The following is a 288,358-nucleotide window of genomic DNA, read 5'->3' on the forward strand; positions in this document are numbered from 1 at the left end:
TTTGGTGGGCAGATAAGTAATCAGGCAGACGGCTGATCCACTGCCGCCTGCAACACCTTACGCCCCAGGGAAGCATTAGCCGATGCGAAAGTATGAACCCGATAAAACCTTGAGAATGTGTGCAAAGACGACCAGGTAGCCGCCTAGCAAATTTGCGAGGCCGAGGCTCTATTTTGGAGAGCCCAGGATGCCCCAACAGAACGAGTGGAATGAGCCACAACCCTGAAAGGAGGAATCTTCCCCTTACAGCGATAGGCTTCCGAAATGGCAGACCAAATCCACCTAGAAATGGTGGCCTTGGAAGCAGGTTGTCCCTTGCGACGACCTTCCGTCAGGACGAAAAAGGAATCACACTGACGAAAGGAAGAAGTGACGGAGAGATAAGACCGAACAGCCCGAACTACATCCAGCTTGTGCAGCAAGCGCTCCCTAGGATGAGAAGGAGTCTGGCAAAATGACGGGAGGCAATATCCTCATTGAAATGAAAGGCCAAGACCACCTTAGGTAAAAAGGAAGGGTCTGGCCGGAAAAAACCTTGTCCTGGTGAATCACCAGAAACGGAGAACGGCAGGAAAGGGCTGCCAATTCAGACACCCTCCGGATGGAGGTGATAGCCACCAGAAACGCCACTTTCCAAGAAAGGAGGCGGAGACACACTTCTCTAAGGGGCTCAAAGGGTGCACCCTGGAGGGCACTCAGGACCAAATTCAAGTCCCAAGGGGCAGAAGGTGACCGATAAGGAGGAACAGCGTGCGCCACTCATTGTAGGAAGGTCTGGACATGAGGATTAGAAGCCAGGGGCCGCTGGAAAAGAACAGTAAGGGCCGAAACCTGACCCTTAAGAGAACTGAGAGACAACCCCAGTTCCAACCCCGACTGCAAAAAGGAGAGAAGACGAGGGTCCGAGAAGGTCCAACGAAAATAAGACCGCCAAGTACGGTGGTAAATCCTTGCAGAGGAGGGCTTACGAGCCTTGAGCATGGTGCGAATGACATGGGAAGAGAACCCGCAGGCCCTCAAAACTGCGGTCTCAACCGCCACGCTGTCAAATGCAGCGACTGTAAATTGGGGTGGCAAAGGGGACCCTGGGAGAGCAGGTCCGGACGGAGCGGAAGGCGCAGTGGAGAGTCGTCCAGGAGCCTGACTACGTCGGCGTACCACGACCTTCGGGGCCAATCTGGAGCTACCAGAATGGCGGTGACGTCCTCTGCCTTGAGCTTCCTCAGCACCCTGGGAAGAAGTGGAAGAGGAAGGAACAGATAGGGTAGGGTAAACCCCGCCCAAGGAATCACTAGGGCGTCCACGGCCAGAGCCTGAGGGTCCCGGGACTGGGACACAACGGAAGGATCTTCCGATTGTGCCGGGACGCGAAGAGGTCCACGTCCGGAATGCCCCATAAGTGCGAGAAGAACTCTGGATGTAGAGACTACTCGCCGGGGTCGGGGGAGGACCGACTGAGGAAGTCCGCTTCCCAGTTGAGCACCCCCGGGATGTGAATCGCTGAGATGGCCGGAACCTTGCTCTCCGCCCAGGAAAGAATCTTGGTCACCTCGGCCATGGCTGCTGAGCGGCGAGTGCTGCCCTGACGATTTATGTACGCCACGGCCGTGGCACTGTCCGACTGAACGCGGACAGGAAGGAACTGAAGATGGGACTCCCAATGAAGAAGACAAAGAAGAATCGCCCGTAATTCCCATATGTTTATCGGAAGAAGGGTCTCCCTGGGAGACCAGAGTCCCTGAACCGTCCAATCCCTGAACATGCCGCCGCAGCCCGACAGGCTGGCATCCGTTGTAACAACCGTCCAGTGAAGGGGAAGAAACGACCGCCTTTGGAGAAGAAGGTGGGGAGCGGAGCCACCAGAGCAGAGACTGACGGACCCTGCAAGGGAGAACAATCTGACGATCGAGGGACAGAGGAGACCTGTTCCACCGAGAGAGAATCGCCCAGTTGGAGGGGACGGTAATGAAACTGGGCAAAAGGTACGGCCTCCATAGTTGCCACCATCCGACACAGGACTTCCATACAAGTGTGAATGGAGACTGATACCTGGGTCCGAAGGGAGTGGATCCCCGACCGGAGCGCCAGACATTAGTCCGGCGGAAGGCGAATTCGGGCAGAGGCCGTGTCAAAGAGAAGTCCCAGAAAGGTTAGAGACTGGGTAGGACGGAGGACTGACTTGTTGGTTGAGCATCCACCCGAAGCGAGCCAGAGTGTGGAGAGTGATGTCCAGATTCTCCAGAGTCTGGGCCCTGGTTGAAGCCTTGATGAGAAGGTCATCCAGGTAGGGTATCACCAAGATTCCCCTCAACCGTATCAGGCCCATCACCGACGCAAGGACCTTTGTAAAGACTCGAGGAGCCGTGGCTAGACAGAAGGGGAGAGCTACAAATTGAAAGTGCCCCTCCGGAACCGCAAAGCGGAGGTACCAATGATGGCCCGGAAATATTGGCACATGGAGGTAGGCATCCTTGATGTCCTCCGATGAGAGGAACTCCCCTTGTTCCAGGGACGCCACTACCGAATGGAGGGATTCCATTCGGAAGTGGCGGATGAGAAGATGAAGATTGAGATGCTTGAGGTCCAAAATTGGACGCACAGAACCGTCCTTCTTGGGGACCACAAAAAGATTTGAATAGAAACCCCCAAAACGAGACTGGAGAGCCGCTCGAAACTGCTTCGCCAGGAGGAGGAGACCGGGGGGCCCGGGATCGAAAAAAGCAATCCCTCGGAAGGGATGCAAATTCGATCCGGTAACCGTTGGACACCACGTCCCTGACCCAAAAGTCTGGAATGTAAGAGGTCCAAATGTCTCGAAAAAGTAAGAGACGACCTCCCACCCGGGAAGAAATCGCGGGTGGGGGCCTTACTTCATGCAGAAGTGGGCTTGCGGTTGCCTGATTTGGGCGCAAAACGGCTGGACCGGTTGGAGTCCGACTTCCAAGACGGGCTAGCCCAGAACGAGGGAGCCTTCTTCTGCCCGAATCCCTTGTTGGAGCTGGAGGTCCGAAAGGAAAAGGCCTTCCTTTGGGAAGTAGGGCGAGCCTTATTCTGAGGTAACAAGGAACTCTTACCTCCCGTTGCCTCGGAGATAATCTCATCAAGGCGTTTGCAAAAAATACAGCCACCCGTAAAGGGAAGCTCAGTGAGTGATCTTTTGGAAGCGGCATCCGCATTCCAAGCCTTAAGCCACATAGAGCGGCGGAGGGCCGCTAGATGACCCACAGCATAGGCAGAACAACAGGCTGCCTGCATGGAAGCTGCACACAGAAAATCCCCGGCTTTAGAGCATTGGAAAGCAAAGCAGATAGATCCTCCGGGGGGGGGGGGGGATCCCGCTAAGATATCATGACGGAGCTTTTGGCACCACTCCGACAGGCCCTTGGACACCCATGTGGAGGCGAAGATGGGAAGAAGAGAAGAGCCAGCAGCTTCCGTGGCAAATTTCGCTTAGGATTCCACTTTCTTGTCCGTGGGATCCTTGAAGGCAGCGGCATCTGCCAGAGGCAGTGCAGTCGCCTTATTGATCCGGGAAACTGGTGGATCCACTGAGGGAGGAGAAACCACCTTAGTGACAAAGACCTTGTCAAATGGATAACGATCTAGAATTGTCTTGATTCCCGGGAACCTCTTGTCTGGATGTTTCCATGCAGTCTCCAGAATGTCGTCAAAGTCAGTGTGAGAGCTGAACTTCTGAGGTGCTGGCTTAGCACGGTGAAAGGAAACTCCTGGATTGACATCCGAAGATCCTGGGTCCTCTAAGTGAAAGGGGTCTCTCAGGGTTGTAACCAAAGAGTTAACCGTTGCAGCTGAGTCCGGCTGGTCCTCAGAGTCAGATGCCAGCTCGGAAGCCTCATCCACCAATTCGCCAGGGGAATGAGAATGGGTAGGGGCAGTCCTGGAGGGGGGCAACTCTGACCGAGAATGCGGCTCTTGCGTGGCAGAGCGGCGACTCCGAGAACTTCCTCTGGAGGAGCGACGTTTGTGCTCGGATGACCGGGGGAACGCTCACGTCTACTTGAAGACTCATTGGAAGAGTCAGACAAGGCACCCCTAGGACGCTTGTGAGAGCGTGAGGAATGTGGAGACTAGGAGCGAGCCCTTGCAGAGGTCCTGCGCAGGGAAGACCCCTTCAAGGCGGACACCACTTCTTGGGAGGCCTCAGCCACCAAGCGGGAGACTTTGTTGAAGTCAGCCATATACTGGGTCAGGGAAGAAACCCAGGCTGGAGGAGCGGCTGGATCCACCGGGACCGAAGGGGCATCAGGGGGTACCAGGGGGTCTGGGGGAGCAGTGGAGCAGGCAGGGCAAGTGGGCTCGGCAGAGCCAGACATCTTGGTATTCCAGTGCTTACAGATATAGTAAGCCACTGAAGTTCCAGGTCTCTGTTTAGATGGAGGAACAGATCTGGGTACGGACATAATGAGGGAAAAGAATGGAGATAGGAACTTTCTCACCCTAGTCTGTGTCCCCTGTCAGCTGCAGTGAGGAGACTCGCTCTGTGCAGCTAGAGAGAGAGAGAAAAAGGCCAGCCAATAGGAAGAGAGGGGCGTGCCTGAAGCAAGGCACTAAGTAAATGCCCTTTTCCTACTGAAATTTGCGCCCACGGCGCTGATTGGAGGTAGCTTCGCGCCTCTGAGCTCTCCCAGCCCCGTGGGCGGAGCCACAGACCGGCCGGGAGAACTGTCATGGCGCCTGCTCCTTGCCCCGAGCACACCTGCCGCTCGTTTGTGCGCTCGGGGGAATAGAGCGGGCGACCAGCGCAGGCAGAGACTGCCGGTGAAAAGCAGTAAGCCGGCACAGAAGTGCCGGCTAATAGCAGTGCCACGGCAGTGAGCCGCTTATAAGGCAAAGTGAAACTAAGCCGGCACTGAAAAGCGCCCGGCACGGGACAGCGCCGTGGCTGACAGCAGCGATAAGGCGCTGTGAGACAAGGTTAACACGCACATGCACACAAGTTTAGCGCCGGAATAAGGCGCTATGGACGTGCACCCAAACACACACACACACAAGTGAAGTGCCCCCTATATGAAGCCCCTTCAGGTGCCACTGCTCCCCCAAAAATAAAGTGCAGCCTGTAATAAAGTGTAGCCCCTGTAAGTAAGCCCCCCCCCCCAAAAAAACTAAAGGGTGGGCCAAAACAGGGGGTCTCCAGCTGCTTTGAGTCCGTACCGGTGGAGAAAAAAGGGGAAGTACTTACCTCAGTCAGAAGAACTTACCTACTAGAGTCTCCAGTGAAGTCTTCAGTCTGCATTAGTTACCTGCATCACGCCTGGCTGCTATGCGCGAGCGAGGCGAGCAGAGAAATAGGGGGACCCGGACCCGTGAGGTACCAACCCAGGCGCTGACCGTTGGCGAGGGGGGGGGGGGGTTAACAGCGCATATACACAATGTCTGTGCCCCCTCACTCGCAATGGGGAAACGGGGAACCGGAGTCCCTGAGTCTCCACCTGAAAACAGAAAAGAGAAGGAATAAAAAACTAACACGTCCCTAACTAGGAAAACAAAAAAAATTGAAGACCTGGTCTGGAGCAAACCAGACCCGTCCACCTCCTTCAGATACTAAGCTTAAACTGACTACCTCAGAGCCTGAAGGCGGGTGTATCCCGCTGGGAGGAGCCAACTGTTTTCGTTGCCATAATGTCACCTCCTAGAGACAGCAAGATACACCCACGGTCTGTGTCCCCCAATGGAGCCGATAGAGAAACGTAGTTCCATTATCCTTTCCATTGTTTCATAGTAAATTTATTGTTCAGCGCCCTCTAGTGGTGGACAGGTAAATTTCTTTTTCGTACAATAAGGCTCCAGCAACTGTACAACCTCCTGATTAGTGTTGAGCAAGAATATTCATAACGCAAATTTTTATCACGAATATCGGCACTTCGCGAATATTTAGAATATAGTGCTATATATTCATAATGATGAATGTTTTTTTTCCCACATGCAAATTTTTATGCGAACGAACATAGCGAATATGCGAATTTCGCGAACATAGAACGAATAATCGTCAATATATTTGCACAATATCAATGGCCCCTGCCGCTCATCACTACTCTTGATTAGTGTTGAGCACGAATATTCGTAATGCTAATTTTTATCACGAATATCGCCACTTCGTGGTTTTGCGAATATTTAGAATATAGTGCTATATAGTCGTAATGACAAATATTCGTTTTTTTTTCCCACATGCAAATTTTATGCAAATTTCCCATGCAAATTTTCGTCATTTTTTGTTTTTGTTTTTTTTCACATGGAAAAAAAAGTGAATTTACATAGCAAATATCGCGAACACAAGACGAATAATCGTCAATATATGCACAAATTCGAATATGGCCCCTGCTGCTCATCACTACTCCTGATTAGTGTTTAGCACGAATATTCATAATGCAAATTTTTATCATGAATATCGGCACTTTGCAATTTTGCGAAAATTTTGAATATAGTGCTATATATTTGTAATGCAGAATATTTTTTTTCACATGCAAATTGTATGCAAATTTTTCATGCAAATTTTATGCACATGCAAATTTTTATGCACATTTTTCATGCGCATTTTCGCATGGGAAAAAGGTGAATTAACATAGCAAATATCGCGAACATGGGACGAATAATCGTCAATATATTTGCGAATTCGAATATGGCCCCTGCTGCCCATCACTACTTCTGATGTAGAAGAGAGAGAGGCATAGAATGTCCAGCAGTGTTCTCCAAACTGGGGACCCCCAGCTGTTGCAACACTACAACTTCCAGCACGCACAGACAGCCGAAGTCACTCTAGTCCAGCGGTCTCCAAACTGGGGTCCTCCAGCTGTTGCAACACTACAACTCCGAGGACGCAGAGACAGACGAAGTCACTCTAGTCCAATGGTCTCCAAACTGGGGGCCTCAAGCTGTTGTAACACTACAACTCCCAGCATGCCCGGACAGCCAACGGCTGTCCGGGCATGCTGGGAGTTGTAGTGTTGCAACATCAGATGTTCCTGCCAATGAGAATATTTGCCGACAGAGGCCCAGGGAAGTTATCTGCGCCTCATCTGTATCCAATTTATGTTTCTGTACGCGCCCAAGTCAGGAATTCATAGCCGGGGATTGTATATTCTACTCGATTCTCTTCTCTCCCTATGCTGGACAATGTCAGGCTGGGTTCACACCACGTTTTTGCCGTACTGTTTTCAATCAGTTTTTCTAAAGAAAACCGTATGGCAAAAAAAAACGGATGCGTTTTTAAACTGTATACGGTTTTTAAAAGTGCATACGGTTCCGTCAGTTTTTATAATTAAATAAAAAATCTAATATATATAGTTTTTGAAGATTTTGTCCATTTTTAATGGGAGGGGTGTTAGGTGGGGACTTTAGGATGCAAGTGCGCATGTGCAAAGTAAAAAACATACGGTTTCCCGTATGGAACCATATACATGTGCGTTTCCCATTCACGTCCATGTTAACAAAAAAAATAAAATAAAAAATGTATGCGGTTACAGTACGTTTTTTAAACCGGAGACAAAACATTGGTCAACCACTTTGCACATGCGCAATTTCCATCCTTAAGTCCCCACCCAACACCCCTCCCATTAAAAATGGACAAAATTTTCAAAAACGGAACCGTATGCACTGTTAAAAACAGTATACTGTTTAAAAACGCATACGGTTTACTTTTTCCCATACGGTTCCATCCGTTTTTTTTGGGAAAAACTGATTGAAAACCATATGGCAAAAACGTGATGTGAACCCAGCCTCAGTCTCTCTCTCTTTATTGCTCTCTGGTATCAACCATTTTTATTCTGTAGGTCCATGCGATTAAAATGATACCTTACTTATATAGGTTGGATTTTGTGGTACTTTTGGAAAAAAATCATAACTAATACATTTAAAATTGTCCTCTTTTTACCCCTATAACTTTTTTATTTTTCCGCGTACAGGGTGGTTTGAGAGCTAATTTTTTGCGCCGTGATATGTAGTTTTAAACTGTACCATTTTTGTTTTGATCTGACTTTTTGATCGCATTTTATTCCTTGTTTTAGGGTATGAAAAGTGACCAAAAATACGCTATTTTGGACTTTGGAATTTTTTCACACGTACGCCATTGACCATGCGGTTTAATTTACGATATATTTTTATAGTTCGGACATTTACGCACGCGGCGATACCACATATGTTTATTTTTATTATGTTAATATGGGGTTAATGTGTGTGTGTGTGTTAAACTTTTTTTTTTATTTATTTTTTTCCCACACTTTTAGTCCCCTTAGGGGACTTTTAGGAGGAATCATTAGATTCCTCATACAGATCACTATGGTTGTATAGAACCATAGTGATCAGTGTGCTCTGCGCTCGATTGATAAAGCCTGGCCCTGCCAGACTGTATCATTCAGAGAGCCAGAGACGCCGTGGAAGGAGAGGTAAGCCCTCCGGCTACCTCCACAGTGGATCACCCTCCCGCGATCACGCTGCGGGGGGGGGGGGGGGGGAGGGGCGATCCACCCCACTGGACCACCAGGGACTGAATACAGGCACCTTTAGACGCCGCTGTCAACTTTGACAACAGCGATCTAAAAAGGGTTAATAGCCGGCCGCGGCGATCGCCGCAGGTCGGTTATTAACGCCGGCCCCCAGCTGCAGGAATCAGCTGGGGGCCGGCCGATATGACGCGGGCTCGAGTCGGGAGCCCGCGTCATACCCGGTTAAGGGCCATTGGACGTGTATACACGTCCATGGTCCTTAAGAGGTTAAATCAACTGGTACAAGAAAGTTAAACATATTTGTAAGTTACTTCTAATAAAAAATCTTAATCCTTCCAGTACTTCTTAGCGGCTGTATACTACAGAGGAAATGCTTTTCCTTTTTGGATTTCTCTTCTGTCACGACCACAGTGCTCTCTGCTGTCCAGAGCAGCATATGTTTGCTATGGGGATTTTCTCCTGTTCTCTACAGTTCCTAAAATGGACAGCATAGGTCAGCAGAGAGCACTGTGGTCGTGACAGAAGATAAATCCAAAAAGAAAAGCATTTCCTCTGTAGTATACAGCTGCTAATAAATACTGGAAGGATTAAGATTTTTTTTAATAGAAGTAATTTACAAATCTGTTTAACTTTCTGGCACCAGTTGATTTAAGAAAAAAAAACAAAAAACAAAACCACAGCATTTTAAGGAGATCTGCAGCCTTAGACACTTATAAATTGTCTGATTGCGGGGGGGTGTCTAGCTCTGCCGCAGGTCTCCTTGTGCGGGAGGAGTGTCGGCGAAGATACAGCGTTCATGCATCCCAGCCTCTCCCACAAAGCTGTATGGAGGGGGCGTGTCGTCAACCTCAGTAAGCCCCGGCAATGGCGGGTCCCCATACGGGAGATCGCAGGGGGGGTCCCAGCGTTCAGATACTTACCACCTATCGTGCGGATAGGGGATAAATATCCGAGACTGCAGTACTCCTTTAAAGACATGCTTTACAACAAGCCCGGCAGCCTCATTGACAAGAATGGGAAAGGTTTCTGGGCATACTCTGTGACTAGGGCTGCAACTAATGATTATTTCTAAAAATGGATTAGTTAGCTGACGTTTGGTACGATCAATTTATTGGATAAAAACCCAAAACAAGGAAAGGGGATGCAGCCTTAGAGAAATCACAGCTCATCTCACACTGAACTGCTCTGGGCTGTGTGTAGCAGAGTGAGAGAGGAAGTTCTCCCCTGTATGGCTTCAGATGATGTCACGCCTGCTGGGGAACGCCCCTTTCCAGTCTGTGAATCTGAGCAGATAATACAGAATAACAAGGTAGAAAACTAACAAAAATATAAATAAAGGCCGGGGGAGGTTTATCATGATGGGGGCAGTGACCTGGGAGGATTATAACATTTAACAAGATCATGACAGGTTCACTTTAAATGATTAGAAAGCATGCAGCATCAGTAAAGCCGCACATACACTGAGCTGCTGTTAATCTCTACTAGAAGAATTTTTAATTTTTCCCAAAATGACACGAGATTTGGTCAATAGACTTGGATTAAAAATTTATTGTTTAAAATGTGTGCAAAATTTTTATCATTGGAACATGAAAAATCCACATTTTCACTTAGTGAAGAATACTGCGGAGGACTACAAGTGACAGCGCAGATACAGTCACATCAAGCACAACTGTCTAATCATACCCCCCCCAAATTTAAAGGGGGTGATAATGGAATTATCATCAAGGTCTACAACAGTGGTCACAAACTGTGGCCCTCCAGATGTTGCAAAACTACAACTCCCAGCATGCCCGGACAGCCGTTGGCTGTCCGGGCATGCTGGGAGTTGTAGTTTTGCAACATCTGGTGGTCACAGTTTGAGACCACTGGTCTACAACATCATACAATAGCTTTTCAATATAAAATAAAACATAGATTTGTGCATAAAACTGTAGAAACAACTCATCAGTGAGCGTACCGTCATTAAAGGGGTATTCCAGGAAAAAACTTATATCAACTGGCTGCGGAAAGTTAAACAGATTTGTAAATTACTTCTATTAAAAAAATCTTAATCCTTCCAGTACTTATATGCTGCTGAAGTGGAGTTGTTTTTTTTCTTTCTGTCTGGCATGTTTGCTCTCTGCTGACATCTCTGCTTGTCTTGGGAACTGCACAGAGTAGAAGAGGTTTGCTATGGGGATTTGCTTCTACTCTGGACAGTTCCCGAGACACGTGTCATCAGAGAGCACTTAGACAGAAAAGAACTCAACTTCAGAAGCTCATAAGTACTGAAAGGATTAAGATTTTTTTTATAGAAGTAATTTACAAATCTGTTTAACTTTCCAGAGCCAGTTGATATTTAAAACAAAGTTCCTGGATAACCCCTTTAAAAGGCTACAAATAAGGAAATTATATATATATTTCCCTATTTGTGTGTGTGTGTGTGTATATATATATATATATATATATATATATATATATATATATATCTATATCTCTATGGAAGTTTTTGCATATTATATATATATATATGCAAAAACTTCCAAACATCTGCAGCTGTGATTTATAAAACAGTCAAGGAGATCGCGCCCCATGGAGCCCATCATGGATACCTGGAGTGAAACGTGCAACGACCGCGGGACAATCCCGTACACTGTGCTGGTGCGGACTCTGCTGCCACCAGGAGGAAGACTTGTGATACTGCAAGCAAACTTTTTGGAGTGATTTCCCCGTTTTGCTGTGATAAATTTTTACCGATTACTTAAAAAGCAATAAGGCTTAAAAAAATATAAAGTTACCGAACATGGTGGAGCATGCTGCAGGCTGTAAACATTTTCCAAGGATAAAAGTCTCATAAGCAGCTAGGAGTGATCAGGGGCGTTTCATTGAGTGTTGAAATGTAAAAAATAAAAAAAAATAGTTTTTTTTTTTTTTTTTTTTAGGTGCATAAACGGCACTTTCGTTAAATCAGTCTCACATGTACCGTAGTAGCAGACCGTGACACCGGCGTATTCTGCTTTCCAGTCTCAGCTTTACGCCAATGTACAAGTCTTGTGTCCGTCTATATAAACGTGGAGTCCATGGCGCTGGTTTCCGGATTATTTCGAGCTCGCGCCTCAAACAGCTGCTTTATTAACGCCGACTTTTCCTGCTCCAGCTGAGTGATCCGGTCACTCTTGTCCGACACTTCCTGAACAACGACAAAAAGGAAATCGTGATGCAGGGTTTACAACTTTCATCTACACTCCTAATAATAATTGGAAATCCGGCATGTTTGTCACTGCGGTGTTAGATTTCGGCTATTCCGTATTATCAGTTATCTAAGCTCTTACTTACAAAATGTTTACACTGATCAGCCATAACATAAAAATCACACCCCGCACTACATCACTGCCCTGTCCACCCCCAAAAGGGTCTACAATGAGCACATATGCATTAGACCTGGAGCAATGGAGGAAGGTGCATGGTCTGGGGGATGACGCTCTCCATCATGTGAACGGTCGGGTGTATTTACATATCACTTACCTGGGGAAGAGATGGCACCAGGATCCATTATGGGAAGATGACAAGCAGGTAGGGGCAGTGTGATGGCATGTGTGCATCACTTACCTGGGGAAGAGGATTAATTCCCAAAAAAGGCTAAAACCACCAGTACTAGATAACACAGGACCCTGAGCCTCAGTCTCTGCCCCAGGGTCATTTCCTGACAATTTAGCAGCATTCACAATGTGCAGAATTTTAGGTACCTTCTATTATTGATCGGGACTTACAACCTATTGTAAAGCCGCCTGCTGCAGATATACACCCACCTTTGTGAGTAGACGGTTCTGTTCCTTCAGCATATTCACCGCTTGCTGCTGTCCAGGGACGTGAGGAGCTGCGGCTGCAGAGGATGATGAGGTGTGTACAGTCGCCTGGAGAGAACATAGAGCAATGTTACACAATGGCCACCAGAGGGCGACAGACCATCAGCCACTGACTGCAGAGGTCTACACCCGGCCACTGAGGCTTTGGCGACATTTTATTCAGCTTTTTTTGAAAAATAAAAATAAAACACTGACCAAAAAGACCAAGAGCTATTTGGTCAGTTTTATTTGGAAGCTCTTTGGGCCATAAACAGATGGTTTAAAAAAAGTACAAAATACTGTGTGTTCAGCTTTAAAACCAAGTCATACAAATTTCTCATGATATGGCACTGAACCGCAGGGAACGTTTGCAGCAATTTTTTATTTTCTATATTCTTTTTTAAAACCTAGAAAAACATAAAAAACACTGCCATTGGCTATGTTGTCCCTCTGCCAGTGTTCAGGATAGTGCAGGCAGTTCACCCGCTAAACACTGGACCTCTCTCCCAGGCGCTTCACCCAGTTCAGGTTGTAATTGAATAACTACGGTTTTATTAATAATCGTTACATCTTATTTATCCCTCACGGTGATCACTATGGAGGAGATTTATCAAAACCTGTCCAGAGGAAAAGTTGTCCAGTTGCCCATAGCAACCAATCAGCTTGCTTCTTTCATTTTGGAGAGGCCTTGTTAAAAATGAAAGAAGCGATCTGATTGGTTGCTATGGGCAACTGGGCAACTTTTCCTCTTCACAGGTTTTGATAAATCTCTCCCTATGAGGGATAAATAGTTATATTTTAATAGTTTGGTGAACATGATGATTATGGTTATTTTTATTTTAGACTTTTTTTTTGCGTACTTCGCCTTTTAGTCCCACTAGCGGGCGTGACCAAGAATACACAAGTCTCCAGTTGCCATCCTAAATGGGCACAGTAATTAAAGTTTTTATTTTTTTTTAGACATGTCAGAGACAAATCAGGCGGGCACGGTCTCTCCCGGCTCTGGACTCGTAACATAAGGTTATCGGAGCGTCCTGGTCACATCCGTGTACTTGTCTCCTGGCTCAGGTGGAGTCTGAACACAATAGGTAATAGCAGGGTTAGGCCAAACAGCTCTCCTGCTCCCCCTTTACCACGTGGCTCCCTTCCCCTGATAATCACCTAAAACACTTCCGAGGCGACTTCCACTTCACACACGAACCTCTATGTAAAACACGGCTGGTCACATCGCTGCGCACTGGGACTGGAACCGGGTAATTAACAGGGAACAGAGTCACATGGTAAGAGGGGAAGCAGGGTGCCCGTTTAGTCTCCCCCTGCTATTGCCCCTTATGAAATACATTTTAAGCTGGAGTGTCACAAGGGGGCTCATCAGGAATACAAAAGATGGCTACCACTGAGATGCTGCAGTCACTACTGAGCGCGGCATCCAGGGGGTTATACAGATTACATAGCAGGGATCCCGTCCGCTGACGGCAGGTGCCAAGTGTAATGAACCCCTGAGCCGCTCCATACATGTACATAAGATGTCAGGAAGGGGTTACAACTACTTACTCCATCTATAACACTTCTCTCCTTCCCCCTTGTGTTCTATGGTCTCACCTTGCAGGGAGTCATCAGCTCGCTCAGGCAGCGATTCACATCCTGTAGTTTGGGGAGTAGCTGGCTGGGGGGCATCTGCGGACCCTCACTGAAGGGATCCTGGAAGACAGAGAAGATTTATGAAGATATCCGGGGGCATCGTCCCTGCTCAGGGAGTTACGGCGGAACAATGTGAGTGTGTACTGGGGTCCCATGGGGTCAAGTTTGCTCTCCACTTATATGGGATGACATATCGTTCCTATCCTTCGCTGACATGCAAGCCCAATTTTTATGTTCCTCAGAGTGCCTTTTTTTAATGATTTTTTTTTTTAGGCATCTCCGGTTGAGACATGCGGTGGATATAACGCCAGCATCTTCTGAGGTGGCGTTGCGCTTGGGTACCACGGACCTTGTTAAAGGGGTATTCCGCTGCTCAGCGTTTGGAACAAACTGTTCCGAACGCTGGAGCCAGGAGCTTGTGATGTCATAGCCCCGCCCCCCCATGACATCACGCCCCCTCAATGCAAGTCTATGGGAGAGGGTGTGACAGCCGTCACACCCCCTCCCATGAACTTGCATTGAGGGAGTGGGGCGTGACATCATGAGGGGGCGGGGCTATGACGTCACGAGCTCCCGGCGCCGGTTCCAGCGTTCGGAACAGTTTGTTCCAAACGCTGAGCAGCGGAGTACCCCTTTAAGCCCCTCCCGCAGTCTTATACTCTCCTCCAATCTGCTGGGCCTAGCCCTTTCATAAGGCGGAGGGATGAGAGGTGGAGCAGACATAATATTCTACAGGGGTTATCGCTAGGGACCTGCTAATCCACTCACATGTCATCTTGCGTTTATATTACACCCCTGTAAAATTGAAACGGATCGGTGTCCCCCCTTCTGATCTTTGTTCTCGCTGTGCGGTAGAGGTAGGGACATTTTTTGCATGCCGTGTGGAATTTCCCCGTGTGGTGCCATTTTGGAGAGAAATGATGCACTTTTTATCAGGCCACTTAGAAATTCCCAAACCTTCTGACCCCTGAGTTGTGTCTACTGGGTCTCATCAATGAGGTAGAATCGGGTTCTTATAGACGTATTTTGATTCGTTTTCAGTTTTTTTTGTGCTCGTAAGACAGGGAATATGGCCTGGAAAGATTCCGCTTCTCCTCCCCTCTCCAGGTGGATCAGTATGATGAATAAATATATGTCCCATTATACCGAACCTTGTACCTTAGTAGGAAGTGTCCGCGTAAGTTTGATAAAGTTTGGAGCCTCGGATGACATTCCCGGCAGGTTGTCTCAGGACGTTTAGTGCTTACGGATTTCTCCTCTGTGGGGTGCGGTGCCTCCGGGATGCAAATGGTGTGTGAATGTCTGTGTCTGTCCTTTGTTTTGGGGCTAGTTAAAGGGTTACTCCGCTCCCCAGTATCCGGAACATTGAGTTCCTGAACGCTGTGTGCGGGCTTCTGTGTTTAAGCCTGCCCCCTCGTGATGTCATGTCCCACCCCCTCAATGCAAGTCTATGGGAAGGGGCGTAACATCACGAGGGGGCGGGCGTAAACACAGAAGCCTGCACACAGCGTTCAGGAACTCAATGTTCTGGACGCTGGGGAGCGGAGTAACCCTTTAAGCTCATTATCTCCGTGTATGCACACTTTGAGAATGCAGTCTATGCCAAATGTATCTTAAAGGGGTTCTCCACCATAAGGTGATTTTAGTACGTACCTGGCAGACAGTAATGGACATGCTTAGGAAGGATCTGCGCTTGTCTTAGGGCTAAATGGCTATGTTGTGAGATTACCATAACACTGTGACTAGCTGTCTGTGAACTTGTATTTCCTGTTTGACTTATGTTTTTTTTTTTTACTACAAATCCCACAATGCCATTTTCCTCCCTCCCACACATCAGCCACCCCACCCATTGAAACATAAATGAGCTGCATCCATTCAAAAGTCCTGTGGTTTTCAATCAGGGTGCCTCCAGCTGTTGCATTAGTTGCAGATTGATCTCTCTCCACCAAGCGATCCCTCCACCCATTGAAGCAGACAGGCTCCCTGTCATCAGATGACTAGTGAGTCAGGTCTTGGCCGCATTGCAACCTGGGAAAAATCTGAGACAAGTCATTTTGTATGATGGTAAAAATAAATATTGGGGTGAAAATCACAGAAGAATTGTGAGAAAACCGTCACACACAGGTACAGACACTATATTATGGACTACACTAACTTTACAACCCCTGTAGCATAGTCACATAAAAAAAAATCCTGGAATACCCCTTTAAGCGGATTGATCCTGTTTTTGTTAGCTGATTACTCTGTTTATCTCTCTCCATTACTCATTTATTCTTAGGGATTGGTGATGTGCTGACTGCCCAGAGTTGCGTTCTGTTGTGCATTTCTTATTGCAAAATTGGTTTAAATAAATAAGAAATGTGAGGGTGACCAGCAGTCAGACCAAGACTGGAAAGAAACAATGCATACAGCAAAGCATCATGGGTCAGAACCAGTAGACGGTCATAATAGATGCAGTTTGAGCAATATTTTCTGAGCTGACCGGATTCCTGTACCGGAGGCTCTAGTGATGCAGAATTAGAACTTTGTTGTATGAATGTAGGACAGCGCCACCTGTCTGGGATCTGGGGAACTGCAAGTAAATTCCCGCACCCTCCACCCTGTGGTTCTTACTGTTTTTCCCAGGTTCTTCTGCAGGTCCTGCACATTATGGATATGATGTAGGTACCAGTCCCGCGCCCGCTCCACCAGCTCCAGCCCCTGCAGCAGAAGATCCTTCTCATGTTCCATCTCCTTCATCCTTTTCAGCTATAGATAGAGACAAACCCATCAATATAAATAGATACATCACTGATTGTGCCCTGTGTGATACCCAAGTGTCCACTGGGGGCGTCTTACAGCCTAAGGTTCTGTTCACACCTGAATAGGTTGGCCATGTGCTGCACTATTCTCTCCATTAAAGGGGTACTCCGGTGGAAACTTTTTTTTTTTTTTTTTTTAAAGTAACTGAAAGTTAAACAGATTTGTAAATGACTTCTATTAAAAAATCTTTACCCATCCAGTACCTTTTAGCAGCTGTATGCTATAGCAGAAATTATTTTCTTTCTGAATTTCTTTTCTGTCTGACCACAGTGCTCTCTGCTGACACCTCTGTCCATGTCAGGAACTGTCCAGAGCAGTATAGGTTTGCTGTGGGGATTTTCTTCTGCTCTGGACAGTTCCTGATACGGGCATCAGGTGTCAGCAAAGAGCACTGTGGACAAGACAAAAAAAAGAAATAAAAAAAGAAAATAATTTCCTCTGTAGCATACAGCTGGTAATAAGTACTGGAAGGGTAAAGATTTTTTTTAATAGAAGTGATTTACAAATCTGTTTAACTTTCTGGCATCAGTTCATTTAAAAAAAAATAATAATACTGGATTACTACAATTTGGTTGTAATTTACGACTAATAGCTCATCAGGGAAAATTGTCTTTGAATGTGACTAAAGGGGAAGATTTCCTTGACCTTTGATGTCACTTTCCTTTGAAACTTTGTGGAGCAACCCCGTCCTCCATGACAGCTGCTGCATATGGTATCATTGTGGGAGCCTTTCTAGTCTGGTAGGAGGATGGATTTCACCTTAAAAGAGGTTCCCCATTTTCTGACACCCCGGCTGATAAATTAAGGGGTTCCCTGTGACCTCTTCACCCCCTACCAGGTACTTCCCTGTCAATAGAACAAGCTGCATTAGCAGGTATATCCAGCCACAGGGCCTGCACCAGGAACCCCCTTCATTCATCCGATCGGCTGGGTTGTCGGGAGTCGGACCTCCTACCGATTGGATATTGATGGCCTAATTCCAACCGGTGTGCCTCCAGCTATTGCAAAACTACAACTCTCAGCATGCCCGGACAGCCTTTGGCTGTCCGGGCATGCTGAGAGTTGTAGTTTTGCAATAGCTGGAGACACACTGTATGGGAAATACTGGACTTTACTATAAAATAAATCCTAAAGAACATCTGCAGCCTAAATACACTTATCCCCTGTCCACAGGATAGGGGCTAAGTGTTTGATCGCGGGGGTCCGACTGCTGGGGTCACCCGTGATCTCCCGAACTGGGCCGCAGCATTGCCGCGGCTAATGCACGTAGCGTTGACCTCACCGAGGTCGACTGTACGCCCCCCTCCACATACAGCTCTAGGAGAGAGGCATGAACGCCGCATCCCCGCTTCTCCCATAGAACTACAAGGATGAGGCGTATCGGCTGCGGCCCCGTTCAGGAACCCTGGGGCCCTTTACAATCAAACACTTATCCCCCTATCCTGTGGATGGTTGAGAAGTGTATTTAGGCTGCACATGTCCTTTAAGTTGGCCATACACACATTAGACAGCTGATGTTTTTCCAGCAGATTCTGCTGAATTTTTATTTTTTTTATTCTTACTTTTTTACAGCACGGAATGACTTGAGGGGCAGTCACACAACTTTTGCAGAGACTTGAATGGTAAATCTGACTTTTCTTAGAAATAAAGTAGTTGGTAAGTATTCCCTAACCTCCCATCCTACCCCCCCCCCCCAATGCATTATGCTGACTTCAGACTCAGTGGTCCATGTTTGCCTGTACCCCTCAAATCCAAGTGGAAGAGCAAGAGCCAGGAACTGGTAATGTGCACAAACTAGTTAGTTATTCACATGCAAAAAAAATTAAATAATAATAAAGCAGCCCCCATGGGGTCTCCTTGGCAGGATATTCTGCTGGAAGATGGCCAACTAGGCAGATTTAGAGGGAAGGCAATGATGCATCCCAAGCAGGATGTTTCCATCTGTTGCAAAACTACAACTCCCAGCATGCCCGGACAGCCAACGGCTGTCCGGGCATGCTGGGAGTTGTAGTTTTGCAACAGATGGAGACAACCTGCTTGGGATGCATCACAAGAATTGGGGTATAAAGTAGCAGAGACCGGCTCCCATGTAGCCCCCCGCTGGGATGCAGACCCTTACCATGGCATAATCCACTCCGTTAGTGATGGTATGTCGCCGGTGCTCGCCGCGGCTGCGCTGGTGCCGACACTGGTCCGCCATTCCCTGACCTGTCGATTCGCTGTGTGACCTGCACATGGGCTTCGCTTCTTCTCCTGCTGGGAACAAAAAAAGGAAGAGGTCAGCGACCTCAAGGAGCAGCGAACGCGTCACCCTGGGGGTCACCCTGACTAATATATATATATATATATATATATATATATATATATATATATATACATACATACACACACACACACACATACATATATATATATATACACACACACACACATATATACACACAGATCTACGACATATACAAAAGCTAATAGCATAGCTCCAATAGAAAGGGAGACAGAGAAAGCATGCAGGTCCGCAGCACATCGCGCCTCCGATCTCACCTGATCTGACATCTGCTTCTATTTAATATTTTATTACATAAGAGACGAAAAAAAAAGAAATTCCCCTGATATCGGAGCAGAAATGATAAGACAACACGCAGAACGGGCCCGAGGTCCTCGCAGGACACAGAGGGTTTATTTTTTCTCTGTACTTTTTATTCTGCCTTTTTTACGTTTCTGTCGCCATAGTCACATGACTGCTCCTTATTTGTTACGAGTGGTATTTTATTTTTTTCATGGAAACATTGTATCGAAAAACTGTGCAGTGCGATTACAGGGATACTAAAGTTATATAGTTACCGCTTTACTACTATTATACAATAAAAGCTTTTAGGACGCGGCGATACAGATACGGGACGTGTTGGGACAGGAGGGGTGCGGAGCGCTAAGGCGAGAATTACTTATTTTGACACATTCTGAAAAAATAATAAAATTGGCAATAAATCCAACCCCTTCAATCACTGTGTAAAGAAAAGTTCTGCAGCTTTCTACTACACTGCGTCAATTCCTCATTTTTCAAGGGTCTATTCGCATGTACAGTATCCTGTGTATATTTGATGCGCAGGATTTGAAGCTGCAGAGTTCAATGTAAATTACTGAACACAGCTTCAAATATGGCCAGGATACTGTATGTGTGAATACACCTTTACCTTTCTATTCACACATACAGTATATTGTGAATATTTGATGCGCAGGATTTGAAGCTGCAGATTTGATGCTGTGTTCTGTCATTAAGTTGAACTCTGCAGCTTGAAATCCTGTGCATCAATTATGGACAGGATACTGTACGTGTGAATACACCTTTAGGGTAAGGTCACGTATTTCACGCTGCGGATGCCCCGACGGTAATCACAAGAGCGAGCTCCCTGCTGCGGCCGGGTAGTTCTGCGGGTTTGCTCGTATCTAGCGGATACACAGAGCTACGCTGCAGATGCGCTTTGTGTGACCCTACAGTTAGGGTGTATTCTCACCCCTAAAAACGTATTCCTCATACACCGGTTATGGGATAAGTGTCTGACCCCAGAAGTCGGACCCCCAGCAACTTTAGAATGGGGCAGTGATTCTCCCCGCTGCATGGGGTGGTGGGTCAGCACTCTCTACAAGCGAACAGTAGAGATGAGCGAACTTACAGTAAATTCGATTCGTCACGAACTTCTCGGCTCGGCAGTTGATGACTTTTCCTGCATAAATTAGTTCAGTTTTTTCGGTGCTCCCGTGGGCTGAAAAAGGTGGATACAGTCCTAGGAAAGAGTCTCCTAGGACTGTATCCACCTTTTCCAGCCCACCGGAGCACCTGAAAGCTGAACTAATTTATGCAGGAAAAGTCATCAACTGCCGAGCCGAGAAGTTCGTGACAAATCGAATTTACTGTAGGTTCGCTCATCTCTAGCGTACAGCACTAAGGCATCTTTAATGCTCCCATAAACTGAATGAATGTAGCATGTGCTGACCCACCACTTAAAGGGGTACTCCGGTGGAATTTTTTTTTTTTTTATTTAAATCAACTGATGCCAAAAAGTTAAAACAGATTTGTAAATTACTTCTATAAAAAAAAAAATCTTACTCCTTCCAGTACTTATTAGCAGCTGTATACTACAGAAGAAGTTCTTTTCTTTTTGGATTTCTTTTCTGTCACAACCACAGTGCTCTCTGCTGACACCTCTGTCCGTGTCAGGAACTGTCCAGAGTAGGAGAAAATCCCCATAGCAAACATATGCTGCTCTGGACAATTCCTGACACGGACAGAGGTGTCAGCAGAGAGCACTGTGGTCAGACAGAAAATAAATCTATAAAGAAAAGAATTTCCTCTGTAGTATACAGCTTCTAATAAGTACTGGAAGGATTAAGAATTTGTAATAGAAGTAATTTACAAATCTGTTTCACTTTCTGCCACCAGTTGATAAAAAAAACAAAACAAGTTTTCCACCGGAGTACCCCTTTAATGCAGTGGGGAGATTATGTTTGGACTCCCACAATTAGACATTCTGCGGATAGGGGGATACGTTTTAAAAGGCTAGAATACCCCTTTAGGACCTCTGCTTGCTGTCAAGTGAAAGGACCACTCTTTTCACCAGAGTGCCTGCAGCTGTTACAAAACTACAACTCCCAGCCAAAGGCTGTCCGGGCATGCTGAGAGTTGTAGTTTTGCAAAAAAAAAAAAAACTCCAGGTCCTTTACAGGTGCAGGGCTCATGCTGGCTTCCACAGACCATACCCAGTCCTGGGGGTGATATTCACTGCAGGGAGTCATTCCAGGTCTATAAGGGAATATTGTGATGGCGGAGGGGGGGATGGGGGGCAGCGTTTCCCCCGTCACATGGAAGAGATTATATTTTCAGACTAATCTCACTTTCACATTCCCGGCTGGAAAAGCACCAAAAAGGTGGAGGCCACCCGTCCCCCCACATTCCTACAGCGCAGAGACGTCAGAGCCAAGAGGAATCGGGCCAGCTAAAACCTGAGACATTTTATTACTCCAGTCACCACCAAAGCTGCATTCACTGCTGTTAGAATGAGTCAGAGACAATTCCCAGAGGAAGATCAGTGTGGACAGCGCAGGAGGTCAGAACTAACATGCAGCCAAGCTAGTGCTGCGGACTATAAGTCCCAGAATGCAGACACCGCACCCGGACAGGAACAAGAAGGGGGGTGCTGAGGCAGGCTGGAACCCCCCCCTGTCCGTCACCCAGGGAGGGGGCAGGGTGGGACGGGTTCTCACCTGACCGACAATATTGACTTTACACCTAGTGCCTAATCCAATCCAAGGCCAAAAGGACAAGTAGTAGGGTGTGAGGACCCCCCCCCCTCCCCCCATGGTAAACACTGCAGCATAGACACCAGGTCCTCCTGTAGGAATGACACCCTGGGGTCAGGGACTCCCTAGGAAAGTAACAAGTGTCATATACATATATATCTCACCAAAACACATGGTTAGGTCCTACTCCAGCAGTCTCCAAACTGTAGACTTCCAGCTGTTGCCAAACTACAACTCCCAGCATGCCCGGACAGCCTAGACCAGTGATTTTCTCACTGTCGACCTCCCAGCTGTTGCAAAACTACAACTCCCGGCATGCTGTCTGTCCGGGCATGCTGGGAGTTGTAGTTTTGCAACAGCTGGAGGTCAGCAGTAGGGAGTCACACCTATATAATTGCACCCTAAGCTTCCTGATTCACAAACAGAATGTAAACGATACTGAAGACTGACACAGGCAAGAAGGATCAGAAAGGCAGAGTGACGTACAGGGTCTGTGGAAAGCTGGGCGACACCTGGTTCTGCTCCATTACTGGGTCACCAGGTATTAATGAGACCTGACAGACCCCCTCCCCATTGATTTTAATGGGATATAATATATAAGTAACTGTAAGTTCTGACCCATGGGAAATGAACCCACCTTAACTTAGGGGGCTGCCCCCATTAACACTGCCGCCCTAGGCACAGGCACAAAATGTCTAAAGAGCAAATACAGCCCAATCCATGGGGGGGTCTCCATCCATTTATCAGCATTTCCCAACCAGTGTGCCTCCAGCTGTTTGGGCATGCTGGGAGTTGTAGTTCTGCAACAGCTGGAGGCACATCGGTTGGGAAATGCTGTCCAGGTAAGCTGGGAGCAGTAATGTTGCAACAGCTGGAAGCACCCTGTGTAAAAAACACTACTATTTAGTGATACATTCAGTCCCTACTTCGGCTGTCTGGGTGTAGTAGTATTGCAACAGCTGGAGGCACCCTGGTTGGGAAATGCTGAATATATATATATATATATATATATATATATATATATATATATATAGTGCAGTCCTTGCCCCCAGCTACATTACAGGTGCCAGGATGAGGGGATTGCGTTAGATTGTTACAATGTTACTTTACTCTGGATACAAAGTATCAGATCTGAATGTAAACAAATGTTCTTATCCACTGACAGCAAGCAGAGATCCTGAGCACTGGTCATGTGATGTGCACCTGCCCACTCCCCCCCTGGTGTGGCCCCTGTATTACCCATCCGGGGTCTGTCCGCTCCTCTCCTGCAGGTGGCGCCTTCTCCTGTAGTCGGGTCGGTGCCATTGACGCCCCTCACCCCCAGAGGCTGCGGCTTGTAGAGGGGGAACCCCCCGGCTTTTCCAGGAACCTTTACCGGAGCTCTGGGCGCCCCCACCTGGTAGTTCTCCCGGTTGTGAGAGTTGAGCATTGAAGACCGGAGGCCCAGGACGAAGCGCTCGAAGGTGAGGTATCCGTCAGGGGGCGCCACCTTCCGCAGGCACAGCAGCACTCCGGGGGGCAGCTCCCGGGTGTCCGCCCCCCTCCAGCGGCTCTCGATCTCCTGGATGTGCACGTAGCCCCGGCGCTCGTCGTCCAGGATGTCGAACAAGGTGCGGAGGCTGTGGAGGAAGGCGCGGGGTAACCCCTGGGTGCTGCTGCCCGCCGGCGGCTCCATAACCCCGGGACACCCGCACACGGCGAGCGCAGAGTCAGGAGGAGAGCGTGACGTCACAATGTGCTCGCCGCTCATTGGCCGGAACACACCTCAGCTCGGCGCTGATTGGCCAGGACGCGGCAGACGTTCAGTTTGATTTTTAGAATGGAATCCTGAGAACACTGAGGCTCTATGGAAGGGTTTCCCAAAACAGGGGGCCTCCAGCTGTTGCCAAACTACAACTCCCAGCATGCCCGGACAGCCGAAGGCTGTCCGGGCATGCTGGGAGTTGTAGTTTGGCAACAGCTGGAGGCCCGCAGGTGGGACACCCTTCATAGGCCCCTTTAACACTACAGTTATTTTATTATATTTATTATTATTTTCTAATTAGAATTGTTGGTAATATTATATATAATAATATAATAATCATAATGATTTTATATATATATATATATATATATATATATATATATATATATATGTGTGTGTGTATATATTAATACTATTTATAATAATAATACAATTTTAAAAATTAATATCTATAATATTTATATGTTTTTTAACAGTATATAGAGATATGCAACTGAAACGCCGCAGATTGGACACCCTTGATATAGATTCTCAGTAGAGATGAGCGAACTTACAGTAAATTCGATTTGTCACGAACTTCTCGGCTCGGCAGTTGATGACTTATCCTGCATAAATTAGTTCAGCTTTCCGGTGCTCCGGTGGGCTGGAAAAGGTGGATACAGTCCAAGGAAAGAGTCTCCTAGGACTGTATCCACCTTTTCCAGCCCACCGGAGCACCTGAAAGCTGAACTAATTTATGCAGGAAAAGTCATCAACTGCCGAGCCGAGAAGTTTGTGACGAATCGAATTTACTGTAAGTTCGCTCATCTCTAATTCTCAGTATAGAGCTCACGTCTGTACGGCCATACTGGGAGTTTTGCAACAGCTGGAAACATTGAAATAGAGTCTCAGTACAGAGCTTACAGCTGTCTGGCCATGCTGGGAGTTGTAGTTTGGCAACAGCTGGAGGCCCGCAGGTGGGACACCCTTCATAGGCCATATCATAATAATATAATAATCATAATGATTATATATATATATATATATATATATATATATGTGTGTGTGTATATATATATTAATACTATTTATAATAATAATAATAAAATTAAAAAAAATTATATCTATAATATTTATTAGAGATGAGCAAACTTACAGTAAATTCGATTCGTCACGAACTTCTCGGCTCGGCAGTTGATGACTTTTCCTGCATAAATTGGTTCAGCTTTCCGGTGCTCCGGTGGGCAGGAAAAGGTGGATACAGTCCTAGGAGACTCTTTCCTAGGACTGTATCCACCTTTTCCAGCCCACCGGAGCACCTGAAAGCTGAACTAATTTACGCAGGAAAAGTCATCAACTGCCGAGCTGAGAAGTTCGTGACGAATCGAATTTACTGTAAGTTCGCTCATCTCTAGTATTTATATGTTTTTTAACAGTATATAGAGATATGCAGCTGAAAGGCCGCAGATTGGACACCCTTGATATAGAGTCTCAGTATAGAGCTCACGGCTGTACGGCCATACTGGGAGTTGGAGTTTTGCAACAGCTGGAAACATTGAAATAGAGTCTCAGTACAGAGCTTACGGCTGTCCCGGCATGCTGGGAGTTGTAGTTTTGCAACAGAAGGCTGCAGGTTGGGTAACCTTGATATAGAGTAGTGTTTCCCAACCATAGAGTCTCCAGCTGTTGCAAAACTACAACTCCCAGCATGCCCAGAGAGCCAAAGACTGTCTGGGCATGTTGGGAGTTGTAATTTTGCAAGAGCTGGAGGCAACCTGGTTGGGAAACATTGATGTAGAGTCTCAGTACAGAGCTCACGGCTTTTGGGGCATGTTGGGAGTTGTAGTTTTGCTGCAGCTTCGACACCCTTGATATTGAGTCTCTGTACAGAACTCACAGCTCACAGAGTTTTGCAACAGCTGGAAGGCCGCAGGTTGGACACCCTTGATATAAAGCAGTATTTACCAACAAGGGTGCCTCCAGCTGTGGCAAAACTACAACTCCCAGCATGCCCGGACAGCCAAAGGCTGTCCGGGCATGCTGGGAGTTGTAGTTTTGCCACAGCTGGAGGCCCGCAGGTGGGACACCCTTCATAGGCCCCTTTCACACTACAGTTATTTTATTTTGAAATAACTGGTAATAACGGATGATAACTGATGACCATCATCCGTTATTTTTAATGTTTCAAAACCTGATCTTATTCATCCGTTATCATCGATTATTATCAGTTACATCCGTTTTTTTTTAAATCAGGTTTTTAACCCTTTTTTTTTAAAGCTGTACTGAGCATGCTCAGTACAAAAAAAACGGATGTTAAAAAAACTGACAATAACTGATGAGAAGGCGGCATTCACACCACGTTTTTGCAATACAGTATCAGGTTTTTGATGAAAAACGGATTCCTCAAAACCGGACTAAACTGTATCAAAACGAGTGTACAAATTTTAACCCGTATACGGTTTGAAAAATGACGTCCGGTTGCATCCGTTTTTTAAGAAAAAAAAGTATAAGTTTTTAACTTTTCACTCCATTTTGAATAAAGTTTCATTTGTTTGATTGAAATTCCAAGAAAAAAACTGTGCAAAAAAGTAAAAAACCATATGGTGAAAACCGGATGGAACCGTACGCACATACAGGTAAAAAAAAAAAAACGTATACGGTTTTTCACCCGGACCAAAAAATGTGGTAGGCTACGGTTTTGGGTACGAGTAAAAAACTGACAAAACCGTATAGGATGCAAAATGGACTAAACCGGATGATGCGTTTGACATACAGTTTACAATGTTAAGTCAATGCATACGGTTTTCTATACGGTTCCGTGCGGTTTTTAACTTGAAATCGTATACGGGAACTGTATAGCAAAAACGTGGTGTGCGTGCAGCCAGATGTTTTTTTTTTTTTTGAACATCCGGTTCACATAGACTTCAATGTTAAATTTTAACGTCCGGTTTTTCGCCTTTTTTTTTTTTTTTGCTGGACCAAAAACGAGTGCATGCACCGTCTTTTGTGCCGCAAAAATAACGGACATTAGAAAAAACGGACAAACCTGATGCTAAAGGATGGTCAAAAAATCACATTGACATGAATGGGATTTTTTTACGGCCGTTTTCAGGACTTTTTGCCGGGAGTAATAACGGAGATTTTAATAGGATGAAACCTGTAGTGTGAAAGAGTCTAGAGTTATAGAGTCTCAGTACAGGGCTCATGGCTGTCCGGACATGCTGGGAGTTGTAGTTTGCCAACCCTTGGAAGCCCCCTGGTTGGGAGACACTGATATACAGTACAGAGCTCATAACCGTCCGGCCATGCTGGGAGTTGTGGTTCTCCAACAGCTGGAAGGCCGCAGGTGGGACACCCTTCATATAGATTCTCAGTACAGAGCTCACAGCTGTCCGGGCATGCTGGGAGTTGTAGTTTAGTAACAGCTGGAGGCGCCTGTCTGAAAAACACTGCTATAAGGTGATACATTCAGTCCCTACTTCGGCTGTCCGGGCATGCTGGGAGTTGTAGTTTTGCAATAGCTGGAGGTACCCGGTTAGGAAACACTGCTCTATGGACATGTAGAACCGCACCTCAACCGCTGCGTCTGAACAGCAACAGGCTATGCTCACATCAGTGTTGTTCAAATCCGCTATGAAATGTCCGTTATTGATACATATTTGCCAAAAATAACAAAAAAACTAAACTGAATGTATTTCTCCCCCACTCAGGGCACCAAAAACAGAGGCGCTTTCTTCTATAAACAGCGCCCCCCTTGAACTCAGGTTGTATCTGATATTACAACTAGATTCCACTCACTTTAATAGAGCTGAGGTGCAATACCACACACAACCTGTGGACAGCGGTGGAGCTGTTTCTGAAAGAGAGCTGCTGTGTTTTCAAATCCTGGATAACCTCTTCAATAAAGTTTCTGTTCGTTGCAGCGGTCTCCAAGCTGGAGACCTCCAGATGTTTCAGAACTACATACTCCCAGCATGCCCAAACAGCCATCATGCTGGGAGTTGTAGGTTTGCAACATCTGGGGGTCCACAGTTTGGAGACCACTGGTATAGGGGGCACTGGTTACTCCATAAATAATTCTGCTGATATTACTAGGGGGAGATTTGCTGCATATGTGATCTGTATACATCTGTATGCAATCAGCTCCCCCTAGTGGTTGTGCCAAGGGCCCCATGGAGCTCTACTGTAGGTATCCTACTGTATTTAAAGGGTCCTCAGAGTTGGGTCTAGGCTGCTGCAGGGGAAATGTGGCACTACATGGGCCTGAGAATAAGGGGGGATATGTCAGATGCCAGTCAGTCCAGGGTGCTCATCAGTGGGATCAGAGGGGTCTGATGAGAGCAAATGGCGACTGGAGGTCTCTTACCAGAATTTTCGGTCACTTCGTATGTCAGAAAAAGTGTTATAAAAAGTGACCCAGAGAATAAGAATCATGTAATTTTGACTGTAAAATGCACTGCATAAAACCGAAACCCCCCAAAAAGTCATAAAAAATGTTTTTCCTAATTTTTCCCACAAAAATATATTTTTTTATTCCGCATTTAATGGTAAAATGAAAGGCGTCATTACAAAGAACGACTGATGATGCAAAAAATAACAACAAGTCTCATATGGGTCTGGGAATAAAAATAAGAGTTATGGGGGAGATTCATCAAGACTTGTGCTGAGGAAAAGTTGGCAAGTGGCCCCTAGGAACCAATCAGATCGCTTCTTTCATTTCGTAGAGGCCTTTCTAGGGGCAACTGGTCGACGTTTCCTCTGCGCACGTTTTGCTGAATCTCCTCCTATGTCTCCTGGTGAGGAGGAAAAAACTACAATGCAAAAATAAAAATGGTCTGTGTCCTTAAAGGGGTACTCCGCCCCTAGACATCTTAAAGGGTTACTCCGCTACCCAGCATCCGGAACATTAAGTTCCGAACGCTGTGTGCGGGTTTCCGTGTTCACGCCCGCCCCTGCGATCTTGGCTGCGGCACCCCAGACATTCAATGCATGGAGCGAACTTTGCTCCGTGCCGGAAGAATGGTGATGCAATCGGAGGCTCGTGACGTCATGGCCATGCCCCCTCAATGCAAGTCTATGAGAGGGGGCGTGACAGCTGTCACGCCCCCTCCCATAGACTTGCATTGAGGGGGATGGCTGTGACACCACAAGCAGGGCGTGGCCGTGACATCACGAACCTCTGGCGCTGCACCCGACGGTCTAAATGAACGCCGGGTGCAGCAGGGAGATTGTGGGGGTTTCCAGGAGCGGGACCCCCACAATCAGACATCTTATCTCCTATCTTTTGGATAGGGCTTAAAGCGCAACTGTCATGAAATCTGGGTGCAATAACCTGCACACAGCCTTTGTACTGTGTGCAGGTGGTGGGTATAGCAATGTTTTTATCTAATATTTGGCGGCTTTCATGACCCCAAAAAATGCTTTTGATCAAAGCCACTGACGGTCGGATAGGCGTGGTGCGAGGTACGCGATGCCCTGCCGCCGCCACCCCCACCCCCTGTATGTCAGCACTGGGACCGCTGTGTGATTGACACACAGGTCCCATTGCATCTGTGCTATCGGCTAATCTAACGTGCGCGCCGCTGTTTGTCATCCAGCAAGCGCGTGCACCCCCAGTGCGCCTGCGCAGTGTGAGCTGGATGACACTTGCGCACGTTAGATTAGCTGAAGGGCACATGCGCTAGGACCTGTGTGTCAATCACACAGCGGTCTCAGCACTGACAAACGGGGTGGGGGTGGCGGCGGCAGGGCATCGCGTACCTCGCACCACGCCTATCCGTCCGTCAGTGGCTTTGATCAAAAATTTTTTTGGGGTCATGAAAGCCGCCAAATATTAGATAAAAACATTGCTATACCCACCCAGATTTCATGACAGTTGCGCTTTAAGATGTCTAGGAACGGAGTACCCCTTTAAGGGGTTAAAGAGATTATGTGGCGTCGCACTCCCCCGGTGCCTCCGGTATCTTGCTCCGTCCTCAGGTGCAGGCCTCTTCCTTGTTGCCGGGGGTCGAGGCATTAGACTAGTTGCCAGATGCAGCGATGTCCCATCTCGGCCAGTGATTGTCTGAGCCACAGTCTGATCCGTCCACCCCCAATGCCTCCATTCAGTGACAGCCATCAGTGTATTGTGGGATATTCAGGGTTCTCAGTCCTTATGGAAATGTTTCCCAACCAGGGTGCCTCCAGCTGTGGCAAAACTACAACTCCCAGCATGCCCGGACAGCCGAAGGCTGTCCAGGCATGCTCAGAGTTGTAGTTTTGCCACAGCTGGAGGCACCCTGGTTGGGAAACACTGATCTAGTCGCTGATAATATATATGTCTATTTCTATCATTATTACTGTTTTAATGTCTGTCACCTTCTGTGGAGTACAAGCGGTTGTTCTCTGTTAGCAGCCACTTGCTACGCCAGCCATAGATACAGTGAAGGAAAAAAGTATTTGACCCCCTGCTGATTCTGTACGTTTGCCCACTGACAAATAAATGAGCCGTCTATAACTTTAATGGCCGGTTTATGTGAACAGTGAGAGACGGAATAACAACAGAAATCCGGAAAAACGCATTTCACATAAGTTATGAATTGATTTGCATTTTGGTGAAATAAGTATTTGACCCCCCCCCCCCCCCCTTATCAATCAGCAAGGATTTCTGCCTCCCCGGTGTCTTTTATACAGGTAATGGGCTGAGATTAGGAGCACAGGCATGCTGGGGGTTGTAGTTTTGAAACAGCTAAAGGATCTCAGGCTGTCTGGGCATGCTGGGAGTTGTAGTTTTGCCACAGCTGGAGGCACCCTGGTTGGGAAACTCTGCCTTATGGGAACAGGAGCGACTGGTGTGATGGCACAAATCATCATCCTGGCATACGCCCAGCACGGAACCCCTGAACTCCATCGTATTGATCACCGGCTCTCCTGCTTCTATAAACTAGGTCAGGACGTGGCGAGGATTATCCTTATTTATTCATAGGACGCAGTTCATTAAAATCTACTTACAAAGTATCTTCTAATGAAGAGAAGAAGAAGGTGAAGGCAGCTCCAGCTGTAAGGGGCACCGCACGGTATATATATATATATATATATATATATATATATGGGGCCATCAGTATGGGGCTATTGGCAATACACAGGGTCTGTCTGTATATGAGAAAATCACCTAAATAGTAATACAGAAGTATAAACATAATTAGGGACATTTATCAATGTTCGCTTATGTATTTTTATTTTTTTTTATTTTTTCCTTACTTTTTTTTTGCTTATGTGCGACTTATTTATCATCTGGTTTCCGCCTGTTTATAATTTTCTTTCCCGTAAGCAATTTTTCCTTTTTTAATTTGGTTGTAGCTTTTTCTGCTCCATGTTTGAGCTGGAGTAAATTTAGTCAATTTTTAACCCTGTTGCGTCCATTTTAAAATGATTACTACGTAGTTAATTTTTGGAAAACTTGCTTTTCTCGCTTTCCAGTCAAAATGTCGCACGAAAAATCGCGTAGTCGCAGTTGCGACAATTATAGTAAAGAATACCTGACTAAACTCGTTGATAAATGTCCGTAATTGTTCTAATCCCTCAGCTACGAACCCGCTGATTGTGGAGCCGCAGATAAGGTCACCCCATGGGCACAAACCTCACCTGATTCTGTAGCTCCCATAGACCTGACAAAACTACAACTCCCATCATGCCCTAAGAGCCACAGATTGGGAAACAGTGTAATAGAGGGTGACCAGACATAAGTGACCCAACCTAGTTTCCAGGATCAGTAAGGCCACGTTCAGACAGAGGAATTTCCATTCCGCAAAGGTTGCTTAACGGAATTGTGGAATTCTGCGTTCTTAAAACACAAAATTCTGCTGAAATTCAAAGCCCCGTTGACGTTGAATTCCGCTGTGTGATTGGGACAACAGAATCCCATTAAGGGGTACTCCGGTGGAAAACTTTTTTATTTTATTTTTTTAAATGAACTGGTGCCAGAAAGTTAAACAGATTTGTAAATTACTTCTATTAAAAAATCTTAATCTTTCCAGTACTTTTTAGCAGCTGTATGCTACAGAGGAAATTCTTTTCTTTTAGAATTTCTTTTTTGTCTTGTCCACAGTGCTCTCTGCTGACACCTCTGTCCGTGTCAGGAACTGTCCAGAGCAGCAGAGGTTTGTAATGGGGATTTTCTCCTGTTCTGGACAGTTCCTGATACGGGCATCAGGTGTCAGCAGAGAGCACTGTGGACAAGAAAAAAAAGAAATTAAAAAAGAAAATAATTTCCTCTGTAGCATACAGCTGCTAAAAAGTACCGGAAGGGTTAAGATTTTTTTAATAGAAGTAATTTACAAATCTGTTTAACTTTCTGGCACCAGTTCATTTAAATGGGATTCCGCCATAAGAATTCCACTGTTTGATTGGGACAACAGAATCCCATTAAAAATTTGAGGGCAGTCATTTTTGGCATCATTTACGGCAGAATTCTTCCACGGAATTCCTTACAAAAATTCCATCGTCTGAATATGGCCTGAGGATCCCAGCAGTAGAACAACCCCCAATCGAGCTTTCAATGTGCTGTCAAAATTGGAAATGGCTATTTAGGGGCAACAGGACCAGCCTCAAAGAACTATGATTACTCTAAAACCAAGTGCCTGTAATTGTTGCAAAATAACAATTGCGTCCGGAGCTTCCGAGTGGCGCAATATTGGGGAAGGGATGGGATTTTATATTTCTTCATAAGCATTAATGTTATTTTGTTCCAGGAATGTATCTAATCCTGTTTTAAAGCTGTTAATTGTTCCTGCTGTGACCAGTTCCTGAGGTAGACTGTTCCATAAATTCACAGTTCTTATGGTAAAGAAGGCGTGTCGCCCCTTGAGACTAAACTTTTTCTTCTCCAGACGGAGGGAGTGCCCCCTCGTCCTTTGGGGGGGTTTAACCTGGAACAGTTTTTCTCCATATTTTTTGTATGGGCCATTTATATACTTATATACGTTTATGCAGCAGAATTGTAGTGTAAAACAACTAAAAACTGTTCTTTCCTTCTGAATGACATTGGTCCTCATTTACTTAGAAAATCGGGTTGTAAGTCTATGTTGCTTTTTCCCCCTGATATTTATTATTATGTCGCATCCTGTTTGTCGCACGTGGGTTTTATTGGTTTTGGTTTCCAACTCCTCTGAGTTGTCGGGAAAAAATCCACAACAATTCAACAAATTCGGGTTGGAAACCTTTATAAATACGCGGGAAAGTTCAGAAATGTCGGGTTACGCCCCTTTTTCGGGTTTGGGAGAATCCACATCGGGTCCGTAGGGAAAAAATGTCGCATCTTGTCGCAGACTGGCGCACCATGTCTGCGACATGGCGCAGACAAAGATGCGCCAAAAAAACCCGACAAAACAAGTCGGGTTTAGAATAGTAAATGAGGCCATTGTTGTGCTGGCAAAGATCGCGTGGATTTCTGTCAGCCCTATTTAAGTGCTTTTGACAGTCGCAGAAATGTGCGCACTAAATCTGCCGCGTGGGATCAAATGCTTATTTTACTCAGTAATATGTATATCAATGAATGCAGGGTGCCTCCAGATGTTGCAAAACTACACCTCCCAGTATGCCTGGACAGCCTTTGGGTCAGTTATCACAGTGTTTCCCGATCAGGGTGCCTTCAGCTGTTGCAAAACTACAACTCCCAGCATGCCTGTACAGCCTTTGGACCAGTTATCATGGTGTTTCCCAACCAAGGTGCCTCCAGCTGTTGCAAAAATACAACTCCCAGCATGCCTGGATAGCCTTTGGGTCAGTTATCACAGTGTTTCCCGATCAGGGTGCCTCCAGCTGTTGCAAAACTACAACTCCCAGCATGCCTGGATAGCCTTTGGACCAGTAATCATGGTGTTTCCCAACCAAGGTGCCTCCAGCTGTTACAAAACTACAACTCCCAGCATGCCCAGACAGCCTTTGGACCAGTTATCACGGTGTTTCCCAACCAAGGTGGCTTCAGCTGTTGCAAAACTACAACTCCCAGCATACCCGGACAGCCAACGGCTGTCCGGGCATGCTGGGAGTTGTAGTTTCGCAACAGCTGGAGGCACAGTTTGGAAAACACTGCTCTAATGCCTTCTATCCCCCCACATTATTGCACATCATTGATCAGTTCGGTTCGGTGGCGATCCCTCTAGTATCTGGCAGGCTTAGGTGATGGGCACAGCTATGGCGAGTGGGTATCAGATCAGTACAGTTCCCTATATCATCTCATACAGGTCTTATCATTTCCTGGTGTCTTCATGTAATTGGAGGCGTCCTGATCCCGTCTGTGACATGGATGTATAATGAGATCATTACTGGAGATGTCACTAAGGTAACAGGTCATTTCAGCAAAAAGACAAGATGGATTAGGAGCCCTTATACCTTGGGGCATTACAGCCCCCGGCCCTTTAAAGAGCCTCCGAGGCGGACCACATGAGGCAGAGCGGCGCCCGTCTACGGTGGAGAATGGGCTTCCCGGAGATGAAGGTCCTGGCTTCCTCCTCGTACGATGCCAAGACGTTAAAGAAGCTGGGCCAGACCACCCTGCAGCACACCTCGGCCCACGGGATCCCCAACATCTTCCGCTCTTGCCACTGGTTCCGCCGCCTGGTCTGGTTGTTCTTTGTGAGTTTCGCCCTGTGCTGCGCCCTCTGGCAGTGCACCGAGATGGTCATGACCTACTACACCTACCCGTCCCATGAGAAGATCATGCTCATCTCCAGTACCAAGCTCAAGTTCCCGGCCGTCACCATCTGCAACCTGAACAGCGTGCGGCTCTCGGCCATCAATCGCAGTTTCGCTATGGTGACGTCCCTGCAGGTGCGAATACGTGAGAGTATCTGTGTGTGAGAGAACAGGGTGAAGTCTGTAAATGGGGCTTCATATTACATTATACCCTCCCGTACAGAATGGGATTGTTTTTAGGGTCCCTATGTTGCACAATAATGGCGCCATGCAAATCTATGTAAGTTGCGCCACCATGACCCCCTTTAGAACAGGTTTCACGACTGTGTTCTTTAAGGTCAGAAATATTTTTGTATATGTATATATGTCTATTTGTATATAATCTAATCCAGTGTTTCCCAACCAGGGTGCCTCCAGCTGTGGCAAAACTACAGCTCCCAGCATGTCCGGACAGCCTTCGGCTGTCCGGACATCCTGGGAGTTGTAGTTTTGCCACAGCTGGAGGCAACCTGGTTGGGAATCACTGATCTAGTCGCTGATAATATATATGTCTATTTCATTATTACTGTTTTAATGTCTGTCACCTTCTGCGGAGTACAAGCGGTTGTTCTCTGTTAGCAGCCACTTGCTACGCCAGCCATATATACAGTGAAGGAAAAAAGTGTTTGACCCCCTGCTGATTCTGTACGTTTGCCCACTGACAAATAAATGAGCCGTCTATAATTTTAATGGCCGGTTTATTTAAACAGTGAGAGACGGAATAACAACAGAAATCCGGAAAAACACCTTTCACAAGTTATGAATTGATTTGTATTTTGGTGAAATAAGTATTTGACACCCCCCCCCCCCCCCCCCCCCCCTATCAATCAGCAAAGATTTCTGGCTCCCAGGTGTCTTTTATACAGGTAACGGGCTGAGATAAAGAGAACAGTGCTCCTAATCTCAGCTTGTTACCTGTATAATAGACACCTGTCCACAGAATCATCAATCAGATTCCAAACTCTCCATGGGCTACAAGACCAGAGAGCTGTCCAAGGATGTCAGGGACAAGATGGTAGACCTACACAAGACTGGAATGGGCTACAAGACCAAAGAGCTGTCCAAGGATGTCAGTTACAAGATGGTAGACCTACACAAGACTGGAATGGGCAACAAGACCAAAGAGCTGTCCAAGGATGTCAGCGACAAGATGGTAGACCTACACAAGACTGGAATGGGCTACAAGACCAAGGAGCTGTCCAAGGATGTCAGCGACAAGATGGTAGACCTACACAAGACTGGAATGGGCTACAAGACCAAAAAGCTGTCCGAGGATGTCAGCGACAAGATGGTAGACATACACAAGACTGGAATGGGCAACAAGACCAAAGAGCTGTCCAAGGATGTCAGTTACAAGATGGTAGACCTACACAAGACTGGAATGGGCAACAAGACCAAAGAGCTGTCCAAGGATGTCAGCGACAAGATGGTAGACCTACACAAGACTGGAATGGGCTACAAGACCAAGGAGCTTTCCAAGGATGTCAGGGACAAGATGGTAGATCTACACAAGACTGGAATGGGCTACAAGACCAAAAAGCTGTCCAAGGATGTCAGGGACAAGATGGTAGACCTACACAAGGCTGGAATGGGCTACAACACCAACGAGCTGTCCAAGGATGTCAGGGACAAGATGGTAGACCTACACAAGACTGGAATGGGCTACAACACTAAAGATCTGTCCAAGGATGTCAGGGACAAGATGATAGACCTACACAAAACTGGAATGGGCTACAAGACCAAAGAGCTGTCCAAGGATGTCAGTTACAAGATGGTAGACCTACACAAGACTGGAATGGGCAACAAGACCAAAGAGCTGTCCAAGGATGTCAGCGACAAGATGGTAGACCTACACAAGACTGGAATGGGCTACAAGACCAAGGAGCTTTCCAAGGATGTCAGGGACAAGATGGTAGATCTACACAAGACTGGAATGGGCTACAAGACCAAAAAGCTGTCCAAGGATGTCAGGGACAAGATGGTAGACCTACACAAGGCTGGAATGGGCTACAACACCAACGAGCTGTCCAAGGATGTCAGGGACAAGATGGTAGACCTACACAAGACTGGAATGGGCTACAACACTAAAGATCTGTCCAAGGATGTCAGGGACAAGATGATAGACCTACACAAAACTGGAATGGGCTACAAGACCAAAGAGCTGTCCAAGGATGTCAGGGACAAGATGGTAGACCTACACAAGACTGGAATGGGCTACAAGACCAAAAAGCTGTCCAAGGATGTCAGGGACAAGATGGTAGACCTACACAAGGCTGGAATGGGCTACAACACCAACGAGCTGTCCAAGGATGTCAGGGACAAGATGGTAGACCTACACAAGACTGGAATGGGCTACAACACTAAAGATCTGTCCAAGGATGTCAGGGACAAGATGATAGACCTACACAAAACTGGAATGGGCTACAAGACCAAAGAGCTGTCCAAGGATGTCAGTTACAAGATGGTAGACCTACACAAGACTGGAATGGGCAACAAGACCAAAGAGCTGTCCAAGGATGTCAGCGACAAGATGGTAGACCTACACAAGACTGGAATGGGCTACAAGACCAAGGAGCTTTCCAAGGATGTCAGGGACAAAATGGTAGATCTACACAAGACTGGAATGGGCTACAAGACCAAAAAGCTGTCCAAGGATGTCAGGGACAAGATGGTAGACCTACACAAGGCTGGAATGGGCTACAACACCAACGAGCTGTCCAAGGATGTCAGGGACAAGATGGTAGACCTACACAAGACTGGAATGGGCTACAAGACCAAAGAGCTGTCCAAGGATGTCAGGGACAAGATGGTAGACCTATACAAGAATGGAATGGGCTACAAGACCAAAGAGCTGTCCAAGGATGTCAGGGACAAGATGGTAAACCTACACAAGGATGGAATGGTCTACAAGACCAAAGAGCTGTCCAAGGATGTCAGGGACAAGATGGTACACCTACACAAGACTGGAATGGGCTACAAGACCAAAAAGCTGTCCCAGGATGTTAGGGACAAGATGGTACACCTACACAAGACTGGAATGGGCTACAAGACCAAAAAGCTGTCCCAGGATGTCAGGGACAAGATGGTAGACCTACACAAGGCTGAAATGGGCTACAAGACCAAAGAGCTGTCCAAGGATGTCAGGGACAAGATGGTAGACCTACACAAGACTGGAATGGGCTACAAGACCAAAAAGCTGTCCAAGGATGTGAGGGACAAGATGGGGACCTACACAAGACTGGAATGGGCTACAAGACCAAAGAGCTGTCTAAGGATGTCAGGGACAAGATGGTAGACCTATACAAGAATGGAATGGGCTACAAGACCAAAGAGCTGTCCAAGGATGTCAGGGACAAGATGCTAAACCTACACAAGGATGGAATGGTCTACAAGACCAAAGAGCTGTCCAAGGATGTCAGGGACAAGATGGTACACCTACACAAGACTGGAATGGGCTACAAGACCAAAAAGCTGTCCCAGGATGTTAGGGACAAGATGGTACACCTACACAAGACTGGAATGGGCTACAAGACCAAAAAGCTGTCCTAGGATGTCAGGGACAAGATGGTAGACCTACACAAGGCTGAAATGGGCTACAAGACCAAAGAGCTGTCCAAGGATGTCAGGGACAAGATGGTAGACCTATACAAGAATGGAATGGGCTACAAGACCAAAGAGCTATCCAAGGATGTCAGGGACAAGATGGTAAACCTACACAAGGATGGAATGGTCTACAAGACCAAAGAGCTGTCCAAGGATGTCAGGGACAAGATGGTACACCTACACAAGACTGGAATGGGCTACAAGACCAAAAAGCTGTCCCAGGATGTCAGGGACAAGATGGTACACCTACACAAGACTGGAATGGGCTACAAGACCAAAACGCTGTCCCAGGATGTCAGGGACAAGATGGTAGACCTACACAAGGCTGAAATGGGCTACAAGACCAAAGAGCTGTCCAAGGATGTCAGGGACAAGATGGTATAGCTATACAAGGCTGGGATTATTCATACATTCATTGGTAAACTTCAGAACTGCCTGCACATGAGCTTTCTTGAGCAGGGGGACCTTGCGGGCCCTCACGGCATAGTGTGTTACCAATAGTTTTCTTGGTAATTATGGTCCCAGCTGCCTTGAGATCATTGACAAGATCCTCCTGTGTAGTTCTGGGCCGATTCATCACCGTTCTTGTGATAATTGATCTTACACAGAGCCTCCGACCGAGGGAGATGGACAGGTATTTTGTGTTTCTTCCATTTATGAATAATTGCACAAACTGCTGTAAACTTCTCCTCAAGCTGCTTGGCGATAGTCTTGTAGTCCATTCCAGTCTTGAGTAGGTCTACCATCTTGTCCCTGACATCCTTTGACAGCTCTTTGGTCTTGTAGCCCATTCTAGACTTGTGTAGGTCCCCATCTTGTCCCGGACATCCTTGGACAGATCTTTGGTCTTGGTCATGGTGGAGAGTTTAGAATCTGATTGATACTTCTGTGGACAGGTGTCTATTATACAGGTAACAAGCTGAGATTTGGAGCACTGTTACCTTTAAGAGAGTGCTCCTAATCTCAACTTGTTACCTGTATAAAAGACACCTGGGAGCCAGAAATATTGATATAACTTATATAAAACGTGTTTTTATGTATTTTTTGTTGTTATTCCATCTATCACAGTTCAAATAAACCAACCATTAATATTATAGACTGATCGTTTCAATGCCAGTGCGCAAATGTATGAAATCAGCAGGGGGTCAAATACTTTTCCCACGTACAATGCCGACTGTCGTCCTCCTCGATGGTCGACCATATGTATGCCTATTACAGGCCTGCAAGGCTCCAGACTAGACTTCACAGACTATAAGACCATGTTCACATGACGAAATATTAGCGAAATGTCTGCACGGAAAACACGGGCGGACATTCCGGACTTTAAAAAAATTCTGGCGGGTGCTAGGGCCGCTCGGAAATGCGCCGTTTCATAGACATGTCTTCTTTTTGCGGACGCTGGAATCAGGATGATGTGTTTAGCCTCACAGAGGATTGTCGTGACTGGCTGTTACTGTGACAAATCCTCAGCTGTAAGAAGTAAATAGATCAGTGCAGCGTCCTCTTCCCATTCACTGACAGCAAGCAGTTATCATAAAGATCTTTTTTTGTTCTTCCCTAGGACTCTGGTCTAGAACAGACGCACAGGAGAAATCGCTCGCACGTCAACGCGTCGTCCGAATATCAAGACGAGAGCATCCAGTACGCCAGCGCCTTCAACAGGTTCGCCTCGGAATTTAACCAGTTATCGGACGAGCAGAAGGTGGAGATGGGGCACCAGCTGGACGACATGCTGATCTACTGCAACTTCCACGGTCAGGAATGCAACGCCAGGTATGGGGGGGATGGAGAGAGCGGCCATGATAGAGGGGGCACTGGGGACCCCATGGCTGGATGTTGATGTAATAGTAGGGAGGGGTGAATGCTTATGGAAGTGTTTCCCAAACAGCGTGCCTCCAGCTGTTGCAAAACTACAACTCCCAGCCTGCCCGGACAGCCTTTGGCTGTCCGGGCAAGCTGGGAGTTGTAGTTTTGCAACAGCTGGAAGACCGCAGGTGGGACACCCTTCATATAGAGTCTCAGTACAGAGCTCATGGCTGTCCAGACATGCTGGGAGTTGTAGTTTGCCAACTGATATAGAGACTCAATATGGAGCTCACGACTGTCCAGGCATGCTGGGAGTTGTAGTATTGCAACAGCTGGAGGCACCCTAGTTGGGAAACACTGATATAGAGTACAGAGCTCATAACCATCTGGCCATGCTGGGAGTTGTGGTTCTGCAACAGCTGGAGGGCCGCAGGTGGGACACCCTTCATATAGAGTCTCAGTACTGAGCTTACAGCTGTCCAGGCATGCTGGGAGTTGTAGTTTTGCAACAGCTGGAGGCGCCCTGTCTGAAAAACACTGCTATAAGGTGATACATTCAGTCCCTTCTCCTTTATTGCAGTATAACCGTTTACGGCGGCAGTAAAGCAATGTAGGAGCTGTGAGCAGCATGCACCGGGTAACTCTCTGTTATCAGCCACCCCCTCCTCACACTGACTCAGGCTATATAGAGGCGCTCCCTGCTCCACCTTGTATTCCTGCGGCGGTGACTCCCGTCCACTTCCCCACTGATCTTTTATTGTCCGTCTTTCATCATCAGTCATTGCCAGTTCCCAGAGTCCTGGAGGTGTTGGTGCGCGCCCCTTTAATAGCGCCATTATAGTAACGATGGGATTAAAGCGGCTTCTTGTACTGTCCGATACTGAGATATCATGTTCTTAAAAGCCCATTCTAAATGCTGGATTTTTTTTATACTGACACGTGTTCTTTTTTTCCTGTTTCTATCTAATTAGAATTTTTGGTAATATTATATATAATAATATAATAATAATAATGATTTTGTGTATATATATATATATATATATATATATATAAATCATAAAATGTTGCAGTATCTTGTAATACCTTTTAAATACATATATAGTAAATACTCAAATTTTACTATATATATATATATATATATATATATATATATATATATACACACATGTGTGTGTGTATATTAATACTATATATAATAATATTAATAATAATAATTAAAAAAATAATATATATATTTTTTAACAGTATATAGAGATATGCAGCTGAAACGCCGCAGATTGGACACCCTTGATATAGATTCTCAGTATAGAGCTCACGGCTGTACGGCCATACTGGGAGTTGTAGTTTTGCAACAGCTGGAAGGCTGCAGGTTGGACAGCATTGATATAGAGTAGTGTTTCCCAACCATAGTGCCTCCAGCTGTTGCAAAACTACAACTCCCAGCATGCCTGGAGAGCCAAAGACTGTCTGGACATGTTGGGAGTTGTAATTTTGAAAGAGCTGGAGGCACCCTGGTTGGGAAACATTGATGTAGAGTCTCAGTAGAGAGCTCACGGCTTTCGGGGCATGTTGGGAGTTGTAGTTTTGCTGCAGCTTCGACACCCTTGATATAGAGTCTCTGTACCGAGCTCACGGCTGTCCAGGCATGCTGAGAGTTGTAGTTTTGCAACAGCTGGAAGGTCGCAGGTTGAACACCCTTGATATAAAGCAGTATTTACCAACAAGGGTGCCTCCAGCTGTGGCAAAACTACAACTTCCAGCATGCCCGGACAGCCGAAGGCTGTCCGGGCATGCTGGGAGTTGTAGTTTTGCAAAAGCTAGAGGTTCCCTGGTTGGGAATTTCTGCTCTATTGCCTGGGAGTATGGAACAATGCAGCAGCACAAATCTCGTATAGTTTGTTACAATGTATCAGTGCAGGTAAATGTATCAGCTGTTTAACTCATGAGGATTGTCTGATCTGGAAACAATGTCATTAATATGTGTCTTTATAATCAGGGTGCCCAATTTTCACCCCTTTTTTGAATTTTCCCATTTTCTTTCAGTTACTTCTCCACTTTTATTAACTATAAGTTTGGAAACTGTTATACATTCAACTCCCAGAAGCCGACAGATTACCGGGGGAATCCATGGAGCACCCAGGCCCTCAATATCACCAAAGCAGGGTTCATGTATGGTAAGTGGTGGCTCAGGGGATCCCGCTGTTATTAAAAGGTATAATCCAGAATTGCAAAAAAATAGCTGCTTTCTCCCCATAACAGCACCACCCCTGTCCTCAGGTTGTGTGTGGTATTACAAGTCTGCTCCATTCACTTCAATGGAACGGAGTTGCAATACCTCATACAACCTAAGGACAAGAGTGGCGCTGTTTCTGGTAGAAAAAAAGCAATGTTTTTCTAATCCTTGATAACACATTTAGGCCAATGAAGAAATGTTCCAATGAAAACAGTCCGGTCCATAAAAAAAAATATATATTATTTATCTGTTTCTGGGAAAGCTAGGTTACTCTTTACTACAGTAAAGATTTTGGCAAATTTTAGGGACAACCTCAGTAGGTCAGACCTGTAAAGTGGCCTATATTATCTGCCACCTAGCTTTCCCCCCAAAAATAAGAAATTGTTGGGGAAAGTAGTTTAGGCTTGAAGCTCCGTGGCAGCCATATTGGTTGCCACCCAGCTCACCCAATAACTGATAAAGGTGGCAGATGACTGAAGCTAGGGTGGTTCACTGCCCCTGACTTTAGTAAAGCTGGGTGACTACTCCTACGGGAGCTGTTGTGGTGGCCATTTTTTATGTGATCCACCAGTCAGTATCCAGTGGTGTTTACGGTACCAGCATAGTGGCTGATAATATAAAGGGGGCTCTGTGGCTGATACTATAAAGGGGGCTCTGTGGATGGTACTGTTAGGAGGCTCTGTGGTTGGTACTGTTAGGAGGCTCTGTGGTTGGTACTGTTAGGGGGCTCTGTGGTTGGTACTGTTAGGGGGCTCTGTGGTTGGTACTGTTAGGAGGCTCTGTGGTTGGTACTGTTAGGGGGCTCTGTGGCTGGTACTGTTAGGGGGCTCTGTGGCTGGTACTGTTAGGAGGCTCTGTGGCTGGTATTGTTAGGGGGCTCTGTGGTTGGTACTGTTAGGGGGCTCTGTGGTCGGTACTGTTAGGAGGCTCTGTGGTTGGTACTGTTAGGGGCCTCTGTGGCTGGTACTGTTAGGGGGCTCTGTGGCTGGTACTGTTAGGAGGCTCTGTGGTTGGTACTGTTAGGGGCCTCTGTGGCTGGTACTGTTAGGGGGCTCTGTGGCTGGTACTGTTAGGAGGCTCTGTGGCTGGTACTGTTAGGAGGCTCTGTGGCTGGTACTGTTAGGAGGCTCTGTGGTCGGTACTGTTAGGGGCTCTGTGGTTGGTACTGTTAGGGGGCTCTGTGGTTGGTACTGTTAGGAGGCTCTGTGGCTGGTACTGTTAGGGGGCTCTGTGGCTGGTACTGTTAGGGGGCTCTGTGGTTGGTACTGTTAGGGGGCTCTGTGGTTGGTACTGTTAGGGGGCTCTGTGGCTGGTACTGTTAGGGGGCTCTGTGGTTGGTACTGTTAGGGGGCTCTGTGGTTGGTACTGTTAGGGGGCTCTGTGGCTGGTACTGTTAGGGGGCTCTGTGGTTGGTACTGTTAGGGGGCTCTGTGGCTGGTACTGTTAGGGGGCTCTGTGGCTGGTACTGTTAGGGGGCTCTGTGGTTGGTACTGTTAGGGGGCTCTGTGGCTGGTACTGTTAGGAGGCTCTGTGGCTGGTACTGTTAGGGGGCTCTGTGGTCGGTACTGTTAGGGGGCTCTGTGGTCGGTACTGTTAGGGGGCTCTGTGGCTGGTACTGTTAGGGGGCTCTGTGGCTGGTACTGTTAGGGGGCTCTGTGGCTGGTACTGTTAGGGGGCTCTGTGGTTGGTACTGTTAGGGGGCTCTGTGGCTGGTACTGTTAGGGGGCTCTGTGGTTGGTACTGTTAGGAGGCTCTGTGGCTGGTACTGTTAGGAGGCTCTGTGGCTGGTACTGTTAGGGGGCTCTGTGGTTGGTACTGTTAGGGGGCTCTGTGGCTGGTACTGTTAGGGGGCTCTGTGGCTGGTACTGTTAGGGGGCTCTGTGGCTGGTACTGTTAGGGGGCTCTGTGGCTGGTACTGTTAGGGGGCTCTGTGGCTGGTACTGTTAGGGGGCTCTGTGGCTGGTACTGTTAGGGGGCTCTGTGGTTGGTACTGTTAGGAGGCTCTGTGGCTGGTACTGTTAGGGGGCTCTGTGGCTGGTACTGTTAGGGGGCTCTGTGGTTGGTACTGTTAGGGGGCTCTGTGGCTGGTACTGTTAGGGGGCTCTGTGGTTGGTACTGTTAGGGGGCTCTGTGGCTGGTACTGTTAGGGGGCTCTGTGGCTGGTACTGTTAGGGGGCTCTGTGGTTGGTACTGTTAGGGGGCTCTGTGTCTGGTACTGTTAGGGGGCTCTGTGGCTGGTACTGTTAGGGGGCTCTGTGGTTGGTACTGTTAGGGGGCTCTGTGGCTGGTACTGTTAGGGGGCTCTGTGGTCGGTACTGTTAGGGGGCTCTGTGGCTGGTACTGTTAGGGGGCTCTGTGGTCGGTACTGTTAGGGGGCTCTGTGGTCGGTACTGTTAGGGGGCTCTGTGGCTGGTACTGTTAGCGGGCTCTGTGGTCGGTACTGTTAGGGGGCTCTGTGGCTGGTACTGTTAGGGGGCTCTGTGGTCGGTACTGTTAGGGGGCTCTGTGGTCGGTACTGTTAGGGGCTCTGTGGTCGGTACTGTTAGCGGGCTCTGTGGTCGGTACTGTTAGGGGGCTCTGTGGCTGGTACTGTTAGGGGGCTCTGTGGTCGGTACTGTTAGGGGGCTCTGTGGCTGGTACTGTTAGGGGGCTCTGTGGTTGGTACTGTTAGGGGGCTCTGTGGCTGGTACTGTTAGGGGGCTCTGTGGTCGGTACTGTTAGGGGGCTCTGTGGTCGGTACTGTTAGGGGCTCTGTGGTCGGTACTGTTAGCGGGCTCTGTGGTTGGTACTGTTGGGGGCTCTGTGGCTGTTACTGTTAGGGGGCTCTGTAGCTGGTACTGTTAGGGGGCTCTGTGGTCGGTACTGTTAGGGGCTCTTTGGTTGGTACTGTTAGGGGCTCTGAGGTTGGTACTGTTAGGGGGCTCTGTGGTCGGTACTGTTAGCGGGCTCTGTGGTTGGTACTGTTGGGGGCTCTGTGGCTGTTACTGTTAGGGGGCTCTGTAGCTGGTACTGTTAGGGGGCTCTGTGGTCGGTACTGTTAGGGGCTCTTTGGTTGGTACTGTTAGGGGCTCTGAGGTTGGTACTGTTAGGCGGTTCTGTGGTTGGTACTGTTGGGGTGACACTATGGCTGAAGCCTTCAGATATTATCACTGACCCGTCTGTGTGCCCGGCAGGTCTGCACCTGGAGCTGTTCATACAGCAGATAGAATATGTCAGGGACATGACGCACTCCGCCGGCATCCGCCTCCTCATTCACGATCAGGCCCAGATGCCGTTTCCCGAGGATGAAGGTGTCAATGTCCCACCCGGAGCTGAAACTGATATCGGCCTGATGAAGGTAACAGGATGCCCTGAAGGGCCACTGTCATTAAATAAATCTGCACATTGGATATATTTTATCCTGATAGAGCTACAACTCCCATCATGCCTTGACAAGCAAAAACACAACTACCATTAGCTGTCCGGGCATGATGGGGGTGGTGGATTTGCAACAGCTGAAGAGCAAAATGCTTTAGTATTTCCAGTCTTTCAAAATAATATGTGTTTCTCCCTACTGACCACTAGATGTCACTGTAACAATAAGTGAAATATTGTACAATATACTGTTCTGTATATCAATGTTCCCCAATTTGTGGCTCTCCAGCTGCTGCAAGATGACAACTCCCATCATGTTTCTTCTGTCTGGGCATAATGGGAATAGTCATTTCAGGTTGGGGAATGCTGCTGTATATAATTCTATATTATTATTAATAATACTAATGGATATATCTTTGCAGGTTCACATTGACCGGCTGAAATCACCATATATAAGCCAGTGCACCGAAGGGGAGGACATCAAGAACTTCTATAAGGACGTGTATGGAGCTGGGTACACACGAGAGGTCAGCTCAGCCTGTTACGCACAGAGACAAGTTTTTAGATGCAGCTTTTGAATCTAAAGCCAAAATGTGGTTTTAGGGGTATGTGGGGTATGAGCTCCGGCTGGCATAACAATGGAGAAGAAAATAAAAGTGATACTTACTCATCCCATTGACTTGAATGGAGTCTGTCGGGAATCTGGTTATTTACCGGAGAAAAAAAATAGTGCAAGTAAGTGAACAGCACCCATCAAAGAGCAGGAAAAATAATCATTTATACAGTGTTCTTCAAAATGCAGCACTCCAGCTGTCAGGAAACTACAACTTACAGCATTGCTGCGGCTGACAGGGCATGCTGGGAATTGTAGTTTCACAATATCTAAAGACCTATAGAAGACAAAAGATTGAAGACTAATGATATAGCTGCCACTACAGCTCCCTAAAGCAGGGTTTCCCAACCTGTGTGCCTCCAGCTGTTGCTAAATGACAACTCCCAGCATGCCTGCACAGCCGTTGGCATGCTGGGGAGTTGTTGTTTTGCAACAGCTGGAGGCACCCAGTTTGAAAAACATTTCCCTATGGGGTTATCAATCAGCTTTTCTAGAGCCCTCAATGGCAAGTCTGTCTAGATTAGCAATAAAAAGTGGGTTTTACCATTCAGGAATCTAAAAAAGCTTGGTGCATGCACTATTTTTTTCCCCGTTTAATTCCTGTCCTTTTAGCGTAATTATACGGCGTAATTGTCCTTATATTCAGGGTTTCCCAACCAGGGTGCCTCCAGCTGTTGCTAAATGACAACTCCCAGCATGCCTGCACAGCCATTGGCATGCTGGGGAGTTGTTGTTTTGCAACAGCTGGAGGCACCCAGTTTGGAAAACATTTCCCTATGGGGTTATCAATCAGCTTTTCTAGAGCCCTCAATGGCAAGTCTGTCTAGATTAGCAATAAAAAGTGGGTTTTACTATTCAGGAATCTAAAAAAGCTTGGTGCATGCACTATTTTTTTCTCCGATTAATTCCTGTCCTTTTAGCGTAATTATATGGCGTAATTGTCCTTATATTCAATGTTTCCCAACCAGGGTGCATCCAGCTGTTGCAAAACTACAAATTCCAGCATGCCTGGACAGCCTTTAGCTGTCCAGGCATGCTGGGATTTGTAGTTTTGCAACAGCTGGAGGCTCCCTGGTTGGGACACACTGATCTAGGTAATGTTTTTCTCCTGTCTTATACCAGGATCTTAGATGTCAGACAGGACAGCCCATTCCCTTCTATCTCAGCATACCCTAGAGGTGCCTCTATAAAAGACAATGTTGAGCTGTCAGCCCCCATATACCGGCCATCTTGGTCAGCCCCCATATACCGGCCATCTTGGTCAGCCCCCCTATACCGGCCATCTTGGTCAGCCCCCATATACCGGCCATCTTGGTCAGCCCCCATATACCGGCCATCTTGGTCAGCCCCCATATACCGGCCATCTTGGTCAGCCCCCATATACCGGCCATCTTGGTCAGCCCCCCTATACCGGCCATCTTGGTCAGCCCCCATATACCGGCCATCTTGGTCAGCCCCCATATACCGGCCATCTTGGTCAGCCCCCATATACCGGCCATCTTGGTCAGCCCCCATATACCGGCCATCTTGGTCAGCCCCCATATACCGGCCATCTTGGTCAGCCTCCATATACCGGCCATCTTGGTCAGCCCCCATATACCGGCCATCTTGGTCAGCCCCCATATACCGGCCATCTTGGTCAGCCCCCATATACCGGCCATCTTGGTCAGCCCCATATACCGGCCATCTTGGTCAGCCCCCATATACCGGCCATCTTGGTCAGCCCCCATATACCGGCCATCTTGGTCAGCCCCCATATACCGGCCATCTTGGTCAGCCTCCATATACCGGCCATCTTGGTCAGCCTCCATATACCGGCCATCTTGGTCAGCCCCATATACGTGTCATCTTGGTCAGCCCCCCTCGGTATGTGAGTGCACACTTGCTCTGTGAGTGCCCGCTTGCTCTGACCTTGCTGTGTTTTGCTGTTGCCCGCAGGCCTGTAAACGGACGTGTGCCCAGCAAAGCATCATCGACAACTGCGGTTGTTCCCACTGGGAGTTCGCTTATCCAAAAGAGCTGGGGAACCCCAAGTGTAATCTCAGCAACACCGCTGTCCGTAAGTCAGATCTACTCTTCATTACACTCTCTAATGCTCTCTCTTATCAGCCATTTTCAAGCTTGCACTAGGATGTCATAGTGTACTTTAATGGGACAAACAGCGCCACACCTCTTCTCAGGTTGTGGGTGTCATTACAGCTTGGCTCTATTCACGCCGATGGAACTGATCTGCAATTCCGCACACAACCTGAGGAGACGTGTGGCGCTGTTTTTGTTAAGACATCAACCCTGTGTTTTTTAACCCTGGATAACCCCTCTAAGCATTTTTTGTTAACGGCTTAACGCCTCCATTTTCTGCATCGTGACTGTGTTACGCTTTGACCATTGCATTTTATGCTTCCAGGTGACTGCGTGAAGCTTTACGAATTTAAATTTGCACATGATGAGTTAATCTGCCACTGCCCCCTACAGTGCAAGTAAGTGAACTGCACCCATCAAAGAGCAAGAAAAAAAAAATCATTGATACAGTGTTCTTCAAACTGCAGCACTCCAGCTGGCATGAAACTACAACCCACTGTGGCTGACAGGGCATGCTGGGAATTGTAGTTTCACAATATCTAAAGAACAAAAGCTGGAAGACTAATGATATAGCTGCCAATACGGCTCCCTAAAGCAGGGTTTCCCAACCAGTGTGCCTCTAGCAGTTGCAAAACGACACCTCCCAGCATGCCCGGACAGCCAACGGCTGTCCGGGCATACTGGGGGTTGTCGTTTTGCAACAGCTGGAGGCACCTAGAATGAGAAACATTTCCATATGGGGTTATCACTCAGCTTTTTTCTAGAGTCCTCAATGGCGAATCTGTGTAGATTAGCAATAAAAAGGTGGTTTTACCATTCAGGAATCTGAAAAAGCTTGGTGATAATTCCTGTAATGATAGAAATGCAGCTTTTCAGCTGTTTTCTAGTTATCTTGATGTTTATTTTCATCACCCAGCTTTCTGCAGATTCTGAATATCACAGCACTCTTCTTTCTGAATGTCTTTCTAGTATTCTATTAATTTAAAGGGGTATTCCAAGAAAAACTTTTATTTATATATCAACTGGCTCCAGAAAGTTAAACAGATTTGTAAATGACTTCTATTTAAAAATCTTAATCCTTCCAATAATTACCGGCTGCTGAAGTTGAGTTGTTCTTTTCTGTCTGACAACAGTGCTCTCTGCTGACATCTCAGCTTGTCTCGGGAACTGGAGAGAGTAGAAGAGGTTTGCTATGGGGATTTGCTTCTACCCTGGATAGTTCCTGAGACAGGTGTCATCAGATCACTTAGACAGAAATAACAACTCAACTTCATCAGCTCATAAGTACTGAAAGGATTAAGATTTTTTTTTATAGAAGTCATTTACAAATCTGTTTAACTTTCTGTACCCAGTTGATATATATATATATATATATCAAAAAGTATATTTCCTGGATAACCCCTTTAACAGGAGCGGCAGAGATATAGGGGATGGACTGAAATACCTCTTTAGTCATCGCTTGGTCGTCGGTCGTGTTGGTGCAACCACAGAGCACATGACACAGGTCTAGAATTTCCTGCCTGTTTCCAGCTGACTACAGCAAACATCACTATTATGCCAATTCTGCTTTTCTTAATCACATGATGGCCCGAGAGAGAAAGAGAGAAAGAGAGAGAGAGAGAGAGAGAGAGAGAGAGAGAGAGGCAGAGAGAGAGAGAGAGAGAGGCAGAGAGAGAGGCAGAGAGAGAGGCAGAGAGAGAGGCGGCTGCTCCTATAATTGTACCTGGAAAAGAGAAGAAGAAAAACTATTACTCTGAACACAGGACTTACAGTTAGATCTGGTTTTGGGAAAGTAGGGTGATAGTCAATATGGCCGCCATTACAGCGCCCTCTAAGCCGTTATGCAGACTTGACCAACACAGTGGTACTGGAGTGATGATGGAATAACCAGATCTGGTGCTGGTTAAAATCACCAGTGATAGCTGCAATGGAGACCATACATGCACCCAAAATCTTTAACCTGGCGGAGTGGTCCCTGAGGTGCCGGTTGATGCCACCCTCCTCCAATGTATGGTTCCAAGCCACTTATTGCCCAATGTGGTAGTAGGAGAAAAGGGAGAGGGTGCACCTCAAAATGTATTCAGACATTACTCTCAAATAATTTTAGACCCCAAATTCAGACCCCAAAATCAATTTAGACCCCTAAAATAATTCAGACTCCAGACCAGACAACCTTGATTTATTCAGATCACAGACCCAACCACCTAAATGTATCCAGACTCCAGTCCAAAACCCCAAATTTTCCTAAGATCCCAGAATGGACCCTCTAAATCAATTTGTACCCCAGATCAGACCCCCTGAATTTATTCAGACCATAGACAAGACATCTAAATGAATTCAGACCAATTATCTAAATCAATTTAGACCCCAAATCAAAACCCCCACATTTATTTAGACCCCCCCCCAAACCCTTTGAATTTATTCAGACCCAAGAGCAAAACCCCTAAATTTACTCAGATCCCAGACCGACCCCTAAATCAATTCAGACCTCAGAACAGACCCTCTAAATTGATTTAGATACCAGATTCCGCCCCAGACAAGACACTTAAATGAATTTAGACCAATTATCTAAATAAATTTGGACCACAGACCACACAACTAGATAAATTCACACCTCATGCCCCCATGTAAATTTAGACCTCAGACCAGATCCCTAAGTCAACTCAGACCCCAGAACAGACCCTCAAAATCAATTTATACCCCCAAATCAAATCAGACCAATTTAGATCTCCAAACCCCCTGTATTTTTTCGGACCCCAGACCGAAACCCCTGAATTTACTCAGATCCCAGACCGGACCCCTAAATTAATTTAGACCCCAGACCAATCCCTTAAGTGAACTCAGACTCAAATACAGACCCTCTAAATCAATTTAGACCTCAGCCCAGACCCCATAAATTTACTTAGATCCAAGACAAGACATCTAAATTCATTCAGACCAATCATCTTAATCAATCTAGACCCAAAATCAGATCCTCTCAATTTATTTAGACCCCAAACCCCCTTCATTTATTCAGACCCCAGACCAAAACCCCTGAATGTACTCAGATCCCAGACCAGACCCTTAAGTCAATTCAGACCCCAAAACAGACCTCCTAAATCAATTTATACCCCCAAATCAGACCCCTAAATTTATTTAGATCCCCAAACCACCACATTAAGTGAGGTGACACCTGTAGGGAGACAGGACTCCAGAGAGAGAAGCCTTAAAGGGGTTATCCAGGAATAATAAAAAAAAAAACTGAGATAATTTCTTCAAAGCAGCGCCACACCTGTCCTCAGGTTGTGTTTGGTAATACAACTTGGCTCTATTCAATGGAACTAAGCTGCAATACCCCTCACACAACCTGTGGACAGTTGTGGTGCTGTTTCAAAGAAATCAGCTCTATTTTTCTATGGATAACTCTTATAAACATTTCTACATTATCTATTGAATTTGATTTGCATGTCAAGGCCCGCCCCTGCGGTTCCAAGTGTCCACCTTTGCGTTACCAGAAGCAGAGAACACTAGATAAATGTTGTTCACCTTTATACTAATCTGTGTTTCCTTGTGACAGAGAAGACATTTATGAGCTGACCGTGTCGGGATCCCAGTGGCCGTCCAGCGCTTTTATCGTAAGTGTCACATATTCGATCTGGGTATGCGGGACGTGTAGTGCGACACCACATGTGAGATGATACGTTACACAATCTAACACAATTTGACCGAACTGCCCCAAAATATTATCCCAAAATGGCATAATAAATATGGCGCAACTCTCTACACGTGATAGACACATATCTCTTGCCTCCTTGTGACCGGAGTACTTTACATTAGATATGTATTTTAAAAAAATGGTACCTACCTTTTCTAAATTTGCCACACTTTGGAAAATTGTCGTAGGAGGCTTAAAAAGTGTCTAAAATCGATAACAAATTTGCAACATCCCACAATGAAAACAGGGGTACGCTAGTGGTTCTCAACCAGGGTGCCTTCAGCTGTTGCAAAACTACAACTCCCAACATGCCCGGACAGCCGTTGGCTGTCCGGGCATGCTGGGAGTTGTAGTTTTGTAACAGCTGGAGGCACCTTGGTTGGAAAACACTGCTGTATGCACATAGGATGTTGATCTTGGTAGGGGTTTCAGTGGTGGGACACCCACAAGACGTTCATGGGGCGCTGTATGTAGGGTCCTTACACTGTAGAGCTGCTTGTAACATGGAGGGAACTCTGCAAACAGCACCTCATATCTCAGCCTCCTAATATATATATATATATATATATATATATATATATATAATTATTTATACATATTTATGTAAATAAATATATATTTATTTATATATATTAATATATATACACATATTTATATAAATAAATACATAGATATATATTTATTTATATTTATTACTATATATATAATATTTATAAATCTATACACATATAAATACATAGATATATATTTATTTATATTTATTAATAAATATATATTTAATATATATAAATCTATACACATATTTATATAAATACATAGATATATTTATTTACGGTATATTTATTACTATATATATAATATTTATAAATCTATACACATATAAATAAATACATAGATATATATTTATTTATATTTATTAATATATATAATATGTATAAATCTATACACATATAAATACATAGATATATATTTATTAATAAATATATATTTAATATATATAAATCTATACACATTTATATAAATACATACATATATATATATTTATTACTATATATATATATATATATATATATATATATATATAATATTTATAAATCTATACACATATAAATAAATACATAAATATATATTTATTTATATTTATTAATATATATCTATATATATACATATATGTGCTTTACAACAGTATTTCTGTTTATAGGAAAATTTCTCCAAGGACCTTAAAGAGTGGGGAGGCCAAATGAAAGACGTAGCGGACAATCCATCACTTATCAGGTATCTGGCATACAGTCTATTGCTCCCTGTTATCAGCCACGTCAGGCTACAGGGAGGCTGAATGTAGTGTTTTTCAGTGGGGCGGGTGACCCTGACTCCCCCACACTGATCACTACTTTCTGTCGTTCTTCTTATAATGCTCTATGATAAGCTGCAGCCCTTTTAGGGTTATTGTCCCTTTATCTGTGTTTCCTGACTTCCCTTTTGTTTCTCTAGGGATAATTTTGTGAAGGTCGTGGTTTATTTCAAACAACTCAACTTTGAGCTGATAGAAGAGGAACCATCCATGACGGTGAGGACCAAGGTGAACATATGCACCATCCTGACATGGCTGCTGTGTCGAAGCAGTTCATTGTTGTAACTGGGTCATGTGATTACCAGTCTAACCCACAAAAAATAAATCTCAGTGTTTAATGTGTGAAAGGAAGTGGCCAGTCCTGAGTCAGCTGACTTCATGTGAACTACAGTATGACATCATCAGATCCCTTCTACAAGCTCCCAGACCCCACCCAGCTCTATCTGTATACTGCTGCTATGTCTATGGGATCAGTATATATAGTAGTTATACACCTCCCCTCCAGCTCTATCTGTATACTGCTACTATCTCTAAGGGATCAGAATATATAGTAGTTATACACCTCCCCTCAAGCTCTATCTGTATACTGCTGCTATCTCTATGAGATCAGGATATATAGTAGTTATACACCTCTCCTCCAGCTCTATCTGTATACTGCTGCTGTCTCTAGGGGATCATGATATATAGTAGTTATACACCTCTCCTCCAGCTCTATCTGTATACTGCTGCTATCTCTATGGGATCAGGATATATAGTAGTTATACACCTTCCCTCTAGCTCTATCTGTATACTGCTGCTACCTCCATGGGATCAGGATATATAGTAGTTATACACCTTCCCTCTAGCTCTATCTGTATACTGCTGCTATCATTATGAAATTAGAATATATAGTAGTTATATAACTCCCCTAAATCTATTCTCACACATCGTGTTTTTGCTCTTTTTTTGCGGTAATTTTACTAAAATAACAAATGCGCAGATTGCAGTAAAAACCATGCCATTTTTAAAAGTGCTTTTGGAATACCAAAGCAAAACACAGTTTCACAGGTTTCTGGTTGCTGGAGTCTAAGCGGGCGATTAGGTTGGTAAATTGCAGTGATGAGACTCCACTTCCTTTCTCTCTGCAAAATCAAGAGGATTCCTGGGAAATGTAGGAAGCATGAGAAGATTATTTCTGTTCTGAACTAGGAATTAGTATTGCTGTAACCCCATGCCTGCCACATCAGATAAAACGGGTAAGCACAAAGCATACACAAGAACCTCTATATTATACTGTAATAATAGCCTATGCTGCACTATAAAAGCAAATCAAGTAAATAAATCCCCGGAGTGCTTCTATAATGCAGCTCTGGATGGATGTGACTGGAATATCAGCAGCCCGACCTTTATTTAGGATTTTCTTTCTTTTTTGTTGCAGGAAATTAATCTCCTCTCTAACATGGGGGGCTTGGTCGGCCTGTGGGTGGGCTTCTCTGTCTGCACCCTGGCAGAGTTTTTTGAGTTGCTGTTGGACGTCATTCTGCTTTTTATTCGGAGGTGCATCGAGACAGTGAACAAGGAGGGATATTCCAATCCCTACATTCAGAAGCCGAGCTCCATCTACCTACAGAGGACCACCAAGCTGTGAACGGGGGCCGGCGGATAAAGGACCTTGGATATGGGCACTCAGTGGGTTTGCATTGATCTCCCCTGTGCCCGGGTGTACACATCTCACCTGCTGGCCTGTGCCATGTATGTAGTTAAAAGAGAAGGATCATGCCCGAAAACATACCCCCTGTCTGCAGTATATCTGCGGTTGGACCCCCCGCGATCTCCTGTACAGGGCTGCGGCTGTCCCCGAAACAGAGCGTCCCGAACCAACGCACGAAACGGCAGCCGACACGCCCCCTCCATATATCTCTATGGGAGAGCCTAACGGCTCTCCCATAGAGATATATGGAGGGGGCGTGTCTGCCGCCGCTTCGTGTGGGGGTGGGCACCTCCTGTTCCCTGGGAGAGCAGTGGTCACATGCAGGAGAACACAGGGGTCCCCAGTGGTTGGACCCCCGCAATCTAATACTTATCCCTTATACTGCAGATAGAGGATATGTTTTTGAGCATGATATATCTCCTTTAAAGGGGTTCTCCACCATAAGGTGATTTTAGTATGTACCTGGCAGACAGTAATGGACATGCTTAGGAAGGATCTGCGCTTGTCTTGGGGATAAATGGCTATGTTGTGAGATTACCATAACACTGTGGCTAGCTTTTTGTGAACTGGTATTTCCTGTTTGAGTTTTCTTTTTTGCCTACAAATCCCATAATTCCATCTTCCTCCCTCCCACACATCAGCCACCCCACCCATTGAAACATAAATGAGCTGCATCCATTCAAAAGACCCGTGGTTTTCAATCAGGGTGCCTCCAGCTGTTGCATTAGTTGCAGATTGATCCCTCCACCCATTGAAGCAGATAGGCTCCCTGTCATCAGCTGACTAGTGATGTCAGGTCTCGGCCGCATTGCAACCTGGGAAAAATCTGAGACAACAGTCATTTTGCTGGTAAAAATAAATATTGGAGGGAAAATCACAGAAGAATTGTGAGAAAAACGTCACACACAGGTACAGACACTATATTATGGACTACTCTAACTTTACAGCCCCTGTAGCATAGTCAAATAAAAAAAATTCTGGGAATACCCCTTTATTATAGTTAATGTATAGCTGAGAGACTATCCTAGAGAACCCAAAAATCCCCAGTACCAATGTGTCTCCTATCTGAGTCACCATATGTTGTGAAGTAAAAATGGATGCCTCGACAGACTAGCTACACTCTTCAGCCAATTCTTAGTTTCATCAGTTTCCGGAAAAGCTGGGTGACAACCTATATGGCTGCCATTATAGCTGCTATCAAACATATCCAGAGCCCTAAAAATACGACTATATTGTTATAAAGAAGGGGGCATGGAACCACGGGTCTAGGAAAGATGGCTGACGTAAATGAAGTAAATGTAACTGAGCAAACTCAAAACTACCTGGTGACCTGGGCCTGGCGTGTGTCGTGGTCAAAAATCGTAAAATAAAAGAAACAATCTGATTGGTTGCTACTGGCAACTGCACCACTCTTCCTCAATACAGGATTTGATAATTATCCCTTAAAGGGGTACTCCCTTAAAGGATAGGGGATAAGATGCCTGATCGTGGGAGTCCGGCTGCTGGGGACCCCTTGCGATCTCCACCGTGGCACCCCAGTCATCCGGTGCACGGAGCAAACTCCGCTCCGTGCCGGATTAATGGCGATCACAGCCGCCACGCCCCCTCCCATAGACAGAAATGGAGGGGGCGCGGCATGTCGTCACGATCACGGAAGCCCTAGGCTTCCATGACTGTAACACCTCAGTTCCGGCCCAGAATCAGACATGTTATACTCTATCCAAACATGTCTAGGGTCAGAGTACCCCTTTAAAGTCTTTGATAAGATTGCATTAAAGGGGTATTCCAGGAAAAAACTTTTTTTCTTTTTTTATATATCATCTAGCTCCATAATGTTAAACAGATTTGTAAATTACATCTATTAAAAAAAAAATCTTAATCCTTCCAATAATTATCAGCTGCTGAAGTTGAGTTGTTCTTTTCTGTATGGCAACAGTGCTCTCTGCTGACATCTCTGCTTGTCTCGGGAACTGCACAGAGTAGAAGAGGTTTGCTATTTAGATTTTCTTCTACTCTGGACAGTTCCCGAGACACGTGTCATCAGAGAGCACTTAGACAGAAAAGAACAACTCAACTTCAGCAGCTCATGAGTCCTGAAAGGATTAATATTTTTTTATAGAAGTAATTTACAAATCTGCTTGACTTTCTGGAGCCAGTTGAGATATATATATATATATATATATATATATATATATATAATATAAAGTTTTTCCTGGAAAACCCCTTTAAGGTACACGATTTCTGCAGTTTAATACATTCCAATGGGTGCTCTTCTAAAAATCAACGACCTCCCCCCCCCCCCCCCCTCAATCCCCATGTTTTTTTTTTGTTTGTTTTTTTTACTCGTATTGATGTACGTATTGTTTACAACCAAGTGCTCATGGTGATATAGTTATTTTAGATGACTTTGGAAATTAATACTTAGTTTTTGCTGTTTGTATTGTGAACTGAAATAAAGACATTTATATATATATATATATATATATGAGTGCAGAGTAATCTTGGGGTCCGTGGTTATATGTAAAATGTGGTCCCTACTATACTATGGCCACAATTAGAGCTTAGCCTAAGAAACTAAACACTTACCGTATGATAATTATAGTTTGTCCCCACCCCTCCCCCTACATCAGTATCAGTGGTGTCAAACCGTGGCCCTCCAGATGTTGCAAAACTTCAACTTCCAGCATGCCCAGACTGACCCCTATACACCTTAGTAAATTGTTTTCAGACTAGGGTGCCTCCAACTGTTGCAAAACTTCAACTCCCAGCATGCCCGGACAGCCGTTGGCTGTCCGGGCATGCTGGGAGTTGAAGTTTTGCAACATCTGGAGGGCCACAGTTTGAGATCACTGCCCTACATTATCTGGATTCCTTCAAGAAGCCCTTCAGATTCTGATTTATTTTTTTTCCCCATATCATGCACACTCACCATCACTAGTGCTACAGTGCCATCTGGCTGCATCCATGTGTTTTATTACTGTAACTGGGTCATGTGATCACCAGCCAGACATTTTTACCGCGATTTTTATTATTGCAGTAAAATAGCATCATTTTTGTTAGGGTTTTGGGAAAATCACAGCAAAAACAAAAAAAAATAATAAGAAGAAATAAATAAAAATAAATAGCAAAAAACACAATGGGGACATTCCTTGTGCAGAGGAAAAGTGGAGCCTTGAATAAGAAAATGCATCAAAACTGCACATAATGTGAACTGACCCAAACCCACAGATGACTGGTGACCTCCAGCACCAGCAATCGAATTAGATGACCAGGTGCAGTGATCAGATTCCACACTCTCTCTGCAAAGCCAAAGGATTCATGGGAAATGAAGGCAGCATTAGGAAATCATTTTAGTGATGGAATTGCATCAAAATGGCAAAAAAAAAAATCCCTGCCATATCCACTAAAACAGGTAAGCACAGGTATGCACAAGAACCGCTACATTATTCTCTAATAAATAAAACATAAAATAAAAAATCCCACAGTGTTTCTTTCACTTTTCCAGTGGCAGGTACACAGTGATCTGTAATATCACCAGTAGTGGTGCGCCCCCTAGCTGCGAGCCCTATTACGGTCCCTATACTTGTTAGGGTATGTGTACACGGCAGATTTTTTTGCAGAATGTCAGCCCAAAAAATTTCCGCCTGACATTCACCAGACTGAGCGCGCCAGCAGAACATGCCGGCACTAGGACCACACGGAAATACGCCGTCTCCATAGGTAATGCAGCGGATTCTGCAGAAATAATTGATATGTCCGGAATCGGAATTTCCGCAGCAGAAATGTGACCGTGTGCGCGGTGCAAGTAAAAAAGAAAAACCTTATTATCTTGACTCAATGTTTCCCAACCAGGGTGTCTCCAGCTGTTGCAAAACTACAACTCCCAGCATGCCCGGACAGCCGTTGGCTGTCCGAGCATGCTGGGTGTTGTAGTTTTGCAACAGCTGGAGGCACACTGGTTGGGAAACACTGGCCTATAGGGCAGTGTTTCTCAACCACAGTGATTTCATCGGTTACATGACTACAACTTCCAGCATGCCCGGACAGCCAACGGCTGTCCGGGCATGCTGGGAGTTGTAGTTTTGCAACAGCTGGAGACACCCTGGTTGGGAAACACTGGCCTATAGGGCAGTGTTTCTCAACCACAGTGATTTCATCGGTTGCATAACTACAACTTCCAGCATGCCCGGACAGACAAAGGCTCTCCAAGCAAGCTGGGTGTTGTAGTTTTGCAACAGCTGGAGACACACTGATTGGAAATCACTGCCTTAACCAATACTTTGCTTAACACTTTCCTTTCCTCAACTCACAGCCAGGTTACCCAGCATTTAAGCTCCGCCCTTTTGTCAAACATGTGACCTAACACAGTTCAGCTTATGACATGGCGGAGTATCCCTTTAAATCTCCATTGGACAAAACATCTCACCTGCAAAACATGTTTATGACAAGGCGCGTGCTGTCCTGGCGTCCTCTCTGGATGTTTGCACAGGGTGGATGCTGGCAGCGCCCCCGTCATCCTCACCGCACATGTTCTCCTTCAGGCCCAGACGCACAAAGACCCCTGTATAACCTACAAGCCAAGAAGAAAAACAGAGTCTCAGCAGCAGTGGGCGCAAGTAATTATATCCAGGACAAACAGCAAAATAAAACTTTATTTAAATAGATGCAATTTAGACTGTTATGGGGATGATGGGGGTGGTGGACTCTGTTATGGGGATGATGGGGGTGGTGGACTCTGTTATGGGGATGATGGGGGTGGTGGACTCTGTTATGGGGATGATGGGGGTGGTGGACTCTTATGGGGATGATGAGAGTGGTGGACTCTTATGGGGATGATGAGGGTGGTGGACTCTTATGGGGATGATGAGGGTGGTGGACACTATTATGGGGATGATGAGGGTGGTGGACACTATTATGGGGATGATGAGGGTGGTGGACTCTGTTATGGGGATGATGAGGGTGGTGGACTCTGTTATGGGGATGATGAGGGTGGTGGACTCTTATGGGGATGATGAGGGTGGTGGACTCTGTTATGGGGATGATGAGAGTGGTGTACTCTGTTATGGGGATGATGGGGGTGGTGGACTCTTATGGGGGATGATGAGGGTGGTGGACTCTGTTATGGGGATGATGAGGGTGGTGGACTCTTATGGGGGATGATGAGGGTGGTGGACTCTGTTATGGGGATGATGAGGGTGGTGGACTCTGTTATGGGGATGATGAGGGTGGTGGACTCTTATGGGGATGATGAGGGTGGTGGACTCTTATGGGGATGATGAGGGTGGTGGACTCTTATGGGGATGATGAGGGTGGTGGACACTATTATGGGGATGATGAGGGTGGTGGACTCTCTTATGGGGATGATGAGGGTGATGGACTCTTATGGGGATGATGAGGGTGGTGGACTCTGTTATGGGGATGATGAGGGTGGTGGACTCTGTTATGGGGATGATGAGGGTGGTGGACTCTGTTATGGGGATGATGAGGGTGGTGGACTCTGTTATGGGGATGATGAGGGTGATGGACTCTTATGGGGATGATGAGGGTGATGGACTCTGTTATGGGGATGATGAGGGTGGTGGACTCTGTTATGGGGATGATGAGGGTGATGGACTCTGTTATGGGGATGATGAGGGTGGTGGACACTATTATGGGGATGATGAGGGTGGTGGACTCTTATGGGGATGATGAGGGTGGTGGACTCTTATGGGGATGATGAGGGTGATGGACTCTGTTATGGGGATGATGAGGGTGGTGGACTCTGTTATGGGGATGATGAGGGTGATGGGCTCTGTTATGGGGATGATGAGGGTGATGGACTCTGTTATGGGGATGATGAGGGTGGTGGACACTATTATGGGGATGATGAGGGTGGTGGACTCTTATGGGGATGATGAGGGTGGTGGACTCTTATGGGGATGATGAGGGTGGTGGACTCTGTTATGGGGATGATGAGGGTGGTGGACACTATTATGGGGATGATGAGGGTGGTGGACTCTGTTATGGGGATGATGAGGGTGGTGGACTCTTATGGGGATGATGAGGGTGGTGGACTCTGTTATGGGGATGATGAGGGTGGTGGACTCTTATGGGGATGATGAGGGTGGTGGACTCTTATGGGGATGATGAGGGCAGTGGACTCTGTTATGGGGATGATGAGGGCAGTGGACTCTGTTATGGGGATGATGAGGGTGGTGGACTCTGTTATGGGGATGATGAGGGTGGTGGACACTATTATGGGGATGATGAGGGTGGTGGACACTATTATGGGGATGATGAGGGTGGTGGACTCTGTTATGGGGATGATGAGGGTGGTGGACTCTTATGGGGATGATGAGGGTGGTGGACTCTGTTATGGGGATGATGAGGGTGGTGGACACTATTATGGGGATGATGAGGGTGGTGGACTCTGTTATGGGGATGATGAGGGTGGTGGACTCTGTTATGGGGATGATGAGGGTGGTGGACTCTTATGGGGATGATGAGGGTGGTGGACTCTTATGGGGATGATGAGGGTGGTGGACTCTGTTATGGGGATGATGAGGGTGGTGGACTCTGTTATGGGGATGATGAGGGTGGTGGACTCTGTTATGGGGATGATGAGGGTGGTGGACTCTTATGGGGATGATGGGGGTGGTGGACTCTGTTATGGGGATGATGAGGGTGGTGGACTCTGTTATGGGGATGATGAGGGTGGTGGACTCTGTTATGGGGATGATGAGGGTGGTGGACTCTGTTATGGGGATGATGAGGGTGGTGGACTCTTATGGGGATGATGGGGGTGGTGGACTCTGTTATGGGGATGATGAGGGTGGTGGACTCTTATGGGGATGATGAGGGTGGTGGACTCTTATGGGGATGATGGGGGTGGTGGACTCTTATGGGGATGATGAGGGTGGTGGACTCTGTTATGGGGATGATGGACTCTGCTGTGGGGATGATGGGGGTGGTGGACTCTGTTATGGGGGCACTGTTATGGGGGTATAGTGGGGGCTGTGACTATTACATGGTATCAGGTCCACACACACCCCTCTCCACCAGACCCATCTACCTCACGAGACTCCCGCCCAGTGTATTTGTATAATGGTCGAACGTCACGTGACCTCCTCAGGCTCAGCCCCCCCCCCTGGTAGCTCCGCCTATCCCCGCCCCCTGCCGGTGCTCCTCAGGTGATGCCTGAACCTCTGGTCGCCATAGTTACCGGGCGCGGAGGGCTCCGCAGTGTCACCGCTGTCTCCCGGTTTCTATAGTAACGGGCCGGTGTCGGGTTCCGGTTCCTTCCATGGAGCGTGAGCTGGAGATCCGGCGGAGGCTGCGGGAGGCCGGGCAGGAGCAGCTGCTGCGGTTCTGGGATGAGCTGGGCTCCGGGGAGCGGGACTCTCTGCTGGGGGAGCTGGAGCTGCTGGACGCCCGGGAGCTCCGGGAACACTGCGGCCGGGCACAGGAAGCCTACGAGCGGGAGAGCGGCGCCCCCCAGCGGCTGGACCACAGGATGCGCCCCGTGCCCCCCGAGTTCCTGGGCAGCGTCCGGAGGAGCCGCCCGGAGGAGCTGAGAGCCTGGGAGGAGGAGGGTGAGTGACCCCGAGAGGGCAACCAGAACCGGGTCACAGTACAGGACACCGGAACCGGGTCACAGTACAGGGCACCGGAACCGGGTCACAGTACAGGAGAGGGCACCAGAACCGGGTCACAGTACAGGGCACCGGAACCGGGTCACAGTACAGGACACCAGAACCGGGTCACAGTACAGGAGAATAAACCCAGAACCGGGTCACAGTACAGGAGAGGGCACCAGAACCGGGTCACAGTACAGGACACCAGAACCAGGTCACAGTACAGGGCACCAGAACCGGGTCACAGTACAGGACACCAGAACCAGGTCACAGTACAGGACACCAGAACCGGGTCACAGTACAGGACACCAGAACCAGGTCACAGTACAGGGCACCAGAACCCGGTCACAGTACAGGACACCAGAACCCGGTCACAGTACAGGGCACCAGAACCCGGTCACAGTACAGGACACCAGAACCGGGTCACAGTACAGGACACCAGAACCGGGTCACAGTACAGGACACCAGAACCGGGTCACAGTACAGGACACCAGAACCCGGTCACAGTACAGGACACCAGAACCCGGTCACAGTACAGGACACCAGAACCCGGTCACAGTACAGGGCACCAGAACCCGGTCACAGTACAGGACACCAGAACCGGGTCACAGTACAGGACACCAGAACCGGGTCACAGTACAGGACACCAGAACCGGGTCACAGTACAGGACACCAGAACCCGGTCACAGTACAGGAGAATAAACCCAGAACCGGGTCACAGTACAGGACACCAGAACCCGGTCACAGTACAGGGCACCAGAACCGGGTCACAGTACAGGACACCAGAACCAGGTCACAGTACAGGGCACCAGAACCGGGTCACAGTACAGGACACCGGAACCGGGTCACGGTACAGGAGAATAAACCCAGAACCGGGTCACAGTACAGGACACCAGAACCGGGTCACAGTACAGGACACCGGAACCGGGTCACAGTACAGGAGAATAAACCCAGAACCGGGTCACATTACAGCAGAGGGCACCAGAACTGGGTCACAGTACAGGGCACCAGAACCGGGTCACAGTACAGGAGAATAAACCCAGAACCGGGTCACAGTACAGGACACCAGAACCGGGTCACAGTACAGGGCACCAGAACCGGGTCACAGTACAGGGCACCAGAACCGGGTCACAGTACAGGACACCAGAACCGGGTCACAGTACAGGACACCAGAACCGGGTCACAGTACAGGACACCAGAACCGGATCACAGTACAGGAGAGGGCACCAGAACCGGGTCATAGTACTGGATGGGCACCAGAACCAGGTCATAGTACAGGAGAGGGCACCAGAACCGGGTCACAGTACAGCAGAGGGCACCAGAACCAGGTCATAGTACAGGATGGGCACCAGAACCAGGTCATAGTACAGGATGGGCACCAGAACCGGGTCATAGTACTGGAGAGGGCACCAGAACTGGGTCATAGTACAGGAGAGGGCACCAGAACCGGGTCATAGTACTGGAGAGGGCACCAGAACCGGGTCATAGTACAGGAGAGGGCACCAGAACCGGGTCATAGTACAGGAGAGGACACCAGAACCGGGTCACAGTACAGGAGAGGGCACCAGAACCGGGTCACAGTACAGGAGAGGGCACCAGAACCGGGTCACAGTACAGGAGAGGGCACCAGAACCGGGTCATAGTACAGGACACCAGAACCAGGTCATAGTACAGGAGAGTTAATATATAGACGAGAAAAAACAACAGTGAGGACCGTTTATCATAAATGGAAGAGATGGGTTCTTACCCCCAAGGGTTACGCTCAGAGCACAACACCTACTGTAGCGTCCGGATGCAGAAAATCACATGGAGCCGCTGCCACGAGGAACTTCCCGGAGTGACGTCAGTCTGGTGGATTACAATGGGAAGAGATGTGTGAACAAGTTCCTCTAAAAGAAGGCGCTGGTACCTGAAGATGGAGGTATACTTCTTTATTAGCTACGCGTTTCGATCCCGAACTGGGATCTTCATCAGGCATGCCCGATGAAGATCCCGGTTCGGGATCGAAACGCGTAGCTAATAAAGAAGTATACCTCCATCTTCGGGTACCAGCGCCTTCTTTTAGAGGAACTTGTTCACACATCTCTTCCCATAGTACAGGAGAGGGCACCCCAAAACAACCCTCACCCCCACACTACAGGAGAGGGCACCCCAAAACAACCCTCACCCCCCACACTACAGGAGAGGGCACCCCAAAACAACCATCACCCCCACACTACAGGAGAGGGCACCCCAAAACAACATATACGCCCCCACACTACAGGAGAGGGCACCCCAAAACAACATATACCCCCCCCCCCACACTACAGGAGAGGGCACCCCAAAACAACATATACCCCCCCACTACAGGAGAGGGTACCCCAAAACAACCCTCACCCCCACACTACAGGAGAGGGCACCCCAAAACAACCCTCACCCCCCACACTACAGGAGAGGGCACCCCAAAACAACATATACCCCCCAACACTACAGGAGAGGGCACCCCAAAACAACCCTCACCCCCCACACTACAGGAGAGGGCACCCCAAAACAACATATACCCCCCCACACTACAGGAGAGGGCACCCCAAAACAACCCTCACCCCCCACACTACAGGAGAGGGCACCCCAAAACAACCCTCACCCCCCACACTACAGGAGAGGGCACCCCAAAACAACCCTCACCCCCACACTACAGGAGAGGGCACCCCAAAACAACCCTCACCCCCCACACTACAGGAGAGGGCACCCCAAAACAACATATACCCCCCACACTACAGGAGAGGGCACCCCAAAACAACCCTCACCCCCCCACACTACAGGAGAGGGCACCCCAAAACAACCCTCACCCCCCACACTACAGGAGAGGGCACCTCAAAACAACCCTCACCCCCACACTACAGGAGAGGGCACCCCAAAACAACCATCACCCCCACACTACAGGAGAGGGCACCCCAAAACAACATATACCCCCCCCCAACACTACAGGAGAGGGCACCCCAAAACAACCCTCACCCCCACACTACAGGAGAGGGCACCCCAAAACAACATATACCCCCCCCCACACTACAGGAGAGGGCACCCCAAAACAACCCTCACCCCCACACTACAGGAGAGGGCACCCCAAAACAACCCTCACCCCCCACACTACAGGAGAGGGCACCCCAAAACAACATATACCCCCCCACACTACAGGAGAGGGCACCCCAAAACAACCCTCACCCCCACACTACAGGAGAGGGCACCCCAAAACAACCCTCACCCCCCACACTACAGGAGAGGGCACCCCAAAACAACCCTCACCCCCACACTACAGGAGAGGGCACCCCAAAACAACAATCACCCCCACACTACAGGAGAGGGCACCCCAAAACAACCCTCACCCCCACACTACAGGAGAGGGCACCCCAAAACAACATATACCCCCCCCCACACTACAGGAGAGGGCACCCCAAAACAACATATACCCCCCCACACTACAGGAGAGGGCACCCCAAAACAACCCTCACCCCCACACTACAGGAGAGGGCACCCCAAAACAACCCTCACCCCCACACTACAGGAGAGGGCACCCCAAAACAACATATACCCCCCCACACTACAGGAGAGGGCACCCCAAAACAACCCTCACCCCCACACTACAGGAGAGGGCACCCCAAAACAACCCTCACCCCCACACTACAGGAGAGGGCACCCCAAAACAACATATACCCCCCCACACTACAGGAGAGGGCACCCCAAAACAACCCTCACCCCCACACTACAGGAGAGGGCACCCCAAAACAACCCTCACCCCCACACTACAGGAGAGGGCACCCCAAAACAACAATCACCCCCACACTACAGGAGAGGGCACCCCAAAACAACCCTCACCCCCACACTACAGGAGAGGGCACCCCAAAACAACATATACCCCCCCCCACACACTACAGGAGAGGGCACCCCGAAACAACCCTCACCCCCCACACTACAGGAGAGGGCACCCCAAAACAACCCTCACCCCCCACACTACAGGAGAGGGCACCCCAAAACAACCCTCACCCCCCACACTACAGGAGAGGGCACCCCAAAACAACCCTCACCCCCACACTACAGGAGAGGGCACCCCAAAACAACCCTCACCCCCCACACTACAGGAGAGGGCACCCCAAAACAACCCTCACCCCCACACTACAGGAGAGGGCACCCCAAAACAACCCTCACCCCCCACACTACAGGAGAGGGCACCCCAAAACAACCATCACCCCCACACTACAGGAGAGGGCACCCCAAAACAACATATACGCCCCCACACTACAGGAGAGGGCACCCCAAAACAACATATACCCCCCCCCCCCCACACTACAGGAGAGGGCACCCCAAAACAACATATACCCCCCCACTACAGGAGAGGGTACCCCAAAACAACCCTCACCCCCACACTACAGGAGAGGGCACCCCAAAACAACCCTCACCCCCCACACTACAGGAGAGGGCACCCCAAAACAACATATACCCCCCAACACTACAGGAGAGGGCACCCCAAAACAACCCTCACCCCCCACACTACAGGAGAGGGCACCCCAAAACAACATATACCCCCCCACACTACAGGAGAGGGCACCCCAAAACAACCCTCACCCCCCACACTACAGGAGAGGGCACCCCAAAACAACCCTCACCCCCCACACTACAGGAGAGGGCACCCCAAAACAACCCTCACCCCCACACTACAGGAGAGGGCACCCCAAAACAACCCTCACCCCCCACACTACAGGAGAGGGCACCCCAAAACAACATATACCCCCCACACTACAGGAGAGGGCACCCCAAAACAACCCTCACCCCCCCACACTACAGGAGAGGGCACCCCAAAACAACCCTCACCCCCCACACTACAGGAGAGGGCACCTCAAAACAACCCTCACCCCCACACTACAGGAGAGGGCACCCCAAAACAACCATCACCCCCACACTACAGGAGAGGGCACCCCAAAACAACATATACCCCCCCCCACACTACAGGAGAGGGCACCCCAAAACAACCCTCACCCCCACACTACAGGAGAGGGCACCCCAAAACAACATATACCCCCCCCCACACTACAGGAGAGGGCACCCCAAAACAACCCTCACCCCCACACTACAGGAGAGGGCACCCCAAAACAACCCTCACCCCCACACTACAGGAGAGGGCACCCCAAAACAACATATACCCCCCCACACTACAGGAGAGGGCACCCCAAAACAACCCTCACCCCCACACTACAGGAGAGGGCACCCCAAAACAACCCTCACCCCCACACTACAGGAGAGGGCACCCCAAAACAACCCTCACCCCCACACTACAGGAGAGGGCACCCCAAAACAACAATCACCCCCACACTACAGGAGAGGGCACCCCAAAACAACCCTCACCCCCACACTACAGGAGAGGGCACCCCAAAACAACATATACCCCCCCCCACACTACAGGAGAGGGCACCCCAAAACAACATATACCCCCCCACACTACAGGAGAGGGCACCCCAAAACAACCCTCACCCCCACACTACAGGAGAGGGCACCCCAAAACAACCCTCACCCCCACACTACAGGAGAGGGCACCCCAAAACAACATATACCCCCCCACACTACAGGAGAGGGCACCCCAAAACAACCCTCACCCCCACACTACAGGAGAGGGCACCCCAAAACAACCCTCACCCCCACACTACAGGAGAGGGCACCCCAAAACAACATATACCCCCCCACACTACAGGAGAGGGCACCCCAAAACAACCCTCACCCCCACACTACAGGAGAGGGCACCCCAAAACAACCCTCACCCCCACACTACAGGAGAGGGCACCCCAAAACAACAATCACCCCCACACTACAGGAGAGGGCACCCCAAAACAACCCTCACCCCCACACTACAGGAGAGGGCACCCCAAAACAACATATACCCCCCCCCACACACTACAGGAGAGGGCACCCCGAAACAACCCTCACCCCCCACACTACAGGAGAGGGCACCCCAAAACAACCCTCACCCCCCACACTACAGGAGAGGGCACCCCAAAACAACCCTCACCCCCCACACTACAGGAGAGGGCACCCCAAAACAACCCTCACCCCCACACTACAGGAGAGGGCACCCCAAAACAACCCTCACCCCCCACACTACAGGAGAGGGCACCCCAAAACAACCCTCACCCCCACACTACAGGAGAGGGCACCCCAAAACAACATATACCCACCCCCACACTACAGGAGAGGGCACCCCAAAACAACCCTCACCCCCACACTACAGGAGAGGACACCCCGAAACAACCATCACCCCCCACACTACAGGAGAGGACACCCCGAAACAACCATCACCCCCACACTACAGGAGAGGGCACCCCAAAACAACATATACCCCCCCCACACTACAGGAGAGGGCACCCCAAAACAACCCTCACCCCCACACTACAGGAGAGGGCACCCCAAAACAACCCTCACCCCCACACTACAGGAGAGGGCACCCCAAAACAACAATCACCCCCACACTACAGGAGAGGGCACCCCAAAACAACAATCACCCCCACACTACAGGAGAGGGCACCCCAAAACAACCCTCACCCCCACACTACAGGAGAGGGCACCCCAAAACAACATATACCCCCCCCCCCACACACTACAGGAGAGGGCACCCCAAAACAACATATACCCCCCCCCCACACTACAGGAGAGGGCACCCCAAAACAACCCTCACCCCCACACTACAGGAGAGGGCACCCCAAAACAACCCTCACCCCCACACTACAGGAGAGGGCACCCCAAAACAACATATACCCCCCACACTACAGGAGAGGGCACCCCAAAACAACCCTCACCCCCACACTACAGGAGAGGGCACCCCAAAACAACCCTCACCCCCACACTACAGGAGAGGGCACCCCAAAACAACCCTCACCCCCACACTACAGGAGAGGGCACCCCAAAACAACCCTCACCCCCACACTACAGGAGAGGGCACCCCAAAACAACATATACCCCCCCCCCACACTACAGGAGAGGGCACCCCGAAACAACCCTCACCCCCCACACTACAGGAGAGGGCACCCCAAAACAACCCTCACCCCCCACACTACAGGAGAGGGCACCCCAAAACAACATATACTCCCCCCCACACTACAGGAGAGGGCACCCCAAAACAACATATACCCCCCCACACTACAGGAGAGGGCACCCCAAAACAACCCTCACCCCCACACTACAGGAGAGGGCACCCCAAAACAACATATACCCCCCCCCCACACTACAGGAGAGGGCACCCCAAAACAACCCTCACCCCCACACTACAGGAGAGGGCACCTCAAAACAACCCTCACCCCCACACTACAGGAGAGGGCACCCCAAAACAACCCTCACCCCCACACTACAGGAGAGGGCACCCCAAAACAACCCTCACCCCCACACTACAGGAGAGGGCACCCCAAAACAACCCTCACCCCCACACTACAGGAGAGGGCACCCCGAAACAACCCTCACCCCCACACTACAGGAGAGGGCACCCCGAAACAACCCTCACCCCCACACTACAGGAGAGGACACCCCAAAACAACCCTCACCCCCACACTACAGTAGCGGCCCCTCAACCCTCCCCCTCCTGTGTCACATTATATCTCCTATTAGACCTTGCACCCGGATGTGCCGCCCTGCACCCGCTCTCTGGGCGCTGCCACCCATTATAATATCTCATAAATTAGAAAACGTTGTCCCCGGGGAAACACCTGCCGTGAGCCGCGCCGGCGCCATCACATGACCCTCACTGCCGTCACTTTAAGAACAATACGACAATTTATTTAATTTTTTTTACTGTCAATTTGTAAATCCAAAGTAGTCATGTGACAGCGAGTTACAGACACAGGGCACATTTTTTTGGGCTGCTCAACTTGTCTGAGACTTAAAGGGGCGCTCTTCTGCCGCCTTGTCGCTAGGGAACCTCTCCACTAATATATATATATATATATATGTGTGTGTGTGTGTCTATCTATCTATATATATATATACAGCGCCACCTGGTGTGACATTAGGGTACTGATCCTCTAGCCTCTGCCTGTCAGGGAATGATGGGATTTATGGTTCTGCAAAAGCTAGAAATCAATATTTCAGAGCAGTATTTCCCATACAGTGTGACTCCAGCTGTTGCAAAACTACAACTCCCAGCATGCCTGGACAGCCGTTGGCTGTCCGGGCATGCTGGGAGTTGTAGTTTTGCTTTAGAGCATTTTGCAGCTCTGGGGTAAGGAGGCCTGATAGCATCTGCTTCTTAATTCCAGGAGCAGCGCCACTCTTGTGTATGGGCTATGTCTGGTATTACATGTCACAACTGGGGGTGAAAGGTCACCAGGATTCTGCAGGATACAGAGCCGGTTCTCTTCCTTCCGGGTATTGTTCCTGCTCTGTACATAGAGGTCATAGGGCGACTGACTAACCCCTGAGTGCTGCAGTATGGCGGCATACAAGCTGACAGACTACAAGAAGATGGCGGAGGACGCGGCGCTGTGTTCCGTATTGATCACTATTGTGTCTTACAGGTTATCGCCAGATCTCACAGAACAAGGTGGCGGTGCTGCTTCTGGCCGGGGGTCAGGGCACCCGTCTGGGGGTGACATACCCCAAAGGGATGTACAGCGTGGGGCTGCCCAGCGGGAAGACACTGTACCAGATCCAGGCCGAGCGGATCCTGCGTTTGCAGCAGTTGGCTGGAGAGAAATACTCGACGCGGTGCACCGTGCCATGGTGAGGGGGGGGGGGGGGGGCTCCGGGTCTAGGGGGGGGGGGGCAGCGAATACCAGCGCTCCCACAATGCATTGCACTGCAGCTTATAGGCAAACACTCTTCATGGCTTAAAGCAGTGTTTCCCAAGCAAGGTGCCTCCAGCTTTTGCAAAACTACAACTCCCAACATGCCTGGACAGCCGACGGCTGTCCAGGCATGCTGGGAGTTGTAGTTTTGCAATAGCGGTTGGCACACAAGGGCTTTCCGAGCATGCTGGGGGTTGTAGTTTTGCAATAGCGGTTGGCACACAAGGGCTTTCCGAGCATGCTGGGGGTTGTAGTTTTGCAACATTTGGATGTAAATATGTATCCCCTAGACAGAGTATAAGTCAGTGATCTCCAAAATTTTTACCTCCAGATTTTGCCTAACTACAACTCCCAGCATGCCCGGAAAACAGCCATTGGCTGTCTGGACATGCTGGGAGTTGTAGTTTTGAAACATCTGGAGGGCCACAATTTGGAGACCACTGCCATATACTGTGGATAGGAAATACATTTTTACCTCCAGATGTTGCAAAACTACATCTCCCAGCATGCTCGGAAAGCCCTTGGGTGCCAACCGCTATTGCAAAACTACAACTCCCAACACGCCTGGACAGTGGCCTTCCAGATGGAGCAAAACTACAACTTTCAGCATGTCCAGCCGGCCACTGGCTGACCGGACATGCTGAGAGTTGTAGTTTTGCAACATCTGGAGGTACAAATGCATCTCCTATCCACAGTATATGGCAGTGGTCTCCAAACTGTGGCCTTCCAGATGTTGCAAAACTACATCTCCCAGCATGCCCGGATAGCTGTTGGCTGTCCGGGCATGCTGGGAGTTGTAGTTTTGCAACATCTGGAGGGCCACAGTTTGGACACCCCTGGTTTATGAGATTGCCTCAGTTGCACAGCTTCTCTCCTGGTTCGTTCAAGCGAACACTCCGATCCCGACCCATCTCTCTAAGACATGTAAAAAGGTTTTTAAAGTGACAGGTACACTTTAAGAAAGGGAGGGGGGAGGGGGTCATTAAAAATTACATTTACAAACAAAGGGGATAATGTCTTAGAAATCAGTCAATATGAACCCCATGACCTCTCACATGATGGATCCTTGTCCCCCTCCCCCCCCCAGGTACATCATGACCAGCGAGTTCACCCTGAGCCCCACACTGAAGTTTTTCGAGGATCATAACTTCTTCGGCATTGACCGGCCGGACGTCGTCCTGTTCGAGCAGAGGATGCTGCCTGCCGTTGGCTTCGATGGCCTCGCCATTTTGGAGAGGAAAGACAAGGTCGCTATGGCTCCAGGTAAGTCATGAGATTTGGGGTCCGTTCTGTGGTGTCTGTCTGGCCCCTCTTGGTAACAATGATCTCTTCCAACATATTAGGGTGGGTTCACACTACGTTTTTACAGTACGTGACCGGATCCGGTTGGGGGGGGGAGCGAAAACCGGATGCTCCCGTATCCCAGCCGGACCCGGCCCGTATCTAATTAGTATCTAATTCACCGTTTGACTCCGGTCGGCTCATTTTTGCCCTGTTTACAGTTTTCTGACCGAACCCAAAACCGTAGTTTGCCGCAGTTTTAGGTCCGGTCACCAAACTGGATATGGGGCAGAAATGAGCCGACCGGAGTCACCGTTTGAAATTAATACGGGCCGGGTCCGGCTGGGATACGGGAGCGCCCGTTTTTGCTCCACACACAACCCCCCCCAGCTGGATCTGGTTCCCGTACTGTAACATATCATGAGGTCTATTATACACGGCATTTGTGTCCTTTCAGACGGTAACGGGGGCCTGTACAGAGCCCTGGCTGACAACCATATATTGGAAGACATGGAGGCACGAGGCATCTCTTATATACACGTGTACTGTGTGGACAATATACTGGTGAAGATGGCCGATCCCGTGTTCGTGGGCTTCTGTGTTACCAAAGGAGCTGATTGCGGGGCCAAGGTTAGTCATCAGATTAAAGACTTATTCTTTAAGACAGTGTTTCCCAACCAGAGTGCCCCCAGCTGTTGCAGAACTACAACTCCCAGCATGCCCGGACAGCCAAAGGCTGTCCGGGCATGCTGGGAGGTGTAGTTTTGCAACAGCTGGAGGCACCCTGGTTGGGAAACACTGCTTTAAAAGGGTACTCTGGTGGGAAACAAATTATTTAAAATCAATTGGTGCCAAAATGTTATACAGATTGATAAATTACTTCTATATAGAAATCTTAATTCTTCCAGTACTTATCAGCTGCTGTATGCTCCACAGGAAGTTGTGCAGTACTTTTCAGTCTGACCACAGTCCTCTCTGCTGACACCTCTGTCCGTGTCAGGAACTGTCCAGAGCAGGAGAGGTTTGCTATGACAATTCCTGACATGGACAGAGGTGGCAGCTCTGTGGTCAGACTGGAAAGAACTACACAACTTCCTGTGGAGCATACAGCAGCTGATAAGTACTGGAAGAATTAAGATTTTTATATAGAAGTAATTTACAAATCTGTTAAACTTTTTGGCACCAGTTAATTTTACAACATTTTGTTTTCCACCAGAGTGCCCCTTTAAGAGTTTGTGGCAAGATTTACCCGTATTATTGGGGTACAGACCACTGACAAGAATGGGGGTCCTTGGTCCCTAAGTGAATGCTCGGCCACTGATCCGCTATTTATTCTCTATGGGACCTGCAAACAATTGCTGAACTCCTCCATCTTTGGGAGTCCCATGAAGTGTCACTAAATGGAACAAGGGACCCCTATTCTTGTGGTGGGGGGGGGGGGGAACCAGCAGTCAGACCTCCACCGATCTGATACTTGTCCCCGTCCCATGAATAGGTGATGAGTTTTAAGGGGTGATCAAAGATTAGAAAAACTGAGCTAATTTCTTCCAAAAACAGAACAACATCTGCACAGCTTAGTTCCATTGAAGTGGATGGAGACAAGTTGTAATACCAGACACAACCTGAGGACAGACGTGGTGCTGTTTTTTGTAAATTAGGTAAATCAGCCATATTGGAGCCCTAGTGAAGACTGGGAAAGCTGGATGACACGAATACTGCATGCCACAAAGCATTCCCAGTCTCCTGAAGCCCCAGCAGTAATAGGCTGCTCGTCCTCCCTGCACTCCTCATTTCAGCCGCACTGCTATGCCCTCTCACTGCCCCTGTGCTAATGTTTTCTCTCCCCTCCTCACTCTTCTCTTGGCTCGCAGTATATCTTCTCTCCCCCTCAGCCCTACCCCCACACTAACCATTCCCTGCCGGACAGTTAAATCATACTTTTCTATGACATTTGTCTGGCAGCAGAATGTTTGTTTAAAACTTCCGGACAATCTCCGCAGCCCAAGAGTAGCGCGATCAGGAGATGCATCTGAAGTCTCATGGACTTGCCTGGGGCTCTGCTGTTTTACTCTCGGGCTGCGGAGATTGTCGGTATCCGGACATCCTTAAACTCTACTATTTATAAGAAATGTCTACTAAGTTTTATGGAAATATTGTCAGCTGTTCAGAAGTTGCGCTGAAACATAAATATACACACACATACATTGAGTTTTATATATATACTAGCTATTGTTGAGTGGTCTTCCGGCCATATTGTAGCTCTTCAGGACACTGGGAAAGCTAGGTTGCACACAGTACACAATGCAGGACTCGGTCCTTCCCCAGATTTCCCATTCTCCCTAATAGATAAAACAGCCGTATTTGAGCTCTTTAGGAGTCTTGAAAAGCTGGGTGGCATGCATACTGCATAAGCTTGCAGCAGCACAGTGGTAGCATTGCAGCAGCACTGCCATGCCCTCTCCCTGTCCCTGTAGTAATGTCGAAATAAATCTTCTCTCATCCCAAACTACTCTGTGCACCTGCCTGCTGGACAGTTAAATCATACTTAACCATCACAAAACTTCTGGGCAATCTCTGCAGATCCTGCTGCCACAGCAACGTGATGGTAAAGTATGATTTAACTGTTCGAGTTCTGATGATTTACTCTCAGGCTGTGGAGATATCGCAACATTCCTAAACTGTAGTGCATGCAGTAGTCATTTTTCCACTTGGTTTTTACAGGTGGTGGAGAAGTCTTATCCATTGGAGCCAGTGGGGGTTGTTTGCCAGGTCGATGGCATTTACCAGGTTGTAGAGTACAGCGAGATCAGCCAAGACACCGCAGAGAAGCGCGACGCCGATGGCAGCTTGACCTACAACGCCGGCAACATCTGCAATCACTTCTTCACCCTGGACTTCCTGAAAAACGTGGCGGGGTCAGTGACGGGTGCACGATACATAGGGGAAGTCATGTGACCTCCAGTATATGGATGGGAGGAGAGCTGCTGATGGGATGTGACAGTGGAAACAGCTATAAAAGCCCATCCTAACCCCCAAAAGACACACTATATATAGCAGTGTTTTCCAACCAGGGTGCCTCCAGCTGTAGCAAAACTACAACTCACAGCATGCCCTGACACCTGGAGGCACACTGGTTGGGAAACACTGCTCTATACGGTTGTGAGACACTTGTCAGCAGCCATATATACATCCTGCATTAAGGACAGATGTTATAGTAGTGTTTTCCAACCACAGTGCCTGCAGCTGTTGCAAAACTACAAGCTAGTAGTTTAGTTGTAGTTTTGCAACAGCTGGAGGCACACTGGTTGGGAAACACCGCTCTATATGGTTGTAGGACAATGGTCAGCAGCCACATATACTTCCTGCATTAAAGGGATACTCTGCTGCACACATGGATATGGGGATAAGATGGTATATTGCGGGGGTTCTGCCGCTGGGGACCCCCGCGATCTCCAGGCCAGCAGCTGCGGAGTCCTGAACAGGGTAGCTTTAAGCTTCCGAGTTCGTGACGTCACGCTGTGCACCCTCCATTCATGTCTATGGGAGTACAAAGCCGTCACGTCTCCTCCCATACACTGGAATGGAGGGGGCGTGGCGGCTGTGATCCCCAGTCATCGGGCTCGGAGCGGCGTTCACTCCGTGCTCCGAATGACGGGTGCCGACCCAGAGATCGATCTTTTAGATAGGGGATAAGATGTGTGCAGCGGAGAACCCCTTTCAGGACAGTTCTTACAGCAGTGTTTCCCAACCGGTGCGCCTCCAGCTGTTGCAAAACTACAACTACCAGCATGCCCGGATCAGATTTGCGTGGCACCACTTATCTCTCTACTGCAAATGTATACAACAGGCATACTCAGCTATCAAGAGTTGTGTTTTGGAGTTGGGGGTGTTCTCAAATAGTCATTCGGGGGGCAATCAGTGACGTTTCATTTCCTATGAAGACCATGTGACATACAGTCATTATAGAGGCCATCTTGACCATTAGTTTGTACAATTCTTCCTTCACTGAACTCTTTGGTGTCTCTTCCTAAGGACTTCAGAGCAGCAGCTAGGGTACCACGTAGCCATCAAAAAAGTCCCATATGTGGATGAAGAGGGCAACCTGGCGAAGCCGGTGCGGGCGAACGGAATCAAGATGGAGAAGTTTGTGTTTGACGTCTTCCAGTTCGCCAAGTAAGTGTAAAGCGTTTACCCGTGGGCACCATCGTATACTGTATACAGGGAGGTGGGAGCCAGAATGGATGATCCCTATTTTCTCTTTGTTTGCAGGAATTTTGTGGCATTTGAAGTCGTGAGGGAAGAAGAATTCTCCCCATTAAAAAACGCAGATACGGCTGATAAGGACACCCCGACTACAGCCAGACGCGCCCTCCTGTGGCAGCACTACCGCTGGGCTCTGAAGGCCGGGGCTAAATTCACCAATGCCAGTGGACGGGCCATAGCTGAGAAGTCTGGGTAAGTACTCGCACCAGTGTAGCCGTATCTCTGCTTTTCACTGCAGCCCGTCTGCTTATTGTTTGTCCATGTCTCATTCTCTAGTGTTCCAGAAGCCGAGGACCCCTCTGCAGTCTGTGAGATTTCACCTTTAATCTCCTATTTTGGGGAGGTAAGTGATATAGACACAGAAATGTGTGTGTATGTGTGTGTGTATATATATATATATATATGTGTGTGTATATATAAAAAAATATATATATATATATATATATATATATATATATATATATATATATATATATATATATATATAATATAGAAATAAAGTCCGGCTCACCACCCTGTAGGATCTTTGAATTGAAGCAACTTCTGTGGTTTTTAGGAAGCACGGAACCAAAAGCCAAGCCGCATACTTGGTATGAACAGGTAGCAAAAAATGGTGTAGATTCCAGCTCCCGACATAATCGATAAAAGTCCAAAATGTATTTCACATAATTAAAAATGGTGAAAAAATGAAAACTAAAAAGGTGGGTTTAAAAGCATAGCAGAAACGCCAACGCGTTTCGAACCATCATGGTTCTTAGTCATGGCACCCCTCTGCAGTCTGTGAGATTTCCCCTTTAATCTCCTATTTTGGGGGGGTAAGTGATATAGACACAGGAGTTAGTGAAGCCAACCATACACTTATCCTGCGCTCCAACCAGACCAGGGTCCTAGTACTTTTTCCCACTCAGGATTCTGGTTGTTTAGGAAAGTTCACACTGCGTAATTCTGTGAACATTAGCATCAGTGTGAATGGGTCTTCGGCGAGACAGGTTCACACTGAGGAATTTCCGTCGCTGAAATTGTTCCGCGCAAAGAAGGAACATGTTCATTCTTTGCGTGGAAGTCCGTGAGCACTGCATAGCAGTCAATGGTGACGGCACAGTGCCTGCGGTCCGATCGCTGAAGTATTTTCGGCAGCGGCCGTCAGGTGGAACCTCCGCTTGTGGAATTCTGCTAGCGGAGATTCCGCAGTGTGAACATACCCTAAGGCGAGGTTCACACTGCGGAATCTCTCGGCAGAAAATTTCCGCATGGAGATTCCGAGTGCGGCTGAATCAGTCGGCGCTAGGACCGCACAGACACTGCAGTCTCCAATAGACTGCAATGTGTTCCGCAAGTATTTCCGCCTGAAGAATGAGCAACTCCATTCTTCAGTGTGAATTTGTGAACGGAAACCCATTCACTATACTATACATTTTAGTAAGCGGAATTTCTGCCTGCAATTTCAAAGCGGAATTGCAGGTGGAAATTCCGTAGTGTGAACCTTGCCTAAAGCACTGTTTTCCAACCAGGGTGCCTCCAGCTGTTGCAAAACTACAACTCCCAGCATGCCCGGACTACCTTCTCTGAACTCTCTCTAGAGTATCTATATCCTTCTGGAGATACGGCCTCCAGTACTGCCCATAATACTCCAAGTGAGGTCTCACCAGTGTTCTGTACAGTGGCATGAGCACTTCTCTCTCTACTGCTTATACCTCTCCCTATACACCCATGAGCACTTCTCTCTCTCTACTGCTTATACCTCTCCCTATAAATCCATGATCACTTCTCTCTACTGCTTATACCTCTCCTTATACACCCATGAACACTTCTCTCTTTCTACTGCTTATTCCTCTCCCTATAAATCCATGAGCACTTCTCTCTACTGCGTATACCTCTCCCTATACATCCATGAGCACTTCCCTCTTTCTACTGCTTATACCTCTCCATATACATCCAAGCATTCTGCTAGCATTTCCTGCTGCTTTATTACATTGTCTTCCTACCTTTTTAAGTCTTCTGAAATAATTCCTCTTAAATCCCTTTCCTCAGATACTGAGGTCAGGACTGTGTCATGGTTCTGCTTTCTAACTAGATGGAGCAGAGCGGTGACGTGTGACATGGCCGGGGGCTGTCACTCACACTAAGGGGTGATTACAGCTGGAGAAGATAGGACTAGGGAAGTATAGCTCCTTGCCCAGGGGACTACTACTTACTTACACTTTATAACTTCATATCCTCACCACTTCTGCCGGCAGGAACGTTCTCCTGGGGAAGGTGAGGATGAAGATTCTACCATATATAGAGCAGTGTCACACGTTATATATGGTAAAATCTAACTACAGGTTCCCTTTTACTTTTTATTATCATTTTCTTAGTCTTTATGGATTTTTCATATTGTTTAGACAGGTCGGATCCTCTCCTGACATATATTCTGTCTGTTCTTCTTGCAGGGATTAGATTTGCATCTGAATAACAAGGTCCTCTCCTCGCCCTTCATACTGGACGCTCAGAGGGTGTAGAAGGGAGCGACAGTCCGATCCTTGTATGGAGGAGCCGTGAATGACCTCTCCAGACCACAACGTGCCTTATAATCTGTCGCCACCGCGCGGCCCAGGAGGACTGGGAATCACTGCCTTGTGTATCAGCAATATTCTACGAAAGCTTAAACCAAACATGGAGGCTACATCCGTTCAGTACGGACATCAGCCGCATAAGTGCCAACACAATCAGTGGCTCATCTGAATACTGTAGCGTTGTATTGCTGTCACCCGGATATTAGTAAGAGGTAGCTTTGGTGTTTCAAAAAAACAACTTTTTACATATCCTGGAGACATGTCAAAAGTTTAGATCTGTCAGGGTCTGAGAGTTCAGACTCCGACCAATCACTAGAACAAGCCGGAAAAGAATTGTAGGGCTTAGCCTCTCCCTGCTCTCTGTGCAGCAGCTGAGACAATCCCATAGACTTATTGGAAGTTTGTCTTGGTCACATGGCTCAGAGCACGCGTTCAGGGCGCTCTTCTCCTGGATACTTCTAGTGATTGGGCGGGGTCTAAACATTCAGACCCCGACTGATCAAAACTTTTGACATATCTCTGCAACAGGTCAAAAGTTTTTTAAAGGGGTACTCCCCTGGGCCATTGTTTGAGACCACTGATACAGATGGAGGGGATAAACCCAGAGATGTCACTTAAATGGGCACTGAAATTTTAAAGGAGTACTCCCGTGGCAAACTTTTTTTTTTTTTTTTAAATCAACTGGTGCCAGAAAGTTAAACAGATTTGTAAATTACTTCTATTAAAAAATCTTAAACCTTCCAGTACTTTTTATGGGCTGTATACTACAGAGGAAATTCTTTTCTTTTTGGATTTCACTTCTGTCACAACCACGGTGTTCTCTGCTGACATCTGCTGTCCATTTTAGGAACTGTCCAGAGCAGGAGAAAATCCCCATAGCAAACATATGCTGCTCTGGACAGTTCCTAAAATGGACAGCAGAGGTCAGCGGAGAGCACTGTGGTTGTGAAAGAAGTGAAATCCAAAAAGAAAAGCATTTCCTCTGAAGTATATAGCCCCTAAAAAGTACTGGAAGGTTTAAGATTTTTGAATAGAAGTAATTTACAAATCTGTTTAACTTTCTGGCACCAGTTAAAAAAAAAAAAAAAAAAAAAAAAAGTTTTCCACGGGAGTACCCCTTTTTAAAGTTTCAGTGCCCATTTAAGTCACCTCTCTGGGCTTATCCCCTCCATCTGTATCAGTGGTCTCAAACGGTGGCCCTCCAGATGTTGCAAAACTTGGCTGTCCGGGCATGCTGGGGGTTGAAGTTTTGCAACATCTGGAGGGCCACAGTTTGAGACCACTGATCCATATGGAGCAGTTCCTTTGTAATCCTTATTATTGCTGGTTTAGTGTCCTTGATAGAGAACATCCCCTTATACAAACCTTCAGTTATTCTCAACAAGCAGAGCTGCAGTGTAAAGCATTTGGAGCACCAAACTAGATCAGCCTGATAGGGATATGGATAAAATGCTTTTTAAAGGGGTATTCCAGGAAAAAAAATTTTTTTTTAGAGCAGCTGGCTCCAGAAAGTTAAACAGATTTGTAAATTACTTCTATTAAAAAATCTTAATCCTTCCAATAATTATCAGCTGCTGAAGTTGAGTTGTTCTTTTCTGTCTGACAACAGTGCTCTCTGCTGACATCTCTGCTTGTCTCGGCAACTGCACAGAGTAGATTCTACTCTGGACAGTTCCTGAGACAGGTGTCATCAGAGAGCACTTAGACAGAAAAGAACAACTCAACTTCAGCAGCTAAAAAGTACTGAAAGGATTAAGATTTTTTTAATAGAAGTAATTTACAAATCTGTTTAACTTTCTGGAGCCAGTTGAGATATATATAAAAAGTTTTTCTTCCTGGATAACCCCTTTAAAGTGTCTTTTTTTTTCCTGAGGCCAGGGTTCTTTTAAATGATCCATTAATAAACGTGCAGCTATATAAACCGTACTGTGCTGTCAGCAGATCAGGGCAGACGCCGCAGGAGACTTTGACCCTTCATACACTCCGTGATACATGAACTAAGTTGGGTCATAGCAGAACTGCAGAATCTACTGGGTCTACCCCAATATCCGTAACCTGGGGGTACAGTGACCCAATGCAAATCCACCCGGGAGAGGTCACCTGATCAGCGCTGACCGGTCTGCCAGCAGAATGGGCACAAGATCAATGCGGCCAAAACCTTCCCTGTCCTGTCTATCTGGGGAGATCTGATTCTACAAGGTGCCAATAAACTCGCAGATTATTCTTCATATCCGGTTGTGTCCTCGTCTGAATCTGTGATGTGTGTGAATGACCCAAATGGGGATCTGCAGTCAGGGTTACCCTTTAAGTCTCTGTGCACCCTGTCGTATTGGGGTTTTTGGGTGTTTATTTCCCAAAAATACCCTGTCTGTATTTCTGCTTAAAAATATGGACAGAATTAAGCTGTGTGGGCATGTGGAAAGGTGTAGATCTGCAATAGCCAGGAGGTCCACTGATTGAAAAAAGGGGGGGGGGAGGAGGAGAGAGAGGGAGGGAGGAGAGAGAGGGGAGGAGGAGAGAGGGGAGGAAGGGGGGGGAGAGGAGAGAGAGGGGGGGGGGAGAGAGGGGAGGAAGGGGGGGGGGGAGAGAGGGGAGGAAAGAGCAGAGGGGGAAGAGAGGGGGGGGAGAGAGAGGGGAGGAAGGGGGGGAGAGAGAGGGGAGGAAGGGGGGGAGAGAGAGGGGAGGGAGGGGGGGGGTAGAGAGGGGAGGGAGGGGGGGGGGGAGAGAGGGGAGGAAGGGGGGGAGAGAGGGGAGGAAGGGGGGGGGGGAGAGGAGAGAGAGGGAGGGAGGAGAGAGGGGAGGAAAGAGCAGAGGGGGAGGAGAGGGGAGGGGGGGGAGAGAGAGGGGGGGGGGAGAGGAGGAGAGAGAGGGGAGGAAGGGGGGGGGAGAGGAGGAGAGAGGGGAGGAGGAGAGAGGGGGGGGAGGAAAGAGGGAGGGATAGTCAGGGGGTCCGTCTCAGCATTTGAGTCATGTGATCTCTGTCTTGGAAGGTGAGGGCTGTAGGAGGAGGGACAGCAGACGGAGATGCCAGAACAGGGAAGCAGAAAATGGTTTTGTTGACATTTCACCATAGGAATAGTGGTGGAGGAGAGTACATTTTTATTGGATGTTTATTGCAAAAATAAAAAACTATGAAGGAGGAAACTAATAATAGATAAAAATTATTAACTGAACTACCCCTTTAATCCTTCCAGGACTTATCAGCTGCTGTATGCTCCACAGGAAGTTGTGTAGTTCTTTCCAGTCTGACCACAGTGCTCTCTGCTGACACCTCTGTCCATGTCAGGAACTGTCCAGAGCAGGAACAAATCCCCATAGAAAACCTCTCCTGCTTCATACAGTTCCTGCCATGGACAGAGGTGTCAGCAGAGTGGTCAGACTGGAAAGAACTACACAACTTCCTGTGGAGCATACAGCAGCTGATAAGTCCTGGAAGGATTAAAGGGGTAGTTCAGTTAATAATTTTTATCTATTATTACAAATCTGTATAACTTTGGCAAAAGTTGATTTAAAAAAAATAGTTTTCCACTGGAAAAGGGGGTTTATTACCACACAAAATGACAGCGCAGTGTTAACCCTACTGACTGCGGGGGATGGTTACATTATCAGGGATTAGATAAACATGGCGACATTCATCCAGACACATCGCACTCCGGGTTGTGGCCGACTTTGTAGCTGAATTGATGTAGAGGTGGCTGAGCTGCAGGACTTTACACAACCTGGTGGACAGGGGTGGCGCTGTGTTTGGTAAAGAGCAGCCATGTTTTTCTAATACTGGACACAAATGTTTCTGTTTACATAAGACTTTAAAGGGTTACTCCGGCCCTAAGACATCTTATCCCCTATCCAAAGGATATGGGATAAGATGTCTGACCGTGGGGTCCCGCCGCTGGGGACCCCCACAATCTTGCATTCGGCACCCACCTCTTTGAGCTGCAGGCCGCGCTGCCGGCTCACAAACTGCCGGGTGCCGACCACGGGGCCGGAATATTGGGACGTCACGACTCCGCCCCCGTGTGATGTCACCCCCCCCCCCCGCTATGCAAGTCTATGGGCCGTCACGCCCCCTCCCATAGACTTGCATAGCAGGGGGTGACGTCACACGGGTGCGCGGCGTGCAGCTCAAAGAGGTGGGTGCCGAATGCAAGATTGCGGGGGTCCCCAGCGACGGGACCCCCACGGTCAGACATCTAATCCCCTATCCAAAGGATTAGATGTCTTAGGGCTGGAGTACCCCTTTAAAGCAGCGTTTGCCAACCTGTGCTCAACCAGCTGTTGCTAAACTACACCTCCCAGCATGCTCGCACAGCCTTATAGAGAGAGACTGCAGTCAGTAATCCCCCCCCATACATTATAATACAGAAGATGACCGCTCAGGTCCTTCGGGGGCCTCATTCATATTACAGTCACATGACCTGGACCCCCTAAAATACTGGTCTTCTAACAGTGGCCCTCCAGATGTTAAAAACTACAACTCCCGGGATGCTGAGAGTTGTAGTTTTGGAAGATCTGGCGGTCCACAGTTTGGGGACTATGTTCGAAATTACAGGGTCTGATATAAGAAACTGTCTCCTTTAACCCCTTAACTACCACGGACGTAAATGTACGTCCTGGGGCGGAGGTACTTCGCGCACCGGGATGTACATTTACATGACCGCGAGAATCGGAGCGGTGCTCGCGTCATGCACTGCAGGTCCCAACTGCTATCGGCAGCCGGGGACCTGCCGATAATTAACCCCTCAGATGCTGTGGTCAATACAGAACACGGCATCTGCAGCAATGCACACATTTGAATAGATGATCGGATCGCCCACGGCGCTGCCGCGGGGATCCGATCGTCTAAAATGGCGGCCGGAGGTCATTTACTCTACTCTGGTCTGAGATTGAGCAGACCAGAGCTGAAGATCGCCGATAACACTGATCAGTGCTATGTCCTATACATAGCACTGAACAGTATTAGCAATCAAATGATTGCTGTAAATAGTCCCCTATGGAGACATAAAAAGTGCAAAACAAAAGTTAAAAAATTTAAAAATAAAAAGTAAAAAAAATATTTGGTATCGCCGTGTGTGTAAATGTCCAAACTATCAAAATATAATGTTAATGATCCCGTAGGGTGAATGGCGTAAACGTAAAAAAAAATAAAAAGTCAAAAATTGCTAATTTTTTTTGTCAAATTAAAAAATAAATAAAGAAAAAGTGATTTTAAAGTTTAATATTCGCAAATGTGGAATCGATAAAAAGTACAGATCCCAGTGCAAAAAAATTAGCCCTCATACCGCCGCTTGTACGGAAAAATGAAAAAGTTATAAAGTTATTTTAAACATAATGATTTTGTACAAAAAGTGTGAGATTTTAAGTGGTACAATAATAAAGTGTGTAATGAAGGGTATAATTTAATCGTATAGACCCACAAAATAAAGAAAACATGTCATTGTTACCGTAAAGTGTACAGTATGAAAACGAAACCCTCCAAAATTTTCTAAATTGTGGTTTTCATTAAAATTTCCTCCGTAAAAAAAAAAAAATAGTGTTTTGGGTTCGCCGAACATTTTCTGGAAAAATGAGAAGTGTCAAAAATGGGCTTGGTCCTTAAGGGGTTAAAAAGATATTCATTGCTCATAGCAACCAATCAAAAACCGATAGCAGCCAAATATCAGCCCTTGGCAACCAATAATTAATGCATAAACCCATAGCAACCAATGATCGACTCATTAACCATTTAGATCGCAGCTTTTTCATATGGTGGTGACAGAAATGAAAGCTGAGTTCTGATTGGCTGATCTTGGAAACAGGCCGTTTTTCTCCCGTTTACTTTAATAAACCTGACGTCACTATAGCAACAATGGCCCGTCCCAGCATTCCTTTCTCTTGGGAAGTGAAAGCTGTGATCTGATGTGTTGCTATGGACGACGGAAGGTAAGGGAACGCGCCCTCATCCAATATGGCCGTCTGTAGCTTGACAGCTCTTCTCGCCGCTAGAGGCCGCTGTGTTGTGTCCGCGCAGGCGCAGTGAGCCCCGCATGGCACTGGTCGGCTTGTTTACATGGGGTTAGGCCGCAGCCTCGGGCTGTAGTTCCCCGCACCGCCCTACAGTGACTCGTTCTGCCCGGGGAGGCTTGGCATGGGGACGCGGTAAAGCTCGGTAGCCATGTACTCCCCACAGCGCCGGGATTTCATGTCCGTCACCCTCATCCAGCCTGAAGGCAGCGGCGGCTACAACAACGGCAAGAACCCGAGGAGGAGGTCGTGCTGGCGGGTGAGAGACCGGGCGGGCAGGGGTTAATGACCCCTGACCTCATTATTGGGGGGGATTCTAGTCTATAGGAATCATTGTCCCTCATACCGGAGCCTCAGGTGTCATTGTACCAGATCTACAGCTGTGATATGTCATTGTACCAGATCTGCAGCTGTGATGTCATTGTACCAGATCTACAGCTGTGATATGTCATTGTACCAGATCTACAGCTGTGATGTCATTGTACCAGCACTGCAGCTGTGATGTCATTGTACCAGATCTGCAGCTGTGATATGTCATTGTACCAGATCTGCAGCTGTGATAAGTCATTGTACCAGATCTACAGCTGTGATAAGTCATTGTACCAGATCTACAGCTGTGATATGTCATTGTACCAGATCTACAGCTGTGATATGTCATTGTACCAGATCTACAGCTGTGATATGTCATTGTACCAGATCTACAGCTGTGATATGTCATTGTACCAGATCTACAGCTGTGATATGTCATTGTACCAGATCTACAGCTGTGATATGTCATTGTACCAGATCTACAGCTGTGATATGTCATTGTACCAGATCTACAGCTGTGATGTCATTGTACCAGATCTACAGCTGTGATATGTCATTGTACCAGATCTACAGCTGTGATATGTCATTGTACCAGATCTACAGCTGTGATATGTCATTGTACCAGATCTACAGCTGTGATGTCATTGTACCAGATCTACAGCTGTGATGTCATTGTACCAGATCTACAGCTGTGATGTCATTGTACCAGATCTACAGCTGTGATGTCATTGTACCAGATCTACAGCTGTGATAAGTCATTGTACCAGATCTACAGCTGTGATGTCATTGTACCAGATCTACAGCTGTGATGTCATTATACCAGATCTACAGCTGTGATATGTCATTGTACCAGATCTACAGCTGTGATGTCATTGTACCAGATCTACAGCTGTGATATGTCATTGTACCAGATCTACAGCTGTGATGTCATTGTACCAGATCTACAGCTGTGATATGTCATTGTACCAGATCTACAGCTGTGATATGTCATTGTACCAGATCTACAGCTGTGATGTCATTGTACCAGATCTACAGCTGTGATGTCATTGTACCAGATCTGCAGCTGTGATATGTCATTGTACCAGATCTACAGCTGTGATGTCATTGTACCAGATCTACAGCTGTGATGTCATTGTACCAGATCTACAGCTGTGATGTCATTGTACCAGATCTGCAGCTGTGATAAGTCATTGTACCAGATCTGCAGCTGTGATAAGTCATTGTACCAGATCTACAGCTGTGATAAGTCATTGTACCAGATCTACAGCTGTGATAAGTCATTGTACCAGATCTACAGCTGTGATGTCATTGTACCAGATCTGCAGCTGTGATATGTCATTGTACCAGATCTACAGCTGTGATATGTCATTGTACCAGATCTGCAGCTGTGATGTCATTGTACCAGCACTGCAGCTGTGATGTCATTGTACCAGATCTGCAGCTGTGATAAGTCATTGTACCAGATCTGCAGCTGTGATAAGTCATTGTACCAGATCTACAGCTGTGATATGTCATTGTACCAGATCTACAGCTGTGATATGTCATTGTACCAGATCTACAGCTGTGATATGTCATTGTACCAGATCTACAGCTGTGATATGTCATTGTACCAGATCTACAGCTGTGATATGTCATTGTACCAGATCTACAGCTGTGATATGTCATTGTACCAGATCTACAGCTGTGATATGTCATTGTACCAGATCTACAGCTGTGATATGTCATTGTACCAGATCTACAGCTGTGATGTCATTGTACCAGATCTACAGCTGTGATATGTCATTGTACCAGATCTACAGCTGTGATATGTCATTGTACCAGATCTACAGCTGTGATATGTCATTGTACCAGATCTACAGCTGTGATGTCATTGTACCAGATCTACAGCTGTGATGTCATTGTACCAGATCTACAGCTGTGATGTCATTGTACCAGATCTACAGCTGTGATGTCATTGTACCAGATCTACAGCTGTGATAAGTCATTGTACCAGATCTACAGCTGTGATGTCATTGTACCAGATCTACAGCTGTGATATGTCATTGTACCAGATCTACAGCTGTGATATGTCATTGTACCAGATCTACAGCTGTGATATGTCATTGTACCAGATCTACAGCTGTGATATGTCATTGTACCAGATCTACAGCTGTGATATGTCATTGTACCAGATCTACAGCTGTGATATGTCATTGTACCAGATCTACAGCTGTGATATGTCATTGTACCAGATCTACAGCTGTGATGTCATTGTACCAGATCTACAGCTGTGATATGTCATTGTACCAGATCTACAGCTGTGATATGTCATTGTACCAGATCTACAGCTGTGATATGTCATTGTACCAGATCTACAGCTGTGATGTCATTGTACCAGATCTACAGCTGTGATGTCATTGTACCAGATCTACAGCTGTGATGTCATTGTACCAGATCTACAGCTGTGATGTCATTGTACCAGATCTACAGCTGTGATAAGTCATTGTACCAGATCTACAGCTGTGATGTCATTGTACCAGATCTACAGCTGTGATGTCATTGTACCAGATCTACAGCTGTGATATGTCATTGTACCAGATCTACAGCTGTGATGTCATTGTACCAGATCTACAGCTGTGATATGTCATTGTACCAGATCTACAGCTGTGATATGTCATTGTACCAGATCTACAGCTGTGATGTCATTGTACCAGATCTACAGCTGTGATATGTCATTGTACCAGATCTACAGCTGTGATATGTCATTGTACCAGATCTACAGCTGTGATGTCATTGTACCAGATCTACAGCTGTGATGTCATTGTACCAGATCTGCAGCTGTGATATGTCATTGTACCAGATCTACAGCTGTGATGTCATTGTACCAGATCTACAGCTGTGATGTCATTGTACCAGATCTACAGCTGTGATGTCATTGTACCAGATCTGCAGCTGTGATAAGTCATTGTACCAGATCTGCAGCTGTGATAAGTCATTGTACCAGATCTACAGCTGTGATAAGTCATTGTACCAGATCTACAGCTGTGATAAGTCATTGTACCAGATCTACAGCTGTGATGTCATTGTACCAGATCTGCAGCTGTGATATGTCATTGTACCAGATCTACAGCTGTGATATGTCATTGTACCAGATCTGCAGCTGTGATGTCATTGTACCAGCACTGCAGCTGTGATGTCATTGTACCAGATCTGCAGCTGTGATATGTCATTGTACCAGATCTGCAGCTGTGATATGTCATTGTACCAGATCTACAGCTGTGATATGTCATTGTACCAGATCTACAGCTGTGATATGTCATTGTACCAGATCTACAGCTGTGATATGTCATTGTACCAGCACTTCAGCTCTGTGATGACTCTGCTGTAGAGTTGGGGGGGGGGGGGGGCTCCGTGATTCCTCGTTGTTCCCTCTGCTTGCTGGTTGCAGTCTCCTGTGTGTCCCTGTATCCTGGGGGTTTCCTCCGCATATATATATATCTGTATATTCCTTCTATCCTGGGCTCCGGCTGCATAAGAGACGAGGAGCCTCCGCACTGATGGGGCCGCTGTCACACTGTACCACAACCTCAGCTGTGCCCTGATATCTTGTAGTGATTGTGCAGTCAGCAGCGATGGCCGCCGCTCCAGATCTCATGTTTCCTTCTTATCTTACAGAAGTGGAAGCAGCTGTCCAGGTTACAGCGCAGCCTCATCCTCTCCCTGTGCACCCTGCTGGCCGTGTGCGGACTGGTGTCCTTCTCCAACCTGAGCGAGCACTGGAGGAGTGAGTATACACGAACCACAGCAGAATAGTGAGCGCAGCCCCGGAGTATAATACAGGATATAACTCAGGATCAGTACAGGATCAGTAATGTAATGTATGTACACAGTGACCTCACCAGCAGAATAGTGAGTACAGCTCTGGAGTATAATACAGGATATAACTCAGGATCAGTACAGGATAAGTAATGTAATGTATGTACACAGTGACCTCACCAGCAGAATAGTGAGTGCAGCTCTGGAGTATAATACAGGATATATCTCAGGATCAGCGCAGGATAAGTAATGTAATGTATGTATACAGTGACCTCACCAGCAGAATAGTGAGTACAGCTCTGGGGTATAATACAGGATATAACTCAGGATCAGTACAGGATAAGTAATGTAATGTATACAGTGATCTCACCAGCAGAATAGTGAGTACAGCTCTGAAGTATAATACAGGATATAACTCAGGATCAGTACAGGATAAGTAATGTAATGTATGTACACAGTGACCTCACCAGCAGAATAGTGAGTACAGCTCTGGAGTATAATACAGGATATAACTCAGGATCAGTACAGGATAAGTAATGTAATGTATGTACACAGTGACCCCACCAGCAGAATAGTGAGTACAGCTCTGGAGTCTAATACAGGATATAACTCAGGATCAGTACAGGATAAGTAATGTAATGTATGTACACAGTGACCTCACCAGCAGAATAGTGAGTACAGCTCTGGAGTCTAATACAGGATATAACTCAGGATCAGTACAGGATAAGTAATGTAATGTATGTACACAGTGACCTCACCAGCAGAATAGTGAGTACAGCTCTGGAATATAATACAGGATATAACTCAGGATCAGTACAGGATAAGTAATGTAATGTATACAGTGATCTCACCAGCAGAATAGTGAGTACAGCTCTGGGGTATAATACAGGATATAACTCAGGATCAGTACAGGATAAGTAATGTAATGTATGTACACAGTGATCTCACCAGCAGAATAGTGAGTACAGCTCTGGGGTATAATACAGGATATAACTCAGGATCAGTACAGGATAAGTAATGTAATGTATGTACACAGTGATCTCACCAGCAGAATAGTGAGTACAGCTCTGGGGTATAATACAGGATATAACTCAGGATCAGTACAGGATAAGTAATGTAATGTATGTACACAGTGACCCCACAAGCAGAATAGTGAGTACAGCTCTGGAGTCTAATACAGGATATAACTCAGGATCAGTACAGGATAAGTAATGTAATGTATGTACACAGTGACCTCACCAGCAGAATAGTGAGTACAGCTCTGGAGTATAATACAGGATATAACTCAGGATCAGTACAGGATAAGTAATGTAATGTATGTACACAGTGATCTCACCAGCAGAATAGTGAGTACAGCTCTGGGGTATAATACAGGATATAACTCAGGATCAGTACAGGATAAGTAATGTAATGTATGTACACAGTGACCTCACCAGCAGAATAGTGAGTACAGCTCTGGAGTATAATACAGGATATAACTCAGGATCAGTACAGGATAAGTAATGTAATGTATGTACACAGTGACCTCACCAGCAGAATAGTGAGTACAGCTCTGGAGTATAATACAGGATAGAACTCAGGATCAGTAATGTAATGTATGAACAGTGACCCCACCAGCAGAATAGTGAGTGCAGCTCTGGAGTATAATACAGGATAGAACTCAGGATCAGTACAGGATAAGTAATGTAATGTATGTACACAGTGACCTCACCAGCAGAATAGTGAGTACAGCTCTGGAGTATAATACAGGATATAACTCAGGATCAGTACAGGATAAGTAATGTAATGTATGTACACAGTGATCTCACCAGCAGAATAGTGAGTACAGCTCTGGAATATAATACAGGATATAACTCAGGATCAGTACAGGATAAGTAATGTAATGTATGTACACAGTGACCTCACCAGCAGAATAGTGAGTACAGCTCTGGGGTATAATACTGGATATAACTCAGGATCAGTACAGGATCAGTAATGTAATGTATGTACACAGTGACCTCACCAGCAGAATAGTGAGTACAGCTCTGGAGTATAATACAGGATAGAACTCAGGATCAGTACAGGATAAGTAATGTAATGTATGTACACAGTGACCTCACCAGCAGAATAGTGAGTACAGCTCTGGGGTATAATACAGGATAGAACTAAGGATCAGTACAGGATAAGTAATGTAATGTATGTACACAGTGACCTCACCAGCAGAATAGTGAGTACAGCTCTGGAGTATAATACAGGATATAACTCAGGATCAGTACAGGATAAGTAATGTAATGTATGTACACAGTGACCTCACCAGCAGAATAGTGAGTACAGCTCTGGAGTATAATACAGGATAGAACTCAGGATCAGTAATGTAATGTATGAACAGTGACCCCACCAGCAGAATAGTGAGTGCAGCTCTGGAGTATAATACAGGATAGAACTCAGGATCAGTACAGGATAAGTAATGTAATGTATGTACACAGTGACCTCACCAGCAGAATAGTGAGTACAGCTCTGGGGTATAATACAGGATATAACTAAGGATCAGTACAGGATAAGTAATGTAATGTATGTACACAGTGACCTCACCAGCAGAATAGTGAGTGCAGCTCTGGAGTATAATACAGGATAGAACTCAGGATCAGTACAGGATAAGTAAAGTAATGTATGTACACAGTGACCTCACCAGCAGAATAGTGAGTACAGCTCTGGAGTATAATACAGGATATAACTCAGGATCAGTACAGGATAAGTAATGTAATGTATGTACACAGTGACCTCACCAGCAGAATAGTGAGTACAGCTCTGGAGTATAATACAGGATAGAACTCAGGATCAGTACAGGATAAGTAATGTAATGTATGTACACAGTGACCTCACCAGCAGAATAGTGAGTACAGCTCTGGAGTATAATACAGGATATAACTCAGGATCAGTACAGGATAAGTAATGTAATGTATGTACACAGTGATCTCACCAGCAGAATAGTGAGTGCAGCTCTGGAGTATAATACAGGATATAACTCAGGATCAGCGCAGGATAAGTAATGTAATGTATGTATACAGTGACCTCACCAGCAGAATAGTGAGTACAGCTCTGGGGTATAATACAGGATATAACTCAGGATCAGTACAGGATAAGTAATGTAATGTATGTACACAGTGACCTCACCAGCAGAATAGTGAGTACAGCTCTGGAGTATAATACAGGATATAACTCAGGATCAGTACAGGATAAGTAATGTAATGTATGTACAGTGACCCCACCAGCAGAATAGTGAGTACAGCTCTGGAGTATAATACAGGATAGAACTCAGGATCAGTACAGGATAAGTAATGTAATGTATGTACACAGTGACCTCACCAGCAGAATAGTGAGTACAGCTCTGGAGTCTAATACAGGATATAACTCAGGATCAGTACAGGATAAGTAATGTAATGTATGTACACAGTGATCTCACCAGCAGAATAGTGAGTACAGCTCTGGAGTATAATACAGGATAGAACTCAGGATCAGTACAGGATAAGTAATGTAATGTATGTACACAGTGATCTCACCAGCAGAATAGTGAGTACAGCTCTGGAGTATAATACAGGATATAACTCAGGATCAGTACAGGATAAGTAATGTAATGTATACAGTGATCTCACCAGCAGAATAGTGAGTACAGCTCTGAAGTATAATACAGAATATAACTCAGGATCAGTACAGGATAAGTAATGTAATGTATGTACACAGTGACCCCACCAGCAGAATAGTGAGTACAGCTCTGAAGTCTAATACAGGATATAACTCAGGATCAGTACAGGATAAGTAATGTAATGTATGTACACAGTGACCTCACCAGCAGAATAGTGAGTACAGCTCTGGAGTATAATACAGGATATAACTCAGGATCAGTACAGGATAAGTAATGTAATGTATGTACACAGTGATCTCACCAGCAGAATAGTGAGTACAGCTCTGGGGTATAATACAGGATATAACTCAGGATCAGTACAGGATAAGTAATGTAATGTATACAGTGATCTCACCAGCAGAATAGTGAGTACAGCTCTGAAGTATAATACAGAATATAACTCAGGATCAGTACAGGATAAGTAATGTAATGTATATACACAGTGACCTCACCAGCAGAATAGTGAGTACAGCTCTGGAGTATAATACAGGATATAACTCAGGATCAGTACAGGATAAGTAATGTAATGTATGTACACAGTGATCTCACCAGCAGAATAGTGAGTACAGCTCTGGGGTATAATACAGGATATAACTCAGGATCAGTACAGGATAAGTAATGTAATGTATGTACACAGTGACCCCACCAGCAGAATAGTGAGTACAGCTCTGGAGTCTAATACAGGATATAACTCAGGATCAGTACAGGATAAGTAATGTAATGTATGTACACAGTGATCTCACCAGCAGAATAGTGAGTACAGCTCTGGGGTAGAATACAGGATATAACTCAGGATCAGTACAGGATAAGTAATGTAATGTATACAGTGATCTCACCAGCAGAATAGTGAGTACAGCTCTGAAGTATAATACAGAATATAACTCAGGATCAGTACAGGATAAGTAATGTAATGTATGTACACAGTGACCTCACCAGCAGAATAGTGAGTACAGCTCTGGAGTATAATACAGGATATAACTCAGGATCAGTACAGGATAAGTAATGTAATGTATGTACACAGTGATCTCACCAGCAGAATAGTGAGTACAGCTCTGGGGTATAATACAGGATATAACTCAGGATCAGTACAGGATAAGTAATGTAATGTATGTACACAGTGACCCCACCAGCAGAATAGTGAGTACAGCTCTGGAGTCTAATACAGGATATAACTCAGGATCAGTACAGGATAAGTAATGTAATGTATGTACACAGTGACCTCACCAGCAGAATAGTGAGTACAGCTCTGGAGTATAATACAGGATATAACTCAGGATCAGTACAGGATAAGTAATGTAATGTATGTACACAGTGACCTCACCAGCAGAATAGTGAGTACAGCTCTGGGGTATAATACAGGATATAACTCAGGATCAGTACAGGATAAGTAATGTAATGTATGTACACAGTGACCCCACCAGCAGAATAGTGAGTACAGCTCTGAAGTCTAATACAGGATATAACTCAGGATCAGTACAGGATAAGTAATGTAATGTATGTACACAGTGACCTCACCAGCAGAATAGTGAGTACAGCTCTGGAGTATAATACAGGATATAACTCAGGATCAGTACAGGATAAGTAATGTAATGTATGTACACAGTGATCTCACCAGCAGAATAGTGAGTACAGCTCTGGGGTATAATACAGGATATAACTCAGGATCAGTACAGGATAAGTAATGTAATGTATGTACACAGTGACCTCACCAGCAGAATAGTGAGTACAGCTCTGGAGTATAATACAGGATATAACTCTGGATCAGTACAAGGGCAGTCATGTAGGCTCCATCTGTACAGAAGCTTCTGGTGGATTACAGCCGTGTAGTCTAATGCAGTTAGACCGGTTGCACAGTGCACGGAGCCGCGTACATCCTGTTACTTCTGGATTCCTTGTTTTCTAGCTCAGCCGGTTTTAAAGCCGGTTCAAAATAGTTTCAAAAACCGGCCTAAGGGGATTTTTGGTCGTTCAGCTATTTCTCTTGCTTTCGGTTGTAGGGAGTAGGACCAGAGCCGGGCTGTTTGCCAGTATAACACAGTTTCTTCCTTTCCCTTACTTCTCTGGCCAATCACATCACATCACATGCTCGTCTCTGCTATGACATAGTTCTGATGAAAGCGCTGCACTGATGAGGCTGCTCTGTGCTAGAGGATGATTTACACAGTACATTACTATAGACAGAATGTAGGGGGGGGGGGGGCTATTGATTTACTGTATGTGCAAGGTGCCGTGTGAGCAGAAAGGAAACAACACAGCAAGGAAGGGGTTACACTGAACTGCTGCTGTGCTGGTTATGATGACAACAAGGAGTAGAGAGTTGTTCTGTAATCGTTTGCTCCTGTCTGTTCTGTATTTAGGCCTGACCAGTCAGATAGAAGGCAATGATGAGGGCCAGGACATTCCAGGCTTCAATCCCGCGCACCCAGCGGGGCTACCGGCCCCCAAACAAGCAGAAGACCCAGACCTCAATTTACCAAAGCCGCCTCCACTGCCCCAGGTATGGCCAGGCCTGAAAGGGGGAGAGGTGTTATTGTTTATGGTTTCCATATCATATTTTATTTATTGATGTTTGTAGAAGCCTTGGAGACCAAATAAGCGCGGACCCCCGAACCTACAACCAAAGCCCAGCAAGAGCCAAACGCTGGAAGACAATGAGCAGCGTCCGGACGAGGCGGAAAACAACCAGCCGGTCATCAGGTAGGGACAGGCAGAGGCTGGAGGACAGGTTAAAGGGGTGCTCCGCCCCTAGACATCTTATCCCCTATCCACCAGTGGGACCCCGGCGATCTCCCTGCTGCACCCGGCGTTAGTTTAGAGCGTTGGGTGCAGCGCCGGAGGCTTGTGACGTCACGCCCCCTCCCATAGACTTGCATTGAGGGGGCGTGGCCGTGACATCATAACAGGGGTTCTTGCCAGGGGTTCCGCAGGCAAGATTGCAGCCATCTTTAAAGGGGTCCCAGTGGTGAGACTATCATTTGGATAGTGGATAAGATGTCTAGGGGCGGATTACCCCTTTAAAGATGGCTGATGCCCATGTTCACACATCTCAGGACCGTTGTGATGCCGTCTCACTTGTCTTTTCTGTGTTTTTTTTGCAGCTGGAGAGGAGCCATGATAGAACCCGTCCAGACATCGGCCCCTTCTCCAAATAAAGTCCCGGAGGCCACCAAGGCCCCTCCTAAGGACGCCCCCGAGCAGAAGGAACCAGGTAGGAAAGGCCGACTTGTGTAATCCGGGTTACGCTCCCTCAGACAGAAAGTTGTGTAGTCCTCTCATTGTCAATGTGGTGTTGTCTCCGTAGCTCCCCGGCTTCCCCTTCTCTCCTGACAGGAAATTGTGTAGTCCTCTCATTGTCAGTGCAGTGTTGTCTCAGCAGCTCTCCAGCCACGCCTCCTGAGACAACAGAGGATGACGTGCTGTCTCAAGACTGAGCTCTAGCCCCTCCCCTGAGTGATGTCATCACCTCTGACCAACCCCTCCATCATACATCACCATCTCTTTGTTATAGACACATATATCTTTATTGGGACAGAAGAACGAGGTGTGGTTACAACATGCTGCCTTGTGCTGTTCAATACCACAGGAAGAGGAGCAGACAGGGAATGCATACAGCAGGTGCTGCATCCTTACTGATTGTGCCATAGTCTGCAGTGAAATGAGATGTTCTGCAGCAGCTCTGATTGGGAAACAGGCATGCTGCAGGAGGGGAGTAGGCTGGGAGTACTATGATAAAGACCTGAGGGAAAGCAAAGCATTTTGGGAATTGTAGTACTAAGCTCAAACAGGAAGTACAGGACTAAGATACCCAAAACAATATTATTATTTTTTGTTTATTTAAAATTTTTTAAAACTCAAGTATAAGAAGGTTCATATTTAGTGCTGCAAAACTACAACTCCCAGCATGCCAAAGGCTGTCTGGGCATGCTGGGAGTTGTAGTTTTGACACAGCTTGGAGACCAATGTTCTAGATGCGGCTTAATCTTTTCCTCTCTCCTTTCCTAGTTCCCATCAGCGAGCGGCAGGAGACCGTCAGGGAGGCTTTCCGTCACGCGTGGAAGGGATACAAGGAGTTCGCCTGGGGTCACGACGAGCTGAAACCCATTTCCAAATCCTACAGCGAATGGTTCGGACTCGGTCTCACCCTCATAGACGCGCTGGACACCATGTGGATCCTGGGCCTCAAGGAAGGTGAGCGTGCCCGCTGAAATCTCACAGCTTAAAGGAGTTATCCAGGATTAGTAAAACAGCGCCACCCATGTGCTCAGGCTGTTTGTGGTATTGCAGCTCTGTTTAAAGGGGTACTCCGCCACTAGACATGTTATCTCCTATGTAAAGGATATGGAATAACATGTCTGATCGTGGGGGTCCGGCCACTGGAGACTCCCGCGAACTCCGCCGCGGCGCCCCAGTCATCCAGTGCATGGAGCGAACTTCACTCCGTGCCAGATTACTGGCGATCACAGTTAATAAAAGGTAATTTTAAATAAAGTTTAATAAAAGTGAGTTAACCCCTTCCTAATAAAAGTTTGCATCACCCCCCTTTTCCCATTTTTTAAAAATAAAATAATTATATAAAAAATAAACGTTTGGTACAGCCGCGTGCGTAAATGTCCGAACTATTAAAATATAAGGTTATCTAAACTGCACGGTCGATGGCGCACATGTAAAAAAAATAGCAAAGTCCAATATTGCTAATTTTTGGTCACTTCATCTACCATAAAAAGCGATCAAAAAGACTCATCAAAACAAATACAATAAAACTTACAGATCACGACGCAAAAAATGAGCCCTCATACCGCCCTGTATGCGGAAAAAAGTTATAGGGGTCAGAAGAGGACAATTGTAAACACTAATTTTGGTGCATGGAGTAATATTTTTTTTACATAGTAAAATAAAATAAAATCTATATACATTGGGTTTCCTTGTGACCATATGGTCTTACAGAAAAAAATAAGGGTAATTTTTACCGAAAAAATTCATTGTGTAGAAACAGAAGCCCCCAAATATGGCGTTTTTTGTTTTGTTTGTCTTTCAGTTTCACCCCACAAATGTTTTTTTTTTTTATATTTTTTTTTTTTTTACGTAGATTTTGTTAAATAGTTGATGTTGTTAGAGCTGGGCGGTATGACCAAATATGTGTATCACGGTATTTTTGTAACTTATGTAACGGTATTTCTTTCCCCCCCCCCCCCCCCCCCCCCTCAAATAAATCATGTGACCCGCCAGCGCTGTTCTGCTTCCCCCCCAATTAATTATCAGCCCAGCCAGTGCTGTACTACTCACATATGTCAAGCACTGCCCTCCTCCTCCTCCTCTTTGTTGGGGGCCGCTGGCGCTGGAACTCTATACTGTACGCCAGTGGTCTCCAACCTGCGGACCTCCAGATGTTGCAAAACTACAACTCCCAGCATGCCTGGACAGCCGACGGCTGTCCGGGCATGTTGGGAGTTGTAGTTTTTCAACAGCTGCAGGTTGGAGACCACTGCTGTACGCTGTATCCCTATGCCCGGGCTGCAAAAGATAAAGAAAATAAACTTTAACTTACCTACATCGGCCGCACGCTGGGGACTGGAACGTCAGACAGCCGTCAGCCTATCACCGGCCGGAGCGATGTCCCACCCCGGCCAGTGATAGGCTGAGCCCACCGTCATGTAAGGAGCTCTGGCCGGCTTCTTACATGACGGTGGGCTCAGCCTATCACTGGCAGGGACGGGACATCGCTCCGGCCGGTGATAGGCTGACGGCTGTCCGACGTTCCAGTCCCCAGCGTGTGGCCGATGTAGGTAAGTTAAAGTTTATTTTCTTTATCTTTTGCAGCCCGGGCATAGGGATACAGCGTACAGCAGTGGTCTCCAACCTGCAGACCTCCAGCTGTTGCAAAACTACAACTCCCAGCATGCCCGGACAGCCGTTGGCGACCACTGGCATACAGTGAGTTCCAGCGCCAGCAGCCCCCAACAAAGAGGAGGAGGAGGAGGGCAGTGCTTGACATATGTGAGTAGTACCCCACTGGGCTGATAATTAATTGGGGGGGAGCAGGACAGCGCTGGCGGGTAACATGATTTGGTGGGGGGGGGGGGGCAGAATAGCGCTTGCGAGTTGCATATGATTAGTTCCCACATCACTAATCATATGCGACTCGCAAGCGCTATTCTGCTCCCCCCCCCCCCCCCCCCCACCAGCGCAGCACTGGGCTGATTCATTCATTCCCGAGGGGGAGGGGCCCAACCGGTATTGCGGTATGGGAAAAATTCATATCGTGCAGCCCAAAAAATTCAGTATTCGGTATGCACCGGTATATACCGCCCAGCCTTATATGTTGTTACAATTTACAATTGGTGGCGCCAAAAACAAGCCCTTATATGGGTCTGTAGGTGCAAAATAGAAAGTGTTATGATTTTTAGAAGGGGAGGAGGAAAAAACAAAAGTGCAAAAATGAAAATTGACCTTAAAGGGGTTCTCCACCATAAGGTGATTTTAGTATGTACCTGGCAGACAGTAATGGACATGCTTAGGAAGGATCTGCGCTTGTCTTGGGGATAAATGGCTATGTTGTGAGATTACCATAACACTGTGGCTAGCTTTTTGTGAACTGGTATTTCCTGTTTGACTTTTCTTCTTTTGCCTACAAATCCCATAATTCCATTTTCCTCCCTCCCACACATCAGCCACCCCACCCATTGAAACGTAAATGAGCTGCATCCATTCAAAAGACCTGTGGTTTTCAATCAGGGTGCCTCCAGCTGTTGCATTAGTTGCAGATTGATCCCTCCACCCATTGAAGCAGACAGGCTCCCTGTCATCAGCTGACTAATGATGTCAGGTCTCGGCCGCATTGCAACCTGGGAAAAATCTGAGACAACAGTCATTTTGTATGCTGGTAAAAATAAATATTGGGGTAAAAATCACAGAAGAATTGTGAAAAAAACTTCACACACAGGTACAGACACTATATTATGGACTATACTAACTTTACAGCCCCTGTAGCATAGTCAAATAAAAAAAAATCCTGGAATACCCCTTTTAAGTCTGTGTCATCCATCTTTCTTCCTCTCCCATCTGTTTTATTGTAGAATTTCGGGAGGCCAGGGAATGGGTGGCCACCCAGCTGACATTCGATAAAAACGTGGACGTCAACCTGTTTGAGACCACCATCCGGATCCTGGGAGGACTGCTCAGCACCTACCACCTGACCCAGGACCCTTTGTTTCTGGAGAAGGCAGTACGTTCCGCTCCGTTACATACACGCTTGTGTTTTCTATGAGCTTCCTCCCTGCCGGTCAGTTGTATTGTTCATGACCATTGGAACGTAAGTTCGGTGCGGGCTGCCCTGAGATGGGGAGGAACCCAGAGATGATGGAGAACTTGTGACTCTTAGGGAGTGCTAGTTATGCAACAGCTCACGAGCCATCAGGCAGCCATTGCATGCTGGGAGTAGTAGTTATGCAACAGCTGGAGGAGTACAGGCAGGTCAGAGCATGCTGGGTGTTGTAGTTTTGCAGCAGCTGGAGGGGCACAGTTTGCAAAACTATAGTCTATAGCAGTGTATCCCAACCAGGGTGTCTCCAGCAGTTGCAAAACTACAACTCCCAGCATGCCTGGACAGCTTTTAGCTTAGGACAGTGTTTCCCAACCAGAGTGTTGCAAAACTACAACTCCTAGTGTTGTCAGCTCTAGAGTCGGGCAGTGGTAACATAGAGCTGCGTTTACTTAGGGCAAGGTTTCTCAATCAGGAAGCCTCCAGCTGTTGTAAAACTACAACTCCCAGCATGCCCGGACAGCCAAAGGCTTATACCAGTGTTGTCAGCTCCCTCTAGTGTCAGCCAGTGGTAACATCACCTAGAGCAGCATTTCTTACCAGGGTGCCTCCAGCTGTTGTAAAACTACAACTCCCAGCATGCCCGGACAGCCAAAGGCTTATACCAGTGTTGTCAGCTCCCTCTAGTGTCAGCCAGTGGTAACATCACCTAGAGCAGCATTTCTTACAAGGGTGCCTCCAGCTGTTGCAAAACTGCAACTCCCAGCATGCCCGGACAGCCGTTGGCTGTCCGGGCATGCTGGGAGTTGTAGTTTTTCACCAGCTGGAGGCACCCTGGATGGGAAACACTGGTTTGTAGTGTATAACCACCATTTACCTTGTATGCCCCATGTCCATAATGAATCCTCAATGTGCCATTTATCAATCTGTACCCCCTCCTCCTGTGTCCTCAGAAAGACATTGGCACCCGCCTGCTCCCCGCTTTTAACACCCCCTCCAAAGTGCCTTACTCTGACGTCAACATCGGGAAGGGCACCGCACACCCCCCGCGCTGGACGTCTGACAGCACAGTGGCCGAAGTGACCAGCGTCCAGCTAGAGTTCAGAGAGTTGTCTAGACTGACGGGAGATGAACAGTTTAAGGTACCTGAGGCTTCTCATTTGTTTTTTATTACTGTCCTAGTATATAAACATATTTTTTTATTTATATGTATGTGTGTGTGTGTATGTATGTGTGTGTGTATATATATATATATATATATATATATATATATATATATATATATATATATATATTTATAAAAATAAATATTTATTTTTATTTATTTTTCTATATAGATAGATATATATTACACATATATAGAAAAAAAATATTTTAAATAGAGATATATATATATATATATAGGAAAACACAGATAGAACAGCACTCAATGGAGTGTCGGTGGGTGCAAGCTGTAGTTAGACCCCAGTCATAGGTCCCTCAAGGATACAGCAAGTAGAAAATACAGCAGCACTTTGGGGATAATAAAGCCACCATCCACTTTACCTTTTGGAGTGCTGCTGTATTTTCTACTTGCTGTATCTATCTATATATATCTATATATATCTATCTATATATATATATATATATATATATATATTTTTTTTTTTTTTTTTATCAATTTTTTTTCTATATATGTGTAATATATATAATATATTTTCTATTTAAACATGTATATAACATATATAATATTTTTTTTATCTATTTATTAGATTTATTTATTTTTATTTATTTATTTTTTTTATAAATATTTTTTCTTTTCTTTCAGAAAGTGGTGGATCAGGTCACCCAACACGTCCACACCCTGCCCGGGAAGCGCGACGGCCTGGTGCCCATGTTCATTAATACAAACAGCGGACAGTTCAGCCATCTTGGCGTCTTCACCTTGGGTGCCAGAGCCGACAGCTACTATGAGTATCTGCTCAAGCAGTGGATTCAGAGCGGCAAAAAAGAGGCCACGTAAGTCCCGGCACAAAGGATGGAACGTCACGTTACCGGTCTACAGCGCCATACTTGTCCTCAGGTTGTTTGTGGTATTACAACACTGCTCCGTTCAATGGAATTAAAGGGGTACCCCACCCCTAGACATCTTATCCCCTATTGAAAGGATAGGGGATAAGATGTCAGATCGCGGGGGTCCCGCTGCTGGGGACCCCTGGGATCTCCGCTGCGGCACCCCGCTATCATTACTGCACAGAGCAAACTTGCCCTGTGTGTAATGACGGGTGATACAGAGGCGGAGCATTGTTACGTCACGGCTCCACCCCCTCATGGCGTCACAGCCTGCCCCCTCAATAGAGGTCTATGGGAGGGGGCGTGGCGGCCATCATGCCCCCTCTCATAGATTTGCATTGAGGGGGCGGGCCGTGATGTCACAAGGGGGCGGAGCCATGGCGTAACGATGCTCTGGCCCCTGTATCGCCCGTCATTACACACAGAGCAAGTTTGCTCTGTGCAGTAATGACAGCGGGGTGCCACAGCGGAGATCCCGGGGGTCCCCAGCAGCGGGACCCCCGCGATCTGACATCTTATCCCCTATCCTTTGAATAGGGGATAAGATATCTAGGGGCAGGGTACCCCTTTAAGTTGCAATACCACCCACAAAGAGAGTGCAAGAGAGGTGCTGTTTTTGGCAGAAAGCATCTGTTTTTTGTTTTATTGTTTTTCTAGCTATAGCATAACCCCGCCATGTCTCTTACCCACAGCTTCCTGGAAGATTACATGCAGGCCATTGAAGGCGTCAAGAAAAACCTGCTACGGAAATCTGAGCCAAACAAACTGGCCTTTGTTGGAGAACTTTCTCATGGTCACTTCAGCCCCAAAATGGTGAGGATTTAAAAAGAAAATAAATAAATGAATGAATGAAAATAAAATAAAACTTTAATCAGCTCTGAGTTGCAGTACTGCTAATCCGCCACACGGAGTGCTGCAGTACACACAGACGTTGGTCACAAAACCTCCCAACGTGAACGGCGTCTGTTGTTCTTACGTGTCAGCTTTTATTAGGGGCCATTATGGATGAACGCACGGTGACAATGGATCAGTCACATGACCTACATTGTTGCTGCGATGTGTTACTTCTAGTCCAGGAAACCTAATGTACAATGAGGTCGTCCTATATGGAGAGGGGGCTATAGAATGAATGACACAATGAGCCGTTGTCTCATCCTATACCAATGCTCACGTGCTGTAGCTATATGAGTGTTACCCAACCAGTGTGCCTCCAGCTGTTGCAAAACTACAACTCTCAGCATGCCCGGACAGCCAAAGGCTGTCCGGGCATGTTGAGAGTTGTAGTTTTGCAACAGCTGGAGGCATCCTGGTTGGGAAACACAGACCTGCTTAGTAACTGGGTGTCCTAGCAGAGACCTCCACAGTCACGTTTAACCCCTTACCACTCTGACAAAGTAGTATGGACCGGGCTCAGCTGCTGAGTCCATACTCTGGGATTGTAGTTTTGCAACATCTGGAGGGCCACAGTTTGTACCCCACTGTCTCAGACTATAGTCAATGGCACAGAAAGTGGCTAAACCCTGTCCAATCGCTACTAGGAACAGTTTACCATCATTGTGCTCTGTTTAACTCTATATGCAGTGAGCTCCCCCTAGTGGCAGCACAAGCACACACAGTAAACTGCCCTAGTGGCGATTGGACAGGGTTTCTGTGCCAATGACTATAGTCTGAGACAGTGGGGTACAAACTGTGGCCCTCCAGATGTTGCAAAACTACAAATCCCAGCATGCCCGGACAGCCAATGTGCTAAGTGTTGAATGAAAATGGGGCTCAAAGGTCAAAGATATTTGGTTTAAAATAATAATTAATATTTATTAATATAGAATAATTATGGATTAAATAGGGAATGTACAGGGCCCTTGTACTCCCCTAAATAATTTTGAATAATACAAAATATAAAATATAATAAAAAACAACAATAAATATAACAACTGTAAAAATATTCTGCGACTTGAGCCTGTAATATCAATTTAGCAGTCTAATAATCAATATAATTATGTTTGCCAACCAGGGTGCCTCCAGCTGTTGCAAAACTACAAATCCCAGCATGCCCGGATGTGCTAAATGGCAGGGAATAGAGCATTCTCCAATTCTAGCTGCTGATGGCGGGTGTCAGCTGTGTCACACTGTGTATGGACTCGGCACCTGAGCCCAGCCTGCATGCCTTAGTAGCAAAACCTGGGAAAATCTTTATTTTTTTTTTTTTTTTTTTTTTTTTTTTTACAGTATTAGAATAAAAATTAAATAGGCACTATCATTAAAAATAGAAAATATAAAATCTTTCTAACGTACTTTAAGAAAAGAAGTTTTCTATGTTTTGTGTTTAGAAAAGCTGCCACTAGGTGTCTCCCTACTTGTCCAGAGGACATTTCCCCCCATCTCTTGCACAGACTTTGGACTCCTGCAGTCTGGAGTGCTGAGGGGTGTGTGTGCAGCCTTAGCTAATCATAGCTCATCTCACACTGACCTGCTTTGGGCTGTGTGTAGCAGAGTGAGGGAGGAAGTTCTCCCCTGTATGGCTTCAGATGATGTCACGCCTGCTGGGGAACGCCCTGAGCAGAAAATACAGAGAAATATCAAGGTAGAAAACTAAAAAATAATAAAAATAAAGGCCGGGGGAGGTTTATCATGATGGGGGCAGTGACCTGGGAGGATTATAACATTTAACAAGACCATGACAGGTATTATTTAAATAAAATTGGTAATGCTGTAATCATACTGACCCGTAGAATAAAGTTCGCTTCTTCTGGTCAGTGGAGGTCTCGACACTAAGACCCCAACCGATCAAAACTGGTGTCATCTCTGTGTGACGTCCTGCAGACTGCAGCTGTGCCGCTCCTCGGTAGTTGCCGCCATCGATCTCTTACTCTCTCTGCTTTCAGGATCACCTGGTCTGCTTCCTGCCGGGGGTGCTGGCTCTAGGGGCCCATAACGGGATCACCGGGGATCACATGGAGATGGCTGCGGCCCTCATGGAGACTTGTTACCAGATGTACAAGCAGATGGAGACCGGTCTGAGCCCCGAGATCTCGCACTTCTTCCTGCACGCTGAGAAGGGGAGTAAGGACATTGACGTCAAGGTGAGTGTCTGTCCAGGTGAGGGGGTGTAGGTGACTCCCTCCTGATAGTGACCCCCCCAATGTCTTGTGTCCCTGCAGCCTGCGGACAGACACAACCTCCTGCGGCCGGAGACTGTGGAGAGTCTGTTCTATCTGTATCGCTTCACCGGAGACATCAAGTACCAGGACTGGGGCTGGGAGATTCTGCAGAACTTCAACAAGTACACCAGGGTACCATATCACACTAGATAATACTCCATATTATGGCCGATCATCTGATGACCTGAAGTTGGCATGCTGGGAGTTGTAGTTTTGCAACAGCTGTAGGGCCACAGTTTGCAGACCACTCCGCCGAGTGTACAGTATACCGCTTACTCTATAGAAGTTATCCCCAACCTGCGGTGCTCTAGATGTTGCAAAATGTCAATCCTGGGCATGCTGGGAGTTGTAGTGTTGCACCAGTTTGATGATCAATGCTCTTTAAACGGGTACTTTAAAGTACCCCTTTAAAAAAAAAATTTTAATTAACTGGTGCCAGAAAGTTAAACAGATTTGTAAGTTCCTTCTATTGAAAAATCTTTACCCTTCCGGTACTTTTTAGCAGCTGTATGCTACAGAAGAAATTATTTTCTTTTTTGAATTTCTTTTTTGTCTTGTCCACAGTGCTCTCTGCTGACACCTGATGCCCGTATCAGGAACTGTCCAGAGCAGGAGAAAAAACCCCATAGCAAACAGTTCCTGATACGGACAGAGGTGTCAGCAGAGAGCACTGTGGACAAGACAAAAAAAGAAATTCAAAAAGAAAATAATTTTCTCTGTAGCATACAGCTGCTAAAAAGTACTGGAAGGGTAAAGATTTCTTAATAGAAGTAATTTACAAATCTGTTTAACTTTCTGGCACCAGTTCATTTAAAAAAAAAAAAAAAAAAATGTTTTCCACCAGAGTACCCCTTTAAGGTTAATATCTCATTGGTTAGACCAGTGGTCTTCAAACTGTGGCCCTCCAGATGTTGCAAAACTACAACTTGCAGCATGCCTGAACAGCCGTTGGCTGTCCGGGCATGCTGCGAGTTGTAGTTTTGCAACATCTGGAGGGCCACAGTTTGGGAAAGACTGGGAAAGGAGCTCAGTCCTGTGCAATCGCCGTTAGTGAGAGTTTACGTTTATTCTGAGCTGTATAACGTAATTTGCTGTGAGCTCCCCCTAGTGGCGGCACAATATCACACTAGATAATACACCATTTCCGTGTCCATATTATGGCAGCAAGCCCGGTCCAATCAGGGGACCTGATGACCTGAAGTGTCAGCTGTTAGTTTGGGTCATCAAACCGATGTCAGGCCGGAAACTTAATCCATAAACCAAACCCTACGGGGGAGATTTATCCAAACCAGTGCAGAGGAAAAATTGCTGCAATCCGATTGCTGCTTTCATTTTTCGGAGGCCTTGTTAAAGGGGTACTCCAGTGGAAAACATTTTTTTTTTCTGGTGCCAGAAAGTTAAACAGATTTGTAAATTACTTCTATTAAAGAATCTTAATCCTTCCAGTACTTATCAGCTGCTGTTATGATCCACAGGAAGTTCTTTTCTTTTTGAATTTCCTTTCTGTCTGACCACAATGCTCTCTGCTGACACCTCTGTCCATTTTAGGAACTGTCCAGAGCAGGAGAGGTTTTCTATGGGGATTTGCTCCTACTCTGGACAGTTACTAAAATGGACAGAGGTGTCAGCAGAAAGGAAATTCAAAAAGAAAAGAACTTCCTGTGGATCATAACAGCAGCTGATAAGTACTGGAAGGATTAAGATTTTTTTTTAAATTAGCAATTTACAAATCTGGCACCAGTTGATTTAAAAAAAAAAAAAAATTCCAGTGGAGTACCCCTTTAACCCCTTAAGGACTCAGCCCATTTTGGCCTTAAGGACTCAGACAATTTAATTTTTACGTTTTCATTTTTTCCTCCTCGCCTTCTAAAAATCATAACTCTTTTATATTTTCATCCACAGACTAGTATGAGGGCTTGTTTTTTGCGCGACCAGTTGTCCTTTGTAATGACATCACTCATTATATCATAAAATGTATGGCGCAACCAAAAAACACTATTTTTGTGGGGAAATTAAAACGAAAAACGCAATTTTGCTAATTTTGGAAGGTTTCGTTTTCACGCCGTACAATTTATGGTAAAAATGACATGTGTTCTTTATTCTGAGGGTCAATACGATTAAAATGATACCCATTATTATATACTTTTATATTATTGTTGCGCTTAAAAAAAATCACAAACTTTTTAACCAAATTAGTAAGTTTATAATCCCTTTATTTTGATGACCTATAACTTTTTTATTTTTCCGTATAAGCGGCGGTATGGGGGCTCATTTTTTGCGCCATGATCTGTACTTTTTTTTGATACCACATTTGCATATAAAAAACTTTTAATACATTTTTTATAATTTTTTTTTTAATAAAATGTATTAAAAAAGTAGGAATTTTGGACTTTTAAAAATTTTTTTCGTTCACGCCGTTCACCGTACGGGATCATTAACATTTTATTTTAATAGTTCGGACATTTACGCACGCGGCGATACCAAATATGTCTATAAAAAATGTTTTTTACGCTTTTTGGGGGTAAAATAGGAAAAAACGGACGTTTTACTTTTTTATTGGGGGAGGGGATTTTTCACTTTTTTTTAACTTTTACTTTTACATTTTTTTACATTTTTTTTTACACTTGAATAGTCCCCATAGGGGACTATTCATAGCAATACCATGATTGCTAATACTGATCTGTTCTATGTATAGGACATAGAACAGATCAGTATTATCGGTCATCTCCTGCTCTGGTCTGCTCGATCACAGACCAGAGCAGGAGACGCCGGGAGCCGCACGGAGGAAGGTGAGGGGACCTCCGTGCGGCGTTATGAATGATCGGATCCCCGCAGCAGCGCTGCGGGCGATCCGATCGTTCATTTAAATCGCGAACTGCCGCAGATGCCGGGATCTGTATTGATCCCGGCACCTGAGGGGTTAATGGCGGACGCCCGCGAGATCGCGGGCGTCGGCCATTGCCGGCGGGTCCCTGGCTGCGATCAGCAGCCGGGATCAGCCACGCATGACACGGGCATCGCTTCGATGCCCGCGGTTATGCTTAGGACGTAAATGTACGTCCTGGTGCGTTAAGTACCACCTCACCAGGACGTACATTTACGTCCTGCGTCCTTAAGGGGTTAAGGGGTAATCTGGTGGTTAACTTTTTATTTTTATTTTTTTTAATCAACTGGTGCGAGATTTGTAAATTGCTTCTTATAAAAAAAATTAAAAAAAATCTTAATCCTTCCAGTACTTATAAGCTGCTGAATACTACAGAGGAAATTCTTTTCGGAACACAGAGCTCTCTGCTGACATCACGAGCACAGTGCTCTCTGCTGACATCACGACCACAGTGCTCTCTGCTGACATCTCTGTCCATTTTAAGAACTGTCCAGAGTAGGAGAAAATCCCCATAGAAAACATATGCTGCTCTGGACAGTTCCTAAAATGGACAGAGGTGTCAGCAGAGAGCACTGTGTTCCAAAAAGAAAAGCATTTCCTCTGTAGAATTCAGCAGGTAATAAGTACTGAAAGGATTAAGATTTTTTTAATAGAAGTAATTTACAAATCTGTTTAACTTTCTGGCACCAGTTGATTTAAAAAAAAAAAAAAAAAAAAAAGTTTTCCACGAGAGAAACCCTTTAAAAATGAAAGAAGCGATCGGATTGGTTGCTATGGGCAACTTTTCCTCTGCACAGGTTTTGATAAATCTCCCCCGTAGGGTTTGTATTATGGACAAAGGGTCCGGCCTGACATCGGTTTGATGACCCAAACTAACAGCTGACACTTCAGGTCGTCAGACCCCCTGATTGGACCGGGCTTGCTGCCATAATATGGCTTGTGTAGTATAGTAATATAATGGGCACGGCTTTTGGGGTTTTCACTGGACAGAAGATCGTAAGACACCAAATTAACCTCCGTTATGTCTCCTCAGGTCCCTTCTGGCGGCTACACATCCATCAACAACGTGCAAAGTGCCGCCAACCCCATGCCGCGAGATAAGATGGAGAGCTTCTTCCTGGGCGAGACCCTCAAATACTTATTTCTGCTTTTTTCGGATGACGTGGATCTGTTGAACCTGGACAAGTTTGTCTTTAACACGGAGGCGCACCCGCTCCCGGTCTGGACCTCCTAGCTGGTGATGGCGTGACCTCTCGGCTTGGTCGGTCGTCCTCCCTGGCGGCTGTGGAAGGCCATACGTCCACCATGCTGAATGGCACCAGAACTTCTCTACCAGAACCGAGCGCCCGCCTGTGACACTTTTCTCTGAGCGCCATTTTGTATTATAACTCGGGCCTCCTAGGTTCTTGTAGGGGCTCGGTATCTGCCGTCAGGGACAACCTAAAGGGTGAGGAGCAAAACTAGAAGCTGCCAAAACCCAACTCAGGACTTGGAAATGTGGACCTTCTGATAGTTGTCTCCGGGGCGGTGACCGCCAGGGGAGCAAACAGGTGACGAAGGCGACGTCTGGCGTCCAGTTGTTTTATTCGATCGATCATCGTTCTAAATAGGTCCAAAACTCATCCTAATCCTCCTCATACAGCCATAAGCGTTGTCAAAGATTAAAAAAAATATATGGCTGCCATCCAGAAACAGCGCCACACCTGTCCATGGTTGAGTCTGGTATTGCAACTCATCGAAACGAATGGGACTCGACTGCAATACAGCACAACTATTTTTGGAAAAAGGATCTGTTTTTTTAGTGATTTCTCCTTTTATAATAGACGGTGCCCTATTATAAAGTGGCGGCAGATATCCCAGGATTCACCATTGAGGATAGGTGATTGCACTGAGCATGCCCACTAAATTCTCCCATGAGCTCGGGCAAGATGGCTGCAGTCGGTAGTGACCACAGCATCTTGGTGGTTATATTTCAGGTGGCGCCCCCTACCCTGTCAAAGTGCTGCTCTCTGGTGGTGGTTACAGGTACTGCAGGCTGGAATTGCACTAAGTAAGTCGACTTCAAACTGTGGCCCTCCAGCTGTCGGCATGCTGGGAGTTGTAGTTTTGCAACAGCTGGAGGGCCAAGGCACTATGTATACAATATACCACTTACACTGTAAACCAGTGGTCTCCAACCTGCGGACCTTCAGATGTTGCAAAACTACAACTCCCAGCATGCCCGGACAGCCAACGGCTGTCCGGACATGCTGGGAGTTGTAGTTTTGCAACATCTGGAGGTCTGCAGGTTGAAGAACACTGCTGTAAACGTTATCCCTGCCGCATTCCAAATATTGCAAAAACCTAAAATAGTCTAAGCCAGTGGTCTCCGAACTGTGGCCCTCCAGATGTTGCAAAACTACAACTCCCAGCATGCCCGGACAGTCGTTGGCTGTCCGGGCATGCTGGGAGTTGTAGTTTTGCAACATCTGGAGGGCCACAGTTTGGAGACCACTGGCTGTCCGGGCATGCTGGGAGTTGTAGTTTTGCAACATCTGGAGATCTGCAGGTTGAAGACCACTGCTGTAGACTATCCCTGCCGCATTCCAAATATTGCAAAACCTCAACCCCGGACATGCTAGGAGTTGTAGTTTTGCACTTTTTTGAAGATCATTGCTCTGTAGGGTTAATATCATATTGGTTAAACCAGTGGTCTCCAAACTGTGGCCCTCCAGATGATGCAAAAAGGAGGCATGTCCAATAGGGGGACATGACTATTATTATTGTGCTGTATTATTCTATGCGGTGAGCTCCCCCTAGTGGCGGCACAAGCAGACAGAATTCCCACTATGGCTGTGTGGGGGGGAATGCGACGCTACGACCTATATTTTGATATAGTATCAGATTTTTTTAGCTCCGATTTTTGGACCAATTTAGAACACAATTCAATACGCAAAACTTTAAACGTTAATTTTTTTTTATTACTCAGGAATGATGACGTTTAAGCTGAAAAAAAAAAAAATAATTCTGAGAAATTACCAGGACTGGATTTTCGTCGGGCCAGGAAGCCGTCCCGCTTGTGTTTTTTATTTTAAACTGGGCAACACTGTGACTAGATCCCATGATCGCTGTGACCGATCCCGCTTCATGTGTAAATACTGAGGGCTTCACGTCATTCCTAGACATGGCGGCCGAAACGGGGGGGGGAGGAAAACTTACCCTCAAGCCTAAAGCTGGACATTTAAAGGGACAGTAGTCCTAAAATCTAATCTCAATGTGCAAATACGACTTCTTTCCATGTGTCCTTTTAGAAGGGGGTGCAATGATGCCCCCTCTATCTGCTTAGTGGGTTTATATATATATATATTTTTTTTTTGGTGGTGGTTGGTGGGAAGGGGTTAACAAATGAGGTTCTATATGATCGCCCCTGCAAGACGAGGGATATGCACTTAGCTGAACTGAACTTTAGCACCAGGGTGCCTCCCGCTGTTGCAAAACTACAACTCCCAGCATGCCCGGACAGCCGTCGGCTGTCCGGGCATGCTGGGAGTTGTAGTTTTGCAACAGCTGGAGGCACACCGGTTGTGAAACAGTGTTTTAACCCAACACTGCAGTTTTTCCCAGCATTCTGTAACTGATACATTGTAACGCAGCCAGGACGAAGCGCGGGCGGGGGGGTGGGGTGGGGTTTACTCGCTCCCTTATTGTCCTGGTTAACCAAAGTGGCCGTGTCCGGTAAAGTGCAATTCAGGATCTAAAGTGACCATGTGATCCACCAAGTATATGACGACATCTATAATGGGGGAGGGAAACGGAGGGTTTGTGTTATATATTCTACATGAAGGGTAATATATTCATCTTTATTTTATATATATATATATATAGAGAGAGAGTTTATGAGGGTGGTACCTATGGGCGATTTATTGTATATATGTGCATATGTATATATATATATATATATATTAAGCTCCACGTTTACAGGCATCTCGCTGCCTCTTAGGGCCAAAAAAAAAAAATCAAAAAACGAAACGGTTGCTGTATTTCCTGGAATCTGTATATAAAATACCGCCCCCTGCTGGTGGCAAATATGGAAGTGTCGCACTTGGATCCAGATCACCTTTAAAGGGGTTATCCAGGAAATTTTTTTTATATATATATATATATATATATATATATATATATATATATATATATATATATATCTCAACTGGCTCCAGAAAGTTAAACTTATTTGTAAATTACTTCTATTAAAAAAATCTTAATCCTTTCAGTACTTATGAGCTTCTGAAGTTAAGGTTGTTCTTTTCTGTCTAAGTGCTCTCTGATGACACGTGTCTCGGGAACCGCTCAGTTTAGAAGCAAATCCCCATAGCAAACCTCTTCTAAACTGGGCGGTTCCCAAGACACGTGTCATCAGAGAGCACTTAGACAGAAAAGAACAACCTTAACTTCAGAAGCTCATAAGTACTGAAAGGATTAAGATTTTTTTAATAGAAGTAATTTACAAATCTGTTTAACTTTCCGGAGCCAGTTGAGATAGATAGATATATATATATATAAGTATTTTCCTGGATAAGCCATGAATTCCTCTACATCCCCCTTAGACTGTAGCTTCACGTTGATCTCCATCAGTGTTTCCCAAGCAGGAAGCTTCCAGCTGTTGCAAAACTACAACTCCCAGCATGCCCGGACAGCCAAAGGCTGTCCGGGCATGCTGGGAGTTGTAGTTTTGCAACAGCTGGAGGCACACTGCCTGGGAAACACTGATCTACACAATGTATGTTTTACTTTACTGTCCTCTACTCTGCTCACATCCAAATCTGCGTTTATTGGTCTTCATTTACTATTGCATTTTTGCATAAATTGTGGTAATAAAAAATTATGGGGAAATGCATTTTACTTATTTATTGTTGTGCGCTAAACATGCACCAAAATTTAATTTTTTCAGTTTATTTTTTTTTTTTTTTTCAAAAGAAGTTGTCCTGTGCAAAAAATTAATTAATTTACCAATATAATGTTGTTAGCCATAGTGAACAGATCTTCCATATTAGCTGTGCTGCTTCCTTGTAAGCTGTGACGTCGCATCACAGGCTCTCTAAGCAGTCTTCTCTGTCCGTCCCCCCCACCCCCCCTTCTTCCTGGTAGAGCGGGAAGAGAACAGTGATGTAAAGAGGGGATCTGATATTACTGCTAATTAGATTCATGACTCATTAGGTAAGGCAGCAAGGAGCCCGTTCTGATTAAAACTACTGTGAATGGATCCAGATCTCTGTGGAGAAACATGTCGTGGTCAGATGGATCCAGATCTATATAGAGAAACATGTCCTGGTCAGATGGATCCAGATCTCTATAGAGAAACATGGCCTGGTCAGATGGATCCAGATCTATATAGAGAACATGGCCTGGTCAGATGGATCCAGATCTCTATAGAGAAACATGGCCTGGTCAGATGGATCCAGATCTCTGTAGAGAAACATGGCCTGGTCAGATAGATCCAGATCTATATAGAGAAACATGACCTGGTCAGATGGATCCAGATCTATATAGAGAAACATGTCCTGGTCAGATGGATCCAGATCTCTATGGAGAAACATGGCCTGGTCAGATGGATCCAGATCTATATAGAGAAACATGTCCTGGTCAGATGGATCCAGATCTCTATAGAGAAACATGGCCTGGTCAGATGGATCCAGATCTCTATAGAGAAACATGGCCTGGTCAGATGGATCCAGATCTCTATAGAGAAACATGTCCTTGTCAGATGGATCCAGATCTCTATAGAGAAACATGGCCTGGTCAGATGGATCCAGATCTCTATAGAGAAACATGTCCTGGTCAGATGGATCCTCATCTCTATAGAGAAACATGTCCTGGTCAGATGGATCCAGATCTCTATAGAGAAACATGGCCTGGTCAGATGGATCCAGATCTCTATAGAGAAACATGTCCTGGTCAGATGAATATTGATCTCTATAGAGAAACATGTCCTGGTCAGATTGGTCCAGATCTCTGTGGAGAAACATGTCCTGGTCAGATGGATCCAGATCTTTATAGAGAAACATGTCCTGGTCAGATGGATCCCGATCTCTGTGGAGAAACCTGTCCTGGTCAGATGGATCCAGATCTCTAGAGAAACATGTCCTGGTCAGATGGATCCAGATCTCTATAGAGAAACATGGCCTGGTCAGATGGATCCAGATCTTTATAGAGAAACATGTCCTGGTCAGATGGATCCCGATCTCTGTGGAGAAACCTGTCCTGGTCAGATGGATCCAGATCTCTAGAGAAACAGGACCTGGTCAGATGGATCCAGATTTCTATAAGCAGGTCCTGGTCAGATGGATCCAGATCTCTGTGGAGAAACATGACCTGGTCAGATGGATCCAGATCTCTATAGAGAAACATGACCTGGGCAGATGGATCCAGATCTCTATAGAGAAACATGTCCTGGTCAGATGGATCCAGATCTCTGTGGAGAAACATGTCCTGGTCAGATGGATCCAGATCTCTATAGAGAAACATGTCCTGGTCAGATGGATCCAGATCTCTGTGGAGAAACATGGCCTGGTCAGATGGATCCAGATTTCTATAAACAGGTCCTGGTCAGATGGATCTAGATCTCTATAGAGAAACATTGCCTGGTCAGATGGATCCAGATCTCTATAGAGAAACATGACCTGGTCAGATGGATCCAGATCTCTATAGAGAAACATGTCCTGGTCAGATGGATCCAGATCTCTATAGAGAAACATGTCCTGGTCAGATGGATCCAGATCTCTATAGAGAAACATGACCTGGTCAGATGGATCCAGATCTCTATAGAGAAACATGGCCTGGTCAGATGGATCCAGATCTCTATAGAGAAACATGGCCTGGTCAGATGGATCCAGATCTCTATAGAGAAACATGGCCTGGTCAGATGGATCCAGATCTCTATAGAGAAACATGGCCTGGTCAGATGGATCCAGATCTCTATAGAGAAACATGTCCTGGTCAGATGGATCCAGATCTCTATAGAGAAACATGTCCTGGTCAGATGGATCCAGATCTCTATAGAGAAACATGTCCCGGTCGGCTGTTACCTTCATGGCAGGAGACAGTCAGCAGGACAATGCATCATCCACAATGGTCGTATAGTCCTTGATCGGCTCCAGGAACCTGTCAGTGATTGGGATCATTCTGCAATGTTTGTCGCCTCCTAGAAAATCGTTCCATAAAAAGGCAGAGTGAGACGGAAGTAGATCAGCCATTACCTCCTCCTTAGATCCATTCCACCTGTATTGTTACTGTTGACCGTTTCAGGCCACGTTCTTCAGGTTTTTATCTGCAATTATCGGATATAAAACCAGGAAAAGATCATAAACAGAGGAGACGTATAAAGAAGAACTTCTCAATGCTAATCTGTTCCTGGCTTTGTCTCCAATTACTGCAATAAACCTGAAGATGTGAACGCGCACTTACATTCCGTTAGTCTTCCGTCTCTATGGTGCACAAGCCTGGACTTGCTCTAATTCCACCTGACCTGGCTCAGATAATCGGGCGTGAAGCAAGGAGCCCCAGGGGTCACTGGTGTTATTGATGTAAGGGACAGATAGGAGTGATTGCCAGGAGCGGTGGGGAGGGAGTGTCGCAGGTGACAACGCGGAGTACACAATGGGGAAATATTTCTGTGAAGGAACCTGGTGGAGTCAGCGTAACTGTAGACCTTCTCAGAGGACACGGCTATGTCTCTGACCCATAGACTTCATCCATAGGAATCGCTGCTCTCCGTAACCAAGATGCAGAACGGATCGGTCAGCAGCGCCTTCACGTCCGACCACTATCCCGAGAAACTGCTGCAGAGGATCCGCCAGTTCCGTTCCCAGCGGGACCTGTGTGACGTGACTCTGGAGGCCGATGGAGCGCGGTTCCCGGCCCACAAGCTGATATTGGCCGCGGCCAGTTCTTACTGCAAGCTGCTGTTTACGGATCCTAAAGTGGGCGACTCCATAAGGCTGAAGGACGTCAGCGCCAAAGGTCTTCGGAACCTCCTGGACTTCATCTACTCCAATGAACTTCACCTGTCTTGGGCCAACGTTGAAGACACCTTAAAGGCGGCCGAGGTCCTCCTTGTCCGGGAGGCGGTGAAGCTTTGCTACCAGTTTCTCGAGGCCGGGATGAACGAAGACTCTTGTTTGGACATCCTGAAGATCACCAAGAGTCACAGACCGGAGGGGCTTCTGGAGAAGGCCAGTGACTACGTTGACCACCATCAACACCTCCCTGGTCTTTCGGGAGACCTGACCTTAGTAGATAAACAGACGTTGTGCAACGTTCTGGACCGAGAAGACCTCCCCGGGTGCAGCGAGCTGGACCTGTTCCGGTTGGCGGTGTCTTGGTTGCAGCACAATAGCACCAGACTGAAGGAGGCGCCAGATGTCCTCAAGAGGATTCGCTTCCCGCTGATCTCTCTAGAAGACCTCCAGAGGTACGTGAAGGAGACGGCCATCATGAAGACTGACACCACCTGTTTCCGATACCTGCAGGAGGCGCTGAAGTATCACTCGCAGGTCTATGCTCAGCCCACGCTGCACTGCGACAGCGCAACAATAAGGTCCGGTTCTGACAAGCTCCTGGTCCTGGGCGGGAGGTCCAACGATAACCAGGTCCTGGGCAGTATCTGGGTGCAAAGCGATGATGGCGGCTCGTGGTCCGAGCTCACAGAGATGTGCTCCCCGGTCTACAATCACTGCGTGGCGGTCATCAACGACTTCCTGTACGTCATCGGGGGGCAAACCAGGTTCGACCCGTCGGGGAAATACCCGTCCAATGAGGTAATAATATTATTTTTATAAGGCTTTATGGAGGAATACTGGCATTGTGCATACTAGAATTGCCATTCATAAGGTTAAAGGGGTCCCCTAAATGCTATGGATAAAGGATAAGGCAGTGTTTCCTAACCAAGGTGCCTCCAGCTGTTGCAAAACTACAACTCCCAGCATGCCCGGACAGCCAACGGCTGTCCGGGCATACTGGGAGTTGTAGTTTTGCAACAGCTGCAGGCACCCTGGTTAAGAAACTCTGCCCTAAGTGAAAGTTGCTGTTACCACTGCCTGACACTAGAGGGAGCTGACGGGAGTTGTAGTTTTGCCTCTTTCTAACATATTGTTTCAGTTCCTCAAGATCTCTGCTTGCTGTCTGTGAATGTAAATACACTTGTACACATGCACTTCTCACCGATCAGGGTTTTGCTTCATTGGATACAATTGTAACAAATCCCTCAGCTGTGCTAAGTACCCCCCCCCCCCCCCCCCCCCCCACCTCCAAGCCTTAAAGGGGTACTCCAGGGAAGTTAAGAAAAATAAAAATGCCCCAAATCCACCACAATACCTGCTCTGTGTCCTCTGTAGTTATTCATGTGGTTTTTGCAGCTCATTTGGCCCCAGATGTCTCCTAAATACTTTTTCCTTTGCAGCGCAGACTACAACTTCCAGAAGTAAGTGCAGCTTCGTGTAATGGCTGCCAGCCAACTGCTTTCACTATCTGTGTACATGCTTACACTGCAGCACACACACACTGTACAGTTCTTTTCTTTCAGACTATCCTTCCTCCAGCAATAAATCATGCTGTGCTCTGAATATCAGAAGTCAGTGATTAGATATTGCTACATTGGATACAATTGTAACAAATCCCTCAGCTGCAAAAAGTTCCCCCCCCCCCACTCAAGCATTAATCATTGTGTTTCTAATTTCCTACTGATTTCAAGATCACTGCTTGCTTTGCCTGTTAACAGAAACTCATTTTTATATGCATATTTCTCACAGATGAGGGTTTTACTACATGGTCTAGACCGGAAAGAATTGTTACAAAATCCTCAGCTGTAAGAAGTCGTCCGTGTCCCCCACACCCCCCCCCCCCCCCTCCCCAAGATGATTTCAAGATCTCTGCCTGCTTGGTCTGTTAACTGAAACTCCTTTACATGAATACTTCTCAAAGGTGAGGGTTTTAGTTACATGTTCTAGACTGGAAAGAATTGTAACAAATCCTCAGCTGTTAGAAGTATCCGGCCTCGATAGAAAGAAAGAATAAAGATTATTAAATGAAAGCAAGCAGAGGTCTTGAAAATAATGAGAAACTGAAATACAAAGGAGGAAATTTATTGGTTGGTGCGCTGTATTTCTCACTTGCAAAAAAATAAATACATTTGCGCCAATTCTTGAAGAAATGTGACCAGATGGCATTTGAATGCATGTGAGCGTTTAACCCATTGTTGCACCTAGGGGCTTCCTGTCAATTGCGCAACATAAAATTAATTTGCGCTAATGATTAACCCAAAGGTAACAAGAAAAAGTCTCAGAATTACAACTCCTAATATTCCTTGACCTGTGGCCCTTCAGCTGTTGCAAAACTACAACTCCCAGCATGCCCGGACAGCTGCAGGCTGTCCGTGCATGCTGGGAGTCGTAGTTTTGCAATAGCTGGAGGCACACTACTTGAGAAACACTGTTTCAGAGGATTGCCTAGTCTGATACATTGTAGCAAACTGCCGCTGCACAAAGGTAAGACATGACTAGAATGAATTTTCAAGCCTTCGGATGTCTCCTTTCACTGACAGCAAGCAGAGATCTTTAAAATGGTAAATGCAATGTATACTAATGGTTAATTCTATGTTCTTTGTCGCCATCTTCAGGCGCTACTTGTCACTACAGTGTGAATTGCCTGTAACGTGGATCATTCTTTATACCAGGGGTTCTCAACCGGTGGTACGTGTATCCCTAGGGGTACGCCACTGGTTGTGCGGGTGTAAGCCGATGCGCTGACAAATACTGGCCATGCACTGGGGAAGACAGCACAGAGTGGGGAATGGCCGCGGCTCACCCATCAGTGCGGCCCGCCGAACGGGACTCTGGGAACGGGATGCGCCGTTTACCCCGAACAGGCCGGGTAATGTAAAAAAAACGCAAAGTAAGACCATCATCTGCGAGGAGTATGCATGTAAAAATGTGTTTCCGTTTACAAAGCAAGCAGAGATTTTAAAATCGGTAAGAAATTAAAAAACACAATGAGTAAGGCTTGAGGGGGGACATCTCACAGCTGAGGGATTTGTTACAATTGTATCCGATGTAGCGAAACAAGGGATGTCCCAATACCATTTTTTAAAGACCGATACTTGTTTTTTAAGTACTCGTCAATAACAATTACCGATACTTTTTTCAATATCATGTGACGTTTTATTTTTTATTTTTCGTTAATGTGGAAAAAAGGGGTGTTTTTTGTTTTTATAAGAAAAAGGGCTATATATATATATATATATATGTGTGTGTGTGTGTTTGTGTATATATACATTTTATTATTTTTTTATTTTTTTTACTTTTTGATTCAAATTTTTATTAGGGAAGGGGTTAATTCACATAATTCATATAATTATTATTTATTACTTATTTTCTTCACTATTTTTTTTTTTGTCCCCATAGGGGACTATTATTTGGAATCTGTAGATTGCATACACTGATCATTAATATACCATAGCACAGCATTGATCAGTGTTATCAGCGCTCCTTTGCTACTGCCTGTCATGGCTGGCTGCAGTAAAGGAGCGAAGATCGGACGGCACAGAGCACGGTAAGGGACCTCCGGCCGCCCTCTCAGCTGATGGGGACACCGCGATTTCACCGCGCTGATCCCGATCAGCATCCCTGAACTCACCGGCAGTTCATCTCAGGACTTTTAGATGGTGCAATCAACTTTGATCGCGGCTTCTAAAAAGGTTAATGCGAGTCCCGGCTATGATGCGCGCTCAGCTGCTGAGAGCGTGCTGCGTAGCTCTAGAGTGGGCACAGGGCGTAAATTTACGCCCTGTGTCCTCTAGGAGTTGATCCGTGCGGAGTGTGCAGGCGGCTTTTCGCACCACTGTGATACCTGCCGGCGGGAGTCAGGTATCGGATTAGGAATGGAGGGGACAAGTACTCGTGCAAATGTCCAGTATCGGGACAATCCTAAGCAAAACCCTGATCGGTGAGAATTGCATGTGTGCGACTGCCTATCCATTCACACACAGCAAGCAGAGATCTTGGGGAACCGAAACTTGGTAAGAAATTGGCAAAACTACAACTCACGGTGTTGTCAGCTCCCTCTAGTGTCAGGCAGTGGTAACATCAACGTTCATATAGGGCAGCATTTCTTAACCAGGGTGCCTCCAGCTGTTGCAAAACTACAACTCCCGGTGTTGCCAGCTCCCTCTAGTGTCAGGCAGTGGTAACATCAACGTTCCTATAGGGCAGCATTTCTTAACCAGGGTGCCTCCAGCTGTTGCAAAACTACAACTCCCGGTGTTGTCAGCTCCCTCTAGTGTCAGGCAGTGGTAACATCAACGTTCATATAGGGCAGCATTTCTTAACCAGGGTGCCTCCAGCTGTTGCAAAACTACAACTCCCGGTGTTGCCAGCTCCCTCTAGTGTCAGGCAGTGGTAACATCAACGTTCCTATAGGGCAGCATTTCTTAACCAGGGTGCCTCCAGCTGTTGCAAAACTACAACTCCCAGCATGCCCGGACAGCCGTTGGCTGTCCGGGCATGCTGGGAGTTGTAGTTTTGCAACAGCTGTAGGCACCCATTATTGGGAAACGCTGCTTTAAGACGCCTCATTAATCGTGTATTCTATTCCCCGCAGGTGTTCCGTTTCGACCCGCGCTCCGGCTCGTGGCTACAAGTCACCGGCATGCTGGAGAGGAGAACGCGTTTCCACACCGAAGTGATCGGCGAGCGCATAATTGCCGTCGGCGGAGGGTCCCTGTTGGGTCATATCACCCAGAGCGCTGAAGAATATCACCCCGCCGAAAACAAGTGGGAGTATACCGCCCCCTTCCCCGTCCCCGTGGCAGATCACGCCGGCACAACCCACAAAGGCATTGTGTACATTTCCGGTAAACGCGTTTCCTGAAATACTTTGTGCTGCTGGGAACGTTACCCTCTTTACTGTCAGTGTGGGATGTACCACATGATAACGCCGCCCCGGTCACTTATAGCTCGTGGGTTGGGTATAGCGCCCCCTATAAGATTACCTAACGCATTTCCTGAAATACTCTGCGCTGCGGGGGACCCTGCCACTTTCACTTTCTACTTGCCTCCATTCACCTCCTCTGCCCTCGCCACATCGTATTCTTGCCCTTAGTAAGCAGGTCAGTAACACCCCCGCTCAAATATTGGTATGGTCCTGAAATACTCTGTGCTGCACTAATCTCATGTATTTATTACCACCGGCAGGGGGATATTCCAATAATAAGACCCTGAATGAAGTGTACAGCTATTTGCCGAGACTGAAACGCTGGGTGGTAAACCGCGCCATGACGTTTGCCCGGTGCGATCACGGAATGGCCGCCGTCAGCGACAAAATCTTCTGCGTTGGCGGGCGCACGTTGAATGCGGTGAGTAGCGGGAACGTTCGAATTTTGTTTAAAGAAAAATAAATAAATAAATGAGTTACATTTGGGAAAAGAGAGAAAAGAGAGCAGAACCATCAGGATATTATGCGGGGGCCGTATTTGGCGCTTGGCACTTCTGGTCAAGTGTCTGGGGCGGCAGCTTGATGGGGGCGGCTCACAGTGAGAGAAAAATGTATACATTTATATATAGTCATATTTATTTACATTTTGTATAGAGAAAAAGAACATTTTTTTCTTCCCATTAGGGTTCCATGCAGGGCTGGATTGGCCACTGGGTACTTTTGGTCAAGTGCTAGGGCAGCACCTTGCTGGGGGCAGCTCATAGCGAGAGAAAAAATAAATATATAAATAAATTAAATTATAATATAACACACATATATATATATATATATATATATATATATATATATATATATATATATTTATTTATTACACACACACATATACATATATAAAAATTTTGGACAGAGAAAGGGAACAGTAATTTCCAATCAGGCCTCCTTTGCCACTAAGCACTTCTGGTCAAGTACCTAGGGTGGCGGCACCTTGCTGGCATCGGCTCCTAGGGACGAAATGAAAAAATAAATACATTTATGGATAGAAAAAAGGGAGCAGTTATTTACCCCTTGTATTTGCCACTGGGTCAGTGCCCAGGGCAGCATCTTGCTGGAGGGCAGCTCCTAGTAAGAGAATGAACAAAAAATTATTGTTATATATATATATATATATATATATATATATATATATATATATGTTAAAATTTTGGACGAAGAAAGGGAACAGTAATTTCCTATCAGGGCTCCTTGCGGGTCCTTATTTGGCACTAGGCACTTGTAGTCAAGTGACTAGGGTGGCACCTTACTGGGGCGGTTCCCAGTGAGAGAAATTAAAATAAATAAATAAAAATGTATATATATAATAGTGTGTGTGTGTGTGTGTGTATATATATATATATATATATATATATAATAGTGTGTGTGTGTGTGTATATATATATATATATATATATATATATATATATATATATATATAAAATTTTTTTATATATATTCATATTAAATTAATTATAAAAGTTACCATCAGGGTTGCAATTAGGTACTTCTGGTCAAGTGCCAGAGGCGGCACCTTGCTGACCGCGGCCCCCAAGAAGGAAATAAAAAATAAAAATAAATAATGGATAGAAAAAAGGGAGCAGTTATTTACCATCTGCAGGGCCTTATTTGATTCTAGGCACTTGTGGTCCGGTGCCTGGGGTGGTGGTACCTTGCTGGGGGCCGCTCTGAGCGAGAGAATAAATAATATATACAAATATTTCCATCAGGGTTCCACACAGAGCTGTACTTCTAGTCAGGCGCCTAGGGCGGCACCTTTCCGGGGGCGACTACTAGCAAGGGAATTGAAAACAAAAAAACTAAAACATTATATATTTTTTTTTGAGTAGATAAAGAGAACAGTAATTTTCCATCAGGGCTCCATGCCGAGATGTTTTTGCAACTAGTTACTCGAGATCAAGCGCCTATGGCGGCATTTTGCTGGGGGCGGTGCCTAGAGAGGAATAAAAAAATTTTTTTTTAATTAAATAAAAAAATTTGATATAGCGAAAATAAGCAGTTATTTTCCATCAGCGCTCCACATCGCCTCCTAGCTGCAATAAGTGTAACCACAACGGTCGCCCCTATATCTGTCTTTCTAGGCCAAGGAGTGGATCCACGTGAACGAGACGGAGTATTACTGCCCAGCCACTGACCACTGGAGCGCCCTGAAGCTTTCGCCCTTCGACTGCTGCCAGTTCAGCGTCACCACCCTCCGCTCCAAGCTCTTCGTCATCGGAGGCGGCTCCTTAAGACGCATGAATAAGGAAGATGGCGTCTTCATGTACGACCCCGACAACAAAGCCTGGAAGAAGACCGGATCCTTGCCGCGACCACTGGTGGACCACGCTTCGTGCGCCATTAGGTTACCTCACGGGACGATAGCCAAAGAGGAAAAAGAGGAGGAATCGACGACTGCGCCGAACATGAAGAAGTCGACGCTGAACCTGTTTATTAAGGGGAAACACGAAAGGGAATTGTAACAGAGTGCGTGACCTGACCAGAGCCGCCACATCTTGTAGGCTCCTTAAAGGGGTATCAACTGGGTCCAGAAAGTTAAACAGATTTGTAAATTACCTCTATTAAAAAATCTTAATCCTTTCAGTACTTATGAGCTGATGAAGTTGAGTTGTTCTTTTCTGTCTAAGTGCTCTCTGATGACACGTGTCTCGGGAACTGTCCAGAGTAGAAGCAAATCCCCATAGCAAACCTCTTCTACTCTGTGCAGTTCCCGAGACAGACAGAAAACAACAACTCAACTTTAGCAGCTGATAATTATTGAAAGGATTAAGATTTTTTAATAGAAGTAATTTACAAATCTGTTTAACTTTCTGGAGCCAGTTGATATAATACCCCTTTAATGTTCTAGAAGGGGTCCGTCATGTCCGTGAAAAGTTGGGATATGGCGCAAAAAGGTATTCTCATTGGTGGTCATTCTGGGTGGCGGTGTCCATGCTGTGGCTTCTTCAGGGGCCAGCTTCATCAGGGTACCTCTCTAAAATCTCAAAACGCATTTATTAGGGTAGTGTTTCCCAACCAGCATGCCCCCAGCTGCTGCAAAACTACAACTCCCAGCATGCCCGGACAGCCAAAGGCTGTCCGGGCATGCTGGGAGTTGTAGTTTTGCAACAGCTGGGGGCACCCTGGTTAGGAAACACTGTGCGTATAAAAAACTCCCATTGTAATTAGGATCAATTTGGGGGGAGAAGTTTTGTTGATTATGGTTTTCTGAATTGTCTGAATAAAGTTAAAAGGGGGTACTCCGGTGGAAAACTTTTTTATTTATTTATTTTAAATCAACTGGTGCCAGAAAGTTAACCAGATTTGTAAATTACTTCTATTAAAAAATCTTAATCCTTCCAGTACTTATTAGCTGCTGAATACTACAGAGGAAATTCTTTTCTTTTTGGAACACAGAGCTCTCTGCTGACATCATGACCACAGTGCTCTCTGCTGACCTCTCTGTCCATTTTAGGAACTGTCCAGAGCAGCATATGTTTTCTATGGGGATTTTCTCCTACTCTGGACAGTTCCTAAAATGGACAGAGATGTCAGCAGAGAGCACTGTGCTCGTGATGTCAGCAGAGAGCTCTGTGCTCCAAAAAAGAAAATAATTTCCTCTGTAGTATTCAGCAGCTAATAAGTACTGGAAGGATTAAGATTTTGTAATAGAAGTAATTTACAAATCTGTTTAACCTTCTGGCATCAGTTGATTTAAAAAAATTAAAAAAAAGTTTTCCACCGGAATACCCCTTTAATCATTGACGCGTCCCTTTTAATACAAAGTTGTCAGAGGGCGCAGAATTATTATTTTTTTTTTATATTATTTCTGTATAATAAACTTCAGTTATTACCTCTCAGCTTCTTGTATCGTGAAAAAGATCTTGTTCACACTGCGGGAATTCTGCGCGCTGAGTGCAGCAGGTGCCGCCGCAATTATCGGTGGTAGGACCGCGGGGATGTGTGACAGTTCGTAAATTCCCAAATTCCACTGTGTGAATGGGTCCTTAGACTTTGTTCACACAGCTAAAAAAGGCTTTAAAAAAAAAATCACCTGTAAAATAGGCCTGAAAATTTTCAGTGCTTTTTGAAGCGTTTTTATGCATATTTTTATTGTGTCACCGAGCTTTTTCCCAAGTTAACATAGAAAAAAACATCAAAAATCTAAATTTTCTGTCATAAAATGCGAGTTTTGCAGGATCTTTGTCAAATTTGTCTCCGGCTCAGGCTGTTTGTTAAATTTGGAACATCTTTAGACACTAAGGCTGCGTTCACACAGCCGTCTAGATAACGGAGCTTATCCGTTTGCATCCGTTTGTATCCGTTATTGTTCAGTTAATAAAAAAATTAAAAACATTTTTTTTTTGTTCTGAGCATGCTCAGAAGTAAAAGAACGCATTGAAAAAACGGATGCTAACAGATGACATTAAAGGCTCATCCGTTTTCCATAGACTTAAATGTAAAATTTACTGTATCAGTTTTTTCTGATGGAAGAAAAAATACTGCATGTGCCGTTTTTTCTGCCGTCAAAAAAAACGGAAATGAGCGCAGACGGGTACAAACGGTTGTAAACGGATTGTAAAAAAATCCCATTGACATGAATGGGATGTTTTTAAAACAGTTTTTAATCCGTTTACAGAACCAAAACGGGGACAGACGACCGTGTGAATGCATCCTAACCAATCATTTTTACTTGTTTAATGCCAGTTTTTTGCAGACCACGCCCCCTCTCTCTCATTTGTCATTTGAAAGGCAAAAACGCAGATAGTAGGTAGACGGGGACAATGCAGGCACAAAAAATTTTGTTTGGATTTTTTTTTTCACCTATATAAGCCAATAGGGGGCAGTATAAGCTCTGTCACTGATGTACACAGACCCTGCTGGATATCATTTAGGCTACGAACAGAGACAACTTTTTGTTAAACAAAAAAAAAAAAAAATTCTCCATGATTCAGTTTTTCATTACATTTTTTTCTCTACAGTCATGTGATGCAAAGATTTCTTTTTAAGAATTTGGGGGAAAGAAACGACATAAAAAATAAAGCTAATATGCGTACAAACACGTTGTTATCTTCTGCCATATTTTTCCACCAATAGAAGTCTATGGAACGGATAACTTATACCCACATGTAGTTTTTTTTTAGGCAACAAAAAAAATCGTAGTGACCAGATGGGGATGAATAAGGAAATATAAAACGCCAAACCCACTTTGCGTTTTTTCCTTTTGGTGTTTTTTCTCTCTTCATTGAGTGTTTTTTTTTTTTTTTTGTTTTTTGGGCTCAGTGACTATGGCGTTTTTTGGTTTTTTTTTCTCCTATAACGCAATGCTGATTTAACGTTGCCCTGGTGTTTATTTTCCGCCTAATTTTTCAATAGAAATCCTTCCGACACAGGATAAAAGGATCACATGACTAAACCCATTATTTTTCTGAAATAAATGCCACAAAAATTGCATCTTGGGAGTCCAAAATGAAAGTAGTATTTTTGTATTTCACCTGAAAAACACAGGTTGTGTGGAAATAATCCTAAAAGGTGAAAAAATGCAACCCGTTCCCCTGCAACCCATTTCGCCCTAAAAAAAAAAGTGTTTCATATTTCCCCATTTACACCCCCCCCCCCCCTTCACATCTGGTCACAGTGTTTTGTGCCCCCCCAAAAAAGCCGTTCCCCAACCTGTGGCTCTCCAGCTGTTGCAAAACTCCCATCATTCTCTGGTATGAGAAGACTATTATGGCATGATGGGAGTTGTAGTGTGCAACAACTGGAAAGTCACAAGTCGGGTATGATGACTGCAATAGGGGGGTGCATTGGGTCCTAAGGTTCCGTTCCTTAACCGCACCCAGAACATGGGGGACCCTAATTGACAACGGGGCCCATGGCAACCAATCAGAGCTCAGCTTCCATCTCCTACAGCGCTGTGTGCTGTAAATAATTGGTTGCTATGGGCAACAAGTCAGCCCCATGTAGGAATATTGAGATTACTCTAGCACAGGCTTCAGGCCTAGTGGATGAGTTCGCCCATAGCAACTGTTCACATTGGGAAAATGAAAGCTGGGATCTGATTGGTTGCTAAGGGCACTATAATGGGGGTTCTGAGCTGAGCCAACCCTCGACTTAATCGAAAGGGTACTGGCCGCCATACTGGTATATTCACCCAGCTTTCCGGTCTGGAGACAGTGTTTTCGAACCAGGGTTCCTCCAGCTAATGCAAAACTACAACACCTAGCATGCCCGGACAGCCGTTGGCTGTCCGGGCATGCTGGGGGTTGTAGTTTTGCAACAGCTGGAGGAACCCTGGTTGGAAAACACTGAGCACTATGTTTCCTAGTTACATAGGACTTTAGGAAAGTTGGGTGACAGCCAATATGGCTGCCATTTCCACTTCTCTAGCATTATTACCCAGCTTTTCTGGCCTCCTGTAAGGCATATACTCTTAGTATGGCTATCCCTGTATGGTATCCCTGAGTGACAACCAACATGGCTGCCCAACCATCGCCCCACACCGAACGACACATCTGTCCAGTTATGTAGTGACATTCCCGCCCGGTATACGATATGTCTGGGAGCGGTAAGTTACGCACAGTATTCGCCGTGTTTCTGAGAATCGCCGCACGTCATGTCTGAGTCGCCTCCTGTCAGGTTGGTGTCACTTTAACACGTATATACTGAGCGAAGCGGCAGCATGTGGTGAGTAATGGACAGGACGGCCGCCATACTACAACGCAACAACAACATAGCCTTCAGCTGCTGTATCTAAGTCTGTCATGTGAGATACTGTCTGCTGAGCTGCTGTATCTAAGTCTGTCATGTGTGATACTGTCTACTGAGCTGTTGTATCTAAGCCTATCATGTGTGATACTGTCTACTGAGCTGCTGTATCTAAGCCTATCATGTGTGATACTGTCTACTGAGCTGCTGTATCTAAGCCTATCATGTGTGATACTGTCTACGGAACTGCTGTATCTAAGCCTATCATGTGTGATACTGTCTACTGAGCTGCTGTATCTAAGCCTATCGTGTGATACTGTCTACTGAGCTGCTGTATCTAAGCCTATCATGTGTGATACTGTCTACTGAACTACTGTATCTAAGCCTATCATGTCTGATAGCTGCTATATCTAAGTCTGTCATGTGAGATACTGTCTGCTGAGCTGCTGTATCTAAGCCTATCATGTGTGATACTGTCTACCGAGGTGCTGTATCTAAGCCTATCATGTGTTATACTGTCTACTGAGCTGCTGTATCTAAGCCTATCATGTGTGATACTGTCTACGGAACTGCTGTATCTAAGCCTATCATGTGTGATACTGTCTACTGAACTGCTGTATCTAAGCCTATCATGTGTGATACTGTCTGCTCAGCTGCTGTATCTAAGCCTATCAAGTGTGATACTGTCTGCTGAACTGCTGTATCTAAGCCTATCATGTTTGATACTGTCTACTGAACTGCTGTATCTAAGCCTATCATGTGTGATCCTGTATACTGAACTGCTGTATCTAAGCCTATCATGTGTGATCCTGTCTACTCAACTGCTGTATCTAAGCCTATCATGTGTGATACTGTCTACTGAACTGCTGTATCTAAGCCTATCATGTGTGATGCTGTCTACTGAACTGCTGTATCTAAACCTATCATGTGATACTGTCTACTGAACCGCTGTATCTAAGCCTATCATGTGTGATGCTGTCTACTGAACTGCTGTATCTAAGCCTATCATGTGTGATACTGTCTACTGAACTGCTGCATCTAAGCCTATGATCCTATTATGTGTGATACGGCCCACTTAGCCACTATATCTAAGCCTATCACCTATAATGATGCCTTGAGCTGGTGTATCTAAGCTTTACATGCGGGATGCCGCACTACTTTGCGTGATATTGTCTAATGAGCTGCTAAATCCGAGCCTATCATATGTGATACTGTCTGCTGAGCTTCTGTATCTAAGCCTCTGATGCGTGACATCACCACCACAAGTGGGAGCAGAGGAGAAAACTGTGGACCTCCCAGATGTTGCAAAACTACAACTCCCAGCATGCCCGGACAGCCAACGGCTGTGTGGGCATGCTGGGATTTGTAATTTTGCAGCCACTTGTTTATAACAGCTCCCCCTAGTGGTGGCTGTGTGTAACCGCAACTGCATCATGTATCTCAATGCACGGGATTTAGAGCGCTGCAGTACGGAATAAATGAGCACAAAGTGACCTATAAACCCCCTAATTTATGATCCGATCAATAGGATATTGCGCTATTCCCCTTCCGCCATTCATCCCTGTAATAACCTCCACGACTGTCCCGCATCCTCTTTTCCATAAACAACTTCTAATGTGTTTTTGCTGCCATTTGCACATTGAGCGGTAAACACAACAGGCGACGCGGAGGAAGATTATTGATTTATACATTGTCCCCCGCATTGGGGCGAAGAGCCGAAGACAGGGCTGGTTTACTTACACTATATCTCTGGCAGCATTATAGTAGTTATATTCTTGTATATAGGAGCAGTATTATAGTAGTTATATTCTTGTATATAGGAGCAGTATTATAGTAGTTATATTCATGTATATAGGAGAAGTATTATAGTAGTTATATTCTTGTATATAGGAGGCAGTATTATAGTAGTTATGTTCTTGTATATAGGAGCAGTATTATAGTAGTTATATTCTTGTATATAGGAGCAGTATTATAGTAGTTATATTCTTGTATATAGGAGCAGTATTATAGTAGTTATATTCTTGTATATAGGAGCAGTATTATAGTAGTTATATTCTTGTATATAGGAGCAGTATTATAGTAGTTATGTTCTTGTATATAGGAGCCATATTATAGTAGTTATATTCTTGTATATAGGAGGCAGTATTATAGTAGTTATATTCTTGTATATAGGAGACAGTATTATAGTAGTTATATTCTTGTATATAGGAGGCAGTATTATAGTAGGTATATTCTTGTATATAGGAGCAGTATTATAGTAGTTATATTCTTGTATATAGGAGCAGTATTATAGTAGTTATATTCTTGTATATAGGAGACAGTATTATAGTAGTTACATTCTTGTATATAGGAGCAGTATTATAGTAGTTATATTCTTGTATATAGGAGCAGTATAATAGTAGTTATATTCTAGTATATAGGAACAGTATTATAGTAGTTATATTCTTTTATATAGGAGCAGTATTATAGTAGTTATATTCTTGTATATAGGAGCAGTATTATAGTAGTTATATTCTTGTATATAGGAGCAGTATTATAGTAGTTATATTCTTGTATATAGGAGCAGTATTATAGTAGTTATATTCTTGTATATAGGAGGAGTATTATAGTAGTTATATTCTTGTATATAGGAGCAGTACTATAGTAGTTATATTCTTGTATATAGGAGCAGTACTATAGTAGTTATATTCTTGTATATAGGAGCAGTATTATAGTAGTTATATTCTTGTATATAGGAGCAGTATTATAGTAGTTATATTCTTGTATATAGGAGCAGTATTATAGTAGTTATATTCCTGTATATAGGAGCAGTATTATAGTAGTTATATTCTTGTATATAGGGAGCAGTATTATAGTAGTTATACTCTTGTATATAGGAGCAGTATTATAGTAGTTATATTCCTGTAAATAGGGGGCAGTATTATAGTAGTATATACAAGTATTATACATGTATTTGTTGTTGTATGAATTGTTCTTACTCCTTTATGCTGAGATATTAGTTCTTTTACATTGTTGTTCTTCCTGTTTTTCCTTCCCCTCCATCTCATTGTATATTGATGAGACGCCTTGTTGTGTTGAAGCTCAGTTTACTGCAAATCCAATAAACATGGAGGACTGAGGACATACATTACGCCGGGCCATCAATTACTTGTTATTTTGGCGCTGGGTCCGGTGCTCCCCGTACAGTACATCATGTTAATAGCTGGAGCTCATCCATAAAGACAATTTACTGCAACCTTTTCAAGGAGACGACAAAATATCAACCGGCTACAGGCGATAAACCAGCCATGGGGGGGGTAAACATAGCGCACATTACCACATTACGTACGGTCGGCGCTGCTTACATTATTCCAATGGAGTCATTTTAAAGCAGTGGTCTCAAAATGTGGACAAGCACAGACATTTTGAAGGGCAGGGGCTCATATCAGCTGTATGGGACCACTCCAGCACCCCATGGAGGTCCCAATCAGCACCACAGAACAGAACCCATCGGCACCAGTATTTTGCCCATTAAGGTGCCAGGACTTGGCCAGTGCTGTAGATTTGCAAAAAAAATAAAAATCATTAAAGGGGCAGGTGCAGAAAAGGGCAGCCCCACATAGGGTGTGCACGTCCCTGCCTCTAAACATTGCAAAACTTTAACTCCCAGCATGTATATATAAATGTATGTATTTACACCTTTTAAAGGGGTACTCCAGTGGAAACTGTTTATTTATTTATTTATTTTTTAATCAACCGGTGCCAGAAAGTTAAACAGATTTGTAAATTACTTTTTTTTTTTTTAAATCTTAATCCTTCCAGTACTTATTAGCTGCTGAATACAACAGAGAAAATTATTTTCTTTTTGGAACACAGAGCTCTCTGCTGACATCACGAGCACAGTGCTCTCTGCTGACATCTCTGTCCATTTTAGGAACTGTGCAGAGCAGCATATGTTTGCTATGGGGATTGTCTCCTACTCTGGACAGTTCTTAAAATGGACAGAGGTGTCAGCAGAGAGCACTGTGCTCGTGATGTCAGCAGAGAACTCTGTGTTCCAAAAAGAAAAGAATTTCCTCTGTAGTATTCAGCAGCTTATAAGTACTGGAAGGATTAAGATTTTTTTATAGAAGTAATTTACAAATCTGTTTAACTTTCTGGCACCAGTTGATTTAAAAATAAAAAAAAGTTTTCCACCGGGGTACCCCTTTAATCCCCCAGTGGGACTTTAAAGGGGTTATCCAGGAAAAAACTTATATATATATATATCAACTGGCTCCAGAAAGTTAAACAGATGTGTAAACTACTTCTAGTAAAAAATCTTAATCATTTCAGTACTTATGAGCTGCTGAAGTTGAGTTGTTCTTTTCTGTCTAAGTGCTCTCTGATGACACGTGTTTCGGGAACAGCCCAGTTTAGAAGCAAATCCCCATAGCAAACCTCTTCTAAACTGGGCAGTTCCCGAGACAAGCTGAGATGTCAGCAGAGAGCACTGTTGCCAGACAGAAATGAACCTAACTTCAGCAGCTGATAATTATTGAAAGGATTAAGATTTTTTTTATAGAAGTAATTTACAAATCTGTTTAATTTTCTGGCTCCAGTTGATTTGAAAAAAAATAATAATAATAATAATAATAATAAAATAAAAAAAGTTTTCCACCGGAGTACCCCTTTAATCCCCCAGTGGGACTTTAATAAGCAATCATTGGATTGCTTTTACAGTTCAGTGCTATATTACTATATGGTTATTGGACCCTACAGGTGGTACCTAGGTTCGTTCTACTTTCCTAACATATACGTTTCTTTTATGCGGTCTATACGCCGCTTTATCCTCATGTACAGGAGCAGAAAAGAGCAGGGGCTTGAGCCCCCTTTGAAGCGTATGTGTGCACGTCCCGGCCTCCAGCTGTTGCAAAACTTCAACTCCCAGCATGCCCGGACAGCCAAGCATGCTGGGAGTTGAAGTTTTGCAACAGCTGGAGAGCTACAGTTCGAGACCACTGCCTTAAAGGGAAACTGCAGTCACTCCTGATATGGCGATCCACGTTGCGGTCATCAATCCATGCTTCGATTTTATAGTGCATTAACATTTGTGACCAGCAGGGGACGTGATGACATCATCTTCATAATGTTTTTTTTTTTATTATGGATGAGTCATGTGACTATACGGTCTTATATGTTATGCCGCGCACTCTTCTGCAACTTTTGCGCAGTACAGCGCTATGGTCACAGTACACATGCAGGCAGTATATGACGGTCACATGATTACCGTCACCACCAATCACATATCTGACGACGAGCCGATGACATCACCATCTTTATCACATGCAGTACATAGAATCCCTATGACGGTAACATAAGCTGCGGCGTCTGGTTTCCGGATTATTATTATTTTTTCCCTTGGGGAATCTCAGCCGGTAACTTCTATGTCAGCAGATTGTGTAACGCCAGATGCCGTCTCGGGCCTGTACCGTCTGCACTCAGCTACAACCGCACAGCAGAGTCACACAGGCAACGCAACCAGAAAATCAGGTCCAGAAACAAGACATGGAAGCCAAACGTGAACAATTACAGGACGGGACCGCGGCGGAATGAATGAAACCATTATAGGGGGCGAAAAGATTATACCATAAGATTAAACCATTATAGGGGGAGCAAAGATTATACCATAAGATTAAACCATTATAGGGGGAGCAAAGATTATACCATAAGATTAAACCATTATAGGGGGCACAAAGATTAACCATAAGATTAAACCATTATAGGGGGAGCAAAGATTATACCATAAGATTAAACCATTATAGGGGGAGCAAAGATTATACCATAAGATTAAACCATTATAGGGGGAGCAAAGATTATACCATAAGAATAAACCATTATAGGGGGGGCAAAGATTATACCATAAGATTAAACCATTATAGGGGGGCAAAGATTATACCATAAAATTAAACCATTATAGGGGGAGCAAAGATTATACCATAAGAATAAACCATTGTAGGGGGAGCAAAGATTATACCATAAGATTAAACCATTGTAGGGGGAGCAAAGATTATACCATAAGATTAAACCATTATAGGGGGGGCAAAGATTATACCATAAGATTAAACCATTATAGGGGGAGCAAAGATTATACCATAAGAATAAACCATTATAGGGGGAGCAAAGATTATACCATAAGATTAAACCATTATAGGGGGAGCAAAGATTATACCATAAGATTAAACCATTATAGGGGGAGCAAAGATTATACCATAAGATTAAACCATTGTAGGGGGAGCAAAGATTATACCATAAAATGAAACCATTATAGGGGGCGCAAAGATTATACCTTAAGAATAAACCATTATAGGGGGAGCAAAGATTATACCATAAGATTAAACCATTATAGGGGGAGCAAAGATTATACCATAAGATTAAACCATTATAGGGGGAGCAAAGATTATACCATAAGATTAAACCATTGTAGGGGGAGCAAAGATTATACCATAAGATTAAACCATTATAGGGGGGGCAAAGATTATACCATAAGATTAAACCATTATAGGGGGAGCAAAGATTATACCATAAGATTAAACCATTGTAGGGGGAGCAAAGATTATACCATAAGATTAAACCATTATAGGGGGGGCAAAGATTATACCATAAGATTAAACCATTATAGGGGGAGCAAAGATTATACCATAAGAATAAACCATTATAGGGGGAGCAAAGATTATACCATAAGATTAAACCATTATAGGGGGAGCAAAGATTATACCATAAGATTAAACCATTATAGGGGGAGCAAAGATTATACCATAAGATTAAACCATTGTAGGGGGAGCAAAGATTATACCATAAAATGAAACCATTATAGGGGGAGCAAAGATTATACCATAAGATTAAACCATTATAGGGGGAGCAAAGATTATACCATAAGATTAAACCATTGTAGGGGGAGCAAAGATTATACCATAAGATGAAACCATTATAGGGGGCGCAAAGATTATACCTTAAGAATAAACCATTATAGGGGGAGCAAAGATTATACCATAAGATTAAACCATTATAGGGGGAGCAAAGATTATACCATAAGATTAAACCATTATAGGGGGAGCAAAGATTATACCATAAGAATAAACCATTATAGGGGGGGCAAAGATTATACCATAAGATTAAACCATTATAGGGGGGCAAAGATTATACCATAAAATTAAACCATTATAGGGGGAGCAAAGATTATACCATAAGAATAAACCATTGTAGGGGGAGCAAAGATTATACCATAAGATTAAACCATTGTAGGGGGAGCAAAGATTATACCATAAGATTAAACCATTATAGGGGGAGCAAAGATTATACCATAAGATTAAACCATTATAGGGGGAGCAAAGATTATACCATAAGATTAAACCATTATAGGGGGCGCAAAGATTATACCATAAGATTAAACCATTATAGGGGGCGCAAAGATTATACCATAAGATTAAACCATTATAGGGGGAGCAAAGATTATACCATAAGATTAAACCATTATAGGGGGAGCAAAGATTATACCATAAGATTAAACCATTGTAGGGGGAGCAAAGATTATACCATAAGATTAAACCATTATAGGGGGGGCAAAGATTATACCATAAGATTAAACCATTATAGGGGGAGCAAAGATTATACCATAAGAATAAACCATTATAGGGGGAGCAAAGATTATACCATAAGATTAAACCATTATAGGGGGAGCAAAGATTATACCATAAGATTAAACCATTATAGGGGGAGCAAAGATTATACCATAAGATTAAACCATTGTAGGGGGAGCAAAGATTATACCATAAAATGAAACCATTATAGGGGGCGCAAAGATTATACCTTAAGAATAAACCATTATAGGGGGAGCAAAGATTATACCATAAGATTAAACCATTATAGGGGGAGCAAAGATTATACCATAAGATTAAACCATTATAGGGGGAGCAAAGATTATACCATAAGATTAAACCATTGTAGGGGGAGCAAAGATTATACCATAAGATTAAACCATTATAGGGGGGGCAAAGATTATACCATAAGATTAAACCATTATAGGGGGAGCAAAGATTATACCATAAGATTAAACCATTGTAGGGGGAGCAAAGATTATACCATAAGATTAAACCATTATAGGGGGGGCAAAGATTATACCATAAGATTAAACCATTATAGGGGGAGCAAAGATTATACCATAAGAATAAACCATTATAGGGGGAGCAAAGATTATACCATAAGATTAAACCATTATAGGGGGAGCAAAGATTATACCATAAGATTAAACCATTGTAGGGAGAGCAAAGATTATACCATAAGATGAAACCATTATAGGGGGAGCAAAGATTATACCATAAGATTAAACCATTATAGGGGGAGCAAAGATTATACCATAAGATTAAACCATTGTAGGGGGAGCAAAGATTATACCATAAGATGAAACCATTATAGGGGGCGCAAAGATTATACCTTAAGAATAAACCATTATAGGGGGAGCAAAGATTATACCATAAGATTAAACCATTATAGGGGGTGCAGAAATTATACCATAAGATTAAACCATTATAGGGGGGCAAAGATTATACCATAAGAATAAACCATTGCAGGGGGAAGAAAGATTATACCATAAGAATAAACCATTACAGGACGGGACTGCGGCGGAATGAACCAAACCATTATAGGGGGCACAGAAATTATACCATAAGATTAAACCATTATTGGGGGAGCAAAGATTATACTATAAGATTAAACCATTATAGGGGGAGCAAAGATTATACCATAAGATTAAACCATTATAGGGGGAGCAAAGATTATACCATAAGATTAAACCATTATAGGGGGCGCAAAGATTATACCATAAGAATAAACCATTATAGGGGGAGCAAAGATTATACCATAAGATTAAACCATTATAGGGGGCGCAAAGATTATACCATAAGATTAAACCATTATAGGGGGAGCAAAGATTATACCATAAGAATAAACCATTATAGGGGGGGCAAAGATTATACCATAAGATTAAACCATTATAGGGGGAGCAAAGATTATACCATAAGATTAAACCATTATAGGGGGAGCAAAGATTATACCATAAGATTAAACCATTATAGGGGGAGCAAAGATTATACCATAAGATTAAACCATTATAGGGGGAGCAAAGATTATACCATAAGATTAAACCATTATAGGGGGAGCAAAGATTATACCATAAGAATAAACCATTACAGGACGGGACTGCGGCGGAATGAACCAAACCATTATAGGGGGCGCAGAAATTATACCATAAGATTAAACCATTATTGGGGGGGGGGGGAGCAAAGATTATACTATAAGATTAAACCATTATAGGGAGAGCAAAGATTATACCATAAGATTAAACCATTATAGGGGGTGCAGAAATTATACCATAAGATTAAACCATTATTGGGGGAGCAAAGATTATACTATAAGATTAAACAATTATAGTGGGGCGCAGAAATTATACCATAAAATTAAACCATTACAGGACGGACTGCGGCGGAATGAACTAAACCATTATAGGGGAAGCAAAGATTATACCATAAGATTAAACCATTATAGGGGGCGCAGAAATTATACCATAAGATTAAACCACTATAGGGGGAGCCAAGATTATACCATAAGATTAAACCATTATAGGGGGAGCAAAGATTATACCATAAGATTAAACCATTATAGGGGGAGCAGAAATTATACCATAAAATTAAACCATTATAGGGGGAGCAAAGATTACACCATATACCATAAAATGAAACCGTAATGGGGGGGGGGGGGGGGGGCGCAAAGATTATACCATATACCATACCAGATTAAACCATTACAAGACGGGACTGCAGTGAAATAAACTAAACGATTATAGGAGACGCGAAGATTATAAAATGTACCATAAGATCAAACCATTATAGGGAGGGGGGAGGTGCAAAGATTATACCATAAGATTAAACCGTTATGGGGGCGCAAAGATTATACCATAAGATTAAACCATTATGGGGGGGGGGGGTGCAAAGATTATACCATATACCATAAGATTAAACCATTATATGGGGGGGGGTGCAAAGATTATACCATATAGCATAAGATTAAACCATTACAGATAATTAACTAATGTAATTAGCCTCACAGCCCTTGACAAAGCTGATTCGCTCAGTGAAACGTCGGGGAGGCTATCCATATGTTTTAATACAGCGGACAGGGAAAATAACATTGCAGAAAGTGAACGCCGTCACATAAGTGCGCAGAATTTGGTGCACAACACAAATGCAAATACAAGGGACAGAATCACTCTACTAATCAGGATAGGCTAGCCTCTCTTTTCAGGACCCACTAAATTACCGCTGCCAATTTTAATGTTGTGTTTGTAAGGTATATTTTACAATGTATAATTAATAAAGATAGTGATTTTACGGGGGGTTTCTAGTAAGGGTTTTCCCCACAAGGGGGTCTCCCCTTAAAGGTTGCTTATGATTTAATGCCCTGGAACCTTCAGGGATCGTTTTCTTGTTTAACTAGTCCTATTAAAAGCAACAAGATAAAAAGTGCTCTGTGTGAACGTGGCCTAAGGCGTAATGCAGCCAGGACAGAACTGCTGTAGAAATGTTCCATAGTTATGGATCCAAAATCTGCAGGGAAATCTGAATTACAGATCCACAGAAAACTATTCATTATTTTACCTATTGATTTAAAACTCAATAAACCCATAATAAACCTGCAAATAATCCGCAACGTAAATGGACTGACTGCTAAATCCTGATGGGGCCTACAATGGGTTAAATCATGGACGCCTACAGCATGAGAAATCATAGATGAGGACAGAGGAATGATCCACTGTTACCTAATACGGCGGTACAGACCGTTCTGCTGTATACTTGGCGCAATCAGTATGTGCGGATTATATAAGTATTATTTCTATATATCAGTATGTGTGGATTATATAAGTATTATTTATATATCAGTATGTGTGGATTATATAAGTATTATTTATATATCAGTATGTGCGAATTATATTAGTATTATTTCTATATATCAGTATGTGTGGATTATATAAGTATTATTTATATATCAGTATGTGCGGATTATATTAGTATTATTTCTATATCAGTATGTGCGGATTATATAAGTATTATTTATATATCAGTATGTGCGGATTATATTAGTATTATTTCTATATATCAGTATGTGCGGATTATATTAGTATTATTTATATATCAGTATGTGCGGATTATATTAGTATTATTTATATATATCAGTATGTGCAGATTATATAAGGATTATTAATATATCAGTATGTGCGGATTATATTAGTATTATTTATATATCAGAATGTGCGGATTATATAAGTATGTGCGGATTATATTAGTATTATTTATATATATCAGTATGTGCGGATTATATTAGGATTATTTATATATCAGTATGTGCGGATTATATTAGTATTATTTCTATATATCAGTATGTGTGGATTATATAAGTATTATTTATATATCAGTATGTGCGGATTATATTAGTATTATTTATATATCAGTATGTGCAGATTATATTAGTATTATTTCTATATCAGTATGTGCGGATTATATTAGTATTATTTCTATATATCAGTATGTGCGGATTATATTAGTATTATTTATATATCAGTATGTGCGGATTATATTAGTATTATTTATATATCAGTATGTGCGGATTATATTAGTATTATTTCTATATATCAGTATGTGCGGATTATATTAGTATTATTTATATATCAGTATGTGCAGATTATATTAGTATTATTTCTATATATCAGTATGTGCGGATTATATTAGTATTATTTATATATCAGTATGTGCGGATTATATTAGTATTATTTATATATCAGTATGTGCGGATTATATTAGTATTATTTCTATATATCAGCATGTGCGGATTATATTAGTATTATTTATATATCAGTATGTGCGGATTATATTAGTATTATTTATATATCAGTATGTGCGGATTATATTAGTATTATTTATATATCAGTATGTGCGGATTATATTAGGATTATTAATATATCAGTATGTGCGGATTATATTAGTATTATTTATATATCAGTATGTGCGGATTATATATATAAGTATGTGCGGATTATATTAGTATTATTTATATATATCAGTATGTGCAGATATTAGTATTATTTATATATATCAGTATGTGCAGATTATATTAGGATTATTTATATATCAGTATGTGTGGATTATATTAGGATTATTAATATATCAGTATGTGCGGATTATATTAGTATTATTTATATATATCAGTGTGTGCAGATTATATTAGTATTTCTATATATCAGTATGTGCGGATTATATTAGTATTATTTATATATCAGTATGTGCGGATTATATTAGGATTATTTATATATCAGTATGTGCGGATTATATTAGTATTATTTATATATATCAGTATGTGCAGATTATATTAGGATTATTTATATATCAGTATGTGCAGATTATATAAGTATTATTTATATATCAGTATGTGTGGATTATATTCTTTGTATATACAACTCTATGGAATCTTTCCTCTGACATGTAATAGGAAGGATAATATTTATGTTTTATCACAGCTCCATTGTATGTCTGGTGTATACAGTGATTTATACATTGCTATTTAATTTTATAACCAGGCACAGGTTCACCAGCTTGTGAGGGCACGTCCGATACGCTGATGTCATATCCATTGTTCCCACATCAATACTAGTTGTAGACTTCTTCTCCCTGTGCACAATTAAAGGGGTTTATCCAGGAATAGAAAAAAAAGAGCTAGAAAAAAAAGAGCTATTTTATCTCAATAACAGCACCACCCCTGTTCTCAGGTTGTGTGTGGTATTGCAGCTCAGTTATATTAAAGTGAACGGAGCCAAGTTGTAATACTACACATGACCTGAGGACAGGGGTGGCGCTGTTTTTGGAAGAAATTAGCTCGGTTTTCCTATTTCTAGATCACCCCTTTAAAGGGGTACTCCGCTCCTAGAAATCTCATCCCCTATCCAAAGAATAGGGGATAAAATGTCTGATCACGGGGGTCCTGCCGCTGGGAACCCCCACGATCTCGGCTGAGACACCCCAGACATCCAGTGCACAGAGCGAACTTTGCTCTATGCCGAATGACTGGTGATGCCGGGTGAAGGCTTGTGGCGTCACTGTCATGCCCCACTCGTGACGTCACGGCCATGCCCCCTCAATGCAAGTCTATGGGAGGGGGCGTGATGGCCGTCACACCCCTCCCATAGACTTGCATTGACGGGGCCATGGCCATGACATCACGAGCGGGGGGAGCGGCCATGACGTCACGAGCCTCCGGAGCTGCACCTGACACTCTAAACGAATGCCGGGTGCAGCAGGGAGATCACGGGGGTCCTCAGCAGCGGGACCCCCTGCGATCAGACATCTTATCCTCTATCCTTTGGAGAGGGGATAAGATGTCTAGGGGCGGAGTACCCCTTTAAGAGTCTTTAATGTGTTAGCGAGACTCTTACCTGAGGTTTAGCTCATTTTGAAAATTAGAATTTTTATCTTTTAGGTCTCAAGTGGTGGCGCTCTTCTATTAGTGTCTACGGAAAATCATGCTGGCCAATGATGGTACTGCAAGTAAAAAAACTAAAAATTCCTCTATAGGAATCCCTACATTTATATGAATTCCTTTATTTATATATGGACAACATATTCAGCAGCACTGTACAGAGATTGTCATAACTGGTCTCTGGGGGGGGGGGGGGGGGTGATGGGGAGAGGACATTCTTCATTCTATGTCTGGTGTATACAGTGATTTATACATTGCTATATATTTTTCAAAGCCAGGTACGGGTTCACCAGCTTGTAAAAAGGAACGTCCGATGAACCGATGCCAAATCCATTGTTCACAAATCAATACAAGTTGTAGCGTATTTCTCTCCATAACACAATGCATCTTTATTGTTTTCGTCAGATCCCATTCTGAGGTTTATCTCATTTTGAAAATTAGAATTTTTCGCTTTATTAGTTCTCGACTGGTGGCGCTGTTGCATTAGTGTCTATGGAAAATAAAAATATGGAATTGAGTATTTAATGTATCAGTCAGACCCCATTCTGAGGGCTATCTCGTTTCACAAATTAGACTTTTCTTTTTCTCTTTATTAGATTTCACATGGTGGCACTGTTGCATTAGTGTCTATGGAAAGTCATGCTGGCCAATGATGGTACTGCAAGTAAAAAAATTTTATTGACTTTTGCCTTTATAAGAATCCCTTCATTATATGTATATGTATATGTATGTAGTGATTTATACATTGCTAAATATATTTATCGCCGGACGCAGGTTTACCTGCTTGTTAGGGCATGTCCGATACACCAAATCCATTATTCCAAAATCAATACAAGTTATAGAATATTTCTTCAAGTTCACAATAAAGAGTCTTTAAAGGGGTATTCCAGGCCCAAACTTTTTTTTATATATCAACTGGCTCCAGAAAGTTAAACAGATTTGTAAATTACTTCTATTAAAAAATCTTAATCCTTCCAATAGTTGTTAGCTTCTGAAGTTGAGTTGTTGTTTTCTGTCTAACTGCTCTCTGATGACTCACGTCCCGGGAGCTGTGCAGTTCCTATGGGGATATTCTCCCATCATGCAGAGCTCCTGGGACGTGACATCATCATTGAGCAGTTAGACAGAAAACTTCAGAAGCTAATAACTATTGGAAGGATTAAGATTTTTTAATAGAAGTAATTTACAAATCTGTTTAACTTTCCGGAGCCAGTTGATATATATATATATATAAAAAAAAGGTTTTGCCTGGAATACCCCTTTAATATGTTAGTCAGACCCCATTTCAAAAATTTCAATTTTTCCTCTTTATTAGATTTCACGTGGTGGCGCTGTTGCATTGGTGTCTATGGAAAGTCATGCTGGCCAATGATGGTACTGCAAGCAAAAAGAAAATTTAATTTTTCGGTCTTAGGTCTTCGGTCTTAGGAGTGCCACAAGTTGGGGAGCACTTAAAAACGGGGTAACACTCTCTCTCTTTAATCTTTGCTTTCTTTGGCCTAAGGTGGCTTTAGAGGTTGTTATAAATCATAAGAAGGCTTTAGGTGGAAAGGGAGAGTAGTAGTTAGAGGATGTCCGAGTCGGCTCTGCGACATTACTGTGTCAGGTGTCATCGTGGAGACGTACGTCTTGTCAGGTGCACCACTCGTCTTCTGCTGGGGGATAAAGAGATTGTTAGTCCCGATGCTGAAAGGCAGTGGTCTTCAAACTGTGGCCCTCCAGATGTTGCAAAACTACAATTCCCAGAATGCCCAGACAGCCAAAGTTACTCTAGTCAAGTGGTCTCTAAACTGGTGCCCTCTAGCTGTTGCAAAACTACAACTCCCAGCATGCCCGGACAGCCGTTGGCTGTCCGGGCATGCTGGGAGTTGTAGTTTTGCAACAGCTGGAGGGCCACAGTTTGAAGACCGCTGTTGTAAGGACTACATGTCCCAGCATGTCTTGCAATCAACGTCTGGTAGTGCATGATGGGAGTCGCATACATCGTCTGGTTTGGGATATCGTCATTAGTAACGAGCGGCATTGGCCATATTCAAATCCAATTTGCGATAAAAATTTGAAATGCGAATATTCGCGCCCAACACTAATCGCCATCAGCAGGTAGGGATCTCAGGTTTCTGGATTACTCAGCTTTCCCAGAAACAGACCGAACCGAGGACCCTCTGGAGATGTGATTTACAGGTGGGATAAGTATGCGGGTGGGTTATTGCTCTCTGGTGTCAGTTTGGGGGCCGTGCGCTGGGCCTGAGGGTCTCTACATTGTAATTAGGAGAAGATTGGAGAGATTTGTCTTTGTAATGGGTTAAGTGACATGTGACGTGACGTCCTCCATCCATCAATGTTACTACCATAGAGACCAGGAGGAGGAGCGGCCATGATTGATGCCACTAACTGATGGCGAAGAACAATTAAAGAGGGCGGCTTCGTATACAACATAATAGCGGACAATCCATACTGTCATAGAGACCCCCTCCTATATATATATCTATCTATCTCTCTCTATATATATGTATATATGTGTCCTATAGGAACACACGGTCCATTAATCTAGGCTCTAAAGACGATGAAACCCATGAAAATAGGTAATGGGGTACAGGAGGATGACACTCGGGGTACAGGAGGATGACACTCGGGGTACAGGAGGATGACACTCGGGGTACAGGAGGATGACACTCGGGGTACAGGAGGATGACACTCGGGGTACAGGAGGATGACACTCGGGGTACAGGAGGATGACACTCGGGGTACAGGAGGATGACACTCGGGGTACAGGAGGATGACACTCGGGGTACAGGATGATGACACTCGGGGTACAGGATGATGACCCTTGGGGTACAGGATAGTTACTCGGGGTACAGGATGATAACACTCGGGGTACAGGATGGTGACACTCGGGGTACAGGATAGTGACACTCGGGGTACAGGATAGTGACACTCGGGGTAGAGGATGATAACACTCGGGGTAGAGGATGATAACACTCGGGGTACTGGATAGTTACTCGGGGTACAGGATAGTGACACTCGGGGTACAGGATAGTGACACTCGGGGTAGATAGTGACACTCGGGGTACAGGATGATAACACTCGGGGTACAGGATGATAACACTCGGGGTACAGGATGATAACACTCGGGGTACAGGATGATAACACTCGGGGAAAAGGATGATAACACTCGGGGAGCAGGACAGTGACACTCGGGGTGCAGGACAGTGACACTCGGGGTGCAGGACAGTGACACTCGGGGTGCAGGACAGTGACACTCGGGGTGCAGGACAGTGACACTCGGGGTGCAGGACAGTGACACTCGGGGTGCAGGACAGTGACACTCGGGGTACAGGATGATAACACTCGGGGTACAGGATGATAACACTCGGGGAACAGGATGATAACACTCGGGGTGCAGGACAGTGACACTCGGGGAGCAGGACAGTGACACTCGGGGTGCAGGACAGTGACACTCGGGGTGCAGGACAGTGACACTCGGGGTGCAGGACAGTGACACTCGGGGTGCAGGACAGTGACACTCGGGGTGCAGGACAGTGACACTCGGGGTGCAGGACAGTGACACTTGGGGTGCAGGACAGTGACACTTGGGGTGGCAGTATGTTAAGAAGGTAAACAATGAGAGTAAGTATTCGTGGCCCCTGCTCCTGTCTGGTGGGGCCCCCAGTACTGTATACATGGTGCCCAGTTGGCCCTATGGCACGTGTTCCTCCACATATACACATGGTGCCAGGAGTGCTCACGTGCTCAGCTATGCCAGGAATGTGGCTGTGGTGCAGGAACATCCATAGAGTAACAACAACAACACAACCTCAGTCATCTGTATCTATAGGACACAACGTCACCGCACATTCCATAGGCTGAGACATTGCACAACACTAACTGCGCTTACATGAGAGGGGGCGCTGGAGGGCACAACACTGACTGCGCTGTACATGAGAGGGGGCGCTGGAGGGCACAACACTGACTGCGCTGTACATGAGAGGGGGCGCTGGAGGGCACAACACTGACTGCGCTTACATGAGAGGGGGCGCTGGAGGGCACAACACTGACTGCGCTTACATGAGAGGGGGCGCTGGAGGGCACAACACTGACTGCGCTGTACATGAGAGGGGGCGCTGGAGGGCACAACACTGACTGCGCTGTACATGAGGGGGCGCTGAAGGGCACAACACTGACTGCACTGTACATGAGGGGGCGCTGGAGGGCACAACACTGACTGCACTGTACATGAGAGGGGGCGCTGGAGGGCACAACACTGACTGCGCTGTACATGAGGGGGCGCTGGAGGGCACAACACTGACTGCACTGTACATGAGAGGGGGCGCTGGAGGGCACAACACTGACTGCGCTGTACATGAGGGGGCGCTGGAGGGCACAACACTGACTGCGCTGTACATGAGAGGGGGCGCTGGAGGGCACAACACTGACTGCGCTGTACATGAGAGGGGGCGCTGGAGGGCACAACACTGACTGCGCTGTACATGAGGGGGCGCTGGAGGGCACAACACTGACTGCACTGTACATGAGGGGTGCTGGAGGGCACAACACTGACTGCACTGTACATGAGGGGGCGCTGGAGGGCACAACACTGACTGCACTGTACATGAGAGGGGGCGCTGGAGGGCACAACACTGACTGCGCTGTACATGAGGGGGCACTGGAGGGCACAACACTGACTGCACTGTACATGAGGGGGCGCTGGAGGGCACAACACTGACTGCACTGTACATGAGGGGGCGCTGGAGGGCACAACACTGACTGCGCTGTACATGAGGGGGCGCTGGAGGGCACAACACTGACTGCACTGTACATGAGGGGGCGCTGGAGGGCACAACACTGACTGCACTGTACATGAGGGGTGCTGGAGGGCACAACACTGACTGCACTGTACATGAGGGGTGCTGGAGGGCACAACACTGACTGCGCTGTACATGAGAGGGGGCGCTGGAGGGCACAACACTGACTGTGCTGTACATGAGAGGGGGCGCTGGAGGGCACAACACTGACTGCGCTGTACATGAGAGGGGGCGCTGGAGGGCACAACACTGACTGCGCTGTACATGAGAGGGGGCGCTGGAGGGCACTACACTGACTGCGCTGTACATGAGGGGGCGCTGGAGGGCACAACACTGACTGCACTGTACATGAGGGGGCGCTGGAGGGCACAACACTGACTGCACTGTACATGAGGGGGCGCTGGAGGGCACAACACTGACTGCACTGTACATGAGAGGGGGCGCTGGAGGGCACAACACTGACTGCGCTGTACATGAGAGGGGGCGCTGGAGGGCACTACACTGACTGCGCTGTACATGAGAGGGGGCGCTGGAGGGCACAACACTGACTGCGCTGTACATGAGGGGGCGCTGGAGGGCACAACACTGACTGCGCTGTACATGAGAGGGGGCGCTGGAGGGCACAACACTGACTGCACTGTACATGAGAGGGGGCGCTGGAGGGCACAACACTGACTGCGCTGTACATGAGAGGGGGCGCTGGAGGGCACAACACTGACTGCGCTGTACATGAGGGGGCGCTGGAGGGCACAACACTGACTGCACTGTACATGAGAGGGGGCGCTGGAGGGCACAACACTGACTGCGCTGTACATGAGAGGGGGCGCTGGAGGGCACAACACTGACTGCGCTGTACATGAGAGGGGGCGCTGGAGGGCACTACCAAGGAAATATGGGGAAACTGTGTAATAGGGAGAGAGACTGGGTATAAGGGGATGGGGGTCCTGCTTTGTCTGTCTATCTCATATCTATCTATCTCATATCTATCCATCTCATATCTATCTCTCTATCTATCCATCTCATATCTATCTCTCTATCCATCTCATATCTATCCATCTCATATCTATCCATCCATCCATCTTCTCAGGATTATATAATGTGCCCCCGTCTCCTCTCCGCACCATATTCTGCTTTTATTCTCCCACTCATCTCGCCGCCTCTTAGTCATTTGTGGAATAAATAATTTTTCTTCAGAGAAACATCGACCATAGAGGATTGAGAGGCGGCATCCGGCGCTGCTAATCCCCGGGAGATGGGATTATTTTCCCTTTAATCTGTGACGTACGGGAGCGGATAGAGGTTTCCCTTCTCAGAATGAGTAAATCTGTGGGGGAGCACTACAACCCCCATCCTGGCCCATAGCACTACAACCCCCATCCTGGCCCATAGCACTACAACCCCCATCCTGGCCCATAGCACTACAACCCCCATCCTGGCCCATAGCACTACAACCCCCATCCTGGCCCATAGCACTACAACCCCCATCCTGGCCCATAGCACTACAACCCCCATACTCCTGCAGTCCAAGAGCACTACAACCCCCATCCTCCTGCAGGCCAGGAGCACTACAACCCCCATCCTCCTGCAGGCCAAGAGCACTACAACCCCCATCCTCCTGCAGTCCAAGAGCACTACAACACCCATCCTCCTGCAGTCCAAGAGCACTACAACCCCCATCCTCCTGCAGGCCAGGAGCACTACAACCCCATCCTCCTGCAGGTCAGGAGCACTACAACCCCCATCCTCCTGCAGTCCAAGAGCACTACAACCCCCATCATCCTGCAGGCCAGGAGCACTACAACCCACATCCTCCTGCAGGCCAGGAGCACTACAACCCCCATCCTCCTGCAGGCCAGGAGCACTACAACCCCCAGCCTCCTGCAGTCCAAGAGCACTATAACCCCCATCCTCCTGCAGGCCAGGAGCACTACAACCCCCAGCCTCCTGCAGTCCAAGAGCACTATAACCCCCAGCCTCCTGCAGGCCAGGAGCACTACAACCCCCATCCTCCTGCAGGCCAGGAGCACTACAACCCCCATCCTCCTGCAGGCCAGGAGCACTACAACCCCCATCCTCCTGCAGGCCAGGATCACTACAACCCCCATCCTGGCCCAGAGAACTACAACCCCCATCCTCCTGCAGGCCAAGAGCACTACAACCCCCATCCTCCTGCAGGCCAAGAGCACTACAACCCCCAAACTGGCCCAGAGCACTACAACCCCCATCCTTGCCCAGAGCACTACAACCCTCATCCTCCTGCAGGCCAGGAGCACTACAACCCCCATCCTGGCCCAGAGCACTACAACCCCATCCTCCTGCAGGCCAGGAGCACTACAACCCCCATCCTCCGGCTGGCCAGGAGCACTACAACCCCATCCTCCTGCAGGCCAGGAGCACTACAACCCCCACCCTCCTGAAGGCCCAGAGAACTACAACCTCCATTCTCGTGCAGGTCTCGAGAACTACAACCCCCATCCTCCTGCAGGTCTGGAGAACTACAACCCCTATCAATCGCAGGACGCAACTGCTGTAGAGCGTGGGAAAGACAGATACAGCAACTCCGTAGACCAGTGTTTCCCAACCAAGGTGCCTCCAGCTGTTGGAAAACTACAACTCCCAGCATGCCTGGCAGTCCAGATCATAGTACACATAATAGGACTGGATACACCAGCTCAGCAGTTTCTCACAGATATGATTAGATACACCAGCTCAGTAGACAGTATCCCAAAAGGGTAGGATTAGATACACCAGCCCAACAGATCGCATCACACAAGATCGGATTGGATACACCAGTTTATAGGACAGTATCACAAAGGGTAGGATTAGAAACACCAGCCCAACAGATTGTATCAAAGAAGATCGGATTGGATACACCAGCTCAGCAGACAGTATTACACAGGATAAAATTAGCTACACTAGTTCAGCAGATAGGATTAGATACACCAGCAGCTCACTGGACAGTATCACTCTGAATAGCATTGGATACACCAACTCAGCAGACAGTATCACACTGGATAGGATTGGATACACCAGCTCAGCAGACAGTATCACACTGGATAGGATTGGATACACCAGCTCAGCAGACAGTATCACACTGCATAGGATTAGATACACCAACTCAGCAGACAGTATCACACTGGATAGGATTGGATACACCAGCTCAGCAGACAGTATCACACTGGATAGGATTGGATACACCAGCTCAGCAGACAGTATCACACTGCATAGGATTAGATACACCAGCTCAGCAGACAGTAACACACTGTACAGGATTAGATACACCAGCTCAGCAGAGAGTATCACACTGTATAGGATTAGATACACCAGCTCAGCAGAGAGTATCACACTGTATATGATTAGATACACCTGCTCAACAGAGTATCACACTCGATAGGATTAGATACACCAGCTCAGCAGACAGTATCACACTGTACAGGATTAGATACACCAGCTCAGCAGAGAGTATCACACTGTATAGGATTAGATACACCTGCTCAACAGAGTATCACACTCGATAGGATTAGATACACCAGCTCAGCAGACAGTACCACACTGGATAGGATTAGATACACCTGCTCAGCAGACGGTACCACACTGGATAGGATTAGATACAACAGCTCAGCAGACGGTACCACACTGGATAGGATTAGATACACCTGCTCAGCAGACGGTACCACACTGGATAGGATTGGATACACCTGCTCAGCAGACGGTACCACACTGGATAGGATTGGATACACCAGCTCAGCAGACGGTATCACACTGGATAGGATTAGATACACCAGCTCAGAAGACGGTATCACACTGGATAGGATTAGATACACCAGCTCAGCAGACGGTACCACACTGGATAGGATTAGATACAACAGCTCAGCAGACGGTACCACACTGGATAGGATTAGATACAACAGCTCAGCAGACGGTACCACACTGGATAGGATTAGATACAACAGCTCAGCAGACGGTACCACACTGGATAGGATTAGATACAACAGCTCAGCAGACGGTACCACACTGGATAGGATTAGATACAACAGCTCAGCAGACGGTACCACACTGGATAGGATTAGATACAACAGCTCAGCAGACGGTACCACACTGGATAGGATTAGATACAACAGCTCAGCAGACGGTACCACACTGGATAGGATTAGATACAACAGCTCAGCAGACGGTACCACACTGGATAGGATTAGATACAACAGCTCAGCAGACGGTACCACACTGGATAGGATTAGATACAACAGCTCAGCAGACGGTACCACTCTGGAAAGGATTAGATACAACAGCTCAGCAGACGGTACCACACTGGATAGGATTAGATACAACAGCTCAGCAGACGGTACCACACTGGATAGGATTAGATACAACAGCTCAGCAGACGGTACCACACTGGATAGGATTAGATACAACAGCTCAGCAGACGGTACCACACTGGATAGGATTAGATACAACAGCTCAGCAGACGGTACCACACTGGATAGGATTAGATACAACAGCTCAGCAGACGGTACCACACTGGATAGGATTAGATACAACAGCTCAGCAGACGGTACCACACTGGATAGGATTAGATACAACAGCTCAGCAGACGGTACCACACTGGATAGGATTAGATACAACAGCTCAGCAGACGGTACCACACTGGATAGGATTAGATACAACAGCTCAGCAGACGGTACCACACTGGATAGGATTAGATACAACAGCTCAGCAGACGGTACCACACTGGATAGGATTAGATACAACAGCTCAGCAGACGGTACCACACTGGATAGGATTAGATACAACAGCTCAGCAGACGGTACCACACTGGATAGGATTAGATACAACAGCTCAGCAGACGGTACCACTCTGGAAAGGATTAGATACAACAGCTCAGCAGACGGTACCACACTGGATAGGATTAGATACAACAGCTCAGCAGACGGTACCACACTGGATAGGATTAGATACAACAGCTCAGCAGACGGTACCACACTGGATAGGATTAGATACAACAGCTCAGCAGACGGTACCACACTGGATAGGATTAGATACAACAGCTCAGCAGACGGTACCACACTGGATAGGATTAGATACAACAGCTCAGCAGACGGTACCACACTGGATAGGATTAGATACAACAGCTCAGCAGACGGTACCACACTGGATAGGATTAGATACAACAGCTCAGGATCACACAAAAGGGGGTTGATGAGATTTCACACACCTGTAACTGGACTCTCTTGTGGTTGTATCTGTACAGTTTGGCCGGCAGGGGCGCTAGTGTAGGGTGAGGGTGCAGCTCCGCAGTGTGCCGGCAGGGGCGCTAGGCTCGCATCATATGTACTGCAGTGAGGGTGCAGCACCGCTATGTGCCGGCAGGGGCGCTAGGCTCGCGTCCTATGTAGTGTAGTGTAGTGAGGGTGTAGCTCCTCTGTGTGCCGGCAGGGGCGCTGGATGAGTCCTCAGCTGACAGTGGAGCAGCGATGTGCGGGCAGTGTGTTCCCGGCTCCGATCCTCCGGCCCCCGCAGCTGCAGAGCTCTGATCCCGGGCTCCAGTGAGTACACTCTGCCCTCTCTGTGGATGGGGGGTCGGTGCACTTTGGGGGTGGGGTTCCCCTTTGCGGCATGTTGTTTGCTCTGATGTTATGTTCCCCTTTAGGCAGATGGGTATGTATCTATACTATATACCTATCTGTACTTTACTATATATGTATTCTGTATCTATACTATATACCTATCTGTACTTTACTATACTGTATATGTGTTCTGTATTTATACTATACGTCACTATATTATACGTGTATCTATTATATACTTTACTATATATGTATTCTGTATCTATACTATATACCTATCTGTACTTTACTATATATGTATTCTGTATCTATACTATATACCTATCTGTACTTTACTATACTGTATATGTGTTCTGTATCTATACTATACGTCACTATATTATACGTGTATCTATTATATATATTAATATACTTTACTGTATATGTATTCTGTATCTATACTATACGTCACTATATTATACGTGTATCTATTATATATATTAATATACTTTACTGTATATGTATTCTGTATCTATACTATACGTCACTATATTATACGTGTATCTATTATATATATTAATATACTTTACTGTATATGTGTTCTGTATCTATACTATACTTCACTATATTATACGTGTATCTATTATATATATATATATATATATATATATATATATATATATACACTTTACTATATATGTATTCTGTATCTATACTATATACCTATCTGTACTTTACTATATATGTATTCTGTATCTATACTATATACCTATCTGTACTTTACTATACTGTATATGTGTTCTGTATCTATACTCTACTTCACTATATTCGTGTATCTATTATATATATCCTTTACTATATATGTATTCTGTATCTATACTATACTTCACTGTTATACATGTATTATATATATATATACTTTACTGTATATGTATTCTGTATCTATACTATACTTCACTATTATACGTGTATCATTCATATATATATATATATATATATATATATATATATATATATATATCCTTTACTATATATGTATTCTGTATCTATACTATACTTCACTATATTATACGTGTATCTATTATATATATATATATATATATATACTTTACTGTATATGTATTCTGTATACTATACCTCACTATATATTATACGTGTATCTATACTGTGCTATACTATATATATTGTATATATGTATATATATATTGTACTATGCTATATATCTGTACTTTACTATACTATATATATCTATACTATACTTCACTATACGTGTATCTGTACTGTGCTATACTATATTACAGTGTGTCTCCAGCTGTTGCAAAACTACAACTCCCAGCATGCCTGGACAGCCTTTGGCTGTCTGGGCATGCTGGGAGTTGTAGTCTTGCATCAGCTGGAGACACACAGTGTGGAAAACACTGCTATACTATACATGTATCTATCTATCTATCTATCTATCTATCTATCTATATATATATATATATATATATATATATATAATATTCATGTATCTATACTATACTTGTTACTTTACTATACATTTATCTACTATTCTATGTATCTATACTATACCATATATGCATATATACAAAATATGTTACTATACATATATCATCATGTTTCTATACTACATATGCCTCTCAGTTATTAGTCTATGATTTGCTCCTATGCACCTACCATGGCCAGAGCATGCTGGGAGTTGTAGTTCTTTTAGTTGGAGTCCACTGATGAAGATAAGTAATCCATCTCACAGGCCACACATCAGATCTTGTATCTTTATACGATATATTGATTTACTGATCCGCGAATCTCACCGTCCGATCAGATCTCGGTTTCATGATAACATAAAAAAATGGTTGCGGATTATACCAAATTAAGTCAACTGGGTCACACATTCTATTGACATCTCTGTAACATCAGGGTTTCGGAGGGCGTTCGGGCGTCACTACAGTTCTATGAAAACGCAGCCTAGTGAAAAAGTCTGCAACGTTCTAATAGAGTTTGTGTTTCGGTCCTGAACCTTTCTCCAGATCTCTGCTTCTTGTCAGTGAATTGGAACATTCTTGTTTTATATCTGGAGCAGTGTTTCACAACCAGTGTGCCTCCAGCTGTTGCAAAACTACAAGCCCCCAGCATGCCTGGACCGCCTTTGGCGGTCCGGGCATGCTGGGAGTTGTAGTTTTGCAACTGCTCACAGCGGCAGGATTGTAGCATTTGTATCCACTGTTTTATATAAACAGTCTTGACTCCAGACTAGAGATGAGCGAACTTACAGTAAATTTGATTAGTCACAAACTTCTCGGCTCGGCAGTTGATGACTTATCCTGCATAAATGAGTTCAGCTTTCCGGTGCTCCGGTGGGCTGGAAAAGGTGGATACAGTCCTAGGAGACTCTTTCCTAGGACTGTATCCACCTTTTCCAGCCCACCGGAGCATCGGAAAGCTGAACTAATTTACGCAGGAAAAGTCATCAACTGCCGAGCCGAGAAGTTCGTGACGAATCGAATTTACTGTAAGTTCGCTCATCTCTACTCCAGACCAATATAGTCTACATCAACTGATACATTTCAACAATGTTTCGGGGCAGGAGAGAGCTGCGCCCTGGAGATGTGTCTAGACTTGATGCAATTGTAACAAACCCAGCGCTGTGTGAAGTATGAGGTTTGCAATAGTCTTAGCCTCAGGATATAAAAATGAATAAATTATTAAAGATTTTAATCCTATTCACTGACAGCAAGCATAGATCTTGAAATTGACATGGAGTTGAAACACAATTGGGGAGAATAATCATCTGCGGTGCTTTGGTGCGAATTGGCACACCTATTCCGCGCAATTTTAATTGTCTATCAACTTGACAGAATTTACTATGAGTCATATGCCAACGGCTGTTCGGGCATGCTTGGAGTTGTAGTTTAACAACAGCTGGAGGCACCCTGGTTGGGAAACTCTGATCTATATACAGCCATGGCCGTAAATGTTGGCACCCCTGAAATGTTTCTACAAAATGAAGTATTTCTCACAGGAAAGGATTGCAGTAACACAGGTTTTTCTATACACATGTTTATTCCCTTTGTGTGTATATATATATATATATATAGATCTCCTCTCCTCTGTATATATATATATATTGCAGTAACACAGGTTTTTCTATACACATGTTTATTCCCTTTGTGTGTATTGGGACTAAACCAAAAAAAGGAGGAAAAAAAGCAAATTGGACATAATGTCACCAAACTCCAAAAATGGGCTGGACAAAATTATTGGCACTTTTTCTAAATTGTGGAAAAATAAGATTGTTTCAAGCATGTGATGTTCCTTTAAACTCACCTGGGGCAAGTAACAGGTGTGAGCAATATAAAAATCACACCTGAAAGCAGATAAAAAGGAGAGAAGTTCACTTAGCCTTCGCATTGTGTGTCTGTGTGTGCCACACTAAGCATGGACAACAGAAAGAGGAGAAGAGAACTGTCTGAGGACTTGAGAACCAAAATTGTGGAAAAATATCAACAATCTCCAGGTTACAAGTCCATCTCCAGAGATCTAGATTTGCCTTAGTCCACAGTGCGCAACATTATCAAGAAGTTTACAACCCATGGCACTGTAGCTAATCTCCCTGGGTGTGGACGGAAGAGAAAAATTGGTGAAAGGTGTCAACACAGGATAGTCCGGATGGTGGATAAGCAGCCCCAAACAAGTTCCAAAGATATTCAGGCCGTCCTGCAGGCTCAGGGAGCATCAGTGTCAGCGCGAACTAACCCTCAACATTTAAATGAAATGAAACGCTATGGAGGAGACCCAGGAGGACCCGACTATGGAGGAGACCCAGGAGGACCCCAGTATGGAGGAGACCCAGGAGGACCCGACTATGGAGGAGACCCAGGAGGACCCGACTATGGAGGAGACCCAGGAGGACCCCAGTATGGAGGAGACCCAGGAGGACCCCAGTATGGAGGAGACCCAGGAGGACCCCAGTATGGAGGAGACCCAGGAGGACCCCAGTATGGAGGAGACCCAGGAGGACCCCAGTATGGAGGAGACCCAGGAGGACCCCAGTATGGAGGAGACCCAGGAGGACCCCAGTATGGAGGAGACCCAGGAGGACCCCAGTATGGAGGAGACCCAGGAGGACCCCAGTATGGAGGAGACCCAGGAGGACCCCAGTATGGAGGAGACCCAGGAGGACCCCAGTATGGAGGAGACCCAGGAGGACCCCAGTATGGAGGAGACCCAGGAGGACCCCAGTATGGAGGAGACCCAGGAGGACCCCAGTATGGAGGAGACCCAGGAGGACCCCAGTATGGAGGAGACCCAGGAGGACCCCAGTATGGAGGAGACCCAGGAGGACCCCAGTATGGAGGAGACCCAGGAGGACCCCAGTATGGAGGAGACCCAGGAGGACCCCAGTATGGAGGAGACCCAGGAGGACCCCAGTATGGAGGAGACCCAGGAGGACCCCAGTATGGAGGAGACCCAGGAGGACCCCAGTATGGAGGAGACCCAGGAGGACCCGACTATGGAGGAGACCCAGGAGGACCCGACTATGGAGGAGACCCAGGAGGACCCGACTATGGAGGAGACCCAGGAGGACCCGACTATGGAGGAGACCCAGGAGGACCCCACTATGGAGGAGACCCAGGAGGACCCCACTGCTGACACACAGACATAAAAAAGCAAGACTACATTTTACCAAAATGAACTTGAGTAACCAAAATCCTTCTGGGAAACGTCTTGTGGACAGATGAGACCAAGATAGAGCTTTTTGGTAAAGAACATGATTCTACTGTTTACCGAAGATGGAATGAGGCCTACAAAGGAAAGAACACAGTACCTACAGTGACATATGGGGGAGGTCAGTGATGTTTTGGGTTGTTTTGCTGCCTCTGGCACTGGGGGCCTTGAATGTGTACAAGACATCATGAAATCTGAGGATTACCAATGGATTTTGGGTCGCACTGTACAGCCCAGTGTCAGAAAGCTGGGTTTGCGTCCGAGATCTTGGGTCTTCCAGCAGGACAATGACCACAAACATACGTCAAAAAGCCCCAGAAATGGATGACAACAAAGCGCTGGAGAGTTCTGACGTGTCAGCAATGAGTCCAGATCTAAATCCCATTGATCACCTGTGGAGAGATCTTATAGTTACTGTTGGGAAAAGGCGCCGTCCAATAAGAGACCGGGAGCAGTTTGTAAAGGAAGAGTGGTCCAACATTCCGGCTGAGAGGTGTAAGAAGCTTATTGATGCTTATAGGAAGCGGCTGATTTCACTTATTTTTTTTCCCCAAAGGTTGTGCAACCAAATATTAAGTTAAGGGTAATTTTCCACTTTTTTTTTTACGGCAGTTTTTGGATATCTGCCACTGCAGTTTTTGAGCCAAAGTCAGAAGATCCATAATGGAGGAGAAATGTAAGTCCTTGCTTTATGTGTCCCATTCCTTTTGAATACGCTTCTGGCTTTGGCTCAAAAACTGCCAGAAAAAAACCAAAGTGGAAACCAATAATTTTGTCCAGGCCATTTTTGGAGTTTGGTGACATTATGTCCAATTTGCTTTTTTTGGTTTATTTCCAATACACACAAAGGGAATAAACATGTGTGTAGCAAAACCTGTGTTACTGCAATCCTTTCCTGTGAGAAATACTTCATTGTCTAGAAACATTTCAGGGGGGCCAACATTTACGGCCATGACTGTAGATATCGTATGTTTACCATCGTAGTCTTCTGCTCCAGTCACATCCGATCCTGCATCTTGTAGCTGCTTGGAATCTGACACAGGCTTAGGGCATGCTGGGGGTTGTAGTTTAGCAACAGCTGTAGGCACCCTGGTTGGTAAACACTGGGAGCAACACGTTTCCTAGTTACACATACTCCTCCTGCATCATTAAATACCTGGACAGATTTTTGTCAGGACTCTAGAAAAGCTGGGTGACAGCCAATATGGCTGCCGTTACCGCTCCTCCAGCATTATCACCCAACTTTCTGAAGCTGCCCAACCATCACCGACACTGGACGACACATCTGTCTAGTTACGTAGTGATATCTCCTCCAGGTATATACGCTGTGTCTAGAAAAGACAAGGCTGTCTGGGCATGCTGGGAGTTGTAGTTCTGCAACAGCTGGAGACACACTGGGAAACACCAGGCTATTAAAGTATGGTAGATTTTGCGCCACTGTTTGCCTTTGCCTGTATTGCCGGGTGGCATAGACGGGTGGCAGACATTGTAGTAATCCAAAAACCACGGCAACTGTGACTCGCCCTGAAAAGCGTAAGAATTCATTGTAGGCGCAACCGCGCAACACTGACTGCACATAGTTGTAGGCGTTTATGGATTTCAAAGGTCAGAGTTCACTAACCTAGTATCATCTGTGCTGTGGAAAGTTTTAGCATTTTTTTTTTTTTTTTTTATCGTATTTCCCGTGGTGTTTGCGTCTATCGGAGTTTCCCGGGCCGTCCTGAGCTGTGTGTGGTCTGAGAAGCTTACTCGGCAATTGCAGGGTATTGTTTGGGGCTTAGATACCAGGACGTATCATTAGGGCTTGGGTCACACCGCTGGGGCCTCGCCCTGGACATCAGAACTAAAATTAGGGCTAAATATACATTGTGATAATGAAGTGCGTGAAGTACACGGGCAATGCCGCTCTTCGGCTGTGCGGGCATGCTGGGAGTTGTAGTTTTGCAACAGCTGGAGGCACCCTAGTTGGGAAACACTGATATAGACGGTGGTTTCTAGGATCCCATATCAGCGGTGTATCACAGTTCAGCAGACAGAATCACACATGGTCAGCTTAGATACACTGGCTTAGCAGACAGTATCCAACATGATAGATGTAGACACACCAACAAACCAGCCCAAGATAGACTTCAGTACAGAAGCTTAGTAAACAGTATCACATGGCTTAGATACAGCAACACAGTAGACCAGTGTTTCCCAATCAGGGTGCCTCCAGTGATTGCAAAACTACAACTCTCAGCATGATGATAGTTGTAGTTTTGCAACAGCTGGAGGCACCCTGGTTGGGAAACACTGCCTCCAGACCGAAAAGCTGGGTGAATATACCAGTATGGCGGCCAGTACCCTTTCGATTAAGTCGAGGATTCGCTCAGCTCAGAACCCCCATTATAGTGCCCTTAGCAACCAGTCAGATCCCAGCTTTCATTTTCCCAATGTGATCGGTTGCTATGGTCGAACTCATCCACTAGGCCCGAAGCCTGTGCTAGAGTAATCTGAATATTCATACATGGGGCTCATTTGTTGCAACCAATTATTTACAGCACAGATCGCTGTAGGAGATGGAGGCTGAGCTCTGATTGGTCGCTATGGGCCCCGTAGTCCATTAGGGTCCCCCATGTTCTGGGTGCGGTTAAGAAACAGGACCATAGGACCCAATGTGATTTATGGGGGTGATTTATGGTCCTATATTTAATCCTCCTTTATCAGACAGGGAAGGGTACTAGTAAATATGGATCCAGTGCCGGCACTTCGGACGGTTTCACGCGAGCATATTACATGCGCCATTTTTGAGTTGGTATTAAAGACTCATATCCGTATATGTAATATGATCGCATCTGTAATACGAACTCAAAAATGTGCATGGAATACGCTTGTGGTCGGGAGTAGTCTTTTTACCTTGAATAATATTCTTTTTTTTTTATACAACTTTTTTTTTTTTTTATTAAAGAATTTTTCTTTAAAACAGATATTTGAGAATAAGAAAATAAAAGTACATAGAATAATAAACAAAGTCATTACATATTAAAAAGACCAGGTTGCCTTGTTGCCCCTAGCAACCAGTCCAGTTTCACCATCTGTTTCTTAAGACTAGGTTCACACTGCGTTCTCCAAGAACGGGATGCCGACATATACTGTGGCGTAGAGCAGCGGGCACCATTCATTCCAATGGCGAGAATGGGGGTCACCCTAGTGAATCTGTTCGGGCCGTATACACTAATTTAACAGGACTCGGTAACACTGTAGATGGGGTGGGTGACTCTCATCAGAATCAATGGCGTCCGCTGCTCTCCGCCACAGTATATGTCGGCATCCGATTGTCAACGGATACCTGTGACGGAAAGTAAGAATACAGTATGAACCTAGCTGAAGCCGCGCTATGGTTGCTAGGCCGGATTTGAACACAGGCCTCAGGTGGGTGACAACCAATATGCCCTCTGTTTAAGCTGCTGACGGGTTGTCACCCAGCTTTCTCTGGTACCCAGCTGTGCACTGATTTTATTGGTTCGGGGACCCCCATCATTGCAGTATAGGGGACACCAAGGGGTCTTCATTTACCAAGTAAAACTACCAATAGCAACCAATCTAATCTTAGGTTTTGCTTTCTAAGCTGTAGTGTAGTTACCATTGGCAACAAGGCTTGGTTTGAACACAGGCCTCAGCTGGGTGACAACCAAAATGGCCTCTGTATAGCTGCTCCAGGGGTTGTCGCCAGTCTATCAACGCCCCCAAAAATCTCCCAATGTGGCGGTAATATTATGGCTGCTGCCATGGCACTCGCACAGCTGGTCAGACTCCTGAGGCGCGATCTGATGCAGTGTTTCCCAACCAGGGTGCCTCCAGCTGTTGCAAAACTACAACTCTCAGCATGCCCGGACAGCCTTTGGCTGTCCGGGCATGCTGAGAGTTGCAGTTTTGCAACAGCTGGAGGCACCCGGGTTGGGAAACACTAGTCTATTTTGCCTTTGCCCGCACTGTCAGGTGGCACCGATGTTGCGGACATTGTAGTGTGACTTGCCCCGAAATGTGGCCTCTGCACAGCTGCCCCAGGGATTGTCGCCCATCTATCAACGCCCTGAAAATCTCCCAATGTGACGGTGATATTACAGCTGCCACCATGGTGCTCACACAGCTGATCAGACTCCTGAATGGCGGCTATGCCTAGCTGTACACGATGTGGCGCAATCATCTTAGTATCCGAGCGGTCATCGTAGATCATGTTGTTGCCTGTTATATATGTCTATAGGGGGTGCTTGTTCTTAGTGTTTTATTATGTCTAGGCATGTTTGCCTTTCTGGGGTCTTGCTGTCGTTGTGGTGACTATAGTGGGCGCCTTAGGTGCGTTCATACTGCGGGTTTGTTTATATTTAACGTAAACGGATGCCAAAACTCGATGATTCATATTCCCATTGACTTTAATTTTATATATAGTTTTTTTTTTAAAATAAATATAATTTTTTTGCATACACAATAGCGTAAGTCAGCAACGTTTTTGCACGCAGCAAAATTAAATGGTCTGTAATGGCGACAAAAAAAAGCGGATTATTTATCCAGCTTTCCCAGAAACCGAGAAAAAGTAAGAGTTTTGGTCTCCGCGTCCTATCGGCTTCCAATCTCCTCCCCTGATTCATTATGGTGACACGCCGTAATTTACGAGCGGTGAGGAATGTGGCGGTTACACGGGAGGAGATGGCAGTGAGCCCGGGCACAGGAGGCGACAGGTTCCTGCAGGGAGGGCGCCGTAGGATGTACTGGTGTTTGCTGGTTTCCTGCACAGGGCTGGAGACCACTCTGGTGACATCACCAACATGACCCCCAATGAGGTCAGCGCTGCACAGTATAACTACCATGTACTTGTGAAGAGTCCCTGTAACCGGTAATGACGCCATCTACCTGGGAGATACGTGACCTTTAGGTTCAACCATGGTTTTTATTTTTTTTTTATTTTTTTTTTGCTGGTTACGTCTGTTCTGGAAAAGTTGAGTGGCAACCAGTCTGGCCGCCGTCAGCAATAAAAGATGAATAGCTGTACTGTAGTATAAAGTGTGTGGATCTAATGTCGGATCACATGTCCTTATAACAGTGATGTCATACAGGGGGCCTGGTCATTATATTACTATTATATCAGTGATGTCATACAGGGGGCCGGGTCATTATATTACTATAATATCAGTGATGTCATACAGGGGGCCGGGTCATTATATTACTATTATATCAGTGATGTCATACAGGAGTCCAGCTCATTATGTTACTATTATATCAGTGATGTCATACAGGGGGCCGGGTCATTATATTACTATTATATCAGTGATGTCATACAGGGGGCCGGGTCATTATGTTACTATATCAGTGATGTCATACAGGGGGCGGGGTCAATATATTACTGTTATATCAGTGATGTCATATAGGGGGCCGGGTCATTATATTACTGTTATATCAGTGATGTCATACAGGGGGACGGGTCATTATATTACTGTTATATCAGTGATGTCATACATGGGATGGGTCATTATATTACTGTTATATCAGTGATGTCATACAGGGGGCGGGGGAGTAATCAGAGTCATATTACTATTCTATATCAGTGATGTCATACACAGACTGATCAGTGTCATTGTATTACTATTATATATCAGTGATATCTCACAGGGGACGGAACTGTGATCAGTGTCTTTATAATACCATATCAGTGATGTCATTTAGCGGGCGGGGTCATCATATAACTATTATATCAGTGATGTCTTACAGGGGCGAGACTATGATCACTGTCATTATAATACTATATCAGTGATGTCATATACAGGGGGCGGGGCTGTGCTCATAGTGTCATTATATTACTGGTATAAATCAGTGATGTCATACAGAGGCTGTGGTAAGTGTCTTATTACTATTATATCAATGATGTCATACAGGAGGCGGGGCTGTGATCATAGTGTTGTTATATTACTACTGTATTATGTTTTATCAGTCATATCATACAGGGGCGAGACTATGATCGCTGTTATTATAATACTATATCAGTGATGTCATACAGGAGGGGGCAGGGCTCTGTTCAGTGATATAATATACAGGGGGCGGGGCTGTGCTCATAGTGTCATTATATTACTGGTATATATCAGTGATGTCATACAGAGGCTGTGGTCAGTGTCATATTACCATTATATCAATGATGTCATACAGGAGGTGGGGCTGTGATCATAGTGTTATTAAATTACTACTGCATTATGTTTTATCTGTCATATTGTACAGGGGCGAGACTATGAGCGCTGTTATTATAATACTATATCAGTGATGTCATACAGGGGGCAGGGCTGTTTTCAGTGATGTCATACAGGGGGCGGGGCTCTGACTACCTCTCAGACAAGATATAGGGGCTGGTTTTCAGCAGTATTAATAACTGTTCCTGTAGTATACAGTGTGTGGATTTCTTGTCTGATCACAATATAAAGTGACCAAGTAATGGCGGGTTTATCCGCTGTGGGCGGGGCTGAGTGATGTCAGATACCTTTCCTCGTTCTGGGGACGGTGTGTTTTCGCAGAGGGCCCTCGTGTCTGATGCTGCACACTGCAGGAGAGGTGGGCGTGCGGGCTGATCACTGCGAGTCTCTGCGTCGGCTGCAGATGATGATTCATTTATTTAGTGGAAATTTATTTATTTTTTTTATCTGTGAGAATTTTAACCTTTTCTTCTCTGGAGTCTAATACATTCCTTAAAGGGAGAGCAGGAAAAAAAAATCTACGTTTTTTTTTTGGCGCAATCCGTATGAAGTACTCCCTTATAATACTACTCTATGAGAAGCTCTGCTGTGTGTTTTTTTTTTTTTTTTTTCCCCAGACACGTTCACACATTCCTTAAAGGGGAACTCCAGCTGTTGCAAAACTACAACTCCCAGCATGCCGTTGGCTGTCCGGGCATGCTGGGAGTTGTAGTTTTGCGACAGCTGGAGGCAGCGCTGATGTTAGTGAAGTACAATATAACCCAAATGTTTTCTTCCTAGGTAATCCCGCCAATTACGCCACTTTTCTGTTGTCTAGGTGTGTCTGTTCTGCACCTCCAACACTTAAAGGACATGAATCACACTGAACCCCCAAGGGCAGAGTGTAGGCAGGACGAGCCAAATGAAATGAAAATCATTAATGGCAACGCGGGAATCCTGCCCAAAACATCCTGCCGATAACTCACGTGTTCCTGGGAATGCTGGTTGACAACCAGTAAAGATGTGCTATATTCTTGTATATAAGAGCAGTATTATAGTAGTTATATTCTTGTATATAAGAGCAGTATTATAGTAGTTATATTCTTGTATATAGGAGCAGTATTATAGTAGTTATATTCTTGTATATAGGAGGCAGTATTATAGTAGTTATATTCCTGTATATAGGAGCAGTATTATAGTAGTCATATTCTTGTATATAGGAGCAGTATTATAGTAGTTATATTCTTGTATATAGGAGGCAGTATTATAGTAGTTATATTCTTGTATATAGGAGCAGTATTATAGTAGTTATATTCTTGTATATAGGAGCAGTATTATAGTAGTTATATTCTTGTATATAGGAGGCAGTATTATAGTAGTTATATTCTTGTATATAGAAGCAGTATTATAGTAGTTATATTCTTGTATATAGGAGGCAGTATTATAGTAGTTATATTCTTGTATATAAGAGCAGTATTATAGTAGTTATATTCTTGTATATAGGAGCAGTATTATAGTAGTTATATTCTTGTATATAGGAGCAGTATTATAGTAGTTATATTCTTGTATATAGGAGCAGTATTATAGTAGTTATATTCTTGTATATAGGAGCAGTATTATAGTAGCTATATTCTTGTATATAGGAGCAGTATTATAGTAGCTATATTCTTGTATATAAGAGCAGTATTATAGTAGTTATATTCTTGTATATAGGAGCAGTATTATAGTAGCTATATTCTTGTATATTGGAGCAGTATTATAGTAGCTATATTCTTGTATATAAGAGCAGTATTATAGTAGTTATATTCTTGTATATAGGAGCAGTATTATAGTAGTTATATTCTTGTATATAGGAGCAGTATTATAGTAGTTATATTCTTGTATATAGGAGCAGTATTATAGTAGTTATATTCTTGTATATAGGGGGCAGTATTATAGTAGTTATATTCTTGTATATAGGAGCAGTATTATAGTAGTTATAATCTTGTATATAGGAGGCAGTATTATAGTAGTTATATTCTTGTATATAGGAGCAGTATTATAGTAGTTATAATCTTGTATATAGGAGGCAGTATTATAGTAGTTATATTCTTGTATATAGGAGCAGTATTATAGTAGTTATATTCTTGTATATAGGGGCAGTATTATAGTAGTTATAATCTTGTATATAGGAGGCAGTATTATAGTAGTTATATTCTTGTATATAGGAGGCAGTATTATAGTAGTTATATTCTTGTATATAGGAGCAGTATTATAGTAGTTATATTCTTGTATATAGGAGGCAGTATTATAGTAGTTATATTCTTGTATATAGGAGGCAGTATTATAGTAGTTATATTCTTGTATATAGGAGCAGTATTATAGTAGTTATATCTTTCTTTGTGCCCTTGGTGGCTCCTTAGTCATCGTACACGCAGCCTTTGCTTGCTTTTGTTATCAGATTCTTATCTCTGGTCCGTGCTTCGTCTGATGACACAAGGTGAATGACGGGAGCAGCGCACAGTCAGCTCAGCATTAACAAGTAGTCATATGTTTTATATCACTAAAGAAAACACACTGGGGATGTGCAGAGATTTCCGTATTTTTTTTTCTGATTTTCTAATAGAGAACTCTCCAGATGACGCTGTATTACACATTTTTACAATAATTTGTACGGACATTCCGCTCAGATTCCACCATGTGAACATACCCTTAGGCACCCTTAGTTAGGGTCGGGTTAGGTTTACGCTGTCTTGGCATAAAAGAGCTTGGATACAGTATAAACTCCAAATCTAATTCACCTATTCACATGAATCGCACTGTTAGTGGGGCATATTGGGTCTTAAAAAATAGCTGAAATTTAGATCTCGAGGTGCTGACAAAATTAAGGAATTAAAACTATAACAGAATAGGATGTAGCTGGTTTCTCTATAATCACATGTTTTTTTTTATTAATGATAAAAATCATATCAAAAGCTGGTATCCGAGCAAGGCCCTTGCTACAGGTTCAAATGAGATATATATATATATATATATATATATATATATATATATATATATATATATATATGCAATAGAACGATAAAATTGGTCACAACATATAAGGTAATAGAAATTATTGAACAGTGGGAAATGCCACCTTGCTGGAATAAGAGTAAATTAGTCTCAATTAAAATTGCATAATAATTAATGCAGGCAGTGTGACTAATAAGGTTGCATAATGAATGTCTCAATAGTAACAGTCTTGGATTGTATTTATGTCCTAGATCCAAAGAATAAGGCTTAGTAACAGAAATACCGCTGAGATATAAAACTATAAAACTGGTGTCTGTGCTGAGGTTGGTGCGGGGAGCCCCCGGCCTAAGGAATGTAATACCTGTGGTTCCAGAAGGTCAGTGGGGTCCGTTGGTGAGAATCAGTGATATTGGGGATCGTTGGTGTATAATACTGCCCCCTATATACAAGAATATAACTACTATAATACTGCCTCCTATATACAAGAATATAACTACTATAATACTGCCCCCTATATACAAGAATATAACTACTATAATACTGCCCCCTATATACAAGAATATAACTACTATAATACTGGCTCCTATATACAAGAATATAACTACTATAATACTGCTCCTATATACAAGAATATAACTACTATAATACTGTCCCCTATATACAAGAATATAACTACTATAATACTGTCCCCTATATACAAGAATATAACTACTATAATACTGCTCCTATATACAAGAATATAACTACTATAATACTGACTCCTATATACAAGAATATAACTACTTTAATACTGCCCCCTATATACAAGAATATAACTACTATAATACTGCCCCATATATACAAGAATATAACTACTATAATACTGCCTCCTATATACAAGAATATAACTACTATAATACTGCTCCTATATACAAGAATATAACTACTATAATACTGCCTCCTATATACAAGAATATAACTACTATAATACTGCTCCTATATACAAGAATATAACTACTATAATACTGCCCCCTATATACAAGAATATAACTACTATAATACTGCCTCCTATATACAAGAATATAACTACTATAATACTGCTCCTATATACAAGAATATAACTACTATAACACTGCCTCCTATATACAAGAATATAACTACTATAACACTGCCTCCTATATACAAGAATATAACTACTATAACACTGCTCCTATATACAAGAATATAACTACTGTAATACTGCCTCCTATATACAAGAATATAACTACTATAATACTGCCCCCTATATATAAGAATATAACTGCTATAATACTGCTTCTATATACAAGAATATAACTACTGTAATACTGCCTCCTATATACAAGAATATAACTACTATAATACTGCTCCTATATACAAGAATATAACTACTATAATACTCCGCCTATATACAAGAATATAACTACTATAATACTACGCCTATATATAAGAATATAACTACTATAATACTGCCTCCTATATACAAGAATATAACTACTATAATACTGCCTCTATATACAAGAATATAACTACTATAATACTGCCCCTATATACAAGAATATAACTACTATAATACTGCCCCTATATACAAGAATATATCTACTATAATACTGCTCCTATGTACAATAATATAACTACTATAATACTGCTCCTATGTACAAGAATATATCTACTATAATACTGCTCCTATATACAAGAATATATCTACTATAATACTGCTCCTATATACAAGAATATAACTACTATAATACTGCTCCTATATACAAGAATATAACTACTATAATACTGCTCCTATATACAAGAATATAACTACTATAATACTGCTCCTATCTACAAGAATATAACTACTATAATACTGCTCCTATATACAAGAATATAACTACTATAATACTGCCTCCTATATACAAGAATATATCTACTATAATACTGCTCCTATGTAGAATAATATAACTACTATAATACTGCTCCTATATACAAGAATATATCTACTATAATACTGCTCCTATATACAAGAATATATCTACTATAATACTGCTCCTATATACAAGAATATAACTACTATAATACTGCTCCTATATACAAGAATATAACTACTATAATACTGCTCCTATATACAAGAATATAACTACTATAATACTGCCCCCTATATACAAGAATATAACTACTATAATACTGCTCCTATATACAAGAATATAACTACTATATGGTTTCCGCTTCCTCTGATGGCTCTCTTCCTCCATGTTGGTTTGATGATGCCCTGGATAGGAATGTTGTGGCGCCTCCATGTGTTGTGACCGCTATTTATCTATCACGTCTTGTATTGCAGGTGACGATCACTTTCTTCACGTGCCGCCATCATCCCGTGTTTTATATCACACAGGGGAAGGGTTGTGGTTTGGATACAGAGCGGCACAATACCGCCATCCGGTTCCCAGAAGACACATTAATCCCCTTTCTTCAAAGGGTGTTTTAATGGGTGGTCTTGTCTGACAAGATAAAGAAGGAGACTGATATGGGGAGGGGGTACCATTATGTAGGGGGGGGGGGGCATTATGTAGCAGTCTCTGGAATTCTGCGCTATACAAATGGAAGATTCTGTATTATGCCCTGGACAACACCACATATAAAACTTCTCTCTCCTCCACGATGCCCTTTATTTTGCCTTTTTTACCCCCCAAAAAATATTGGTTTTAGTATAATCAGTTTTTACAAGTCATGTGATTATATATATATATATATATATATATATATATATATATATATATATATGATTTTTTTTTTAAATCATGTGACTTGCAGTTTTGTTTTTCTACAAATGAAATCTTTAACATGCATGCACACAATTTTTATGGCCTTTATCCCCAACTATAGAAGTCGATTGGAGCCACAATTTATTGAAAATAAGAGTAAGCATGCTGCCATTTTGAAAAACTGTCTCTGAGCTTAAAAGCACACCTTTGACTGTCTGGGCATGCTGGGAGTTGTAGTTTTGCAACTGCCTGTGGCACCCAAGTTTGGAAAGACTGCTCTGTGGTCTCCTCCTTCATTGCTCATATGAAACCCAACATCGAATTACATAGTGTAGCGCAGTGTTTTCCAACCAGGGTGCCTTCAGCTGTTGCAAAACTAAAACTCCCAGCATGCCTGAACAATCAAAAACAGACAAATCACAGTTTACAACCTGCTGCAAGAGCTTTTTTGTTGAAAAACTACACCTACCAGCATACACTGACAGACAACGGCTGTCCGGGCATGCTGGGAGTTGTAGTTTTGCAACAGCTAGAGGAACACTGGTTTGGAAACACTGATGAAATGCAATACATTGGCTCATTAAAGGGGTACTCCGGTGAAAAACAATATTTTAAAATCAACTGGTTCCAGAACGTTAAACAGATTTGTAAATTACTTCTATATAAAAATCTTAATCCTTCCAGTACTTATCAGCGGCTGTATAATACAGAGGAAGTTCTTTTCGTTTTACATTTCTTTTCTGTCTGACCACAGTGCTCTCTGCTGACACCTCTGGCACCGACACAGAGGCACCCGTCATGGCCACCATCTTTACAACCCTACAGAGGTGACATCTCTGTCCATTTTAGGAACTGTCCAGAGCAGCATTTGTTTGTTATGGGGATTTTCTCCTACTCTGGACAGTTCTTAAAATGGACAGAGATGTCAGCAGAGAGCACTGTGCTCGTGATGTCAGCAGAGAGCTCTGTGTTCCAAAAAGAAAAGAATTTCCTCTGTAGTATTTAGTAGTTAATAAGTACTGGAAGGATTAAGATTTTTTAATAGAAGTAATTTACAAATCTGTTTAAGTTTCTGGCACCATTTGATTAAAAAAAAAAAATAAAAAAAAATAAAGCTTTACACCGGAGTACCCCTTTAAATGAACTGGTGCCAGAAAGTTAAACAGATTTGTAAATTACTTCTATTAAAAAATCTTAACCCTTCCTGTACTTATCAGCTGCTGTATGTTCCACAGGAAGTTCTTTTCTTTTTAAATGTATTTTCTGTCTGACCCCAGTGCTCTCTGCTGACACCTCTGTCCATTTTAAGAACTGTCCAGAGTAGGAGAAAATCCCCATAACAAACATATGATGCTCTGGACAGTTCCTAAAATGGACAGAGATGTCACCTCTGTAGGGTCACGAAGATGGTGGCAATGACGGGTGCCTCTGTGTCGTGCCAGTTCTGGTCTTTTATACTTACTTGTGTGTAAAAATAAATTAATAAAAATATATACATAAATAAAAAAATAATAATAATCAAATAAATAAATAAAATAAATAAAAGAATAAATAAATAAATGAAATAAATAAAATAATGAAATAAATATTTAAATTAAATACAAATTAATTTAACAATAAATAAAATAAAATAAGAATACATAAATATAATAATAAAATAGATAAATAAAAAAGACAACATTTTAAAATAATGAATAAATAATTAAATAAAATAAGAAGAAATAAAATAAGGGTAGATAAAAAGATTAAATATTAATATTAATTGAGTAAAAACAAACACTGCCCCGGGATACATTTGTATACATAAAGTTACAAGTGTTCAGCCGTCCTACTGACTTTGAGGTGTTAAAATTGGTTTCCTGTATTGATATCATTGGACGCTGTTTAATGTCTTATTATTAAGCAAAATAAAACAAATTGCGCAGTTTTCTGTCTTCCTGGTAACCACGAGGCTCCAGTAACGCAATCTGCATCACGATGGGACTATTTACACACAACATGTTTGTTCGCAGTGACTATGGAATCCACCTCTCCCAAACTATTGTGCTTTTTGCTGGCATGGCTTCCTGGCCTCGCCGGGGCCCCTGAACTATCTGTGCCAGGAACCGCGGCTGCCAACATGATAAAGTAATTACGCAGCGCCCAATTGTGTGTGGGGATCAGTGACGCTTTGCAGATGTCGCTAAACTTTTGTGAGAGTCTTGTTTTCTGGCTCGGGGGGTGGGGGGTGGTCGCGGGCCGTGAAATCCTCTGTACAATGACATTGTGACCCAACCGCCCTGGTAACAAGACGACCAGAGGAGGGGGCAAATGCCAGCACACTGCCCGCTTCATAGTAACAAGGGGCTTATTCATGTGTCTGGAGCAAAGAGATACAGTATTCACATACTGCAAACAGTATGGCTGCAAGTGCCGCTCCCATTTGGGGGTTGTGGGGGTGGTTACCCAGCTTTCCTAGCATCCTAACTGGCAGCAGTAGTAGTAGTAGGCTGGAGAATAGTTGTTTTTAATGTGCAAGAGAAATGCTCTTTTTGTGACCTTGTGCTGTTGTGATCGGTTACATTACTGCGAATATTTCTGAAATCATTTGCATTAATATCATTTCCTTCTATCATAGATCCTAATCTTTATATTACACAAACCTCCTTATTACAGTCACCAGAGGATTAACCGTATACAGTATATCCAAGATGCTGCTACTGAATCTCTCTGAATAGAACTACTATAATACTGCTCCTATATACAATATAACTACTATAATACTGCTCCTATATACAAGAATATATCTACTATAATACTGCCTCCTATATACAAGAATATATCTACTATAATACTGCTCCTATATACAAGAATATAACTATTATAATACTGCCTCCTATATACAAGAATATAACTACTATAATACTGCCTCCTATATACAAGAATATAACTACTATAATACTGCCTCCTATATACAAGAATATAACTACTATAATACTGCCCCCTATATACAAGAATATAACTACTATAATACTGCTCCTATATACAAGGATATAACTACTATATTACTGCTCCTATATACATGAATATAACTACTATAATACTGCTCCTATATACAAGAATATAACCTACTATAATACTGCCCCTATATACAAGAATATAACTACTATAATACTGCTCCTATATACAAGAATATAACTACTATAATACTGCCTCCTATATACAAGAATATAACTACTATAATACTTCCCCTATATACAAGAATATAACTACTATAATACTTCCCCTATATACAAGAATATATCTACTATAATACTGCTCCTATATACAAGAATATATCTACTATAATACTGCTCGTATATACAAGAATATAACTACTATAATACCGCTCCTATATACAAGAATATAACTACTATAATACTGCTCCTATATACAAGAATATAACTACTATAATACTGCTCCTATATACAAGAATATAACTACTATAATACGGTCTATATACAAGAATATAACTACTATAATACTGCCCCTATATACAAGAATATAACTACTATAATACTGTCTCCTATATACAAGAATATAACTACTATAATACTGCCTCCTATATACAAGAATATAACTACTATAATACTGCTCCTATATACAAGAATATAACTACTATAATACTGCTCCTATATACAAGAATATAACTACTATAATACTGCCCCCCTATATACAAGAATTTAACTACTATAATACTGCATCTATATACAAGAATATAACTACTATAATACTGTCTCCTATATACAAGAATATAACTACTATAATACTGCTCCTATATACAAGAATATATCTACTATAATACTGCATCTATATACAAGAATATAACTACTATAATACTGTCTCCTATATACAAGAATATAACTACTATAATACTGCTCCTATATACAAGAATATAAGTACTATAATACTGCCTCCTATATACAAGAATATAACTACTATAATACTGCCTCCTATATACAAGAATATAACTACTATAATACTGCCCCTATATACAAGAATATAACTACTATAATACTGCTCCTATATACAAGAATATAACTACTATAATACTGCTCTTATATACAAGAATACAACTACTATAATACTGCCCCCCTATATACAAGAATATAACTACTATAATACTGCTTCTGTGTCTAATTCTCACCGTTCCCTTTTAGTGGCCGCCCCCACGATGTGTGATTTGGGGCTTTTCACTCCTGAGCCTGCGAGCCCCGGCCCATATTATGGCGAGTGTTCGGACACCTACTACCAAGAGGATCGGTGGCAGAAGTTGCGCACGACAGTCAGGAAACTGGAATTCTGGGAGAGTTTCACCGCGGAGCCGATAGGAAGTGGATTCTTCTCTAAAGTTTATAAAGTAAGTGTCTCCTTGTTTATTATGGTGTTTGTATCTGTGCAGTTTTTTATTTTAAACTAAAGATGATTTAGTTATAGCTCCGCCCCCGAGGAGCATAGTGTGTGATTAAAAGAGGACTTATCCCCTTTGTTTTGATTAATATTGTTATCAAGGAAAAAAAGTTTGAGGTTAAGATCCAAAAGGTATTTCATAGAGATGCCTTTTAAATCTAAAGATGTGCTCGGTGCGTCACCCATCTTTCCCAGGAACAGACTGGACAATTATTATTATTATTATTTTTTTTTTTTAAACAAATGAAGGTGAATTCTCATCACAGATTGTGGATAGGGAGTTCCTCTGTTTATCTTGGCAGTGGTGGCCTTTAATAATTAATCTGTGCCCACGGCCGTGTGGGTGACGCCGGGCAGCATGCTGGGACTGCGTGTCATGAGATGTGATAACAGGAAGGTGATGCTGCGGGGGACACAAGGGCTAGGTAAGACGAGATCTGGTGCTACTTAAATATTAATCGTTCCCCTTTCAGCCCGCAGCATCGTGTTCTCTGTCCGAGGTGAAAGGGGCCGAAATACTAGTCGGGCATGGCAGTCCTGGTTGAATAATGGGTGGCAGTGGAGGGGGTGGCGGTGTGTGTACTGGGAGTTAGTGACACCTGTTGGATGTATAGGGTACAACACCTGTTATATCTGCTTCTGGGAAAGCTGTGTGACCAGCACAATGGTCGTTAGTAATATTGCCTGCTGAGCTTTGTTTCTAAGCTGATCATTTTTAATACTGGATTCTGAGCTGTGTACCTAAGCCTGACGTGTGAAATTATGTGCTGAGCCATGTATCTAAGCCTGACATGCATAAAGTTGTGTGCTGAGGTGCTGTGTCTAAGCTGAGATTATGTATATGAGCTGTGTATCTAAGCCTGATGTGTGCTGAGCTTCTGTATCTAATTCTTTAGTGTGATACTCTTTGCGTAGCCAGTGTATCTTAACCTTTCCTGTATTGTAATGACTCGGTGAGATAATGTATCTAAGCCTATCATGTGCGGTACTGTCTGTTGAGCTGCTGTAGCTTTCGGCTGTCAGGGCATGCTGGGAGTTGTAGTTTTGTCACAGGTTGGAGGACATTGCCGTAAAGTCCCCTGCAGCTGCTCAGGAGTCTGGGACAGCTGGGTGATGGCCTCTGCGCTGTCTTTGTATCCTCTGAGCATCCAGTAAATGATTGATAGAAATGGAGGATGGTTGCGCCGCCTGCGTCTCGTGTATCGTCGCCATCGCCGTGTTTATTGCTGCTCTGGCGTCTCCGGGTGACGCGGACGGATTATTACCAGAGGCGCAGATATGTGCAGATCTCCATCCCTACACCACCGGCTTAGATACTCAGCAGGCAGGATTACACAGGATAGATAGATTTGGCTCTACAGGTAGGATCACACCTGTTAGGCTTAGATACATATCTCAGTAGTCGGTATCACACATGATGAGCTTAGATACAAAGCTTAACCACCAGACAGACACACAATTGGATTAAATACACTGGCTCAGTTGGCAGTATCACAGTATAGGCTTAGATACAGCAGCTCTGCTCACTGTTTCATGCCTGCCAGGCTGAAATATACAGCTCAGCAGCCAGTATCACAAATGATTGGCTTAGATACAAAGCTCAGCAGGCAATATCACACATGATAGGCTTAAATACAGCAGATAAGCAAACTGTACCACACATGCAAGGCTTAGATACATAATCTCTGCAAACAGTACAACACAGGATAGGTTTAGATCAGTGTTTTACCAACCAGTGTACCGTTGGCTGTCCGGGCATGCTGGGAGTTGTAGTTTTGCAACAGCTGGAGACGCACTGGTTGGGGAAACATTGGTTTAGATACACTGACAGTATCACACAATGGCCTTGGTTACAGCATCTCAGCACTCCATTTCATGCATGTCCGATTTAGATACACAGCTCAGCAGCCAGTATCTCTAATGATCAACTTAGATACAGCAGGTAAGCAAACAGTAACACACAGGCAAGGCTTATTCGCTGCAGCCTTAGATACGCTGACTGTATCACACATTGTTTAGATACAAAGCAAGACTATATCACTTATGGCTTAGATACACCATTTAAGTACCCATGCCTAAGTTCAGTGCAGGGCAATGAGCTCTATGGACCCCTGTAATGTGAAGCATAGGGGATTGTTATCTTTTCAGGAGCCTGGGAAAGCTGGGTGACACTCAATGGTGGCCATATTTGTCTTGTTTCCAAACATATGTAGCTCAGGGGGAAGTAAGTAGCTCAGGGGGAAGTACAGGTGGCCATATTGTTTGTACTCAGCTTTCCCAGGAGCTGATAGGACCATGTGATGCCTTACTAGAACTTGTTCTGTAGGATTAGTCATGACCCCGCTCCTCTATAAATGACATTCATGTGGACGGGTGACATTGTGTCCTCTCAGGCAGGAAAAGCGCTGCTCTTTTAGATGTCCTCTAATGACAGGTACGACGTGTTCTTCCTTCCCCGGCCGCGTCCTCCGCCACATCCTGCGCCAGTCACCGGGAAACACATTGTGCCAGAACCGCTCCTCACATCTCACATCGGGAACACTCAAGATATTTTAGGATGTTTTATCTACCTGACAGACTCAGCTCTACTAAAGTCAATGGAGTCAAGTTGTAATACCGCACACAACCTGAGGACAGGGGTGGCGCTGTTTCTGCAAGAACTCTATGTTTTTCTAATCCAGCATCTCCATTCAATAGCAGTTTTTCCCAATCAGGGTGCCTCAAGCTGTTGCAAAACTACAACTCCCAGCATGCCCGGACAGCCGAAGGCTGTCCGGGCATGCTGGGAGTTGTAGTTTTGCAACAAACCGAAGCACACTGCTTAAAGGGGTACTCCGGTGGAAAACATTTATAAGTCAACTGGTGCCAGAAAGTTAAACAGATTTGTAAATGACTTCTATATAAAAAAAAAAAAAATCTTTACCCTTCCAGTACTTATTAGCAGCTGTATGCTTCAGAGGAAATTATTTTCTCTTTGAATTTCTTTTTTGTCTTGTCCACAGTGCTCTCTGCTGACACCTCTGTCTGTTTTAGGAACTGTCCAGAGCAGCATAGGTTTGCTATGGGGATTTTCTCCTGCTCTGGACAGTTCCTGATACGGACAGAGGTGTCAGCAGAGAGCACTGTGGACAAGATAGAAAATAAATTCAAAAAGAAAAGAATTTCCTCTGTAGCATACAGCTGCTAATGAGTACTGGAAGGATTAAGATTTTTTAATAGAAGTCATTTACAAATCTGTTTAACTTTCTGGCACCAGTTGATTAAAAAAAATAAATACAAATATAAAAAGTTTCCCTCCGGAGTACCCCTTTAAGAAAAACGCTGCCATAGCTACATTTCTGGTCTTGGTGACCCCTAAGGTCCATGTAATGGGACCCAAAAAACGAATCCCGCCCCCCGGACTACAACCTATATGAAGCGAAGCTGCAGTGTAAAGCATTGGGGCCGCTGCTTGTGCTGAGGGTGGACGGAGACGTTACACTCGGCCCCATTGTTATACAGCTCGGTTACGTCACCGCATTGCGGGGGGAGGATATTTTGGTTGCGCACTTTCCGTTCCTGTTTGTTTGAATGAAGAAGAGTCTGTGTTGTTAGGGAGCGTGCACAATGCACAGTGCCTGGAGGGGCTGTCATCTCCCATCATGCTCCGCTCCCTTAGATCTGTTCCTGGGAAAGCAGCATGGCTGTCATCAAGCTTTCCCTGGATCCTGATGAGCAAACCTGCCTAATGCAGTGGTTTATAACCGGGGGGCAGCTGTATGACTGGGGCCTTAGTGGATGATGGGTGTTGTGGTGAATGGGGGAAGCTCCCCACCCCCCTCTGTAGGTACGACCCCTGCAGGTAATTTGCTTCCTGTAGGTAGTCCCCCCCCCCCTTTAGGTAGGACCCCCTGTAGGTAGTTTTCACCTCCCTCTGTAGGTAGTCCCCCCCCCCCCCCCCCCTGTAGGTAGTTTTCACCTCCCTCTGTAGGTAGGACACCCCGTGTGGGTAGTTTTTTTTTACCCCTTAGGTAGGACCCTCTGCAGGGGGGGGGGGGGGGGGGGGGTCCTACCTAAGGGGGGGGGGGGGGGAAACTATTGACTGGGGGTCCTATCTAAAGGGGTGGGGGGCACAAGGGTTGGGGGTTTCTATTTCCAGGGGGGCAAATTACCTCCAGCAGATCCTACAGGGGGTGAGGGATTTGGGCAAACCAGTTTCAGGGATCCTTATTATAAGGTAAAGAGGGGGGGGGGGGAGACTACCTACAGGGAGCAAATTGCCTGCAGGGGGTCGTACCTACGGGGGGGGGGGGGGGACGACACAGGATGGACCCTACATACAAGGATTCTACCCACGGGGAGTTGAGGGAAACTACATACAGGGGCAAATTACCTCCATTGGTTCCTACCTATAGGGGGATTCTACTTACAGGGGGCAAATTACCTACAGGTGGCAAACTGCTTGCAGAGAGGTTCTACCTACATTGGGGAGCAAAATACCTAAAGGTAGGTCCTACAAGGGGCAAAAAGCAAAGGGAGGGATTTGGGGTGTAGTTGTGCCCCATAGTAATAACTTCCCGTGTTCTGCCCCGAGCTATAAAAGATTGGGAAGCCCTGACCTAAACTAACCAGCTGTATGACTAGGACATTAGTGGATGATGGGTGTCTTCTTAAAGGGACTGTAGGGAATGATGGGTGTCTCCTTAAAGGGACTCTGGGGAATGATGGGTGTCTTCTTAAAGGGACGGTGGTGAATGATGGGTGTCTTCTTAAAGGGACTGTGGGGAATGATGGGTGTCTCCTTAAAGGGACGGTGGTGAATGATGGGTGTCTTCTTAAAGGGACTGTGGGGAATGATGGGTGTCTTCTTAAAGGGACTGTGGGGAATGATGGGTGTCTTCTTAAAGGGACGGTGGTGAATGATGGGTGTCTTCTTAAAGGGACGGTGGTGAATGATGGGTGTCTTCTTAAAGGGACTGTGGGGAATGATGGGTGTCTTCTTAAAGGGACTGTGGGGAATGATGGGTGTCTTCTTAAAGGGACGGTGGTGAATGATGGGTGTCTTCTTAAAGGGACGGTGGTGAATGATGGGTGTCTCCTTAAAGGGACTCTGGGGAATGATGGGTGTCTTCTTAAAGGGACGGTGGTGAATGATGGGTGTCTTCTTAAAGGGACTGTGGGGAATGATGGGTGTCTTCTTAAAGGGACTGTGGGGAATGATGGGTGTCTTCTTAAAGGGACGGTGGTGAATGATGGGTGTCTTCTTAAAGGGACTGTGGGGAATGATGGGTGTCTTCTTAAAGGGACTGTGGGGAATGATGGGTGTCTTCTTAAAGGGACGGTGGTGAATGATGGGTGTCTTCTTAAAGGGACTGTGGGGAATGATGGGTGTCTCCTTAAAGGGACTCTGGGGAATGATGGGTGTCTTCTTAAAGGGACGGTGGGGAATGATGGGTGTCTTCTTAAAGGGACGGTGGTGAATGATGGGTGTCTTCTTAAAGGGATGGTGGTGAATGATTGGCATCTTCTTAAAGGGACGGTGGTGAATGATGGGTGTCTTCTTAAAGGGACGGTGGTGAATGATTGGCATCTTCTTAAAGGGACGGTGGTGAATGATGGGTGTCTTCTTAAAGGGACGGTGGTAAATGATGGGTGTCTTCTTAAAGGGATGGTGGTGAATGATTGGCATCTTCTTAAAGGGACGGTGGTGAATAATGAGTGTCTTCTTAAAGGGACGGTGGTGAATGATGGGTGTCTTCTTAAAGGGACGGTGGTGAATGATGGGTGTCTTCTTAAAGGGATGGTGGTGAATGATTGCCATCTTCTTAAAGGGACGGTGGTGAATGATGGGTGTCTTCTTAAAGGGACGGTGGTGAATTATGGGTGTCTTCTTAAAGGGATGGTGGTGAATGATGGGTGTCGTCTTAAAGGGACGGTGGTGAATGATGGGTGTCGTCTTAAAGGGACGGTGGTGAATGATGGGTGTCGTCTTAAAGGGACGGTGGTGAATGATGGGTGTCGTCTTAAAGGGACGGTGGTGAATGATGGGTGTCTTCTTAAAGGCACAGTACATGTTGTCATATACTATAGTGTTTGCTGCATAGTGACGTCTTATTCCTGCCGCAGGTTTCTCATGGCGCCGGCTCCAAGAACATGGTGGTGAAGATCTATAAGAACGAGGTGGACGAGGAGGGGATTGTGCGGGAGATCTCCCTCCTGCAGAAACTGTCTCACCCCAACATAGTGAGGTGAGCGCGAGGTCGGGGGTCCGCTCTTCTTACATCCTGATCCATCGTAGAATGTAGAGTTCTGCAGATTTCTAATACACTTTGTGCTCTGGTTCCTCACCGTTACCTGCTTGCAGTCAATGAATGGGAACAATTCTGTACACTGAAAACCCAGAGAGACCTGTTATGTCTCACAGCAGAGGCTTTGCTGCTATTACATTCAGTCTAGTATAACCCTAGCAGACCAGAGGCTGAGTATCTAATACAGTGTTTCCAAAACAAGGTGCCTACAGCTGTTGCAAAACTCTGGTAGTCTGGGCATGCTGGGAGTTGTAGTTTTGCAACAGCTGAAAGCGCCGTAGTTGGGAAACACTGATCTAATAAGACAGATCATGTGTTTTCAGCTCCCTCTAGTGGCAGGCAGTGGGAACCTCACGCTGCGTTCACTTAGGGAAATGTTTTCCAAAAGATTTGGGTACTAACTTTTTGTCATTGTTCTTTTTGTTATTTATTTATTTGTTTGTTTAATTTTATTTAAATTTTTGTTTAATTTTATTTATGTATGTATTCTATTTTATTTTGTTTATTTATATTATCTTATTTTTTATTTTATTTGTTTACTTCTTTTTAGGTATCTTGGGATCTGTGTGAAAGACGAGAAGCTGTATCCGATTCTGGAGGTAAATTTTACAGTGCGTCATAAACACTCACTGGCCACTTTATTAGGTACACTTTGTTAACACACATAGCTAATCAGCCAATCACACGGCAGAAACTTAACGCATTAATTTATGTGGATGTGGCCAAGACAACTTGCTGAACGTGACAAGGTTGTTGGTGCCAGACGGACAACCATCTCTGGGGTTTACACTGTAAGAAATGACAGAGGCAACAGGAACTCAAATAACTACTGGTTACAACCAAGGTCTGCAGAACACCATCTCTGACCGCACGAAACATCCAACCTTGGAACAGATGGGCTACAGCAGCAGAAGACCAGGGCCACTCCTGAGGCTACAATTCACACAGGTCACCAGAACAGGACTACAGAACCTGGGGGAGGAAAAAAATAAAAATAAAATAAAAATAAAAAAAAGCGCAACAACAATCTAATAAGTTACACAGCGTTTCAAGCCAGACAAAACACTCAAGACACACCCAAAAAATTGCACAAAAGCAATGTTTAAGGATAGCCCCACTGTTACTGTACTGATCTGCAGGGAAATCCTGTATTATAGTCTATAGTTACATCCAGAGCTGCACTCGTAATTCTGCATGTTTTTGCAATATCTACAGCAGTGTTTTTCCCAACCAGGGCGCCTCTACCTGTTTCAAAACTACAACTCCCAGCATGCCCGGACAGCCGTTGGCTGTTTGGTAGTTTTGCAGTGGCTGATCTACAGTGATGCATTATGGGACTGCACAGTATCCTGACATAAGAACAGGCAGTATCTCCATAATACATGCGGCTCTGGCTGTGACTGATCCGGCCATTCACAGCCGATGTTCAATGATTTGGTCATGTGATTAGCTGCAATCTGATTGGTGGCTGGAGGCAACCAATATACATGTAATATAAGATATCGGTTTCCCCCGTTCTCCCCAGTACGTGAATGGAGGCTGCCTGGAGGAGCTATTGGCTTGTAAAGAAGTCTGTCTGAATTGGAAAGAGAAGGTTGACCTGTCATGTGACATCAGTCGGGGAATGGTTTATCTACACTCCAAAAATATCTATCACCGTGACCTGAACTCCAAGGTAACGTGACTCCTGACATTGTGTGCACAGAACCGCCTTTACTTACGGGTCCTCCTCATAGCACTTTATGTATTCTTACAGAACTGTCTTATAAGAGTCACCCCGCGGGGCCGAGAAGCGTTGGTAACAGATTTCGGTCTGGCCAGGGAGGTGGTGGAAGTACCGGTGAAGAACGGAGAAAGGAAACTGTCACTTGTGGGATCGGCCTTCTGGATGGCGCCTGAGATGTTACGTGGGGAACCGTACGACCGCAAGGTGTGTTATCAAACATAAAGAATATACCTACTATAATACTGCTCCTATATACAAGAATATAACTACTATAATACTGCTCCTATATACAAGAATATAACTACTATAATACTGCCTCCTATATACAAGAATATAACTACTATAATACTGCCCCTATATACAAGAATATAACTACTATAATACTGCTCCTATATACAAGAATATAACTACTATAATACTGCTCCTATATACAAGAATATAACTACTGTAATACTGCCCCTATATACAAGAATATAACTACTATAATACTGCTCCTATATACAAGAATATAACTACTATAATACTGCTCCTATATACAAGAATATAACTACTGTAATACTGCTCCTATATACAAGAATATAACTACTATAATACTGGTCCTATATACAAGAATATAACTACTATAATACTGCTCCTATATACAAGAATATAACTACTATAATACTGCTCCTATATACAAGAATATATCTACTATAATACTGCTCCTATATACAAGAATATAACTACTATAATACTGCTCCTATATACAAGAATATAACTACTATAATACTGCTTCTATATACAAGAATATAACTACTATAATACTGCCTCCTATATACAAGAATATAACTACTATAATACTGCTCATATATACAAGAATATATCTACTATAATACTGCTCCTATATACAATAATATAACTACTATAATACTGCTCCTATATACAAGAATATAACTACTATAATACTGCTCCTATATACAAGAATATAACTACTATAATACTGCTCCTATATACAAGAATATAACTACTATAATACTGCTCCTATATACAAGAATATAACTACTATAATACTGCCTCCTATATATAAGAATATAACTACTATAATACTGTCTCCTATATATAAGAATATAACTACTATAATATTCATCAAAGAGAAAAAGAATAGACGGACGACTCACCCAGGTGCAGTAAAAAATTCTTCTTTATTTTCATGAAGTTTTCGTATATCCACGGCAGAGCAGTACAGGGGGGTTATCGGGGGGATGCAGGGTGCGGGTGTGCAACAATTGTATCGCTCGTTCACTGAGCTTCTTCTGGCTTCCCACATGTGTGTACTGACCTGCCGTGATTTAAAACCAGGTACGTGAAGGGAAGGGGAGGGGGGAGGGGAGGATCCTTCACCCTGGGGTCAAATCACCTTCAAGTGCTTAAAACCAATAGAATATCATAGGAATGGTCCGAATTCAGCTCGGTCGTTTAACCCTGCCGGTCCCAGTGCTCCTGTTCTTAGGATCCAGCGGGTCTCCAACTGTATTAACAGATTTTCTCTATCCCCTCCGTCTTGTAGAAGGGGGACCCGCTGGATCCCGAAGAATTTCAGAGCCTTGGGATCATTGTGATGTTCCTCTCTCATATGTTTTATGAGTCTGGGAACACCTTTTCCAGTTTTTAGAGAATACAAATGTTCCCTGAATCTAGTACATAGCTGTCTTTTGGTTTTTCCGATATAAAATCGGCCGCACTGGCAGGTTATGCCATATACCACATGCGTACTTTTACATGTGATGACTTCCTTTACCATCACTTCTCTCCCTCCCAGGTTAATAAAACTAACTTTCAAATTTTGAGGGCAGTATGAACACTGCCCACAGGTGTAGTTACCTGGGGGGAGGGAAGTGGTGAGCCAGTTAGTGTGTTTAACGTTTTTGGTGCGTTTTTTAAACCTCTTTATATTGTCGCCTATTGTAGTGTTTTTTCTAAATGTGATCAGTGGTCTATTTTTGATCACTTCTCTGAGGTCTTCGTCTTGTTCTAAAATCTTCCAGTTTTTATTTATTGCTCTTTTTATTACTTCGTTTAGTGGGGTATTGTTGAAAGTAAAATTAAACCTTTTATTATTTACTGCAGATTGATTGGATTTAATCTTTTCCTTTAACAAATCTTCCCTTTTTTTAGAAGCTGCTCTTTCATAGGCTTCATTAATAATTTCTTCCGGGTACCCCCTTTTTTTTAGTCTTATTTTTAACTCCTCAGCTTGTTTTTGATAATTTTGCTCCTGGGTGTTAATGCGCTTTAGCCTAATAAATTGACTGTATGGCAGTCCTCGCTTGGTGTGATGTGGATGGGAGCTGTGAAAGTGTAATAATGTATTTTTTGCTACTGACTTTCGATAACCTGTGATGTTGATTTTATCTTCTTCTACAGTTAACAATGTATCTAGGAATTCCAGTTTGTTGTTTCCAAATGCTGCTGTAAATGACATATTGCATGTATTGTTACTGTTCAAAAAAGCTACAAATTCGTGGAATTTATGTTCTGAGCTATTCCAAACTATGATAATATCGTCCACATATCGTTTGTAAAAACGGATATGTGGAAGATAGGGGTTATCATTAGTAAAGATATATTTATCTTCAAAAGCCGCCAAAAATAGAACTGCAAATGTGCATGACACAGGAGTCCCCATAGCGGTACCGTTCTTTTGCCGGTACCACTGGGATTCAAATTTGAAGGTATTGTTAGATAATACCAATTTTAAAGCCTCACTTACAAAATCTATGTATGGTTTGGATTTACCTGCTTTTTGTAAGAAGTATTGCACTGCCTGTACACCCGAATCCAAAGGGATTCGAGTGTATAGGCTCTCGACATCAATACTAGTCAAACTGTCATTTGGCTCTATAGGAAAATCTTGGATCGCTGTTATTAAATTAGTGGTATCTTTTAAATAAGACCTGGTGTTTTGAAGTAAAGGACGAAGCAACCAGTCTAGGTATTGGGATAGGTATTCTGTAATAGAGCCTATCCCTGCAACTATGGGGCGTCCTGGAGGGTTCTCTAGCGTTTTATGAACTTTTGGTATTATGTACCATTTTGCAGGTTTGGGGTGGGTTGGCAATAATTTCTCAGCTGTTTTTTTACTAAGTGTGCCCTTTTCAATATGCGTTTTAAGGAAGGTTTTCAACGTGTTATTGATTTTATTAGTTGGGTCCCCCCTCAGTTTTTCATAGGTAATCTCATTACTCAACTGTTTCATGGCCTCTTTTTTATAATCGTCTGTATACATCACCACTACTGAGCCGCCTTTATCGGCTCGAGTAATGGTGATATCAGATCTAGCCGATATTTTTTTAAGGGCTTCACATTCTTCCTTAGGCAAATTGCGAATAGCTTGGGGATAAATTAGACTTTTCACATCTTGTACAATTGCTTTCCTGAACAACTCCAGGGGGCTCCCTGGACTTATTGGAGGAGAGAATGTAGATGGGTTACCTCCTGTAAATTGAGGGACACACATGGTTGGATCAGATGTATAATCTGTAGTTAGACTAGCTAGTACTTGGATATTAGATATATCCTGCGTAGTAAATTGAGGGTTGGGAATAAATCCCAAAGGGCCAATGTAACTTTGAATTTCACCCTCTAGTTTTTCTACTGCGTTTTTATTTACTCTATTGTTATAATATTTATGCAAGTTCATTTTTCTTATTCCTTTTTGCATATCAATCTCGAAATCTTCTTCCACGAATTTGTAGCTTTTTTGAACAGTAACAATACATGCAATATGTCATTTACAGCAGCATTTGGAAACAACAAACTGGAATTCCTAGATACATTGTTAACTGTAGAAGAAGATAAAATCAACATCACAGGTTATCGAAAGTCAGTAGCAAAAAATACATTATTACACTTTCACAGCTCCCATCCACATCACACCAAGCGAGGACTGCCATACAGTCAATTTATTAGGCTAAAGCGCATTAACACCCAGGAGCAAAATTATCAAAAACAAGCTGAGGAGTTAAAAATAAGACTAAAAAAAAGGGGGTACCCGGAAGAAATTATTAATGAAGCCTATGAAAGAGCAGCTTCTAAAAAAAGGGAAGATTTGTTAAAGGAAAAGATTAAATCCAATCAATCTGCAGTAAATAATAAAAGGTTTAATTTTACTTTCAACAATACCCCACTAAACGAAGTAATAAAAAGAGCAATAAATAAAAACTGGAAGATTTTAGAACAAGACGAAGACCTCAGAGAAGTGATCAAAAATAGACCACTGATCACATTTAGAAAAAACACTACAATAGGCGACAATATAAAGAGGTTTAAAAAACGCACCAAAAACGTTAAACACACTAACTGGCTCACCACTTCCCTCCCCCCAGGTAACTACACCTGTGGGCAGTGTTCATACTGCCCTCAAAATTTGAAAGTTAGTTTTATTAACCTGGGAGGGAGAGAAGTGATGGTAAAGGAAGTCATCACATGTAAAAGTATGCATGTGGTATATGGCATAACCTGCCAGTGCGGCCGATTTTATATCGGAAAAACCAAAAGACAGCTATGTACTAGATTCAGGGAACATTTGTATTCTCTAAAAACTGGAAAAGGTGTTCCCAGACTCATAAAACATATGAGAGAGGAACATCACAATGATCCCAAGGCTCTGAAATTCTTCGGGATCCAGCGGGTCCCCCTTCTACAAGACGGAGGGGATAGAGAAAATCTGTTAATACAGTTGGAGACCCGCTGGATCCTAAGAACAGGAGCACTGGGACCGGCAGGGTTAAACGACCGAGCTGAATTCGGACCATTCCTATGATATTCTATTGGTTTTAAGCACTTGAAGGTGATTTGACCCCAGGGTGAAGGATCCTCCCCTCCCCCCTCCCCTTCCCTTCACGTACCTGGTTTTAAATCACGGCAGGTCAGTACACACATGTGGGAAGCCAGAAGAAGCTCAGTGAACGAGCGATACAATTGTTGCACACCCGCACCCTGCATCCCCCCGATAACCCCCCTGTACTGCTCTGCCGTGGATATACGAAAACTTCATGAAAATAAAGAAGAATTTTTTACTGCACCTGGGTGAGTCGTCCGTCTATTCTTTTTCTCTTTGATGAATATCATATGGAACTGTTTGCCTGTCAGACGTAGACGCTCCCCGCGAGGTGTACACACTAGAGCAGTTCATCATTCCGACAGTCCGGAGCAGCAAGAATTAGCGAGTAGGCAGTGCCTGGTGTAAATCTCCTTGTATGCCATAACTACTATAATACTGCTCCTATATACAAGAATATAACTACTATAATACTGCTCTTATATACAAGAATATAACTGCTATAATACTGCTCCTATATAGAAGAATATAACTACTATAATACTGCTCTTATATACAAGAATATAACTACTATAATACTGCTCATATATACAAGAATATATCTACTATAATACTGCTCCTATATACAATAATATAACTACTATAATACTGCTCCTATATACAAGAATATAACTACTATAATACTGCTCCTATATGCAAGAATATAACTACTATAATACTGCTCCTATATACAAGAATATAACTACTATAATACTGCCTCCTATATACAAGAATATAACTACTATAATACTGTCTCCTATATACAAGAATATAACTACTATAATACTGCTCCTATATACAAGAATATAACTACTATAATAATATCTCCTATATACAAGAATATAACTACTATAATACTGCTCCTATATACAAGAATATAACTACTATAATACTGCTCCTATATACAAGAATATAACTACTATAATACTGCCCCTATATACAAGAATATAACTACTATAATACTGCCTCCTATATACAAGAATATAACTACTATAATACTGCCCCTATATACAAGAATATAACTACTATAGTACTGCCTCCTATATACAAGAATATAACTACTATAATACTGCTCCTATATACAAGAATATAACTACTATAATACTGCCTCCAATATACAAGAATATAACTACTATAATACTGCCTCCTATATACAAGAATATAACTACTATAATACTGCCTCCTATATACAAGAATATAACTACTATAATACTGCTCCTATATACAAGAATATAACTACTATAATACTTCCTCCTATATACAAGAATATAACTACTATAATACTGCTCCTATATACAAGAATATAACTACTATAATACTGCTCCTATATACAAGAATATAACTACTATAATACTGCTTCCTATATACAAGAATATAACTACTATAATACTGCCTCCTATATACAGGAATATAACTACTATAATACTGCTCCTATATACAGGAATATAACTACTATAATACTGCCTCCTATATACAAGAATATAACTACTATAATACTGCCCCCTATATACAAGAATATAACTACTATAATACTGCTCCTATGTACAAGAATATAACTAGTATAATACTGCTCCTATATACAAGAATATAACTACTATAATACTGCTCCTATATACAAGAATATAACTACTATAATACTGCTCTTCCTTCCTCTTTTTCAGGTTGACGTCTTTTCTTTCGGGATTGTCCTCTGTGAGATCCTCGGTCGTATTCCGGCCGACCCTGAAATTTTACCTAGGACTCGGGTAATGTTTTTATTTTTTGTTTTTTAGTACGAGATGATGTTGATGATTGATGATAATAGTAGTCGTGTGATGACGTCGTGTGATGACGTCGTGTGATGCTCTACTTTATACCTCTTACCGTTCCTTCTTCCTTAGGACTATGGTTTGGACGTCGTTGCGTTTCAGGCCTTGGTGAGGGACTGCCCCCCGCAGGTGCTGGATGTTGCTGCGAGCTGCTGTCGGGTAGGTGCGGGGACCATAGAGGAAACCCCATAAAGTAGTGCTCTACATTCTTTGGCCCTCCGGCTATTGCAAGACTACAATTCCCATCATCCCGTCATGTTAGGAGTTGGGTATATTCGGAACTTTTATATGTTCTGTATCCCCGCCATAATGGAACTGACCTCCAGATACTGATAGAATGTATTTTATAAAATTAGAAACAAACGTAGCTGCTCTCTTCCAGAAACAGCGCCACAGTTGTCCTCAGGATGTTTGTGGTATTGCAGCCCCGTTCCATTAATAGTGCTTTTTTGATGTGATTTGACTGCAACGTGTGAACTCGTGCACATGCAGCATGTTCATTGATTTGAAGCCCTCTGCTTCCTGTCAGTGAATGGGAACATCCGCAGGTGCAGGGTTTCCACAACCAGGGTGCCTCCAGCTGTTGCAAAACTACAACTCCCAGCATTCCCCGACAGGCAAAGACAGAAAAATCACAGTTAAAGGGGTTATCCAGGGGGAATTTTTTTTAATTTATATATCAACTGGCTCCAGAAAGTTAAACAGATTTGTAAATTACTTCTATTAAAAAATCTTAATCCTTTCAGTACTTATGAGCTGCTCAAGTTGAGTTGTTCTTTTCTGTCTAAGTGCTCTCTGATGACACCTGTCTCAGGAACTGTCCAGAGTAGAAGCAAATCCCCATAGCAAACCTCTTCTACCCTGTGCAGTTCCCGAGACAAGCAGAGGTGTCAGCAGAGAGCACTGTTGCCAGACAGTAAAGAACAACTCAACTTCAGCAGCTGATAATTATTGGAAGGGTTAAGATTTTTTAATAGAAGTAATTTACAAATTCGGAATACCCCTTTAAAACTACAACCCCAGCATACCGGGCAGCCAAAGACAGACAGTTTACAACCTGCTGCAAGTGAAAGAGCTTATTTGTTGCAAAACTAGTTCCCAGGCTGTCCGGTTATGCTGGGAGTTGTAGTTTTGCAACAGCTGGAGGCACCATGGTTGGAAAGCACTGCTGTATGGTGACAGCACCCTGCATGCTGGGAGTTGTAGTTTTGCAGCAAATAAGCTCTTTCCTCTTGCAGCAGGTTGTAAACTGTCTGCCTTTGGCTGCCCGGTATGCTGGGAGTTGTAGTTTTGCAACAGCTGGAGGCGCCCTGGTTGGGAAACACTGGCATAGACAAGTTGGTTACACTGTGACGAACTCTTCTGCTGTTCCAGTATTATGTGGCGTTAACCCCTTTGTTTTTTACCCGTCTTCTATACCAGCTGGAAGCCTTTAAGCGGCCGTCATTCTGCGAGGTCCTGGATGAACTGGAGGACGCGGCGGAGACCCTGGAATCCCTGACAGAGCTGCAGGACGCCACCTGAGGACCGCGCGCCGGCGCTGTAAATAGTTGTACAGTCGGACTTCCCGTCACTATACAGGATGATGCGGATACTGGTCTATTTATTAAACTGTTTTGTACGTTGGGGGAAAAAAACAAAACAAGATAAAGAAAATACAAAAACGTACCGGGACGTGTGGTCATGTGACCCGACCATAGCGTTCTTCAGGCTCCTCCTTGGAATGTTTGATTCATCACCAGGACCAGGGGGGGGGGGGGGGGGGGGGGGCAGAGTCTCTTTAAAGAATAATTAATAAATATTTTTCTTGTTCTATTAATTAGCATGAATGTGACATTTTGGAGGGGGAGGGGTTCTACTTAATATCTCGGATGGCGGTTTCTAATATTTGCCCGCCTCCTGCTGGATTATGTCATCCGTATCCCAATTTGTGTCTAGGATAGCGTTTTCCAACCAGGGTGCCTCCAGCTGTTGCAAAACTTTAACTTCTAGCATGCTGTTTCTCTTGCAGCAGGTTGTAAACTGTTGTTTGTCTTTGGCTGTCCGGGCATGCTGGGAGTTGAAGTTTTGTAACAGCTGGAGGCACACTGGTTGGGAAAAACTGGACTAGGCCCAAGGTGTCCAACCTGCGGCTCTCCAGCTGTTGCAAAACTACAACTCCCAGCATGCCCGGAAGTTGTAGTTTTGCAACAGCTGGAGGCACCCTGGTCGGGAAAAACTGGACTAGGGCCAAGGTGTCCAACCTGAGGCTCTCCAGCTGTTGGAAAACTACAACTCCCAGCATGCCCGGAAGTTGTAGTTTTGCAACAGCTGGAGGCACCCTGGTCGGGAAAAACTGGACTAGGGCCAAGGTGTCCAACCTGCGGCTCTCCAGCTGTTGCAAAACTACAACTCCCAGATGGAGTTGTAGTTTTGCTGGGAGTTGTAGTTTTGCAACAGCTGGAGGCACCCTGGTTGGGAAACACTGTTGTAGGGGATGGGGGGGGGGGGGGGGACCTTCTTGGTGCTGTACGTTCCCACCCCCTGTAGGAAAGGAAGGCCCTTTAGGCTCAGTTCACATGTAGCAGATTTACAGCAGAAATTGCATTTTTTTTTTATATTGACTTTAATGGCGGAATCGAAATCTGCATCACATTTTTTCCGAACAACCCAAAATGCTGCGGTTTTCTCCTCGGATCCAGATCACGATGGTCAGTTGCGGATTTCGACTTCATTATATAAGAGTGGGGAAAATCAGCAACAAATCTGTGACCGTTCCACAGCATAAAGTGACGTCTTGTTTTCTCTCCAGGGGTTAGAGCTCCCTCTAGTGATCTTGGTAAAAAAAAAATTATAATTAACCAAGTAAGGAAATAAATAAATTAATTAAAAAAGAAAAAAGTTAATAACATTTTACGTAATTACGTATGTGACACCTTTCCTTTACAAATTTGCACTATGGATCAATTTCTACACAAAATATAATTATTAATAATAATAATAATAATAATAAATAATAATATATATATATATATATATAGTATTATTATTGCTATCATTATTATTATTAAAACATGGTTTCATTCACTTCAATAGAAAGGAATTGCAATACCACACACAACCTGAGGTCAAGAGTGGCGCTGTTATTTTAGGTTTTCTATTCTTTGATAGCTTCTAGCTTCTTTAATAAAAAATATAATAATAAAAAATAAATAAATATATATATATATATATATATATACACACCTATTATTACAATTATTGTCATTATTATTAATAATAATAATAATAATAATAATGACAATAATTGTAAGAAGTGTGTGTGCATATATATATATATATATATATATATATAATTTTTTTTAAATTATATATTCTTATTAATATATAAAAAAAATATTTTTTTAAATAAAGCTATCAAAGAATAGAAAACTTAGCCGATTTCTTAAAATAACAGCGCCACTCTTGACCTCAGGTTGTTTATGGTATTGCAACTCCTTTCTATTGAAGTGAATGAAACTATGTTGTAATACCACATACAACCTGTGTTGGACAGGGTGGCGCTGTTTTTCAAATGTTAACTCTTTTTGAAATCCTGTCCCATTTACTGCTATTATATTCTACAACTACGGACAATAAATCTGCTACATGTGAACTACTTCGTCTCTCTTCTATCAGTGCCTTAATCCCATCTTGTCATTTCCATAAGGAGAACATACCTCGTACTTCTAGTGCAGTGTTACCCAACAAGGTTCCCTCCAGCTGTTGCAAAACTACAACTCCCAGCATGCCCGGACAGCCTTCGGCTGTCCGGGCATGCTGGGAGTTGTAGTTTTGCAACAGCTGGGGGCACCCTGGTTGGGGACCACTGTTCTAGTGCGATAGATTTTATAACTGTGCCACGTACTTTACTGCCCCCCTGTGGGCATCTTTAAAAATTGCAGCAAAAAAATAAAAATAAAGTTCTTGTTTAACCTGTTTTTGTAATATTTTTGGTTTTCTGGTTTGATCTTCATCCTCTTCTATGTAAAACTTGATGATATATTTTATGTCTTTTCTGGCATCGGAGCCACAATCTATTAAAAGCAGGATCCGGAGATCAGTGTGACCTGTTCTTATTGCAGCCGGCGCCCTGAGATGTAATACCTATATCTACCCACAAGGTGGCACCAGAGCTCCAGGATAGAACTCCCCGGAGCCGAGAGCAGTGTGGTCTCCAACTTGTGCCTCTCTACAGCCTATGCCGATCTACAATGGCCATCCGGGCATGCTGGGAGTTGTAGTTTCCTAACAGCTGGAGACTCTCCCCTCCCTGCTGCCTAATTAGAATTTATAGAGGATTTGAAAAATTATAGTTTTTTTTTGTATATGTATAGGGATTTGTTTGTTTATTTTAACTAAGATCAGGATTTTTTTTTTTTCAAATTATTATTAATTTTTTTTTGTCACTAAAGGGAGCTCCACTTATTTACCTGTTTTTAGTTTTTTCCTATTTTAGCCACTAGAGGGAGCTCTACCTGTTAAAGGCACTAGAGGGAGCTCCACTAATTTACCTGTTTTTAGTCTTTTTACGTTTTTTTGGCCACTAGAGGGCGCTACTACTGTTTATCATATTTAGTCGTTTACCTGTTTTAGTCTTTCACAATTTTAGCCACAAGAGCGAGCTCCACCTGTTTTGGTCTTTCCGTTTTAGCCACTAGAGGGAGCTCCACCTGTTTACCTGTTTTAGCCACTAGAAGGGCGCTCAACTTGTTTGCCTGTTTTAGCCACTAGAGGTTGCTCCACCTGTTTTAGCCACTAGAGGGAGCTCCACCTGTTTACCTGTTTTAGCTACTAGAGGTTGCTCCACCTGTTTTAGCCACTAGAGGGAGCTCCACCTGTTTACCTGTTTTAGCTACTAGAGGTTGCTCCACCTGTTTTAGCCACTAGAGGGCACTCCACCTGTTTACCTGTTTTAGGGTACGTTCACACGAGCTGATTTTATTTGCGGATTTTCCGCTGTCCGCAGCAGATTTTCTGCAGTGGAATTTACGCTGCGGAAAATCCGCCGCAGTCTCTACTGACTTCAATGGGGTTTGCGGCGGATTTTCCGCAGCGTAAATTCCGCTGCGGAAAATCTGCTGCGGACAGCCGAGAAGAGCCCGCCCCCTTTTAAATACGCAGCGGAAAACCCGCAAAAAAATCCGCCCGTGTGAATGTACCCTTAGTCTTTCACAATTTTAGCCACTAGAGGGAGCTCCACTTGTTTACCTGTTTTAGATACTAGAGGGTGCTCCATCTGTTTACCTCTTTTAGTATTTTACCTGTTTTAGGCACTAGAGGCAGCTCCACCTGTTTACCTCTTTTAGTATTTTACCTGTTTTAGGCACTAGAGGCCGCTCCATCTGTTTACCTCTTTTAGTATTTTACCTGTTTTAGGCACTAGAGGCCGCTCCATCTGTTTACCTCTTTTAGTATTTTACCTGTTTTAGGCACTAGAGGCCGCTCCATCTGTTTACCTCTTTTAGTATTTTACCTGTTTTAGGCACTAGAGGCCGCTCCATCTGTTTACCTCTTTTAGTATTTTACCTGTTTTAGGCACTAGAGGCCGCTCCATCTGTTTTTGTAACAATTCAAAATCCAATCCTGTTTTTGTAACTTTCTAACTGTTTCTGAACCAGAAAATGAAAGCCGGCATCTGATTGGTTGTTATAGAGAACATGGCCGCCTACCATCTCAGAGCTGAGGTCGGAATTTTATTTCGGACACTTGGTACGAGTAATGGTACCCGCGCCCTTTCAGCCAGTTCACCCCGTTGGCGTAGCTGCTGTGGTTCCCCTTTAGGTACAGTCCGTTGAGGTTGGAGTCGTGACAGGCGCCGTACCACCAGCCTCCGCGGTAGGACGCGGCGCAGTTATGGCCGGCTATGTCGTTGTCGCGATCTTTTGTTGAAAAATTGTTGTTTTTGTGGTAGGTGAGGGAGTCCCCTGAAAGAGATGAGAAAGGGGGCGATGAATACCGTGGAACTACAACTCCCAGTATGAAATTTGGGTGACATCCTCTGTTAGACTGGTCATCCTGGGAGTTGTAGTGTCACAGGGGATGCAGCACTATCCTCTAGGGCTGTGGTTCCCAACCAGTGTTCCCCCAGCTGTTGCAAAACTACAACTCCCAGCATGCCCGGACAGCCAAAGGCTGTCTGGGCATGCTGGGAGTTGTAGTTTTGCAACAGCTGGAGGCACCTTCATTGGAAAAAACTGCTCTAGGGCAGTGGTCTGCAGCTTGTGGTCCCCCAGATGTTACAAGATTGTCAGGGCATGCTGGGAGTTGTAGTTTTGCAGCAGCTGGAGGTCCACAGTTTGGAGACCATTGCTCTGGAGTAAACATCCAGCGGGTGTCACAGTGACATTAATATGGCCACAGGGAATGTGTCGGCAGGTGGGCCATTCAGGACTCTGGAAAAGCTGGATTTCATTAGCTATTATACCCCCTTATGGGGATACCGGCTTATACTGACCTGCAGATCCCCCCACAAACTGGATGGGACCGAGGGTGTAGTTGTGCGCCTCATCGGATACGGTGAAATCACTGAACGCGGCGTAGGTGCGAGTGTTCGAAAAATCTGTCAAGTCAACCCGGAGCTGAAACTTTCCTAAAAACACAGGAGGGGGAGACGGATGAGGAGGAATAAAGGGGGACCCAGAGGATCAGCATAGTACAGGGGTCTGCAAACTGTGGAACTACAACTCCCTGCTATGGGATCAGGATATATAGTAGTTATACATCTCCCCTCCAGCTCTATCTGTATACTGCTGCTATCTCTATGGGATCAGGATATATAGTAGTTATACACCTCTTCTCCAGCTCTATCTATATACTGCTGCTATCTCTATGGGATCAGAATATATAGTAGTTATACACCTCTCCTCCAACTCTATCTGTATACTGCTGCTATCTCTATGGGATCAGTATATATAGTAGTTATACAACTCCCCTCCAGCTCTATCTGTATACTGCTGCTATCTCTATGGGATCAGAATATATAGTAGTTCCACACCTCTCCTCCAACTCTATCTGTATACTGCTGCTATCTCTATGGGATCAGGATATATAGTAGTTATACACCTCCCCTCCAGCTCTATCTGTATACTGCTGCTATCTCTATGGGATCAGGATATATAGTAGTTATACATCTTCCCTCCAGCTCTATCTGTATACTGCTGCTATCTCTATGGGATCAGGATATATAGTAGTTATACACTCCCCTCCAGCTCTATCTGTATACTGCTGCTATCTCTATGGGATCAGGATATATAGTAGTTATATACCTCCCCTCCAGCTCTATCTGTATACTGCTGCTATCTCTATGGGATCAGGATATATAGTAGTTATACACCTCCCCTCCAGCTCTATCTGTATACTGCTGCTATCTCTATGGGATCAGGATATATAGTAGTTATACATCTTCCCTCCAGCTCTATCTGTATACTGCTGCTATCTCTATGGGATCAGAATATATAGTAGTTCCACACCTCTCCTCCAACTCTATCTGTATACTGCTGCTATCTCTATGGGATCAGGATATATAGTAGTTATACACCTCCCCTCCAGCTCTATCTGTATACTGCTGCTATCTCTATGGGATCAGGATATATAGTAGTTATACATCTTCCCTCCAGCTCTATCTGTATACTGCTGCTATCTCTATGGGATCAGGATATATAGTAGTTATACACTCCCCTCCAGCTCTATCTGTATACTGCTGCTATCTCTATGGGATCAGGATATATAGTAGTTATATACCTCCCCTCCAGCTCTATCTGTATACTGCTGCTATCTCTATGGGATCAGGATATATAGTAGTTATATACCTCCCCTCCAGCTCTATCTGTATACTGCTGCTATCTCTATCGGATCAGGATATATAGTAGTTATACACTCCCCTCCAGCTCTATCTATATACTGCTGCTATCTCTATGGGATCAGGATATATAGTAGTTATACACCTCTCCTCCAGCTCTATCTGTATACTGCTGCTATCTCTATGGGATCAGGATATATAGTAGTTATACACCTCTCCTCCAGCTCTATCTGTATACTGCTGCTATCTCTATGGGATCAGGATATATAGTAGTTATACACCTCTCCTCCAGCTCTATCTGTATACTGCTGCTATCTCTATGGGATCAGGATATATAGTAGTTATACACCTCCCCTCCAGCTCTATCTGTATACTGCTGCTATCTCTATGGGATCAGGATATATAGTACACTGAGGCAGTATTCACATGTTGTATTTTTGCTGCATCTTTTTTTAGTATTTTGCTTTGGCATCCTGGGTGGGATACACGGCCGTACTCTCTCTTAGAATGGGAGGGTGTTTAGGAATGAAAGTGATAAGCGGCGCCCCTCACAGCATTTTAACACAAGCCTCTCCCCTCCCCTAACCCAATGTGTTTTCATTCCAAGTAGTGAAGATGGGCGCCGCTTCTCATTCTGGAGCAACATCCGGAGGGTTTGAAGAAGCACAGAGATAAGCGGCGCCCATTTGTACCTTCACTTACACCATCTGTAATTCACGTGCGTTAGGTTGGAGGCCAAAATCACATATGGGGGGAGATTTATCAAAACCTGTGCAGAGGAAGAGTGGTGCAGTTGCCCATAGCAACCAATCAGATCGCTTCTTTCATTTTCCACAGGCCTCTTTAGAGGCCTGTGGAAAATGAAAGAAGCGATCTGATTGGTTGCTATGGGCAACTGCACCACTCTTCCTCTGCACAGGTTTTGATAAATCTCCCCCCCATAGTAGTGAACAATGCTGTAATGGGGTAACACACTGTAACAACACTTCAGCCACAACAGACGGTCAGCTCCACGTTACCTGCTTTAGTCAGGCAATGAATGTTGTCGTTCCCCAACCAGAATTCACTGCTCTGACGTCCGAATCCTTTCTTATAATCCTTCCAGTCTCTAAAGAAATCCACAGAACCATCCATGCGCCTCTGAAACACCTGCCAGGAGAAAGGCCTCAGTCTAGAAGTGTCACCCAGCTTTCCCAGGTACAGATAAACCATGGTGCTGCCAATGTAACCCCCGCAGGAATCCTCACCCAGCCCTAACTGTTAAATCAGCCTTGTTATGTAGTGATATCTCCCCCAGAGCGCTGCGTTACTAGTGTGAACAACCATTCAGGACACCGGAAAAGCTGAGTGACACCCCAGATGTAACTGTCAGCAGGAGCAGACTTACTATCCAGCCACCTCCATCGCTTTCCATGTCACACAGCACGGTGAGAGGAGCGCACCCTGGAGGATAGATCGTGTACCACCCGGTAAGAACCAGACCCCCGTCCAGCAGATCCGCACAGCTCTGAGCGGCTGAAGAGAAATCATCAGGGAATTATAGGAAACATCCCGGAAAATTATATAAATATATATTTATTTACATGAAATGAAATGAAGATAAATAGAAAATCCATCACAAAAAAAAGTATATAAATCTGATAACTTACTGTTCTGTGCGCAAACTCCTGGATCCCCTAAAGAAAGCAGAGTGAGAGTTACTATAGGTATATACACTAGATGATACATATATATCTATATACAGAGGATATATAACGTATACCAGCATGGTCCATATCACTATATACAGAGGATATATAACGTATACCAGCTGTACATATATATTATATACAGTATATACCCAGGTTATACCAGCATGGTCCATATCACTATATACAGAGGATATATAACTTATACCAGCTGTACATATATAATTATATACAGTATATACCCAGGTTATACCAGCATGGTCCATATCACTATATACAGGAGATATATAACTTATACCAGCTGTGCAAATACATTATATACAGTATATACCCAGGTTATACCAGCATGGTCCATATCACTTTATACAAGAGATATATAACTTATACCAGCTGTGCAAATACATTATATACAGTATATACCCAGGTTATACCAGCATGGTCCATATCACTATATACAGGGGATATATAACTTATACCAGCTGTACATATATAATTATATACAGTATATACCAGGTTATACCAGCATGGTCCATATCACTATATACAGGGGATATATAACTTATACCAGCTGTACATATATAATTATATACAGTATATACCAGGTTATACCAGCATGGTCCATATCACTATATACAGGGGATATATAACTTATACCAGCTGTGCATATATATTATATACAGTATATACCCAGGTTATACCAGCATGGTCCATATCACTATATACAGGAGATATATAACTTATACCAGCTGTACATATATATTATATACAGTATCTACCCAGGTTATACCAGTATGGTCCATATCACTATATACAGGAGATATATAACTTATACCAGCTGTACATATATATTATACACAGTATATACCCAGGTTATACCAGTATGGTCCATATCACTATATACAGGAGATATATAACTTATACCAGCTGTACATATATATTATACACAGTATATACCCAGGTTATACCAGCATGGTCCATATCACTATATACAGGAGATATATAACTTATACCAGCTGTACATATCTATTATATACAGTATATACCAGGTTATACCAGCATGGTCCATATCACTATATACAGGAGATATATAACTTATACCAGCTGTACATAAATATTATATACAGTATATACCAGGTTATACCAGCATGGTCCATATCACTATATACAGGGGATATATAACTTATACCAGCTGTACATATATATTATATACAGTATATACCCAGGTTATACCAGTATGGTCCATATCACTATATACAGGAGATATATAACTTATACCAGCTGTACATATATATTATATACAGTATATACCAGGTTATACCAGCATGGTCCATATCACTATATACAGGAGATATATAACTTATACCAGCTGTACATATATATTATATACAATATATACCCAGGTTATACCAGTATGGTCCATATCACTATATACAGGAGATATATAACTTATACCAGCTGTACATATATAATTATATACAGTATATACCCAGGTTATACCAGCATGGTCCATATCACTATATACAGGAGATATATATAACTTATACCAGCTGTACATAAATAATTATATTCAGTATATACCCAGGTTATACCAGCATGGTCCATATCACTATATACAGGAGATATATAACTTATACCAGCTGTACATATATAATTATATACAGTATATACCAGGTTATATCAGCATGATCCATATCACTATATACAGGAGATATATAACTTATACCAGCTGTACATATATATTATATACAGTATATACCAGGTTATATCAGCATGGTCCATATCACTATATACAGGAGATATATAACTTATACCAGCTGTATATATATATTATATACAGTATATACCAGGTTATACCAGCATGGTCCATATCACTATATACAGGGGATATATAACTTATACCAGCTGTACATATATATTATATACAGTATATACCCAGGTTATACCAGTATGGTCCATATCACTATATACAGGAGATATATAACTTATACCAGCTGTACATATATATTATATACAGTATATACCAGGTTATACCAGCATGGTCCATATCACTATATACAGGAGATATATAACTTATACCAGCTGTGCATATATATTATATACAGTATATACCCAGGTTATACCAGTATGGTCCATATCACTATATACAGGAGATATATAACTTATACCAGCTGTACATATATATTATATACAGTATATACCCAGGTTATACCAGTATGGTCCATATCACTATATACAGGAGATATATAACTTATACCAGCTGTACATATATATTATATACAGTATATACCAGGTTATATCAGCATGGTCCATATCACTATATACAGGAGATATATATAACTTATACCAGCTGTACATAAATAATTATATTCAGTATATACCCAGGTTATACCAGCATGGTCCATATCACTATATACAGGAGATATATAACTTATACCAGCTGTACATATATAATTATATACAGTATATACCAGGTTATACCAGCATGATCCATATCACTATATACAGGAGATATATAACTTATACCAGCTGTACATATATATTATATACAGTATATACCAGGTTATATCAGCATGGTCCATATCACTATATACAGGAGATATATAACTTATACCAGCTGTATATATATATTATATACAGTATATACCAGGTTATACCAGCATGGTCCATATCACTATATACAGGAGATATATAACTTCTACCAGCTGTATATATATATTATATACAGTATATACCAGGTTATACCAGCATGGTCCATATCACTATATACAGGGGATATATAACTTATACCAGCTGTACATATATATTATATACAGTATATACCAGGTTATACCAGCATGGTCCATATCACTATATACAGGAGATATATAACTTATACCAGCTGTACATATATATTATATACAGTATATACCAGGTTATACCAGCATGGTCCATATCACTTTATACAGGGGATATATAACTTATACCAGCTGTACATATATATTATATACAGTATATACCCAGGTTATACCAGTATGGTCCATATCACTATATACAGGAGATATATAACTTATACCAGCTGTACATATATATTATATACAGTATATACCAGGTTATACCAGCATGGTCCATATCACTATATACAGGAGATATATAACTTATACCAGCTGTGCATATATATTATATACAGTATATACCCAGGTTATACCAGTATGGTCCATATCACTATATACAGGAGATATATAACTTATACCAGCTGTACATATATATTATATACAGTATATACCCAGGTTATACCAGTATGGTCCATATCACTATATACAGGAGATATATAACTTATACCAGCTGTACATATATATATTATATACAGTATATACCAGGTTATACCAGCATGGTCCATATCACTATATACAGGAGATATATAACTTATACCAGCTGTACATAAATATTATATACAGTATATACCAGGTTATACCAGCATGGTCCATATCACTATATACAGGAGATATATATAACTTATACCAGCTGTACATAAATATTATATACAGTATATACCCAGGTTATACCAGCATGGTCCATATCACTATATACAGGAGATATATAACTTATACCAGTTGTACATATATATTATATACAGTATATACCCAGGTTATATCAGCATGGTCCATATCACTATATACAGGAGATATATAACTTATACCAGCTGTACATATATATTATATACAGTATATACCCAGGTTATACCAGCATGGTCCATATTACTATATACAGGAGATATATAACTTATACCAGCTGTACATATATATTATATACAGTATATACCAGGTTATATCAGCATGGTCCATATCACTATATACAGGAGATATATAACTTATACCAGCTGTACATATATAATTATATACAGTATATACCAGGTTATACCAGCATGGTCCATACCACTATATACAGGAGATATATAACTTATACCAGCTGTACATATATATTATATACAGTATATACCCAGGTTATACCAGCATGGTCCATATTACTATATACAGGAGATATATAACTTATACCAGCTGTACATATATAATTATATACAGTATATACCAGATTATACCAGCATGGTCCATATCACTATATACAGGAGATATATAACTTATACCAGCTGTGCATATATAATTATATACAGTATATACCAGGTTATACCAGCATGGGCCATATCACTATATACAGGAGATATATAACTTATACCAGCTGTACATATATATTATATACAGTATATACCAGGTTATACCAGCATGCTCCATATCACTATATACAGGAGATATATAACTTATACCAGCTGTACATATATAATTATATACAGTATATACCAGGTTATACCAGCATGGTCCATATCACTATATACAGGAGATATATAACTTATACCAGCTGTACATATATAATTATATACAGTATATACCAGGTTATACCAGTATGGTCCATATCACTATATACAGGAGATATATAACTTATACCAGCTGTACATATATAATTATATACAGTATATACCAGGTTATACCAGCATGGTCCATATCACTATATACAGGAGATATATAACTTATACCAGCTGTACATATATATTATATACAGTATATACCACGTTATACCAGCATGGTCCATATCACTATATACAGGAGATATATAACTTATACCAGCTGTACATATATATTATATACAGTATATACCCAGGTTATACCAGCATGGTCCATATCACTATATACAGGAGATATATAACTTATACCAGCTGTACATATATATTATATACAGTATATACCAGGTTATACCAGCATGGTCCATATCACTATATACAGGAGATATATAACTTATACCAGCTGTACATATATATTATATACAGTATATACCCAGGTTATACCAGCATGGTCCATATCACTATATACAGGGGATATATAACTTATACCAGCTGCACATATATAATTATATACAGTATATACCAGGTTATACCAGTATGGTCCATATCACTATATACAGGAGATATATAACTTATACCAGCTGTACATATATATTATATACAGTATATACCCAGGTTATACCAGCATGGTCCATATCACTATATACAGGAGATATATAACTTATACCAGCTGTACATATATATTATATACAGTATATACCAGGTTATACCAGCATGGTCCATATCACTATATACAGGAGATATATAACTTATACCAGCTGTACATATATATTATATACAGTATATACCAGGTTATACCAGCATGGTCCATATCACTATATATATCTAAGATGCTGTCTGTCTCCAGCCCCGGATATTGTATATTTATACCTCTGACTCCTTGTGGCCCCATCTTTCCAGGGATTCCTGGGGGTCCGCTGTCACCTATAATAAATGGAAAATAATAATGTTTGTCACAATATAATTCTTCCTTTTGGCGTTTAGAACTGGGCGTTACCATTCCTATTGTCAAAGGGGTGTGTCCCTGCAGTCTTTTACTGTACCGTCAGTGCTGTATAGGGACACACCCCTTTGACAATAGGAATGGTAATGCCCAGTTGACAAGTTATTCATAAACTCCCAGGAGGAATAACAGAGACGCTGCGGAGCTATGAGAACGTGTTTACAAAATTATTATCTTATGGTAAATACAAATATTTAGTAAAACAGACGTCTGAAGCGGAAGGTGAAATGATGACGAGCTATGACATGATACCTTTTGGTCCAGCTGGTCCGGGGGGACCGGGGGCACCGGGGGTTCCCGGGCATCCTCTTAAAATGGTCAACTTTTCTGATCCTCCCACTCCGATGACCTTCACGTCTGGGATGGAAAGAGGAGAAAATAAAACTATTCACTTAAAATCGAAGAAGAGCAGAATTATCTACATGCGGTACAGCGTATCTAAGCCTATCTTGTGGGATACTGTGTACTGAGGGGTATCTAATCCCATCATGCTTGAAAATGTCTTAGAGAACCGTATACACCAGTGATCTTCAACCTGCGGACCTCCAGATGTTGCAAAACTACAACTCCCAGGAATGCTGGGAGTTGTAGTTTTGCAACATCTGGAGGTCCGCAGGTTGAAGACCACTGCTATACACAATGTACATATCCTGGCTGGTCTTTCTGAGTGAACCACGATATACCACATCTGATCACCAGGTGGCACCCTTTATATGAATTCATACAACAGTTGTCTCCAAACCATGGACCTGGTTGCAAAACTACAACTCCCAGCATGCCCGGACAGCCGTTGGTTTTGCAACAAATAAGCTCTTCCACTTGAGGCAGATTGAAAACCGAGATTTGTTTGCAGATAAGCTCCTCCCCTTGCAGCAGGTTGTAAACTGTGATTTGTCTGCAGATAAGCTCCTCCTCTTGCAGCAGGTTGTAAACTTAGATTTGTCTGCAGATAAGCTCCTCCCCTTGCAGCAGGTTGTAAACTGAGATTTGTCTGCAGATAAGCTCCTCCCCTTGCAGCAGGTTGTAAACTGAGATTTGTCTGCAGATAAGCTCCTCCCCTTGCAGCAGGTTGTAAATTGAGATTTGTCTGCAGATAAGCTCCTCCCCTTGCAGCAGGTTGTAAACTATTTTGTTTTAGAATTTTCAGCAGCATTTTTTTTATTTTTGCTTATCTGGCATGCTGGGAGTTGTAGTTTTGCAACATCTGGAGGTCCACAGTTTGGAGACCACTGACATACAGCATACAGTCTCTTTGCCCCCATATTATTTTCATGGGATATGACATGAAGCAGCAGCGCTGGGCTTATGATATATGATTGTACAGTACCTGGACAGGCGTCTTCAGCGCAGATAACGACAGTCACCCAGATGAGGAGACACGCGGCGCTCGGCACACACCCTTTCATTGCTGCTTCCTTCCACTAGTGATCTCTCTGAATGCTCTTATATATGAGCTGCTAAACAATTTTCACAATTTCCAGCATTTTGCAATTTCTACATCAGCGAATCTGAACCTTCCGCTATTTCTCAATCGTCTTCGCTTTCTCATACCTGGGAGGTGTCGCTGTTGCCAAACTAGGCAAAAAAATAAAAAAATCTAATTTTTTGTGCGCTCTGAAGATAAGTTTATGATAGAACGCTGAGCTGTCATTAATGATGTCATACACCACAAATAACAATGCCTGGCTATGGGGTCCGGGCCTCAGGGGTCACATTACAAGCCTATAGGGGTGGGGAATTGTGGGGTCATATCACAGGGCTATGGGGTCCGGGCCTCAGGGGTCACATTACAAGCCTATAGGGGTGGGGAATTGTGGGGTCATATCACAGGGCTATGGGGTCCGGGCCTCAGGGGTCATATCACAAGTCTATAGGGGTGGGGTCTTGTGGGGTCATATCACAGGGCTATGGGGTCCGGGCCTCAGGGGGTCACATCACAGGTCTATAGGGGTGGGGTCTTGTGGGGTCATATCACAGGGCTATGGGGTCCGGGCCTCAGGGGTCACATTACAAGCCTATAGGGGTGGGGTCTTGTGGGTTCATATCACAGGACTATGGGGTCCAGGCCTCAGGGGTCATATCACAGGGCTATGGGGTCCGGGCCTCAGGGGTCATATCACAAGTCTATAGGGGTGGGGTCTTGTGGGGTCATATCACAGGGCTATGGGGTCCGGGCCTCAGGGGGTCACATCACAGGTCTATAGGGGTGGGGTCTTGTGGGGTCATATCACAGGGCTATGGGGTCCGGGCCTCAGGGGTGGGGTCTTGTGGGGTCATATCACAGGGCTATGGAGTCCGGTCCTTGGGAATAAAATCACAAGGCTTTGAGGTCCGGGCCTCGGGGGACAAAGCACAGGGCTATGGGGTCCGGGCATCAGGGGTCACATTACAAGCCTATAAAGCAGTGGTCTTCAACCCGTGAACCTACAGATGTTGCAAAACTACAACACCCAACATGCCCGGACAGCCAACGGCTGTCCGGGCATGCTGGGAGTTGTCGTTTTGCAACATCTGGAGGTCCGCAGGTTGAAGACCACTGCTATAAAGGGTGGGGTCTTGGGGATCACAGGGCTATGGGGTTCAGGTGAGAACATTGCGGCCACACAGAGCCCGGACCCCCCAACCCATCCAACACCTCGGGGATGAACTAGAATGGAGACAGTGATCCGGGTCCTCTCCTCCTGACCCCACACATGGTCTTCTGAATGAAGGGGCAAAAATTCCCACATGCCCCTCCGAAATCTTATAGAAAGTCTTCCCAGAAGAGCGGAGACTGTTCTACCTGCAAAGTGGGAACGACTCTGTATTAATGCCGATGGATATAGAAGGGAACGACCTAAAACCTCCAGGAGGTGGAAGGTGGAGGGGTAAGTACTTTTCTCCATATGGTATATGTGTCCAGTAAATATCTACAGATATATAACATTCCGGCTGACTTTGGCTGTCCGAGCATGCTGGGAGTTGTAGTTTCACAACAGCTGGAGGGTGACAGATTGGAGACCACTGATCTCTACAATTTGTACTAACATAAACACCAGTGTGAACTGTCACCACCCGGATATGTCACCATTAGTTCCTCTCCCATTTCTCCATACTTCAAATTGCCCAATCTGCTTATTCCTCTTTCTTTGTCCATTTTACTCCCAGTTCTGCCCTTTTAGTGACATTTACTGATCAGTCATGATGTGACCCCCCCCCAAACCTAATATAGCGCAGGTCCCGTTATGCGTGTCCTATAAGTGCCTGAATCCTATATCCCTGTGATGTGACCCCCAAGACCTGGACCCCATATCCCTGTGATGTGACCCCTAAGACCTGGACCCCATATCCCTGTGATGTGACCCCTAAGACATGTATCCCATAGCCCTGTGATGTGACCCCTAAGACATGTATCCCATAGCCCTGTGATGTGACCCCTAAGGCCTGAATCCCATATCCCTGTGATGTGACCCCTAAGACCTGGACCCCATATCCCTGTGATGTGACCCCCAAGACCTGGACCCCATAGCCCTGTGATGTGACCCCCTAAGACCTGGACCCCATAGATCTGTGATGTGACCCCCTAAGACCTGGACCCCATAGATCTGTGATGTGACCCCCTAAGACCTGGACCCCATAGATCTGTGATGTGACCCCCATAGCCCTGTGGGTCCAAGTTACCACCTTGATCTTTGTCATGTTCGTCATTCATGAACAATGTCTGCAGTGTGTCCCGGGGGGCCTAGGGACCGCCAGCTTTTCCAGGCAGGGACTGAATCGGGGACCTGGCTGGATCCTTTATGCCCAATTGCACTGAATGTCATTTTCTGCACCTCTTGTATGACGCCACCCGCTGGCCACCAGTCATCTACTGCACTCACTGTGTATCAGGGTGAGGGAAGTCAGTTTGGGAGTGGGACCCAGTTCCAGTGGATCGAGAGCAGTGCTGAATTATCTTTGGCGCTCCACGCTCCGCTCCTCTCCCTATCCTCCCGTCCTTCCCTTACGGGCCCTAGCAGTCCTTTCTTTAATTCCCTACATCAACAGCCGCCATATCTGCAGGCAGAGGCACACTGGGGTGGGTGGTCTGAGTGGGTGGGCCTCCTCCATCCAGCTGACACCATCTGACGTTTTGCTCACCACGTGGAAAGTAGTGGGGGAGCAAGTGGGGGGGAAATGGCGGGGGTGGCAAGGAGCTGGTCTTACCGCAGTGGCGTTGCTATGGGAGGGCGGACTGCACCGGGTGACACCCTCGTGTGGGGTGACATCCTGACTAATGTGCGTCCATCCCACACACTGTGCAACTGCAGTCGGGGGCCCCATAGTTGCACAGTGAGTGACACTAGACAAGTATGGACTGAAGGTGCACAGTACTTACATGTACTTCTGTCCTGTGCACCTACAGGCTTCTTCATAATTCAATTGGTGCCAGAAAGTTAAACAGATTTGTAAATTACTTCTATTTAAAAATCTTAATCTTTCCAGTACTTATCAGCTGCTGTATGCTCCACAGGAAGTTCTTTTCTTTTTGAATTTCCTTTCTGTCTGACCACAGTGCTCTCTGCTGACACCTCTGTCCGTGTCAGGAACTGTCCAGAGTAGGAGCAAATCCCCCATGGCAAACCTATCCTGCTCTGGACAGTTCCTGACATGGACAGAGGTGTCAGCAGAGAGCACTGTGGTCAGACAGAAAGGAAATTCAAGAAGAAAAGAACTTCCTTTGGAGCATACAGCAGCTGATAAGTACTGGAAGGGTTAACATTTTTTAATAGAAGTAATTTACAAATCTGTTTAACTTTCTAGCACCAGTTGATAAAAAAAAAAAAAAAGTGTTTTCCAGGGGAGTACCCCTTTAACAGGTTAAAACATATTGTTAATTATCCTGTATGGTGAACGGTGTAAACATAAAAAAAAAAAGAAAAGTCTGAAATTGCTGCTTTTTTGTCACGTCACATCCCAGGAAAATTAAAAAATAAGCAAAAGTGGAACCAAAAAAAATCTACAGATCACGGCGCAAAAAATGACCCTCATACATCCCTGTACACGGAAAAATGAGAGAGTTAGAGGGGTCAGAATAGAGTGATCTAAAATATGCTTAAAAACACCTGTCTCGGGAACCGCCCAGTTTAGAAGCAAATCCCCATAGCAAACCTCTTCTAAACTGGGCGGTTCCCGAGACAGGTGTCATCAGAGAGCACTTAGACAGAAAAGAACAACCTAAACTTCAGAAGCTCATAAGTACTGAAAGGATTAAGATTTTTTAATAGAAGTAATTTACAAATCTGTTTAACTTTCTGGAGCCAGTTGATATATTAAAAAAAGTTTTTCCCTGGAATACCCCTTCAAGAACACAGACAATTAAATTTTTGCTTTTTCACTTGTTTTTTTGCGCGACCAATTGTTCTTTGTAATAAAATTTTTCACACAATTTTCTACCACACCGGATGACACTGACCCTAGCAACAAATCACCAACTCCTGGGCCGAAGCCCGGAGAAACTCACACCCCTATATATTGTGCCCCCCTATAGGGGGGCACAATATATAGGGGTGTGAGTTTCTCCGGGCTTTGGCCCAGGAGTTGTTGATTTTCTGCATTAAAGGGTACCTCTCATCAAAAAAACTTTTGATATATTATAGATTAATGTATGCAGAATAACTTTACAATAGCATGTTATAAAAAAAATATGCTTCTTTCTATTTAATTTTCCACTTTGAAAAAATGACCACTAGGGGTCTCCCTACCAGTCCTTTTCTATAGATTTCAGACTCATGCTGGAGTCCTAAATCTCAGACTGCAGCTGGGACACAGACAAACTGTGTGAGCTTGTCTGTGTCCCAGCTGCAGTCTGAGATTTAGGACTCCAGCATGAGTCTGAAATCTATAGAAAAGGACTGGTAGGGAGACCCCTAGTGGTCATTTTTTCAAAGTGGAAAATTAAATAGAAAGAAGCATATTTTTTTATAACATGCAATTGTAAAGTTATTCTGCATACATTAATCTATAATATATCAAAAGGTTTTTTGATGAGAGGTGTCCTTTAATGACCCCTTACCCTCCTTTGGGTTCATTTGTTTTTTTCAACCCTAGCAACGCCACTGCTTACTTAGGGCACAAAGGGGTCTAGCACCAGCCCTGCTCTTTAGTACCACATATTTGTCACCCGTCCACCTCCACCTAACAAGCTGTTATCAGGACTAGTTCATGGCCACAGAAGCCAATGCAGACGCCTGACTATTGTATTCAAAATGGCAACTACCCTATGGGGAATATATTAATCAGTAAGTTATGACCCCTGAGACATTAGCGGGCGGCAGATGATGGGGGTTCTCGTGATCTCTCCTCAACAACATCAGGTTCACATTATAAACAAGTCATTAAACAATCTGGATGTAAACACAGCTGATACATTTGTTTTCTTGAGAATTACGGTTGGGATTTGCTCCCTCGGCATCTTATTCCGTGTCTGCTCCTACAATTCTTTCTGCAATTAACTTCGGTAATTGTCCTTATAAACCTTTATAATACCGGTTGATATTAGGGGGCATGCACTCACAGGGTACCATGGCTAAAGTCAGAAAGACTTTCTCCCTCCTCCCCAGAGCTCGTATGGTTAAATGTTGAGATCCTTGCTGCCTACGGCCACCACTAGGGGGAGCTCACTGCATATGGATTTATAAAATGTTTCATTTTAAATAGGAGCTGTGGAATGATGGCTGCAGAGAGATATTTTACTAAGGTAGGGGGAGTAGTTCAGTGCCGGTCCCCACTCAGCAGTAGCATGGTAGGTACACTGACGATTGATCCCACTGTACTGTTAGTAGTCTGAACAATTAGGAAGGCCACATATGGGGTTTTAAGACACCATTCATGAGGATTCCCACCTAGAGTCTGGAGGGATTTTCCAGGCTGTGGATTTTTTGTCTCTCTTTTGGGTAGTTATTGTTCGATTCCCTGCTTACATAGTTAGTATGGTTTAATAAAGACAGACGTCCATCAAGTCCAACCAAGGAATTGAAGGGAAGGGGTATGGTGGGATGAGGGGGAGGGGATTTTATATTTCTGCATAAGCATTAATGTTATTTTGTTCCAGGAATGTATCCAACCCTGTTTTAAAGCTTTCAACTGTTCCTGCTGTGACCAGTTCCTGAGGTAGACTGTTCCATAAGTTCACAGTTCTTATGGTAAAGAAGGCGTGTCACCCCTTGAGACCAAACCTTTTCTTCTCCAGACGAAGTGAGTGCCCCCTTGTCCTTTGAGGGGGTTTAACCTGGAACAGTTGATCATATCCCTCCCTTAAACGTCTCTTCTCAAGACTAAGTAAATGTAATTCTTTTAACCTTTCCTCATAGCTGAGATGTTCCATGCCCCATATTAGTTTAGTCGCGCGTCTCTGCACCCTTTCCGGCTCCACAATGTCCCTTTTATGGAATGGCGACCAAAACTGAACAGCATATTCCAGGTGAGGCCGTACCAATGCTTTATAAAGGGGGAGTATTATGTCCCTGTCCCTCGAGTCCAGGCCTCTTCTGATACATGACAATATCCTGCCGGCTTTGGAAGCAGCAGCCTGACATTGTGCTATTCTGTAGTCTGTGATCTACAAGTCACCCAGATCCTTCTCCACCATTGACTCTCCCAGTTTAATCCCCTCCCCCCCTAAGACATAGGATGCATGCAGGTTTTTTAGTACCCAGATGCATAACTTTACAGTTATCCACATTGAACCTCATTTGCCCAGACACTTAGTCTATCCAAGTCATCTTGTAACCTATACACCTCCTCTATAGACTGTACCATGTTACAAAGCTTGGTGTCATCTGCAAAGATAGAAACAGAGCTGTTAATACCATCCTCTATATCATTGATAAATAAATTATACAACAGCGGGCCCAGTACAGAACCTTGGGGTACACCACTAATAACCGGGGACCAATCAGAGTACGAATCATTGACCACCACTCTCTGGGTACGATCCATGAGCCAGTGTTCAATCCAGTTGCAAACAAAATTTTCCAAACTCAAAGACCTTAACTTACCTGTCAGACGTCTATGAGGGACAGTATCAAATGCTTTTGAAAAACCCAAAAATACTATATCCACAGCCATTCCTCTATATACAGAGCCCCCCCTCTATATACACATCCCCCCTCTATATACACAGCCCCCCTCTATATACACAGCCCCCCTCTATATACACAGCCATTCCTCTGTCAAAGCTTCTACTCACCTCTTCATAAAAGCAAATTAGATTGGTTTGACAACTTCTATCCTTAGTAAACCCATGCTGGCTATCACTTATAGTTCTATTATCCCCTATGTATTCCTGTATCTAGTCCCTTATAAGTCCTGCAAACTATTTTCCCACAATGCACGTTAAACTTACCGGTCTATAATTTTACTTTTTGAAGACCTAGAGCCCTTTTTGAAGATTGGTACCACATTCGCCTTGCGCCAGTCCCTTGACACAATACCAGACACCAGATAATCTCTAAATATCATGAACAGGGGTACAGAAAAGACTGAACTTAGTTCTCTAAGAACTCTTGGGGGTCCTGGAGATTTGCTTACATTTACTTTACTTAATTTACCTTGTACCATCTCTACATTAAGCCAATTCAGAACATTACATGATGTGTTACCAGCACTGGCCCGGCCTGCGTCAGCTCCTCCCTCTTCCCTCATATATACAGAACTAAAGAACCTATTCAGTAGCTCCACCTTCTCTTGTTAGCCAGTGACCACCTCCCCATTATCATTATTAAGGGGTCCCACATGCTCCATCATTGTTTTTTTTGCATTTATATATCTAAAAAAATGTGGTAGGCCACGGGTTGGGGTAGTGTAGTCCGGGTGTTGTTTCAGTATATCAAGGGTTAAGGTTAACCCTGTTGTTCGTGACGCCAGGCTGAGGGCTAGTATGCTGAGGTAATTCTCTGGCCTATCGCCGCCCTTCCCAGTAATGACAGGTGCATGCATAAAATGACTGAAGGTCCACAAGGTAGTGGAACTTGAACTTGGATAAACTTTACTTAAAGTCTTGCGGTACATCCAATGGACAGTAACAGTCTCATTAATACAGTCTCTGGACAAGGAAAAAGTAAAAAAAAGGGCTCCAGTTGCGCAATAAGTCCCCTTAAGTGCTATGAATGCACTAGTCAGTCATGTAGAGTAAAAAAGCTACATTTATTAGTCCATAACAAGCGCTTTTGGAGTCTGAACAACTCCTTCTTCAGGTTCAAAGACTATGATACATGAGGCGTATCATAGTCTTTGAACCTGAAAAAGGAGTTGTTCAGACTCCGAAAGCGCTTGTTATGGACTAATAAATGTAGCTTTTTTACTCTACATGACTGACTAGTGCATTCATAGCACTTAAGGGGACTTATTGCGCAACTGGAGCCCTTTTTTTAAACTTTTTCCTTGTCTACATACCACGGGTGGGCATATGTCTAGTCCAACCCGGTCTTAGTCTCCGTGCTGCATGTTCCTGGCTTTCTCCCCGGAGAGGGATTGATTAACGTATAATAGTGTTGTGGCTAACCCACAACCTATACAGGTGAGCACCCTGTTTATATACATCATATAGCTGTTTTTTAACGAAGGATAATATTCTATGAGGCGCTCCGTGTTCTCTTTTTTGTCTTCCTTATATATTAATACAGTCTCCATACACTTCAGTGACTGACAGTTGTTGCGGACCTTGACTTTTGATATAAGTTTTAGAATTTAGGGTAATTTGCAAAGATCCGTCTGGATTTAGGGGTTAGATATGGTCCGGTGATCTTGCAGAGTGCTTAGGGATTGATTGCACTCACAGTTTTGTAAAGATCAGCCGTCGCCGCAAGGCTCGGGCCTAACTCACTGATGACAGCAGCGCAGATCTTTCCCTGTCAACAGCCCACGAAGAAAAAGAAAGAATAATGGCCGCCGCTCCCATATATGAGCAAGGGCAGGGCTGTTTTGGATTGGTCCAAGTCAGCTGTCACTCACCGTTACATAGCCTGATGGGTAAACACCTGACTTCCTCCAAAGGTCCTTGAACTACAAACCATAGAGTCTTTGGAACGCATCACGAGACCCTTTTTTTATTAAATTTTTACAGATTTTATTAAGCTTCTTTGTACTGTTCAAATGCTATAGCTGACCTCAGATTAGTATTTTTTGTTGTTCATTGTTCTTTTAACATCATTTGTCAGCCATGTAGGATTTAGTTTTAAAAGTTCATACTTGTTCCCCTTAGGAATAAATTTAGCTGTATAGTTATTCAGTGTTGATTTAAAAATTTCCCATTTATCGTCTATATCAGTATTTGAGAACACCTCCTCCCAGTCTATGTCCTGAAGTGCAACTCTCAGCCCAGGTAAATTTGCCTTTTTAAAATTATATGTTTTTGCCCTCCCAACCGGTCTTTGTTTTGTACACTTTAAGTCAAAAGTAACTATATTGTGGTCGCTATTACCAAGGTTTTCACGCACATTTACATTCCCAACCAGCTCTGCATTGTTGGAAATGACCAGATCCAACAGAGCATCACTTCTTGTTGGTTCCTCCACAAACTGGCCCATCAAATTATCCTGCAATAAATGTAGGAATTGTCTCCCCTTTGTAGTTTTAGTCAACCCCGGACCCCAATCTATTTGTGGATAGTTAAAATCTCCCATTATTACCACTGTACCTGCCCAGGCAGCCCTCTCTATTTGTTTATGCAGCTGACCTTCTGTCTCCTCAGTGGTGTTGGGGGTCTATAGATTACACCAAAAATGATCTTTTCAGTGTTTTCCTCCTTTTGTAATTCTACCCACAGTGATTCCACATTCTTAGAATCATAACACGCTATGGCATTGTCACACTGATTTTCTAACTTACAGACATACTCCACCACCTTTCCTGTTTACCACCACCTGCTGTTGATGTAGAAAAAATGGTGTTATCCTAATTACAGGTGGATCATTGAATATGTTCTTCCTATGATCCTCCTGGTTTGGGGTATGTATTGAGACTTAGGCCTGTATTTGTCTTTATTGATCTGGTGAATTTTCTATTAGCCGAATTTACACACCTCACATCATTACCTGTTCCAGTTGTGTTTTGCTGTTACCTGGAATGGATGAGTTAGTAGTGGAGCTGCAGAATTGTGCTGTTGTTGGAGTCATGTCTAAGTGGATAGAAAATTGTCTGTGGGACTTCGGTGTGTCGACCTCAGTGTAACTTGGTGTTTCTTCCTTCTTGTTTGGCTAAAGTGTTGGTCCTGAAGTCCCTGTGGAGGCCTGTTTTCCTGGGATTCCAGAGCAGCATTCATCTCAGTGGAGTTGTCAGTGGAGGCAATGGTTCTCACTTCTCCAGAGTGTGTTAGTATTCAGCATACAGCAGGAGGTGGCTGACTAATAGTATAAAGCGTAAAGCAGGAGGTGGCTGACTTTGTTGTATACAGCATACAGCAGGAGGAGATAGACTGGTAAGAGTGTAGAAGCCAGTGTACAACAGGAGGTTTAAAAATTTAGTTTTTTTTTACTGTTTTAAAAAAAGAGGTTTTTCAAATTCTTCCATGCCCAGGCTTATCTGGAAGTAGCATCAGCAAGGGTGATGGTGGACTAGTGGGGCTTATAGTGGCCAGCATAAAGTAGGAAGAAGCAGACTGGCAAGAGTTGTAGTAGGCAGGAGGTTTAAAATTTTAGGTTTTTCAAATTTTCCCAGGCTTTGATGGAAGTAGCAGCAAGGGTGTGGCCAAACTAGAGGAACTTTTAGTACCCATCAGACAGTAGGAGGCTTAAAAATTAAGGTTTTTCAAATTTTGCACTGCATGCACTGAGCTACAAACACCGACAACTGCATGGAGTGGCCAACCCTCTGCGCCACATGATTGTATACAGTGTGGACAATTGGTAACTATAGCCAATGGACAGCAGGCGGTGGTGAGGAATCTAAATGTACAGCTGTAGCTTTAGAAGCCACCAGACAGCAGGCATTGGTAGACTATGAATACTTGTAGCCAGGCTTTGTGATGCCCCTTTATGTGCTGACATAAAGGCTTAATTCCTAAAGCTAGACCCTGGCTGTACCTTACTTTTTCTCTGCAGATGCGTCACTGTGTCAGGTTTCCTGTAACTGATAATATAGTAAAGAATTTCCACATGGTAGGATACCATAAAGAGCTAGGTACACCACCACCCAACTGTGCCCCCATTCTAGGTTATTTTCTCAAACCTGCAGTTCCAGTATTAGCACCGCAGTCATCTGCTCCTCCTGAGCTGCTCAGACCAACAGGCCTGCTGACATTCTCATCCTTAAACTTCTCTTCATCATCTCCACCCCTCCTCTCAGTAAACAATTCTGATGTGTGATTGTGGACTCTTTGTTCCCCCTCAGCACATCCACCATGATCCACCTTATCTCCACTCTGTCAACCACCACCAGTCCCACTAGTGCTATCCTCGGCCACTGCATGCGCCTACACCACCTCAGCAACACCCTCCAAAGCGTTACTGTAAAACAACTCCTCCTCATGGGTAGTGCTGTCCTTCTGCGTAGTAGTAGGGGGGAGCAAAGACAGAGAAGGGTAAACAGAGCATCTAGGAGGATCATTTTCACTGCACCATGTGACTGTAGATGAGGAGGAATCCACTGACAGATGGCTCACCGTCATCTTGTCAGAGTCCTCTGTCTCAGAAGATCTATTACTCACCCAGTCCAGAAAAGCCATATTATCCTGTGAAACCACAAAATCTGGGTCATTAAATGAGAATATGTCAGCCTGGGTTCATAGTCTTCTACAACCCTTCATACCATGTATTCCGGGCTTTTTACAAGACACCAAACATCTGTTGCATGTCATTGAATCTATGTATTGGAGTAACACAATGAGTTGGGTAACCGCAGATGTCACATCGTTGTATTATTCCACACGATAATGCACGTACAGCCCTCAAATGGTTTCTCACAACGTATTCTTCCTATTCTGGTGATCTGCAAGAATACGTTCTTATGGTGACTGATTATTTCCTCACTCATAATTTCTTTATTTTTGATTGAACATATTACCTGCAGATCACCGGGGCCACCATGGGGGTGAAATTCCTGCCCTCTTTAGCAAATATATACATGGCATGGTGGGATATTCATTATTTTTAATTAATTTCTGATTTACACAACACATTTTACATTAGGTCGATATATTGGTGACTTGATATTCGTATGTGATTTTGGTTGTAATCCTGTTGATTCTTTTACTTCTTTCTTAAATTCTAATCTGGATAATTTATCCTTTTACTGTAACTTTTCATGGCTATCAAGTTTCTTTTTTAGATTTAAACCTATGCAGTAACATTTCTAATTGCCAGATTCAATCCACAACTTTCAGAAAGGAAACTTCAGTCAATGCCATCCTCCATGGGGACATTTTCAAACATGAAATGGACGATTTTGCTACTCGCCTTCGACACAGAGGCTATCCGGATTGGACTAGAGGGCACATACTATAGTAAATCATAAGAACCTATGGGATTTAATTACACCATGACAAAAGTCACCTAAATCTACCACTAGGCCTGTTATTTTTTCTACCCAATATAGAACACACTATAATGACATCTGTAAAATTCTTCACAAATTTATGCCTTTGATCACTTCTGATCCAAAATTGAGCCCTAGAATACAGGTACAAATGTGTTGCTAAACAAGCTCCCATGCTTGGACAATTACTGTTCCCTAACCTGTTCTCCAGTCACTCCTATTTATCAATAGAACACAACTATTTGTAACAACTATGTTCAGAGCATGCATTGTCCTTCTCTGTGTGCTAATGAAGTTAAACCACCTGCATTATATATGTTCTCTGCCGGTCCATGCAACATCATTTATTTTGTACTTTTGTAACCGTTTATAACTAAACCATATTGTATTTTTCATGTAATAATATAAATTTTGTTTATGTTTATTCATTACAATTTGTCATATTGTTCCACCTGATCCAATCTGTTTTCTCTATTTAAACTTGAGTAACCCATTTTATACTTAGCATAACTAAGGGTGGTAACACCTGAAACGCGTAACTACGATAAAATCTATCTGTCTTTGACTTTTATGCTCAATAAATAAGATTTATTTTTATCTTCCATGCTGGCTACCTCTCGTTTTTAATTGCCCTGCTCTGTCACAACCAGGTAGATATAATGCTTGTTTGATAAAATCAAGAACAAACGTATACAGTGGCTTTACAAGGCAAATGAGTGTTAAAAGCACACGCTTTTTAGTACGCTGCTATGTCACAACCAGGTAGATAGAATGCATGTTTGGTTAAACCAAGAATATTCACTTACAGTGGCTTTACATGGCTAACACATGTTGACAATGTTTTTAATTGTGCTGCTTTGTCACAACCAGGTAGATTTAATGCAGGTTTGAAAAAACTAAGAATATACATGTACAGTGGCTTTACAAAGCTAATACATGTTGAATGCACATGTTTTAATTGCACTGCTATGTCACAACCAGGCTAATATAATACATGTTTGATAATACCAAGAATATGCATGTACAGTGGCTTTACAAGGCTGATACGTGTTGAATGCACACATTTTTTTTATTGCACTGCTATATCACAACCAGGTAGATAGAATGCATGTTTGATTAAACCAAGAATATTCACTTACTGTGGCTTTACAAGGCTAATACTTGTTGACAATGTTTTTCAATTGTGCTGCTTTGTCACAACCAGGTAGATTTAATGCAGGGTTTGAAAAAACTAAGACTATACACATACAGGGGCTTTACAAAGCTAATATCTGTTGAATGCACATGTTTTAATTGCACTGCTATGTCGCAACCAAGCTGGTATAATGCATGTTTGATAATAACAGGAATAAACATTTACAGTGGCATTACAAGGCAAACATGTGTTGATTGCTCACATTTTTAATTTCAATGCTTTGTCACAACCAGATAGATATACTTTATGTTTGATAAAACAAAGAATACACACAAGTGGCTATATAAGGCTAATACATATTGAATGCACAATTTTTTTTGTGCTGCTATGTCACAACCAGGCTGATATAATACATGTTTGATGAAACCAAGAATATACATGTACAGTGGCTCTACAAGGCTAATACAAATTGAATGCACACTTTTTTTTTTATTGTGCTGCTATGTCAGGTTTATATATTGGAATAGTACAGGGTTATATATAGGAATAGTGCAGGGTTATATATTGGAATAGTGGAGGGTTATATATAGGAATAGTGCAGGGTTATATATTGGAATAGTGCAGGGTTATATATGGGAATAGTGCAGGGTTATATATAGGAATAGTGCAGGGTTATATATTGGAATAGTGCAGGGTTATATATTGGGATAGTGCAGGGTTATATATTGGAATAGTGCAGGGTTATATATTGGAATAGTGCAGGGTTATATATTGGAATAGTGCAGGGTTATATATAGGAATAGTACAGGGTTATATATTGGAATAGTGCAGGGTTATATATTGGAATAGTGCAGGGTTATATATAGGAATAGTGCATGGTTATATATTGGAATAGTGCAGGGTTATATATAGGAATAGTGCAGGGTTATATATTGGAATAGTACAGGGTTATAGATTGGAATAGTGCAGGGTTATAGATTGGGACAGTGCAGGGTTATATATGGGAATAGTGCAGGGTTATATATTGGAATAGTGCAGGGTTATATATGGGAATAGTGCAGGGTTATATATAGGAATAGTGCAGGGTTATATATTGGTATAGTACAGGGTTATATATAGGACAGTACAGGGTTATATATTGGAATAGTGCAAGGTTATATATTGGGACAGTGCAGGGTTAAATATTGGAATAGTGCAGGGTTATATATTGGAATAGTGCAGGGTTATATATAGAAATAGTACAGGGTTATATATTGGTATAGTGCAGGGTTATATATAGAAATAGTACAGGGTTATATATTGGAATAGTGCAGGGTTATATATTGGAATAGTGCAGGGTTATATATAGAAATAGTACAGGGTTATATATTGGAATAGTGCAGGGTTATATATAGAAATAGTACAGGGTTATATATAGGAATAGTGCAGGGTTATATATAGAAATAGTACAGGGTTATATATAGAAATAGTACAGGGTTATATATAGGAATAGTACAGGGTTATATATAGGAATAGTGCAGGGTTATATATTGGAATAGTGCAGGGTTATATATAGAAATAGTACAGGGTTATATATTGGAATAGTGCAGGGTTATATATAGAAATAGTACAGGGTTATATATAGGAATAGTGCAGGGTTATATATAGGAATAGTGCAGGGTTATATATTGGAATAGTGCAGGTTTATATATTGGAATAGTGCAGGGTTATATATTGGAATAGTGCAGGGTTATATATAGAAATAGTACAGGGTTATATATTGGAATAGTGCAGGGTTATATATAGAAATAGTACAGGGTTATATATAGAAATAGTACAGGGTTATATATAGAAATAGTACAGGGTTATATATTGGAATAGTGCAGGGTTATATATTGGAATAGTGCAGGGTTATATATAGAAATAGTACAGGGTTATATATTGGAATAGTGCAGGGTTATATATAGAAATAGTACAGGGTTATATATTGGAATAGTGCAGGGTTATATATAGAAATAGTACAGGGTTATATATTGGAATAGTGCAGGGTTATATATGGGAATAGTGCAGGGTTATATATGGGAATAGTGCAGGGTTATATATTGGAATAGTGCAGGGTTATATATTGGAATAGTGCAGGGTTATATATTGGAATAGTGCAGGGTTATATATTGGGATAGTGCAGGGTTATATATAGGAATAGTGCAGGGTTATATATAGGAATAGTGCAGGGTTATATATAGGAATAGTGCAGGGTTATATATAGGAATAGTGCAGGGTTATATATTGGGATAGTACATGATTATATATAGGAATAGTGCAGGGTTATATATTGGGATAGTGCAGGGTTATATATTGGGATAGTACAGGGTTATATATTGGAATAGTGCAGGGTTATATATTGGTATAGTACAGGGTTATATATAGGAATAGTGCAGGGTTATATATTGGAATAATGCAGGGTTATATATAGGAATAGTGCAGGGTTATATATAGGAATAGTACAGGGTTATATATTGGAATAGTGCAGGGTTATATATGGGAATAGTGCAGGGTTATGTATAGGAATAGTGCAGGGTTATATATAGGAATAGTGCAGGGTTATATATAGGAATAGTACAGGGTTATATATTGGAATAGTTCAGGGTTATATATTGGAATAGTGCAGGGTTATATATTGGAATAGTGCAGGGTTATATATAGGAATAGTACAGGGTTATATATAGGAATAGTGCAGGGTTATATATAGGAATAGTACAGGGTTATATATTGGAATAGTTCAGGGTTATATATAGGAATAGTGCAGGGTTATATATTGGAATAGTGCAGGGTTATATATGGGAATAGTGCAGGGTTATATATGGGAATAGTGCAGGGTTATATATAGGAATAGTGCAGGGTTATATATAGGAATAGTACAGGGTTATATATAGGAATAGTGCAGGGTTATATATAGGAATAGTGCAGGGTTATATATAGGAATAGTACAGGGTTATATATAGGAATAGTACAGGGTTATATATAGGAATAGTGCAGGGTTATATATTGGTATAGTACAGGGTTATATATAGGAATAGTGCAGGGTTATATATTGGAATAGTGCAGGGTTATATATAGGAATAGTGCAGGGTTATATATTGGAATAGTGCAGGGTTATATATAGGAATAGTGCAGGGTTATATATTGGTATAGTGCAGGGTTATATATAGGGATAGTACAGGGTTATATATAGGAATAGTGCAGGGTTATATATAGGGATAGTACAGGGTTATATATTGGAATAGTGCAGGGTTATATATAGGAATAGTGCAGGGTTATATATAGGAATAGTACAGGGTTATATATTGGAATAGTACAGGGTTATATATAGGAATAGTACAGGGTTATATATAGGAATAGTGCAGGGTTATATATTGGGATAGTGCAGGGTTAAATATTGGGACAGTGCAGGGTTATATATTGGAATAGTGCAGGGTTATATATTGGAATAGTGCAGGGTTATATATAGAAATAGTACAGGGTTATATATAGGAATAGTGCAGGGTTATATATTGGAATAGTGCAGGGTTATATATAGGAATAGTGCAGGGTTATATATAGGAATAGTGCAGGGTTATATATAGGAATAGTGCAGGGTTATATATTGGTATAGTACAGGGTTATATATTGGAATAGTGCAGGGTTATATATTGGTATAGTACAGGGTTATATATAGGAATAGTACAGGGTTATATATAGGAATAGTGCAGGGTTATATATTGGAATAGTGCAGGGTTATATATAGGAATAGTGCAGGGTTATATATTGGTATAGTACAGGGTTATATATAGGAATAGTACATGGTTATATATAGGAATAGTGCAGGGTTATATATTGGGATAGTGCAGGGTTAAATATTGGGACAGTGCAGGGTTATATATTGGAATAGTGCAGGGTTATATATAGGAATAGTGCAGGGTTATATATTGGAATAGTGCAGGGTTATATGTAGGAATAGTGCAGGGTTATATATAGGAATAGTGCAGGGTTATATATTGGAATAGTGCAGGGTTATATATTGGAATAGTGCAGGGTTATATATTGGTATAGTACAGGGTTATATATTGGAATAGTGCAGGGTTATATATTGGTATAGTACAGGGTTATATATTGGAATAGTACAGGGTTATATATTGGAATAGTGCAGGGTTATATATAGGAATAGTGCAGGGTTATATATTGGAATAGTGCAGGGTTATATATAGGAATAGTGCAGGGTTATATATAGGAATAGTGCAGGGTTATATATTGGAATAGTGCAGGGTTATATATAGGAATAGTGCAGGGTTATATATTGGAATAGTGCAGGTTTATATATAGGAATAGTACAGTGTTATATATAGGAATAGTACAGTGTTATATATAGGAATAGTACAGGGTTATATATAGGAATAGTACAGGGTTATATATAGGAATAGTACAGTGTTATATATAGGAATAGTACAGGGTTATATATAGGAATAGTACAGGGTTATATATAGGAATAGTACAGGGTTATATATAGGAATAGTGCAGGGTTATATATAGGAATAGTACAGGGTTATATATAGGAATAGTACAGGGTTATATATAGGAATAGTACAGGGTTATATATAGGAATAGTGCAGGGTTATATATAGGAATAGTACAGGGTTATATATTGGAATAGTGCAGGGTTATATATGGCAATAGTGCAGGGTTATATATAGGAATAGTGCAGGGTTATATATAGGAATAGTACAGGGTTATATATTGGTATAGTGCAGGGTTATATATAGGAATAGTGCAGGGTTATATATAGGAATAGTGCAGGGTTATATATAGGAATAGTGCAGGGTTATATATAGGAATAGTACAGGGTTATATATAGGAATAGTGCAGGGTTATATATTGGGACAGTGCAGGGTTATATATTGGAATAGTGCAGGGTTATATATAGGAATAGTACAGGGTTATATATTGGAATAGTACAGGGTTATATATAGGAATAGTGCAGGGTTATATATAGGAATAGTACAGGGTTATATATAGGGATAGTGCAGGGTTATATATAGGAATAGTGCAGGGTTATATATAGGAATAGTGCAGGGTTATATATAGGAATAGTACAGGGTTATATATTGGAATAGTACAGGGTTATATATTGGAATAGTACAGGGTTATATATAGGAATAGTACAGGGTTATATATTGGAATAGTGCAGGGTTATATATAGGAATAGTACAGGGTTATATATGGGAATAGTACAGGGTTATATATAGGGATAGTACATGGTCATATATTGGAATAGTGCAGGGTTATAGTATGTCACATGTAGTAGTGATGCAGCAGTATAGAGTATATGAGATGTAGCAGAGTTTAGTATGTCACATGTAGTAGTGATGCAACAGTATAGAGTCTATGAGATGTAGCAGAGTTTAGTATTTCTCCTCCCTTATGGATCCACTTCTGACTTTGGCTCAAAAATTTAATTGGCAGTTTTCGAAAAACTGCCAGAGAAAAAAAAACAAGTGGAATCCTAGCCTAATTCTGTAGGTCCTTACGATTACATCAATACCCAATTTATATAGGTTTTATTTTATTTTACTACACTTAAAAAATTACTTTTTCCCCCTTACTGAGCAATTTTTCGTTTTTTATTTAGCGTTTTCATTTTTCTTCCTCTTCTTTCAAACTCTTAAATTTTTTTTATCTATAGGGCTTGTTGTTTGCAAGACTTATTGTAATTTGTAATGATATCACTTATTTTACCACAAAATGTATGGGGAAGCCCAAAAAAATTATTTGTGGGGCAAAATGTAAAAAAATAAACACAATTATGCAACTTTTAGGGGTGCTTTTTTTTTTTGTTAAAAATGACACCTTATATATATTCTGTAGGTCCATACGATTCTAGCAACACCCAATTTATATAGGTTCGTTTTATTTTGCTAGTGAAAAAAAAATATATAACTTCTTGTAAGAAAATTAGTTGGCTAAAAATTGTCCCCTTCTGACCCCTATAACTACATAATTTTTTGTGTTGTGATCTGTAGTTTTTATCAGTACCACTTTTTGATCACTTTTTATGGATTTTTTTTCTGCTATATGAAGTGACCAAAAATGCACAATTCTGGACTTTGGTATTTTTTAAATGTTTTCGCTATTTAGAGTGCGGCTTAAAGGGGTATTCCAGGAAAAAACTTTTTTTTTTTATATATCAACTGGCTCCAGAAAGGTAAACAGATTTGTAAATTACTTCTATTAAAAAAATCTTAATCCTTCCAATAATTATCAGCTGCTGAAGTTGAGTTGTTCTTTTCTATCTGGCCATAGTGCTCTCTGCTGACACCTCTGTCTGTCTCGGGAACTGCACAGAGTAGAAGAGGTTTGCTCTGGGGATTTGCTTCTACTTTGGGCAGTTCCGAGACACGTGTCATCAGAGAGCGCTTAGACAGAAAAGAACAACTCAACTTCAGCAGCTAAAAAGTACTGAAAGGATAAAGATTTTTTTAATAGAAGTAATTTACAAATCTGTTTAACTTTCTGGAGCCAGTTGATATATATGAAAAGTTTTTTCCTGGATAATCCCTTTAATTAACATTATATTTTAAGAATTCAGACATTTACGCATGCGGTGATACCACATGTTTTTTATTTATTTATTTTACATTATTTTATTTATAAAATGGGAAAAGTGGGGTGATTCAAACTTTTATTAGGGGGAGGGGTTAGACACAGTTATTACTTTTGTTTAATACATTTTTTTAGTCCCCATAGAGGACTATTACATGGAATCACTTGATTCCTAACACTGATCAGTGCCAAGTTATTACACAGCATTGATCAGTGTTATCTGCGCTCTGTTGTTCTAGCCTGCCAAAGCAGGCTACAGCAACATAAAGAAGATCAGACAGCACAGAGGAAGGTAGGGACCCTCTGGCCATCAATTAAGGTGATCGGGACCGTGCCATTGCCCACGGTGGTCCTGATCACCCATAGCAACCAGCCTGCAAAATTCAGTTGCCGGTTTTAGGTCCCATGATCAGCTTTGATGGCAGAATCTAAAGAATTAATAGCCTAGGTGTTACGCCGAGTGCTCCGGGTCCCCGCTCCTCCCCGGAGCGCTCGCTTCTCTCTCGCTACCGCAGCGCTCCGGGCAGCTCCACTGACCCGGTGCGCTGCGATACCGTCTCCAGCCGGGATGCGATTCGCGATGCGGGTGGCGCCCGCTCGCGATGCGCATCCCGGCTCCCGTACCTGACTCGCTCTCCGTCTGTCCTGTCCCGGCGCGCGCGGCCCCGCTCCCTAGGGCGCGCGCGCGCCGGGTCTCTGCGATTTAAAGGGCCACTGCGCCGCTGATTGGCGCAGTGGTTCCAATTGGTGTGTTCACCTGTGCACTCCCTATTTATACCTCACTTCCCCTTCTCTCCCTCGCCGGATCTTGTTGCCATTGTGCCAGTGAAAGCGTTTCCTTGTGTGTTCCTAGCCTGTGTTCCAGACCTCCTGCCGTTGCCCCTGACTACGATCCTTGCTGCCTGCCCCGACCTTCTGCTACGTCCGACCTTGCTTCTGTCTACTCCCTTGTACCGCGCCTATCTTCAGCAGTCAGAGAGGTTGAGCCGTTGCTAGTGGATACGACCTGGTCACTACCGCCGCAGCAAGACCATCCCGCTTTGCGGCGGGCTCTGGTGAAAACCAGTAGTGACTTAGAACCGATCCACTAGCACGGTCCACGCCAATCCCTCTCTGGCACAGAGGATCCACTACCTGCCAGCCGGCATCGTGACAGTAGATCCGGCCATGGATCCCGCTGAAGTTCCTCTGCCAGTTGTCGCCGACCTCACCACGGTGGTCGCCCAGCAGTCACAACAGATAGCGCAACAAGGCCAACAGCTGTCTCAACTGACCGTGATGCTACAGCAGCTACTACCACAGCTTCAGCAATCATCTCCTCCGCCAGCTCCTGCACCTCCTCCGCAGCGAGTGGCCGCTTCTGGTCTACGACTATCCTTGCCGGATAAATTTGATGGGGACTCTAAATTCTGCCGTGGCTTTCTTTCCCAATGTTCCCTGCACTTGGAGATGATGTCGGACCAGTTTCCTACTGAAAGGTCTAAGGTGGCTTTCGTAGTCAGCCTTCTGTCTGGAAAAGCTCTGTCATGGGCCACACCGCTCTGGGACCGCAATGACCCCGTCACTGCCTCTATACACTCCTTCTTCTCGGAAATTCGAAGTGTCTTTGAGGAACCTGCCCGAGCCTCTTCTGCTGAGACTGCCCTGTTGAACCTGGTCCAGGGTAATTCTTCCGTTGGCGAGTATGCCGTACAATTCCGTACTCTTGCTTCAGAATTATCCTGGAATAATGAGGCCCTCTGCGCGACCTTTAAAAAAGGCCTATCCAGCAACATTAAAGATGTTCTGGCCGCACGAGAAATCCCTGCTAACCTACATGAACTCATTCATCTAGCCACTCGCATTGACATGCGTTTTTCCGAAAGGCGTCAGGAGCTCCGCCAGGATATGGACTTTGTTCGCACAAGGCGTTTTTTCTCCCCGGCTCCTCTCTCCTCTGGTCCCCTGCAATCCGTTCCTGTGCCTCCCGCCGTGGAGGCTATGCAGGTCGACCGGTCTCGCCTGACACCTCAAGAGAGGACACGACGCCGCATGGAGAATCTCTGCCTGTACTGTGCCAGTACCGAACACTTCCTGAAGGATTGTCCTATCCGTCCTCCCCGCCTGGAAAGACGTACGCTGACTCCGCACAAAGGTGAGACAGTCCTTGATGTCTACTCTGCTTCTCCACGTCTTACTGTGCCTGTGCGGATATCTGCCTCTGCCTTCTCCTTCTCTACTATGGCCTTCTTGGATTCCGGATCTGCAGGAAATTTTATTTTGGCCTCTCTCGTCAACAGGTTCAACATCCCGGTGACCAGTCTCGCCAGACCCCTCTACATCAATTGTGTAAACAATGAAAGATTGGACTGTACCATACGTTTCCGCACGGAGCCCCTTCTAATGTGCATCGGACCTCATCACGAGAAGATTGAATTTTTGGTCCTCCCCAATTGCACTTCCGAAATTCTCCTTGGACTACCCTGGCTTCAACTCCATTCCCCAACCCTGGATTGGTCCACTGGGGAGATCAAGAGTTGGGGGCCCTCTTGTTTCAAGGACTGCCTAAAACCAGTTCCCAGTACCCCTTGCCGTGACTCTGTGGTTCCTCCTGTAACCGGTCTCCCTAAGGCCTATATGGACTTTGCGGATGTTTTTTGCAAAAAACAAGCTGAGACTCTACCTCCTCACAGGCCTTATGATTGTCCTATTGACCTCCTCCCGGGCACTACTCCACCCCGGGGCAGAATTTATCCTCTGTCCGCCCCGGAGACTCTTGCTATGTCTGAGTACATCCAGGAAAATTTAAAAAAGGGCTTTATCCGTAAATCCTCCTCTCCTGCCGGAGCCGGATTTTTCTTTGTGTCCAAAAAAGATGGCTCTCTACGTCCTTGCATTGACTACCGCGGTCTTAATAAAATCACGGTAAAGAACCGCTACCCCCTACCCCTCATCTCTGAACTCTTTGATCGCCTCCAAGGTGCCCACATCTTTACCAAACTGGACTTAAGAGGTGCTTATAATCTCATCCGCATCAGAGAGGGGGATGAATGGAAAACGGCATTTAACACTAGAGATGGACACTTTGAGTATTTGGTCATGCCCTTTGGCCTGTGCAACGCCCCTGCCGTCTTCCAAGACTTTGTTAATGAAATTTTTCGTGATCTCTTATACTCCTGTGTTGTTGTATATCTGGACGATATCCTGATTTTTTCTGCCAATCTAGAAGAACACCGCCAGCATGTCCGTATGGTTCTTCAGAGACTTCGTGACAATCAACTTTATGCCAAGATAGAGAAATGTCTGTTTGAATGCCAATCTCTTCCTTTCCTAGGATACTTGGTCTCTGGCCAGGGACTACAAATGGATCCAGACAAACTCTCTGCCGTCTTAGATTGGCCACGCCCCTCCGGACTCCGTGCTATCCAACGTTTTTTGGGGTTCGCCAATTATTACAGGCAATTTATTCCACATTTTTCTACCGTTGTGGCTCCTATCGTGGCTTTAACCAAAAAAAATGCCAATCCCAAGTCTTGGCCTCCTCAAGCGGAAGACGCCTTTAAACGGCTCAAGTCTGCCTTTTCTTCGGCTCCCGTGCTCTCCAGACCTGACCCATCTAAACCCTTCCTATTGGAGGTTGATGCCTCCTCTGTAGGAGCTGGAGCGGTCCTTCTACAAAAAAATTCTTCCGGGCATGCTGTTACTTGTGGTTTTTTTTCTAGGACCTTCTCTCCGGCGGAGAGGAACTACTCCATCGGGGATCGAGAGCTTCTAGCCATTAAATTAGCACTTGAGGAATGGAGGCATCTGCTGGAGGGATCAAGATTTCCAGTTATTATTTACACCGATCACAAGAACCTCTCCTATCTCCAGTCTGCCCAACGGCTGAATCCTCGTCAGGCCAGGTGGTCTCTGTTCTTTGCCCGATTTAATTTTGAAATTCACTTTCGGCCTGCCGATAAGAACATTAGGGCCGATGCTCTCTCTCGTTCCTCGGATGCCTCGGAAGTTGAACTCTCTCCGCAACACATCGTTCCTCCTGACTGCCTGATTTCCACTTCTCCAGCCTCCATCAGGCAAACTCCTCCAGGAAAGACCTTCGTCTCTCCACGCCAACGCCTCGGAATCCTCAAATGGGGTCACTCCTCCCATCTCGCAGGTCATGCAGGCATCAAGAAATCTGTGCAACTCATCTCTCGCTTCTATTGGTGGCCGACTCTGGAGACGGATGTCGTGGACTTTGTGCGAGCCTGCACTGTCTGTGCCCGGGATAAGACTCCTCGCCAGAAGCCCGCTGGTTTTCTTCATCCTCTGCCTGTCCCCGAACAGCCTTGGTCTCTGATTGGTATGGATTTTATTACAGACCTACCCCCATCCCGTGGCAACACTGTTGTTTGGGTGGTCGTTGATCGATTCTCCAAAATGGCACATTTCATCCCTCTTCCTGGTCTTCCTTCAGCGCCTCAGTTGGCTAAACAATTTTTTGTACACATTTTTCGTCTTCACCGGTTGCCCACACAGATAGTCTCGGATAGAGGCGTCCAATTCGTGTCAAAATTCTGGAGGGCTCTCTGTAAACAACTCAAGATTAAATTAAACTTTTCTTCTGCATATCATCCTCAATCCAATGGACAAGTAGAAAGAATTAACCAGGTCTTGGGTGATTATTTACGACATTTTGTTTCCTCCCGCCAGGATGATTGGGCAGATCTTCTACCATGGGCCGAATTCTCGTATAACTTTAGAGTCTCTGAATCTTCCTCCAAATCCCCATTTTTCGTGGTGTACGGCCGTCACCCTCTTCCCCCCCTCCCTACTCCCTTGCCCTCTGGTTTGCCCGCTGTAGATGAAGTGACTCGTGATCTTTCCACCATATGGAAAGAGACCCAAAATTCTCTTTTACAGGCTTCATCTCGCATGAAAAAGTTTGCCGATAAGAAAAGAAGAGCTCCCCCCATTTTTGCTCCCGGAGACAAGGTATGGCTCTCCGCTAAATATGTCCGCTTTCGTGTCCCCAGTTACAAACTGGGTCCACGCTATCTTGGTCCTTTCAAAGTCTTGTGCCAAATTAATCCTGTCTCTTACAAACTTCTTCTTCCTCCTTCTCTCCGTATTCCTAATGCCTTTCATGTCTCTCTTCTTAAACCACTCATCATCAACCGTTTCTCTCCCAAGTTAGTTTCTCCCACTCCTGTCTCCGGTTCTTCTGACGTCTTCTCAGTGAAAGAGATACTGGTCTCCAAGACGGTCAGAGGAAAAAGGTTCTTTTTGGTGGATTGGGAGGGCTGTGGACCTGAAGAGAGATCCTGGGAACCTGAGGACAACATCCTAGACAAAAGTCTGCTCCTCAGGTTCTCAGGCTCTAAGAAGAGGGGGAGACCCAAGGGGGGGGTACTGTTACGCCGAGCGCTCCGGGTCCCCGCTCCTCCCCGGAGCGCTCGCTTCTCTCTCGCTACCGCAGCGCTCCGGGCAGCTCCACTGACCCGGTGCGCTGCGATACCGTCTCCAGCCGGGATGCGATTCGCGATGCGGGTGGCACCCGCTCGCCATGCGCATCCCGGCTCCCGTACCTGACTCGCTCTCCGTCTGTCCTGTCCCGGCGCGCGCGGCCCCGCTCCCTAGGGCGCGCGCGCGCCGGGTCTCTGCGATTTAAAGGGCCACTGCGCCGCTGATTGGCGCAGTGGTTCCAATTAGTGTGTTCACCTGTGCACTCCCTATTTATACCTCACTTCCCCTTCTCTCCCTTGCCGGATCTTGTTGCCATTGTGCCAGTGAAAGCGTTTCCTTGTGTGTTCCTAGCCTGTGTTCCAGACCTCCTGCCGTTGCCCCCGACTACGATCCTTGCTGCCTGCCCCGACCTTCTGCTACGTCCGACCTTGCTTCTGTCTACTCCCTTGTACCGCGCCTATCTTCAGCAGTCAGAGAGGTTGAGCCGTTGCTAGTGGATACGACCTGGTCACTACCGCCGCAGCAAGACCATCCCGCTTTGCGGCGGGCTCTGGTGAAAACCAGTAGTGACTTAGAACCGATCCACTAGCACGGTCCACGCCAATCCCTCTCTGGCACAGAGGATCCACTACCTGCCAGCCGGCATCGTGACACTAGGCTATTACCTGTGGCCCCTGGCTGTTGATTCCAGCCGGGGGTCGCGTGGTAGGGAGTGGGATGACGTTACAATCCCGCTCCATAGCTGCTCCCCCTTCCAAGGACGTTCCCATACGCCCTGGGGAGGGAAGGGGTTAAAATTATTCTCTTCTGACCCTAATGATTTTTCTGTATATGGGGCTATATGAGGGTCATTTTTTGTGCTGTGATCTGTGATTGGGATCATTTTTCTTTCGATGGGACTTTTTGATCACTTTTTAATATTTCTGATATTTCTAATATTTCTGATATATAAAGTGACCAAAAATCAGATATTCTGGACTTTGGTATTTTTTTTAGTTTCAAGTCAGTTACGGTTTAATTAAATTATAATTATCTTTTAATAGTTCAGACATTTACACGCACAGCGATCCCAAATGTGTTTTATTTTTGTGTGCAATTTATTTTAATTCTTTCGGCTCCATTACTACAGGCTTCCTGCACAATTGAAGCTCCGATTTGAGAGGATGGAGGCAGGTAGGGAACCTCCGCCCATACAGTCAGCTGATCGGGACCCCACAATTTCATCGCGGTCACCCCAATCTTACTGAGCTAGCTGGCAATGATTATTGAATTATTATGATGACTGAAGGGTTCAAGGGGTAGTTCCGAACACTTGGAGCGGGAGGATGTGAGCGTGACATCACATCCACACCCCTCATGCCTTCACGCTATGGGAGGGGGCGTGACAGCATGAGGGGTGTGGCCGGCCATGAAGTTAAGACCCCCGCATTGTAAATGAATGCTGAGTGCTGCCCAGAGATCATGGAGGTCGCAGCTCCTGGTGTTAAAGGGAATCTGTCATCAGTTTTATGCAGCCCAAACTTGGGGCAGTATAAAACTGGTGCAGGCATCGCGATCCCGAAACATTATTTATTACTTACTGCGGGGCCGGCAGGAGCCGCTTCCAGGACCCCCCCCCCCACAAAGACTTATTATCTTGGTTCCTGACCCATTTTTAAACTATGGTTACTCTGAAATGCCCTAGTGTCCCACAGTAATTCATAGTGTCCAAAGATCACGCTGCCCGCACCCGTTTTGTGTTGCCTGTAGTTTCAGCAGCATAGCACTGATGACAGGTTCCCTTTAACTGAAATGCTCACATTGAAGACTACTGTATTATGCGGCACCTAGAGGGTTAGTCACTTTGTTCTTCTAAATGTAAAGTATATAATTGATCATCACTGGAAAAAGATACATGATCCATAACTGCCTGCCGACCCTTAAGGTGCCACACAGGACAGTTGAGGACACTGCAGAGGAGCCAGGAGTTGTACAATTTAGATATGTAACCCATAACTGCCTGCAGACCTCTATGGTACCATACAGGACAGGTGAGGACACTACGGAAGAGACAGGAGCTGCACAGATCAGATACATAACCTATAACTGCCTGCAGACCTCTATGGTGCCATACAGGACAGCTGAGCACACTACAGATGAGACAGGAGCTGCACAGATCAGATACATAACCTATAACTGCCTGCAGACCTCTATGGTGCCATACAGGACAGGTGAGGACACTACAGAGGAGACAGGAGCTGCACAGATCAGATACATAACCTATAACTGCCTGCAGACCTCTATGGTGCCATACAGGACAGGTGAGGACACTGCAGAGGAGACAGGAGCTGCACAGATCAGATACATAACCTATAACTGCCTGCAGACCTCTATGGTGCCATACAGGACAGGTGAGGACACTGCAGAGGAGACAGGAGCTGCACAGATCAGATACATAACCTATAACTGCCTGCAGACCTCTATGGTGCCATACAGGACAGGTGAGGACACTACAGAGGAGACAGGAGGTGCACAGATCAGATACATAACCTATAACTGCCTGCAGACGTCTATGGTACCATACAGGACAGGTGAGGACACTACAGAGGAGACAGGAGGTGCACAGATCAGATACATAACCTATAACTGCCTGCAGACCTCTATGGTGCCATACAGGACAGGTGAGGACACTACAGATGAGACAGGAGCTGCACAGATCAGATACATAACCCATTGCTGCCTGCAGACGTCTATGGTACCATACAGGACAGGTGAGGACACTACAGAGGAGACAGGAGGTGCACAGATCAGATACATAACCTATAACTGCCTGCAGACCTCTATGGTGCCATACAGGACAGGTGAGGACACTACAGATGAGACAGGAGCTGCACAGATCAGATACATAACCCATTGCTGCCTGCAGACGTCTATGGTACCATACAGGACAGATGAGGACACTGCAGAGGAGACAGGAGCTGTACAGATCAGATACATAACCTATAACTGCCTGCAGATCTCTATGGTGCCAAACAGGGCAGGTGAGGTCACTATAGAGGAGACAGGAGCTGTACAGATCAGATTCATGACCCATAACTGCCTGCAGACCTCTATGGTACCATACAGGACAGGCGAGGACACTGCAGAGGAGACAGGAGCTGCACAGATCAGATACATAACCTATAACTGCCTGCAGACCTCTATGGTGCCATACAGGACAGGTGAGGACACTACAGAGGAGACAGGAGGTGCACAGATCAGATACATAACCTATAACTGCCTGCAGACGTCTATGGTACCATACAGGACAGGTGAGGACACTGCAGAGGAGACAGGAGCTGCACAGATCAGATACATAACCTATAACTGCCTGCAGATCTCTATGGTATCATACAGGACAGGTGAGGACACTACAGAGGAGACAGGAGCTGTACAGATCAGATACATAACCTATAACTGCCTGCAGACCTCTAGTGTGCCATACAGGACAGGTGAGGACACTGCAGAGGAGACAGGAGCTGTACAGATCAGATTCATAACCCATAACTGCCTGCAGATCTCTATGGTGCCATACAGGACAGGTGAGGACACTTCAGAGGAGACAGGAGCTGCACAGATCAGATACATAACCTATGAATGCCCGTAGAACTCCTTGGCGCCAAACAGGACAGGTGGGGACACTTCAGAGGAGACAGGAGCTGGATTTTCCTAGTGCTCCCCATCCAACAAGGTTGTCACAGCTCCTGGACCTCCTGTATAAGTGAGTGCCTCCCCATCCAACAAGGTTGTCACAGCTCCTGGACCTCCTGTATAAGTGAGTGCTCCCCCATCCAACAAGGTTGTCAGCTCCTGGACCTTCTGTATAAGTGAGTGCTCCCCCATCCAACAAGGTTGTCACAGCTCCTGGACCTCCTGTATAAGTGAGTGCTCCCCCATCCAACAAGGTTGTCACAGCTCCTGGACCTCCTGTATAAGTGAGTGCTCCCCCATCCAACAAGGTTGTCACAGCTCCTGGACCTCCTGTATAAGTGAGTGCTCCCCCATCCAACAAGGTTGTCACAGCTCCTGGACCTCCTGTATAAGTGAGTACTCCCCCATCCAACAAGGTTGTCACAGCTCCTGGACCTCCTGTATAAGTGAGTGCTCCCCCATCCAACAAGGTTGTCACAGCTCCTGGACCTTCTGTATAAGTGAGTGCTCCCCCATCCAACAAGGTTGTCACAGCTCCTGGACCTTCTGTATAAGTGAGTGCTCCCCCATCCAACAAGGTTGTCACAGCTCCTGGACCTCCTGTATAAGTGAGTGCTCCCCCATCCAACAAGGTTGTCACAGCTCCTGGACCTCCTGTATGAGTGAGTGCTCCCCCATCCAACAAGGTTGTCACAGCTACTGGACCTCCTGTATAAGTGAGTGCTCCCCCATCCAACAAGGTTGTCACAGCTCCTGGACCTTCTGTATAAGTGAGTGCTCCCCCATCCAACAAGGTTGTCACAGCTCCTGGACCTCCTGTATAAGTGAGTGCTCCCCCATCCAACAAGGTTGTCACGGCTCCTGGACCTCCTGTATAAGTGAGTGCTCCCCCATCCAACAAGGTTGTCACAGCTCCTGGACCTTCTGTATAAGTGAGTGCTCCCCCATTCAACAAGGTTGTCACAGCTCCTGGACCTCCTGTATAAGTGAGTGCTCCCCCATCCAACAAGGTTGTCACAGCTCCTGGACCTTCTGTATAAGTGAGTGCTCCCCCATCCAACAAGGTTGTCAGCTCCTGGACCTCCTGTATAAGTGAGTGCTCCCCCTTCCAACAAGGTTGTCAGCTCCTGGACCTTCTGTATAAGTGAGTGCTCCCCCATCCAACAAGGTTGTCACAGCTCCTGGACCTCCTGTATAAGTGAGTGCTCCCCATCCAACAAGGTTGTCACAGCTCCTGGACCTTCTGTATAAGTGAGTGCTCCCCCATCCAACAAGGTTGTCAGCTCCTGGACCTTCTGTATAAGTGAGTGCTCCCCCATCCAACAAGGTTGTCACAGCTCCTGGACCTCCTGTATAAGTGAGTGCTCCCCCATCCAACAAGGTTGTCACGGCTCCTGGACCTTCTGTATAAGTGAGTGCTCCCCCATCCAACAAGGTTGTCACAGCTCCTGGACCTTCTGTATAAGTGAGTGCTCCCCCATCCAACAAGGTTGTCAGCTCCTGGACCTCCTGTATAAGTGAGTGCTCCCCCATCCAACAAGGTTGTCACAGCTCCTGGACCTTCTGTATAAGTGAGTGCTCCCCCATCCAACAAGGTTGTCAGCTCCTGGACCTTCTGTATAAGTGAGTGCTCCCCCATCCAACAAGGTTGTCACAGCTCCTGGACCTCCTGTATAAGTGAGTGCTCCCCCATCCAACAAGGTTGTCATGGCTCCTGGACCTTCTGTATAAGTGAGTGCTCCCCCATCCAACAAGGTTGTCACAGCTCCTGGACCTTCTGTATAAGTGAGTGCTCCCCCATCCAACAAGGTTGTCAGCTCCTGGACCTCCTGTATAAGTGAGTGCTCCCCCATCCAACAAGGTTGTCAGCTCCTGGACCTCCTGTATAAGTGAGTGCTCCCCCATCCAACAAGGTTGTCACGGCTCCTGGACCTTCTGTATAAGTGAGTGCTCCCCCATCCAACAAGGTTGTCACGGCTCCTGGACCTTCTGTATAAGTGAGTGCTCCCCCATCCAACAAGGTTGTCACGGCTCCTGGACCTTCTGTATAATTGAGTGCTCCCCCATCCAACAAGGTTGTCACGGCTCCTGGACCTTCTGTTTAAGTGAGTGCTCCCCCCTCATTCAGAATAAGGAACTCTTCAACTACTCTGAGGAGGGTGGCGCTTACTCTTATTCAGATGGCAGCCGGCAGTGTAGGTCAGGCAGGGAGATATAGGGTACTTTCTTTTTCTGGATGGTGATACCTACATTGAATGCCTCCCACTCATTTTACTTCCTGTAGGAGGAAAAATGACACTGTTAGGAGGAGAGGCAAAAAGGCAGAGGCTCGAGCCCCCTTTCTAGTCAACGTCCCTGATACATCATTAGATGCAATAATTCATAAATCTTATCTTTCAAACTTATTTTTCTTGTAGGTTAAAACGAGAATTCCAAAAAACTATGTGTGGGACCAATCGCACCTCCTTTCATGAATTTATACTCCTGGGCTTCTATGATTTCTACCATATCAAAATTCTACTGTTTTCCATTTTCTTTGTGGTCTACATTATAATAGTGACTGAAAATTGCCTCATTGTCACATTAGTGTCCACCTGCCACCACCTCAATGTCCCCATGTACATCTTCCTCCGGAACTTGGCCCTGGCCGACCTTCTGCTCTCCTCTAACTCCATGCCTTAAATGTTACAAGTGATATGGCTCAGAGGGGCTACCATAGGGAAAACCAGTTGTTTCACCCAGTACTCCATCCATGGCTTTGGCATTGGTGCACAGTCGCTGACACTGACGGTCATGGCCTTTGACCGATATTTAGCCATATGCTATCCTCTTCGGTATTCCACGCTTATGAGCCCAAAATTTTGCTTCCATCTCGCAATCTGGTCATGGGCTATTGGGTTCATTGTGATTCCAAGTGAAATTTTCTTAATAGAACAACTTGAATTCTGCACCACTGATAAAATTGACCATATCTTCTGCGACCTTGGCCCCATCTTGGAAATATCCTCCACCGATACATCCAAAGTGGCTTTAGTAGACTTTGTGATTTCCATCATCTATGCCATTTTACCATTTGTCCTTATTATAATATCCTACATCTGTATATCTGTCGCCATCATCAAAATCACATCCAGCAATGGGCGGAGGAAAGCATTTTCTGCGTGTAGGTCCCATCTCGCCCTGGTGTGCGCGTATTATGGGCCGTTATTAGTCATATATATATTCCCCATTGGGGAAAATACACCAAATGAAAAGAAAGTGAACTCTCTGGTATATATGGCCTTCACACCATTGATGAACCCTGTGCTTCACAGCATGAGAAACCAGGAGATCAAAAAGGCCTCACAGATGTTATTCTGTAAGTCAAGAGTAAAATGAATCCATAAAAATGTGCGGTAAATAATTTATTACATTATTTCAATGTGGCACTTCGTGACTTCTTATATTTAACTTAAAATAAAATAAAAAATATTTTACCATTGAGACTCATTTTGAAGACCGTGCTGAATAACAAAGTCTGTGGATCCACTAAGGCTGGGTCTGTTTCCGTGTAAGGGACTTGAAAAGGGAAAACATACAGTGGTCCCTCAAGTTACAATATTACCGTAATTGGTTCCAGGACAATCATTGTATGTTGGGACTATAACTCTATGGAAACCTGGTAATTGGTTCTGAAGCCACCAAGATGTCATCCAAAAATAGGAAAAAGTGAGGATTAAACAAAAATAAGTAAAACACTAATAAAGATAAAGCAAGTTCATACATATAAAAGTAATAAAGATCTGCTGGGAGCTGTAATCACTGTCTATGTAGAGGACAGAAGCTTCTTCAGGGTCCTGTACAGTACACAGTGTCCTAAAAAAGTAACATGGAGTCGCCCTCACCTGGTGTCCAAAGGAGCAGCTAACCCTGGTACAGGTAAAGTGTACAGAACATGTAATTCCTCCCTGTACTGTAGGGGGCGCTACCAGACACCAGTCAGTGCATACACTTCAGTAATACAGGTAAAGAGTACAGAACATGTAATACCTCCCTATACTGTAGGGGGCGCTACCAGACACCAGTCAGTGCATACACTTCAGTAATACAGATAAGGAGTACAGAACATATAATACCTCCCTGTACTGTAGGGGGCACTACCAGACACCAGTCAGTGCATACACTTCAGTAATACAGGTAAAGAGTACAGAACATGTAATACCTCCCTGTACTGTAGGGGGCGCTACCAGACACCAGTCAGTGCATACACTTCAGTAATACAGATAAGGAGTACAGAACATATAATACCTCCCTGTACTGTAGGGGGCGCTACCAGACACCAATCAGTGCATACACTTCAGTAATACAGGTAAAGAGTACAGAACATGTAATACCTCCCTGTACTGTAGGGGGCGCTACCAGACACCAGTCAGTGCATACACTTCAGTAATACAGGTAAAGAGTATAGAACATGTAATACCTCCCTGTACTGTAGAGGGCTCTACCAGACACCAGTCAGTGCATACGCTTCAGTAATACAGGTAAAGAGTACAGAACATGTAATACCTCCCTGTACTGTAGGGGGCGCTACCAGACACCTGTCAGTGCATACACTTCAGTAATACAGGTAAAGAGTACAGAACATGTAATACCTCCCTGTACTGTAGGGGGCGCTACCAGACACCTGTCAGTGCATACACTTCAGTAATACAGGTAAAGAGTACAGAACATGTAATACCTCCCTGTATTGTAGGGGGCGCTACCAGACACCAGTCAGTGCATACGCTTCAGTAATACAGGGGTTTTATCAGTGAATGTCCATTCTGATTGGTCGGTTCTTCCGGCCATTGACACATTCACAGATCTGGACTGTCCGTACATTGTATGTTGAGTCTGGTTTCAGGTTACAATGGTCCAGAAAATTGTATACATACAATTTTTTTTTCCATACACAATAGCGTCGTCGACTGCTATTGTACTGTAACAGAAACAGTAAAACAGAGACAAAAAGGCACAGTGTATAGCGGCCAAAGCCAACAAAGTAAAAGGCATCTTATTCCTAATAACAAACCTGGTACATCCAGATTGCTAGATGCCCCCAGTAAACACAGTGCACATAATAAAATATCCTCATGGTCCCACTGTGTTTCCCCCCCCCCCCCCCCCCCATTGGTTAAGGGATTTCTCAAGGTACAGAACATCAAAGCCAAACAATGTGGACAAGATAGCGGCACCTTTCAGATCTGAGAGGCTTGTAAGTTTTGTTCCTTGATGAATCTCTAAACCAATGGGGAAAACCTGTCGGGATCACTAGAGTAATTTATTGCTATGTGCATTACTGTGTTTCACTCTGAGTATTAGTCTAGTAATCTGGATGTACCAAGTTTGATATTAGGATCAGTCAAGTGGTGGAAATTTGACCCAGTGCCACGTCTTTCATGTTAGGGACCCTCTGAATCAGATAACCATAAAGTGACAAAAGGCCTTAAAGAGTAACTAAATGTTGGTTGTTTAAATTGTGTCTAAGAAGCAACAGATGAATGTGTAACATATAGATGAGCAGCCATGTCTTTCCCTGACTACCGGGTCGGCTGCATGCACAAATAGAGGGCTGCCCTGGAGGGTACAGTAGTACTAATGGGAGATTTTAACCATCCAGATATTGAGTTTGGCTAAAACTAAAACGGGGAGAAAATTCCTAAATTTATCGCAGGATAATTTTATGGGCCAGTTTGTGGAGGATCCAACAAAAAGTGATGAATCTGCTGGATCATGTAATTTCTTACAATGCAGAGCTGGTTGAGAATGTAATTGTGTGGTGTCCCAGTGCAGAACACTCTTGCCCACCTGTCCTGTCAGGTGGGTGCTACTTTGTAGTGTCTGCTCAGGCCCACAGATCCATGCTTAAAGGGTTACTCCCACCCTAGACATCTTATCCCCTATCCAAAGGATAGGGGATAAGATGTCTGATTGTGGGGGTCCCGCCGCTGGGGACCCCTGCATTATTGCCTTGCATTATTGCTTCCCATAGACTTGCAGTGAGGGGAAGGGCGTGACGTCACACGGGGGGGTAGTCCTGACGTCATGGACTTCCGTTCCCGGAGTCGCGACTCAGACCCTCCAGCGGTTCCGGTGAAAAACCAGGTGGGTAGCGCATGCAATAATGCAGGGGTCCCCAGCGACGGGACCCCCGCGATCAGACATCTTATCCCCTATCCTTTAAATAGGGGATAAGAGGTCTAGGGTGGGAGTACCCCTTTAAATGTCAGGTATTTTATAGGTTATTTTGAATGTATTCTCTATTGTGAAATGTACTTATATTGCAGGGATGTGCACAGACATTTTGGAGGGCAGGGCCTCAAGTAAAACAGGGCACTTAACTGTGGGTAGTATGCCTGTACTGTGACATCACTGTGCACATTATCTGTGTACTGTGACATCACTGTGTGTATTATCTGTGTACTGTGACATCACTGTGTATATTATCCCTGTACTGTGACATCACTGTGTATATTATCCCTGTACCGTGACATCACTGTGTGTATTATCTGTGTACTGTGACATCACTGTGTATTATCTCTGTACTGTGACATCACTGTGTATATTATCCCTGTACAGTGTCATCAATGTCCGCATTTCATTATCCCTGTATTGTGACATCATTGTGTATAAAATCCTGTACTGTGACATCACTGAGCGCATTCTAAAAGAGTAAAAGCTTTTAGGAGGTGTGCAGGAAAAACAAAAATGCAAATATTCGTAATTTCGAATGTATAGCGAATATATTCGCAACATCTGCGAATTTGTGATATCCGCGATAAAAATTAGAAATGCGAATATTCGCGCCCAACACTAATCTGAACCAAATACGTTTATCTAGTTGTCATCAGACCACAGGACATGATGATTCCAGTAATCCATGCCCTTAGTCTGCTTGTTTTCAGCGAACTGTTTGCTATCTTTTTTGTACATCTACACAAGAGGCTTCCTTCTGGGACAACAACCATGCAGACCAATTTGATGCCGTTTGGCGTACGGTCTGAGCACTGATAGGGCTTTATGATAATTTTCTGTATTCCAAATTAGATGATGATGCTGTAACCTGTAAATCATAATACTTTATTGATTGTTCACTAAATTGTAATTTATTGTTTAGTGCAATCTTCTAATATTTAATGTTGTCTTCAAACTAAAACAAAGATTTGTCAAAAATGGAAATTATATCGTCTATGCAACATCACCATAGATTCACCATAGTGTAAGAAGAATGGTAGGCTTTTTCTGACATGTCATCAATAAAGTAGCATAAAATTTAGTAAATTTGGTGCCCATGGTGGTACCAGAATATCTTATTGGAGACAGGTATATGGAGATGGAGAATTAAACCACTAACTTATAAGTTACCCTTGGGTAACCCAAAAATACCCCTGTTTTCCCATACACTCTAATATTAAAAGTGCAATCTTTATTTGTTTATATTTCTACATTAAACTAAGTTTAAAATTATCATCCGCCACATTGCCCTGATTTGAATTCAGTAAATTGACCAGCCGGTCTATCGATATGGACACATCCAACAGTGCAAGGTGCCTGCTGTAACCCCTGCACTAATATATATTCAGGATGAGGCGTCTGTAATAAAACTTAAACGGCCCCCCTAATATATATTCAGGATGAGGCGTCTGTATTAAAACTTAAATGGCCCCTGAGGGGCCGTTTAAGTTTTAATACAGACGCCTCGTCCTGAATATATATTAGTGCAGGGGTTACTGCAGGCAACTTACACTGTTGAATGTGTTCATATCGATAGACCGGCTGGTCAATTTACTGAATTCAAATCAGGGCAATATGGCGGATGATAATTTTAAACTTAGTTTAATGTAGAAATATAAACAAATAAAGATTGCACTTTTAACATTAGGGTGTATGGGAAAACAGGGGTATTTTTGGGTTACCCAAGAGTTAGTGGTTTAATTTTCCACCCTCCGTATACCTGTCTCCAATAAGATATTCTGGTACCACCATGGGCACCAAATTTACTCAATTTGATGCTACTTTATTGATGACATGTCAGAAAAAGCCTTTCATTCTTCTTACACTATGGTGAATCTATGGTGATGTTGCATAGACGATATAATTTCCATTTTTAACAAATCTTTGTTTAAGTTTGAAGATAGGTAGTGGTGGTACCAGAACAGTCCTGAACAAAAATGTGCACCAAAGCAAAAATCAACAGAGAATTTAAATGATACCCTGTAAGGTCGACGCCATCTAATCTTGTTTAAAAACTCTCTGCTGTCCTTACATGAATTGGAACGCTTGTCTTTCTTGGTTAATGGTTGATTCATGTGTATAAGGGATAAACATCTGCTGTCCCTAAAATCGATGCTGGTATTTCTACAAACTATATACCGTATTTTTCGCCGTATAAGACGCACTTTTTCTTCCCCAAAACTGGGGGGAGTTGGTGCGTCTTATACGGTAAATGCACACACCTATCGTGTCGGTCCCGGCGGCCATCAATGGCCGGGACCCGCGGCTAATACAGGACATCACCGATCGCGGTGATGCCCTGTATTAACCCTTCAGACGCGGTGATCAAAGCTGACCGCCGCGTCTGAAGCGAAAGTGACACTAACCCGGCTGCTCAGTCGGGCTGTTCGAGACCACCGCGGTGAAATTGCGGCGTCCCGAACAGCTTACAGGACACCGGGAGGGACCTTACCTGCCTCCTCGGTGTCTGCTCCGTGCCGGGATTCCCTGCATGGCGGCGCTCTCCTTCGACGTCATCACGTTGTCGTGCACGCCGTCCCATCATCCAATAGGAGCGGCGTGCGTAGCGACGTGATGACGGCGACAGAGAGCGTGGATCCCGGGGGAAGAAGACGTCCGGAGCGTCGGGGACATCATGGGGACGCGGCGACAGCGATGGAGCAAGATCCAGGGCAGCGGTGACGGGTCCGGAGCGGCGGGGACACGTGAGTATTACCTCCTATCCAGTGGTCTTCAACCTGCGGACCTCCAGATGTTGCAAAACTACAACTCCCAGCATGCCCAGACAGCCAACGGCTGTCTGGGCATGCTGGGAGTTGTAGTTTTGCAACATCTGTAGGTTCGCAGGTTGAAGATCCCTGTTGGGTGCAGAATCTTTTTTTCTAGATTTTGCACCTTTAAAATTGGGTACGTCTTATATGCCAGTGCATCTTATAGGGCGAAAAATACGGTAATACATGTGCGGTTTTTGGATCTAAGTGGGAGTATTTTTCATGTACGGTTGTAAAAAACGAAATGTCAACAAATTGCGACAGATCTGCAGTAAGCGAAGTTATCACAGCCGCAGCAAACCATCTAGGGGCAAGTCAAATGGATTATTGTTCACCTCCTAAATACAGTGAAATACTGTTACTGTTATAGCAGTGTACCCCAATAATGGGCTGTACAAACCTAATTCTGGTCAATGGCAAATTATAGAGAAGGTGGAAGTAACAATGTCAGTATAAATACATAGAGGCTCCTGAGGTAAATAAGGATTTTATTTATTTATTTTTGCCTTTTTTATTGCAATGTTGTCTATCACCTGGTTTTATTGTTACAGGTAAAGAATCTGTGCACAGTCTAATAGTAATAAATCCTCAGGATGAAACATGGAATGATTTGCTTTTATAATCCTGTAAAGAGCCGGCGAATAAAAACCCTGATCCAGCAAAACCTATACAATCCAGGGCGGCTGAAGAGAAACCATCAATGGGTTAAAGGGGTATTTCAGGCCAAAACTTTTTTTATATATATATATATATATATATATATATATATATATATAAACTGGCTCCGGAAAGTTAAACAGATTTGTAAATGACTTCTATTAAAAAATCTTAATCCTTCCAATAGTTATTAGCTTCTGAAGTTGAGTTGTTGTTTTCTGTCTAACTGCTCTCTGATGACTCACGTCCCGGGAGCTGATCAGTTCCTATGGGGATATTCTCCCATCATGCACAGCTCCCGGGACGTGACATCATCATTGAGCAGTTAGACAGAAAACTTCAGAAGCTAATAACTATTGGAAGGATTAAAGGGGTACTCTCCAAAGGATAGGGGATAAGATGTCAGATCGCCGGGGTCCCGCTGCTGGGGACCCCGGGGATCGCCGCTGCAGCACCCCACTATCATTACTGCGCAGAGCGAGATCGCTCTGCACGTAATGACGGGCAATACAGGGGCCGGAGCATCGTTACGTCACGGCTCCGCCCCTCATGATGTCACGGCCCGCCCCCGTCAATACAAGTCTATGGGAGGGGGCGTGGCGGTCGTCACGCCCCCTGCCATAGACTTGCATTAAGGGGACAGGCCGTGATGTCACAAGGGGCGGAGCCATGATGTCACGCTGCTCCGTCCCCTGTATCGCCCGTCATTACGTGCAGAGCGATCTTGCTCTGCGCAGTAATGTTAATGTCAAAACAAATGACGGAAAATTAAATAAATCATTTTTAATAATTGGGATGACATATTTTGTTTCTATAAATATCAAGTAGTTAATGGTGAATTATAAAAGAAATGAATATAAATGAATTAAAGTTATGATAAAATGTTAATAAATCTTCTAATTTACTGACATGAGGAGATATTACGATAAATAATATACTCCCTGTATCCAACCCTGGAATTATAAAAGCTTCTAAAAAGAAAACCTTTAGGTCCAGGCCCTGGGATCGTCTTAAAGTGAAAATGACAAGCTGTTCACCTGCACTAATATACTGGGTTATGGTACAGGGGAACAGCATTAAAATGTGGGGTCACTTACTTTAAAGGGGTACTCCGGCGGAAATTTTTTGTTTTTATTTTTTTTAATCAACTGGTGCCAGAAAGTTAAACAGATTTGTAAATTACTTCTATAAAAAAAATCTTAATCCTTCCAGTACTTATTAGCTGCTGAATACTACAGAGGAAATTCTTTTCTTTTTGGAACACAGAGCTTTCTGCTGACATCATGACCACAGTGCTCTCTGCTGACATCTCTGTCGATCTTAGGAACTGTCCAGAGCAGCATATGTTTTCTATGGGGATCTTCTCCTACTCTGGACAGTTCCTAAAATGGACAGAGATGTCAGCAGAGAGCACTGTGCTCATGATGTCAGCAGAGAGCTCTGTGTTCCAAAAAGAAAATAATTTTCTCTGTAGTAATCAGCAGCTAATAAGTACTTGAAGGATTAAGATTTTTCAATAGAAGTAATTTACAAATCTATTTAACTTTCTGGCACCAGTTGATTTAAAAAAAAAAAAAAAAAAAGTTTTCCACTGGAGTACCCCTTTAATTAATTCATTAAGTATTCTAGTAGTATTATGCAGTTCTGCACAATAAAGGCGGGGAGGCCTTGTAATCCTTCCAGTACTTCTTAGCTGCTGAATACTATAGAGGAAATTCTTTTCTTTTTGCAACACAGAGCTCTCTGCTGACATCACGACCACAGTGCTCTCTGCTGACATCTCTGTCCATTTTAGGAACTGTCCAGAGCAGCATATGTTTGCTATGGGGATTTTCTCCTGTTCTAGATAGTTCCAAAAATGGACAGCAGAGGTCAGCACAGAGCACTGTGGTCATGACATCAGAGAAATCCAAAAAGAAAAGCATTTCTACTGTAGTATACAGCGCCTAAAAAGTCCTGGAAGGATTAAGATTTTTTAATAGAAGTCATTTACAAATCTGTTCAACTTTCTGGCACCAGTAGATAAAAAAAACAACAAAAAAAACAAACATTTTTAACGTGAGTGCCCTTTTAATGGCAAGATTTTATACATTGCTAGGGAGAAAATGAAGCATGCAATACTGCATCTGAACACCAGGTGGCATCCTCCCTCCGATCACATGCAGCATATCAGGCATTGAATACAGTGAATCATATTTGGGATTGAGCCGAATGACCTGAACTGACGGCTTCATCATAGGGATCAATGACAAAGGCCAAATTAAAGAGGTGACTGTCTGCATGGGATTCGGGGTATCAAAGATACATTTATGATGCATTAGTGCAGGGGTTGTAGTTTTGCAACAGCTGGAGGCACATTGGAATTTCAATCGAACAAGTGAAACTTTATTCAAAATGGAATGAAAAGTTAAAAACGTATACATATTTTTCTTAAAAAACTGATGCAACCGGACGTCATTTTTCAAACCATATACAGATTAAAATTTCTATACACGTTTTGATACAGTTTAGTCTGGTTTTGAGGAATCTGTATTTTTTTTATTATTATTATTTTTTTTTAATCAAAAACCTGATACGGGAACTGTATTGCAAAAACGTGGTGTGAACCCGGCCAAACAGAGAGCACATGGTAACATAGGTGAAACAGTCAGCGGAGAACCAGATAAAATGTATCAAGTGTAGCCTGCTATACCACATCCGAACACCAGGTGGCAGCCTCCAACTGGCCACATGCAGTGAATTATATTTGTGATTGTTTCTAAGGATCCAAACCAGTGTTTCCAAACCAATGTGCCTCCAGCTGTTGCAAAACTACAACTCCCAGCATGCCCGGACAGCCGTTGGCTGTCCGGGCATGCTGGGAGTTGTAGGTTTGCAACAGCTGGAGGCACACTGGTTGGGAAACACTCATTTAAACTAATGGTTTCAATGGTGTAGTGGCTGAATTAAAGGGGTTATCCAGGAAAAAAACTTGATATATATATATATATATATATATATATATCTATCAACTGGCTCCAGAAAGTTAAACAGATTTGTAAATGACTTCTATTAAAAAATCTTAATCCTTTCAGTACTTATGAGCTGCTGAAGTTGAGTTGTTCTTTTAAGTCCTCTCTGATGACACCTGTCTCGGGAACCGCCCAGTTTAGAAGCAAATAGTCCCCATAGCAAACCTCTTCTACTCAGCAGAGCGCACTGTTGTCAGACAGAAAACGACAACTCAACTTCAGCAGCTGATAATTATTGGAAGGATTAAGATTTTACAATAGAAGTAATTTACAAATCTGTTTAACTTTCTGCGTCCAGTTGATATAGACAAAAGAAAAAAAGTTTTTTCTTGGAATACCCCTTTAAAGAAGTGACTGTTTGCGATTCTGGGCATTATATATACATTCATGATGCATTAGTAACTCTCATATGTTTCCTGGTGATCAGGTATCATGTGATCATATAAACATTGTGTATTTGCTGATGAAAGACAACAGCACAAAATAGCACCCAAATTACCCATAATCCCCTGCATCACTTTACACAGCTGCACGATAAAATGCTGTCTGTATACAGCTACCACTGGGGGGGGGGGGGGGGGGGGGGGGTACAGATATACATACACCTACAATGGAGTTAAAGGGGTGCTCCTTTGGAAAACATTTTCTTTCAAATCAATTGGTGCCGGAAAGTTAAACAGATTTGCAAATTACTTCTATTAAAAGAATCCCAATCCTTCCAGTACTTATCAGCTGCAGTATAATACACAGGAAGTTCTTTTATTTTTGAATTTCCTTTCAGTCTGACCACAGTGCTCTCTGCTGACACCTCTGTCCATGTCAGGAACTGTCCAGAGCAGGAGAGATTTTCTATGGGGGATTTGCTCCTGCTCTGGACAGTTCCTAAAATGGACAGAGGTGTCAGCAGAGAGCACTGTGGTCAGACTGAAAGGAAATTCAAAAAGAAAAGTACTTCCTGTGTACTATACTGCAACTGATAAGTCCTGGAAGGATTAAGACTTTTAAATAGAAGTAATTTGCAAATCTTTTTAACTTTCTGGCACCAGTTGATATAAAAGAAAATGTTTTCCAGTGGAGGACCCCTTTAAAATGATAACAGGACATGCTGGGAGTAGTTGTAGTTTTTCCCATGAGAAAAAAAAATAATGTTATGTGTTGTCTCTGAGACAGAGGAGAGCTGCTGTGACAACACCACACTGACAGTGAAAGGCCTACACAACTTCCTGTCAGGGGGGAAGGGAGGAGCGGTGGAGCAGTGAGACAACATTCCACTGACAATGAGCGCACTACACAACTTCCTGTCAGGAGAGAGGGAGAAGCCGGGGAGCTGCTGAGACAATACCACATTGACAATGAGAGGACTACAAAACTTCCTATCAGGAGAGATGGAGGAGACAGAGAGCTGGAGACAACACCACACTGACAATCACAGGCCTGTCAGGAAGGAGGGAGGAGCCAGGTAGCTGGAGACAACACCACACTTACAACGAGAGGACTACACAACTTTCTTTTAGGAAAAGTAGAGCAGTCGGGGGGCTGCAGAGACAACACCACAACAAGTGTTTTCCACACCAGTGGCCCTCCAGCTGTTGCAAAACTACAACTCCCAGCATGCCCGGACAGCCAAATTCTGTCCAGGCATGCTGGGAGTTTTTCGTTTTTAAAGAGTTGGAGGCCCCCTGAACAGGAATCGCTGCCCGTTACAATTTATAAATGTATCATTACCAATTAAAAGAGCTCGAAAACACCGTCAGCGCCTAAAATATGATAAGTACAAAATGTATCAACTACAGAGTAATAACTGCAAACTAACAAGGAGACAAGAAGTACTAAAACAACCAGCAGGTAACACTCCGCTACAATCCCTGTCCTAGCTGCACAATGGACCCGGCTGTATATATAAGAGGTGGTGAATACTGGTAACAGATCCAAACACTTCAGAGAGGCAAAGAAACAGATGGCACTCACCAGAAAACTCCTGTAAACCCCCGGCTTTATTCAGAGCTTCATTCATCCACACCGCACCACTCCGCACCACACTGCACCACACCGCAACACACCACTCCACACTGCACCACACCGCTCCACACTACACCACACGCCTCCACACCGCACCACACTGCAACACACCACACCGCAACACACCACTCCACACTGCACCACACCGCTCCACACTACACCACACGCCTCCACACCGCACCACACTACACCACACCACACTGCACCACACCGCTCCACACTGCACTACACCACAACACACCACTCCACACTGCACCACACTACACCACACCACACTGCACTACACCACAACACACCACTCCACACTGCACCACACCGCTCCACACTACACCACACCACACCGCAACACACCACTCCACACTGCACCACACCGCTCCACACTACACCACACGCCTCCACACCGCACCACACTACACCACACGCCTCCACACCGCACCACACTACACCACACGCCTCCACACCGCACCACACTACACCACACCACACTGCACCACACCACACCGCAACACACCACTCCACACTGCACCACACCGCTCCACACTACACCACACGCCTCCACACCGCACCACACTACACCACACGCCTCCACACCGCACCACACTACACCACACCACACTGCACCACACCACACCGCAACACACCACTCCACACTGCACCACACCGCTCCACACCGATCCACACTACACCACACGCCTCCACACCGCACCACACTACACCACACCGCACCACTCCGCACCACAACACACCACTCCACACTGCACCACACCACTCCACACTGCACCACACCGCACCACTATGCACCACACTGCACCACACCACACCGCAACACACCACTCCACACTGCACCACACCGCACCACTCTGCACCACTCCGCACCACAACACACCACACCGCAACACACCACTCCACACTGCACCACACCGCTCCACACTGCACCACACCACACCGCAACACACCACTCCACACTGCACCACACCACTCCACACTGCACCACACCACACCACTCCACACTGCACCACACTGCACCACACCGCAACACACCACTCCACACTGCACCACACCGCTCCACACTGCACCACACCACACCGCAACACACCACTCCACACTGCACCACACCGCTCCACACTGCACCACACTGCAACACACCACTCCACACTGCACCACACCGCTCCACACTGCACCTCACTGCACCACACCGCAACACACCACTCCACACTGCACCACACCGCTCCACACTGCACCACACTGCACCACACCACACCGCAACACACCACTCCACACTGCACCACACCGCTCCACACCACTCCACACTGCACCACACCGCAACACCCCGCTCCACACCACTCCACACTGCACCACACCGCAACACACCACTCCACACTGCACCACACCGCTCCACACTGCACCACACCGCAACAAACCACTCTACACTGCACCACACCGCTCCACACCACACCACTCCGCACCACACTGCACCACACCACACCGCAACACACCACACCACACTGCACCACACCACACTGCACATGACCACACCGCTCCACACCACACTGCACAGCACCACACCACACCGCTCCACACCACACCTCACTGCACCACACTACACCGCAACGCACCACACCACACTGCACCACACCGAACCACACCACACCACACTGCACAGCACCACACCGCACCACACGGCACCACACAACTCCACACCACTCCGCACCCCTCTGAACAGCACCACACCGCTCCACACTGCACCGCACCACACTGCACCGCACCACACTGCACCGCACCACACTGCACCACACCACACTGCACCACACCACACTGCACCACACCGCACAACACCGCTCCACACCGCACCTCACTGCACCGCACCACACTGCACCACACCACACTGCACAACACCGCTCCACACCGCACCTCACTGCACCGCACCACACTGCTCCACACCGCACCACACCACACTGCACCACACCACACTGCACCACACCGCTCCACACTACACCACACTGCACCGCACCACACTGCACCACACGCTCCACACTGCACCACACTGCACCGCACCACACATCACACCACACTGCATCACACCGCACCACACTGCACCACACCATACCCCACTGCACCATACTGCACCGCATCACACCACACCGCATCACACCACACTGCACTACACTGCACCACACCACATCTCACCACACCACACCGCACCACACTGCACCACACCGCACCACACTACACCACACCACAATGCACCACACCACAATGCACCACATCACACCGCACCACACCACACTGCACCACACCGCACCACACCACACTGCACCACACTACACTGCACCACACTACACTGCACCACACCACACTGCACCACATCACACCACACCACACTGCACCACACCGCATCACACCACACTGCACCGCACCACATCTCACCACACCGCACTGCAGCACACCGCACCACACTGCACCACACTGCACTACACCACACCACACCGCATCACACCACACTGCACCACACCACACTGCACTGCACCACACCACACCGCTCCACACTGCACCGCACCACACTGCACCACACTGCACCACACTGCACCACACTGCACCGCACCACACCACACTACACCAAACGGCACCACACCGCATTAGCATCCTCCCGGCATCCGAGCTGTATGTACTTCGTTTGGACAGGTGAATGAAGCTCTGAATAAAGCCGATGGTTCACAGAAGTTATTTGGTGAGTGCCATCTGTCTCTATGAAGGGTTCTGATCCTTACAGTGTAAATAAACCGTATAATCGTGCTCTGTTATACAGCGATTGTTTCCTGGCATCAGCCATAGCTCTGGTTTCTGTTTTCTCTGCTGACTTGTGTCGTAATAAGTAAATAGAATAAATGACACATAACAGAGAACAGACCACAACAGGAGAAGCAGATGCAGATTCTATTTGTAAAGAAATTGGGATATTTCCAAAGACAATGCAGTTTATTGTGAGTCACTCACTTACCCTAATATTTCTTTTGAGGGTAAGATCACCTTTAGGTGTGACTGTTTAAATTAAAAATAGTCTTTTTATTTTGTTTATATACATATTTATATTACCTTCCATTTGTAAATATTTTATCTTTTCATGTCACAATACTGAAGAAATGACCCTCTGCACAGACAGTCAAAATAACTCAACTCATTAATGCCTGAACCTTGGCAGCAAAAGTGAGTGGAAATGTCCAAATTGGGTCCAATTAGCCATTTTCCTTCCCCAGTGTCATGTGACTTGTTAGTGTGCGAATGAGGAGCAGATATCTTAAATTTGGTGTTATCGCTCTCACACTCTCTAATACTGTCCACTGGTAATTCAACATGACACATCCTAGCAAATAACTCACTGAGGATCTTAAAATAGAATTGTTGCTCTACATGAAGATGGTGCAAGCTATAAGAAGATTGCCAATATCCTTAAAATACTGATACTGAGATACTGAACGGTGGGCAAGACCATGCTGCGGGACCAGCGCAAACATTCCTCGCCAAGTTGAGTGCACGTGCTCAGTGTCATTTCCAGAGTTTGTCTTTGGAAAACAGATGCATGTGTGCTGCCAGCATGATAATGACCCCAAACACCCCAAAGACCACCACTGCCTTGCTTAAGAAGCTGAGGGTAAAGGTGATGGGCTCACCAAGCATGTCTCCAGACCTAAACCCTATTGGGCATCTGTGAGGCCTCAAACAGAAGATGAGGGAGCGCAAGGTCTCTAATATCTTCCAGCTCCGTAATATCATCAAAAGGAGGGAAAAGGACGCCATGAGCAACCTGTGAAGATCTGGTGAACTCCATGTCCAAGAGGCTTAAAGGGGCACTCCGCTGCTCTGCGTTTGGAAAAAGCAGTTCGGAACGCTGGAGCTGGTGCGCTAACTCGTGACATCATAGCCCCCCCATAAAGTCATGTCCCGCCCCCTCAATGCAAGTCTATGGGAGGGGGCGTGACGGCTGTCACGCCCCCTCCCATAGACTTGCATTGAGGGGGCGGGACGTGATGTCATGAGGGGATGGGGCTATGACGCCATGAGCTCCTGATGCCGGCTCCAGCGTTTGGAACAGTTTGTTCCAAACGCTGAGTAGCGGAGTGCCCCTTTAAAGGCTGTGTGTAGAGTTATTTTGAGGGGACACAACATCTGTTATACAGGTCGGCTCATTTCTTCAGTATTGTCACATGAAAGTATTTAATAAAATAATTGCAAAAATGATACTATAATTCAGCACGCTCATAATAAGGATCTACATAACAGCATCAATACAGAGCCACACAGCAAAGAAGCAATACCTGTATATAAGGCAGCATATTTGTATTTTATCAAGCATAACAGGAAAGTGTTTCCTGCAAAAGAATAAACATCAGATCAGCCAAGATGGCGGACGGAGGTCCGTCTCCCGGGGTCTTCTACACTGATCTGCCTTTTAGCAGACCAGAGCAGAAGATCACCGATGATACTGATCAATGCTATGCCCTATGAATAGCACTGAACAATATTAGCAATCTATGGGGACTAAAAATCTGAGGGGTTAATGGCAGACATCAGTGCGATCGCTGATGTCTGCCATTACCGGTGGGTCCGCGGCTGCTGACAGCCGCCGGATACTGTTGGGAATGAAGCGAGCGCATCTCCTGTGCTCGCATCACAGCCACGCTGTAAATGTACGGCACTGTGCGCTAAGTGACACTATGTAGCACGGTACTCCTTATAGCTTGTGGTTGCTTCTGACCGCAGCTGTAAGGGTTAAACTGCTGGAACCAAAGTTCTAGGCTATGGATCACTTCTTCAATGAACGGGGCATGTTCTATGCATGTCAGAGCTTTTCCATAATGCACATGGCATAGTCTATGATCCTTCGCCAACTAATTGATATAAGAAAAATAATTCCACAAGGAAACTATATGAAGAATTCCTCCAAATTTAGTACCATAGATTATATGTCTTGTACTTTAGCTAAACATTTATTGCCAGATTTGTGTGGTTAGTTAGAAGTGGGTGGAGTGTTTATAAACGTCACTTCCATGTTATATATCAAGAGATTAGTTATTTGCCCATTCCTGTATCATTTTGTGTGATGTACTTTTGTAGAGTAATGCCATGTATATAATATTGAACTAACCCTTTACTGTATGTGCGTTACTAACATAGCCTAATAATGCTTCACTAATAATCTATATATGTTCATATCTGATTGATGAAAAAGGCTAATTGGACATAATGTCACCAAACTCCAAAAATGTGCTGGACAAAATTATAGGCACCCTTTCAAAATTGTGGAGAAATAAGATTGTTTCAAGCCTTTGATGCTCCTTTAAACTCACCTGGGACAAGTAACAGGTGTGGGCAATATAAATAAATCACAGATAAAAAGGAGAGAAGTTCACTTAGTCTTTGCATTGTGTGTCTGTGTGTGCCACACTAAGCATGGACAACAGAAAGAGGAGAAGAGAACTGTCTGAGGACTTGAGAACCAAAATTGTGGAAAAATATCAACAATCTCAAGGTTACAAGTCCATCTCCAGAGATCGAGATTTGTCTTTGTCTGCACTTAACACTGGCAGGTCTCAGCTTTCCAAAGGGGGCAGTGCATGATATAAATTCGGTATTTTTTTTTTGTTTTCTGTTATTTTGAAAGTGTAAATGATGGAAATAAAATGTAACTTTTGGTGACATATTATAAGAATGTCTAATCTGTAATTTGATGCTTTTGGAGATTTTTCCATCTTTCCTTGGCTTCTTTATGCACATTAATACACATTTTTACCTGGGGCGCCCAAAATTTTGATCCCCACTGTATATATAATCCAAACCACACTGCAAAAGCCAGGGATCTTTAAAGGAAACCTGTCATTGCATTCATGTTACCAGGACCACAATTGGGATGCTCCCTGACAACTTCTGTTATTTCTCCTTTTTATTTCTTTGAACAGTTTTTCTTCTGCCTTCCTATTTTGTCTTTTTTAGTGCTGCACCGCTAACTATTAAAACAAAACATTTGGTCCTTGTGTGCTCATTAAGAATCCACAACCTGTGTTTAAAGAGTACCTGTCATATCACAGAAAAAATGCTTATATATGCTACTCACTAGGTCATGTAGATGCTTTACATGTGCTTTTATGTGTCTTGCTTCTGTATTTGGCTCACAAACCCCTTTGTTCTGCTGCTCACTCATTCTGACATCTGCTGCTCAGGAAGGGGCGGTCCAAGGCAAGCACTGAGCCCACCCTCACTAATCATGCATTCAGTTCACTTAATTTTGCTGTGCTGGGTCTCTTCATCCAATCACTGCAGGCTGCTCTGTAACCCCTTCCTCACTGGTCTCTTCATCCAATCACTGCAGGCTGCTCTGTAATCCCCTCCTCTCTGGTCTCTTCATCCAATCACTGCAGGATTCTCTGTAACCCCTTCCTCTCTGGTCTCTTTATCCAATCACTGCAGGATTCTCTGTAACCCCTTCCTCTCTGGTCTCTGGTAGCGTTCCCCATGAAGTAACTGATCCCCCAAGTTGCCACAAGCCCAGTAGACATTAGGTTACCAGCAGATCCCATTAAATGTAATCATTGTATGGTGGACAGTTCAGCAACATTCTTTTACTTGTTAAAGGGGTACTCCACTGCTAGACATCTTATCCCCTAGCCTCCCACAGCACCCAGCGTTCTAAACAAACACCGTGTTCCTGCGGCAGTGGTCATGACATCACGGCCCCGCCCCCTCGTGACGTCACGCCATGCTCCCTCCATTCATGTCTATGGGAGGGGGCGTGTTGGCCGACACGCCCCCTCCCATAGACATGAATGGAGGGGGCGTGGTCATGATGTCACAATCGCGGCCTCCGGCTCTGAGCGTTCTGAACAAAATGTTCAGAACACTGGAGTTTCGGAGGACCCCTTTAAGAATAGATTGCTTCCCCTTTTTTAGTCCCTTGATTGCTGTCAGTGAACAGACACAAAAAAGAGATGGACCAAAACCCATACCCCAGCCTAATACTTCTTACAGCTGAGGTTTTGTCAGCACTTTATGTCTAAGCAATAAGGTCTGGACTGAGCATTTGTTCCATTAGTCCATAGAGTCTCATAGAGGGTTGGCTAGGACTAGTCTATGGCCACTGGAGTGAATGGACAAGCCTGGTTCCTGTAGTCTACGTGACATCGTTCCTGGGGAATTAACTGTATAAATAAATGACCCCTGAGACGTCTTGCGGGTGCTGACGGTTTGTGATTTCTTCTCATTAGCATCAGATCCTCATCAATAAACAAGGCTTGAAACAATTAGGATGTAAACACAGCTGATACATTTGTTTCCTCTAGAATTACTGCTGGGATTTGCTCTCCTGACATCTTATTTGTACATCCGCTCCTATGGGGGCAATTTGTTTCTGCAATTGACTAATTGTCCTTGTCCATCTGGAGGCAAACGAGAAATACAGAAATTCTGAACATCAGCGTCATATCAGGGCTGTATACTTCTAGGGTTCCATAGCAGATTAATGTCCTCCTGCTGCTCAGGGCTCATACAGTTACATAATAGAATTATTGCTTCCTGATGTCACCACTAGAGGGAGCTCACTGTATCTGGATTTACATAGTTATAGATCTCAACAGGAGCTGTAAAAATCTCTTCTGCACTGAGCTCCTCCTAGTGGTGGTTGCAGGGAAATGCCATGGCACATAGAAGGGGAAACATATCATGGTGCACCACTGATTGATATCACTGCCTTGTATGAAACAGCCTTAAAACTGCACAAGAGGGTAAACCACGCACCTGTCTTAAAGGGGTACTCCGCCCCTAGACATCTTATCCCCTATCCAAAGGATAGGGGATAAGATGTCAGATCGCCGGGGTCCCACTGCTGGGGACCCCTGGGATCACTGCTGCAGCACCCCGCTATCATTACTGCGCAGAGCGAGATCACTCTGCACGTAATGACGGGCAATACCGGGGCCGGAGCATCGTTACGTCACGGCTCCGCCCCTCGTGACGTCACGGCCCGCCCCGTCAATACAAGTCTATGGGAGGGGGCCTGCCATAGACTTGCATTAAGGGGACGGGCCGTGATGTCATGAGGGGCGGAGCCATGACGTCACGCTGCTCCGGCCCCTGTATTGCCTGTCATTACGCACAGAGCGATCACGGGGGTCCCCAGTGGCAGGACCCCCACAACTGGACATCTTATCCCCTATCCTTTGGATAGGGGATAAGATGTCTAGGGGCAGAGTACTCCTTTAAGCCATCTGCAGCATTTATAGCTGACAGATTTCCTTTAAAGGGGTACTCTGGTGGAAAACTATTTTTTTTTATGAACTGGTGGCAAAAAGTTATACAGATTTGTAAATTACTTTTATATAAAAATATTAATCCTTATAGTACTTATCAGCTGCTGTATGCTCCAGAGACAGTTGTGTAGTTCTTTCCAGTCTGACCACAGTGCTCTCTGCTGACACCTCTGTCCGTTTTAGGAACTGTCCAGAGCAGGAGCAAATCCCCATAGCAAACCTCTCCTGCTCTGGACAGTTCCTGACACGGATATAGATGGCAGGAGTCAGGAATTGTCCGGAGCAAGAGAGGTTTGCTATGGGGATTTGCTCCTGCTCTGGACAGTTCCTGACATGGACAGAGGTGTCAGCAGAGAGCACTGTGATCAGACAGAAAATAACTACACAACTTCCTCTGTAGTATACAGCAGCGTATAAGTACTGGAAGGGTTAAGATTTTTATATAGAAGTAATTTACAAGTCTGTATAACTTTCTTGAACCAGTTGATTTGAATTTTTTTTTTCCACTGGAGTACCCCTTTAATGGAGCTATATTTTTAGTCATCCTATTGCACTTGAAAATGAGATTGCTTCTACAAGACGGCAGCCTACATTTGTGAAGCAGGATAAAGGGTTTATGGGTGATAAAAGGGGGTCACCCCCCTGTCTAACGCCTACAGATTGCAGTCAATATTGACGATGGCATCTATGGGGGTCTAGGGATACAGGCTGTAGTTAAAGGACATCTGCAGCGTTACAAACACTTATCCCCTATCCTCAAGATAGGGGATAAATGTTTGATTGCGGGGGGTCCGACCGCTGGGACCCCCTGTGATCTCCTGTACGGGGCCGCGGCTCTCCCGTGCAGGGGGCGTGCAAGCCGCAGCATGACGTTGCGGTCGGCACGCCTCCTCCATACATCTCTATGGGAGAGGCGGGGAGGCAGCGTTCGTGCCTCCCCCATAGAACTGTATGGGGACGGGGAGGAGACGGGGCTTTACCGTCAACCTCTAGGTCGACGCTACGCGCTTTAGCGCTCACCATGAGCACTTATGGCAGCGCCCCGTTAGGGAGATCTCGGGGGGGGGGTCCCAGCAGTCGGACCCCTCGCGGTCAAACACTTATCCCCTATCCTGTGTAATGCCGCTGCAGTTGTCCTTTAACTACTGGAACTGACTGTACATGGAGCCGGCTCATCCCTATACTCTTTCATGCTGCCATGACATAAGATGGCTATAGCAGCCTCGTTATGAATGAATAGTCAGTATAGGATTAAAGCATGCTGGGAGTTGTAGTTATGCAACAGCTGGAGGCACCCTGGTTAGGAAATACTGGGTTATAGGCTGCTTAAAGGGGTACCCCACTGCCTCAGCGTTCAGAACATTTTTTGCAGGCTCCGGGGCTCGTGACATTGCGGCCATGCCCTCTCCCCTAGGCTTGCATTGAGGGGGCGTGGTGCGACATCACGAGGAGGCGTGGCCATGATCTCACGAGCCTCAGTGCCCACACTCAGCCTTTGGAACAAAATGATCCGAATGCTGAGGCAGTGGAGTACCCCTTTAATGAACAATGAACTATCATAATACAGATAACGTGACCCTCTCCTGCTTCATATGCAGCTTTTACCGCTGGTACTATAGAATGACTCTATGTGAGCGTTGTGCTGACAATTATACACACAATACTTTAATAATATACCTGGTGTTATTGCAACCACCCGGGCTGCCATCCAAATTCCTTCACTGTTGCCTAAGATGATACAATGCCCCCCCCCTTCCCCCCCAAAAAAGCAACCGATCGAAGATGGCAACCGTACAGGTTACATAAATACTCGTTCATGCTGCCTCCTGACTCTGACTCAGTTTTTATGTTAAACTTGTTTTTTTTAAGAATTTTTGGTGAAGATCCACTTCCCCACCCCTCGGGCACTTTATACAATCAAAGCAGCTGAAACTTCTGCCTTGTCACCTCTATATGCATCATAGGAAGCTTCCAGTAGGATACAACACATAGCCACTGTGTCACAAACACTAGGGGTTAACAGCATCTTGCCCCAGGGGTTAATGCCATCTGGCCCCACCATCTACACCGCTACACCCCGTGGTCCAGCCATACACCGGTGGTCTACCACAATTTTGGCATCACAAACAGGATTGGGGTGGGTGCCTTAAGTACTCAACCACCAAGCCGCCCGAAACAAGATACGGGTGTATACCATTGCCACAAAAGCCATTAGCCCTCCACCTATTCAGAAATGTGCTCATTTCCGGAATGAGATGTAGAATACTGTATTGCTGCCATGTGTAAGACTGGGACCGAAGCCCTGCTACGTACTCCATTACAAATTGTACCTGCAAGGGTTAAGGAGGAACCCGAGAAGCGCGCGAAAATGTCCCGTGCTTATCAGCGTCCCGCCCCTGGGCGTGGACATCATGTAGCCGTCTCCATGCCAAAGTGGAACTGCTTGTATTTGCTTGTTGTTGCCGGGGGACCGGAAGTCAGTGCTGCAGTCTTTCTGGCCAGCCGCCATTTTGTTGAAGCCTCTTATAAAAGAGACCAGGCGGCCAGCGCTCTTCAGACCGTAGATGGCAGAGAGGAGTACAGAGATGACAGAGCACACCAGAGCACATGGAGAAAGCACCAAGATGGCGCTAGCGTAGCGGAAAGTTGCCACAGCCGCAGAGCAACTATTTCAAAATCTGGCTGATTGTTTGCATCGGTTGTCCCTTGGGGCCGAGGAGGCCTGCGACCTGCCCCCGCTTCCATAGGATGAGAAATAGCTAGCCACCTCAGAAGGGGAATCATCCGAATTGGAAGAAGAAGCATTGCCGGTGAGGCTGTCTCCTCACCATAGGACCTGAGGATCCTGGGCAGAGATTGCTACTGAGGAGTCAGAAGTAAGTACCCTGGCCGAGGCCGCATTTCCTACACCTTCCACTTCTAGCCCAGAGAGAGGGACCCAGGCCCCGAAAGCTGCTGAAGCTGCTGCACACCTGGAGTCACCCCCTCTACCCAGATGATGAGCCTGCATTAATCCAGTATATGGGGGAACACATTCTTCCCCTGCCAGGGAAGCCTTATCCCCCAGTTCCTACAGCTCAGGCCGAAAAAGCCTGTAGAGAAGCCGAAGTTGCTGCCATAGTAGCTGAGGGCAAAGAAGAAACAGATGTATGGGCCCAAACTGCTGCCGTATGAGGTGCATTAAGAACAGCAACAAGACACAAAACAGCTGGAGGCCCTATATATCAGAAATCTGGAGCATCCCCGGGAAGGTTAGCCACCCCTGGAACGCCACCACGCTACTGTTGTAAAGTTCAACCGAGTCAGGGGATTTGGCACACTGATGGACTGCCAGCATGGCGGCATCATCCTTGTCAAGGAGAGCTGTCCAAAGAGACCATCTTCCCCCATCACTGCCTTCCCTGGAAGAAGGTGAAATCGTAGAGTACACTCCAGTGAGGAGCCTGCGAGGAGAATGGGCAGCAGCCATCACATGGCCCAAAGAACCCCACTCAGCTGCCATTCACCTACCTTCCTTCAGACGACTGGGACGCAGATACTTTTGGGCTGAGACCAATGAAGATCCCAGACGCTGTGCTTGAGGTGGAGATCTACATGCCCGAGGCACCTGCTATGGCTCCCAAGTTCCTTTACAGAATATGTGCCCCCGCCTACTCCCCCTGAGGAGGTGTGGCCTGATCAGCGGGCACCAACAAATGTGCCTCAGCCTACTCATGATGTCAAACAGGTTTGGCCGGACCAACAGGCAACTACAATATACCTAGTGGCGCAAGCTGCTGCTGTGAGTGTAGTGGTCACTGTCCGCCCGACCATTGCTCAGTCAAGATTAACCCATGTGGTATGGAACACTCATGTGAATCCCATGGAGGGGGTCCAGTCTCGCGCTCCTAGATTTATGTCTCAACCTAGGAAGCATACAGATAGGCGAGGCTGGGAAAATAAAAGAGTGCCTACTTAAAGTTGTGTACAATGACTGTAACTATTGTGGGTATCTGACTGTTCTTTGCACAAGTACATTCTTATTGTTACAGGTTACTACATCAAAGCAACATTTAAGTAATCTTTGTTTAGCAAGCGTTGTGGGCGAGAGGTCTTGGTACACAGCAATCTCATCTTCGCCCAGCGTGAGGGGTCGTGTGTCTCTCGCTGCCTGGAGAATAGCGGCCGTGTCCACATACGATAGCAAACCGCATATGATGTCCCTTGGTGGCTCTAGGGGACGGGGTTTAGGGCGCAGAGCCCTGTGAATGCGCTCAATGACCACCGAGGCAGCTCTCTCTGGGCCCAGCAGCCTTGCAAATAAATCCATAGCCATTTTATGGAGAGAGTCGGGGGTCCAGGCCTCTGGGACCCCCTTGAAGCGCAGGTTTTTACGGCGGCTACGGTTCTCTTGGTCTTCTATTAGGGAGAGCGCATTATTTACATGAGAGACCAGCTGGTTCTGTCTCGCAGCTACTACTTCGGCATGTGCCGCCATACCTGAGCAAGCAGTCTCAAGGGCCTCCGTCCGAAACCCTATTGCGTGGACCTCGGACTTGATCTCTGTTAGGTCCGCAAGGACCGGTTGCAGGGCGTCCGAGAGAACCTTCTTCATGAAGGATTTGAGGAAATTTCTGGGTGACAACTGCAGGGGACGCCCGGTCTTCCTCACTATCCGAGTCAGCGGCGTCCTCAAACATGTGTTGTGAAGAAGCAGCGGGCACCATCTTTGGCTGTCTAGCCGGGGAGGCTGCTCCTTTCTTCTTCAAGAATTTGGCCATGTCAGCCTGGTTTCTCCCGGGTCCCGAGGATTCAGCAGGATCACACCACGTTCCCCTTCCAATTTTCCCCATCTTGAAGCTAGTAAGAGGGCAGTTATAGGTGCTAGGAGTGTGCTTAGGCGGAGAGCTGCAGGCTCACACCACCATCTCAGTCCTCGGCCAGGCTCCGCCCCCTTAACATCCTCAAAGCAACATTTAAGAAGAGAACCGAACAGACTTTCGTCAAGCCAGTTTATCCTGCAATGTTTTTGTAAGTCTTGTGCCTGGCTACGGCCGTGATTTTAACCAGAGACTCCAAAATGTATTGGGACTACTGAGCCATACATGAACTTTAATGTATATATGGTAAAAGTAATATATTTTGTGCACCATTTTGCACTCCAGGATATCAGGTGGATCTAACATGACTATATCAGTTATTGGGTGAGCTGTACTTAACCCTTATGTCTATAGGTAATATAAGTTGTGCCTAATAAAATGTAATAAAGTGTAAATGGTTTACTGTACACATATACAGAGTTGTATAAAGGTGTTCTAGTGATACCACATAGGTGTTGTCCCAGCTCCACTGGGAGAGACGAGAAAACCACCTTCACACTAACACCTCACACAGCCAGATATCTAAACTGACCTAAATAGCGTACACACATAAATTCAGTACACATAAAACAAAAGTCATGTACATCAGTCACAAACTTCAGTCAAATATACATTAGGGACTGTAGCATTCTTATATCAGTCCACACCACTGTTAGTCATTAAAATGTCATGTAACTAATGTCATTTCTTCTTGTCTTTGCGAGCTCAGGGTACTTTAATGGCCATAAGGTATTCCTGTAGCTAACCAAATGCACGTACAAAAGTGAGGTAACAGAATGTCAAATGTTATCTAGAGTAAAGTGTTCTAGGGGTAAATGTGTAATGCCGATAGACCCTAGTAGCCAAGGCAATGGGCGGAAAGCCTCTGGCAACCCAATCCGCAACCAGTGTCTAACAGCAAAAAATAAATAAATAAACAGTGGTATTATGTCTAAGTGTATGTATAAGCATTGCTGTCACCATGCATACCAAGTCTAATAGTCTAATAGTCAGTCAAATATCAGCCATAGGCTAAGTTTCCAGGTTTTTGGAAAACTGCCACTGCAGTTTTTGAGTCAAAGCCAGAAATGTATTCAAAAGGAATAGGACATATAAAGGAAGGACTTACACTTCTCCTCCCTTATGGATCCACTTCTGACTTTGGCTCAAAAAATGCAGTGGCAGTTTTCCAAAAACTGCCAGAAAAAAGACCAAGTGGAAACTTAGCCATAGCCAGATATATCATACTACTAATCAAATGTGGCAGTACTCATGAAGTGTGATGTCATAGTCATAATAGAATGTCGGATATAATCCAGTGTCATAAAATGTTTTAGTCAGTCAGAAGTGTATAGTCAGCTATGTCTTTTATATGCATAGTCACTAGTTGTACATAATCCATAGTCCTACCGGTCACAAACGCTCTCCATCCAACCTCACTGAGCTCCAGATGTTCAAAAATTTCAGTCTCTCGATGTGCAAAACTGATAGAGACCTACCCCAAGCGACTTACAGCTGTGATCGCAGCCAAAGGTGGCGCTATAAAGTATTAACTTAAGGGGGCGGAACAATTTTGCACGCCCAATTTTTCCGTTTTTCATTTGTTAAAAAAGTTTGAAAAAGCCAATAAATTTCGTTCCACTTCATGATTGTGTCCCACTTGTTGTTCATTCTTCACAAAAAATTATAGTTTTATATCTTTATGTATGAAGGCCAAAAAGTGGCAAAAGGTCAAAAAGTTTAGGGGGGCCAAATACTTTCACTATGCACTGTGCAGTGTATATATATATATATATATATATATATATATATATATGACAAATGATTTATATTAAAACAGTATTAACAATACATGAATGCATTTTGGCTTATGCTTCCACTTCATGGTATATCCATATATCCTCACACACCTAACAGTTATATCCTTACACACCTACATATACGACAACACTACCAAATAAAATAATCCTCCTTACATACTCTCAGTATCAACACAGAATAAATTGTAACTAATTTACTTGTTTTAGAGCTTCATTTAGCCTGTGAGTGTACAAGATGTTCATCGGGAAGAACATTTCCCAACTACATTTTTATTTCAAATTCCCACTGGTAATAGGAGGCTGGGGTCTTTGTTGTGATGTTAACAAAAGAGACAATATGTATTGTAAATCAGTAAATCATAGGTTGTAGTGATGTTCAAGTGTTGTTTATTAACCTGCTGCCTAAGGCAGTTTAGGCTACGCCCTATGTATCATGGATTACACGGGGAACGTACAATATCGTAGTTAGTTACAATCCAGATACTGTTAAATCGGAATCATATTTCTTCCCCAGGTATAAGCACTTCTTTCTTTTTATTTTGTATTTTAAGGCAATATTTATCTAATCTTTAAATTTCCCATTTTAACTGATGTTTAAATAATGAATCTTTAAATGGGCACTCTCATTAAAACTAATTTGTGCTATTGCACCAAAAATATTTCTAATTTACTTTGTTTAAAAAAAAAAAAAAAAGAAGTTTTCTATGTCTTATTTGTCCTTAAAAAAGCTTAAGAGCACATTTTCCCCCATCTCATCCACAGACTTTAGACCGAAGCCCAAACACATGAAGGGCAGCTCTGGTTTACAGAAGACATATGGACAAGGGAGACAACCCCAAAAAAATCCACAATGGGACTGACCCTAAACAGCCAGAACCCCCTAATAGGAAGCCACCATTAATTTTGTCTTAGAATCTGTTATTTTATCAAACAGGGAAATATTAGAGCCATATGGGTGCAGTAAAGCAGGAAGATTATGGCCATTTTACTACCTACCACTCGCTGATATAAGGATATTAACAAAAAGATCTTATGATTAGAAACCAAAGTCTTTCAGGTTGTACAACGGGAATTTATATAGCTTTTATTTTTTTTAACTTTTACGTTTTTGTTTTTAATATCTTATTTATTTAAACCCAAATGAGACAGAGCTGGTTTTGTGTGGAAAAAAGAGAGTTTTGTTTTATTATTTAATGTAACTTTACCACACAAACACACAAAAGCAGTAGTTTCCAGCGCTTTCGGAAGAAAAACTCGAGCATGTTCTTACAAAAATAAAAATGTAATAATTTTTTTTTTAATGGATGAATGAAACATTACATTCAAGTAGTGAAGGGGGGATACCTTTCGTCAAACCGCCCACCGGAAAGAAAGTGACAGGTGCCACACTCCCTTTTCTAACAGAGCCTCACTAGCCCCCTTCCTATCACTAGGCCACACCCCCTTCCCTGAATAGCTTCACCCCCCTTTCTCCCACATTCACTGACATAATCTCCTAAATGGATGTGAATGTTTATACTGTGGGGCCACCCTCACCCCGAGTAATATGTACCCCCTTCCCTGCATAGCTTCACCCCCCTTTCTCCCACATTCACTGACATAATCTCCTAAATGGATGTGAATGTTTATACTGTGGGGCCACCCTCACCCCAAGTAATATGTACCCCCTTCCCTGCATAGCTTCACCCCCCTTTCTCCCACATTCACTGATGTAGTCTCCTAAATGGATGTGAATGTTTATAGTGTGGGGCCCCCCCCCCCAACCCCAGTAATATGTAAACTTGTCCCGACAAGTCTGCATAGCAGAATGTCTTATAATAAAAAAATGCTAGTAATGTATCATTTTATAAAGCTTTAATAATAGAAGTAATCATATATTCAATCACGTTTCAAAGAATTGTTTCTACATTTATGGGGATAAATACATTTTATAAAGTTATTAAAACATATATCAAAATAGGGCCTCTCACAAAAAATAGTTAAATACATTTCAGCTGTTGTAAATCATAGCACAGGGCTCATATTCTGGGTTTTGTTTTGACAACAATCTGTCATGGTATACATTTCAGTCAGTGTATATATTTCACCAGAGCCGTGAGAAATATTTTTCTTATGATTGAGAGTAGGCATCCTTTCTAACACATTCACCCCCAAAGTCTCCTAAATAGATGTGAATGTTTATAGTGTGGGGTCCCCCTCACCCTGAGTAATATGTAAATATATAATTAAGAACATTCTGTGCATCTGTTTCTATATAATGGGATATAATCACATTGTATGGAAACAGATGCACAGAATGTTATATAAATGTATAGACCATGTGAATATACATACATTTTATATCATGTTTTCACATAGTGGTATTGTTACAAATGTAAGGAAAATAAATACATCTAAACCAAGCTGTATAAACAGAGTCTTATGGCACAAGCACATTTTTTTCTGTACAGAAGCCACACATTCCACAGAGTAGTGAAACGGGGTACAGGCGGATTTTGCCTAATATGTTTAATCAGCCATAACATAATTACCAGCTCCTAATATTGTGTCCCAGAAGCTATAATATTAATACCACCCTCCAATATTGTGTCCCAGCATCCATAACATGAATACAACCCCCTAATATGTTTCATCAGCCATAACATAATTACCAGCTCCTAATATTGTGTCGTATGAGCTATAATATTAATAACACTGCCTAATATTGTGTCCCAGCAGCTATAATATTAATACCCCTGCCTAATAATGTGTCTCTAGGTTGATCTCGATGGCCTCTTGTCTTTTTTCAACCTTACAAACTGTTACCATGTTTCCCTTTGGAGCATTCTGGGTTTTGTTTTTCTTTCTTTGTAAACCATGATATTCTCAAAGTTCACAACTTACAGTTACAGTTAATTACACCGCTCTATAAGTGCTTTAGGTACTGTAGACATGACAAAGATTTAGGAAAATATTACCCCCAATAATATACATTGCAACCAGGTATTGTTCCAAATGTAAGGGAAAGAAATATATCCAAACCAAGCTGTATAAACAGAATTTTCCAGCAGAATCCCATTTTTCTGTACAGAAGCCCCACATTCTACAGAATAGTGAAACAGGGTACAGGCAGGTTTTTCTATTACACCCTTAAAAACTGTGCAAAAGCAGCGTACATAGCCGTATCCCAGAACAGCTGTATAGACAAAGCGTTTTTCTACAGTCAATCCCCCTATTTCTCACATTAGACACTCCCAAAAGTAATATGTAGTATACAAGACAATAAAAGACATCCGCACTCAATGCTGGGAACGGGACTGGATGCTAATATCTGGAGAAAGCCGGCGGACCGGGGCTGCAGAGCTGCGTGGGCGCTCAGAGGCTATCACCTGTAATTTTGCTCGGTATGTGCTTCTTCCGGCCTCACTTTACGTCATAGCGCTGTGCTTTTTAACTGAAGGTAAGTGTGCATCAGTGATCACATGAGCGTAACAGGTGAGCATACAAAAACAAAAATATAAACATACAGGATAAGAATAACAAGCAAAATGACTATAAAGCCTAGCAAGAATTGCGCATACTTATATAGAAATCAGAGGCAAAAAAGATATTACAAAAGTGGGGCCATGTCCACTCTATCATTGAATCCGAGCGGTCCGCATCAAGGCAGGGGCGTACCTAGAGCATTTGGCACCCGGGACGGACCCTTTGTTTGGCACCCCCCTCCCACACCCGGGGCGGACCCTGTGATTGCCCCCATCCCACCCACAAATTTGTAAACTCTATCAAACTAGAACTGTGAAAAATAAATTAACTAAGGCTTGTTTCACACTGGCAAATTACTCCGTTTAGCAAGTTCCGTCGCTAGTTCCGTCCTAAAATCAGCTGTCACCGGCAGTAACCAAATCCTATATGTCCGTTAGAAAGTCCCATTATAGTCTATGGGATTTTTCTAATATCCGTTTTAATCCATTATAGTCCGTTATTGATAACGGACGTAATTTTTGACGGAAGATAGTAACGGAAGAAATAGTTCAGGAACTATTTTCTTCCGTAAGATATTTTTGCTGAACTCTAATAAATAACTTCTGCGGCCTCATTAAGACCCTGGGGCTGCAATGTTTGAAGAGAGTAAAATCCAGAACATTTCTTTTTTAGCTGACACTTCGGCTCTATTTGTAACATGTGCCGGTATATAGTCAATTCATGCAACCGTAAAGTAATTATTCTCTATATGTTCTGATGAGATATGTCTAGTCAGACTATATGATGTATAACATTTCTTTTTATGTGAAATCTATGTTGATTCAGTCTCGGGTGCAGCTTTTGTGAGGTTCTCCCCACATATTGTTTTCCACAGTGACGTTAAATATATAACATGAGATGATTGACATGTTAAGTGATATTTGATTGGAAATATTTCTTTTGTGTGTGTGCTGCTAAAAGTGATTCTTTTATGTTGTATAGTAAGGCAGCACAGACTTCTTCTTTTTCTTTGACATTTAAAGAATCCTTTTGTTAGTACAGTTTCATTACATTCATTTTTACTTTCCTTTGTCTTCTAAGGCGTCTGGGAGCCATGATGTTCCGTAAAGACGACACCCTCCTAAAAGTTATCCCTGGGTTGACAGATTGTCTTATCTTTTAAGACAGATTTTAAAGAAACATTGGAGAATATTAACCTCGGACCCACACCTAAAAAATGTATTACCTGTCAACCCATGGATAACTTTTAGGAGGGTGTCGTCTTTACGGAACATCGTGGCTCCCAGACGCCTTAGAAGACAAAGGAAAGTAAAAATGAATGTAATGAAACTGTACTAACAAAAGGATTCTTTAATAGTGTTGCTCACGAATATTCGCAATTCGAATATTATTCGCGAATATCGCATATTCGCGAATTCGCGAATTTCGCGAATATAGCGCTATATATTCGTAATTACGAATATTCGTTTTTTAATTTTTTTTTTTTTTTTTTTTTCACAGTACACATCACAGTGATCATCCCTCTCTTCTTCCAGCTTGTGTGGTGTAAAGAAGGCTGTAATACTACTGTGTGAGACTGGCGTGCGCATATTCGCATATGCGAAAATGTGCATATGCTAATTTTCGCATATGCGCATTTTCGCGTATGCTAATTTTGTATATGCTAATATTCACATATGTTAATTTTCGCATACGCGAATTTACGCATATGCGAAAATAAAACGAGAATATAACGAATATGCGAATATTCGCGAATATATGACGAATATTCGTCCATATATTCGCGAATATTCGCGAATTCGAATATGGCCTATGCCGCTCAACACTATTCTTTAAATGTCAAAGAAAAAGAAGAAGTCTGTGCTGCCTTACTATACAACATAAAAGAACCACTTTTAGCAGCACACACACAAAAGAAATATTTCCAATCAAATATCACATAAAGGGGTACTCCGCCCCTAGGGGATAGGGGATAAGATGTCAGATCGCCGGGGTCCCGCTGCTGGGGACCCCGGGGATCGCCGCTGCGGCACCCCGCCATCATTACTGCACAGAGCGAGATCCCTCTGCACGTAATGACGGGCAATACAGGGGCCGGAGCATCGTTACATCACGGCTCCGCCCCCTGTGACGTCACGGCCCGCCCCGTCAATACAAGTCTATGGGAGGGGGCGTGGCAGTGGTCATAGACGCCCCCTGCCATAGACTTGCATTAAGGGGACGGGCCGTGATGTCATGAGGGGCGGAGCCATGACGTCACGCTGCTCCGGCCCCTGTATCGCCTGTCATTACGCGCAGAGCGAACTCGCTCTGTGCAGTAATGATGGCGGGGTGCCGCAGTGGCGATCCCCGGGGTCCCCAGCAGCGGCACCGCGGCGATCTGACATCTTATCCCCTATCCTTTGGATAGGGGATAAGATGCCAGGGGCGGAGTACCCCTTTAACATGTCAATCATCTCATGTTATATATTTAACAAACTGTCACTGTGGAAAACAATATGTGGGGAGAACCTCACAAAAGCTGCACCCGAGACTGAATCAACATAGATTTCACATAAAAAGAAATGTTATACAGTGACCCCCCCGACCTACGATGGCCCCGACATACCATATATATACAGTGACCCCCCGACCTACGATGGCCCCGACATACCATATATATAGTAACCCCCCGACCTACGATGGCCCCGACATACCATATATATACAGTGACCCCCCGACCTACGATGGCCCCGACATACCATATATATAGTAACCCCCCGACCTACGATGGCCCCGACATACCATATATATACAGTGACCCCCGACCTACGATGGCCCCGACATACCATATATATACAGTGACCCCCCGACCTACGATGGCCCCGACATACCATATATATATACAGTGACCCCCCGACCTACGATGGCCCCGACATACCATATATATACAGTGACCCCCCCGACCTACGATGGCCCCGACATACCATATATATATATACAGTGACCCCCCGACCTACGATGGCCCCGACATACCATATATATATACAGTGACCCCCCGACCTACGATGGCCCCGACATACCATATATATATACAGTGACCCCCCGACCTACGATGGCCCCGACATACCATATATATATACAGTGACCCCCCGACCTACGATGGCCCCGACATACGATATATATACAGTGACCCGCGACCTACGATGGCCCCGACATACCATATATATACAGTGACCCCCGACCTACGATGGCCCCGACATACCATATATATACAGTGACCCCCCGACCTACGATGGCCCCGACATACCATATACATACAGTGACCCCCCGACCTACGATGGCCCCGACATACCATATATATACAGTAACCCCCCGACCTACGATGGCCCCGACATACCATATATATACAGTGACCCCCCCGACCTACGATGGCCCCGACATACCATATATATATACAGTGACCCCCCTGACCTATGATGACCCCGACATACCATATATATACAGTGAACCCCCGACCTACGATGGCCCCGACATACCATATATATACAGTGACCCCTCGACCTACGATGGCCCCGACATACCATATATATACAGTGACCCCCCGACCTACGATGGCCCGACATACCATATATATACAGTGACCCCCCGACCTACGATGGCCCCAACATACCATATATATATACAGTGACCCCCCGACCTACGATGGCCCCGACATACCATATATATACAGTGACCCCCCGACCTACGATGGCCCCGACATACCATATATATACAGTGACCCCCCGACCTACGATGGCCCTGACATACCATATATATACAGTGACCCCCCTGACCTACGATGGCCCCGACATATCATATATATACAGTGACCCCCGACCTACGATGGCCCCGACATACCATATATATATACAGTGACCCCCCGACCCACGATGGCCCCGACATACCATATATATACAGTGACCCCCCGACCTACGATGGCCCCAACATACCATATATATACAGTGACCCCCGACCTACGATTGCCCCGACATACCATATATATATACAGTGACCCCCCGACCCACGATGGCCCCGACATACCATATATATATACAGTGACCCCCCGACCTACGATGGCCCCGACATACCATATATATACAGTGACCCCCCCGACCTACGATGGCCCCGACATACCATATATATACAGTGACCCCTCGACCTACGATGGCCCCGACATACCATATATATACAGTGACCCCCCGACCTACGATGGCCCCGACATACGATCATTTCAGCATACGATCACTCTCAGAGGCGATTGCATGGTGAAGGCAGCATCAACATCCGATGCTTTTGTATGTCGGGGCCATCGCATAAACGGCTATCCTGCAGCGCAGACTGCTTCAGCTGCCGCCGGATAGCCGTTTACGGTGCCCCGTGTGGTCCGCTGACAATCACTTACCTGTCCTCCAGGGCTCCGGCGCGTCCTCTTCGGGATCCCCTGCATTGTCGGCGCTCTCCATTGTCGTCATCACGTCGCTGCGCACGCCGTCCCGTCATCCAATAGGAGCGGCGTGCGTAGCGACGTGATGGCGACGACAGAAAGCAAGATGCCGGGGAAGCAGAGGCCTTACCGGAGCGTCGGGGACACCCCGGGGACGCTGTGACAGCGATGGACAGCGACATCCCGCGCAGCGGTGACGAGCGGTGACTGGTCCGGAGCGGCGGGGACAGGTGAGTACAACTTTCTCTAACAGTGGTCTTCAACTTGTGGACCTCCAGATGTTGCAAAACTACAACTCCCAGCATGCCCGGACAGCCGTTGGCTGTCCGGGCATGCTGGGTGTTGTAGTTTTGCAACATCTGGACGTCCGCAGGTTGTAGACCACTGTCCTATACTTTACATTGCACGGATTCCTCAACATACGATGGTTTCACCAAACGATGGTCCATTTGGAACGGATTACCATCGTATGTTGAGTGACCACTGTACATCATAGTCTGACTAGACATATCTCATCAGAACATAAAGAGAATAATTACTTTACGGTTGCCACACATGACTATATACCGGCACATGTTACAAATAGAGCCGAAGTGTCAGCTAAAAAAGAAATGTTCTGGATTTTACTCTCTTCAAACGTTGCAGCCCCAGGGTCTTAATGAGGCCACAGAAGTTATTTATTAGAGTTCAGCAAAAATATATTTTATTATATATTTATTATGTACAGTTTTAACCCTATTTTATCACACTTCCCTGTGATATCCTGACATTTATTATATACATATATGTGCATATCCTGACATTTATTATATACATATATGCGCATTCTATACATCTTATAGATATATTTTTATCTTCTTATATTCTTTTTCAAAATAAATGGAAAATTACTCATTAGTAAAATATCACAGCCTTCTAATACCACTTAGACCTCATTGATCCTGCCTCATAAATATTAAATATAAATAATATTAAATACCATTCAAATCGTTTTTTGAGCATTTATCTGATATTTTATTGTGTATTAATATCCGTATTTATATATTTACATAATTTTTGTCAATGTCGCCAATTTTATAACACACATATATATATATATATATATATATATATATATATTATTATTATTATTGCTTCTTGAATATAGCCGCTGCCGGCTGTTATTGCCACCACTAGAACACACTTTCGGGTCAGTACAAATTAACAAGTCGCTACCTTTGGGGAAAGTACCGCTACTAGAAACGATATTCCCACACCATACTATATTCTGCTGCTACAGGCCTGGTCTATTTTTTATCTTATATTTATAGATTTTTAGATACTCTGTTGCCATATATATATATATACATATCCTATATACCACTACCGTCACTGCCATGAGTCCCAGCGCATATAATTCGGCTACGGCAACCACTGCGCTATCCCCGTAATAATAATGCTACTGATAACAAAGAGACCGATATTCTAATAGTATATCTCTTAATACAGCAATGCTATTTACAGATAGGTCCATATATATATATATATATTCTCTCGTTCCCATATAATCTTGTTTGCTGCTATAAATCAAGATAATCTGCAGCTAAAAAGAGCAAGCGAAACCATAAGCATACACAATATTCCCAATGGTCTCCCTTTTTTTTTTTTTTACGGGACGGACGGATATCTGTTGCGCCGTTATTGTGCACACACCTATGTTCGCAATGGAACAGACACTTAGAACAGAGATGAGAATAAAGGATCATCACAGGTTCTACATTTGGGTATACAGTGGTCCCTCAACATACGATGGTAATTCGCTCCAAACGACCCATCGTTTGTCGAATCCATCGTATGTTGAGGGATCCGTGCAATGTAAAGTATAGAAAGTTATACTCACCTGTCTCCGCCGCTCCTGACCGCGTCCTCACCGCTCCCGATGCTGTCCCAGGGGCTCCCGATGCTGTCCCGCTGCTCTGGTGTCTTCTTTGGGATCCTCTGGCTTCTTCCACATCTTCTCCGGTGTCCGTTCCTCGCTTTCTGGTGACGTTACTACGCTGCTGCGCCGGCACTGCGTGCGTAGTGACGTAATAACGACGCCGGAAAGAGAGGCCTGGACCCTGGATAAGATACAGAAGATGCCGGAGGATCTCGAAGTGGACCTGGAGCAGCGGGGATAGGTAAGCAAACCTGCCCGGGATGCTTAAACTGCTATCCGACAGCGCAAAATGCTTAGGCTGCTGTCGGATAGCAGTTTAAGCATCCCGGGCAGGTTCGCTCACCTATCCCTGCTGTTCCGGGTCCACTTTGCGATCCTCCGGCGTCTTCTGTATCTTCTCCAGGGTCTGGGCCTCGCTTTCCGGCGTCGTTATTATGTCACTACGCACGTTTTTACATCACTAGCAGTTAATGCGATGGCCCCGACAAATAAAAGCATCGTATGTCGATTTTATCATATGTCGGGGCCATCACATGTCGGGGGGTTACTTTATCATTCTCTGTTATATCCGTTATTTTTGGCATATAAAGCTTTTCCCTTCTGTCTTCGTATAGATCCACTGCCATGCATTGACATGTGTGCATTACCAGAGTGTTTTAAATCTGTTCATTTAAATGTCATTTTATTTTCGCGGGCAAATACGGTATAAAACCCCTCATTGTTCCCGCTTGCCAGTCATTGGACCTGACGAAGAGGGGGTCCTGCTCCTCGAAACGCGTTGTCCGTGCACTATCTATGCTAAATAAATTATTGTTATTTTACCTGTCCGTAGTTACGGTTAGAAATGATTTATTTCTCTCGGAGAGCGCCGCGAGGACATCCCTGCTCCAATCCTGAACACCAGAAAGAAAGGTAACACAAAAAAGAGAAAAATCACATACGGCAGATAACAACATCTGAGCCCATCCTCTTGCGTCCACATTTTCTTCGGGACTACACAGTTTTTCAAGGGTTGAAGTCAGTTTTTCGAATTTTTGCCCTCACTGGCTTCACAGCTTCATCATGAGCGCTCCATCTTGTTTGGGAAAGTCTTTTCACTGTCACACCTAAATTCTCCATCAGCAATTCCCAACGATGCGTAGAAACCGTAAAAAAGGAAAACACTCGCTCCAATGTTCCAAAAAAGGTCACACAGGAAGCAACACTTCCAAATGGGTGCACCCCATAGAGGTTCAAGGAATGGTTTGCACATGGCATAAACAAAGCCTTGGGATTAATCTCTTTTATTTTGGCCTGAACGCCACCATGAATCCCTGCCATAGTGACAGCATTCAACAGGTGAGGACTTCCAAGGGGCGGTTGGGGGTATCGGCCAAGATCGGACACGTCCGGTGAGTGAAAGATTTTTTTATTCAAATGCAACGCGTTTCACCGCACTTAGGCGGCTTCATCAGGCATGACAAACTGGATGAGGAGGGGGGTTTATATAGAAAATAGTATCAACCCTATCAGGTCAAGATATAACATCTAAAAAGTTAACCCATTCAGGGCAAATAACATAATTGCATGAGCATTAAAGGGGTATTCCGGGCCAAAACTTTTTTTTTTATATATATATCAACTGGCTCCGGAAAGTTAAACAGATTTGTAAATTAAACTAAAAAAGTAGCCCACCCCTCTAGGCTAGCATCAGTTGCCTGATACAGTGATGTAATGGTAAAAATGATGACTGGATCGTGCTTCAATTATAATATGAAAGTGCAAATTTATTACACAATATAAAATACATATAAAATATAAACAATAACTCCTCGAAACACAAAGGGCCCTTGTGCCGAGGAAAATTACAATATAAAACTTATAAAACTTATACACACACCAATAGCTTGCATTGAGATTTTTTGAGAATTTTTTTAAACAATGCAATAATACTTTAAATCCGGCCTCCGATATTTCAAATGGGTTAAATGTCCCTTTAAAAGGTATGGATTCCAATTATACGTAAGGTAAAGTCCCATATAGGATATAGATTCCAAATTTTAAACGTAGAATGGGTAAATTATAGTTACCAGTCTGCAATAAGTCACCTTGAGTTGAAAATGTGGAGTCCGCGCGGTTAGGTGGTACCAGACGCTGGCATGCGTCCTCGCGGCGGTCTGCCTAGCACAGACCGGCTGTAATAATAATCGCTTGCTGATGTTTCGCTGCAGATGGTAACCACACGATGAAGCAGGTGCGGACTTCTAGGTAACTCGATGGTGGGTGACGTCACAGGCGCTTGGGCAATGCTGCCTGGAAGATGATTCCGGGAATGGTGTACTGCTTAGCAGAACTGGATCGGAGTTCGCCTTTGAACAGTCAGGTAGCGGTGATGTATAATATTCTTATACCTAGACGCGTTTCTGGGCTCACGTGTGCTTGCAAGCCTACTGTAGTGTGGTAATATATATAAAAAAAAATATATATATAAAAAATATACATATGTATAAAAATTATTATTATTTTTTTATTATAAAATCGCTAGGTGTGAACAGGGCATCAGAATAGTATTCACTTTACATTTCCAGCAATAGGAAAGAAGTTCAAGAATAATTACCGTATTTTTCGCTGTATAAGACGCTCCGAATTTTAAAGGAGGAAAATCTAGAAAAAAAAGATGTTGAACCAAATACAATGTAAAGTACAGGACAGTGATCTTCAACCTGCGGACCTCCAGATGTTGCAAAACTACAACTCCCAGCATGCCCGGACAGCCGTCGGCTGTCCGGGCATGCCGGGAGTTGTAGTTTTGCAACATCTGGAGGTCCGCAGGTTGAAGACCACTGGGATAGGAGGTTATACTCACGTGTCCCCGCCGCTCGGCACCCGTCCCCGCTCGTCACCGCTGCCCTGGATGTCGCCCTCCATCGCTGTTGCCGCGTCCCCGGGGTATCCCCATTGCTCCGGAACGTCTCTGCTGCCCGGCATCCTCGCTCTCCGTCACCGCCATCACGTCGCTATGCACGCCGCTTCGCACGCCACTCCTATTGGATGACGGGACGGCATGATGACGACGAAGGAGAGCGCCGGCCATGCAGGGGATCCCGGCACGGAGCAGTCATTCGCCGATCGGACACCGAGGAGGCAGGTAAGGTCCCTCCCGGTGTCCTGTAAGCTGTTCGGGACGCCGCAATTTCACCGTGGCGGTCCTGAACAGCCCGACTGAGCAGCCGGGATAGTTTCACTTTCGCTTCAGACGTAGCGGTCAGCTTTGATCGCCGTGTCTGAAGGGTTAATACAGGGCATCACCGCAATCGGTGATGTCCTGTATTAGCCGCGGGTCCCGACTGTTGATGGCCGCAGGGACCGCCGTGATATGACAGGGTTTTAGTGCAGGCAAAATGTGAATTTGCCTTATGAGACGCACCAACTTTTCACCCCCCAGTTTTGGGGAAGAAAAAATGTGTCTTATACGGCGAAAAATACGGTATTTTACTTCAACCTTTTCACCTTCAATATGAACTTTAGAGAGGAGCTAAGTTCGCTCACGTTTAATGAACATATCTGATCAGTAGTATGGGACACAGTCGGGGTGCTGTCAAAATGAATCCCAAAGTACTTTGCTTTCTTGATATCAGACACTATTTTGTCCTTCATGTTATTTCCCAATTTCCCAAAATTCTGAATTTTTGGAGAGAAATAGGAAGTCATTCTCTTTCCAGTTGCAAAAGCAAATTCATATTATAAAATGTTTAAAAAAGACGGTATAGAATAAGCACAGTGCACATAGCTGGATAGATGACAAGTAGTACAGGCACAGATTAAGATATAAATGAAAGGCATCCAAACATGAACCACGCACGTTTCGCGCTAGTGCGCTTCGTCAGGGGGCGTGACCACGCCCCCTGACGAAGCGCACTAGCGCGAAACGTGCGTGGTTCATGTTTGGATGCCTTTCATTTATATCTTAATCTGTGCCTGTACTACTTGTCATCTATCCAGCTATGTGCACTGTGCTTATTCTATACCGTCTTTTTTAAACATTTTATAATATGAATTTGCTAATAAAGTTTTTGTACATTTTCATTACTTTTGTGTTGCTGTCAATACTTGTTGGTGGTTTCGGAATCATTTCAGTAAGAAAACTATTTCTCACGACTCACGACGGTGAAATATATACACTGACTGAAATGTATACCATGATCGATTGTTGTAAAAAACTAAACCCAGAACAAAAGGAAGGACCAGCCTGTGGGAATTTTTTTGTGAGAGGCCCTATTTTGATATATGTTTTAATAACTATGTAAAAAAAATTTTTTATCCCTATAAATGTAGAAACAATTCTTTGAAACATGTTAGAAGATATGATTACTTCTATTAATAAAGCTTTATAAAATGATACATTACTGGCTGTTTTTTACTATAAGACATTCAGCTACGCAGACTTGTTGGGACATGTTTACATATTACTCGGGTTGGGGTCGGTGGTCCCACGCTATAAACATTCACATCCGTTTAGGAGACTACTTCAGTGAATGTGGGAGAAAAGGGGTGAAACTATGCAGGGAAGGGGGTACATATTACTCGGGTTTGGGGCGCACTATAAACATTCACATCCATTTAGGAGACTACTTCATTGAATGTGGGAGAAAGGGGGCGAAACTATGCAGGGAAGGGGGTACATATTACTCGGGTTTGGGGCGCACTATAAACATTCACATCCATTTAGGAGACTACTTCAGTGAATATGGGAGAAAGGGGGCGAAACTATGCAGGGAAGGGGGTACATATTACTCGGGTTTGGGGCGCACTATAAACATTCACATCCATTTAGGAGACTACTTCAGTGAATGTGGGAGAAAGGGGGCACTCCGGAACGTCTCTGCTGCCAGCCGGGTATCCTCGCTCTCCGTCGCCGCCATCATGTCGCTATGCATGCTGCTTCGCACGCCACTCCTATTGGATGACGGGACGGCGTGCGCGACGACGTGATGACGATGAAGGAGAGCACCGGCCATGCAGGGGATCCCGGCACGGAGCAGTCATTCGCCGATCCGACACTGAGGAGGCAGGTAAGGTCCCTCCCGGTGTCCTGTAAGCTGTTCAGGATGCCGCAATTTCACCGCGGCGGTCCCGAACAGCCCGACTGAGCAGCCGGGTTAGTGTCATTTTCGCTTCAGACGCGGCGGTCAGCTTTGATCACCGTGTCTGAAGGGTTAATAGAGGGCATCACCGCAATCAGTGATGTCCTGTATTAGCCGCGGGTCCCGACTGTTGGTGGCCCCAGGAACCGTGTTACGCCGAGCGCTCCGGGTCCCCGCTCCTCCCCGGAGCGCTCGCAGCATCCTCGCATTTGCAGCGCCCCGGTCAGACCTGCTGACCGGGTGCGCTGCAATATCCCTCTCAGCCGGGATGCGATTCGCGATGCGGGAGGCGCCCGCTCGCGATGCGCATCCCGGCTCCCGTACCTGACTCGTTCCCCGTCTGTCTTGTCCCGGCGCGCGCGGCCCCGCTCCTTAGGGCGCGCGCGCGCCGGGTCTCTGCAATTTAAAGGGCCACTGCGCCACTGATTGGTGCAGCAGGCTTAATCATTGTGTTCACCTGTGCACTCCCTACTTATACCTCACTTCCCCTGCACTCCCTCGCCGGATCTTGTTGCCATTGTGCCAGTGAAAGCGTTTCCTTGTGTGTTCCTAGCCTGTGTTCCAGACCTCCTGCCGTTGCCCCTGACTACGATCCTTGCTGCCTGCCCTGACCTTCTGCTACGTCCGACCTTGCTCTTGTCTACTCCCTTGTACCGCGCCTATCTTCAGCAGTCAGAGAGGTTGAGCCGTTGCTGGTGGATACGACCTGGTTACTACCGCCGCTGCAAGACCATCCCGCTTTGCGGCGGGCTCTGGTGAATACCAGTAGCAACTTAGAACCGGTCCACCAACACGGTCCACGCCAATCCCTCTCTGGCACAGAGGATCCACCTCCAGCCAGCCGAATCGTGACAGTAGATCCGGCCATGGATCCCGCTGAAGTCCCACTGCCAGTTGTCGCCGACCTCACCACGGTGGTCGCCCAGCAGTCGCAACAGATAGCGCAACAAGGCCACCAGCTGTCTCAACTGACCGTGATGCTACAGCAGCTATTACCTCAGCTCCAGCAACCATCTCCTCCGCCAGCTCCTGCACCTCCTCCGCAGCGAGTGGCCGCTTCCGGCCTACGATTATCCTTGCCGGATAAATTTGATGGGGACTCTAAGTTTTGCCGTGGTTTTCTTTCGCAATGTTCCATGCACTTGGAGATGATGTCGGACCAGTTTCCTACTGAAAGGTCTAAGGTGGCTTTCGTAGTCAGCCTTCTGTCTGGGAAAGCTCTGTCATGGGCCACACCGCTCTGGGACCGCAATGACCCTGTCACTGCCTCTGTACACTCCTTCTTCACGGAGATCCGAAGTGTCTTTGAGGAACCTGCCGGAGCCTCTTCTGCTGAGACTGCCCTGCTGAACCTGGTCCAGGGTAATTCTTCTGTTGGCGAGTACGCCATCCAATTCCGTACTCTTGCCTCCGAACTATCCTGGAATAATGAGGCCCTCTGCGCGACCTTTAAAAAAGGCCTATCCAGTAACATTAAAGATGTGCTGGCCGCACGAGAAATTCCTGCTAACCTGCATGAACTTACTCATCTTGCCACCCGCATTGACATGCGTTTTTCCGAAAGGCGTCAGGAGCTCCGCCAGGATATGGACTTTGTTCGCACGAGGCAGTTTCTCTCCTCGGCTCCTCTCTCCTCTGGTCCTCTGCAATCCGTTCCTGTGCCTCCCGCCGTGGAGGCTATGCAAGTTGACCGGTCTCGCTTGACACCTCAAGAGAGGACATGACGCCGCATGGAGAATCTATGCCTGTACTGTGCTGGTACCGAACACTTCTTGAAAGATTGTCCTATCCGTCCTCCCCGCCTGGAAAGACGTACGCTGACTCCGCACAAGGGTGAGACAGTTCTTGATGTCAACTCTGCTTCTCCACGCCTTACTGTGCCTGTGCGGATATCTTCCTCTACCTTCTCCTTCTCTGCTATGGCCTTCTTGGATTCCGGATCTGCAGGAAATTTTATTTTGGCCTCTCTCATCAACAGGTTCAACATTCCGGTGACCAGTCTCGCCAGACCCCTCTACATCAATTCTGTTAACAACGAAAGATTGGACTGTACCGTGCGTTACCGCACGGAACCTCTCCTAATGTGCATCGGACCTCATCACGAAAAAATTGAATTTTTGGTCCTCTCCAACTGCACTTCTGAAATTCTTCTTGGATTACCGTGGCTTCAACGCCATTCCCCAACCCTTGATTGGTCCACAGGAGAAATCAAGAACTGGGGTACTTCTTGTCACAAGGACTGTCTTAAACTGGTTCCCAGTACTCCTTGCCGTGACCCTGTGGTTCCCCCTGTATCCGGTCTTCCTAAGGCTTATATGGACTATGCTGACGTTTTTTGCAAAAAGCAAGCTGAGACTTTACCTCCTCACAGGCCTTATGACTGTCCTATTGACCTCCTCCCGGGTACTACTCCACCCCGGGGCAGAATCTATCCTCTGTCTGCTCCAGAGACTCTTGCCATGTCGGAGTACATCCAGGAGAATTTAAAAAAGGGGTTTATCCGCAAGTCCTCCTCCCCTGCCGGAGCTGGATTTTTTTTTGTGTCCAAAAAAGATGGCTCCCTACGTCCTTGCATTGATTACCGCGGACTTAATAAATTCACGGTAAAAAAACGCTACCCCTTACCTCTTATCTCGGAACTCTTTGATCGCTTACAAGGTGCCCGCATCTTTACCAAACTGGACTTAAGAGGTGCTTATAATCTCATCCGCATCAGGGAGGGGGACGAATGGAAGACTGCATTTAACACCAGAGATGGACACTTTGAGTATCTGGTCATGCCCTTTGGCCTGTGCAACGCCCCTGCCGTCTTCCAAGACTTTGTTAATGAAATTTTTTGTGATCTCCTATATTCCTGTGTTGTGGTTTATCTGGACGATATTCTGATTTTTTCTGCCAACTTAGAAGAACACCGCCAGCATGTCCGCATGGTTCTTCAAAGACTTCGGGACAATCAACTTTATGCCAAAATGGAGAAATGTCTCTTTGAATGTCAATCTCTTCCTTTCCTAGGATACTTGGTCTCTGGCCAGGGACTACAAATGGACCCAGATAAACTCTCTGCCGTCTTAGATTGGCCACGCCCCTCCAGACTCCGTGCTATCCAACGTTTTTTGGGGTTCGCCAATTATTCCAGACAGTTTATTCCACACTTTTCCACTATTGTGGCTCCTATCGTGGCTTTAACCAAGAAAAATGCCAATCCTAAGTCCTGGTCTCCCCAAGCGGAAGACGCATTTAAACATCTCAAGTCTGCCTTTTCTTCTGCTCCCGTGCTCTCCAGACCTGACCCATCTAAACCCTTCCTATTGGAGGTAGATGCCTCCTCAGTGGGAGCTGGAGCTGTCCTTCTACAAAAAAATTCTTCCGGGCATGCTGTTACTTGTGGTTTTTTTTCTAGGACCTTCTCCCCGGCGGAGAGAAATTACTCCATCGGGGATCGAGAACTACTGGCCATTAAATTGGCGCTTGAGGAATGGAGGCACCTGCTGGAGGGATCAAAATTTCCAGTTATCATATACACTGATCACAAGAATCTCTCCTATCTCCAGTCTGCCCAACGACTGAACCCTCGCCAGGCTAGGTGGTCGTTGTTCTTTGCCCGTCTTAACTTTGAAATCCATTTTCGCCCTGCTGACAAGAACATTAGGGCCGATGCCCTCTCTCGTTCTTCTGATGCCTCTGAAGTAGAGGTTTCTCCGCAAAACATCATTCCTCCTGACTGTCTGATCTCCACTTCTCCAGCCTCCATCAGGCAAACTCCTCCAGGGAAGACCTTCGTTTCTCCACGCCAGCGTCTCGGGATTCTCAAATGGGGTCACTCCTCCCACCTCGCAGGCCATGCGGGCATCAAAAAATCCTTGCAACTCATCTCTCGTTTTTATTGGTGGCCGACTCTGGAGACTGATGTTGTTGATTTTGTGCGGGCCTGTACTGTCTGTTCCCGGGATAAGACTCCTCGCGAGAAGCCCGCTGGTCTCCTTCATCCTCTGCCTGTCCCCGAACAGCCTTGGTCACAGATTGGTATGGACTTTATTACGGACTTGCCCTCATCCCGTGGCAACACAGTTGTTTGGGTGGTCGTTGATCGATTTTCCAAGATGGCACATTTTATTCCTCTTCCTGGTCTTCCTTCAGCGCCTCAGTTGGCAAAACAATTTTTTGTACACATTTTTCGCCTTCACGGTTCGCCCACGCATATCGTCTCGGATAGAGGCGTCCAATTCGTGTCTAAATTCTGGAGGGCTCTCTGTAAACAGCTCAAGATCAAATTAAACTTCTCTTCTTCTTATCATCCCCAATCCAATGGGCAAGTAGAAAGAATTAATCAGGTCCTGGGTGACTATTTACGGCATTTTGTTTCCTCCCGCCAGGATGACTGGGCAGATCTTCTACCATGGGCCGAATTCTCATACAACTTCAGAGTCTCCGAATCTTCTGCTAAATCCCCATTTTTCGTGGTGTACGGCCGTCACCCTCTTCCCCCCCTCCCTACTCCCTTGCCCTCTGGTTTGCCTGCTGTGGATGAAGTGACTCGTGATCTTTCCACCATATGGAAAGAGACCCAAAATTCTCTTTTACAGGCTTCATCCCGGATGAAAAGATTTGCCGATAAGAAAAGAAGAACCCCCCCCATTTTTGCTCCCGGAGACAAGGTATGGCTCTCCGCTAAATATGTCCGCTTTCGTGTCCCCAGTTACAAACTGGGACCACGCTATCTTGGCCCTTTCAAAGTATTGTGCCAGATTAACCCTGTCTCTTACAAACTCCTTCTTCCTCCTTCTCTTCGTATTCCCAATGCCTTCCATGTCTCTCTCCTTAAACCACTCGTCATTAACCGCTTCTCTCCCAAACTTGTTTCCCCCACTCCTGTTTCCGGTTCTTCTGACGTCTTCTACGTGAAGGAGATTCTGGCCTCCAAGACTGTCAGAAAGAAAATTTTTTTTTTGGTGGATTGGGAAGGCTGTGGCCCAGAAGAGAGATCCTGGGAACCTGAGGACAACATTCTAGACAAAAGTCTTATCCTCAGGTTCTCAGGCTCCAAGAAGAGGGGGAGACCCAAGGGGGGGGGGGGGGGTACTGTTACGCCGAGCGCTCCGGGTCCCCGCTCCTCCCCGGAGCGCTCGCAGCATCCTCGCATTTGCAGCACCCCGGTCAGAACTGCTGACCGGGTGCGCTGCAATATCCCTCTCAGCCGGGATGCGATTCGCGATGCGGGAGGCGCCCGCTCGCGATGCGCATCCCGGCTCCCGTACCTGACTCGTTCCCCGTCTGTCTTGTCCCGGCGCGCGCGGCCCCCCTCCTTAGGGCGCGCGCGTGCCGGGTCTCTGCAATTTAATGGGCCACTGCGCCACTGATTGGCGCCGCAGGCTTAATCAGTGTGTTCACCTGTGCACTCCCTACTTATACCTCACTTCCCCTGCACTCCCTCGCCGGATCTTGTTGCCATTGTGCCAGTGAAAGCGTTTCCTTGTGTGTTCCTAGCCTGTGTTCCAGACCTCCTGCCGTTGCCCCTGACTACGATCCTTGCTGCCTGCCCTGACCTTCTGCTACGTCCGACCTTGCTCTTGTCTACTCCCTTGTACCGCGCCTATCTTCAGCAGTCAGAGAGGTTGAGCCGTTGCTGGTGGATACGACCTGGTTGCTACCGCCGCTGCAAGACCATCCCGCTTTGCGGCGGGCTCTGGTGAATACCAGTAGCAACTTAGAACCGGTCCACTAGCACGGTCCACGCCAATCCCTCTCTGGCACAGAGGATCCACCTCCAGCCAGCCGAATCGTGACAAACCGCCGTGATATGACAGGGTTTTAGTGCAGGCAAAATGTGAATTTGCCTTATATGACGCACCAACTCCCCCCCCCCCCCAGTTTTGGGGAAGAAAAAATGTGTCTTAGATGACAAGTAGTACAGGCACAGATTAAGATATAAATGAAAGGCATCCAAACATGAACCACATCAATAGAAGCAAACCTGAAGTGCAGGTATGTGAGGGATAGTTCCAGATAGTAGATAATGCGTGAGGATAAGAAAAATGATTACCAGTGCAGAGCCATGTACCACTTGCACTTACCCCAACGTACGTTTCTCGCTAGTGCGCTTCGTCAGGGGGCGTGACCACGCCCCCTGACGAAGCGCACTAGCGCGAAACGTGTGTGGTTCATGTTTGGATGCCTTTCATTTATATCTTAATCTGTGCCTGTACTACTTGTCATCTATCCAGCTATGTGCACTGTGCTTATTCTATACTGTCTTTTTTAAACATTTTATAATATGAATTTGCTAATAAAGTTTTTGTACATTTTCATTACTTTTGTGTTGCTGTCAATACTTGTTGGTGGTTTCGCAATCATTTCAGTAAGAAAACTATTTCTCACGACTCACGACGGTGAAATATATACACTGACTGAAATGTATACCATGATCGATTGTTGTAAAAAACAAAACCCAGAACAAAAGGAAGGACCAGCCTGTGGGAATTTTTTTGTGAGAGGCCCGATTTTGATATATGTTTTAATATAAAAAAAATTTTATCCCTATAAATGTAGAAACAATTCTTTGAAACATGTTAGAAGATATGATTACTTCTATTAATAAAGCTTTATAAAATGATACATTACTGGCTGTTTTTTACTATAAGACATTCAGCTACGCAGACTTGTTGGGACATGTTTACATATTACTCGGGTTGGGGGGGGGGGTGGTCCCACGCTATAAACATTCACATTCATTTAGGAGACTACTTCAGTGAATGTGGGAGAAAGGGGGCGAAACTATGCAGGGAAGGGGGTACATATTACTCGGGTTTGGGGTGCACTATAAACATTCACATCCATTTAGGAGACTACTTGAGTGAATGTGGGAGAAAGGGGGCAAAACTATGCAGGGAAGGGGGTACATATTACTCGGGTTTGGGGCGCACTATAAACATTCACATCCATTTAGGAGACTACTTGAGTGAATGTGGGAGAAAGGGGGCGAAACTATGCAGGGAAGGGGGTACATATTACTCGGGTTTGGGGCGCACTATAAACATTCACATCCATTTAGGAGACTACTTCAGTGAATGTGGGAGAAAGGGGGCGAAACTATGCAGGGGAGGGGGTACATATTACTCGGGTTTGGGGCGCACTATAAATATTCACATCCATTTAGGAGACTACTTGAGTGAATGTGGGAGAAAGGGGGCGAAACTATGCAGGGAAGGGGGTACATATTACTCGGGTTTCGGGCGCACTATAAACATTCACATCCATTTAGGAGACTACGTCAGTGAATGTGGGAGAAAGGGGGCGAAACTATGCAGGTAAGGGGGTACATATTACTCGGGTTTGGGGCGCACTATAAACATTCACATCCATTTAGGAGACTACGTCAGTGAATGTGGGAAAAAGGGGGCGAAGCTATGCAGGGAAGGGGGTTCATATTAATCGGGTTGGGGGGGGCCCGCACTATAAACATTCACATCCATTTAGGAGACTACGTCAGTGAATGTGGGAGAGAGGGGGGGGGGGCAAAGGTATGTAGGGAAGAGGGTGTGGCCTAGTGATGGGAAAGGGGCGTGGCCTATTGAGGCTCTTTTCGAAAATGAGGCGTGGCACTTGTCACTTTACTTGCGGTGGGCGGTTTGACGAAAGGTATCCCCCCTTCACTACTTATTCATGTAAAATAAGTATTAAACTAAAATAAGTAATACGTTCAAATAAAAAATAAATTATAAATTATGTATATTTTTCTTATTGAAAATGATAATATAAATTTTACAAATAGGAGACTAGAAAAAATGAATAAATGAAAAAGAATTTAAAAAAAGGAATAAATAAAACTAAATATCCATAAAGTAATAAGGAACCCTTTATCATTATAATGTTTTGTTTTTTATATTGAGTATTAGCAGCTTTATTACTTACCAAATGATCTTGTAACAAAATCCATTTATTATGCGAAAATGTTGTTTATTTCAGGGCAGGATCTGAAACATCTGTGACCCCGGCGAATGAAAAAAACAAAACACAGTAACTTGTTCATCAAAATAATTAATGTTTTGTTATTTTTGATTGTTTTTCTCTACCTTTCTGAAGTTATAATTAAGGCTCCGGGGATTGTGGGGAATATAATGATTTATTATCACGGTCTATAAAAGGGACACGACCGATAAGTAATGCGCATTCTCCTAGAGGAAGCCTGGGACCCAACCAAAGTAAGACAATGTGCGCCAGTTACTTATAGATTTAGGCTGGGACGGAGGAGGAATTTATTACTAAAGGAATTTGTATTTTCATGTAGAAATGAAATATATAGAGTCATCATATTTGTAAAAGGATTTCTACATTATTTTATGTGCGATCATTTTACAGATTATTGAAGGGTAAACAATACAAATGGACTATAAATCCATCATAACATGGAAGTATTTGAGGTTCTGTGTAACGATCGGCCAGTGAACCTCTTAAAATTACTAAGTTAGCAAATGATTTACTTCTGATGTCGGCAAAAACATTTTTATTGGGGAGTGTAAGGTAATCGCTTTATAGTATAAAAACGGAACAAAAGGCAAAAGAAAACTATAAACCAAACTTTCATTATTGAATTATAATCCTGATCGCATCTATCTATCTATCTATCTATCTATCTATCTATCTATCTATCTATCTCATATCTATCTATCTCATATCTATCTATCTATCTCATATCTATCTATCTATCTCATATCTATCTATCTCATATCTATCTATCTCATATCTATCTATCTATCTATCTATCTCATATCTATCTCATATCTATCTATCTATCTATCTATCTCATATCTATCTCATATCTATCTATCTCATATCTATCTATCTCATATCTATCTATCTCATATCTATCTATCTATCTCTTATCTATCTCATATCTATCTATCTCATATCTATCTATCTCATATCTATCTATCTATCTCTTATCTATCTCATATCTATCTATCTCATATCTATCTATCTCATATCTATCTATCTCATATCTATCTATCTATCTATCTCATATCTATCTCCTATCTTTCTATCTCATATATATCTCTCTCTCATATCTATCTATCTATCTCATATCTATCTATCTATCTATCTATTTATCACATATCTATCACATATCTATCTATCTCATATCTATCTCATATTTATCTATCTATCTATCTATCACATATCTATCTATCTATATATCTATCTATCTATCTATCTATCACATATCTATCTATCTCATATCTATCTATCTATCTCATATCTATCTATCTATCTCATATCTATCTATCACATATCTATCTATCTCATATATATCTATCACATATCTATCTATCTCAATATCTATCTCATATCTATCTATCTATCTATCTATCACATATCTATCTATCTCATATCTATCTATCTCATATCTATCTATCTCATATCTATCTATCTATCACATATCTATCTATCTCATATCTATCTATCTATCTATCTATCTATCACATATCTATCTATCTCATATCTATCTATCTATCTATCTATCTCATATCTATCTATCACATATCTATCTATCTCATATCTATCTATCTCATATATATCTATCTATCTATCACATATCTATCTATCTCATATCTATCTATCTATCTATCTATCTATCTCATATCTATCTATTTCATATCTATCTATTTCATATCTATCTATCTCATATCTATCTATTTCATATCTATCTATCTATATATCTCATATCTATCTATCTCATATCTATCTATTTCATATCTATCTATCTATCTATCTATCTATTTATCTATCTCATATCTATCTATCTATATCATATCTATCTATCTCATATCTATCTCATATCTATCTATCTCTCTCATATCTATCTTTCTTCTATCTATCTATCTAATATCTATCTATCTCATATCTATCTATCTATCTATCTATCTCCTATCTATTTATCTATCTCTCTATCTATCTCTTATCTATCTCATATCTATCTCATATCTATCTATCTCATATCTATCTCATATCTATCTATCTCATATCTATCTCATATCTATCTCATATCTATCTATCTATCTATCTATATATCTCATATCTATCTATTTCATATCTATCTATCTATCTATTTATCTATATAGAGTAGGAAAGCAGCGCATCCAATAATCCAAGAGATGGTGATAGGTGCACGCAGAGCCAGACCTAGGTCAGGGGTCCATAGTTATACAAAAATAGATGAATCCGCAGGACACTTGATTCAATAAAAGGTGAAATTTATTCAATTTTCCAAAAAAAGTGTCACCATAACGTTTCTGACGGCTGACTTGGCCTTTCTCAAGCTCAGTACAAACTGTGTTGTTTACAAATACGGGGACACATGGAGCGCGGTGAGTGAAGTATCCGACCCCACGGAAAGATCTTTTGTTTTGGATGTTCCCGGGGCCGTGATCGATCATATAGTCACAGCCTCAGGGGACGTCCCTGTATATACTCCAGACTGTGTATACATGGATCGCCCTCATGTAGGACTGGATAATATGCACATGGAATATGTTGGTAATGGTTGGATAAACCTAATATGTTTTTGATCTTTGGTTTATATTTTGTTTATATATAATT

General features: G+C 44.4%; 8 protein-coding genes and 1 long non-coding RNA gene across 19 annotated transcripts; 6 read left to right on the top strand and 3 right to left on the bottom strand.

The window, feature by feature from the left end:
* Window positions 1–10,976: 10,976 nt before the first annotated feature.
* On the bottom strand, window positions 10,977–23,785 carry SAPCD2 (suppressor APC domain containing 2). 2 transcript variants are annotated; one of them, XM_056540202.1, is made up of 6 exons: window positions 23,261–23,785; window positions 18,846–18,979; window positions 16,538–16,672; window positions 13,886–13,984; window positions 12,248–12,352; window positions 10,977–11,628 (listed from the first exon to the last, which is right to left on the bottom strand). In XM_056540202.1, exons 1-6 carry the CDS (start codon window positions 23,769–23,771, stop codon window positions 11,500–11,502), a joined length of 1,113 nt encoding a protein of 370 aa, XP_056396177.1. In that variant the 5' UTR covers window positions 23,772–23,785; the 3' UTR covers window positions 10,977–11,499. The 2 variants fall into 2 exon arrangements, with proteins under 2 accessions (XP_056396177.1, XP_056396176.1); XM_056540201.1 differs by having other exon boundaries at window positions 18,846–18,982.
* A 10,094-nt stretch (window positions 23,786–33,879) lies between these two features.
* Window positions 33,880–55,065, top strand: LOC130291460 (amiloride-sensitive sodium channel subunit gamma-like). 2 transcript variants are annotated; one of them, XM_056540197.1, is made up of 11 exons: window positions 33,880–34,553; window positions 39,622–39,833; window positions 41,910–42,040; window positions 45,273–45,436; window positions 45,876–45,980; window positions 48,005–48,125; window positions 48,471–48,543; window positions 51,702–51,759; window positions 53,041–53,114; window positions 53,331–53,418; window positions 54,608–55,065. In XM_056540197.1, the coding sequence occupies exons 1-11, from the start codon at window positions 34,167–34,169 to the stop codon at window positions 54,815–54,817; spliced, it is 1,623 nt and encodes a 540-aa protein (XP_056396172.1). In that variant the 5' UTR covers window positions 33,880–34,166; the 3' UTR covers window positions 54,818–55,065. The 2 variants fall into 2 exon arrangements, with proteins under 2 accessions (XP_056396172.1, XP_056396173.1); XM_056540198.1 differs by having other exon boundaries at window positions 53,331–53,406.
* A 6,958-nt stretch (window positions 55,066–62,023) lies between these two features.
* On the top strand, window positions 62,024–80,043 carry UAP1L1 (UDP-N-acetylglucosamine pyrophosphorylase 1 like 1). The gene is made up of 9 exons (XM_056540200.1): window positions 62,024–62,451; window positions 71,019–71,223; window positions 72,376–72,551; window positions 73,027–73,199; window positions 75,291–75,484; window positions 76,602–76,742; window positions 76,839–77,024; window positions 77,109–77,175; window positions 79,265–80,043. Exons 1-9 carry the CDS (start codon window positions 62,163–62,165, stop codon window positions 79,331–79,333), a joined length of 1,500 nt encoding a protein of 499 aa, XP_056396175.1. The 5' UTR covers window positions 62,024–62,162; the 3' UTR covers window positions 79,334–80,043.
* Window positions 80,044–85,266: 5,223 nt separating this feature from the next.
* On the top strand, window positions 85,267–110,680 carry MAN1B1 (mannosidase alpha class 1B member 1). The gene is made up of 13 exons (XM_056539681.1): window positions 85,267–85,646; window positions 89,351–89,459; window positions 95,510–95,649; window positions 95,728–95,849; window positions 96,251–96,360; window positions 97,155–97,340; window positions 100,226–100,374; window positions 101,364–101,552; window positions 102,218–102,408; window positions 103,155–103,275; window positions 105,345–105,542; window positions 105,621–105,752; window positions 109,538–110,680. Exons 1-13 carry the CDS (start codon window positions 85,539–85,541, stop codon window positions 109,736–109,738), a joined length of 1,956 nt encoding a protein of 651 aa, XP_056395656.1. The 5' UTR covers window positions 85,267–85,538; the 3' UTR covers window positions 109,739–110,680.
* LOC130291183 (uncharacterized) lies at window positions 109,871–112,637 on the bottom strand. Its single transcript, XR_008847813.1, has 2 exons — window positions 110,996–112,637; window positions 109,871–110,847 (listed from the first exon to the last, which is right to left on the bottom strand). It is a non-coding gene; the product is annotated as an uncharacterized LOC130291183 (long non-coding RNA).
* A 3,227-nt stretch (window positions 112,638–115,864) lies between these two features.
* LOC130290961 (kelch-like protein 9) lies at window positions 115,865–124,286 on the top strand. Its single transcript, XM_056539236.1, has 4 exons — window positions 115,865–117,296; window positions 121,132–121,384; window positions 121,725–121,885; window positions 123,597–124,286. The coding sequence occupies exons 1-4, from the start codon at window positions 116,262–116,264 to the stop codon at window positions 123,975–123,977; spliced, it is 1,830 nt and encodes a 609-aa protein (XP_056395211.1). The 5' UTR covers window positions 115,865–116,261; the 3' UTR covers window positions 123,978–124,286.
* Window positions 124,287–127,752: 3,466 nt separating this feature from the next.
* On the top strand, window positions 127,753–189,609 carry LOC130290859 (dual specificity testis-specific protein kinase 2-like). Of its 9 annotated transcripts, XM_056539003.1 has the most exons (10): window positions 127,753–128,062; window positions 142,338–142,396; window positions 172,928–173,127; window positions 179,283–179,404; window positions 180,015–180,063; window positions 180,990–181,139; window positions 181,221–181,394; window positions 187,710–187,793; window positions 187,929–188,015; window positions 189,279–189,609. In XM_056539003.1, exons 2-10 carry the CDS (start codon window positions 142,381–142,383, stop codon window positions 189,378–189,380), a joined length of 984 nt encoding a protein of 327 aa, XP_056394978.1. In that variant the 5' UTR covers window positions 127,753–128,062; window positions 142,338–142,380; the 3' UTR covers window positions 189,381–189,609. The 9 variants fall into 9 exon arrangements, with proteins under 9 accessions (XP_056394978.1, XP_056394980.1, XP_056394979.1 ...); XM_056539005.1 differs by lacking the exon at window positions 142,338–142,396; XM_056539004.1 differs by lacking the exons at window positions 127,753–128,062; window positions 142,338–142,396 and adding an exon at window positions 143,075–143,115.
* A 718-nt stretch (window positions 189,610–190,327) lies between these two features.
* On the bottom strand, window positions 190,328–204,267 carry LOC130290861 (ficolin-1-B-like). The gene is made up of 9 exons (XM_056539009.1): window positions 204,123–204,267; window positions 203,048–203,152; window positions 202,663–202,716; window positions 197,325–197,351; window positions 197,063–197,190; window positions 196,695–196,824; window positions 194,332–194,466; window positions 193,547–193,801; window positions 190,328–190,670 (listed from the first exon to the last, which is right to left on the bottom strand). The coding sequence occupies exons 1-8, from the start codon at window positions 204,199–204,201 to the stop codon at window positions 193,551–193,553; spliced, it is 909 nt and encodes a 302-aa protein (XP_056394984.1). The 5' UTR covers window positions 204,202–204,267; the 3' UTR covers window positions 190,328–190,670; window positions 193,547–193,550.
* Window positions 204,268–235,922: 31,655 nt separating this feature from the next.
* On the top strand, window positions 235,923–236,507 carry LOC130291429 (olfactory receptor 1-like). The gene has a single exon (XM_056540147.1). The coding sequence runs from the start codon at window positions 235,923–235,925 to the stop codon at window positions 236,505–236,507; it is 585 nt and encodes a 194-aa protein (XP_056396122.1).
* Window positions 236,508–288,358: the final 51,851 nt, after the last annotated feature.

The sequence above is a fragment of the Hyla sarda genome, chromosome 9, assembly GCF_029499605.1.
Source record: "Hyla sarda isolate aHylSar1 chromosome 9, aHylSar1.hap1, whole genome shotgun sequence".
Taxonomy (NCBI): Eukaryota; Metazoa; Chordata; class Amphibia; order Anura; family Hylidae; genus Hyla; species Hyla sarda.

Coding starts and splice junctions, on each gene's coding strand:
- SAPCD2 (XM_056540201.1), bottom strand. CDS start 23,771: ATGAGCGGCGAGCACATTGTGACGTCACGCTCTCCTCCTGACTCTGCG. Junction 16,673..18,845: donor ACGGAGTGGATTATGCCATG/GTAAGGGTCTGC, acceptor CTCTATCTATAG/CTGAAAAGGATGAAGGAGAT. Junction 12,353..13,885: donor AGCTGATGACTCCCTGCAAG/GTGAGACCATAG, acceptor TGTTCTCTCCAG/GCGACTGTACACACCTCATC.
- LOC130291460 (XM_056540197.1), top strand. CDS start 34,167: ATGAGGCAGAGCGGCGCCCGTCTACGGTGGAGAATGGGCTTCCCGGAG. Junction 45,437..45,875: donor CTGATATCGGCCTGATGAAG/GTAACAGGATGC, acceptor ATATCTTTGCAG/GTTCACATTGACCGGCTGAA. Junction 48,126..48,470: donor TCTCAGCAACACCGCTGTCC/GTAAGTCAGATC, acceptor TTATGCTTCCAG/GTGACTGCGTGAAGCTTTAC.
- UAP1L1 (XM_056540200.1), top strand. CDS start 62,163: ATGGAGCGTGAGCTGGAGATCCGGCGGAGGCTGCGGGAGGCCGGGCAG. Junction 71,224..72,375: donor ACGCGGTGCACCGTGCCATG/GTGAGGGGGGGG, acceptor TCCCCCCCCCAG/GTACATCATGACCAGCGAGT. Junction 77,176..79,264: donor TAATCTCCTATTTTGGGGAG/GTAAGTGATATA, acceptor TTCTTCTTGCAG/GGATTAGATTTGCATCTGAA.
- MAN1B1 (XM_056539681.1), top strand. CDS start 85,539: ATGTACTCCCCACAGCGCCGGGATTTCATGTCCGTCACCCTCATCCAG. Junction 85,647..89,350: donor GGAGGAGGTCGTGCTGGCGG/GTGAGAGACCGG, acceptor CTTATCTTACAG/AAGTGGAAGCAGCTGTCCAG. Junction 102,409..103,154: donor AGCGGCAAAAAAGAGGCCAC/GTAAGTCCCGGC, acceptor TCTTACCCACAG/CTTCCTGGAAGATTACATGC.
- LOC130290961 (XM_056539236.1), top strand. CDS start 116,262: ATGCAGAACGGATCGGTCAGCAGCGCCTTCACGTCCGACCACTATCCC. Junction 117,297..121,131: donor GGAAATACCCGTCCAATGAG/GTAATAATATTA, acceptor TATTCCCCGCAG/GTGTTCCGTTTCGACCCGCG. Junction 121,886..123,596: donor GCGGGCGCACGTTGAATGCG/GTGAGTAGCGGG, acceptor CTGTCTTTCTAG/GCCAAGGAGTGGATCCACGT.
- LOC130290859 (XM_056539000.1), top strand. CDS start 160,058: ATGGGGTGGGTGACTCTCATCAGAATCAATGGCGTCCGCTGCTCTCCG. Junction 181,140..181,220: donor ACCGTGACCTGAACTCCAAG/GTAACGTGACTC, acceptor GTATTCTTACAG/AACTGTCTTATAAGAGTCAC. Junction 181,395..187,709: donor GGGAACCGTACGACCGCAAG/GTGTGTTATCAA, acceptor CCTCTTTTTCAG/GTTGACGTCTTTTCTTTCGG.
- LOC130290861 (XM_056539009.1), bottom strand. CDS start 204,201: ATGAAAGGGTGTGTGCCGAGCGCCGCGTGTCTCCTCATCTGGGTGACT. Junction 202,717..203,047: donor CGGACCAGCTGGACCAAAAG/GTATCATGTCAT, acceptor CATTTATTATAG/GTGACAGCGGACCCCCAGGA. Junction 196,825..197,062: donor GCGATGGAGGTGGCTGGATA/GTAAGTCTGCTC, acceptor TTCTCCTGGCAG/GTGTTTCAGAGGCGCATGGA.
- LOC130291429 (XM_056540147.1), top strand. CDS start 235,923: ATGGCCTTTGACCGATATTTAGCCATATGCTATCCTCTTCGGTATTCC.